Here is a 288,358-nt window from a genome sequence, read left to right on the forward strand (position 1 = left end):
AAGCCAACTGGCACATAAAGGGTTCAAATCCATGACTTTGGTCTATTTAGTCCTGCATTCAAATACACTGAGCTAATCATTTACACATCACTGAATATCACAAATGTGTATGGTCACCAAAAGTCACAAATAATAATTCTGTCATTTATTCTGTGGCATCTTATAGATGGCCGAATTACATACAAATTTTAGTTCCTATTGTTTAACTATGTTATGTTGAATTAGATTCCTTATAACATATCAAGTCGCTTATTTTTCCTATTACTAAAGACATTCACCAATTATAGTGATTATTACAGCCTGTTAGTGGATATAGACTTTTAGTATATAAAAGGAATCTGGCAATGTTTACAACACCTTTGTTGTTTTTATATTTAAGACAACAAGGAATATGATGCCTATCTCTCTTACACAAAAGTGGATCAAGATACTTCAGACTGTGACAATCCTGAAGAAGAGCAGTTTGCTCTTGAAATACTGCCAGACGTCCTGGAAAAACACTATGGATATAAACTCTTCATTCCAGAAAGGGACCTGATTCCAAGTGGAAGTAAGTACTTTCAAGTATTGTATCTAAAATGTTTAGTTTCTTTAAGGAAGTTTTAAGGAAGCTTCAAACATTAGAAACAACTATTTTGACAGATGTTTCTCACAGGAGATTTTATTAAATGCAAAATTTCCCACAATGCCTGCAATGTTCTGATTTTCTAGCGTCTGAATTTTTTGAAAAAGCATTTTATCTTATGTTTTAAGTGTAGTTTTACATTTCGCATTAATGATGTTCTTTTTATATTGCCTTAGTGTTCTGAGAACTTTATGATCCTTTAAAAAAGGCTTGTAAAAATCAGTTAAAGCCTTTCCAATGTGTTTCAGCTCCAGATATGGTCTTCCATCACTGTGCTTCTACATATACCTATGATGGTTGTCACTACTATCTCAATTTATGTCTTTCAACCTTGTTACTCAGTATGCTGTGTTACTCACCCCCAAACTTAGGGAAAATATCCACTTAAAAAGTTACATGAGACCAGTGGATATAGCACTCATACTGTGTGTTTAAATTATTTTCAAGAACTGCTGAGTACTGTCAGCTTAAGTGCTACTTTTAAGTTAAGCTACACTTGAGTATTCAGAATAAATTAAGTTTGAAGTCAAAATATGTGTTTTTTTTTCTCTGAATTGTCAGGGTGGGAACAAGGTAAAGTGTAAAGAACATACAGAGAAGCCTGAGATATGGTGCCTGCCCTCAAAGAGCTTAAAATGTCATCAAGAGCAAGTAAATGTGCTAGAACTCATTTGAACATGTTTCTTTGTTAGTAGTCTTAAGAGATAAAGATTGAACGGATGAATAAAAATCCAAGCATGGTGATGTAAATGCATATGATAGAAACAAACTAAAAAGCTTATATTTTCAGTACTTGGCAGCACTAAAACTAATTTCACATGTATTATTTCATTGATTATACACAACAATCTTGTGTTGAGAGGAGAGCATACAAATATCCTTATCTTACAGATGAGGAAACAGAAGCTCAAAGAAGTCTAATATCAGACAGCTGGTGAATGGTACAGCTGGCAGGAGTGCCTAGAGCTGCTGATCTCTGGTTCTTACTGTACTAGGTCATGTCTAAATAGCATTTTTTCAGATTATCAGCAGTGGATCGGAGTCACTAAGCTGACAGGAGACAAATAGTTGTTCATCTCTTTTCTTAAGACATGTGTATGTCTATATATGCTTGTGTGTATGTGTTAGTATGCATACAGGTGTATGGAAAGGAGCAAAGAAAATAGTCCATTACTTTTCCTGCTCCACAAATGTCAGAATTCTCTAAGCTTCCCAGGGTCCTCAACTATTTTCTTTCTAAATCACCCCACCCATTTCCATGACTTGAAAAATCATTCATTCTACATTGATCGATTCCCTAAGGAACATCCTAATATCACAGTCTTTTTTTTTTTTAATTCTTCTGTGTCTTTTCCCAAATCCAGTGTCCTTTGCATCTTTTCTGTTCTTGCATCTACTATCTTAGTATGGGACTTCACTAGCTCACTCCTGCAATGTTGATGATCTCTCTTCCTATCCGTTAGCCCTACTAATAGCCTGTAACCCTCCTTGATCATGCCACACAACTGTTCAACAACTCTAATTGCTCGCTATTTCCTACAAGATAAAACCTTTAGCTAAACACTTCTACAATCTGCTGCCCAGCCCATAATTATCTCCTAAACTACACTCCTACCATATCCTTTATTCATACCTTTCACTCTAGAAAAGTCTGCATTTGACATACATCATGTAACCCTGCAACACTTTTATTCATGGCAGTCTTCTGTGCCTTTGCAACTCCCATTTATCCTGCTTCATATTTTTGCCCCTGCAAAAGTCCATAAAACGTCTTCAGAGCTAGAATCCATGGTGTATTATTGGTTTTATTGTAAATTTTGTGTTCTTGTGATATTTTATATTATTTTATAATTTGATGTAGCTTTCCATCTATTTATGTCATGTCAAGTCAGCAAGAATGTAAGCTCCATGAGGCTAAGAATTGTAATTCATTTATCTTCATGTTCCTATTGTCATCTAGCAGTGGACTTGAGCTCCTTAAATATTTCACAGATGTTTTTTGATTTTGTTTCAATAGTATTGCTTTAAGACAAGGAAAAATAATGAGAATATAAATAAAGGTTTAAATTTTTACATGACAGTATCTGAAAGGCACTTTCCCTTAACAGGGAAAATGTGAATGCTAAAAAGTAACTCTCTACTCAACTATATAAAATATATATGTAATTCATAAGAATAATCTTGGCCTCTAGTAAGCTAATAAGTATATTGCTTTCATTTTCTTAGATATTAGAATACCTGCAAAAGATAAATCAAAAATTAAAAATACTTTTCTAATTTTTGGACTAATTCATTAGATTGCTGTGTATTTTTTATGTTTTGCCAAGAATGCTTTGTTAAATTTAGAAATTCTGAAAAATCTATTTTAGAGTTTTTGTGTTTAAGATTTCAAAAATAACTATCTTCTGAGCTAGAAAACAATACTTTAACATTATTTTATTTTATTTTATTTTGACAGGTAGAGTTATAGACAGTGAGAGAGAGAGACAGAAAGGTCTTCCTTCCATTGGTTCATCCCCCAAATGGCTGCTATGGCTAGTGTGCTACGCCGATCTGAAGCCAGGAGCCAGGTGCTTCTCCTGGTCTCCCATGCGGGTGCAGGGCCCAAGGACTTGGGCCATCCTCCACTGCACTCCCGGGCCACAGCAGAGAGCTGGACTGGAAGAGGACTGGGACAGAATCAGGCACCCCAACTGGGACTAGAACCCAGGGTGCCGGTGCCGCAGGCGGAGGATTAACCTAGTGAGCCACGGCACTGGCCAGTACTTAAACATTAGAAAGAGAAATGGGACAACATAGAACACAGGTGATATAGTTTACCCAAAATTCAGTAAATGACACTTGCTTATTATGTGACAGTGAGACCCAGAAAATGTGAGAAAGATGTGTTCCAAAGTTGTGCCCTCTTTCAATTTAGCTTTTATTTCTTTTTAATCATTTATTTCAAACATAGAAAGACACAAAGAAAGATATGTTCCATCTACTGGTTCGTTCCCCAGATGTCTGTTGGAACTTCAGCTAGGTCTCTCATGTGGGTGGCAGGGAACCAAGTACTTGAATCATCATCCACTGCCTCCCAAGGTACACATTGACAGGAAGCTGGAATCAGAAGCAGAGCCAGGACTCAAACCAGGAGACAATGATTTGGGATGTGGGAGTCCCAATTGATTTCCTAATTGCTGAGCCAAACATCCGCCCCCCGGTTCCATTTTGATTACTTGACAGACCAACTCACTGCATCAATTTAGCCAAACATGTGGGGGAACCTTTTATATATCATTGAGCCAACTGGTTCTTGGGCTAAATTGATTGAAATTTATTCTTTGCTTTGGTGTATCATAGTCTGAAAGTCATCTTTGATGGTGGGGTATTAAGCTTGCACAATCCATAAAATTTCCTAACTTAAAACTGCAAGAATTTTGTTAAGGACTAGAACATACTTCATAAGATTATAGAAAGGAGTCACCCAGTTTACACTGGCATTTAAAATAATTCAACGAAAAAACACCCAAGATGATGTCATCAGGGTGCATAGAACTTTTCTAGTTGATAAAAGATTGTTTTAATGTTTTTGAGATTGTACAACCATCGGACTGAGCAGGGACTTGGCTCTTGGGTACTCAACGGTGCACAGGAAGACTTCTTTTACAAGTAAGCCATTTGGGACAACTATGCAGTTTTTAGATGCAACCACTGGAGGGTGTTTGATTTTAATCCTTCCTTCCTGAACGAGGAAATTCATGTTCATTGAATTCCGATTTGTGAGTGTAACCTGCAGAGGTTCTTAAAAAGGCCCTTTGACAATTTTTCTTTTCCATCAACATTTCAGAGCTAGCTGAGCAGTCACCATGTCACGATTAACGAGTTTTTCCTTGGCATTTTTAGCACGCATTCAGGAAGTCCATGAAGTATATGAATAATATACTTGATTTACACATGAATGACAGAGTAGAACAGTTTGGACTTGGTGTATGTGTGTTATTAAAGAAGCTTCTGTGGTCTGTATTTTCAGCCATTCGTACAGATTTAACAGGTTATGCTATATAAATATAGACACATTCCTGTGGGGGAAAAATCTAGTTACCATATTATAAGCTGTGTTTGTCCCTCACATCTTTTTCAAAACACATTGACCTAAAACTACTCCTTCCTCCAAAACTAGCAATGTGGACTTTGAGGATTATAAAAGCATACTTCATAAGATAATCTTTGATGTACAACAATAATTATGAATCAAATTAATGAAGTCTATGACAGAAACTCATTCATGTTTAATGATTTAACTTTCGATGTATCTTCAGTTTCTTTTATGCCACTCTCATGGTTTTCCACCTCACCCCAATCAACACACACACACACACACACACAACTTTCCAATGCACACAGTTTCATAAGTACATGAAAATTTCAATCTCTCTCTCTCTCTTTCTCCCTTCCCTCTCTCTCTCACTCCCTCCTTACCTTCTTTTTTTGCTTTCACTCTCATTCTCTCCTTCTATCCCTCTCACATGACAAAGAATTCTCAGAAAGCCTGGATACAAAGATGTCAGTTTCCAAAGTGAACTAGAGGTGTCTGTACCTTTCTATTCATGCTCTGTCAAGGAAATGTTGTCCTGTACCTTTCGTAAAGCAGCAAAAATGGGGCGAATCAATGCAAATGTTTTTCCTAAATGCTGAAATTAAGTCTTTAGATCTGGACATTATTTTCCTGGCAGTAACGACTTTTCCATTCTTGAGCCTGTGGCCAGAATCTTCCTTATGTTTTCTCAGGTTGGGTGCCTAAATGTGGCAAGAATTCCTACTTTCCAGTAAAAGTTTGGTCTGTCTCTTCCCAGACTAGAAACATCTGTCCCTGAGAACAGTAAAAGCAATTTTGTTGCCAACAGGCATCTGAATGTCAGAAGTGACAGGCAACCAAAAGAAAGCCAGATAGAAAACACCCTACTCAAACTGCCTAGAGACACAAACTTGAGAAGTAGAGATTTTCTCACCCCTGCAGCTGCTGGGTTTTGCGGTGTAAAGTACTCTACACAGAGCACATTGTGTTCATGGGGCCTAGTGGATCCTTGAGGAATGAACAGATGTGCTCTAAAGCTGACATGTGACCAACAGAACCCAGCTGTGCAATTGAGATCCTGAGATTGGGGACATTTTTGGATGAGTACCATTTAGGCTCTTGGGCTCATCTTATCTCATTGTTTCTGCAGAGATTTAAAAAATATAAAAATATGTAAGATTACTGAGTCAGGCTAAAGGCCACTGGTCAGATGGAGACAGTTGTATTCTAAGAATAAAAGTAGAAACAATCTAATCCTATAGGCCTTAAAAGAAAGTAAGTAAGGCGCTTAAAAGTTCATATGCATTATCTATTAACAGTTATAAATTGAGCCAGTCCTGGTTGAAGCTTTGTACAAAGCTGTAGGTGTCAAAGTGGACGTGAGGACTGAAAAAAAAGTCCTTCAAGGGCTTTTACCACAATTTCTCCTCCTATTCATGGGAAGATTATGGTGATATCAATGTGAGTTACTCACACATGAATGTACCCAGAGAAATATACTAATGAGCTAAAAGTAGTATCATCTATTGAAATTATATTTCTGGATTTAGTCTCAGGTATAAAGTTTTCTTTCCATTTGTTTTCATATTCCATTTTCCATGAGTTTCTCTAGCTCAAGAATCCTAGTGCTTCTTCAGTAATTTAAGGGAAAAATATAATGTCTGATTAGATTCTTGCATTTGCCAGACTTTCCTCACTAGTCTAATCGCCAGTTCTTTAATGCTTAGTGCTAGCCATGTGATTGTGCTGACAATGAAATGACAAATGACTGGAGAATACATCTGGTGTCAGATGATCCCTAGTCACTTCTGAAGTGAGGCATGCAAAAAACATTTTTGTACATGGATCTGTAAGTATTCATTGCCAATAGTTCCTCTAATAGCCAAACAGATTGGATACCATTCAAGTAAGTTGTCCTTGGGGAGTAATAAAATCCTTTTCCAGGCAATCTGACGTCTGTGACCTAAAAAGTGTGAGGCAGGGGTGACATGCACAAGCATGAAAATTTAACACTTTGTGTGAAATGTACTCACATGAAATAAAATTAGAGGTATTCACTGTCCCATTCATTTTAGAGTGAAAAAGGAGGGAATTGTACTCTAATATGCCCAGAAATGGTCTGAGGTTTCTTCTTAAAGCTTGAGGTAGAAGTTAAGATCCATTGTGTAAAATTTTCCTCAGAGCATCTACTGTTTTGTGATGTAAAACATAGGTACCCTGTGAAAACCTAGTAGAAGACCTGGATAAGATTGCCTTACTTGCTGAAGGAGATACAGAAAAGACTATATAAGTAGCAAGTGGCTTTGCTCCTTATTCAGAAAGGTTGCACTAGGGAGAATTCATTACAAGTTTCTAGGATGGAGGTAAAGGGATAAAAGAGGAGAGGAGGCTATTTTATGGACTCTCTTTCCTTGCTACTCTCCTCTTTACTTTCCTTTAATACTCTTATTGTGTCTTCTTTAATTTTTTTTAAAAATTATTAATATAAAGAGAACAGATTTCATGTATTCCATGTATTCCATAGTTATATTTCTAAGAAGATAACCATACTTTCCTCCCTCCCTCGGTCACCCACCTTTTTTCTTGTCTTTTTTTTCCTTCAATTTTTGCAAAAGCATGATTTCAATACACTCCATAATCACAGGCTTGATGCACCACTAACCATAATATTCAACAAGACCATAATATTCAACAAGTAAAAAGTAGAAAAACCACAGTTCCACAGAAGTATAAACAAGGGCCAAAAACAACAATCAAATCACAAGATATGTATTTCAGTCCTATACATTTTTTTTATTCCATATCAATTACCACATGTCAGAGAAAACATGATATTTGTCTTTTTGGTACTGGCTTATTTCACTAAGCCTAATGGTTTCCAGTTGTATCTGTCTTGTTGCAAAGGACAGGGTTTCTTTTTTTTTTTTATTCTGGCTGAGTAGTATTCCATAGTGTATATATTCCACATTTTCTTTATGCAGTCATCAGTTGATGAACATCTGGGTTGATTTCTTATCTTAGCTATTGTAAATTGAGCTGCAATAAACCTGGGGGTACAAATAATTCATATGCTGATTTCATTCTGTTTGGGTAAATTCCCAGGAGTGGGATGGCTGGGTCATATGGTAGATCTATTTTCAGATTTCTGAGGAATCTCCATACTGGCTTCCATAATGGTTGTTCTAGTTTACATTCTCACCAACAGTGGATTAGGGTACCTTTTCTTACCTACCTCCACTCTTGATGAAGAGGTTAAGAGACAAGAAAAAAAAGCTATATCTGTGGACAGCATTCCAGAGTGGATACTTCCTAATATCATGCTTCCCTACCCATCCATAAATGAAATACAAAAGGAAAAGTAAAGGACTCGATACCAGAAATACAGCCCAAGTGAGAACTGCAAGTAAAGCTCCCTGCACTCACCGGGTCTCAGTAAATCTGTGTTAACCATTGATTGCCCCACTTATCAGAATTAATTAGGGCCCTCATGCTACTCAACAGAAAACAAACTCTTACCTAAAAATGTAGCCAAGCTAACTATGTGTGAATTATCAAACCAAGGACTTTGAAGGAGAGGAAGGCAGAAAAGGTTTTTGTAGGGCAAATAATATCACACACAGAAAGCTCCACCCCCACACCCATCTCATTTTTAAAAATTGTGTAGCCTCGATCTCCTTGGCAGCCAACAGAAAGAGAATCTTACATCTCCCAGATGCAGAATCCAGACCCAAAAGTGGTAGCTATATTAGCCAAGATAGTTAACCAATCTAACTCTTCTGATAGGTTAGTATTTGGTATCAGCATTTAAAACTCCAATAGCATTAATAATATTCTCATTGTGACTACATTATTAAGTATGTCACTGCATACCTCTAATTATACCAAAAATCTAATGATTTTTCCCAATATCCCCAAGCGGTAACTAATGTCTTTTCTTTGACATATGGGAAACCTATATAGGCTTGACTTTAAGTCTTAATATATTAACCTATTGGATTTAGAAACCTTACTGTGATGTCATTAGAGGAGTGTTATCTGTTCTGATGCATCCAATCTCACCTTAGTGAGGCATCTTTTTAACTAATAGTTGCCGTATGTAGCTGTGAGTTTAAGCATTCCAAACCACTGTTATTTGAATCGGGCTAAGTAATAGATTATACCTTTGTCTTTTGGCTTGGTTTTTGTCTTTTGCCTCTTTAAAAAATATGTTATATGCCCCTGAAAACAGCCTTGCTGTAAGTGGAAGTGTCGGCACCAAAATTATTTCCAAGGAACTAATTGATTAGTTTGAGAAATCAAAATGTTACTAGGCAATAGCAAGACCACATAGGAATTGGTGGTTATGGAGTTTTTTTCTCCCTTGTCCTTCTGCCTATATCTATAGCATACTCAGAATGTGAGGATTAGCAGAGTAATGAGTTCTTTGGGGAAAGTATATGACACCATTAGAAGAAATTTCTTGTAGCTGCCATTCTTCCTGCTTCTGTTTTGTCTCTTCCTCCTTCATTTTTACTTTCTTGCTTTGTTAACAAGTGATATAATTTGTTTTCAAGTCACTTTTCTATATCCAATCCTATTTCTCCTCTGAATGTACTAGAATTTTGTTTTATACAGCTGTCTCTGAAAGGGATTTTAAAATTGAATTTGCTTTGTTTTAAATAAGGTTTAAGTGTTCAGTTGCCTTGTTTCCTAGGAATGCTGATGCTGCTGACATGATCTTTCTTCATTTCTATAAGAGGTATATATCACAAGGAGAGGCTGGTGACAATGCAGTTTCTTCTGGAAGATTTTCCTGAATTGGTAGCATTGAAAATAAAGGAAGTGTTTCTTTGCATTTACACTTATAGTAGGAAAAAATGAATCTATCCAAAATTAAGCATTCCTATCAAAATTATGTGCCCAAGAATTTTCCTTTTCTTTTCCTAATTGCAAAGATCACAAATAGGTTAGATGTAATTGGCTTTGTGAAGGGTCTAATAATCTTCTGCAGTTTCACGGACCTGATTAGGGAAACAGGAAACTATCAGACAGCTTTTTTTGATCTTTTCTGTTATCTAAAGTTGCTTAAAACCAGAATTTGCAAAGAAATGACTTAGCAACCTTTTTTTAGGGCCATTTCATATTTTTTGGTAGAATAAGAGTATTTTAAGGGATTCCTGCTACTCAGTTTCCAAATTTGCCTGAACAAGTCAGGGCAAGATTTAGTGAGGATTTGTATGTGCTGTGGATTTAGGGATTTTTTTTTTTTTGGAAAAACATTTCTTTATTATCTCTTCGTGGTAACAAGCTTTTTAAAACGTTTTCTGAAGGTTTCTAAAATGTCTCCCACAAAACCACAGCCCTACCAGGGCAAACCCCAGTGCCTGTCAGAGACTACACTATGGACTAGCAGTGTCTTAACTTGATACCTGTTTCTGCTTAGTTTATTTGGAACAGTTTCAAACCTAACCACCCTGCTTGGTCTCTTTAAAGGTTCGGAAAGTAAAAAGTTGGGCTTTGTGGGTCACATATGGTCTCTGTTGCACATATTTTTCTTCTTTTTTTTAATTACTCTTTAAACATGTAAAAAAAATTGTTCTTAGCTCATGAGCCATACAAAAGCAGGACATGGGCTTAATTCATCAGGCTCCAAATCTCAGTCACTGGATGCACACATGTAATCCCTGAGTGAGGGAGAAATTATTTGGGGCCTTTGCTTCATAGAAGTCAGTAACATTAGAAAGTTTTTTTTAAAAAAATGAACTATGTCTGTTTCCTCTCCCCCTCATTTACTTATATTTTCCATGATGGCTAGGTCTTGTATCCCCCCCCCCCAAAGCAAAAGAGGAAGAAGGAAAGATTTAAGTAGGGAGGGAAGAAGGAAGAGAGGGAGATTAAAAAAAAAGAGAGAAGACAGGAAGGATGAAGAGGAAAGGCAAAAAGAAAGAGTGAGAAACAAAGAGGAAGAGAGAGAGAGAGAAGAAAAAAGAGAGACAGAAAGGGGGGAGAGGTAGAGAGGGGGAAAGGGGCAGCAAATGAGAGAAAAACATAGAGAAAAACAGAGGGCGAGCCAGAATATGGGAGCTAGGGCACAGTGTCTCCTTCTTTTCCTTGGAGCCAGGCAGCTCTCAGAGGCACCTCCCCAGCTGCTTTCAAGCATTGACGTTGTTGCCCAGCCACTGATCAGCATCCCAAGAAGTGAAATGTGGGCTTCACATCTGAAAACTTCCACTTGGTTCTTCACCAAGTGAAATGGAACACGAGATCCAGGGCCCAAGCAAATGGCTTGTGTTTTCTTTGGGACACTTGGGCTGTGTCTACCCAGGGAAAATTTTGATGTACTGACAGACCCCAGTGCATATGATTAATGTATATATAGGGCAAACCAGGATAATTCAGAACTTTTTTCTTTCTTCCACAGCAGGTTTTCAGCCGGAATTGTCTGGATGGTTGCCTCAACTCTCCAGTAGACTTTGCCAGGATAAGCACAGCCAGTGTAGTACGCAGGAGACAGGGACCACTCCCTCTCTCCAAGGTTCCCTTCAACACCCACGCCCTGTGCAGCTGAGCATAGTGGGATCTGTCCCGACAGGCAGCCCTTCTGGGGGCAAATGTAAATTTGGCCTGATGAGTCTCTAAGAAGCCCCAGGAACCCTAAATGATACATTCTGCTTAGCTGTCAAAAGGCAAAATATAGTAGACTGGTAAAGGGGGAAAATCATACTAATCAGGCAAAAAAAAAAAAAATGTCACTCCATTTCCTTCCCCATCCCAGGAAGGAGTAGTAAACTGAAGTCCATAATATCCCAATCAATTTCTTGAGTACATATGTATATGGCTTCTTGAACTACCAAAGATTTCTAGCTTGTAATTCTTGTTATTTACATAGATAGAGATGTATAGATGTAGCTTTTGTTTTTAAGAGTATGCTTAAAAATATACTTAGACCACATCCCCAATATAGAGATACTGTTGTTCCTAGAGGTATACTTTATGTGACTGTGTGTTGCTGACAAGGTTTGTACAGGACGATTAAAAATTTTAAATAACCATTTGCAATTAATACGAGAGGAATACTAGTCAAAGTTACCCCTTGGTACATTATTTTGCAAAGAGTCCCTGTATAAAAATGAACAGCTAACATAATTCACCTGGTAAAACTGTATTTTCATGGATTCCTGCACAATACCATGGTTCTGGGTTCGGGTTTGATTTTGTTTTGTTTTGGAGGAAAGGTGAAAAGAACAATGGGAAAGATGCATGATAGTTTATTTTACTGTATCTTACAGATCCAACTTCTAATGATGAAGCTTCCCACATAACTTTCTTTTTGGGAGCAGAAAGAAAGGAAGAAAATGAAGAGTCAGAGCTGTTGATACATTGGGATAATATTTTTCCACTCTATTGAAACTTTCTACCTTTCCTTCCATTCTGTTTCACCAGTTCTCTGATAATACCAGAGTGATCACGTCCCCCATTGCTACTTGTGTTGTGTGTTTCATTTTGTTTTTTTCAGATCTCAATGCGGATTGTGCCCTTTGAATATATAATCTCAAAGTAAAACCCTCAAAATTCTTAAGAGGTTGTCTTCTGACTTAGAAACTGCCTGATCTCCTCACATACAGTCACTGTAACTACTGCATGAGAAAGTGCTGCAATGTATTAATTCAAAATCAAAAACAGCAGTAACAAAAAATTGTTAAATAGCACGCTATGTATATCTCTTTTTCAAGTTTGTGTTATCTCTAGGGTGTATAGAAAGTTTGCTGATTTTCACTTGTGAAACTTTTCTTCTGCCAACTAGTAGAAATAAAACCCTGGAAAAGAGAGATCATCTGTGAAATATGCATCTGTAAAATCCGTTTCTCTTTGCAAATGCCGTGTACTGGGCTGCTTGGTGGCCCCACACTATGTGATGGATGTGACGTCTTGAAAGCAGTCTGTAACCCTGGGCCAGATTTGCAGCAACAAATGTTGCCATGCTTCTGTAGGTACTGCTTTTGCTAGAGGGCACTGTACTTTAGACAAGGCCTTGTGCTCGGCTTAGGAAAGAGAGCTCTCTGGTGCAGCACCTGTGTCCAAGTCCCCATTTGTCAACACTTGTGTGTGTTTCCCTTTTTGGCAGATACGACTTTGGGAAGCATGATGGCAGAGGGATTATTCTCTGGGATAAACACATTTAGAACTAGTTCAGTGTTGTTGTACCACATACAAACACACAAAACCATATATGTTCACCTACATTCCAGCATTGCTGCTCAAAATAGACTCCTCCTCCTTCCTCATTCATTCCTTACCATTCCCCACCTCCAACTCTACCCCTTCACTATTCTTTGGAACTAAAAGCAGCTGGTTCAAATGAAAGTCATGGGCACACACACTTGCCTATCTCTGGGTTTCAAGGTCCAAAGACAGAACCTAAGTTTGCATATGACAAAAGGGATCCTGAGAAACAAGCTGACTATGGTTTTCTAAAAGAGATTTTCCACCGTGTCTGTATCACAATTGTCTCTCAAGTAGTAAGCATACATAGCTGTCCCCACCTCCCCAAGACACACACATACATACCTGTTTAATAATTGAACATTAGGAGCCATATTTACAGTTATTCTTTGTCAAATAAAATAAATACTATTAATAAAAAAGGAAGAAATCTAGGGAGGGAAAGCAAAGCAAATCCCCAAATACAGAATCCTGTATTTATTAAAAGGCTCTGTTTTTCTTTTCATCGACCTGTTGATGGCTTGTTCACTCAGAGTACCAGCCTGGAAGCTTGCCTTGAATTAAATGATTAAATAAATAAAAAAATTACTGAAATACACCTAAGCTCTGAAGCAGTCAAGGTTTATGCTAGCCAACAGAACACTGTAAGTAATGATGAGGGCAAAGAAAATAAAGTTTATAAGCAGTTGTTTTTCTAAATTTTTTTTTTATTTTTTAAGGAGACGGGCTTTCTGAATGTACAATACAAGAAAAGAAAATGTGACGGACTTTAGTGAAAGACTGCATCTTTGCTATACTAGAGTGCAAAGCTGATGCTTAAGGACTGGCAATGTCTTTGTTTTACCCTTTCTCTCTTTGTGATTTGTAGCATACATTGAAGATCTCACAAGATGCATTGAGCAAAGCAGAAGACTTATTATCGTGCTAACTCCTGACTATATACTCAGACGGGGATGGAGTATTTTCGAACTGGAAAGCAGACTCCATAACATGCTAGTCAGTGGAGAAATCAAAGTGATATTGATTGAGTGTACAGAATTAAAAGGGAAGGTGAATTCCCAGGAAGTAGAATCACTAAAGCGCAGCATCAAACTTCTGTCTCTGATCAAATGGAAGGGACCAAAAAGCAGCAAATTAAATTCTAAGTTTTGGAAGCACTTAGTATATGAAATGCCCATCAAGAGGAAAGAAATGCTATCTCGGTGCCACGTTCTGGAGTCTGCAGAACAAGGACTCTTTGGAGAACTCCAGCCCATATCCTCTATTGCCATGACCAATACCTCGGCCACTCTGGTGTCATCTCAAGCTGATCTCCCTAACTTCCACCATTCAGATTCAATGCAAATGAGACACTGTTGCAGAGGTTATAAACACGAGATGCCAACTACCACCTTGCCAGTACCTTCCTTGAGCAACCACCACACTTACTGTAATCTGCCTCTGACGCTACTCAACGGACAGCTGCCCCTTAATAATGCCTCGAAAGATACACAGGATTTTCCCAGGAACAGTTCCCTGCTACCTTTATCCTCCAAAGAGCTTAGCTTCACCAGCGACATTTGGTAGGGGAAAATTTGAGTTCCTCCCAACAGCATAAATGAGCAGAATGTCTGCTATACCAAGCATAAAGTATACCTAATAACACTGAGGTGCTGACAACGTATTTGAAGAAAAAGGCACACAAGTCACTTTTGTACTTAAATATTTTTGTTTACATTTTTAGATTAGTGGGGGGAAGGAAAGAAGGACTTCTTTTGTAGTTTGGCACCTTGTTCCAATGTACAGTTTTGATTTCTTCCTGAAAAGAATAGTTTTTAAATTCTGTTGTTTTACAGTGGGTTTTATGATACCACACAGACTGCAAGCTCAGTAGGTGAGCTATCTTTCCCATATATATGAATATTTCAGTATTTACGTGGTATTTGAAATAAGGAAAAGTTAAAGACTTCATTTGAATTTGAAAGTTCTGAACTAAGTTTAAGGGTAAAAGTGAACTTCTATAGAGTAACTGAAAAATCAGAAACTATCAAGAAAGAAATGTTGAGGCACTCCAGTTGGAAGACTGTTTGTAGAGGAAGATCAGCTGAGACAAAAATGATTGAAACGTTTAGAACTTCTTCAACATAATGGACCACTTATGTAGACTAAATCAACAGTTCACAATAACAGCTTTTAGAGTTATGAGGCAAGCATATCTTCTGTAGGCAAACTAGTAGGTAGGTAAACAATGTGCATTTCTTAAGCAAATGAATAGACAGGTTGTGAGTTCTTTTAGGATGATTTTGAACCCTGTGGCTTTCTCACTTGTTTCAAATGTTTCACAACCTTGAATATACATTTTAAAGTGTACATTATATTGTTTTCTAACAAATTCACATTTGGATTTTTTTTTATCCAAACGATCTCCTGGCCTGCTATAAGCTTTATACAAACATGTGGGCATCTTCTTTACCTTTTCCCAGCATCATTGGAGTTTGAATACATCTTGACTGTGAGTGTCAGCAATTGAAAAGAGTACAACAATAATCACAGATAAAGTGCTAAATGATTCAAGTTTACTAGTGGTAGAGAAGCTATTGCAGAGTTTCTCATTTGCAATGTAGTTATGAAACAGACTACTCTGTATCTACACAGTATCTACTTGACCATGTGTGCAAGGCTCCTGCAGAAGTATCTCTAGTCCCAGTGCTTCAAAGAATACATTTGATAGACCCAGCTTCTCCACTCCCCAGTAGTGAATGTGACTGTGCCATACCAGAAAATCCCTGTGACTAATCTAAGATATCGTGTATTTGCTGTAAGGAATGTGCCCCTAGTCTAGTATTTATTGTGAATTCCTGCTATATGTTTTTTCCGATTAATCAGATTCAATGTGCTCTCCACCTAGATGCCTGTTGGAGTCAATTGTTAATCAAGGTTGATTCTGGCATTTTGCAAATGATTCTTAAATCATGTTCTTGAACAAATGCTAACAAGGACAAGTGTACAAAGAGTGTAAAAATTAAGAATTTGCCCATCCCTTGTAACTGTGAAATCCAAGTGTATAAGAGAACATTAGGTAATATGCTTTGATAATTCCTTTTGACCTCTTTCCATTATTGATTCCCTGTGATCCATGAGTTTTATTCAAAGAACTTCTTTCTCTGTTGCATTTCTGCTGTTCAAAAAATGCATTATGCACAAACAGTATGTGAAAACTTAGCGATGTGTGCTCATTTCATGGTAGGACAATTAATTACTCCTTTGAAAAGTCCTGTTCAACACATGTAGGTGTTTCATGGATGTATTTTTTTCCACTGAGAAAGGTGATTTTACTTCTGTAAAACCTATAGGTATTTCAAAATGAAAATTTCTCAATTTTGAGCTGTTTTCCAAGTGTTAGAAAGTTGTATTTACTCTGATTGTTATTTAATGCTATGTATAATTACTAAATTAATAATATGCATGAAGTGAGTAGTATATGTTTAAATGACCAATTGTATTTTTTATTATTTTATTTTTCGCAGAAATCTAGATTAATCCAAATAGAATGTTCAGTGGTATTTTTAAACTAATAGTTCTGTACTGAGCATGCCAGTTCTGAAAATATAACATGGGTCTCTCTGCTTCCTTTATTTACAATGATTAAACGTGGGTAGCAATTTGAGTTGGCTGGCCACAATGTGTCCTTTCACTACTAGTAGGTACTCAAAAACAGAGCATTCACACTTGTGCTAGGGAACTTGACAAGAAACCTTTTCTACCATTTTCAGGAACCAATGTGTACACTATCTATAAAAATTTATTTCTAGATGGTGATTCAAAATTTAATTTTCATCTAAGATTTCTGAAAGATATAGCCCATAAGGGTATAATAAGTATTTAGTCTAGAACATGATATATTCTCCCAGTTGCTTTCATAGTGGGAAAAACTTTTTTTTCTCATCAATTTTTTGCTGACATTGAATTTGGAAATGTAGAGAAACACTAGTATAAACTATTTCTCATATGTTTGCAACACATTTGTTATGTTATTATATATAAAATACACACTTCAAAATTGAAGTTATTTTTAAGGTGAAACATGCTGAAAACATCAGAAATGATGGCAGAAATGAGAAATGCACAGAGGCGATAGATGCATGGGTAATAAAAATATATTAAAAACAAACAGGGCTCAGGGAGATGGATGATGTATACATGGGCTTAATTTGGTAAAATATGAAATTTAGAGGATATGATAATCTATGGGATCCAACCTAACTATGATGATTCTTAAAGGTAGCTGAGTGGTTTATGAAAAGATGTCTTTCCTTGCCACATCAAAACCTTAACTGAATTAGAATGAAATCTGTTCTGCTTTCAAACACTCGTTAAAAAATATGGACAGAGAGACACTTACAGGCTTCTGGTAAGGACTGAACCAAAGATAGCATCATGTGAAAGGTTGATATTTTGTTTGAGGGTTAATGGTTACCCTTGTGGAACTTAGCATCAGGAAATAGGGTGCAATCAGAGAGGGATTCAAGAGTTTGATTATGAAAGAGAAGTTTAAAGCATAGTTCAAGAGGACATGGAAATGAGTACTATCCCAGAGCTTACTAATACAACAGGTTGGAAAATGGAAAGTGTGATAAAGAAGAAAATTCTGGCAATTAAGGGAACAAGACTCTTTAATCCACTTGATATTTGCAGCTTTTACAAGAGTATGGAACCACTGATTTAAAGCATTTCCTGCTTTTTGGCATTTTATTTTTAAGTAAATTGTTTTTGGAACCAAATGTTTTCTAGAAAATTAATGGCCAAGAAAATATCTTGAATATTGCACATGGGAATCTTTATACTCCTTCTGGTCATCCCCAAAGGTGAGGCAGTGAACTGATAAAACCAGTTTCAAGTTAAGATAGAAAATACTCCCATAGTGATCAGTTCAGGCTGAACACTTGCAATTGTTGTTGCTGTTTTATGGGAGAGAATTTAATGTTGAAAATTTTCTGGCTCCAATTTCTCCATTACTCATGCATTTTTGTTCTAAGATGTCTGATAGAAGGTCACAGTGCTGAGCATTAAGTCTCACTGATAAATGTATAGGACATTTTGATAAACAATAATCATTCACTTCAAACTCATATCAAACTTGCATTTTTTTGGAGCTAAAATCAGCCACAGTCAACTTCACATGATTATTTGGAGCTCCATTTCATTACTGTGAGAACAGAACTTGTAAAATCACTCACATCCATCTCTAGTTATCTTCTCCAACGCTCACTGCTGTTAGCTCAACTACATTTTCTCCAGATGACATTAAAGTCAATCATGAGTGTTTATTGAGTGCCTAATCTGTACTGGTCACCACATAAAGTATAATGCAAGGGTACACCAGGAAGTTCATGGAAAAATGGAATTAAAAGATAAGTTAATTTTGGTGAAAAATTTCAAAAAATAATTATTCTTAATTCTTCAGTTTGAGGAAAATGCATATCATGAAAAAAAATATGCATGGACAATTTTTAAAAACTGCACCAAAGTAAATTTATCTTTTAATTCCATTGTGCACAAACTTTTTGAAGTTCACATATAGAAATCTTTTTCAGAATTGAAGAACTCGTTCTCAAATAGTTTACTCATCATATGCACAAAGAAAGGAGTGTTTGTGAAAACATATTCCAGTGCAGGGAGAGTAATGCGTACATGCAGTGTAGTTAACTGAGATGGGACAATTCAGTGCTAACTTGGGCAAGAGACACATTTGAAATAGATGGAACAATGGTGAAGAATGGGAATTTGCCAAGTGCAGAGAACAGTGTATGTAATTAACCTGAGCAAAGAATAAGCATTTCCTGTTTAGCTGACAGCAAGCACATTTAGCTGACAAGAGTAGAAATCCATGTGAGGACACAACATGAAGTAAGGCTGGAAGAGGTGCTGGAGTATTTGTGTGCTAACAGATACAAGAAGAAGTAGAGAAAGACAGCAGACACATGAGGACCACCCAGGAGGATTTTGCCATAGTCCAGGTATGAAGTGAAAGGAGATGGAGCTAGGGTCGTGTGACCCATATTCTCTTAAGAAAGGGAAGGCCCAAAGAAGAAGAGAAATAAGTAGAATGTGGCGATGCAAAAAATGAAGGGAAAACAGCAGAGTTAATAAAGAGTCCCAGGATCAAAAACTCAGTTGTATCAAAGGAATTATTTTTCCGTGTTTAACCTGTCTTCTTAACTGAGCACCCTGACACTGTCAGGACAAAACTAGAGACAACACAAAAAAGGTGGATTTGCTACTGGAGCGACCCATGAAGTGTTAGGAGGAAAGAAAGAGCCAGGAAAGACAACGGACTTCTGAAAATCTGATATAGAAATACGAATTTCTATTCACCCTACTGATTTCAATCCCAAATTCACAAAAAAATCAAAACTTCCTTTTCTGGAACTTTCTCATATTTGACACCGTTAGACTTTGATAAAGATGGTGCATTGATGCAGGTTGATCCTTTAGGTACTATTTTCTGTTTAAGTTTCTCACCTCATTTTGAAATAAAGACCAGTGATCATAAAGCAAAGGCTTTTGTAATTGTAATCGTATTTGTTGAATCAGAGGGAAACAAACTGCAGGAGGCAGAAATTAGAGCTATTTGTCCCCAGTTCTAAAATAGAATAACTGGACAAGAGTTAGAAAAAACAACAAAGGATATGTGGAAATGTGTTGGCATTATCAGAACTGGTGCAGAGAATGGTCTTGTAAAGAACAAGGAAAGGAATTGGTAACTGGATGAGGCTGGAACCCAATTTTCACCAAAATTGAAGATGGGGTTATTAGCTGATTGCCATCTTTAATATTATGAAGGAAATTTTATAAGGGAGATCGTATTCATTAGGGCAAATAACCGTTGTTAACAACAATCTCCCAAATCTCTGTATCCTAACAGGAGTGTATTGTTTCCTCACATCTCAGTCTAATGAGCGTTGGACAGGTTTAAAGGGACAAGCTCTGCTCCACCGTCACTGACAGGCAGACACTTTCCATTTTGCTGCTGTACTCTTCTCTAGGTCCAGGGAGTCCTCTCTGTTTAGCCAGTGGATGGGTAAAGAAAGACAGCATGCAGATTGGCACTGGATACCTGTAAAAACCACTCACATTCCAAGGAGGGGTCAGCTGGGGGACTGGCTTTTGCAGTCTAGCTATTTGTCCAGAAGGAAAAGGAAATGGAGCTTAAGAAGCAAGGTCTCTATTACTAAGATGCTAAACGATTGATTTTCCTAACACCAGAAGATGAAACAAATTTAGGCAGGAAACATACAAGATGAGAGCCCTTACCTTCTGAAGCAGAACATGTCAAACTAAATGAAGAGTTTCTGAGGAACAATGGCCTCAATTCACCTCTAAGTGAGCTGGTCACACAGTAGGTGCTCACATCACATTTTTTGATTAAATGAACAAGAGGATTTTGAAAGTTTCAGCTTCTATGGAGTCATGCAAAACTATAAGAGGAATATTACTATCATTTGCATCTTTCGGCAAACAACTTTGTGTTTGAAATTTTATTGAAACAAAAGAAAGCAATATACTGAGTATATCTCGTATAAGGCTAGGGTTTTAGAATTCTAAGTCAATTTGTAGTTGGAAATCAAAGGTTTTTAAGCTTTCTGCCAGTCACACAAATCACTTATCCTCAGGATTTTCAGACAATTTAGTTCTATGAGGCCACCCAACATAGCTCATTGCTCCTAACCACATAACCCCTTTTCCTAAATACATACTTTATGTGCTGACTCATTACCAACAGAAACATTACCTTCATTTTTTTTGCAAAGGATACTTTTATGCCTGTAATTATCATATTGGGTGGAAGAATAGGTATTCGATTAAACTACTTTACTGGGCACAGAGTATGCCCAGTGGCAGTTCCACCACTGAATTCAGCATGCAGCAAGATTTGGGTTTCTGTCTTTCTTTAATATATTTTCTAGGTAGCTAATACATTGAGAGTACCTGACATTCTCAACAGAGGAGATGTGGGAAAATGCCTAGGAAAAAATAAGAATGCCATTCCATTTTTACTGGAGGTAACCTACTTGACCTTTCTTGCCTTCATTTCCGTATTTGTAAAACGAGGCTAATAGTAATAATGATACACATAGGGTAGTGGTGAACATTGTGACAATGTAAGTGAGTGCTTGGAAACAGTGTTTGGCATGGAGAGAGTTATTATTTTAAACAAAACTGGGACAGCAGAGCCACCATTCATGAGAAATACATTTTTATTTTACTTTCCAAGTGGTAGATTGGCTATTCAGTTTCTTGCGTGACTGCCTGTAGGACCAAGTATGCTCATTTTCCAGACAGCTGGCTGAGGCTAGAGGTGCATTCTGTGGTCATGGAACAGATCAGAGCTAACTGGCCCATACAAGGAACAAACCTACAGTAACTTTGACCTCATTAGTAATGTGTTCTGCACTAGACAAAAAACAGGACTCTCGGAACATGGATTATTCAGATTTGCTGTCCATGTTAATCAAAGTCCCCAGATGATTGCTTGATATTCTGCTTCACTTTAGCTTGGTTTACATAAGACCAAAACATCTGGATGAGAAGCGAAAAAATGCAGATGTTTAAGCCTCATGATGGGAAACATCCAGATGTCTCAAATTTGGATTTGTCATGTTGTTCTTTGTTTTAAAAAGAAGAGAGGCCAAAACAAAACAAAAATCCACCATAGTTTGTGTTTTTCCTTAACCTGAATAAAAATCAAACTGGTCTCTTATTATAGAAGTTTAAAAGCCCGAAAGCTGACCAGAAGCTCTTCTGATAATATTAGATGAGATATGCTTTACAAGGAGACTTTTTTTACTTACAGAAGCCATCTGACCTATGGGTAGCAGTTGTGAGAGGTGATTGCTTTTCGAGTGAGAAAATATCTTGAAAGAGTTCATCATAATGAACTGTTTGGAAAAGTATGGCTAGGACAATACCAACGGTAAAGGAAAATTTGCTAGACACTCCTCAAAAACATTTATTTCCTAAGAGTATCTGGCCTCCACTAAATAGTTAAATCCAGAAGAATACATACAAGGCCCTTCTTCTGTTTATGAAGTGACTATGTTTATAAAATATTTGCTACCTGGAAACTGACTGAGAAAATTGACTCAAGGCATTAGCAAAATAGGTAGCCATTTCTGGAGTGTGATTTGAAGGAAATAAAAATTCATAAGGAAGTCCCCAAAATGCCTATCATCAGTGTCCTAAAATAATTTTCACTAGGTTAAATCATGATGTACCCAGAATATCACCACAATCTAGCCTTTTGGATTCTGTCAATCTTTTCTATGAGGAAGGGAAACACATTTATTAAGTAACACAGTGACACGTGTATTGGCTCATACAGTTTTAGAACTGAATGGGAACTTGAAGGCCATCTATTTCAATCCCCTCATTTTTCTTCTGGAAAACTGAGGGCAGAGACCAAGCTACTCGATCAAGTAACAAATGTTACAATTATGGGGCAGTGGACAGGTAAGTTCTGACAAAGGCAGAAGAAGATCAAAATAGAAACTTAGGAGGGATATGAGAATTCATGAAGGCACTGGGCACATGGGGAATTCTGGGACTATGCTGACAATAACAGTGGGAGTTAGGAGAACACAAAGTAGACATGCCACAGGAATCCCAAGATAAGTAAACTTCACCTGTGAATCATTTTAATATATAAAACAACACTTAACACAAATAGAAGCCTTTTGTAATTGCCTCACTTCCACAGTGGTTAAAAAAAATCATTGAAAATAATGTTATTTGGGAACTGGATCAGCTAATTTGACGAATGAAGATATAAAGGTTTAAGTCCCCAGCCTTCCCACTCCAACCCCATCCCTCCCGCCCCCACCAGTGCCTCCACCAAAGATTCAAATAAGGCGTCGAAGTCCAAGCTCAGGTTTGGGGAATTGTTTTTGATTATCAGCTAGTGCTCGATTGCACAAGCACATGGCAAGCAAAACTACCTTCAGATCAAAGTGAGTCTTTCCAGGGCTCTAGCACTGTCTTTGGCAATGTGTGCATGGAGAAAATACGAATCAACTGTTCTCAAGTGCTTCAAAAGGCATGGATGAAAATAAATTAAGAAAATATTCTGCACACCTGGGATCCCACAAGTAGACCAAATATAGGAATTTTCTCAGAGTTCCCTGGTTTTGTCATAAGCACTCCCATATATTGCAGAGGAGCTTAAATTAGGATATAGTTTTTGAGTCCTAGTACTAAAATCTATGTAATTGCACAGTGATTGTGATTACATGAGGTCTTTTCTTCTAGCACATTGGAACTGTACCTGGAAATAAAATTGTGTGCATTAAGGAAAAATATAGAATATCACTATAGAATTCAGAGCCCTACCACTCCACCATGCCCAATCATTTATCATTTCAATTTGAAAACAGTAATGCTGCCAGTGGAAACAGAAAACAAGTTGTCAGCATTTTTCTTCGAGCACGATGGAACCACAAAGCCATAGACCAGGCAGTAAAATTTATTTAAAAAGCTCAGTGTTTCAAGACAAGCCAGATTATTATGGGAGATATGCTGTAAGCTACTCATCGAATTTATTTTGCACTGATGCCAATTCACATGAAATTAGCTTTATTGTTTTGAAAGATTTCTATTTTTCTTTCCTTTCTCCATTCCTTCTTTCCTTTTATCTTTTCCTTTCCTTTCTTTTCATTTCCTTTCCATTCCTCTTATTTCTGTTTTTTTCCTTTCTTTTTCTTATGTGAGCAAACCCATTCGGAGCCACATATTGGAAGATGAGGGTCATTGAATTCCCTCTTGCTTTCCAATTCCAGCCACAATCTTAGCATGATTAAAAATGGTGAAGCCAAGCTTTCATTTTATTCTTCATTTATGTAAGTTCTCTTCTAAAAAAGGATTTATTTATTTGAAAGGCAGAGTTACCAAGAGGTAGAGGCAGAGAGAGAGAGAGAGAGAGAGAGAGAGAGAATCTTCCATCTGCTGGTTCACTTCCCAAGTGGCCGCAACTGCTGGAGCTGAGCCGATCTGAAGCCAGGAGCCAGGACCTTTTCTGGGTCTCCCACGCAGGTGCAGGGGCCCAAGGACTCGGGCCATCTTCTACTGCTTTTCCAGGCTATAGCAAAGAGCTGGATCAGAAGCGGAGCAGCCAGGACTCGAACCAGTACCCATATGGGATGCCGGCACTGCAGGTGGCTGCTTTACCCACTACACCACAGCACCAGCCCCTATGGAAGTTCTTTAAACTTTTTATCTACTTTTCCTCCTTCGATTTCTTTTAACCTCCTGAAACATGGAATATTAGCATTGAAAGGGTTCTGAGAAATCATCTACTCCTTTTATTTTAAAGATGGGGAAGCTAAGACTTGTAAATGTTATGTAAATCACCTTAAGTAACAGAATTAGTGACAGAGCAAAAACTAGAATTCAGGGTTCCTGATTGACCATATTTTTTCCACTATCTTAATCATGCTCTCAACCAGTCCTAGACAGGATTCTTAAAGTACTCATCTATCCAGCTGCTTTTTCAGATGGAGGGCAACAATTGTCTTGCAAATTTATGAAACTTCAAATCCCTTCAAACATCCTTATGTCACATAGAATCATCTGTGATATCCTTAATGTTTAACCAAATACACTGCAAACACAAAGGGAGCAGAATCAATTGTGCAACTTCCTCTCCTATAACTATCTCTACTACTTGCAGGACAGAAGATATATTAGATGGTGTTGTGGGAGCTTAACTTGCCCTCAAACTTGATCTTCCAGTCAAAGAAAGTTGGGCACATGTTCTTGATATTGCCAAGACATAATCTGAATTCTACTATTCTGATTGGGATGAATGCTTGGATATGAGAAGCACTATTAACACCAACTCTTGAGCCAGACTGCCTGGATTCAAATTACAGATTGGAATTGACTGGATATTTCACTTTAGTCAAATTACTTAAACTCTCAGTGCATCAACTCTCTTGGTAGTAAAATAAGGATAAAGAAGATGACAATAACAATAGTGTTTGCTTTATAGGGTTGTTGGGAAGATTAAATGAGTGTATGTAAGGTGCTCAGAAGAAAGGCAGGGTAAGTGCAACAAAAGTGTTAGCTGTTACTTGTATTTTCTTTTCCACTGTATGGGGGGGGGGGGTTGCTAACTCAATCAATGCACAGTACTGGGCAATTCAGTGACTGCTTTAAAGGATTTCAGCCATGAAATATATGAAAAGAAGGGTGCTACTAATTACCAGCCATGTGTATTCATTAAAGCTGGCTAAACATGTCCTTTCCCTGAAAGCATCATCATAATTTTTATTGCAATTACTATTTTGTCAAATAGCATTCTTTTTCAAGTTACAGTGTGATTCACACTTTTCAGTAATTCAATAAATAGATCCTCCAACAAGTCCAAATTAGTGAGTTGTGACTGTACCTCTGCACTCACTGCTCCACTAATAGCAACAGCCTAATAATAACAATCCTAGACATTTTTAAGCAAAAAGTAGTTTTTCAACCTGCCAAACTCGCTGAGTTTTCCACTCACAAAGATCTCAACAGGTTTGAAAGGCCAAAATAATGAAGAGGAAGTTCACCAGGTCAATAAGTCATTGCATAGTTGTGGCTTTTAGGCAATCACAAGTTGAAATGAGTCAATAGTGTGATGTAGCTGCTTAGAAAGCAAATGCAATGTAAGAATAAGGCAATACAAGTGCAATGCCCAGTTCAAGGGAAGAACTCGGCACTAGTCAGACCACATCTGGTCAGCTTTGTTCATTTCTGGGTACCCACATTGTAATAAGAACTTTACCAGTCTAGAGAGATTTCAGAAGAAGATGATCCACAATGTGAAGTTTCTGGTGACTGAAAAAAAATGGAAGTAATTTTTCCTGAAAAAGAAAAGATTTTACTCAGAAAGTGATGCAGAAGCAAGATGAAACATATTCAATGTAGCCCTAAAGGAGAACCATGATAATAAGTAGAACTCAGGAGGAAGCAAATTTAGGCACAGGATCAGAAATCTCTGAGAACATAAACTACCCTTACACAGTAAATTTTGTTACTGCATACCGTTAGAGACTGGAAGAACACAAACAGGATTTCTAGTGCAATTGTGAAGTTGAAATACTCGATATCCAAGAATATTTCCAACTTGGATAGACGATTGTAGCCCTAATAATTTATGCTCGGATTGCTGAAATACCCATTTATCCAGTTTGTCTTCTAATCTGTCCTGACCACTACTGTCAGACTCATCTTTGTCCCAACTATTCTTTGTTGCTCCCTCTTCCCACTGCTCCTTTTTTCCTCCCGCTTTCTTCTCCTCTCTACTCCTCTCCTCCCCTCGCCTCTTCTGTCTTCTCCTGTCTTTCCGCTGGTCTCTTCCACCCAATAACCCTCCCTCCCCCACACACATATTTAATATTTGAGACATCAAATTCCTAGTGTGCCAAGCACTGTTCTAAGCACTATATGTATACACACACAAAAACACATCCACTTTATAAATGACTGCATTGGGTCCAAATCTCTTTTCAAACTTTTTACACTTCTTACCATCTGAACTGCTCCCTCTTAGCGATCTTATTTCTCTGAAACATATTTTTTTTTACTGTTCAAGTCATCCTAGGCATGTCAAACTCATACTTTATCCCATACCCATGCATGTACCGTACTTCTTAAAATTCTCTCAAACTTTTATCTCTGCACAGTAAAACAGTATTCACTTTTAAAGGTCAAGTTCTGATTCATCTACTATAGGACAGTTTCTTTGACTCTTGCAGCCCATTATATCTCTTGTGCCTCTGCATTTTTAAACAGCAAACTATGTTTGATCTTACAATTATGCTAATGCACATTTTTCCAAATGAAGTAATGACAATGCCCCCAGGTAGAGTGACTTGTCCAAGCAACCCAGCTAAGTAACAGCAGGTGCAGAAAGAGAACATATCTTTTTCTCTTCTTGATCTGGGTACTTCCGCATGTTTTCTATCATTCATTTCAGCTTTTCGGGTAGATTCTAAATTTATGGATAAAAGCAATTACTCTATTTTCAAAATTTTTCTTTCTATCTTCAGAGAACTTACTACTTTGTTAAGCAGGTGTATAATTACTGACCAGTAAACCCTTAATTGATTGAGTCTATTTGCAAGGTTTTATTGAGCACCCTCTCTGCCAGGTGCTGTTCTTGTTACTGGGATACTGAGGTGAACAAAACAAAGACAAAACCTGTCCACACAGAGTTTGCATTAACTGCATAGTTGACAAACTCCTAGAAAAGAAGGGATTGTTATAAGAAAAGTTCATCTGACTTTCCCTTCTTTAAAACTTTCTTGCACACTGCTAAACTAACTGTCTCACCTTGTGTAACAGTTTTGAGAACTGGATTATTTTTCCTATGTTTTAATGTACTCATTAGAAAGGTCATCTGCCATTCTTCCAGTCTTGTCCAGTCTAACTAGTTCCAAGTTTCAGTTAACCACCACTAAGAACAGAATGATCAAGTTAGACTCTTTAAAGCCACATCTACCCAATGAGCTCTATTCTTCGGCTTTATACCTTTGAGTAGAAATCCAACCACCCCATCTCTAGGAGTTAGAGCTATTATTTTAAGTCACTAAATGCCAGAAATCACTAGTACCATGAAAATAGCAATGATCTGTAGATCTTGAGTATCTACTATATACCAAGCATCATGTTACACATACAGGGTCTGCAAAGTCTAAGTCATGGCCTCTGCTTTCAGTAATGCTAAAGAATGAAATGCAGGGAAGCAGGAAGTCTGTCAAGTCTAGATGAATGGCAAACGTAGATTCAAGAATACCAGTGTGAAATATAAACACTTCATATATAACCTCTCCCTGTTAAACCAAAGAAAGCATGTATAAGGCAGAGTGTTGGGGAAGGGACTGATTTAAGGGCAGGAATTAGGGCTCCAAATCGATAAAATCTGAAAATGCCCCAGTTCTGATGCTGTACCTCAATGGATGAAACCCTGTTTCTGAGAAAGTAGCCTGAAAGGTTGAAGGAGCTCTTTTTCTCTCCACTCTTCACTTCCCCCACAGACCAATGCAGACTATGGAATGTAAGTCCACAAACCGCCACATCTCCACTCTTTACCTTGTGAGGAGGCCAAAAATGTTTAGCTATGTCAGTGAGTCCAATGGCCAAACCTCATATTTTTATGCATAAATAATTGGGAGTATGTGTAACACTCTGTCCTCAGGGTTTTCAGGGACTGGGCGGGTGTAAATCATCTTAGAGCACTGAATAAATGCAGATTGATAAAGAAATGTACACAGGTTTACACATATAAATTCACAGATATTAATATGCTGGAACATTTTCTCCTGCAACATACAAATAACAACGGGACCTCAAATATTTGAAAAAAGATTTATAAGTCCAACAACAGTTCCTTTGCTGTTTCTCCTTAGGGGCTACAACTGGTGAGTTTTATGTGACTTCCAATGGCTCAGCTAGTGGTCTGTAAGCTCCAGGAGCTTGAATAAGGAGACTCAATCTCAAAGTGTGACGATTTAATCTCCACAACCAGCTTTTACAATCTAGAAAGCTTTAGTCTTATTTCATGAGAACTCCCTAAAGAAAAACAAAGTTCCTCTTGAGAGGAAGCTCCTTTTTGGGTTAGAGACCCTTATTTTATTTTCTGAAGAGTTTCCTTAAAGAACGTATGTTCAGATTTGTATATGATAATGGTTTTGAATATGCTTTTAAAGCACTTCGAGAATCTGGTGAAATTTGTGGATCCTAATCTTCAAGGAAAAAATGCCCTCATACTGGAATGTACATAATTGCACTCAGCTCACAGGCTGAGAAGTTCTGTGTATCTCCAGAAGCTCATCTATGGACGCCATTAAGGGTCAGATGTCCCCAAATTAAGAGTGTCAGTTTTAGAAAATGAAAACTGAACACAGTTAGAGGGATGCACAGGAAAAAGACAGGAAGAAGATATAACTCAACAGTTTCAAATCAAACAAAAAGAAAAAAAAATAAAAGTGAGCAATCTAGAATTATAGCTGTGATATCTGCCATCCCAGGAACAAAACAAAACAAAAACAGATAATGTGAGGAGTTGTTACAGAGTTATAAGTTTTTCTCTACAAAACTAAAGCACAGCATGCTTAAAAAGATATTCTTGCAGAATGTAGAAACTGTGACCCTTGGCTGCTATCATTTTTTTTCTATTTTTCTTGCCAAATAAATGTTATGAAAGAATATCTCCAGGCATCCACTCTACCCTGAGGGTTAAAAACATGTACAGGATGGAAACTGGCAGAGTGCTGAAGTTGGCGGACTCATCAGCCTCGCTAAAGCTTCTAGAGACTTTCAAGGGCTCTGGGGATGAGGGAGTTGTCCTTTTTGGAGAAAATCAGGTCACAAAAAACGTGTCCAAGTCTTCAGAACAATTGAGCCATGGCAGCAGATACAAGCAGGAAAAAAAATTCTTCAATGTAGATCCCATGATCTCAGAATGCTGTATTTTACATTAAGAGCATCTACAGGAAATACTTTTGCCAGCACAAATAATCAGGAGCCTTTCTCAAATGGAGAAGCTGGGAACAAAACAGCAGAGACATTATATTTTGGGAGGATATAAGCGATTGAGGCTTTGAGGCAGGATTCCTTGTGGCAAAAGTTCTCAAAAAGAATTTGATGGCAGCCCAAATCACCCCCAGATATCCCCAGGTTTCCAAGGGTCTTTTCGTTATTCTCCTGCCTCCAAGAAAACCAATATTATACTGTAATTTGTATAATTAAGTGTCTCCACAAACTTTTCTGAGTTCCTCGTATTGGCGCTGAACTTTTCTAGGCACTAGGAATATAGCTGAGAACAAAATGAATATTCTTAGGGAACGCATAGTCTCATGTGGAAAATAGAAGTACAAGCACGCAATTATAATTAAGGGTTGTAAGTGCACTAAAAAAGGAATTACAAGATATCACGTAGAACAAAGAAGAATCTAAGTCAGCTTGAGGAGATGACATGTTGACTTAGGTCACGAAGGAGGGGCAGAAGTTTCTTAGGCGGGTAAAAGTAAGAAATGCACTTCAAGCAAAAAGGATAGAAAATGCAAAGACATCAAGAAATGAAATAACATGCATATCTGAGAAACTGCAAACTGGATCTTGTTAGTGGAGCATAACATGTGACAAGTTAAATAGAAAGAAGTTAGTATAGACCCATTAATTTGCAATGACCATGATCCATGATACCCAAGAAAGAAATACTGAGGGATTAAGTTGAACTAAATGACCTTTAAGGAACATTTTAACTTGATATTTAGGATGTCAAATAGGTAAGACTGCCTTTTAAAATATACTTTTATCTCAAGGAGGTCTTTTCCCATATCTTCTGCTTTATAAACTGCATTCATCTCAGAGATACAAAAATGCATACTTCACTGCTTAAACACACAATTCCTTGAAAGCAGCATAAATGGTGACAGTCTACTACTGTGTTTGTGAAAAAAATATTGATTTATTTATTTGAAAGGCAGAGTGACAAAGAAAGAGGGAGAGAGAGAGAAAGAGATGTTCCTTTCACTGGTTCAATCTCCAAATGCCCTCAACAACCAGGGATCATGGACTCCATCCTGGTCCCCCATCTTCTGATGCTTTCCCAAGGGCCTTATCACAGAGCTGCCTTGGAGTATCCGGGACTCTAACCAGCACTCCAATACGGGATGCCAGTGTTGCAAGCAGTGGCTTAACTCACTGTGCCACAATGCCAGCCCCAGCCTACTGCCTTTTAAAGCAATCAGCAGGCTTCCCTGCTAGGTCATTAGGACAGAATTTTTAGTTTTTCATTTTTTGAAGATGAAATTCACATAACATAAAAGTAACCATTTAAAAAGTGTACAACTTGGTGGCATTTGCAACTTTTACTATATTATGTGAGCATAACATGGCATAATGTTTAGTTCCAAAACATTTTCATCACACTGAAAGAAAATCCCATACACTTTAAGCATTCACTTCTTCCCCTAGCCCTGGGAAGCTCCTAAGGTATTTCTAAGGTATTTTCTGGATTTACTTATTCTGGATAGTTCATATAAGTTGAATTATACAACATGTAACTTTTCGTGTCTGGCTTATTTCAGTTAACATCACATTTTCGAGGTTCATCAATACTGTAGCATGTATCAGCACTTCACTTTATTTTCATGACTGAGTAGTATTCTATTGTAGATATAGACCTCATTTTATTTATTCACTCTTTAGTTGATGGGCATTGGATTGTTTCCCCATTTTTGCCTACTGTGAATAGTGTATTTATGCTCTTGTTTGAACACATGTTTTCACTTATTTAGGGTTTATTCCTAAGAGTCAAAGTGCTAGGCCATATGGTTATTCTATGATTAACATTTTTGAAGAACTGCCAAACTGTTTTCCAAGCAACTGTACCATCATATATTCCTATCAGCAATGCATGAGGATTTTACCTCTTCGCCAACACTTGTTATTTCCAATTTTTAAAATTATAGCCACCTTTCAGTATATGGATAAAATAGAATTATCTGTATTACAACAGAAGAACAAGAAAAAATAAACTTCAAGACCAGTTTCTTGGGCTATCATTTCAATTGAGAAACCTTGGTTGTTCTCTATGGACAATTGGCATCATTGCTTGAAACCATGATTGTCAATAAATCACTAACATGCTTAAAATCTATTAACTTTATTCTATATATCCAGAATTAAATTAATAGATTTTAAAGGATTTATTTATGTATTTGAAAGTCAGAGTTACAGAGAGAGAGGGAGAGACACAGAGAGAGAGAGACATCTTCCATCCACTGCTTCACTCCCCCGATGGCCACAATGGCCACGGTTGGACCAGGTTGAAACCAGGAGCCAGGAGCTTCTTCCAGGTATCCCACATAGGTGACAAGGGTCCAAGGACTTGGGCCATCCTTCACTGCTTTCCCAGGCCACTGGCAAGGAGCTAGATTGGAAGTGGAGCAGCTGGGATACAAACTAGTGCTCATATGGGATGCCAGTGTCACAGGTGGCAGCTGTACTGGATAAGCCACAACAGCACCCCCAAATTAATAGATTTTTACAGTATGATGTTAGCGTTTTATTCATGATATATGTAAATATATAATTGTATAGATACAGATGGATGAGATGATAGATAGATAGATAGATAGATATAGACATAAAATTTTCCTTAACCCAGATGTTCAAACAGGAGATTAAATGGTGAAATCATGCTGTCAGTTCCAAACACAAAAGAAAAAGAAATAAGACCACACTAAAATCTCACAAAGACAAGTTAGAACATCTTTCCCTCTATAAGAATTTGTGTTGTCATTAGCATTAAAGCCTATAGATGCTATTTGCTTTGTCAAAATCTCATTTTTACAGACTATCTGAGACTGCTAAACCCTGGGCCAGTTCATGATTTCTTTATCATCAATTAGAGCTACAATAATTTTCCAGTGATTTCAATTCTGATCACACCCCTGAGGGAACTAAGCTTCTTGGGTGGAGTGGAGAGCAAAGAGATTTGCATGAAAATTCTAGTATTGAGCAGTTTCTGGCAAGACAAAGCAGCTGGATGAGCAGCACAGAGAAATTCATATGAACCTGGGACCAGATTATATGACTGGCCATGACTTCCAGAAAACAAAGCCAGCAAACATTTCCCAAAATTAATTATCCCACTGACGACACCCACAGGAAAAAGAAGCATAAAATCTCCAGGAGAGACGAATTTGAATACCATTTTGTCTTTAAATATATATATATCATATAGCTGCAAATGATTCCAGTGGTCAGATAGTGAAGAAACATCTAGGTATCTAAGACTTTCCACAAGCCTAGATATACAAATCTATACCCAATTTGCTTAAGCTTTTTATCATGAAAGCATGTTGTATTTTATCAAATGCTTTCTCTGATTCTATTGAAATAATCATATGGTTTTTGTTCTTCACTTTGTTAATGTGATGTATCACATTTATTAATTTGCAAATGTTGAACCATCCCTGCATAGCAGGGATAAATCCCACTTGGTCCCAGTGAATGACCTTTCTGATGTGTTGTTAGATTTAATTAGCTAATATTTTGTTGAGTATTTTTGCACCTATGTTCAAGAAGAATATTGGTCCATAGTTCTCTTTTTTTGCTGTATTATTTTTTGTCTTAGGAATTAAGGTGATGCTGGCCTCATAGAAGGAATTTGGGAGGATTCCCTCCCTTTCAATTTTTTTGAATAGCTTGAAAAGAATTGGAGTTAGTTCTTCTTTAAAAGTCAGGTAGAATTCAGCAGTGAAGCCATCCAGTCCTGGGATTTTCTTTGTTGGGAGAATCTATATTACTGATTCAATTTCCATCTTGGTTATTGGTCTGTTACCAAAGGGGAGACTGAGGTTGCAATGTCTTTGAGGGACTTGAGCAAGTTTATACAACTTGCTAGCAACATAACCAGAATTCATTGTAAAGGTAAAAATTCTTAAAGAAGAAAAATGTATAAAAATCCAATTTTCTGAATAATTGATGGAGTTAGCAGTGAATAATATCACAGGATTAATATTCTCATTACAAAAGGATTCAGCATTCTTTATAGAGGCTGGCCAATATAAATGCTGAGAGTAAAAGTCTTCTGGGGATGCAGTTTAGTTGGAAGAATTTAGCTGAATCAATTAAAACATTTTGAAATTAGATTGCACACTCTTGAGAGACAAGAATTATGCCACAAATTATTTGTATTAATTCTTCCCTGATGTTAGGATAGAAATAAAACTAATATTTCCTAAATATAAGATGTTAAGGATAGCATCAAACACCACTATTAGGACTAAATTTGCATTCAAGTGACAAAAAATTGTACTTACACAAAAATGTTGATATTGATTTCTGTGTTGTACAGGTAGGTGTGATAGATACTCCAGAGTAATAGTCCTATAATCTCAGGAATATAGGTTCCTTTTCACTTGTTGCTTTATTCTGTGGTTCATAGTGACTTCTAGAGTTCCAGTCATCATATCCTTAATCCAGCTATCAAGAAAAAGAAGAAGAGGGAATAGCTAGGAACATTTTTTGGAAGTCACATGTTCAAATCCATTTTTTCTGCCTGTACTAACTACCCATTGCTGCCTAATAAATTACCCTGAAATTCTGCAGCTGTATACAACACAGAGTTCTATGAGTTAGGAATTCAGGCATGGCTCAGCTGCTTTCTCTGCCTCATATTCTCTCAAGGCTGTAGACAAGGGTCAGCCAAGGCTGTGGTCTCATGTGAAAGCAAGAGGGGTGATGAACCTGCTTGCAGGCTTACTCACAGGGTGGATAACAGATACAGTTCTTGCTGATAATTGGCTGCATGTTGTACATAATTTCTTGCCTCTTCAACCTGATCCAGTTGATCAGAACTTACCCACATGGTTACAATAAGATACAAAGAGCATAGGAAATGAATGCTTTATTCCAAGTAGTAATATGTCAAGATAAAATTAACCGGGGCCACTGTAGTGGCATAGTAGGTTAAGCCTCCGCCTGTGGCTCCAACATTCCCTATGGGCACTGGATCGAGTCCCAGCTGCTACGCTTCCTCTCCAGTTCCCTGCTGATGGCCTGGAAAAGCAGTAAAGGATGGTGCAAGTGCTTGGGCCCCTGCACCCACGTGGGAGACCCATAAGAAGCTCCCAACTACTGGCTTCGGATTAGCCAAGCTTCGACCATTGTGGCCATTTGGGGAGTGGAGTGAACCAGTGAATGTAAGACTGACCTCTCTGTCTTTCCCTATCTCTGTCTGTAACTCTGACCCTCAAATAAATAAATAAATCTTAAACCAAAAAAAGATAAAATTGTTTTACTCTTAAGGAATAAAGGTAGCACAGAACATTGGGGAAAATTCGTGATTTCTACCACACACATTTTATACATTTTGTCTCATCATTTCTTATAATTTCTTTGTAAGGTAAATAATGTTACCCTGCCACAGAGATAAGGATCAATCTCTGTTAAGTAACTTTTCCAAGGTTATGAAACCAATTACTTTGGAAGAGCCAGCGTTGTGGCACAGGCAGTTAAGCCACCCCCCTGCAAAGCCTGCATCCCATTAAGAGCACCAGATGGGGTCCTGGCTGCTTCATTTCCATTGCAACTCCCTGCTAATGCTCCTGGGAAGGCAGCAGCTGATGTATGAGGTGCGTGTGTCCCTGTCACCCATGTGAAAGGCCAACATGGTATTCCAGGCTCCTGGCTTCAGCATGGCCCAGCCCTAGCAAAGGTGACCATTCAGAGAGTGAATAAGCAGATGGAAGATCTGTGTGTGTATGTGTGTGTGCATGCCTGTGTGCGTTTGTGTGTCTCCCTCTCTGGTAACTCTGCCTTTCAAATAAATACATCTTTAAAAAAAGAAAGGAGATAATTGCTAGAACAACTCTACTGGAAAACTGTCCATCACTCTAAACTTCTGATCTAATGTGGGAGAGTAACATAAACTTCCATGCAGTTGAATGTGGGATCTTGCTCAAATGCCAGCCAATTTTAATTATTGTGATTTTGGCATTTTATTATGACATAATCTAGCAAAAAATAACTGAGAAATCAAGGAGATTCTACAAGTTGCTAAATGACTGACAGAAGACAAGATGCATTGGAAATTGCTTGAGAGTAGTGTTCAAGGTTCATTTTATTAATTCCCATAAGTATGGTGATAGTATTCATCCTGATTCTTTTTTCAGAAATGATTAGGTTTATTCTCTTTACATTCATCAAGATATTTTAATCGGGGTCGGCGCTGTGGCCTAGTGGGTAATGCCACCACCTGCAGTGCCAGCATCCCATATAGGCGCCGGTTCGAGTCCCAGTTGCTCCACTTCCATTCCAGCTCTCTGCTATGGCCTGGGAAGGCAGTAGAAGATGGCCCAAGTCCTTGGGCCCCTGCACCCATGTGGGAGACCCGGAAAAAGTTTCTGGCTCCTGGCTTCAGATCGGTGCAGCTCTGGCCAGTGTGGCCAGTTGGGGAATGAACCAGAGAATGGAAGACCTCTCTCTCTCTCTCTCTCTCTCTCTCTCTCTCTGCCCCTCCTTCTATTTCTATGCAACTCTGACTTTCAAATAAGTAAATAAATCTTTTTAAAAAAGATATTTTAATCAACATATTGGTAACTTGAATAGACAAATTCAACAAAGAAGGAAATAAATGTCTAATAATGAAAAAACTATGACTTGCGTCATCTAAATGGCTGCTCCAAAGACTCAGTCGACACCTGGGAGAAGTAAAGCAAATAATTTCAATAGATAAATCCTGTTCTAATGTTGGAGACAGTTTCATCATCAAAGACCAAAACTAGGACTTAAAATTGGTTTGCATAAATAAAGTGGAATTCTAGTTTTCTAAGTGCTACCGAACTCTCAGAATCATTTCCTAAATGAAGGAATCCCTTTTTACATAGACGTTCAGGTCGCTGTAGTCTCTTAGGGTACCTAAGAGACCCAAATCTCACTCTGGCACATTGCAGAGTTCTATCTTGATGGTTTTTCTATTCTCTGCCTCCTGTTTTTATCCATAGTTCCCTTGCCTTATCTTCCTCCAAGTCTTTTATTCCTCTGCGTGACCCACCTATTAACACAGGAAGCAGATCATGTCTGGAAACAGAAGTAAGGGGAAATGGGGGAGGGAAGTCACTAATGTTACTTTTACCCACAGATCAAGTCCAGTTCAATCTGATATAGGTCCATTGTTGTATCCAATGAGCATGGTCTGGGGCCTAAATGATTGCTCAATTCCATTTAAATTTGACAAGATTCTTTTTAGAAAGTAAAGATTTCTGTGAATTTTGGGGGATATTTAAATGGGGGAATGTTCAAAAGTCTATTAAAACTGAATCTGCCTATATAGTTTATTCCATCCTGCTTGTGAAGGTTACCAAGTCCACTTAGTTGTTTTGTGGAAGTCTTCAAATTTATGTTGAAAATCTGGGTGGACATGTGAGTTTCTAATGTTTACAAGCATGACAGAAGAATGTTTATAACTAGACTATAATGTAAGAGGGTTTAGTCTTGGCTATAAGTTCTATGATACGTTCTTTACCCTTTGCCACACATCAGTAATAAAACTGTTTGTAGTAGAATGTCGACAGCCCCTTAATTCTTGCAGAACTTCCACGAGTGTCCTAAAAGACAAAAGAAATCTAGAGCATATGGGATACTTGGAAGATGATGCTTAGTTAGAGACTCAAAGATATCACTGAGGCATGAAAACCTCACTCCTGAATTATAAGGACAGATGTGGTTGATATCAGTAAATGCATGTCTCTGTCAAGCATTCTAAAAGTTACCTTGGAAGTTATTTTTTATATTAAAGCTCACATATGGAAACCACCAGGCCTTATTGTAGCTAAGTCTTGCTTTGCTGGGAAATAGCCTATCAACTCTGCCTAAGCGTATTAAAATATCAAGGGCTATTCAAAGCCAACAGAAATGTCAACATACTCAGCAAAGGTTATCAGAAGTGCCAATGCATTTATTTGGAGGCTTTTCACAGGGGTACGCAGCTGTTCCCATAACCTTAACCAAAGAACATGGGCCTCTCTCTGTGAAGGTCAGCTTCGTTCAACAACTATGCAGTTCCACAAGTGACCCACAAGGAGAACCGAACAAGGCTGCAGGGTTTGATCATTCCAGACCCAGTGTAATCATCACTATCATAACCAAAATAAAAAATACAGAAGAAAGTCATTAAGAGATTATGCTCTTTTGAAAAGATGTGATTCAATTAAGAAAAGCTAGAGATTCTACTCAAAGTTTTCTTTGTAATTTTAATGGTTATCTGTAATGGGACCACTGTATAATGTATTAGATACCTAGTAGGTATCTACTGTGTCCCACGCATTGAGTATGAGCATTTTATATAACATATTATTTAATGCTCTCAGTAAATCTGTTAGGTATGTATTATTATTCTTTTTGTTTTGTTTTTTAAAATATTTATTTATTTGAAAGGCAGAGTTACAATGAGGCAGAGGCAGAGAGAGAGATCCTCTGTATGCTGGTTCACTCCCCAAATGGCCACAAATTGGCCGGAGGTGGGCAGATCTGAAGCCAGGAGCCAGGAATCTCCTCCTGGTCCCCAACATGCGTGCAGGGGCCCACGGACCTGGCCTATCCACCACTGCCGCTTTCCCAGGCTCACCAGCAGGGAGGCAGGATTGGAATTGGAGCAGCTGGCATTTGAACTGGCACTGCTATGGGATGCCAGCACAGCAGGCAGCGGCTCCACTGGCTATGCCACAGCCCCAGACCCTATTCTTTTTTTGTAGAAGAAATCAAGGCCCATAGGAATTACATGACTGCTCCAATGATAATATAAAACTAGAAATTAACAGAATTCAGAATCAAATCCAAGACAGCCTGATGCCATAACTAACGCTCACTCACAGCCAAGGAAGAAAGAACCACAAAGATTTTCTGGCTTCGTTTGAGAGGGAGACACACACACACACACACACACACAGAGAGAGAGAGAGAGAGAGAGAGAGAGAGAGAGAGAGAGAGGAAACTGGCAGATTGACTTTCAGGATAACATTCTGCTTCTTTATGGCAAAATGCTTTTCACATACATTCTCTCTTTTAATTCCCACAACAATGCACTAGGCAGGTGTTATCATTCCCAACAATAACCTCAATCTAAATATAAAATCCTTTAGAAGATATTTCAGGAATGTCCAAATCCAAGCTTCTTTCTCTTACATTGCCTTCCATTCCTTGAAAAGTTCTCCCAGTTAGCACTTTGCATTTCAACATGTTCCTTTCTTTCTCTTTTTGAACATTTACCCTCATTTCTTAACCATCAATAAAAATGCCACCCAAGAAGCTTGGGAAAGGAGACTACCATGACCTGAAAGGTGAGAAATTAGAAACTCCAATTAAGTCTGATTATTCTACGTTCTATTGATGGGGGGGGGAGGGATGTTAACCTTTAAGCAGAAATAGTTAAAGTCTCCCCTGGCTTTTCACTTCAGTGAGTTAAAAGGATAGCAGACACATAGAATTTCCCCCATTTAAGAGGGAAAGAGAAAATTAAGAAAATTCATGGTTAGTCTGTGAATGCTTTTAAATATTGTCAAAAGGTAACTTTTTAAGACAGAGTGAAAAAATTTTCTCATTTTTTATCTGAATGCCTCAACCTACCAGTAAGGAAGTTCCAAACTCATCTCCCTAGCAAAGTTAGAATTCATTTTAGGGGAGAAGCAATTGAATAGATTTAAACAGCCTTCTAGAGAGGATCCAAATGAGGCTTTTAAAATGAGAGAGAAAAAAACAAAACAAACAAACAAAAACAGAAAAAAAAAGACTTTTGCATGGTTTGCAAAGTGAGAATATGGACAGGAAAAACAATTCCAAATAAGAAGAGCAACAAAAATGTGGAAAGCACCAAGATGATACGCTGCCACAGGAGCAGGGTTACGCAGCTTGGGTGTACTTTAAATTGGGATCAATTGACAAAATTGCTCAGTTTATCCAATATGGGGTCTCAGTTTATTCTCCAGCCCCCAGAAATACTCAAGATATTTTATTTCGTGATTTATTCCTCTTAGAACTTCCTTACCTGGTGCTTCATTCCTTTAGTAGTCAGCTTTCTACTAGACACAATCTGATAAACTCACTTAAACTAGGGAATTAAAGGCCCAGGCTGATTTATTATCTCGCAGGTATACACACATTTTAGCAAAAGAGTTCAACAAAGACGTAAGCCATGGGGATGAAAGAATAATGTGGTAAATTTCTGGCACTGGACCAGGCTTGCTCAAGAACTATTGGAGAGAGGGATTTCAGCACCTTTCCATTCACACAATGAGAGCCCGCATACAGTGGTGTTCCTGCTATGGAATGTACAAATTGCTGAGAAATGGGGGCATTTAAAAATTGATAAAATATGCAGCAAAACAAACCCGATAGTATAACTGGGTTTCAAGAACTAGACTAGTCCAGAACTTACAGGTTCAATACTAATCAGAGTTACAGAGAGAAGAAAAATGAGATAGAGAAAAGAGGGAGCAGAGAGGGAGACAGAGTGAATCTCCCAATAATAGATGTTCTACCTTCTGTCCCTAACAACACATTTATTTTGGTACATGCAGAGAAAGATGAGCAAAAGGAGTGTCTAGGAGTAGGGAACTCTGAGTGAGCAGCTTCAAGGTCAAAGACCCGCCTTTATGGCACAAAACCCAGCAGTGATGTTCTTCCTGCTTCTCAACCTGCACTCACCCAAACCCTTTAAAGTAGTGATCTCCCTATCATCAGACCTAGATAGTTAAAAAATTATGGTATATATTTCTAGTTTAAAAAATACAGAAACAATCATGATATCATTCTTCATAATAAGGTTGAGATACTGAATCAAGGATGAGGAGAGGACTAGGGTGTTAAGCAGAGTAGAGCAAGCACTTATCTACTTACACAAATATCCATTTACACAAAGCTTCTCATCTTTACTTGGGTAACTCTTGTGATGGAGTTAGGCCTCTCATTTCACCTCCCAAAGCCAATTAACCAGCCATTTATAGATATGCAAACACAATGGAAGTTAGCAAGACCCTTCATTTCTTCAGTAAATTCCTGCCATCATGCAGCTAATGGTCATTAACCAAATAGTTCATATAGAATGTAACACCAGCAGAAAATACTATCAAATAAAAATGCAATAAAAGTTATGTGCTCTCAATTCAAATTGAAAATAAAAACAAAATTGACTTTTTTCCTATCAGAACATCTGCAGATATTTAGACAATATGTTGATATATTCCAAATATATATATATATATACAGTTATATTTCAAAGTGAATCTACATTTAATGGGCCTGAAAGTACTTTTGTCCTTCAGAAATCAACAAAACACACTATTTGTATTAATGAGGTTGGGAGGTTTCTTCTCATGGCAAAGTTCTTGGATTTGAAAACACTTAAAAATATTGAGATCCCATTACTCAAATATTAAATTTTAACTCATACATTTAAAATATTTAAATAATATTGGAAGACTATTAGCTCGAAATGGAAAAGCTCTTATTATTAACTTTGGTCTTCATTTACATAGTTGAAATTGAATTCCAAGTGAAAGTCATATACCCAAGGAAACAAAACCTCATCCTTATAAGTAAAAAATAAAAATAAAGTGAGGGACAGATATTTGGTAGCCAGACAGGCCTGTACAAATATTGTTGAGAAGTTCTCCAAAGGAAAATTTACCATGTGAGTGTGTTTCTGCAAAGGGAACAGAAAGCCTCCAATGAATGACCCCTGTTACTTGGGAAATAATGCTATGTAGTAGGACTGGTTTTGAGCATGGAAGCTAATCTGATAAGGAAAAGGTATGCATCTCCATCGTGAGAAACCTAGAAACATTACTAGAAAGGCTACTTTTTACAAATTAAAGAGTAATATTTTAATAAAAGATCAAGGAATCCCATTCTGAATGGCTAATGAATGGTATGAGTGAGGCTTGGAGCTCAATCATGGCTAAGGGGATTAAGGAGACAATGGTACAATATGATTAATGTACTAAGGTTCTCCTCTTCTAAATTGCCTTACCCAGTGAAGAATACTGGGGAATTGGAGAAAGTAAAAACTCATGTTAATTTTCTTAAAGGAACCCACTGAAATAAACTCAGGAGTTTGAGAGAAAATAGTCATTAAATTTGCCATCTCCTAAAGTAAGAATATTAAATGCCAATTATATTAGCAACATTCTTTGTTGGTAAATCCATGGAGAAAAATATCACTGTTCTTCACCCTTATTGATACCAGACCAATACAATTTAAAGTCCCAAAATTCATGCCTGTACTGTACAACTTAGAATTTAATATCTTGGGAATTAAGAGTCTTTCATTCTTCTAGAAAGTGATTATGGCACAATGTTCAAAGTTGAGTGTAATTCACAAACCAGTAAAAAATGGACTTAAGTACACTTTTGGATTCCATTGCACCAATAAATAATGTTTAATCACTTTCAAAGGATGTTAACAAATGAAGGTTAGTATCAAGTGGTGCACACATTTAAACTTCTTGGGACATCAATTGGTACTTCCTTGAGTGGGGAACTATTTTTCCACTTTCTTTGAAAAGTTACTATATAGCAATGGAACTAGCCAGGATTATTTATGAATATTATTTTTTTAATTTATTTGACAGGTAGAGTTATAGACAGTGAAAGAGAGAGACAGAGAAAGGTCTTCCTTCCGTTGGTTTACCCCCCAAATGGCCGCTACGGCCAGTGCTGTGCCGATCCGAAGCCAGGAGCTAGGTGCTTCCTCCTGGTCTCCCATGTAGGTGCAGGGCCCAAGGACCTGGGGCATCCTCCACTGCACTCCAGGGCCACAGCAGAGAGCTGGACTGGAAGAGGAGCAACCGGGACTAGAATCTGGTGCCCATATGGGATGCCGGCAATGCAGGTGGAGGATTAACCAAGTGAGCCACGGCACCAGCCCCATGAATATTATTTTTAAAAGGATCATATTTCCACTCATTTGGCAATAATATAAACCGAGACATTAGACTTGGAAGAGCTGTTCTTTATGATTAGTTACTGGAATAGGCAGCATGATGTGATTATAGAGATATCATGAAGATACCACTTGTCTCCTTCCCACATGTCCATCACCCACAAATAAACCCCTCATTCAGCTTGCTTATACCTAAATCTAACAGTTGTTGCTTTATCCTTTTATCTTAAGGTATTGTAGTAACTGACAAAGAACATAGACTCAGGAGTCAATCAGACTTCTGATCCAGTCATATCTGTATCATTATTAACTTGGTGGCCTTAAGGAAATTACTATCTATCTCTGAGTCAAATTTCCAAATTTAAAAACTGAGGATGATACTATTACTACTAATATCACTTTAGTGGATTATCACATAGATTAAATGAGATGACATATTTTATTCCGCACAGTGCCACAAATAGAGTAAGTACATAATATATATTAACTATTACTATGTATTAAAATCCAGCCTACCCTACGGGGAGAAAATATCTCATCTTTTTCACTTTATCAGTCATTTTCTCATGAGTCTGGCAGCTCCATTCATCAGAACAGACCTGAGGAAGTGCAAATGCAGACAAGACCTCAGGTTATTGAGGAAACTGTGTGTGATAGGGGAGCACCTCCCCCCAGGTGAAGAGAGAGGAAGATAGAGTGTGATGAAGAACACAAGACACGACTTCAACTTCCAAGTTGCCCAGGGTCCAGGCCCTCTACTCGAGTTTCATGTTCCCCCTGCTTAGATGAATCAGATTTATGAGAATCAGGTGGATGCAACTGCATCACTTCTGTCCTCATGATGAAAGTATTTATATGCACATCTAGAGGGAGAAGGAATATTTTAAAATCAATATTTAAATGGAAAGAAGGGGGCCGGCACTGTGGCATAGAGAGTAAAGATATTTCCTGTGACACCAGCATCCCATATGAGCCCTGGTTCGAGTTTTGGTTACTCCACTGATGATCCAGCTCCCTGCTAATGTGCCTGTGAAAGCAGCAGAAGATGACCCAAGTCCTCAGGCCCCTGTACCCATGTGAGAGACCTAGATGAAACTTCCAGCTCCTGGCTTCAGCCTGGCCCAGCCCTGGTTGTTGCAACCATTTGGGGAGTGAACCAGTTGATGGAAGATCTCTCCTCCCCTCCCCACTGTAATTATGCCTTTTAAATAAATAAATATTTTTAAAAATAAATGGTAAGGAAGCTCAGAGATGAGAATTTTACACCTCACAGTAGGTCTAATTCATTCTTGCTGAGAATCGTATGTGAATTCTGAATTCTTGGGGACAATGTCATTTTCTTTGACAAAAGGGAAATGCAAGTAGTATCCATTATCTTATTAATGTTTAGTTTTGCATTTGAGGGTTTACCTTGCTTCACTCCCTCACTTTGATTCCGCAGAAGCTGGACCTGGACGGAAGAAATGTGATGACTCAGTTGAATAACTTCCTTCAACCTGCCTTCAGGGTGAAACCACAGTGTGAGCTCACAGATCCAGTCGTAAGAAGAAAGCTAACAAAACAGATCTTCCTGAAAACCATCATGTGGTAATTGTAGGTATTCATAACTAACAAGTCAAGTGACTTGACTAACTTGTTTAAGCTCCCCTAGGACTTAATTTCTTCACATATAGAGTGGGCTAGCTGTTCCTCTAGTAACCAAATAAAGATTATGTGAAATGACATCCCTAAAACCATCAATATTTTACCTCCTTATTAATGGCAGTGACTAGTATTCTCAATGATTTAACTTACATTGCTGACTAGCCTCATGGTTCAATGACAAGAATATGGATTTCAGAAGTAAAACTTTAATTATGAAGTCCAGGCCGGTGCCATGGCTCAATAGGCTAATCCTCCACCTGTGGCACCAGCACACTGGGTTCTAGTCCCAGTCAGGGCGCTGGATTCTGTCCTGGTTGCTCCTCTTCCAGTTAAGCTCTCTGCTGTGGCCCAGGAGTGCAGTGGAGAATGGCCCAAATCCTTGGGCCCTGCACCCGCATGGGAGACCAGGGGAAGCACCTGGCTCCTGGCTTTGGATCAGCGCAGTGCGCCAGTCGCAGTGGCCATTGAGGGGAGAACAAACAGAAAAGGAAGACCTTTCTCTCTGTCTCTCTCTCTCACTATCTACTCTGCCTGTCCAAAAAAAAAAAAAAAAATGAAGTCCAGCCTCCTATGTTACTTCAAGCCAATTATTTAATTATTTGAAATCTCTGTGTATTCATCCACAAAATGGATCTAATAACATAGAACAGGGGCTATTATATGAATGAAATGAAATGAAATGTGCAAAAGTTCTAATTCAGAACAAATGCTCAATAAATGTGCGGTCCCTTCCTCCCTGCACCTAACTGTCCTTTAATGTCTGGAGAAGATTATTCCTTTACTGAGACAAGAATTCACATTTTAAAAAGCTTCTCCACACCTTAATAAAATGGTTTTTGCCTTAAAAAAGGCAAAATGAATTATCAACTATAATTTTTAAAGATTAATTGTTTATTTCTGTTTTAAATTGTTTTAAGAATTTTATTTAAGTTATACAAGTTAGGCAGCGTTACAGAGAGAGAAAGAGAGAAAGAGAGACAGAGAGTGAAAGAGCAAGAGAGCAAAAGAGAAAAAAATCTTCCATCCACTATTCACTCCTCATATGGCCACACAGCCAGGGCTGGGTGAAACCAAAGCCAGGAGCCTGAAATTCCTTCTGAGTTTCCCACATGAGTGGCAGAGATCTATGTACTAGGGCCATCTTCTTCTACCTTCCCAGACTCATTAGGAAGGAGCTGGACTGGAAGTGGTGCAGCTGAGGATGTTCATATAGGATCCTGGCATCCCAGGAAGTGACTTAACCCACTGTGTTACAACATCAGCACCAAAACATGAAGTATAATTAACAGGTTGAATTCTCAAATGAATGTCACCTTTTCACTGAGACTTCATCTGACAACCTTATATAAGGGCAGTCTCTGTATTATTCTTTCTCATCTAATTTTTAATATTTTCTTAGTGTTTGTCAAAACACAATGATTGTTTATTTGCCATATAATAGTCAAACCATAAATTCTCCTTAAATTAATGAATTCTACTTCTTTCCAAGAGAGTTAAATATCTCCTATGCCCTTTTCCTACTTGTCTTGGTCCATAAATGCCTAGAGATATTGCAGATAGCTTCCTTATTTTGCACACTGACAAATTATTTTACTCCCCACTTAATTTAATATCCCTTTGGAAGTCTTTTCCAAGGTAAAGGATATATCAGACCCCCTACCACTAGTAAGCCTTAGGCTTTGAACTCATTTTAAGGCAGTGGTGAGAGGTCGATATTGAACTATTCATACACACACACCTCTGTCCATCTTGAAAGGCACATGTACACCACAGAGTTGGCTACGGTTAGTACAAAGTTGGCAATTCTGGAACACACCAAAAACCAAAAGGCTCACATGGAAACTACATCCTTTTTATTTTATTACTCACCCTCCTCCCACATTTATTCAGATAATATAGCATACAAAGCATGAAGCTGAGCTCCAAGATACTGAGAAATATCTCTGCTCTTTCCCTTATGTAGGATAACTCTGGCACAACTCCTAATCCTCAAGGTATATACCTACCTGAGGGATGCTCCACCCCATCAGCCATCAGGTGGAAGATGAGGTAGGGTCATTCTCAGTAGTTTTCTGGCTTACAAGAGATTCATTTAATAAAGGAAAAGCCTCTACCTCATCTTTTTTTTTCCACCGTAAGTTTCGGAAAATCAATCATGTTATAGCATTTGGGGGATCTGTAAATCCTTTCAAAGGGACCATGTTGTGACTCAGCAAAATCATCAGAGTCCACAATTTCTTTTTTCAAAGATTTATTGATTAATTGAATGAATGATTTGAAAGAGGAGAGAGAGACATTGATCCAGAGGACCAAAACAACCAGGGCTGGCCCAGGCTGAAACCAGGAGCCAGGAACTTCATCCATATCTCCCAAATGGGTAGCAGGAACCCAAGCATTTTGGTCATGTTCTGCTGCCTTCCCATGTGCATTAGAAGGGAGCTGGATAGGAAGCAAAGAAGTTGGACTTAAACCCGTGCTTTGACATGGGATGACAGTGTCGCAGGTGGCTTAACCCACTGCATGACAGCCCCAGGGTCCATGATTTCTGATGGCTGTGTGCATTTATTGGTTAACCTGGAGGCTGGATTCAATATTTTAACAAGTTAGTCCCTATTATGTGTGAGACACTGTGCTAGGCACTGGTGAACAACACTTTTGCTGTCATGGATTGTATTGTGTCTATATTGAAAATATAGGATAAAAGTATACTGTTTAAAGGGATCAGAGAGAAGAAAAGAACATCTCTTAGAATATAGAGCAACGTCTAATAGCATCTTAGTAAGGCTGTCTATTGTTGAAATCATTGACAACAGTATAATCCTTCAAACACTCTGATATTTAAAAAGTTACATATTTGTTATTTTACTGAGTCATCAGTTGTGCAGAAGATGCCCTTAAGGTGTTGGAGGATGAATATATTATAGAAAAAAATGTTGGCAAAGTGGACAAATCTTTGGCATGGCATGTGCAATAAAGAAGAGCCAGGTTAAAAAAAATAAAAGAATCCAGTAAATGCAGGCTTGTTCTGTGAAAGCTAGAGTAGCTGAATGGATACTTAGAAAAGGATTACTTTGTGCCAGATAAAATCAGTACATATATGGTACTGAATAGACAAATGGCTCCATAAAAGGCTTAACTGTGTACCTGAGTGACTGTCCTATACTGAGTTATTAAGGGAAAGTAGGGTGGTTGATGAAGTTCTTCAATTATATAATTGATAAGCTCTGTGACCTTTGTGATGCCAGAGATTAGGAGTTGGCAAACCATGGACCCAAAAGCAAATCTGACCCACCATCTGTTTTTGTATTACCCACAGGCTAAGAATGGTTTTTTACATTTTTTAATGATTGAAAAACATCAAATGAAGAACAATATTTAATGACACAGGAAAATTATGTGGCATTCAAATTTCAGTGTCTGCAAATAAAATTTCACAGGACACAGCTACACTCAGTTGTTTATACACAGTCTCTGGTTTCCTTTGTGCTACAATGGCAGAGTGAAAAAGTTGCAAAAGAGAATGTATAGCCTTCAAAGCCAAAAATATTTGCTATCTGATCATTTATAGAAAAAAAGTTTGCTGATCCCCTGTCATTAATCATGAAAGCCTTCAAATTTCCTAGAATCAGGTCCAAGTTCTAACTCTGCTTTGAAAAAAAATTTCTTAATCTCTGTACCTCTCAGTTTTTTTATGAGAAAAGTGGAGATGTTTTGAGTAACCTCACAGAATTCATATGAAATATTGAGTGTAGAACATTAGCACAGTGACTGTCATGTTATGAACATGCAATAAAGCAAAGCCATTACAAATCATCGCCTCTGGGACTGAGGCATAATGCTGGGCTGGGCTGTATGCACAATGACAGAGTCTCAGCTAAAAATTCTGATGATTTCACTAAGATATATCTGACCAAGAGGCTGTAGGCTGAAATCTGGAAAAAAAATCATTTTTTGACATACTTTCTCTCAGCCCAAATTTAGCATCAGGATCATCTTTATAGTAGGTTGCAAATCTCCACAATGATTTCAGTGAAAGCGTATGACTATAATGACAACTTAATTCATCCTCAAATGATGGTTAACATGCTAGTTTGGCTGAGTGATGTGCAAGAATGGTGATCTTTCATTTTAGTTGACACATTTGCTATGGTAATTGAAAATATTCTCATCAGTGTACCAGAAGGCTAAAGTCAAGTAATGTATCAAAGAACAAGCTAAAACCCAGAATTCTGCAGAGTTTGAAAAAAAAAATGAAATGCATATAGACCTTGGTGTAATAGTACTTTGCTATATTTAAATATTCCTCTCTATCATTATCATCTATCCCCACAAACCCATGACATGAAAGAAAAAGATCAGAACATTCAAGATCATGCAAAATGATTTAAGCACATACCTCTTATTGTTGCAAGGAAGACCAGTAGCAATTATTGGAGCAAACGTTTGGAGATAGTGAGAATTCTTGTAAACTGTTGGTGGTTATGAGTTTGTCACAAAACATTTTGAAAAGCAATCTGACAAATGCTATTAAAACTTGGAAATGGGGCTGGCGCCACGGCTCACTTAGCTAACCCTCCACCTGTGGCGCCGGCAGCTCAGGTTCTAGTCCTGGTCGGGGCGCCAGATTCTGTCCTATTTGCTCCTCTTCCAGTCCAGCTCTCTGCTGTGGCCCAGAAAGGCAGTGGAGGATGGCCCAAGTGCTTGGGCCCTGCACCCGCATGGGAGACCAGGAGGAAGCACCTGGCTCCTGGCTTTGGATCGGTGCAGTGCGCCAGCCGTAGCAGCCATTTGGGGGGTGAACCAACGGAAGGAAGACCTTTCTCTCTGTCTCTTTCTCTCACTGTCTAACTCTGCCTGTCAAAAAACCAAACAAACAAACTTGGAAAGGCACATGTTATTTGATCCAGAAATTTCACTTTTGGAAGTCTGTTCTAGATAACAAAAGCATCAAGATATGGAATATAACTATGAGGGTATTTCAAAAGAAATGCTTATAAAGAAATAAAATTTTAAAGCTACTTGAAAGCCTACCAATAGATTAAATACCTTGTGATAGATCCACACTGTGGAATATTATATAGTTATTTTAAACAATGGTCTGGATCTTTGCACATTGGCCAAGAAGCATTTCCATGAAAATTGGTAAATAAACAAAGCAGAGTGCTACATGGCGATCTCCACTTAAAAAAAAAAAAAAACAAACTTTTTTTGAGTTTGTATATGTCTGCACAGGGGTAATTTAAAAAGTTCACAGGAAAATGAATTGAAAGATAAATTTATTTTCGTAATTTTTTTTTGAAAACCATATGTAGTTTTTTTTTTTATAAATCACATTTTCCATGAACTTTTTAAAGATTCCTCAATGAGTATAGATAATTTCAACATAAACAATAAATACAGCAAGAATGCAAGTACAAAAGTAAGACTGTTATGTTTTTCTTTATATACATTTAATAGTGTGACTGTTTCTCTGTTTTTTAAATGATATTTTATTCTTTTTGTCATTTTTAAGGAAATTAACTTTTACTTTTTGTTTGCATTTTCCTGGCTACTAGTGAGGTTGAACAAGTTTTTACAAATAAAAATACTTTTAAAAATTCACAGAAAATGCATATCATGAAAAAACTATGCATGGATTTTTTTTTTTTTTTTTTTTTTGGACAGGCAGAGTGGACAGTGAGAGACAGAGAGAAAGGTCTTCCTTTTTTCCGTTGGTTCACCCCCCAATGGCCACTGCGGCCGGCGCACCACACTGATCCGAAGCCAGGAGCCAGGTGCCCCTTCCTGGTCTCCCATGGGTTGCAGAGCCCAAGCACTTGGGCCATCCTCCACTGCACTCCCGTGCCACAGCAGAGAGCTGGACTGGAAGAGGAGCAAATAGGACAGAATCCGGCGCCCCGACCTGGACTAGAACTCTGGGTGCCGGCGCCACAGGTGGGGGATTAGCCTATTGAGCCACGGCGCTGGCCTATGTATGGATTTTTAAAAATTTAATTCTGTATTCCTACAAACTTTACAAAATACCCTGGTGACTTCTGTCCATTTTTTATTAGTTTATTTTTTCTTATCAATTTGTAAGTATCATTGTCTGTTAGAGATGTTAACCATCTATTACTCATAAATGTGGCAAAAAATCTTTTCATGTCGATTGGAGTTTTTAATGCAATCAGATCCCCTGACCTTTAATTACACTTCTTAAGACAATATGATGGAGGGCGGTGCTGTGGTGCAGCGGGTTAACGCCCTGGCTTGAAGAACCAGTATCCCATATGGGCACCAGTTCGAGACCTGGCTGCTCCACTTCCATTCCAGCTTTCTGCTATGGCCTGGGAGAACAATAGAAGATGGCCCAAGTCCTTGGGCCCCTGCACGCGTGTGGGAGACCTGGAAGAAGCTCCTGACTCCCGGCTTCGGATCGGCGCCACTCCGGCCGTTCTGGCCAACTGAGGAATGCATAATCAGATGAAAGATCTCTCTCTCTCTCTCTCTCTCTATCTCTCTCTCTCTCTCTGCCTCTCATCTCTCTGTGTAACTCTGACTTTCAAATAAATAAATAAAAACCTTTAAAAAAAGACCATATGGTAGATATATATGCTTTGGTGTCTATCACATATTAAGCAAATTAAGGCAAGTTCCTGAGTAATATGTTTAGTGTGATTCTATCTTCCTATATTGAAAAATAGAGGGGGCTGGTGCTGTGGCGCAGCAGGTTAACGCCCTGGCCTGTAGTGCCGGCATCCCATATGGGCGCCAGTTCTAGTCCCAGCTGCTCCTCTTCCAGTCCAGCTCTCTGCTGTGGCCTGGGATAGCAGTTGAGGATGGCCCTGGTCTTTGGGCTCCTGCGCCCACGTGGGAGATCCGGAGGAAGCTCCTGGCTCCTGGCTTCGGATCAGTGCATCTCCAGCCATTGTGGCCATCTGGGGAGTGGACCAGCAGATGGAAGACCTCTCTCTCTATCTCTACCTCTTTGTGTAACTCTCTTTCAAATAAAATAAAATAAAATCTAAAAAAAGAGGAAAGTACATCATTTTTGTGTATATTTGCATGTATTTATATGAACAAAGATAAAGATATGGGAAGATCAAAACCCAAATTATTAACATTGCTTTTCTCAGTGAAGTGGGATGGGGCAGAGGCAAATGATTAATTTTTTTCTCTATATATCCTTATATTATTTGACTTAGTAAAATATGTACATATAAATACTGTAATTTTTTTTGAAATTTAAAAATCCAGTAAGGGAAACTATGTTAAGAAAACATCATTCTACTTTCAGCATCCTTCTTGGAGGAGAATTACATCATGCAGTATAAATACCACGCTCTCTCACAGATTTCCTTAGGAAATACTATAGAGAAATAATTGATTCGCTATGTCCCAAAACATATGGTTGAGTAAGTAGCATAATCACTTAGGCACATTCCCATCACACATACTATCTGACCTTGAAGAGCCTCCTTAATGTTTCAACACTACAAAAAGAAAACCAGAGGAGATAGAACTTGTTATTTGCAGATTCTGATGAGAGTGCACTTTTCACGGTAATGCCTAGGGGTGGGATGGAGTTAAGGGGTGAGGAAAGGAGTGGTGGCAATGTTTGCATTGCTTGGCACTGGCTCCACATATAAAAATAGCTAGTTATGCCTTTGCATTCTAACCAAGTGTAGCATTTGTTCTGTGACCTTATATAAAATGTAGTTTTATGGGTGTGACTTGAGGTCAGTGTACATGCCCCTATGTTAGAAACAGAATAACAATGTCTTTGGTTAAATAGCCAGAGACCAAAATACACAGAGGAAAATAATAGTAGATGCACAGTTTCTCAGAATTGGAAAAGACTTAGAGTTGTTTTAGTTCAGTCTATTTTCTAATCCACGAGTTTTAAAATACAAATCTGGGGCAGATGATCATCTGCTTGCAGTATTTCCAGTCAGAGAGAACTCTCTCTTTCAGAAAGCAGCTAATTCTTTACAGTGACAATTGTTAGAATGTTCTTCCTTTAATTGCTCTGAATTTCGCCTTTTTGTAACCTCTATCCATTGATCATTCTTCCATATGACTTCCCATGGAAAATATCTGGCTGCAACTGCTCAGACTCCCTAAGCCTTCTCTTCAAAATCCTATATGCCACCAATCCCTTAACCTTTCTAAATATGTCATGAATTTCTATAGTATTCTCCATCCTACTTTCCCTAGTTTGCCTAATAATTTGCTTGAAATATAATACTCTGAAATAGTTACACCTTCTCAGTTATCTTTGCCTTGTATAGGGTGCAATTAAGACAATTGCCCTTGATTGGTCTGTTTTATTGTTCCATTATCACTGCACCAGAGTATTAACATTATCTCTAAGTTAGGTTCCTCACATCCTATACTTAAGGAACTGGTGATTTGATTGCTTTTAGGCTTAGCTACCAAGTTTCACATTTAACTCTGTGCAATATTTTCTGGTTGGTTTAGACCAATAATTCTAGGATCTTGCACAGTCTGATTCTCACCAGAATGGACCTGCTGCTCTAATGCTCCAGCCCATGCCCAGAGGGAATGCAAAAAAAAAAAAAAAAATAAGCAAAAACAACAGGAGGAACAAGGCAGCCAAAAGCCAACATGAACTGGCCTTCATCTGTGCTTATTCCTTGCTCCATTTCAGTTTGCCCCCTGCCTCCCTTTCCTAACCCCCTGCTCATTCATCATTCTAGCTTCCTGTCAGCTCCAGACTCATCTCTAGTTTTATCTTCTCAGCTTGTCTGCTTCACTGCCTCCCAAACCTATGCCCAATTTATTGCTTGTCTCCTCCACCCTGTTCTGGCCTTGGGACCCTTTCCTTTGAACTAACCCTAAAGATTACCTTGTGTCTCAGCCCAATTACTTCCCTAGCTCTACTCCCTTCTTGCTCTGACCTTAGAGTATCAGACGCAGGAAAAACACTGTCAACCTATAAATTAATAATTATTCCCAGTTTGGGTTCATCAACAAAAATTATATTCATGCCTTTCATATTTTCATCTAAAACATTAAAAAATAAGTTGGACACTGGGCCAAGGACAGAAAATATGTACCATATTCCATTAGGAGTGTCTGTTCTCAAGATTCTATTTTTTTTTTTTCTAAAATTTAACAGATTTGATTTTTAAAATTTTAGACAGCTGCACTGGCCAATACAATAGTCTTTAGTCATTTATGTTGATATAAATTTAAATTTACCTTTATTTAAATTAAGAATTCAGCTCCTAAGTTGTCTCATTTCAAGTACTCAGCCACACCTTTGTAGGGGCTGTCATGGATATACAATAGAGATATGGGATATTATCACCACTACAGAAAGTTCTTTTGGAAAGAACTACTCTACAGTGAGCATTCGATTATGTACCACATACTCTTACATCAATATTGCAAGTTCTCTTTATTTGCCATCAATTCATTAGTCAATTGTTTTATTCAGCTAAGTCATGAATATGCCTATTTTTGTTATATTCAGCCAATATTTTTTCTATCTTTTCTAAAAGGATACCATACAATCTTTTGCTGAAATAAAAATACATTGACTACAATAGTACCTTGGTCTACCTGGAGAGCAACTGGTTTGATTAGCTATTCATTTTGCCTTGTAACCTATCATCTCAAAATTTAGCAGTTTAAAACAACAATATTTTTTCATCTCTCATGATTTTTGTTGGGCAGAAGTTTGGGATGGCTTGACTTAAGATCTGTCAAATCACAATCAGATGTTGGCTGGGACTACTATCGTCTTAAGGCTTCAATGGAAGTGAGAAATCTGCATCCCAAGTGGCTCACTCATGTGTCTGGCAAATTGCTTACTCTTGGATATCGGCTACATTTCTTCTTCATAAAGGCCTGATTATAGGGCTACTTCAGTGTCCTGAAAGCTTGAAAAAATGGCTTCTCCTATACCAACCATCTGAGAGACCTAGCTGAAAGCTTCAGTGCCTTTTATGACCTAGCTTTGTAAATCAAGCATGATCAATTCTGCCATGTTCTATTGGCCACACCAGACGAATACTGATTCAGTGTTGGAGAAGACCCCACAGTGTTAATACCAGGATTCTTGGTTCATTGGAGGTTTCTCTGAAGGTTTGCTTTCACCTCATTCAAAATAGGAAACGAGCTATTTTGTCATGGCTCGTTGTTAATGAACCTGTGCTTGCTCTTGTAAAGTATCTCCTAAGAGCCATCTGTATAATATTCTGTGACAATTTCTCATAGAATAAACATGAAATTTATTATCCTATACTTTCTGGAATCTATGTTTTTGCTTGTTTGAAAATTACACTTTGTTGTACAGGTCACCACAATCACATCTGCAAATATTTTGGTTTTTCTTTATTATTGTTGTTTTAATTTTAAATGTCATTTTTATGAGTCCAGAGATTTGTCCCTAAACACACAGCTTGGTATTTTATATCACTTTTTTCTCCTCTATAATCTGTGTCAGGACAACTTTTTGTTGAATGAATATTCTTTCAGATCTTGAGCCTCATGTCCTCATCATGATGCTTGATTAACACTTTCAGATTATTATTCTCAAGATGTAAATTATATAGGGATTAAAGGTACATTGTCTAATTTATGAGATCAATTATCACTATACCATATGTACCTCAAGGAGTGTGACTGTCTACCTCAAGGAGTGTAACTCTTGTTCATAATTCTATTTTGTACAGAGCTCCTATTGCACACACACAAAATCAAAAAATTCAGGTTAATTTTTGAGCATTTTAGTATTTTTAGGGAAGTTGATATTTTTTTGTGTCACTAGCCAAAGGAATACTATTTCTATACATTAAATATGTGTATATGTGTTTATTTCTGCACACATATTGTAGATTCAGATTTTCATTGATTGGCATTTCCATTCCACTTGGCCATATTCCTTTAAAGGGTAGCCATTGAAGATGGGATGGATGGAATACTGCCACATGCATATATATAAATATATTCTGAATTTTTTGAAAAAAGCACCTTATTTCTTGAAATTTATTGTATATGATTTACTAAACTCAACATTCACGTATTTCTTTATTAAAATATTATTATATCCTGTGCATTCCAATCACCAACTTTTCCTTTTTAGCTCAGAATTAAATCCAGAATGGCAGCTTTTATCACTATTTCCTTTATATTGTAATAAATGAACTTGTCAACATGGAAATTTTAAGAACTTATCAGATTCTATTTCTTTAGAAAAATCTAAGCGAATAATCTTAGGATGAGTTATATCTATATATCTCACCTGGAAAGATAACACTGATAAATATTACGTTCCAAGGTAGTAAGTATGGTAGAGAGAACAAAAGAATAAGGAGAAAGAATTCTGAGTGCATGTTTTTACAGAAAGCTTGCAAGTGTGGAGAATGGTATAGAAGCGTATATACCAAATTATTAGTACCAATTATCATGAAATGGAGGGAATAGTGCTGATGATGTATGATTGGATGGAGACAGTAAGTACTACTATCTTTTTCTGCATTCACTTTTGACTTTTTTGACTTGTTAAAATAGACATACATTAATTTTTTAAAAGATTATTTATTAATTTATTTGAAAGCTAGAGTGACAGAGATTCTCCATCTGCTGGTTCATTCTTCAAATGGCCACAACAGTCCAGTTTCAGCCAGGCCAAAATCAGGAGCCATGAAAAACATCCTGGTCTCCCACGTGGGTTGTAGGGGCCCAAGCACCCTGGCTATCTTCTGCTGCCTTCCCAGGCACATTAGCTGGGAGCTGGATTGGAAGGAGAGTAGCTGGGACTGCAACTGGCACTCTGATGTGGAATACCAGCATAGCAAGCAACAACATCACCTGTTGAGCCACAATGCTGACTCCACTCACATATTAATTTTATAAATTTTTCTAATCTAACAATATAAAACATTAAAATATGTTATCATTATTATTTTCTACCACACTGTGTTATGATCTGGGTTTAGCAAAATATTGCCCATTTAATTCCTGTCATCACTCTGTAGCATATGCCCATGACAATATTATTCCTATTTCCTCTCTGTTTTATCCTCAGCCCTGTTTATATGATGTATTCCTTTCTATATAGATGGATAATTGTTTAAAATTCAGTGCTCTTCCCCTTTTCCTTTTCTAGTCTTTTTCTTTTTTAGAAACACATACTTCTAGTTGTGATTTTCTCATTGCAACTCTTATTTTGTCAAGCTTTAGTGATATTCTGGAGATTATACACACACAAAGACACTCATATTTCAAGTTCACTGTGTTCTCTCAGTGTTGTGCATTTGAGACTAAACTCTAAGTTTCATTGCATCTGAAGCTTTTATAATTTAATGTGTCCACGTCAAAAAAAAGTAATATTAAATGATCAACAGAATTATTGAGGCCACTCCAAGGGCCTTAGAATTGTGAGAGGACTCCGAGCTCAGGCTTCCTTGTCACAATTTAATGTGTTTCTGTGTGCATTTATGCTGGGGGAGGGAGGACAGATAGCCTGAAGTTGCTGGCCTGGGACTTGAGAATAAGGATGGCATGGCCACCAAAGAGGGAAAAGTTGAGGGAAGAAGGTGACTTCATGATCAACTTCAGAAATCTATCTGACTTTTGGGTTTTAACTTCCCTGTTTATATCTCTTTATAAAACAATTGTCTTTATCTTTCAGAGTAGCATTCCAGTTTCCAATAGCAATGAGACCCGTCTTCAGCTAGGATCAGGTTTCCAGGGCCTCATTTTAGAAACAAGCATAGCTCAAATCATGCCGAGCTTAAGAGCATTCCATGACAAGCAACAGAAGCTTTGCAAACTATGGTTAGAAGGCACATTTCATGACCTTTAGCCTGAGAAATATTAAGTGGCTTGTTGCTTTGTCCCCACAGGAGTGGCATATAGGGAAAATCAAAAGGAGTGGTGGCAACAGTGTTGGGAATTTTGCTAGATGTCCATACTACTGTTGCAAGAAAGAAAAACTCCAGAAGGTCCTTTAGCTCGGTAGTTCCCAAAGAATATTCTTTCCTCTAATAGGACGTGTTAAGGTTTTTTCAGGGGGCTGGCGCTGTGGTGTAGTGGGCTGAGCCTCTGCCTGCGGTGCTGACATCCTGTGTGGCTGCTGGTTCATGTCCTGTCTGCTCCTCTTCCAGTCCAGCTCTCTGCTGGTGCCCTGGGAGGACAGTGGAGGATGGCCCACGTGCTGGGGCTCCTGCACTGCTGTGGGAGACCAGGAGGAAGCTCCTGGCTCCTGGCCTTGGATCAACGCAGCTCCGACCGCTGTGATCAATTGGGGAGTGGACCAGCAGATGCAGGACCTTTTTCTCTGTCTCTCCCTCTCTGTCTGTGACTCTGCCTCTTAAATAAATAAATAAAATTTTAAAAAATAGATTTTTTTCAGACAGGTGCCCCATCCACTCACAAGTATATTAGAAGATATTGGACATGAAGTGTTTGGAATCACAGAGGTGGGAGTCTTTCTTTGAAATATAACGTTACCTAGAACCCAGTAGTGGAGATAGCAAACTTGTGTGAACAGAAATTTGCAAGAAATTGACTCATTTTCATCTGTGAAGCATCAAAGTAGAGGAAAAAGTGATAGACATTTTTGGTGTACCATAGTGCCCCATCTGCCTTATCTGTTCTGCTTTTTGTAGTTTCCTTTACCAAGATCAACTATGGTCTGAAAATATTAAATGGAAAATCCCAGAAACAATTCATAAGTTTTAAATAACTTTCATTGTAGGATATTATTATAATTGTTTATTTTCATTAGTCATGTTGTTAGTCTCTTGCTATGTCTAATTTATAAATTAAACTTAATCATGTTGTGTATATATAGGAAAAAGCAGAGTATATGTAGAGTTTGGGACTACATATCAGGTATCCACTTCCAGTAGGGATCTTGGAATTTATCCCCCACAGATAAGAAGGTATTATTTTACTTGAAACTTTTTTTGTTCTTTTTTAAAGGTTTATTTATTTATTTGAAAGTCAGAGTTACACACAGAAAGAAGGAGAGGCAGAGAGAGAGAGAGAGGTCTTCTATTGCTGATTCACTCCCCAAATGGCCACAACAGCCGGAGCTGCACCAATCTGAAGCCAGGAGCCAGGAGCTTCTTCCAGGTCTCCCACACGCGTGCAGGGGCCCAAGGACTTAGGCCATCTACTACTGCTTTCCCAGGCTATAGCAGAGAGATGGATAGGAAGTGGAGCAGCCAGAACTCGAACTGGCGCCCATATGGGATGCCAGCACTGCAAGCCAGGGTGTTAACTTGCTGCACCACAGCACCGGCCCCATTTGAAAATTTTAATAATGCATTTTATTAGGTTCAGTTTTTTTAAAGCAATATCTGTTAAGTCATATATTGCCAATATTAAATGTGTGAAGAATAAAAAGAAAAAAAGTCAAGAATCCTTTGAATCTATGTTTTTAATACACACACGCACATATCCTTGCCGTGTAATTTCTACAGGTTATAATGATTAGTAATTTGCATAAAAATGAATCTGTAGTTGTTTGTATACAAAGATGGAAGTACTTACTTTGAAGTTGTTTTTCCAGTTAACACGCGCAGGCAATAGTGGAGGATCTATAAAGAGCCACAGAGTAGAGAGATACACACTGACTGTCTGGGGAATCAAACCCGTGCCCTTGGCACCACGTCTTCACTACTGCTACAGACTGAGCTAATTGGCTGTAACCTTGCCATTTAGCAGCTCAGGTCTGTTAAGCACGATTGCTCACAAAAAAAACAGTCTCCTTCAGGTCCTCAATGAATAAAGTTTGTTCCCAGATCCCCCCCCAAAAAAAATCTCTGGCAGGAGTGAAAGTGCATTTTAGTTTTTAAAGCATTGAATACAGTTGCTTTTTTTTTTTCTTTTTCTGGCAGTTTCTTAAGCTTGACATCCATAATTTTTCCTTATCAGGTGAGCCAGTTGGTGATCAGTGGCTACTTTTAAGGCTATGACTGAGTTCTACTTCTTTTTATAAAGCCCACGTTATTTCTGTTAGGAGGGCTTGAGGGCTGAAAGGGGGAATGGGGAACTGGATAGCTCTGGGGCCTAGCTAATGTCATCTGATCTCTCTTACCCTGAGGCTTTTTTGAATTTGGCTCCTCTTCACACAGTCTCAAAATACTCATCGGCCCTTCAATGGTCATTGACGGGTGGGCTCTGGAGTCAGACTGCCTGAGTTGGAAGCCAGGCTCCTCCAATTACTGGCTGTGAGGCTTTAGACAAGTTTCTTTATCTCTCTGTGCCTCAACTTCCTTATCAATGCAATGGGGATGATAATTAAAAACCTGGAAAGTGATTTGACAAAATTAAATGAGATAATATATGAAAAGCCCTTAGTCCAGAAGATACATAACAGTAAGCACTCAATAACATTTACCTATTAAGAAATGCCAAAAAAATTACAAAGGGCTTAAGATAACAGAGTCTATTGAAGGAGAAGGTGATGGAATAAATATGGGACCTGTTATGTTGGCAGAGAGACCATTTCTGGGTAAAACACAGCTTGACAAGTTCCCAGATCCTGCAAGGGCTAGGGTTATTTTTACAGAATTTGAGGCCCAGAAACAAAGAGAGAAGGGGGGAAAAACCCACCTCATTGATATGGAAAGAGGGGTAAGAGGAGAAGATGTTCTGAAGTTGGAAAAATGTGCGCTATTTCAAGGTTGTGCTGGGGGCTGATCCTCCTGCTTGGGGGCCACCTATTTGCCTTTTGGTCGATTAGCCGGCCTGAACTTCCCCAAGCCAGCCACAAAAATCCCCATAATGTCAGCTTACAAGGCAAAGTTTCCATGCTCTTCCATGCCTCCTTTTTCCTTGAAAATAATAATAGCTGTAAAAAATGTATAGATTTTCTGTCAAGTTCTGGTCAAACACCTAGCTTGCCCTCCCCCCACCTCAGGGGCTCCCACCCAGCATGTGACTAATCCCTATGGAGTCATGAAGCCGCTAGCCTCCCACAGAGCCTTGCAACTAGAGAGTCCAATGATCTAGCCTGGATTCTTTTGCCCAGTCTGGACTTGCCCCCTTAGACAGGCTAAAACAGTCTGCCATCGGGGGCCATGGGACACTTCCCCACACCCTCCATTCTGCAAACCGCATTATTAAAAAAAAGTATTACCTTATGAACACTTACTCCCATTAGTCAAGAGTCTCTTCAGAGCCCCCTGTATATGCTGTATTTCTTAACTCTGTGACTTGATTGCTAAAAACAAAAATCTAGATGTCTACATTAAAGTGTAACTTTCAATTAACTAAGTCATATGTTCTTCTCTAGTTATGAAATGTCGATTTTCAGGCTGAATTTAGGAAGATCCAAAAGAATTTTACTGATCATCTAGGAATTTTTAAACTGTGTTCTTTCTCAAGGGGCCAGATTATGTGTGGTGGAATTGTCAAGATTTGAATCCTTGGAAAATGTAATTTCTGTGATGGAGTATATAACATCTGAATCAACAAGAGAATTCGATGCAGAACACCCAGGTTTGTGTCGTGGATGAGATGGTAGCTGGTTTGCTTCGCACCCGTTAACGGAGAATTCTGTTTAGCGAGACCCGGCTCCTCAGACAGACTGTGGCCATTACAGAGCTCACAGAGTCTCCTCAGAGGTTAAGGAATGTAAAGAGGTCAAACACGAACGTTGAAACAGACACGAAATAAACAAAACCCATCAGTATCGAGAGAGAGAGTAATTGCAAAAGTTTCAAAAGCGGGTCAGAAATGGTGAGCTCACGGTCAGTGGGAAGAATTATTCGGATAAATCCTAGATGAGGTATAAAAGTCTTAATTAACAAAGAAAGGAACAGGAAACAAACCTTCCACATTGAGTTCGGACCCCAGGGTTCCGGTGTGCAGAATGCAGGCTGAGCTCCAGGGAAAGTGAACCGCTTTGGGGCATTTTCTGAAGTGCTGTTTGCAATGCAAGAGATTAGAGTGCGGTTAAGTTTTACGCACCGACTCCCTTTCCCCATAAACGCTACAAGGGGCGCCTTAATTTTCAAGGCTAAGCATTTCTCAGATTCTCTTGAAATGCACGTCGGAACCCCTGTGCTCTGGGTGGGGGGTTGGGGAACATTTTGTACTGAATGAGCGAATGAATGAAAGCCAGTCGATACGCTGCAGGCTGGGACGGAGGAAGAAACTTTGCGCTTTGCGAATGCGGCGTCTGTAAACTTAGGATGGAGCAGCAGAAACTGCAGACATTCCGCGTCTTTCAGCGCTAAGCACCTGTGAACAGGTGCGGCTGCCAGTTAGCGGCTGGGTCTGGCATCAGTTAACCTGGAGTCAAGAGAGATGTGGCCCGCCTCGAAGGCACTTCGCAGCGGCTCTGTCCATTATGCCCTCCCCTTGGCTACTAGTAGCTTCGAAGGCTGAGCTGTGTGGCTGCCCTGAGACACACTGGGAGCCCTCCTTTCCTTACACAGAGACTCGCCTAACTCTGATCCCTAAAGTGGCGGCAAATGGCTCGGTTTCTTTTTACTTGATGCGTCTTTACAATCGATGCAACAAGAAAATCGGGGTGTGTGTGTGTATGGGGAGGGGTAGCACAAAGAGAAAACAGACACATAGAAAAGTCTCAAGTGTTTCTCGGGAAGATGAGGCAGTGGGCTGTTTGGACTGTGGCAAAGTTGTGGGGCCCAGACTGGGAGCGGCGCGGAGCGGGACCGGTTTTCCGGGGCTGGCAGCTGCCTGGAAAAAGTTTCCTGTGGAACACTGGCCGGCGGGGGCGGGGGCGGCGGGCGCAGCCGCGGACCTAGGAGGGGGCGGGAGGGCGGCGGAGGCCACGAGGAGGCAGCTCGTAGACCGTTATAGTCCTTCAAGCACCTCCTTGGCCCGCGGGCCCCTCGCCTGCGTCCTCGGCGTGCGGCTGCCCACCTGGCGACGTGACGCTGCACCAATCCCCTTCCAGCGGCCGCCGGCCCCTCGCCTCGCACCGCCCCCCTCCCCACCCTGAAAGAGGCGCACCCTGCCCGGGCAGACGCTGCGCTCTCGCCGCCGAGCACCCCTCCGGCTTCTCCGTCTCTGGGACAGACGCTCCTGCTCTCCTCTCGCCTTAGCCAAACTTGCTTTCCCGCCTCTCAGACTCAGGCTTCCCTGCACCCCTCGCTCCTTTCCCTCCACTTTCCCCTCCTCGATCCTGCGCCGCAAACCCCTCTCCCCCACTCCTCTGGCCCGCCCTCTCCCTTTCCCTTTCCCTTCCACAACTCCTCGTCCACCTCCACCTCAGACTCCCCGAGCGCGCCCAGTTCAGTCGCCCGCTCCCGTTCCTCTCGAAGTCATGGCGGGACCTGGGGGCTGGAGGGACAAGGAGGTCACGGATCTGGGCCACTTGCCGGTAAGTAGAGAACACCCGTGACCCCGTAAGTGCTCTCTTTTCTGCGGGTTCTGAGCACCGGGGGAGGGAGCAAATGCCCTCAAGGCAGGGTAGGCCAGGACTTCGACGGGCCCCTGGGCGCGGGAGCGCAGCTAGGCTGAGGGCATGCTGGAAAGGCGCCCCCTGGCCATGGGTGCTGGGCCAAACTCCACCGAAAAGCAAGGGCGCAGGGTGGTGGCGGGAGAGAAGAGGTGACAGTGGGCAGCTGCGGGACGATTTCTACATGTGGTCCACTTTGGCTAGTGGCGCTCGGGGTTGCTGTCCCAGCGGGGTTCCAGGAGAGGCCCCCAAAGCGCGAAGGCGCGTGGCCTCCCAAGAGCAGGATTCCTTGCCCCATTGCTCGCTTCTTTTGCCAGCGTGGTGTGTCTACTCGCGGGGTGACTTTTACGTGACGACAGACTAGAAAATTAACTTGTTGGAGTGACACTTCTCTCACTTTCTAAAGCACTTTCTAAAAACCTTCTTATTCTCGCCAGAACAGTGTTCCTGATTTAGAGTGCGGGAGCGGGAGCATAGGAACTCGACGTCTGCTTGGGAAAGAAGTGAATTCTGCACACCCCAATTAAAAAAAAAAAAGGCAATGTGCTGCCCAGCTATCCAGATTAACTTTTCCCTGTGATTTTCATTTGTGAGTTCTCTTTTTCCCGAATGCCCAGCTTTCCTACAGAATTGTAATTGATTGGTGAGCTATTATCGCCATCGTTATTAGTAGATGTATTATTTTAGCAGCACCGTTTATTTCATTGGCATCTGGTTTCTGGCTGATATTGGATCCCACCCAAATCCGTTTCTCAAGTTCCCTTTTTAGATTGGCATTTCATTCGCACCCCCTCTTGAATGCAAAGGGCCCCTGGACTCTCTGAAAGGGAAATAAGCAGGCACTGTGCTGGAATGATCGCCAGGCAACTATAGTTCAGGACAGTGGCCTCCTTACTTTGGGAAAAGCTAAATATTAACCTTGAGGTTATTGAAAGTCGCATTGCCTTAGCTTTATGTGTATATACATACACACACACACACACGGCATTTAAACATTGTGTTCTTACTGGTGACACAGGCCTGTCCCCCTCAAAACCAGGGCATTCCTAAAACTTCACCTATATAAATTTCCCCTAGAATAGTGTGTGTAGGGAGGAGTTGCTGATCCACATAGGTAACATTTAGCAGATAATTCTTGACCATTAACACACACACACACACACACTTGTGCATGCACAAACTTCAATACAAACAGGTTGCATTACATATATTAGCATTGCCATTATTGATGCAACTTTAGAAAATAAAGTCACAGAAATTTAAAAAAAAAAATCCTTTTCCGGACTGCATGCACCCAGAATTCTTTCCTTTCAGTGTGGATACATGAGATTTCTGGAATACAAGGCCTCAATTGGTGGTTTCCTTTCTGAACAGAACTTTCATATTCAGACTAGGTTTGCTCCCAAATATAAGAGTAAAATCAACAGATGAACTGTTACCCTCTTCCAGCATTCTCTGTGTATGGTGGGGAAAGAGGAAAAAACTAGGGTAGATATATGAAACCACACATGGGCAAACTGAAATAAACTCCTTTCTAAAAATGACTAAAGAGAGAAATGGAAAAGACCTCATAGAAATGATAGGGCAGGGAATTCCAAGCCCAGGGAGAAAAAGAAGGAAAGTTTTTATTGCCACAAAAAGTCGGGGGAAATGGCCCAGACTAACTGACCTGGTCATGGCCCCTGGGCATAAGAATTTGGTGAGAGCCAAAGAGATCAATGGAAAGGCTGCAGCCTTCACATTGCGGTTCAGTGGAATAGTAGTTTTCTTAAGGTGGGTCAAGGTGGGAAAAAAAAATGATACTGATTTTGAATGTGAGAGATGTAGGGAGAACACACCAGATCAGGATGACTGACCCTGTTTAACAGATTTCATGAGAGTCTTGTCAAGTTCTCAGCGTCTAATAATTTCTAGATTTTTACACAGAAGCTACTTTGCCTCATTGTGAAGATGTTTGCTATCTGAGCAAATACTGCATAATTTTCCTCTCTCTGAACACCTAGGTGTCCAAATGCTAAGAGATCTGACAGAAGAGCTGCGGATTCTTTAGAATTTCCTTTACATCAAATTTTTAGAGGTGTGAAAGTCATTGTGGCTTTGGTCTCTGAGATGTATTTTAGTGATTAGTGATTTCTTTACATTTGACTTATTGTCTGAGTCTTTAAAGAAGTAAAAGTAAATGGAGAGGTGACGTGATATCTGAGTCCACTGTCTCAAGTTTGTATTTTGATGCAAATAGAGGTGATAAAGCTAGCAAACTTTTATGTGGTGGTATTCCTTGCAGTAATTATCCTCCATAGGACTTACATGAAGGTCAGAACACTGGCATCTGTCAACACCAAGCAAACCAATTTGGCAACAGTTAGGCATTGAAGGGAGATTAAAACTTTGGAGTTTCAAATTGAACAAAAAGTTTGCAGACTATAGAAAAGTAATTAAATATGAATCTAGTTTAAGATGGATGCATCATGCGTTTTGCAGAGCTGGCCATAAGACAAAAATCCTGGAGAGAGGACAAGCTTGCTGTGCAAATTGGAATTTAAAAGAAAGAGCAGACAGTTTTTGATATTTTTGTTATTAAATAGATATTATTTTTAAGCCTAAAATAATCAGTGGGAGTGAGAGTTAGGAAAGAAGAAATGATAAGAAAATTATATAACTTTTACAGTTAAAATTTTTAACATTTATAGAATTATACAACTGCATAATGCACTTAAGTTAGAGATAAAATAAAGACAGCCAAGATATTACCAGCAAAAAATAGGTTAATTCCATTATGTTTGTTAATGGGTTGTATTTTTTCCCAATTTTTTGTTGAATAAATATTTTGTGCTAGTAATAAAACAAAGGGAAATCACAGAGATTTGTGGTTTGTCCATCCTTTTGCAAAGCCTTATGTCTTCATAAATAAAATTGCAATATATATGATTATGTATATTATATATATATTTGCCCATTAGCAACACCTGGGAGTGTATATTTTCTACATGAGTATAAATAAATGTGTGTATATTTATATATATAGTTATGTATACATTGTGTATATGCATATATATTTTCTGAGTGTGTCTATTGAATATATGTATATGTACACACACACATATGTATCTATATTTTTTCCTAGTATGTCTGTGTCACTCAATCCTTGGGATGGAAACTATTTCTTCATATCTGAATCTGGCATGTCTTTCACTATGATTGTCCCCTTTGCCTCTGTGCCCAGTATGGTAATGACATTCCTAAGGGCTGTGGCCTTGGTATTTGACACTGCCATGTGTAGTCCTAATCTATATTGGGGTCAGGATTAGACAGCCCATGAGGACAGTAGTGGCAGAGGTGATCTGAAATAGCACATGATCCAGAAACTATATTTGAGTTACATTAGGTTTATATTTAAATATAACAGCCCGCTCTCCTAGCCTTCCACCACCCAGATGGAGCCTCCTCTCCACATTTGGTCATAAGAAACTTCCCACTTGATCAAGTACCTTAGCCCCCTGTTTGGAAGCAGTTTTACCTCCCAATCCACAAGGATTGAAATATACAGCATATCCTCCACCGGATATGGATATATCCGTATCCATGTAAAGGATCACCTTAGCACAACATTGTACTTCAATCCATTTTCTCAATAATTTTTTCCAATTTCTAGGGCTGTGGTTTTCATGTTAGTGCCCAAGAATCAAGAATTCTCTGGGGGATCTTGGGACCCATCCCAAGAAATTCAGATTTTATAATTCTGTAGCAGGCACAAGGAATCTATATTGTTAACATGATTTCCCAGAAGAGTCTCATGTAGGGAAGAGTCTATGCAGTCCACAGTTGGAAAAGCACTGGTCTGAAGGAAGAGATTTTTCTTTTCTAAACTCTCCACTTGAATTGGGAAACTCATTTTTCTAACTATTTCTGAAATTCACTCTGGTACATACCTTGTCACATCCACCATTTTCAGGTTCATTATTAAACTCTTTTCATATATCACTGTTTGTAATATTAAAAATAAAAGAAGAAAAGGCTCTGCTTTTTCCTTCTAGGTACTATGTAATCTTTTCTTTTTGCTGTTTGATTACTGGAATACAGTCTTTCCTTCTCCTTTACTGTACTAAATTTAAAATTTCTTGCTACTCATTTTCACCATCTTTCTCCTAAATCTCGGCCATATTTGGTTCTATCAGATCAGCCTCTGCTTTGAAAGTCTCTCCCTTGACCAGTAAACAGTGCCTTCTAGTGGTTCTTTTACTTCCTATTACCTCTCCACCCTGTCCCTTATTAAAATCAGCCATTAAGGGGTTCATTCTTTCCCCACCTTCTAGAATTCAGAAGATAGAAACAATTCAAAAGTTGGGGTTTTAGACTTTTGCACTACAGTAGATAATTTTGATATGTGGAAGGATAATAAAAATATAAAGTGTCTTGACAGTTTATGGCTCAAAAATATTTTAAGACTTAGATTCTTATTCTTTTGAGAAAATGTTTACCAATGAGAGTTTCTCCTTTGGTGACCATTTTATTCATCCAAATGGGACATCAAATCATACAAGACCCCCAAATAATCTACAGGTTGATCTGTCAGTCATGCATACGGACGTTTTTCCTCTTGTGCATTTCGCATCTCAGGGTGGCAGGGCAGAGAAGAGGATCAAGTAATTATGGGAACCCTGGTGATGTGGACCTTTCATTTCATAGGAACCAAAGGGAGGTTATTCCTTTTCAATGCTTCCTTCCTTAAGATCACACAATAAACTGGCTGTCATTACATGTGGAAAATATGAGAAATGGGGTACGGCTAGCCTGGTAATAAGTATTTTTACTTCCCTTTTTTTCCCACTTTGACAGCCGTTTAGTCTTAAGAGATACCAGCAGGGACGTGTGAAACAAAAAATACTACATAAAACTGATGAAATCAATGCAATATTATAATACATGAATACCAAGTTGAACTGCCTGTTCGAACAAAGAAAATTAAAAAGTATTTTATTATATGTGTGCATGAGAATAATTAAGATAGTTTATCCATTTATGAACTGGAAAAAGTTCCCTGACAACATGAATCTACTAACTCCCATCAAGGCATTTTATTATCTCAGTACCTTTCCTTTGTGTCTCTTTTGATTAATTAGATACTTGAAATCAAATCTGAGTAAGATATTTGTGTTAATGAGGACTAGGAAAAGAATTAAAGACATTTACGACTATTGTGCTTTAAGATTAAAAATAAATCATATATATAATAAAGTAATCCTCTATCATATGGGTTTTTTTTTCAGCTAAAATGCAGGCCTTAGCTATAACAAAAAATAACTTACTATTAGAAATTAACTAACATGTTTGGTTTTTTTGATAGATGGCCAGAGCCTGTTTCTCCAGAATTAATATCTAAAATAAATCCTTCAGCGATATCCTTCAAAGAAATATGCTAACCTGATAAAGTCGTCAAGTTGGTCCTTAGTAACTCCTTGATGGGCCAACTTTTCTGCATATATCTTTTAATCATAACAATCATAATATCAAGAGTACTTCTATAACCAAGTTTTAGTTTGTAAATCCTAAAAATTATTTTAAATAGCTTTTACATTTTCATTGGGGATATATTCCCTAAATTGTTTGCTTTTATTGATAATCTGGTCTATTTTGACATGAACTTGAATGATCATTTGGAAAAGTAGACTGCTTGGCTGCTTCATTGTTTAACAAAGGTTATATTAATCCAGGGGAAAAAAAATCTGTGTTTCAGAATGATACAATTAAATTTTTCCCATAGAATTAGAGAGCTGGGAAATCACCTAAGACAACACCTTCATTTTATATATGTGAAACTGAATCCCAGAGAGAGTAAATAAGTTCCCCAGAGTTATATGGTTAATTAATGGCAGAGTTATGGCTAAAGCTAAAATTGTTTTACTGTTGTTCAATTGATTACTTGGTGGCCAACACAATCCTGGAGCTATGTCCTTTTCCCGTGGTAGTTTTGCTGGATTACACAAATATCACACCAATTTTAAGGAATCTATACTTTAATTCATCTATGTGGCATACACTTAATAGTTTTATTTTCTGATTAGCTTGCATTTATCAAAATGATAAAAGTATTATCAAACAGGGTTAAACAACATTTATGTATATAAATATGCTTTCTCTAAGGCATATAAATTTCCAAGAATTTGCCAATGCTTTTACCATTTTGTGTATGAATTGGCATCTATTCATACCTCATAAAAGTTTTCCTTTTCTAAAATAGAAAAATATACTGTCAGATTAAAGGTTCAAGCAGTGATAAAATTCAAGAAACCATGCTTGTGGTGAACAAGAAAAGGTTGCCCGTATTTAAGGGAATAATAGCTGCTTGAGAATGAATATAGACTATCTTTAAACATGTATTTTGTTTCCTGTGATGCCATGTTTAGGCTTACGTGACAGAACACATCAGTTTGTACCATGAAAAGGTACTCATTTGATGTAAAGACTAACTTTTTAAAAATGAAGCTTTTTTGATGCTGTGATCTTGCTTTGTTATTCATATTTAGAGATTGCGTTTTTTTCTTCAGAGTTGCTATAGTAAATACAAGTAAGTCATCTAGACTTTGTATCCAGTCGTCATTGCTGTATGTTGAACTTCTGCCTTTCTGGTTAGCATTCAAAAAGTGAATATTAAAAGAATACTTTGATTATTTATTTGATGAATAAATTATGTTATCTGTATTCTAATTATTTTTTAATTTCATCCTGATCATGCCTTGTTTTCCTTCACTGAATGCATTTTCCAGTTTTATGGTAATTAATTACACAACTGCTTAATGGCCATGCCATTGTTTATTTTTAATAAGTGGCTACACTGAGACCAGGGAGATCCTGACATGTCAGGTCTTTTGGTAAATGACATTTAGGTTCTTCCTCTATAAGACAACAAGGTAGATTAGAATTTCCCCAGGAAGATGGACGGTCTTTTTCTACTTTTTTGCAGGATCCAACTGGAATATTCTCACTAGATAAAACCATTGGCCTTGGTACTTATGGCAGGATCTATTTGGTAAGTGGAGTTATATTATTTATTCATTCCTCATTTTTTTAAAACAACAATAATAATTTTAAGTCACACATTCACATTGCAACTAAAATAATGCCAGAGCACAGTGTTTCACTTTGAGAAAGTGATCAAATTAAGGTATTTAAACAACATGTAAAATTATTGTTTATTATTGCATAAATAATGGATTAATGAATCTATAGTGAACCAATCAACACATATCTAAAGATTATTAGCAGAAAACTAATAAATTGCCAATAGAAAAGGGCACTAATTCAAAAAAGACACAGCCAAATAAAAAGATCACTTGTTTTATATTATATATCCATGTCATTCTTACTACTTGCATTCACCTTTAAACTGAATGCTATAAAAAGGAAAGTTTTCATAACATTCTGTCTTACACTGTGTACATGAGTATGTACAAGCATGTGATAAAGTTTGCTGATGATTCCAACAAGAAAAGTCTGTAGCTATTGAATGATTGATTACATATTAGGTACCAAGTATCTTATGTACTAGACACTGAGATCTTTGAGAATAAAATGATGAACAAAACAGACCAGGTTCTTGTTCTTCTGGGGCTTATAGCCTAGAAATGTGTAAGTGTGTTTGTGGGAGGGGAGCTGTGGGAACCCCCTATATTACCTAAGTAAGCACACAAATAACTTATAGTCACAATTGTAATGTACAATCTGAAAGAAAACATTAAGTGATATAAAACATAGAACTGGGGGCTTAATTTAGATTGAATAATCAGAGTGAATCTCCCACTCCCTGGAAAGTGACAGTTGAATTGATACTAAGAAGTTAAATATGCAGTAAATAAGCAAAATTGTAGTGTAGAGGATGACATTAGTGAATTCTAGGTAGAAACAGGGGCAGTGTGAAGGGCTGGCTTGGAGTTGGGGTGCTTGATTAGCCCTATCACCTTGATCAGGTACCCTTTCTGCACTCTCTAATATAGGGAGTTGACATTTTTATTCAGTCTTATACACTATATAAGGTTCTGTAAATACGCAGCATTCCTCTTTCCCAGGCCTGTCCCTAAAATCCCAGCTACTTTCCTTAGGCTGATTCCTATTGCAGACTCATCACAGATCCTCTACACATAGGTCCTGTAAAAGTGTCCTGGTGTAAGCTTTTCGGAAGGGACTTCTTTTAAATTCAAATAAGGGCTCCATCTGCTTGCTAAGCCTTCTGTCTCTGGGGCTTCTTTTCTAATTCACAAGTGGAGTGGGGGATGCTTTTTAAACTTGATACAAAAGCATCTATAGCATAGAACTTGAGTAGTAGAAATACCATGTGAACATATCCTAAAATCAGTGAGAACATTAGTGAGTATAGGGAACAACAACAAGAGTTTATTTTTTTCTCAAACTATTTTGACCTTATCTATTAACAGAATCAGTAAGCTATAGATCACTCACAAGCAAGTATATTGTTTGTACTGTCTCAATTGTATCATGTACCAAATGATTAGTTAACATTTATGCGATCTAGGTCAGTTTTACCATGTTGTATGCAGATACATATACCTTACACATAGAAGATATTCCTCTTCTTTATGGCACATTTACAATCTTCATGGCTCTGTACACATTTGAATTCCCGAGGTGTGTGTGTGTGTGTGTGTGTGTGTTTGTATACTTCTTCTGATTCAAAGGTATAGTGCCTTCTCTACCACATGTTATAAATAAAAACCTCAGAGTCACGTAAGGTAAGATTAGAGAGAAGGTTTCTTGCCATCGTTCATCGGAAGGGGGATGCCATAAGAAGAAAAAAGAATTTACATAGGAAACAGGTAAGTGTGCATGAGATTTACTTTTCTTAAAACACATATATATGTATTTTATATATACTATATTCAGTAAAATTAAGTGAAGTTAAGTCCTAAATGTATACTTTTCTGAGTTTGGACAAATGCATATAGTCATGTAACTACCACCACAATAAAGATAGTCAATACATCTTTTTTTAAATTTATTTTATTTATTTGAAAGAGAGTTACAGAGAGAGGTAGAGACAGAGAGAGGTCTTTCATCCAATGGTTCACTCCCCACATGGCCACAATGGCTGGAGCTGTGGCGATCCGAAGCCAGGAGCCATAGCAGAGAGCTGGATTGGAAGAGGAGCAGCAGGGACTAGATAGAACCAGTGCCCATATGGGATGCCGGTGCTTCAGGCCAAGGCTTTAACCTGCTGTGCCACAGCACCGGCCCCTCAATACATCTTAAGTTAATCACAATTTACCTTCAAAGACTATTCTTTCACTTCACAGTATGGTGTCCCAACTGGAGTACTATAGTTATGGTTGTCATACATATTGCTTTTATATGTGATATAAACATATAAGACTACTACATTGCATGCAATCTACTCACTGTCTCCTCTATACTATTACCATTTCTTAAATCCATGGTCAGTTATATTTTAGAACAATTAAAAATAAGAAAAAGTCCTTCATATTTACCTTTCTTGTTAGCCATTGCCAGGAACTCTTTCTCTGTGTAGATTCAAGTTTCTATCTGGTATGATGAACTTAAACCTAAAGAACTTTCTCTAACCTTTCTGCTTCTGAAGCCTCTGCCTTTGTGTGAAAAATTTTATTTCTCTTTCATTATTGAAAGATAAGTATACTGTCTCTAAAATTCTGAGCTGAAAGTTTATTTTTCCTTTCAACAATTTAAAGTGTCCTGTCTTTTGACTTCCATAGTTTCTGAAAGTATCCCGTAATTCTTGCTTTTGCATTTTTTATATTCCTTGTGATTGTCTTTAATTATTTCTCTTTGCATATTTTTCCACAGTTTAAATATGAAATGTCTAGTGTTTTTTGTGTATTTTAAAGTTTATTTATTTGAAAGACAGAGACATACACATACACAGAGAGAGGGAGGGAGGGAGGGAGGGAGGGAGGGAGGGAGGGAGAGAAAGAGATCATCCATCCTCTAGTTCACACTCCCCAAATGCCTTCAATGGTTGGAGCTAGTCCACCGAAGTCAGAAGGCTGGAACACCACCTGGATCAGACACGTGGGTGGCATGAGCCCAAGTACTTGGGCCATCTTCTCTTGTTTTTCCAGGCATATTAGTGGTGAACTGGATTGAAAGCCTGAGTGGCTGGGACTCAAACCAGCACTCTGATATGGCATGTCAACTTTGCAAACTAATGGCTTAACTGCCTGCACCACAACGCCAGCCCCATGGACTCAATTACTTGAGCCATCACCTTCTATCTCCCAAGATGTACATTAGCAGGAAGCTGGATTGGAAGCAGAAGTGGGACTTGACTCTAGGCACCTCAATATGGGATATTGGCATCCTAAGTAGGGGCTTATTTTTATGCTACAACACCCTCCCTGTGTGTGTGTGTGTGTGTGCGTGCGCACACCTTTTTGCATTTCAGTATGGAAAACTTTTTCCACATCTTTACTTTCAATGATTCATTTCTCAGCTGTTTCAAGTCTACTGATAAGATTGTCAAAGGCATTCTTCAACTCAGTTCCTGTTTTTCATTGCTTGTATTTCCATTTGACATTTTTATGGTTCATATCTTTGCTGAAACCTCTCATTTGTTCATGCATATTTTTCATATTTTCACTAAAGCCTTTCACATATTCATCACACTTATGTTGAATTGTCTGATAGTCTCAACATCTAAGTCATCTCCAGGGCTAGTTATGTTGATTGCTTTGTCTCTTGAGAGTGGGCTTTTCCTTCTTGCTTTTGAAATGTGTCTCAAAATATTTTTGGAATGCCAGCATATACAGAAGAGTAGAGTGAAGTAAATCATTTATGCCTTGAAATGGGCACACTTAATCAGCAATGTTATAAATGTGGAAGATTGAGTCAGTCTAATAAGGAAACAAGCTATGTGTGGGTTATTGCTATGGTTATTCTCAGTTCGCTACCAACTTCAGATTCCTTTCTTACCCTGTGCTTACATGGGGACTGGTTTTCTGGAGGTTTTATTTTCTCCATATTCCCTCTCTACCCTTAGCTTTAACCCTATGTATCTGTGCCTCCGAGATGTTCTCTCTCCATGTTTTTGCCCTCCCCTGAAGGCTTACTGCTATTGCTTCCTACTGAGTGCTTATTAGCTTGGTGTGTGGGGCAAGGAAGAGTTCTCTCTATCTGATTCAGCCTTTGTCTTATATCCCGTGTCTCCTGGTTATGAGAGTGGCACTTTCTTAAGGCCCACAGCTAGTTCTTTCCCTTCCCCTGGAAGTAGAAGACTTTTTTTCCATCTGTATTTTAACCTTTCTCCAGCTGCAGTAGGTCTTCATCTGTATACTGGAGATAAACTTTGTTGTTTTTTTTTACTTTTGTAGATTATTCAGCTTTTCTTCTTGTTAGGTTGGAAGTGGCTTTCATATCTTTATCAGAAGTGAGAAGCCCATGTCAATTCCTTTGAACTGATTCTTCATGAAGTATCTACTATATGCCAGGTCCCCTATTCACATTCATAATTCCTAATAATTTTATGTGCCATTATTTAGATCCAGAGATAGAAAAACTCTTTACCATCAGATCTTTACAGTACAAATATCTGTGTTAAAGAAGGTATATGCTTTATACCCCAAAGATTTCCTTCTGTTACTCATTGGCTTGACTTTTTTTTTTACCTCAAATTTATTTCTTTCTCTAAAAAGGTATGGGATGGTGATAGTGTGCACTGATAACATCTTCATGGAAAATGATCAGGAATATATAAATATTCTATTCAAATGTTCATTATATCAATAATTCCACTTCTGGAAATCAAAGATAAATGCCCCAGGTATTGAACAAGCATACAGATATCCATTGCAAGAACAGTATTATATTGTGGTGAAAAGAGGGCCGGCTTTGAATCAGGCAGACCTGATACAGTGCATATTTGGCCATTAGTTATGACCTTGAGCAACTCACTTAACCTCTGAGTATCAATTTCTTATTTCTAAGATGGAGTTAGTAAGACCTCACTTGTGAGATTTAATAAAATTTAAACTATGTATACATATACATATACATATACAAAATGCTTGGCATATTATAGATACCTGTTAAAAGGCAGTTATTGCTATCATTGTGCCATTTTTAAAAATAAAAACTCAGCCACACTATAAATAGTAAAAAAGTATGATGAAAATTAACCTTATATCCGCTCAATATATCATTGTTCTGTAAATCAGTACTTATGAAGTTATCTAGCTGCAGAGAACCATGCCTACCTAAAATGTTAAGTATCACTTATTATACATGCATCCTGATTACAACTATGATAAAACATAGCTTGAAAATAATTACTTGGCTACAATAATGAGATGTTAGTGTTTTTTTCCTAGTCTATTTTCTTCTATATTTTCTAATGCCTATAATGTTATATTATTTCAGTAAAGAAAATATGTATGTGGTTATATTTTACATATATATGTTATATATGAGTGTGTATAATGTTTTTATATTGGGCACACAAAAATGCTGTGTTAAGTAACCTATACAACAAAATGGAGGCATGATACCATTCAAAATTAATGTTAGAGTGACTCAGAGAGTCCTTTGCTTTTTCAGTGCTGCCAACCACATCCCCTGCTGGTGTTTGTTTTGGTTAAAGTCTCTCCAATGTCTTCCAGCTTGTTTCCAAGGCCTCTTTCCCTGGCAAGTTTCCAACTGTCTACTGAGGTCTGTGCACATTGAAATGAAGGCTGAATCACACGCTCCACATTGTAACCCTTTTCCCTTCCTTCTTTTTCTTCTAATTAGATTCCTATAGTTCCACACTCTCCCACCTCCTGCCAGTGCAAACCTGATTTCAAACTGTGGGTTTTATTTCTCTCACTCTCTTTTATAAGAAGCACACCATTCTTTCTCTTTTTTACTGAGTTGGGTTAAAAAACATAGTTTCCTCTTTTCCTTTTCACCTTTAGTTGCCAGTCTTATAGCTTGTGGGTCACCATTTGGATTGGAGGAATATTGAGTATTTGGCCATGTGAGGACATTTAGCAAAAAGAAAATAGATTGGAACTCATTTTTTGAGGATACTATTAAAAAATTTCCCCAAGAGACAACAATTTTTTCATGAAATATTAAGAAAGAGACCATGTCCCTTTAGGATGGCACCATGGGCATTGGTACCTTAGCTCTCCCATTAACTGGCACTAAACATGTTGCCTGATTTTTCTGGGCCCATTTCTTCAAGTGAAAAATAAATGTATTAGACTAAATAATCCCCAGGCTTTCTTCTGGCTCTGCCGTGATGCACCTAGCACAGTGTCTGGATGTCAGTAAAATGGAAGCTATTCGTACTCTTACATTCTTAGGGTCATCAGCAGCATCATAATAATCCCAGAGTCCTTTCACCACCTTACACAGTAGTACTTGCTTATTGGCTATAAGTTGGAGTAGTTCCAGTTTTCACAAATAAAATCACTTTCAGTATGTTTTTTCCCACTGCTTTACCATTGGACAGCAAGACTTGGTATTAGCTCAGTAACTACCAAGATACCCAGTGGCCAAGGTAAAACTGAGTAGTAAGCATATTGAGAAGGCATGGATGCTTCATTATTTGTTATTTTTATTTAATACCATTTCATTAAGCATGATACTACTGAGTTAAATAAAGAACTGGATTTTCAGAATGAACAAGTTTTCTTTGACCTTCAGGAGGTTATAACATCTAGCACCTGCTGTCACATTGCCACTTGCAGATAACAAGCACAGAAGAAAGAAATGGGAAACGTCGAGGCAACCATTTCACACAAAGGAACAAATCACCTGCAATAGCGTAGAGCGCTACAGTTGGGTCTAGAAACTAATTACCACATATGCCTGATACCTAGTTGGAATGCAATTAAATTCTGGTGGAAGGCAGGGGCAACCCCTAATTTCTTATTTTCTGAAGCTTAAAAACACACCTCAGGCGTAAGTAAACATGTGTCCTTGAAAGAGACTTGAGGAGTCATCTGCCCCCTCCGTAGTCAGCAGATTAATTCAGGTATAGGAAGGTGTGGTATTACAGTCACGAGCAAATTCCTGAATTGTTAGCACTTTTGAAGTGCACCGTTTAATATGGAAATTTCTTTTCAAAACACTGCTCAATGCATCACTCTTAAATTTGATTTTAAAAATCACTTCTTGACACATTGATTTTACTTGCAAACCTCACTAGACAGGTGAGATTCAGGTTTATTAGTTACATTTTCGGAATTTGAGGTTGAGGCTGGGAATGGGAATGGAAAGGAAGGAAAGAAATGTTGTCCTCAAAGCTGATGACATACAATTTATGATATTTGAAATTAAGTTTCAGAAACATGCTGCTGACATTTGGGTTGCCTAGTCACTAGTCCTATTGGAGGGGGGTTTGAGTATTTTTCCTTTTAGGCTGAAATTATACTGTTTATTTGCCTACCAAATGTCTAGCACTGTGAATGCTTTCTTTTTAGGTAGGAAAGTTTCCTCACATCCTTGCCATTTTGCAAATATAGCTCAATTAAGTCAGCCAACAAATATTGCTTGAGTGCCCATAAAGCACATAACACTGTGTATTTCATTTTACGTTGCAAGTCTCTGAAGTAGGAGCTGAAGCTGAATTGAGACAATAACTGTACTAGGCCGTTTTCTGCCTTTGTTGTGCACAAATCCAGAACCTTCTCCAGGTTCCATCTCCTTTTGTGACACTGCCCCATTGTGATCATGTGCCTCAGTGGTAGTGATTGGTCTTTCTTAAATAATTCTAAAGCTGCTTTAGCTTAGGAAACATTACATTTATCCATTAAATAAAAACATTGCTTTGAATGTTTAAAGTTTCCTGTAGTAAAACATTATAAAAAAATCTTTAATGTCCCAAGCACCATTATGTCCCAAACACTGTGTTAAGTACTAAGCTGTAGTTAGAATGATCAGAAAATATTGGGGTGGTTAGTCATGTTTATGGATTGCGTTTAATAGAGATAAAGAAGGAGGTATTTTCTCTATGATTGTGACATCTTCATTTAAGGAGGGAGTGTAAGATAAAAGGAAGGATCAGTATAGCTGAGTGAGATTAGGTGAAAGAAAGGAGGAAACGTGGGTGTAGGTTTTTTTTTTTTTTCCTGGATGTAGAAAGTCTAATGAAGCTTCTAATGAGGAAGACTCCAGGAACAAGTTTTCCTCAGTAAGAGAACACAGGTCGAATATTTGGAATGAGAGTGAAAAGAACCAGCATAGGGTAAATAAATTGAGACTCAGGGGATCAAATTAGTGGAAAGTGCTGAGGCTTACAGGCCTTGGAGAAAGTGGAATATTTCTATCTTGGCCATGACATCTCTCCAACTGTGGAATGTAACCCATGTCTCCAAATTGTCAGCTTGTCTTTTTCTTTCTGTGTTATACGAAAATTTACTTCTGTCTCCCAATAAATCTTGGTGGAGGATGATGCAGTTGGTAGTATGAAAGGAGAGAAGGGAGAAGGTAAAAGTCATGTGTAGGATTTCTACTCCCAAAAAGACATAATTAATTTTTTCACAACTATGTTCTGCTTAATAAATTCACAGATATATATGGGGAAACAGTTGAAATTCTATGGTAGGTTTTGGATAACACAAAAATTATTATTTCTATAGATACTTTTAAAAAGAGATTTACTTATTTATGAAAGGCAGAGCGGGGAGAGAGGGAGAAGGATAAAGAGAGATTTTCATCTACTGGTTCACTCCCCAAATGCATGCAGCAGCCAGGGCTGGACCAGGCAGAAGCCAGAAGCCTAGAGCTCCATCTGGGTCCCCAATGTGGGTTGCAGGGACTCAAGTACTTGGGTCATCATCTACTGCCTTCCCAGGTGTGTTAGCAGGGAGCTGGATCAGAACCATGGCAGCCAAGACCTGAACTCCAGTGTTGGATAGAGGTTTCCCAAAGCCATGGCTTAATCTGCTGTGCCACCGTGCTCACCTTCTTTGTAGATACTTAAGTCAGCTGACTGTTTTAAAATTGTTCCAGGGACTGAAAAGTCAAATTTAAATATTTGAATACAAAAACCAAAGCCAAGACTAATAAACTCTTCATAGCATGGTGGCTTTGGTCAATCAGATAAAAGCATCCCAGTTATAAAAACAGCAAAATGTATGTGTAAATCTCTCTATGTAGAGAGCAGTACAGTTACTTAAAATAGACATACAAAATTGCCTAATTGATACTTAGCTTCTGTACTTAAAGCTGTTTCCTAATATATCAGTTCTAGGAAAAATTATATGGACAACCTTTTATAGATCATTTTAAAAGAGTGGTGAAGGTGCGTGAGGCAGCATTAAAAATATTAAGGTACTCAGTGTCTAATCTCCTGAAAAGTAAGTTTTGATTTGCTCCTATATGTGTGTACACATACACATACTCGAACGAGCATTTCAAAAATTTTAAAGAAGATATGCATTATCCTTTAATGCATTCCCCACACATTTTTAGAAGTCCTCATCTGTAATTATGGCCAGATTCTCTGAGTAAATTCAGTGAAAGTGGTTGAAGTATCAAGAGTTACTGCTTTCCTTTATCCTCTAGTAGTTGACCACTAAAAACTAGTTAGCTAGGTCCCCACTACTTTTCATTAAATAGACACTTTGGGAAATGGCATTTAAGCAGTACTTACTTTTGAAATAAGAATGAGTCATAACTTGGTTTTAGGGATTTCCAACATTATATCATATTTATGTATCTTTGTTTAAGGTAGTTTTGTGGGTAATGCCACAACTGCACTCAGAAATGAATGGCCACTGTAGCTGGCTGGTGATGTCAAAGGAAATTTATGTTGCTCTTAGAATTTTATGTTGCTGAGACCACTCTGAAGGCAGGCTCTTACAAATAAGCCTGTCCACAAAATTAAATTAAAATCTCAAAGAATATCAAAATATGTAAATAGTTCCTTATGTTGTAGTCTCATTGTTTGCTGTTTAGCTATACTTCAGGTTATAATAAATCCCTCCCCTTACTAGTGCATGGAGAAAGATGGGGCAGGGACAAGAAATGAATCGTGTGTCATTTCACTTGAGAAATAATGCTGTGGCAGTGGTTTACGTGTAATTCATGTTGCAAAATTAAGAAAGCGTCTTTTAGGTTTGTTCTTTTAAGGCAGAGTCCCTTTATGACTAGGAAAAGAAGGTTGGACTGTTGAGAGTTCCCTGAGGGGAAAGAAGATTGATTATATTCTAAGCACTGCCAGTAACATTTTGTATAAATCATTAACTCTGAAGAGAAAGAAACAAAACACAACAAAAACAGCACCATGATCAAAAAGGACAAGTCTAAGAGTCCTTAGAGAAGGACAGCATTTGTTGACTCTGAGAAACAAATGAAATCCAATTATTTGGTGCAGAAATTGGGTGAGAGAGAAAAGAGGGAAATTCAAATATTAGCCACTTCAGGTATAGTGACTTCAGTGTCCTAAAAATGGGTATCATTGACTGATGGTTTATATTCTGCCTAGTGCTTAATTTTAATTTTATCATTTACATCTCATGAACATGTACCTTTGCTATCACAATCCTCCTAGGTCACAAATTACTAAAGTGATGGTTCAAGAGCTTGAGTTACTGAACAAATTCACAAAACTAGTAAGTTGCAAATGAAAACTTGATCCAGAGGTCTGTGCTCTTTACCCTGCTATATTGTATTTTGTTCAATATGTACAACACAGACTTAGAAATCATTCAAGTAGGTCAGCCACTTGAAAAAAATATCGGCCCAAGTGCCAAAGTTCCTAAGTTTACAGGAAACTGGTGAGCTGAGATCAGTGATGAAGATCATTAATGATATGTGCCTCCAGTGCTTTTGTTTCCTTCATGATGGACACTAAATCTAGTCTAAGAGTCTTTTTCTGTAACTTAATAGAATTTCAGAAATGAATGGGGACCAGCAATTAGGCTTTACAGGATATTAAAAGCTCAAGCTCATGAGTAACTTCTTATTCACCCCTCTGGAAACCTTGGAATGGTGGAGAAGTGCATGCTGTCACTCCATCACTCTCTCTAGTGGGCCAGGACCCATATCTAGGATCAGAGGCATTTTCCCTCAGTTACTGCTTCTACAAGGAGTCCCAAGAGGAAAGGAAGATGCTAAAGGAACTTTGATAGTTATTACCTCCATTACAGATGATTGGCTTCTGGTTGATGGGGATTTTAAATTTAATAAACCAAAAAAATTTTTAAAAATATTTATTTTATTTGAAAGGCAGAGTGACAGAAAGAGATAGATGGAGAGAGACAGAGAGAGATAGAGATATCTCTTTCATCTCTTGCTGGTTTACTACCCAAGTGGTAGCAATGGCCGGGGCTGTGCCAGGTAGAAGTCAGGAGGCATTAAATACTTCCAGGCCTCCCATGTGGGTGCAGGGGACGGGCCACTTGTGCCATCTTCCACTGCTTTCCCAGGTGCATTAGTAGGGAGCTGGATTGGAAGTAGGGCAGCCAGAACTTGAACCTGCACTCTTGTATGGGGTTCTGGCATCGTGTAGCAGTTTAACCTGTTGTGCCACACTGGTCCCTGCATATTTTTTTAGATTTATTTGTTTATTTGAAGGAGTTACAGAGAGGCAGAGAGAGAGAAAGAGGTCTTCCATCCACTGGTTCACTCCCCAGATGGCTGTAATGGCTAGAGCTGTGCCAATCCAAAGTCAAGAGCCAGGAGCTTCTTCCAGGTTTCTCACGCGGGTGCAGGGGCCCAAGGACTTGGGCCATCTTCTACTGCTTTCCCAGGCCATAACAGAGAGCTAGATCAGAAGTGGAACAGCCAGGACTCTAACCAGCGCCCATATGGGATGCCGGCACTGCAAGGTGGCGGCTTTACCCACCATGCCATAGTGCTGCCTCCCCACTCCCCCGTGTATCTTTTAATTAATGTATTTCTAGGAACATGGGCAAACATTAAAAGATACACAGTTTAAAGGGCCCTCGGGGCCAGCACTGTGGCGTAGAGGGTAAAGCCACTGTCTGCAGTGCTGGCATCCTATGTGAGCGCCAATTCGAGTCCCAGCTGCTCCACTTTCGATCCAGCTCTCTGTTATGGCCTGGGAAAGCAGTAGAAGATGGCCCAAGTCCTTGGGCCCCTGCACCCACATGGGAAAACCCAGAGGAAGCTCCTGGCTCCTGGCTTCATATAGGGCAGCTCTGGCCGTTGTGGCCATCTGGGGAGTGAACCAGTGAATGGAAGAACTCTCTCTGCCTCTCCTCTCTCTGTGTAACTCTAACTTTCAAATAAATAAATCTTTTAAAAACATGTGCCTGACAGCTCTCTGCTATGACCCGGGAAGGCAGTGGAGGATGGCCCAAGTGCTTGGGCCCTGCACCCGCATGGGAGTCCAGGAGAGGCACCTGGCTCCTGGCTTCGGATCAGCGCGATGCGCCGGCCGCAGCGGCCATTGGAGGGTGAACCAACGGCAAAAAGGAAGACCTTTCTCTCTGTCTCTCTCTCTCTCTCACTATCCACTCTGCCTGTCAAAAAAAAAACATTTATAAAAAAAAAAGATTTATAAGAAAGAAAAAAAAGGGTCCTTGTTTGTTCACTGCCTAAGAACAGAACTCCTAGAGTCTGAGCTGGAATAAATTGCTTGTAGGGGCTAAGTGGCTATAGCTTGGAAGGTTAGAGGGAGGGAGAGAAAGAGTTGAGCAGGTGGATGGAGACGATGAGGACACAAACGTTAGGTATGCTGTTGAAGTAAAATTATCCCTGTATTGTTCCTATCCGACGGTGATGCAGGTTTCAACAGAAGTTGCAGCTTGAAGCTTTCCTGATGATTAACCTCTACAAGAGATTTGCAGGCAGCTGAGTTCCTCCCACCTTGTCACAAAATGAAAGGTGACAGTAGGAAAGCATATACATGCCTTGGCTCAGATGCCCAAGAATAAGAATTCATTTGTCTTTCAAACTAGTTCACACATACCTTCAGGGGCAGGGTCCTGGAGGTTTGCATTCGACTGTATTACCTAGTCAAGAGCATTACATGTATTAGGCACAAGGGCATCAGACATAAATGACAAGCAAAAATTTCCATGTAGGCTTTTTAGTATGTTTTCTGTTACCCACACTCATGTTCTTTTATTATCAGTGTCGTCATTCTACAAATTGATTTTGTGAGAAAAATTCATGATGTCCCAAAGAAAAAAAAATCCATCGTAATCACCTCTGTAACCTCTTTGGGACTAGCATAATACCTTATACATTTGGCTGCTTGGCACAGTTTCCTGTGGAAATAAAAAAGATATGTGCAAAACTGATTCCCTCCCAAATGACATATTTTAGCAGCAGCTCTCTGCAGATGTGTCTTGATGGAAAGGATTGACTAATGACACCCTGTTAATCCAATGCTTGAGACAGGTTGGCCTTTCAAAATTATACCACCTAAGTAACTTTCTATTCTGACTATTAAAAAAGTGGCACTGTGTAGAGATAAATATTTCCAAAGGATGGAAATATTAGCCTTACTTTTTTATTACTTTCTGCTGAATGAGTCATTTAGGGAGCTTGAAAGAGTATATTTTTTCTCAGGGTTCTGTAGTTTGCTGTAGTGTTGTTGGCATGGTCAAATATAAGGATGGTTTCAGGAGAGCCTCATACCTTCAGGAAGATGTCTAGAACATGTGCAAATATTTCCTGACTTGGAAGACTGGCAACCGTTAGAAAGAAAAACACATATAAATAAGAACCTACAAATGTCCTTGCTTCTACCCATGCTTGCCAGTCACTGCAATGGGTTTTTTAACTACCTTACATTTTAGTGAATTTTTAAAAAATTAAATGACCCACAAGTTAAATTCGAAAAGCTTTAGTACTATGGATTTTTCAGATTCTGCACTCTGTGTGTGCATGTATGTGTGTTTATGTGTGTATATATATATATATATATATATACACATACATTAACCAACTCATCTTGGTTTGCAAGGTACTTTCCTAGTACCATGTCCTGGGAAAGCTTCCGTCCATCTGGGACAGTTGGTCACCATATGTACATGCTTGATTTATGCCTTTTCATAGTTGGACAACATATTTTACTTAATAAAATGTAGTGATATCCTCCCTTCAGCTCTACTCTGGGAAGAAGTAACAGAAGTGAATAGAAAGGTGCAAAATAGTTTAAGAGAAATGTGAACATGGTAGAGATATTTGTACAGAGCAGAATCTATGTTTACCCAGCCAATGCTATATGAAAATCGGTTTGATTGCCACCAGCAGCCCTCACCTCCAAAGCCCCAAATATACAGGCACAATTAATTGATTTGATGGAAATTACCAAAATGTTTGTTGGCATCTGGCACATATATCCTTACTAAAATGGAAAATGGATGTTCTACATTGCATCCAAAATGCTTTTAGGAACTTCTCAGGCTGATCTGGATGCCTGGACTCAAGGGAGGGACATTAGAGAAGCATAACTTAATGCCAACCTCTCTCCCTGAGGCCTTCTAATGGGATGCTGTGATATAAGGCCAGAACTTTCCAGATAAACCTGCCCCCATTTCCTTTACCATTTTGGATCTGGCAGTGCCATGAATGATAGGTGAGGTGGGTTGAGAGAGGGTTTATAGAAATCCATTAGAATATGGCTGGTTAATTTATTCAAGATAATTTGTTTAAATAAATAATCAGCAGAGTAACTATTCCCTTGATTCCATTGAGGCTGATTTGTACAGCTTTCCTTTCTCTCTACAAAACAGAATTGGTACTTTTCAAAATAGGCAATGGCTGTGCCTCTCTACAGCAGCTGGTTTATATAGAAACCTGCTCTTAAATCCTTGGTATGTGCTCATATATTTTGAGTCCTATTGGTGGTGTGAGGTATCTTGCCATTATATGTCATTATGCAGTTGGTGAAAAACTACTATTCTGTTCATATGAATTATAGAAACATATTTAGTGCCTGAGGATGTATCTTTAGGTTTATATGAAAGGAAAAGCCACCTGAGTTTTTAACGATTAAACTTGCCCTCTAGTTTCATTAAAACATGCAGAATGAGATGTACATCCAATTAACTTCTCACTTGATTCAAATCAAACTTCATTCTAAAAAGGCTGTGGTGGCAGGGACTACATAATATCCATTGCTTCTTTAATATCCCCTGTAGTATCATTGTGCTGAATTGAATTTTGTTGATAAATTCTACATTCTGTCATTTTCTTTATTTGATCTTCTATTCATTCCAAGGCTTCAATGATCAGATTGGGGGGGGGGGGGATACAATATGGAAAAATAAGAGGAGAGCATTAGAAGGAGAAACATTAGAACTAGGATTACCATGTTTGGCAAATAAAAATACAAGATGCCCAGTTAAATTTGAATTTTGATAAAGAATAAGTTTTTATGTAAAAGTGTGTCACAGAAGTATACACTTATAGAAAAAGCATTTGTTTACCGGAAATTCAATTTTAACTGGGTGTGTTTTGTACTGGAACTGCCAACAGTCTGAAGAAGCAACTTTACCCAGGTCACAGATTTGCCACCCCCTTAACCCTGTGTTAAGAAATAAGGGAGAGACTGTGTTCTCCCACCTGCTGTTTGGTGGCAGAGAATGCCAGACCAGCCTCTCTAAGAAGCTGCCAAAGGGTGGGGTGGGGGTGGTCTTCTGGTCCTGGAACAGCTGCTGCTCCTCCCTGCTTCTTCTGGCAAATGTTGTTTTGTGCTGCTTGCAGAGCTCCATAGCAGAGCTGCTTTGCTGGCAGCTGTAGGGGCCGCTGAGTCCAGGTGAGTAATTCTCTCCTCACTGAGGGCCTGGGTCATGGAAAGAAGGAGAATTTTCTCTTTGACATGCCAAGGGGAGCATTTGCCTGCTCAGTCCCCTAGGCTGGCGAAGAGAATCCAGGTCACTGTGGGGTTTTGTTTTCTTACCACAAAAGCAGAAGGACTCTGAACTAATGACTTGATTCTGCAGTTTAATTGTACCTTCTATGGACCCAAACACCTAGTGTAGTTGCAATCCATATCCATCAGTGATAGGGCTTGGTTCTGGTGTTTGGTGAAAGACCTTATGTTCTCCTGTTTGACAGGCCAGGCTATCACTGGCTTCATTCTACACATTGGTCACAGCAAGCCCATTTTGTCATTTATCACTGCCTCACGTGTGGTCCATTGCTGTGAGCTGTGAGTTAAATCACTCATTTTAGCTGTGATATTGGGGTGTTTCCCATAAGGAAGGATGATGTGTAGGGCCTGGCTGGTCAGTGGTGTAGTGTGGAACTGAGGCTGATTGCCAAGCTTCACCACTTAAATCCAACTGTCATATAACCTTGCTCCTAATTCTGTCAGCATGGCCCAGAGCATATACTATTTTCTCCATTTTGTAAATAATGCTCCATCAAGGATGAATGACGATCTGCGAAGGGGTAATGCTTCTGTAGACTCTATAAAAGGTTTCAAAAAGGGCAGTAATGTACTCGAGGTCTCCAGTTGATGTGCCATTGCTATTTATGCCTTCTCTGGATTTGGTTACTGTCCCAGTGGAGAGAGAAATAGAGCCAGAAACAGTGTCAACATCTCCCAGTGCTCTCAGGGGATCTTGCTGGATCTTCCACCATCATCAACTTTTTTTTTTTTTTAGTGCTTCAGGAGAAGCACTTCCTAGTTAAAAAGTGAGGAGGCTATGCACTATAATGTATGGACACAAAATAAATTAGTCATGAATTCTAGCCAATAACCATAAAAGATACTTTAAAATAAATGCTTAACCATATACCAACCACTGTTCTATATACTTCATTGGCATTCACTCATTCTATCCTCATAACAATCCCTTGAGATGGTTTTTGTATGAGAAAGTGAGGATAGCAGGGTTAAATAACTATCCCAAAATGACTGAGCCAGGTTTGAAACCAGATCTCTCTGGCCTGCAAGGCTTCATTTTAACTATGCTACATAGAACTACAGGATAATTGTTAAATTAAAAAGGAACAGCTTTCTATATCATATTGTCTGAGGATTTGGAAAGTGATTCCAACTAGCCCTTAATGAGTGTTTATGATGAGACTCGGTATATAACTTTCCCACTTCCACTAGCAAGATTGTTTTTCTCTGGTAAGTTTTAAAAAGCCTCTCTGTTGAAGACTGGGAGAATCAGAGAATTATCTTTTCAGTCAATTGACACTGCCAAATTACAGGGTATGTTTTATGGGGGACATTAGAAGCTATGTGATAAATTCGCCACTTATGAAGTATCTATTGTGAATAGTAAATATTTAAGAAGGACACAATTAAATTCTCTCACTAAGAGCTGCTTTTTTGAGAGTAAATTTTATATGAAAACTTTCAGCAAAGTGCCTGGTGCACCATATAGGTTTTTGAACCAACAAGAACAGAAATAAATTAGACATGCTTTCGATACTGTGCTATAAAATTTCAAAAGAGGAAGCTCTTATCTCAAAAAAATTAGACAGTAGGCACATACTATTCAAAAGACTAATCCCTTCGATGAGAACCCTGGCCAGTAAGGTATCAGTTTGGGCACATGGAATGTATTCTAAGTAGTCAGTTTATCGGACTTATCTTGACACAGGCTTGGAGTATGCAGTGTCTATACTTATATGATCAAGACATTCCAATTCCCTGCCATGCCACAGTGAGAGCATGACCTGTGGCATCACACAGATCTGAATTCAGCTAGCAGTTCCATGGAGTGAGTGATGATCAGTGGGTCAGTTTCTTAACATCTCTAAGCTTCAATTTCACAAACATAATGGAGACAATAAAATCTATTATGTTATTATTACATGAAAGAACATGCAAATTCCTTTTATCAGTATGGAAAGCAGTATAGAAATGTTACTACCATCAAGAGTGGGGCAATTGGTAGAGGATTGCCTTTCTTTAATGAAAAGTTTAAGTGATGCTATGACTGGTACTGAAACAGTATTTTTATACTTTGCGTTTCTGTGTGGGCACAGACTGATGAGGTCTTTTCTAATTATATACTGAAGTGATCTTCTATATATAAAGAGAATTGGAAATGAAAAAAAAAAAACAACCTGGTGTTAAAATGGAAATGGCATAGAAAATTAATTAATTTGAAAAAAAAATTATGTAGGATCTCTGTCTTTAATGTGCTGTACATTGCTATTTAATGCTATAATTAGTAATCCAATGGTAGTTTTTTCACTTGATGTTGCTATATGGGCAAAATGTTGAAATCTTTACCTAATATATACTAAACTGATCTTCTGTATACAAAGAGAATTGAAAATGAATCTTTACATGAATGGAAGGGGAAAGGGAGCGGGAAAGGGGAGGGTTGCGGGCGGGAGGGAAGCTATGGGAGGGGGGAAGCCATTGTAACCCATAAGCTATACTTTGGAAATTTATATTCATTAAATAAAAGTTTAATAAAAAAAAAGTTTATTTTAATATTCACTACCCAGAAAGTTGAGGCCATTGAGGAAAAATCAAACTCTTCTACAGGACAGAACTGTAAGGATTCCCTGAAATTCTAGGTCTATCCTTTATTTACAGATGGCAAAACTTCAGCCCTGAGAGGGGAAATGACTTGGTTAAGGTCAAATAACTAACGACAAAAAGCCTCTCTTTACTAAAGAAATACAATATCCTTATCCCTTGCTAATTTACTCCTACTAATTCAAGGCTTCCTACATATTAACAGATGCTCTAATTTATTTTTTAAAAATGTATTTATTTTTGAAAGTGTTAGAAAGAATCTTCCACCCCCTGGTTCATTCCCCAGATGGCCACATGGCCAGCACTGGGCCAGGTTGAAACCAGGAGCCAGGAGCTTCATCCAAGTCTCCCACGTGGGTAACAGGGTGGCCTTCTTCTGCTGCTTTTCCCAGGCCATTAGCAGGGAGTTGGATTGGAAGTGGAGCAGCTAGGACACAAATCGGCGCACATATGGGATGCCAGCATCGCAAGTAGTGGCTTTACGGACCACACCACAATGCCAGCCCTAACAAATACTCTAATTTCGAAGTAGTCACTTATTAAGTATCCTGTGTCTTGTTAGGGAGTTAAAAGTGAAATATCTCATTATTTACCTTCTTATCGTGAAATATCTCATTTCCCCTCTTATACTAGAATATGAATGATTAAATTGGTGATAATCTAAGTTGATAGTAATAGCTATAAGTGAAATGCTAATATTTTTGAAATCAGAGATTATGATTCAAGTGTGCCTCCAGAATCTTATGACTGACAGTTGTGAGTAAAAAATATTTCTCAGTTTACATTAAAGAGGCTTATTGATGTTCATCAAAATACAAGGAGAAAACTACGTCATAAATCAGCATGAAGTTACTGCAGTTTCTGAAAAATGAATCATCTGTCTTCACCTCACACCAGCATCACCTCACATGTCTTTCCCCGATTTTTTAAAAATTTTTATTTTATCTATCCCTTCCTTGTTCTTTTCTTTAGATAGCAACAGTTCTCAATGTGGTTAACAACCTGCTGTGATTCTCTTCAAATTTTTTAGTGCAGAATCTGGCGATTTATTAAAAAATTTGTTAGTTGACTTTCCAGAAACACTTTGCTCTGTGTTCATCACCATATGCTTTGTATTATTCTGTAAGTTAAGTAATTTGTCACAGGCATATTGGATGATGAGGAACATGGCAGGCTTAAAATGTCCTTTTGCATTGATATCATATGTCCCTGCAGCAGGTCACATGACTGCTGATAATATATATATATATATATATATATATATGCAGGAGAGAAGGAAGCAGTGAGGAAGGGAGAATGAATGAAATAATACATAGTAGATTATGGATCTCAATTTGCATTCTTTCCAGGCTAACCCACTATTGACATGAATTGAGAAACTGTTTTAGCAACATTGAGTAGAGGCTGTAGCAGGTCTGGGCATGCTGCCTTCTAATGGAGCCAAAAGCCATTATTTCTGTATTTCAGAGGTTCTTAAACAGAGATGCACATCAAAAAAAAAAATCCTCTGGAGGAGTCATTTCAACATGCAGATGCCCAAGACCTACTCTAAGATGTTCTGACTGGCAACAACTGCTTATTGGAACTTGTGATTCTAGTTGTAAACTAGAAGTCTCAGGGGAGGTTTATTACTTTTTTCAAAAGTTGGAAAAATTAAGCATATGTGTTGAGAAGGCAGAGATTTGTCTCAATATGGTGTAATTTGCAGGAAGGATATCCCAGACCAAAAATATTTTCTGCACTCTTTATTTAGTGGAGGATTAAGCCTGTAATTTTAAAGTAAATTAACTATATCTTACAGCAAAAGTTTAAAAAAGAAAGAAGGATGGAGGGAGGAAAGGAAGTATCATATTCTTAAGAATTGTATCTATGAGCTACATGAAATTTGTTCTCCATATATATATTTTTTTTTCTCACATAGCAGCCTACCACATTCTTCAAAATTCCCATAATTAGAAAATCATTCTTTTGGTCTTCTTACCAGAAATCACCTGTTCACATGTGTATTATAAATTAAGTAAGGCATTAGACCACTTATTAACACCTTAGCACAGATGAGATTAGTTCTCACCTTAATCCTCAGGGAAATGAGGCACAAAACAGATAAATTATTTTTGAAGGCTGTTAGACAGTTAAGAAGGAGAGTTTTGTAACAAGGGGTGTTGTTCCCCAGGAAAGCAAAGCCAGATGTAGCACCACTCTAGGAGGAGAGAGCGTTAAGGGAAGCGTTAACGTGGAAGGGGTGAGGAATAAAGGCAAAGTACACTTTTGCCAGAGGTTATCCAGTTGCCCTTGATGGAGGGAACCTGCTTCTCTTTCTCTTACAGGCTCAAGTCTCTCTTGTTTAGAATGACCCTCTACTGACCCCGACTAATTTAAATGCAAAGCAACAGAAGGAGAAAGGCTGGAGGGACTTAATTCTATCAGTCAGGTTATACAGTATTAAACAGCTGATTGATCTGGCCCATTTGGTGAAAGAGAAAATACACGTGTGGTATATTTCAAGCTACTGTTTGAGTTTGTCAATTCAGAGGAAAAAAAAAAACAGTTAAACCACTTTAGGTCAATAGAGAAACCACTTTTCAATATTCTTGCAAATGCTATTTTCTGTTTGGTCACCTAAACCTCAGCCAGAGTTGTGGGACCTTCTAAACCTCCTTGTGGATAGGGGAACTTAGCTTTGTGTCAGATATTGCAAGAACCCTTCAATATACTGAAAATGCTGAAGTGGGACCTAGGCTATAGGCAAGATAGAGGAGATGGGGAAATGGTCACATAGATTTGACTGTTTGAAGTGAATTGACAAATAGTGAAATGGTGAAATTCTGCTTATGGCTGTAAAAGGTTTGGGACTTGAGAATCAGTAACCACAAATTCAATTACGCCTTTTATTTCTCTTTCCAGATACCAATAAAGGACATCTGTTCAAATGTCCTCAGAGCCGCTTATAGAAGGAACTATGTTCCCTTAAAAATGTGGTTTTGATTTATCTGCTCTTGGATCATCCATTTGTTCTTTGGTTGGATAACTTGAGCCTTGGACTTTAATTTTTTTATGTTTGGCCATGTATAAGAAGGATTAAAGAACATATCAAATCTAAACAGAAGGATTTAAACCGAGCCAAATGCATAAACTCTCTCTCTTACTCTCTCCCTCTAAAGTTAGCATCTAGTCCCTAAAGCAGCACCAATGCTTTCAATTAAAGAAGCCAGTTAAAGTGGCAGGAGTGTGGACCACTTTCTTAAAGGAAGCCCAGAAGCCAGGGCTAAAGTTTTGGCAGATAACACAGTGGAAATAAAGTCTGGTCACTATGGATTTGCTGGAAATCTGTTTAAACGTCCCCAAACCCCCAAGATCTTAACAGTCTTGTGACAAAGGATGGAAGGATGCAGTGACTTTTAAAATATTTTCACATGCCCTGTTACACCCTTGTGAACTTCCCATCTATCAGCCAAGTAATGAAATTACTGTAGTTAGTTTTTTCCTTCCCTGGTTTACAAGTTTCCTCCAGTAAAGTTCAGGGCCATGTCCCAGTCGCCCTTGGAATGACTCTTTACTTTCTTTTATGGTCTTTTGGAGTGGTTGATTCACAGATTCTACTTTCACAAGTTAATTCCCTTGGTAGAAGTGGTTCTCAATGTTTGGCCCATGGACCAGCAGCATCAGGATAAGCAAGAAACTTGCTAGAAATGAAAATTCCTAAGGGCTACCCCCAGAAATACTGAATCAGAAACTACGTCTCTGGAGTAGGAGAGCCAGCTGGGGGAGCAGGCAATCTCCATCTTAACAGATTGGGTAATTCTGGTGAATGTACTAAGTTGGAGAGCTACTGCTTTCATACATTCCTCATTTTTATCCTATCCATAAAGGTGCTCATTTGTCCTTCCATTCTACATACTGTTGTCATTAAAGCATCAGGTACTAACAGAAGCAAATCACACTTTTATCGAAATTTCAAGATGGTTTGGCAACAATGATTTCTCTCCTTCCACCCCAACCCCCACCCTCCAAGCTGCCATCCCCCAACATATATGGCTAGGAGATTTAAAAAAAAATTTCTTGAATATTTCAGAAAGGGGAAATGAACGGAACATCTCTCTCCCAATGGGTAAATCTCAGGAAAAGGGTGAAGTAGGCAAAAATTTATGTCAGGTGTATAAATTTATATAAATTACCCTCCAGATTAAGTTCTTAAAATACGTAGATTTGAGAAACATATTTAAGACTCCTCTTCACTATAAAAATAAACTATAAACTCTGAAAGTATGTCTTTGGGCATTGATAAAAGCAAATTTTCTGATTCCCCCTGCTCCCACACCACAAATCCCTAGAAGTTTAGAAATATGTGTAGCCCTGGTTTTGATTATAGAGTTAGTTGCCTTTCCTTGCTTTGCATGTGTATCCTGTTAGTGAACTGAGACTTAAGCAATTTGTTCCTTACATCTTAACACACAATCGGGTATCATTGGTGCCTGTCCTCACAAAGGTCTTTCTTGGAAAGTTAGTGATGGCTGATTAGTGCAGTGGTTTGGAGAGCTGTAACAATATTCTGCAGTAAGTTTCTCAGTGATGGTGGCTTACAATTCACTAAATGATTCTACAGAACTTTCGGATTTGGAAACCAACGGGGGCAAGATTTCTCAGGGCAGAAGTTGACGATGGGGTAGAGAGCAGAGAGCAGGAAGATCTCTCCTGGTAGACTGGCTGAGTTGAGATCCTTTACAGATAATTTGAGATCTTTTGTTATTTTGCTGCAAAATAGATTGGTATGTTCCAGCCAAGTTGGCAATCAATGTAATGATAAACAGAGAAACTCTTTCAAACCAATTGTTTGGCTAAATTCTTGATTAACTTATTATTGACTGGTTATTTCATTTGAGACACATTGCCTGGAGACACAGCCTAAAAGTTGACATATTTCTAGTAAGAAACTGAGGGAATATTAACATGTGCAAGCCACATGTATATAATTTAACATTTGGTTAATGGACTGCAGATAAAGCATAATCATTTGAGTCACACAAAGCACCAAGACTCATATAGTCTTAGTGCATGTCTCCTGTGATTCTTTTTTTTTTTATTTTTTGACAGGCAGAGTGGATAGTGAGAGAGAGAGAGAGAGACAGAGAGAAAGGTCTTCCTTTTTTTTGCCGTTGGTTCACCCTCCAATGGCTGCTGTGGCCGGCGCATCGCGCTGATCCGAAGCCAGGAGCCAGGTGCTTCTCCTGGTCTCCCATGGGGTGCAGGGCCCAAGCACTTGGGCCATCCTCCACTGCCTTCCCGGGCCATAGCAGAGAGCTGGCCTGGACAGAATCCGGCGCCCCAACCGGGACTAGAACCCGGTGTGCCGGCACTGCAAGGTGGAGGATTAGCCTGTTAAGCCACGGCGCCGGCCCTGTGATTCTTTTAACCCAGATTCACTGAACCTAGCTTCACTATGGTCTGGTATATAATATTTTGAGTTAACATGTCAAGTGATAAATGTTCCTCTATTCTATCTAAGCTTAGGTTTTAGCACTTAAAAAGGAATTCTCATTTATACTAGCTTTTCTAAAGAAATATTTATTTATTTATTTGAAAGAGAGAGAGAGAGATCTGCTGGTTCACTCCCCAAATGCCCACAACAGTCAGAGCTGGGCAGGCTGAAGCCTGAGTCTGGAACTCCATCTGGGTCTCCCAGGTGAGTGACAGAGGCCCACGTGCTTGGGCCATCCTCTGCTGCTTTCAGAGGCACATTAGCAGGGAGCTGGATCAGAAAAGGAGCAGGCTCTCCTCTGGCACTCCAGTATGTCATGCAGGCTTCCAAAGGAAGCACCACAATGCCCAGCCCTATGTTAGCTCTTTTTATTTTTTATTTTAAATAAATGAAACCTGGGTTACTTCAGAGAATGCACAGTATATTATAGAAAGTATTGGAGTCACTCAGACCTGGGTTTTAACCTTTGCTACTTCCTGTGTGATCTTATGCAAATTACTCTACCTTTGTGAGCCTACGGTTTATTCAGCTGCAAAATTAAGAATGCTAATACTTTCCTCTAGGATACAATGCCTGTGCTTAAGAAGTGCTTAGTAAATGCTAGTTACCATCTTTAAAGACAAAGAACCCAAGCTGAATTTGAGAATCTAATCTTAATCAAGAGGCATAAACCCTGAGTTGTGACAGTGACCTGGAAAAAGTATCCTGTTTGTCTTCCTATTGTGAGTGTGGGTAATAAATATGGCACTAAACTGAGGGGTGATTTAATAAGGATAAAAAAGACTTTTAAAAAATGTGAGAGGCAAAGTTAGAGAGAGGGGAGAGGGGGAGACAGAGAGAGAGACGTCCTCCATCTGCTGGCTCATTCCCCAAATGGCTGCAAAGGCCAGAGGTGGGCCGATCCGAAGCTAGGAGCCAGGAGCTTCTTTGGGGTCTGCCATGTGGTCACAGGTACCCAAGCACTTGGGACACCTTCTGCTGCTTTCCCAGGCACATTAGCAGGGAGCTGGATAGGAAGTAGAGTAATTGAGACACGGACCAGTATCCATATGGGATGCTGGTGCCGCAGGCTGCAGCTTTAACTCCCTGCTCCACAGCATCGGCCCCAAAAGAGACTTTGATTTACTGGAGGAAACAATACCATATAGTACCAGGGAAATTTAGAATTGTGAAGGAAGAAATAAAAACTAGAAGTGTGAAGAAGAGAAAATTCATAATTGATGTAGGGGAGCATGAAGAAATAATTGCAATACAATGCATATTGTACTAAGTACTATAAGAGCTATAAATAACAGTGGGGACTTGTGCAAATGAAGGAAGGAGAGACATATGAACTCTGATTGGGAAGATTAGGCATGAGGGAGTCTCTGGAAGCTTTTTCCTCAGGCCCTTTCACCTCCTCTTACTGGGAGACAAGTCTATTTGTGGCATACAAAATGTATCATCTCCTCAGGTGACTACCTCCTGGATGGTGATCTTGATCTAACTCATGAAACAAAAGAAGGAAAGACAATTATTGGCAGTAGGGAACTATACACACACACATACACACACACATATATATATGCTTTGCTGTTTTTGGAAAAAATAGTAATTGTAAATATTGCTCCGACTCTGCCAGAAAGATAACACGAGATCCATTAAACCACTGTAGATGTCATATTCTTTATGGAGTATAAAATATTAAGGTATCAATTTGTTCCTCACTATTTAACAGCATTCTAACATATCTAACACTAAGGGAACAACAAATCTAATAATCTCATCATTATGATTGATTATTAGACAATCAACAATAGTTATTGTCTTCTTATGAGCCATTTCATCCATAAAAATAATAATTTTGGATTAATATCCAGAATATACCAGCAACTTGAAAACTCACCAAGAGAAAAACAACCAATCCAGTTAAGAAATGGACAAAAGACCTGAATAGACAGTTCTCAAAAGAAGAAATACTGATGCCCAACAATTATATGCAAAAAATACTCAGTATCACTAGCCGTTATGGAAATGTAAATCAAAACCACAATTAGAGGTCACCTTACCCCTGTCAAGAATGGCTATTATAAAAAAAAAAAAAGAATAACAAATGCTGGTGAAGATGTAGAGAAAGCAAACTTTTGTTTCTTTAAGATAGGTCCATTTATTCTGAAAGAGTTAGAGTCAGAGAGAGAGAGAGATTTGGGGGAGGGGGTATTTTCCATTCACTGGTTCACACCCCAGAAGGCCACAACAGCCAGGACTGGTCCAGGCTGAAAGTAGGAGCTCTGTCTGAGTGCCCCACATGGGAAGCAGGGACCGAGGTACTTGGGCCATCTTCTGCTGCCCTTTCCAGGTCACCAGCAGAGAGCTGGATGGTAAGTGGAACAGCTGGGACATGAACCAGTATCCATATGGGATGCTGGCATCACGGGCAGTGGTTTTATTCACTATGTCACAGTGTTGACCCCATGAAGGGGAGCTATTATACAATGTTAGTGGGAATGTAAATTAGTGCAGCTGCTGAGGAAGACAGTATGGATATTTCTTAAAAAACTAGACATGGAACTGCTATTTGATCCAGCAATCCCACTACTGAGTATATACCCAAAAGACATGAATACATTGTATCAAAGACATACCTGCTCCACCATTTTTATAGCAGTACTGTCCACAGTAGCCAAAATATGGAATTAACCAAAGTGTGTACATTAAATGATAGAATATATATATATACACACACATACATATACACACAAACACATATGTGCAGTGGAATATTACTCTGCTATAAAAACAATGAAATTCTATCATATACAATGAAATGGATGCAACTGGAGGATATCAAGTTGAATGAAATAAGCTGGACACAGAAAGACAAATACCACATATTCTCTCATATGTGGGAGCTAAAATTAAAATAAAAACTCAATATGAACACAAAATGTTGATTACTAGAGGCTGGGAAGGAGGGATATAAGCAGTTTGAATCAATCAATGGGGGAGCTGTTTGTGGTTCATTTATCGTGACAAATATACTAATGTTAGATGGTAATTGGGGAAATAGGGTGGGGGTATAGGGTATATGGGACCTCATTGTAGAACTATCACAATTTTAAGTAAATTTAAAATTAATAAGAAAGGAAAAGATAAAAAGTTAAAGCAGGGAAAATAAGAATAATAATTTTTACCTACACCTTTTATTTTTAAGGTTTACATTTATCAATTACAGTGGAAAGGAAAAATTTGGAGAACTAACATTGTAACTGATTTTACTGCTCTATCTCCTGTAATAATTTCTTCTTTGATTAAAAAAATATTTGGGGAAGGGGCTGCTGTTTAGCTTTGTGGTTAAGATGCCTGCATCCCATATCGAAGTTCCTGGGTTTGACACTCGGCTCTAACTGCTTCCAGCTTCCTGGTAATGTGTACTCTGGGAGGCAGCAATGATGGCTCAAGTAATTGGGTTTCTGCCACAGGGTGACAGACCTGGATTGAGTTCCAGGCTCCTGGCTTCAGGCTAATCCAGCTCTGTCTGTTCCAGGCAGTTGTGAGATGAACCAGCAGATGGGAGATCTGTCTCTGTCTGTCTCCCCATCTCAAGTACTTTAATAAACTTCAAATAAATAACTAAACAAACAAATTAAATTAAAATCTCTTGGAGCATTTGCAAGTATATCTAAATATGTTAATAAGATATATCAATATTTGCTTACAACAAATTTGAAAGCCAAGGAATTTATGAGAAAGCTTTGCTGACTAGGTACCTAGGTACATGACAAAGGACTCTCACTAGAATCCTTGTCCTTAAAGGAATCCCAAAATCTGTATCTTTGTTTATTCACTTTTGTCACTTGATCTTCAATGGTGTGTAAACATTCAGTAATAAAGTAACAGTGCTCCTAAAATACCACGAAAAATCTCATGTTAGTTCATTATGTCATAAGGTTAGTGCTCATGTACATATGGTACTAAACATCTGGCTATTTGACAATCTTTGGTATAACTTCACAATGATATTGCCAGTGTACATGCTAGTTATTTAAGAATCTTCATGAATGAAGCCGCAGCAGAAAACTGTCAATATTTATTATTTGTATAGGCCATTCCAAATTTGGTAAAAGAGAACATAATATACCAGCTTAGGGGTACAAGTACCATCACCACAGGACAGCTGACTATTTAGAGACAGAATTAGGGACCACATTATGGAACATTTATGAAGAGAATCTCTTAATTATAGCAGTATCAAAACTTAATTATCCATATTAGGGTGCTTCACAAAGTTCATGGAAACATGGAATTAAAAGATAAGTTTATTTTTGTGCAAAAAAAAACTTTTGAAAATCATGCATAGCTTTTTAGTAAAATATATTTTACATGCACATTTTGAGAACTTCTATTATGCATGGATTTCAAATTTTTAACACCAAGTCAAGCATTTTTAAATTCCATTTTCCATGAACCTTTTTAAATACCCTCATACATGAGGCAGTTTTTTATTGTAAAAATATATCCTGTTATTATAAAGTAAACTAAAAGTGTGTCATTGTAAAAATTGAAAGAAAAATAAGGAGTGAAGGATGATGGGATTGAGGGAGGAAGGGATGGTAGGGTGGGAAGTATCATTATGCTCTTAAAACTATATATACAGGGGCTGGCGCAGTGGCATAATGGGCTAAGCCATCCCCTAATGGCACCAGCATCCTATATGGGTGGCAGTTATAGTCCTGGCTGCTCCTCTTTTGATCCAGTTCACTGCTATGGCCTGGGAAAGCAGTAGAAGATGCCTCAAGTGGTTGGGCCCCTGCACCCATGTAGGAGACCCTGAAGAAGCTCCTGGCCCTTGGCTTTGGATTGGCCCAGCTCTGGCCATTTAAGCCACTTAGGGAGTGAAACAGCAGATGGAAGACCTTTCTATCTGTCTCTCCCTCTCTCTCTAACTCGACCTCTCAATACTTAAGTAATAAAATAAATCTTAAAAGAACTGTATATATGAAATCCATGAAATTTCTCCCTTTATATACCTAAAATGTGGCATAATATTTATTTAATTTATTTAAAGGCAGAATAACAGGGAGGGGGAGAGAAAGAAAGAGCAAGTGAGAGAGAGATCTTTATTGGTACACTCCCTAAATCTCTGCCTTCACCAGGTACCTGGAACTCCATCTCCATGTGTGTGGTAGGGACTCAAGTACCTGAGCCATCATCAGCTGCCTTCCCAGGTGCATTAGCTGGGAGTGCATTGGAAACCGGAGTGGCCAGGACTTGAATCCAGGCATTCTGAATAAGGATGCGGGTGTCCTAAGAGACAGAAAACCTGCTGAGCCACAGCACCTACTCCAAAGCTGTTTAAAGTAGATGCTAAATCAAATAGATTTGTTCACTGATGAGATTGTTAGGAGTCAGTTAAGATTGTTATAATACTACTTCATTGTAGGGTAGTTGTGAGGATTAAATGAGTTTATATGTGTAACACTGTTTAGAACAGAAACTGTTACATAATAAGCCATAAGAAAATTTTATTTTTATCATTGTTACAAGTTGTTTGAGTCAAAAGCCAAAAGGCTCTTTGTCCTGGAGGAATTGTGAAATAGCAACCAGCATATTGAGTAAATTTTGATTAATTTCATTCTTTTAAGCCACCATTTTTATTCCTCTATTCTATTTTTAAGAGAATAGTACTTCTGTATATATATATATATGTATATATATATATATTTAATTAGAGTGGCATCTCTGTTGAAGTATGTGCAATGATGTAAGAAACCAAAGGATGGTAAGGATCCATATTCTATATATTACTCTTTTTAGCCAGTTACTAAGCAACCGGATGAAAATAATTTATTAATTAAATCCCACCTCTTGTCAGAGGATTTGAGACAATTTATAATGTTAATGAGCATTGCTAAGATCAGGGTGAGAGGTCAGGAACCAATTAGGAGAAGAATAAAGATAATTATCTCAAGAATCTAAGATAAAATCAGTTTAGTTGAAGAAAAAGGTAAGGATGTCCCAACATTTGACCAAGATTAAATAAATACAGTCCTGCCTCACTTAGCAAAGGGGATACATTCTGAAAAATTTGTCATTAAGAGGATTTGTTTTTGTGTGAACATCACAGTGTGTACTTATACCAACCTAGTTGATATAGCCTTCTACATACCTAGGCTGTTTTAATACTATGGAACCACCATTGTTTATGCACTTTGTCACTGACCAAAAAGCTGGTATACAGTGCATGATTATATTTAGAAACTACGGTGGCATTTATATCAAGTGTAGAAAATCTATAATTCTGAGAAGAATAATAAAGTCTTTTTTTTTCCTTTTTGTAGTCAGATCTTGATTGGTTAAACCCAATCTAAAGAACTCTTAATTGACTGGGGATTTTGTTACATAAATAGTTATAAAACAACTAGGAAAAGAAAACAAAACAAGTATAAAAATACATTTCCAGATGTTTGTGGGCAGGTGGTCACACATGCAGAAGGATTTCACAGATCTTCTGTGTGTATAATCAATAGTCAAAAGTGACTCTAAAATGTATGAATAACCAAAAATTCCTTTGCTATCTCCCCTCCGATTTTTGTTTGTTCTCTCCCTCCCTCCCTCTCCCTCCTACTCCCTTTCTCTCTTCTTCCACCTTCACCTCACACCTCCCTCCCACCATACCTCTCTCTGTGTGTAGTTATTTTGTTTGCTACTGTTCCTCTTTGGTTTGCCAGGCCTGTGAGCTGAGGAACCCTAGCTGACCAAGTAAGTTGGCGATATTTCTCCTCTACTAAATGAAGCAGCAAACAGCACCTGGCATTTTAGAAAGCTTTTCAGCAAAAATAGGGCAAAAAGTGTTTTTTGCTTGCCTCCTGGTTAAGCTAAACAATTAATCAGACAGAAATTTCCTTCCATTAACTGTAAGCCCATTGCCAACACTGTCAATATATTAAGAATAATGTATCACTCAAGGGATTTTCTGGGATAATGAGACTATGTCTTCATTTTGATGGTGGTGATATGACTTCATGTGTTTATCAAAACTCAAAGAATTGTACACGAAAATGGGTTTTACTGATATGAATTATATCTCAAAATTTCAACCAAAAGAGTATGTCCTCTGCAAATTTCTTTTGACATTAAAAAGGGAGGTACTTCAAAGACATGTAGGTGGATGAATGGATAGATAGCTGAAATTCTATAAAGTTGAAAGTGTGTGGTTGCAGGGGCCGCCATTGTTGCATAGCAAGTAATACCAACATTCCATATGGGCACTGATTTCTGTCCCAGCTACTCTACTTGCGATCCAGCGCCGTGCTAATTGCCTGGGAAAAACAGCAGAAGATGGTCCAAGTACTTGGGCCCCTGCTCCTTAAGTGGGAGACCTAGATGGAATTCCAGGCTTTTGGGTTTGGCCTGGCTTAGCCCTGGCCATTACAGCCATTTGGGGAGTGAACCAGTGGATGAAAAATTTCTCTCTCTCTCGTCTCTATGTCTTTCCCTTTCTCTCTTTCAAAATAAATAAATAAATCTTTAAAGATGTGCAGTTATAGAAAAGCACTGAGACTGAGACCTCAAAGGCATAATTTCAGGCTCAGATCCACCTCTGGCTACACCCCCTCCTTCAAGTGACACCAGTAAGGTTATTTCCTGTTTCTGGGATTTATTTCTGCCACTGTAAAATAAGCAGTTGTATTAGAATCTCATTAAGATCAGGCAGTTCTCTGTTGAGGAGGCCTGTTTTGGGTGGAGAGCATGAGGGGTGGGTAGTGATATTTGTTTAAATGTCAGAAAGTAAATCATCTGTCACAGAAACAGGTGGAATGGATAATGTCATGTGAAATTTGAGAAACATCTGTTTGCCTATAGCAGTGTCTGGGTCAAGATGGAGCCACCTGGGTTGCAGTGATATATCAGGTTGCCGAAATCAGAATCTAGTTGACCCAAGACATTTTGGCCACTGTAAAAAAGAAAAAAAAAAAAGGCTATTACCAGTTTTAAGGATTTCTTTTATGTTTTTAATTTCTGTGGAAATGGCCTGTTTTGGAGCTAGTGGGGAAAAAGGAAAGTTGAATTAATGAAAATTAAGAGGAAGAGGATTATACTCATCTTAAAAAGTAATGATTACCTCTAAGATGAGTAGATATTATTTTCTGAATATTTTCCTGTGTTTATTTCCTGTAATTAGCTTGTTCAAATAGATGTCTTTTAGTTAGAGAAAGGAGAAAAACCTATATCATTCATTGCATCAATATGGAGTGTGAAAGAGTGATATGTGATATATACTATAGCCTTATTAGATTTGGGAGAAGTTTATTTCCATCTCTCAGCACAAACAAGCCTACATTAAATAGTAGACTTGATAAAATGATGATTTTGTAAGAAAAGAAATAATAAGAGCCAAGGTAAACGATGTTCTCTGGTTGACCCACAAAGAACACCTATAAATGTAACCTGTCAGATAAGGTTCTCCGGTCATAAATTAGAACACTCTTATGTCAGTGAATTGCCAAGTCATTGAGTATAACCAGTATCAGCATTGTTTCAATGACTCATGATTGAGCAAGTGTGGTTAAAATACTATGAGGCTTGGACCTAAAGAACAACAGAAGATGGTAAATTGCATATATCTCAGAAACCCACTGGAGTATGTTCCTCAGCAGATTGCATAGAAGTCTGGGCTTCTATTGTACAATGCTTTTGAAAAATATATCGCAGCTAATCTCTGATTATGGTGGTCACACATGGGTAGAACTCTCTGCACTGCCTTATGTGTTTACCCAATTATTTGTGTGCTGATGAGATGTGGGAGGAGTGCAAAAATCATTTGAAGGGTAAAAAATGCATAAATGGGTGTCCCTTGCCATTCAGAAAAGGTTGAAGGAATGAGAAAACTGATTGATGCTAATTTTGTAATAACCTAATTGACCCTGAACTGTGAGATAGTGAAGCCCTTGACTTAATTTGTTTTGGAAACTCATGCTCAGCACCATGCACCATGCGCAGTGAAGTAGTTGTTTGCTCTTGCAGTCATTAGAACTGGCTATGTATTAGACACATGCTGCTGCCTTCATGGAAGTTATTTGGCTTAATCTCCAAAACAGTCCTGTGAGGAAGATATCTTCATTTCGTTTTACAGATGATGAAACTGAGACTTAGCCAGGTCAAGTATCTTGACCAACAGTTGCATAGTTGGATAATAAGGGTAAACAGCTGGGATCGAAATACTAAAATGTTTATTTTTTTAAAATGTTCTATTTGCTTTTAAATATTTATTTTATTTATTTGAAAGGCAGATTGATGGGGGGAGGAGGAGAGAGAGAGGAGAGAGAGGGAGTGAGAGAGTGAGAGAGAGAGAGGGAAATATGAATCTTTCATCTTCTGGTTCATTCCCACAATGGCCGAGGCTGAGCCAGGCCTGGAACTCCATTTGGGTGTCCCACATGGGTGTCAGGGACCAAAGAACTTGGATCATCATCCATTGCCTTCCCAGGTACATTAGCATGGAGCTGGATTGGAAGCAGAGCAGCTGGAATGCAGATCAGCACTGTGATATGGGATACTGGCATCGCAAATGGTGGCTTAACCCACCACGCCACAATGCCGGCCCCTATTTTATTTATTATAGAGGCAGAGCAAGTAAGAGCAAGAGAAAGGTTGGACCAGCCTGAACCCAGGAGACAGGAACTCAATCTGGTTCTCCCACTTTGGTGGCAGGGACCCAACTACCGTAGCCATCATCTGCTGCCTCCCAGGATGCACATTAGCAGGAAACTGAAATCAGAAGTGCAGCTGGGACATGTAGACGTTCCAACCAGCATCATAACTGCAATATGAAATGCTCACACCAAATTGTTTTTTAAATATTTATTTATGTTTATTTGAAAGAATTAGAGAGAGAGGTCTTCCATTTGCTGCTTCACTCCCCAAATGGCCACAGTGGCCAGAGCTGAGCTGATCTGAAGTCAGGAGCCAGAAGCTTCTTCTGGGTCTCCTGTGCAGATGCAGGTGCCCAAGGACTTGGGCCATCCTCCACTGCTTTCCCAGGCCATAGCAGAGAGCTAGATTGGAAGAGCAGCAGTCAGGGCAGCAGCCAGGACTAGAACTGGCGCCCATATGGGATGTCAGCGCCGCAGACTGGGGCTTTAACCTGCTGCAGCACAGTGCTGGCCATGCAAAATTGCTTTTGTTATCACACCAGAGCTTGCTTCAGGGTCCAAGGAGGTTGACCATATAGTGTGTCCCTTTTATATATTAATTATCATTATTATTAAAATGTATCTTTTGCTAAATATTCTGTTAACACTAGAGGAAATAATACTTGCACATTTATTATTTAAGTTATTTTCATTTTTAAAGAACACTTTCATTGAAATTTTTTTTAATTTTTATTAATATAAAGAGAACAGATTTCATGTATTTCATGAGTACAATTCTAAGAAGATAACCATTGAAATTTAATTCATATAATAGTAACTTTCAAAATGTATAATTCATTAGTTTTTATTACATTCACAAACTACAACCCTAACCACTTTTTGATTTCAGAACATTTCATTACCCACGAAAGACATCCTGTCCCCACTAGCAGTTATTTTCTAGCCTTCCACTCACAGACACTGGCATGACTATTATACTATCAGTCTATAAATTTGCATATTTGTACAATTCACATAATTGTATATAAAGATACAGAATATGAGTTTTTGTGAATGACTACTTAGTGTACTGATTTTTAAGGTTCATCCACATTAGAGTATTATGTCAGGATGTTATTCATTTTCATGGCTGAATAATATTCCATTGTTATTAACATACCACATTTGTTTTATTCATTCATCAATTTTGATGAACACTTTTGTTGTTCAACATTTTGGGCTATTTTCAATAATTCTGGTAAGACCATTCATGTTTAAGTTTTTGTAGGAACATATGGTTTTAGTTCTATTGAGTACATGCCCCTAAATGGAATGGTGGATCATATAGTAACTTTATGTGTGACTTTTTGAGGAACTGCAGATCAGTTTTTCACCCCAAATGTAGCATTTTACATTTTCAGCAACAGTACATGGAAGTTCCAATTTCTCTTCAACTTCACTAACACTCTTCCAGTTTTTAGAGTTATTATAGTCATCTGAGTGGGTATGGAGTACTAGCTCATCGCGATTTCATTTAAACTTCCCTAATAACTAGTGATGTTGAGCATTTACTCATGTGCTTATTGACCATTTGTGTATCTTCCTTAGATAAATATTCATTGAACTCTATTGTCAATACAAGTTCATGATCAGAAATATGAGTTAAAAATATCTCCCATTCTATGGGTTGTCTTTTCACTTAAATTTTGCTGGAGTTCAGTCTATCTATGCTTTCTTCTTTAAGTGCAAGAGTTTATTTAACTTATTTTTATTTGATTATCAAAACTTATTACTAATTATGCTTACCAAGAATTTGCTTTAGAAATTTGATTTTCAGGGGTTGGCGCTATGGTACAGAGGGTTAAGCCTCTGCCTGAAGTGCTGGCATCCCATATGGGCACCAGGTTCAAGTCCTGGCTGCTCCATTTCTGATTCAGTTCCCTACTAATGTTCCTGGGAAAGCCATGGATGATGGCCCAAGACCATGATCCCCTGTAGCCACGTGGAGACCTAGAGGAAGCTCCTGGCTTCGGCCTGGCCCAGCCCTGGCTGTTGTGGCCATTTGGGGAGTGAATCATCGGATGGATGATTCCCTCTCTCCCTCCCTCCCTCTCTCTCTCTCTCTCTCCCCCCACACTTCGCTGTTTTTAAAAAAAGAAATTTGAGCTTCACACAAAACGAGACAGTGACAAGATACAAGTTGTGTTTACAGACTATAAAACAGTTGTTGAAATAATTTTGTCATCAAGGAAGCAAGAATGAATGATCTCTAACATTGAAAAGAAATACACTTGGGTCTTTGTTATGATAAAACATTATTCTCCACAATAGTTTGACATTAACCGTGAAATGGATCACTCAAGAACTACTTTGGAATAATGTAATGTATAAATGTCATCATTGGCTGCCTTTTATAAAATCCAAGAATAATTTTTTTTTACTGGTTAGCCACTAATATTTCAAACAAGAAAAGAAAAGTCAGCCAGGTAATTATCCCACAATAATTAAACCTAATCAAAAGACATTTTAAGAAACAAGAAAAATAGAAAAGTTGTCACCCATCTCCAAAATGAAGAAGAAATACATTTTCAACTCTCTGAAGTACTTTCCTCATGATTGTCTATTAGGTGAGACTAACCAGATATTGTTTCAAAGGATAGCAACGGGTGACAGAATATTTTGGTATTAGGATATGGGTCATTGGATGTACAAACAAACAATACGAATAATAAATTGGCATTGAAAGGGGCGTGTTTGTGGCTTTAACTTTCCTAAGTCAATGATGGGTACAATTAGTGGCCGATGTTCAAACTGAGGTGGAGAGGCTTGTGCTTATTGCACTCTTGATGCTTCTCAGCAAGTTGATTCCATTCATTACCTTTGGGCAATGCATGCGTGACAGGGAGGTCCTGCACTGTACTGAGTAAATCCATACTTTAAGTGGCCTTACATCTTCTGTATGGTGAGTGGCTGTTTTGAGAATTAAGATTTTTCATCATTAAAAAGTTAGAAAGCAGCAAGAGAAGTTATATTCCATTTATCCTCTAGGACAGGAGTGGGAAAAACAAAAACCAATATTGAACAAGTGGTGGACAAGAAATAATAGTTAAGCTGTGGGACAGGATGGTATATGATTTTTATGAAACTTCAGCCCAATCTTTTGTACCACATTGATTGCATTTCCTGAAAAGTGAGAAAGAAAATCAGTATGAAGACACTAGGGATGATTTTAAGGATGCTGAAGTTGCAAAAGTTAAGACGGCAGTGGTATTATTGAATGCTGTTACTATCAGGGAATAGAGTTTTGTTCTAACACCTGCTCTTTAGACTGGCCAAACTTCAGACTTTTAAGTTAAATACTTACACACACACACACACACACTTCACAATTTTAGTCTCTGAAAAGAAGTCTCCTATTCCCATGTGTTATCCTAATTTACAATAAATTCTTGCTGATGTTTAGTTTAAATCTTTCCTGCTTTAGTTAAAGCCAATTTCCTTTGTAAAAAAATAGTTTCCTGTGGTCAAAACATCAACCATTATCTTCTATATATTCCAAGACAGCTTTTGAAGATAGCATTGAACTTCCCTCAGTATAACAACCCTTAATGCCACCAAACTTCCCTACCAAGATTCAGTTTCTGTCACTTCAATCATTTCTGTTATTTTCTGTAAAAGAGTTTTCTTTTTCAAAAGTAATAATGCCTGAATTGGCCTAAGTAGAGTCCCTTCAGAAGCGTCTGCACTGTTTATACTTTTTCAGATTGAGAGAGCCTGACAGTCTCGTACTTCTATCTTTGAGACTTCCGTGCCTTACCCTGGCATTCATCAGACTGTCATTTTTCACTACATTATATGCTGATTTATAAAAACTATATAAGCAAGGCTTATGCCAAAGCATTTCCTTAAAGCTTTTGCTGGAGCTGTTGTTGCTGCATGGGTAAAGCCACTGCCTGCAATGCCAGTATGGGCCCAGCATGCTCCCTGATAATGGCCTGGGGAAAGCAGTGGAAGATGGCCCAAGTGCTTGTACCCCTGCACCCACATGAGAGACCCAGATAAATCTCCTGGCTCCTGCTTTGATCTAGCCTGGCCTTGGCCATTGTGGCTATTTGGGGAGTGAACTAGCAGATGAAAGGTTCATTCTCCCTCTCCCTCTCTCCCTCTCTCCCTCTCTCCCTCTCTCCCTCTCTCTCTCTCTCTCTTTCTTTCTCTCTCTCTCTCTCTTTCTCTTTCACTAACTTTCAAATAATAAATAAGCATATATTTTTAAAAAGCTTTTTTGTTGACATTAATTTTATCATTAACCCACGAGAGTGCCTTATTTGAGTTACTTTTTGCAAGAAGACAATCTACCAAGCTTTCCATTATACAAGGTCACGCAATGGCATGAATGCCAATATAAGCTTATAATTTAGATGGAAACTTAAATATTGGTTTTAAAGGGTTTTTTCTTCCTATTGCTATGATTTTATGTGGGATTCCTGCTGCAAGGCTATGCTAAGCTTAATTCATACACCTGAAGGGCAGAGCATATAATTATGAATCTGTATAGGAAGGATTCCACAGTTCTCAGGGCTGCTTGATATTTTAAAAAATGACACACAACAAAACAAATACTTAACCAAGAATGCTTTATAGCACAATTAGTTACTTCATAAACATACAGGAGTTTTTTGAGACATCTGTAGGCTTCTGCCCAGTCATAATTTGCCAATCCTGCAAATTGTCTTACTCCATTAGCAAAGTATCCTCCTATTATCTGAGCTGGAAGTAGCTCAATCATTTCAAGTGAAAAGAAATAAATAGGGAGAAAAATCTAAAATCATCAAATGCAACAAAGTAAAGGAAGAAATCAGGTCTTTAGTGAAAATTGCCATTTGTTTTAACTGGTGTCAAAGATGAATCAAGTTGTCCAAGTTAAATATATGCTTGTGTATATTAAGTGAAACACACACACATGATTCTCAATACCTGCAAGACATGAATAATCTGATTGACATAATTTAGTAGTTAAACTTGTCAGAGTAGAAAAACTAGTTTCCATTTGACTTTCTGTAATGCAAGACTTGGTCAGGCCAGAGTTAATTTGAGAGAATAGAACTAGGTCATTTAGGGTGTCTGAATTTTGATAGATGCTAGGTAAACTTCAAAAAGGTTAGGCATAAAAGACTTGTCAGATGAGTTTTCTGGTTTTATACTTTGTCCATTCCTCTGATATTAACAAAACTCTGTTTTAATTAAATGTCGTAAATTAATTAAGCCCACATCCCCACACTATTTTACCACACAAAAGGGATGACTCTTCTCTCTCTGCTCCTCTCTTCTTTCCTCTTTTATTCTCCCCTTTCCTTCCCACGCCTGCATCTCCCTCCCCAGTTTGGGCAGAAGGCAGCTTATCAGCCCATCAGAACTCCTAACATCACCCAATGTGTATGGGTCTGCTTTGCCCTTCAATACAGCTCTCTATCTTCCCCTTCAGGCTTCTTTTGGGATATATTTTTCACCTTCAAGACTGCCTTTGATGTTTATTCTAAACTGTGAGTCTCTTGTGCACTTGAACTCTTGTTGCACTCCTTGCCAGCTGCTGAAGCGTATTGCAGGGGCTCCACTTCAGGAAGACAAATCTGAAGCAATATCACTGTCTAAGCCCACACCTGGGAGCGGGAGGAGGCACTGGGGCTAGTGGGAGAAGAGGTTAGTGGAGAATAGCAGTAAATGCCCCAGAGGAAAGGCTTAATTTTGCCAGGGACAGAATCCTCCTTAAAGAGGTCCCTGAGGTCACACTCTTTCAGGTACTGTCCCACAATGAGCATGGGCATTTTATGACTTCTCATAGCTCACAATGGAATGAAGGTAGAGTGCATGATAAATAAGAGTGACATTTAAGTTACCACACTGACAGTGACTCAGAACATAATACCAGCAAAGACCCTGGAATCAGAGTACCTTGGTTGTAGGAAATCCCAGGTGTGGACTTAGAGACCGAGCAAAATCTTTCTTTGTAGTTGTCTTGCTGAAGGGGAAACCCTGCAATATGTTTCAGCAGCTGTTAGGGGTACAATAAACATTTTAACCCACACAAGTAGCGAAGGCTGCTGAGCTGCTATTTATGTAAATATTGTAATTTGGGTCTGAAAGGAATTGAGTTTTGTGGATTAATAAATAAAGTTAGAGCAGGAAAGAAAATAAACCATCTGTCTTTGACGTTTCTTTATAGACCTCTAGCTCTAGTTCTTTATTTGCCAGAGACTTATTTAAGGAAAAGATATTGGTCTTACAGCCTTGTAGGCACTGATATGGCAAGATGATCTTTTTCCTCATTTAGATCTGCCAGCACAGCCATTTGTCAGTCAATTCGGAGGGAAACCAGTTCAGTCAGTTGTTTTGTTTTCAAAGTTTGGCCCAAGGAACATTGCTTAGCCTCTGGAGTGCTCTAGGTGGCAGAGCTCTCAAAAAATATGTCAGATGCATAAAATAAAACAATGCAAAAAGTAAACAATAAGAGGCAGCAGATTTTCTCACTGTAGGTTTAAATCTCTGTTATGAAGCCTTAAATGAGTATTTTTCCTTGAATTAAATTTACCTTTATTAGTGATAAAAGATTTATTGCATAGTTGAAATTAAAAATCCATTGATAAAACATTAAAATATGGGCATTGGTTCGAGTACTGGCTGTTCCACTTTTGATCCAGCTCTGTGCTAATGGCCTGGGAAAAGCAGCATAGGATGGCCCCAGTGCTTGGGCCCCTGAATCCATGTGGGAGACCCAGAAGAAGCTCCTGGCTCCTGGTTTTGGCCTGGCCCAGCCCTGGCTATTGCAGCCACCTGGGAATTGAACCAGCAGATGGAAGATCCTCACTTTGTCTCTTCCTCTCTCTCTCTGACTTTCAAATAAATAATTCTTTAAAACAAGAAAGCCTCTTGCAATATATATATATATATGTATGCATATATATTTATCAGAAGTGTTATACATATGTACCTAAGATATACCCTAAAATAAGTGAAACTAAATTTATAGATTTGCAAGGAGATATTCATACACCCATAATCACAGTAGAAGACTTTGTCACCTAAGAATTCTGTAATTCAAATTTCAAAAATTAATAAAAACAATAAGAAAAATTAATAAGAAAGCTTAGTCTCATTGAAATATGTAGAATTCTATTTTTGGCAACTCAAGAATAAATATTCTTTCCAAGCACATAACGGATTATTTTTGAAAAATTGATTATATGCTTGGCTGTAAAGAAAAACTTAAATACCACTGAGTCCATGTCCTAACACAAATATCCTCTGATGAAAATTCAATACAAGTTAGAAAGCAACAACAAAATGGATATAAAAAACCTTATGTGTTTGGAAATTAAACACATGTATATTTCAATAATTTAGAGGCAAATTAGTATTTTAAAATAAATTTAAAAATGTATTTATTCTCTCAGATATTTATATGATCTCAAAATACTTTCAATTAAAGAAGCAGATAGTATTTTAGACTTCCCATGCATATTAAATAGTAACCATCAACTTGTAACATAATAATTTCATAAACTTTGAAAAACAAGTATTAAGTAAATTGATGTAACAGGAAAAATTGTAAATTATTTATTTATATAAAATTTTTTCAAGTCCTTGGCAGTACAATGCTTTACAAACAGGCATTCAATTATTTTTGTATGATTGATTCCAGTAGATCATAATGAATAAACTGTAATTTGGTAGAGTCTTAATGAGTTAATTGAAAATCTTTCTTATTCAATCATCAAAGTAGATTTTCTAAGGTTCTATAGATGGCAAACTGGATCAATATACTTAGGTTACTCCAATTTAGATAGTGAGTTAGCTTTCCTGACAATACTGCTAAATGGATGAAGCAGAATATAATTGTTTAATATTTTCAAAAAGACAAAGTCTCCGAGATCAGATGAGATCGGGCACATTCAGGGTGGTATGGCCGTGGTGAAGCAGAATATAATTGTTTAATATGTACTCTATAGAATACTACACAGCAGTAAAAAAACAATGAAATCCAGTCATTTGCAACAAAATGGAGGAATCTGGAAAACATCATGCTGAGTGAATTAAGCCAGTCCCAAAGGGATAAATATCATATGTTCTCCCTGACTGGTGACAACTAACCGAGCACCAAAAAGGAAACCTATTGAAGTGAAATGGACACTATGAGAAACAGTGACTTGATCAGCCCTTGTCCTGACTGTCGATGAACAACTTAATACTTTATACCTTGTCTAAGATCGGAGTTGACGGACTCTAAGGCTTCCATAGCCTTGGCAACTCATGACAAGAGCCTAGGGTGATTACTGACGCCATAAACAAGATTGTCAATTGTTAAGTCAACAACAGGAGTCACTGTGCACTTACTCCCCATGTAGGATCTCTGTCCTTAATGTGTTGTACTATGTGAATTAACGGTATAACTAGTACTTAAACAGTACTTTACACTTTGTGTTTCTGTGCGGGTGCAAACTGCTGAAATCTCTACTTAGTATATACTAAATTGATCTTCTGTATATAAAGATAATTGAAAATGAATCTTGATGTGGATGGGATGGAAGAGGAATTGGGAGATGGGATGGTTGCAGGTGGGAGGGAAGTTATAGGGGGGAAAAGCCACTGTAATCCAAAAGCTGTACCTTGGAAATTTATATTTATTAAATAAAAGTTAAAAAAATAAAAAAGAGAAGAAAAAAAACCCAAAAAACAAAAAGACAAAGTCTCAAAACTACATTCCACAGATAGCCTCTTGCCTAAATCAGATATGGGCTAAGTGTCTTCTTTGGACTCCATAACTCTGTTCCCTAAGCCAGATGGGACTATGTGGTTTTTAAAAGAATCTGTCAACTTGCTAAAGTTATACCTAAAGCACTTCAATTTATGCCTAATTCTAGACTATGATTTAGGCCCTAATTCCTGATTTATGTAAGCCCAACCTGAAAATAAATCTCACCAAACATGTTTTGATTGTTTAGTAATTCCCAGCCTGGTCAGAGAAACATGCAAATGGTTAAGGTAATATGCATTTGAGCTTGCATTGAATACACATATTTTTTTTATAGACAAAGTACTTTCTTCCATTTTGGACAAAAATTAAAACACTTTGCAAATTCAATCAGATTGTTATACTAGTTGCATTCCATATATCCTCCAAATATAAACAGCTTTCTCCATAGGATTTAATAACAGATCCATCCTGAAGTTTGTGATTATAGCAGCAATATATGGCTTTGGAATCAATGTTAAAGTATACAGACTCTATGATCAAACAAAATGTAGCTGTTATATATGAATTAAAATATTCACTAAGGATTTGAAAATAGAATCTCACTAACTTCGGAGAACACTAACATGCATTTGTGACATGTTTTCAGTAAGAAAATCCTAAATGTAATGTTCATACTTTTAAGGATTGTGTAACTTTTCACTTATACCCTCATTATGAAATTTTTACATTGCCAAGCATTATAGTAGTTCTTGTTTCCCTGTTACCATATTAAAATTTCTTAAAAGTAGGAACTATAATTATATTTCTCTTAGATGGTGTTTTGTACATACTTCTTTTTTAAAAAGGTTTATTTTGTTTATTAGAAAAAGGCAAAGTTCCAGAGAGGGAGAGAGAGAGAGTGAGATTGTCCATCTGCTGGTTCACTCCCCAGATGGCTCCAATTGCAGGGCTGGGGCAGGCCAAAGCCAGGAGCCAGGAGCTTCATCCAGGTCTCCCGCATGGGTGCAGGGGCCCAGGGACTTGGCCCATCTTCTGCTGCTTTCCCAGGCACATTAGCAGGGAGTGGGATTGGGAGTGAAGCATCTGCGATTCCAAGTGTCGCCCATATGGGATGCCAGCATTGCAGGTGGTGGCTTAACCCATTGCACCACAACACAGACCCCTAAATACTTCTTAAATATGGAGGTGGAATGAAAGAGTGAAGAGTGAAAAGAATACCAGGATGGGAAGAGAAACTTGGCTCTGCTACTAACTATGCCCTTAAGCATCAGGGATCAACAAAAATTAGGGGATTTGTGGTGGAGGATACAGCAAGAAAAATGCCAAAACTATTTGGAGGAGGACAGACAAAAATCAAAACTGCAAAGAAGGCAAAGTTGGAATTTACATGCTACCATAATCCTTTATACCTCGTTCCTCCCTTTACTTCCAAATCAGGGAATTGTCATTGCTGCATACTCATATTCTTCCCCCCGCCCTATGCACATGTGCCCCACATGTGCACATACAACACACACACACAAACATGTTTTACTGAAACAGATATTTTAAATAAACAGAGTTTTTATCCAGAGGATTCTTAGTCTTCCATACTGCCTTGCTATAGTTGGCATTTTTTGCTTCAGTGACTCTTCTGTCTTGGGTAGCCTTAACTAAGATCTTTCCGTACGTGGATTTTGTTTTCTTGTGGCACCAGCATCATGCTTCTTTTATCACATTGCGGTTTTTAGTTTGCCTTTCTCTGTGTGGCTATATTCTGCCATTCCTTCCCTTCACCCACCTTCATCTGCCACACAACTGTGAGGGATATACTGAGGGGTTTAACTTTGAGCCTTTCAGTTGATTTCACACTCTTCATATTTCATTCCTGTAGGCTGAAGGTAAACAGCTTGTCACAGGCAAATCCAGCACTATTATAACCAAAATGTGCTGAAATTCTTACCATCTTGGCAATTTTTCTGAGTTAAGAAGATTCAAAACAACAGAAAGAGCCCGATAAAATGCACAAATAGTACCTTGGTGAGAAGAGAGTTCCCTAGACAAGACTTTTGCTCTCCATCAGTAAGAGAAGATCAGCTAGTACTTTGACTTTGAAACAATCAGAGCATGATGAGCAGCAACGTGGAGTGTTAAGAGAGGGAACATCTGGGGCTTGGAGCATAAAAGGTCAATTTAAAGCTATATGGAGTAGTAGCTTTGGAAGCTAGAATGAGGACTCTCAAACGTTTGAGGCTGGCAGGCCCCAAGTGTTAGTGGTTAATTGCCATCTTGATGTTGATAGAAAAATTCTTTACCTCCTTTACATCTACTCTTAAGGGAATTGAGTAGTCCCTGAGGGCCACTGTTGGTGTTTCCTGGCCCAACTGCAATAGGAAGCCAACATTTTCTCCTCATCATCTCCTTTCTCAATCTTTTTCTGTTTCTTGCTTCTCTCATTTTTCCTGCTACTCCCTCCTTCTCCATTTTCCCTTGGTATCTCCTTTAATATTAGCACCTGTCCCCATCAATAATAGTTGCATCTAAAGTGCCTTCGAGAACAACTAATCACTGCTGTGGGTTTTAGTGACAAATTCACTTTAGAAAGACTTTTTTTGTTTAAAGCATCAATATCCTTTCCATCTTAGTTTCCTACTAAAGGCTGTTTATACCTCTGTGCACAGACCTGGGAGAGTTCAGAATCCCATTTTTATTGGATAGATTTTAAGACAAACCTACTGTTTTGGTTAAACCCCTCTCTTCACCCATCACTCATCTGTCTCAGTGATTTTCTTTCAACTAGTTGTGCTGTTTGATAGAATTGGAAACACTGCAGCTTACATCTGTCTGAGCAGATGGAATGCATTTTGCATGAGTGTTAACTGATTCATGCAATGCATAAAGAAAGCAATCTGTGTTTAAAACATTGTGACATTGCTGTGAAGCATTATCTGTTGTGTGCTGAAACCTGTTTGCTTATAAAGGGTTTGTTTCTTTGCCCTTGCCCATGCCCTCACCCATTGCCTGGTTAAGCTCAGGCATATCTTTAAGAAAAAAAAAGTATGCAATCAGTGACAGCAGGAGAAAATAAGAACTGAGAGAGAAAAAAATTCTGGATACAGAAGTGGCTTCTGGAAGCCGAATTCCCTGTTATTTTTGTAATGTATTGTCCTTCAAACAAAAAAATGTCATTGTAGGGCAGCTTCAAACATGGAGAACTAAATAATCATCTCTCATTTCATCATGATTTCACTGTGCTTTGATAAATAAAGCTGCTTAGAAGTGTTGTCAAAGGGTTTGAGAGATTGTGGGCCCTAGTCTCGTGGAGTTTCTGTACTGTTACCTCAGCATGTGGAGTTACAGCCTGGGAGTTTCAATTTGAATTAATGACCAGCATTGAAGGTTTTATGATGTTACCTGTTTGCAATGGTGAACCTCAATGGTTTTGTGCTTTTGTTCCTTGTAGACCTGACTTGCCACATAGCAGTATATTGAGGTATTTCTTTAGTTGACTACCAGTAGGTAGTCATTTATTTCCAGCAAATGTTGTAGGTATCCTGCAGCCAAGAACATTGAACTTTATTGTCCATTTTGTGCAATTTGCTGTTTGAGTGCTATAGCGCAATAGAGAGCAGCTCCATTTGCAAATGATGTTACTACATATTTTGACCTACATTTCCTAGCAGGAGTAATAACAAGGGTAATAAAACTCAGTTGAAGCTGCTGTATAAGCACACATAACTGCTTTAAATTACAGGGCTGTTTCTAAGCTACAAAGCCACTGAAACCGCGAAGGCCCTCTTCCGACTCCTTTCACAGTTGTAATAAGCATGACCATGACTGTCCCAGATTTCTGGAAGAGGAAAAACATTATTCTGCTGAATTTTGCCAGTGGTTCTATAGCTTTTTAGCTACAAAATTTGTTTCAGTAGGAATTCTTTGACTACATCCAGCCAAGGTTTGGGTAGCTGAGAGTTTGCTAAGGAAAAAGAAAAAGAGCTACAGAACGTGGAGCCCTCACTGTCTCAGGTACCCATATTTCATAACCATAAAGGGTCTGACCTGCAGGTATTTAATGAAGAAGGTCTCAGAGTAGTGACCATGGGTTAGGGGAAGCATGTAGGAAAATTTGGTAGTATCAACTGACCAAGAAAACATGTGCCAGTTTGGTAAGAACCATGGCACTTGTATTACTTTTGTGCCTCTTGCCCTCTGACCCTGACTAGCTTATATCATCTCTCCTGAGGTTCTCTGCCTGAAGAGAGCTGTGAAGAGCTTTGAGTGGCCTCACAGTGGAACCACAAAGATGATTACAGAGTGAAGGAAACAAAATCCACTTATGGACCAATAGTGATCTTTGAGGTCCCAGGATACTCTGGGGCAGTGCAGCACTTCACAGACTGTGTCATGGGTCACGTTGGGCTTGGGGCTGCCTTTAACTCTTCTCTCACATTGTTTTGCCCAACAATTGTCTTTATAGTCCACTCCCCTTCCCATGTATGTGCATACTTCTTCATGCATTTGTTCCCCTATTTATAGCTGACTTTATTCAGTTCAACACACACAAATTTGTTGTGTGCCTGTCATGTGCACAGTGCTGCGCTAGGCACTACAGATATACAGAGAAGAAATTAGCCCTTAGAGAAGTACCAGTGTTGTCAAGGGAGATAAATAATCAAATTAATTAATTAGGTAAAGGGAATTTATGAGGCCTCAGAAATATAAATATCAACTAATAATGTTTAATTCGTGTTGCTGAAGCAACTCAAATGCAAATTCACCCCATGATACTTGTGAATACATGATACTTGTGAATACATGATACTTCTTCATAGTGGCTTTCAAATGACAACTGTGTCATAAGTTATATTTTTAAGTCTGATGATAACCTCTTAGTTATTATTCCTGAAGGAAGAGGAGTTGCTGTTCCCCTTACCCTTCAGGACAATGTTGGCCCTGAAAATTGTAGCAGCTTGATTATAGAAGCCTTCAGTCTTAAACTGTCAGAGTTAAAATAACATTTATTCAATCCCAGGTTCCATCTGATAAAGGCAGAAATGGGCTCTTGCCTATTCTGAGTTTTCTCCTTAAGGAGAAAAATCACATTCAAGAAGAATTCCAACTTTGATATACTGACTGACTGCACCAAAACATATTTGATGAGGGGGTGCTCATGAAAATGTTGAATCAGAGACTCTTTAGTGTCCTTTGGAAGGTAAATGACTGCCCCCCCCCCGTCTAATATTGTGATAAGAGTCTGTGATCTAGCAATATACTAGGCTTTCTAGAAGTTAAAAATGGCGTGGATCTTAATAATCTTGCCAGTTACCAAATGACATCTCTTAGACATTTGTACAGCTATGAGTTCCTTAAAGCATCTTAAAATAAATTTAATGTTGAACTCTGTGAGATCGTTTGAGGATCTCTCAAAGCATGTTACATGGCCTCCTTTGGCAGTTATTAGAAATAAATACATCTTCCTGATGGATTTGGTTTGAGATGGAGGGTAATCAACATGTTGCCTTAGATGTCCCCAATTCTGTCTCCCAAACACTGCTACAGATCTGTGCTCTATATCCTTTCCAATCTCAGCCAAACCACCAAGCACTGACTCCCCTGAATTCTTATGTCCCGTTGAGCTTGTTGAGCTTGTCAGTGGTGATGAAGACTAAAAAAGGGAAGCAAGAAGAAAAGACTCCCAAATATAAACTCAGTCACCATTACTTCCTATGTTAACTATTGGTTCTGGAAAGGCCCCGTGTAGAGGCAAGACTATGGACATGCTAACCTTTGAAAAAAACCCATAGCTTTGGTTTTCTGCATAGACACAATGCTGACGACGACTATCCTGTTAGCCCTGTTATCTCGTGCTTTTGCAGCTGAGCACCAAGTACTCCCAGATGCTGTTTATGGCTGCTCTCATGGTGGCCTTAAAGGATCACTTGGTTTGCTTGCTGGGAAGAAGCTGGCACCCAAACAAATGACTAGAAGGACAAAACTGTGTGAATGAAAAACAAGGTTACAGAATGAACATGAGTGTAAGTGAGTGCCTCGTGGCCTTCCGCCACCACAAAACCAATTGAAAAGAAAGAAAGAATGCCCTGGGGATTATGTGGTTTAGATTTGCCAACAGAAGGCAAAGCAAATAACTGGAAGGACGATGTAGGAACTGCTGAAGGGTCGGCAGTCTTTTCACAACAATTTCTTCAACTGCGTGGTTTAAAAAAATTTAGCCTAATGAAAATTACAAGGCCATCAAGGACTGTCCTGTATTCTTTCCGGGAAAAAAATGTGGTAATTAACTGCCACAGAATGATGGATTTTCCCAACACAGCTGTCACAACTGCTATTTTAAATCATTTGTTATGGTTTAAAATGTGTAATCCCCAAGAAATTGATCATTACTGCAATTCAGTGCTGGTTTTTCAGTGCTTTAACAACCCTGAGCTTTGCATCAGACTATTAACTAACAAAAGCAAGTCATACAGCACTGAACTACAAGTGGTTCATTTCTCAATGATGACTTCTGTCTTCTTTTCAACAAGATTACATTTTGAAAAAAAATGAAAGTGGAATTTCTGGCATGACCAAAACAGGTGCACTATGCATCCTCTCCTTTTTCTCTCTCTTCTCTCTATGGTAGCTCCCCCATTTCCTCAGGCTTTTTCTTTTTTCAGTGGCTAAACCTTCCTACTCAGAATTGCCTCATAATCTTTGTTCATGATTTTCCATCCATGGGACTCACTCTTTAGTTCTGAATGTGTTCAAATGTTATGCCATCTTCGTGGCCCAGCTGATATTCTACCTCGGCCATGAAGCCTTCCAGTTACTTCATTCATCATTCACTCAACTAGTATTCATTGAAAGCATCTTTTTTTAAAAAAAGGGATTTATTTATTTGAGAGCAAGAGTTGGAGAGAGAGAGACTGAGAGAGAGAGAGAGAGAGAGAGAGAGAGAGAGATTCCATTCACTGGTTCACTCCAGCGACTGGAGCTGGGCTGATGGAAAGCCAGGATCCAGGAGCTTCTTCCATATCCCCCACACGTGGGTCATCTTCCACTGCTTTCCCAGGCCATAGCAGAGAGCTGGATCGGAAGTGGAGCAGCTGGGACATGAACCGGCGCCCATATGGGATGCTGGTGCAGCAGGTGGAGGCTTAACCTAGTACACCATAGCACCAGCCCCCATTAAAAGCATGTTATGTTCCAGCTAATATACTAGGCACTGGAGATACCAAGAGGGAAGAAATATATTCTTGGTTTTCAGGAGCATTTATATTTCACCTGATTTTATTGGTGGGGAGACTAAATCGTTAGTATAATTATATGCTTCATAACTAAGCTTTGCTATCATCATTTGCTAAGTTTAATAGACTTGCCTGTGTACCTTGTTCAACATTGTAGATGTGGTTCTGATTTCAGAAGGGTAAAGCCATCATTTTTCCTTGCTCTACCATTAACCTTCTCCCTAGAGAAATCATTCATTTCACCCATCCAGATCTATCTCCTAAACTTGCTAACAGAATCCATCTAGAAGAAACATTTGTCTCTGAAACAAAGCTCAAAGGCAGAGGGCAGGCGTACAAAACAAATATGGAAATCTTGAGGTGTTGTGTGCCAGAAGGAAGTATGGGCTTAGGACAATGGTGGAGTGCTGGTTAATTAGAAGTCAGCAAGGCTAAGGGTTCAGGTGACCAGGGCATGACAATCCATAATGTTTCTCTGGAATCATCGGGTAATCTATATTTGATTCTCACTCCCCAGTGTGGAAGGTAACCTTGCTTTATTACTTTTGAGGTATTTTCTAAGATTGGTAGTAATCTGAAATGTGACTTTCCAAAAACAAATTCAGGGAATTTGGTGTTGAAGGAATACTAGTGCAAGTCCTTTTGTAAATGAGAAGCTATTTTATGAAAGTCCTTTAGTTTTTTGTCATGTATATCACATTTTTCTGCATTATTTTTTGTTTAAAGCAGAAAGATACTTTTTAACAATGTTTTACATGTGATCAGTACTGCAATTCATGAACATGCAAAATTTTCTGTTCAAAGGACACATTCAAAATGAGAGTATTCTTCTTGTAGCCAGTGAAGAACAACACAGTAATAAACTCTGTTTTTCCTAGGGGAAACAGACAAAATAATACTGCATATTTGATTATCTTAATTAATTAATTAAAAACACAATGGTTGCAAATTGAAATCAGTATATTGAACGATTTGTGCTCTCGCCTAAGTAATGTCAAATGGTCCTGCAGAAAGAATACACATTCATCCTCATTGCTATATTTTGGACGGCAACCCTAGAAATTAGAGTTAATTGTGAGAACACTGTTTGTGTCAGAGAAGTTTCTTAGGACCTTATTTAATTATTTCACATGGTAACATATATCCATTTTCTTGAACCCTCAGAACAGATGGTATTTGGGATTCAAGAATTTATGTTCCTAACTACTCTCTACATTTTGTTCCATGCTCTGATTGTTTCAGCCGTATACATGTTAAAACTCATTGATGAGCCTTAAACTGCGACTTGCAATAGTTTCCCTTTCCCCACCCATCATCCTCCGTCTCCCTTTCTAACGCTACTGTGTGAGGACCCATGCTTGCTAACTGGTTTCCTCCTCCCCATTGCAGTTCCATACTCCCTTCTTTATGGATGAGAAGCAGTCTCTCCTGCAACTCCTCAGATTCCAGCGCTTTCCTTATTGCACCTCCTCCTTCCATCAGTGCTTCCCCTTCCCTGCCATTGCTGCAATTCCACATGTGATCATCCAAGTCTTGTGAAAACATTAATAATGACTACTAATTAATGTGTCTTTTAGCTAATATTTGAATAATCAAGGAATTTCATTACCTTAATAGGATGAAGGACCTGACTTAATGAATGGTTTTTTTATACCTTGTGGTAGATTGTGAGATATGTGAGAAACTTTAAAATTATTTCACCTGCTGGTCCTCAAATCACAACATATAAAATTCATCTCTTAATAATTAAACTTGCATATGTTGCTTGTGGTGAAGATAGTGGATTCTTTTTAAAAATTTCTTTTATGTATTTGAAAGGCAGAGTGATGGGGTGTGGAAAAAGAGGGAAGGAGGGAGCGGGGGGAGAGAGAGAGAGGAAGAGAGAGAGAGGTCTTTCATCTCCCTGGTTCACTCCCCAAACAATGGCTGAGGCTGGACCAGACGAAAGCCAGAAACTCCACCCACATGGGTGCAAGAGCTCATGTACTCAAGGCCATATTCTGCTACTTTCCCAGGTGCATTAGCAGGAAGCTGGATCAGAAGTGGAGCAGCCAGGACTTTAACTGGCACTAGGTATAAGCTACTGGCATCACAGGTGGCAGCTTAACCTGCTGTGTAACAAGGCCAGCCCCAAAGATGATATATTCTTTTTTTCTCTTCTTAAGGATATATTTTACTTATTTGAAAGACAGAATGACAGAGAGAGAGGGAAAGAGACAGAGGGAAAGAGATCTTCCATCCACTGGTCCACTCCCCAAATGGTTGCAACATCTAGCACTGGGCTAGGCTGAAGCCAGGAGCCAGGAACTTCACACTTAATGATTCAAAAGCCCAAGTACTTGGGCCATCTTCTACTGCTTTCCCAGTAATTTCCCAGGCTATGTTCTTCAGCCCACAGTTGGATCAGATATGGTGCAGCTGAGACTCCAACTGGTGTTCTGATATGGGAAAAAGGTTTTATAGGCTGCAACTTAACCCACAGTACCACAACACCAGCCCCATAAATATGGTGGAATCTTGATTCCAAATGTCAATAAGCTTGATCTAAGAGCTAGAAGTGACTACAAAGCATTGTTATTATATCACAACTCAGTTCCTCAACTATGAGAGAATCCCAAAACTTAAACAAGCAATTTAAGCAGCAATTACTTTTCCATTGAAGAAGAGTGAGAACTAGAAGAATTTTCTTCTTACTCTTGATGCTTGTGAATTATTTTAGAAGAAGGATATTGTGTCATTTGTGACAATCTGAATGAACATGGAGGGCATTAGGTTAAGTGAAATAAGCCATACACAGACCTACAAATACTGCTTGATCTCATTTATGTGTAGAATCTAAAAATTATGGACTCATAGAAGCAGAATGTGTAGGTGGTTACCAGAGGCTCATGACATGGTAGAGGTTGGAGTTCAGAAGATTGGAAATCTACTGGGCAAAGGACACACAAAATGTCAGTGAGACATGAGGAATAAGTTCAAGAAACCTATTATACATCATGGTGAGTGATGACAGTTAATAACAATATATTATATAGTTAAAAAACCGCTAGGTGTCTATTTTAAGTGTTCTCACCACACACAAAAAAAGATAAGCATTTGAAGTCATGCATGTTAGTTAATTTAGCCATTCTAAAATGTATGTGTATGGGGCTGGCGCTGTGGCATAGCAGGTAAAGCCACCGCCTGAAGTGCCGGTGTCTCATATGGGTGCCAGTTTGAGTCTTGGATGCTCCTCTTCCAATCCAGCTCTCTGCTGTGGCCTGGGAAAGCAGTAGAAGATGGCCCAAGTCCTTGGGCCCCTGCACCCCCGTGAAACACCCAGAGGAGGCTCCTGGCTCCTGGCTTTGGATCAGCGCAGCTCTGGCTGTTGTGGCTAACTGGGGAGTGAACCATTGGATGAAAGGCCTCTCTCTCTCTCTGCCTCTCATCTCTCTGTGTAACTCTGACTTTCAAATAAATAAATAAATCTTTCAAAAAAATAAAATGTATATATATATCAAACCATCTTGTTATGCATCATAAATATATACCATTTTGTCAGTTAAAAAGGGGCATTCTAAACATTCAAACTCCTTTTTTTTAAGATTTTTGTATTTGAAAGACAGACTTACAGAGAGAGAGAGAGAGAGAGAGAGAGAGAGAGAGAGAGAGAGAGAGAAAGCTTCTGTCATCTGGTTCACTCCCCAGATGGCCGCAAAGGTCAGAGCTGGGCCAGGTCGTCTGGAGTTCCATCTTGGTCTCTTACGTGAATGGCAGGGGCTTAAGCACTTGTGCCCTCTTACACTGCTTTTTCCAGGCCATTAGCAGGGATTGGAAGTGGGGCAGCTAGGATGCGAACCTGTGCCCATATGGGCTGCTGTCATCACAGGCAGTGGCTTAACCCACTACGCCATGACGCCAGCCTCTCAAACTCTATTTAAGGGAGCATTGCTGCATCAGTGCATCTAGTGGCTCCTGTATGATATTATAGATATCGCCAGTAGGAAAAACAGAAAATGTCCACATTTATAATTTAAAGTGTCCCTTGTCATTTTCCCGTGTAATACTCACTAAGGCCCATGGCAATTAATGAGGTTATTTGATGCTATCCAGAATCTAAAACCATATTACTTTCTTTAGCATTCTCTATGTGTGGTTACAACCAGTGTTTTAACGTAATTTGTCATAAAACACACAATGTGACTATAAAAGACATGTCCTAAACACTGGCCTTAAGCCTGTATTTCAGTTTAGGGAGACAATCTGTTTATGATAACATGGCTTTCAGCTAAGATCACAATTTCCGGGGCTGGCACTGTGGCTTAGTGGGTAAAGCGGCCACCTGCAGTGCAGGCATACCATATGGATGGCGGTTCAAGTCCAGGCTGCTCCACTTCAGATCCAGCTCTCTGCTATAGCCTAGGAAAGCAGTGGAGGATGGCCCAAATCCTTGGGCCCCTGTATTCGCATTGGAAGACCCGGAGGAAGCTCCTGGCTCCTGGCTTTGGATTGGTGCAGCTCCAGCCATTGCAGCTAATTGGGGAGTGAGCCAGCGGATGGAAGACCTCTCTTTCTCGCTGCCTCTCCTTCTCTCTCTGTGTAACTGTGACTTTCAAATAAATAATTCTTAAAATCACAATTTCCATATAATCAATTAACCACAAGATGGCACCACTGAACAATTAGCTTACCTCAAGATGATGTCTAGCTTCTCTAGATAGATGTTCAAGAATAGTGTTATCAGTCTTCCAAATCTATGTCAATCACCTGTAATGAATAGCTTTGGAAAGAGAAAAATAGTCACTTTCTAAGTGGAGAAAACTGACGGACATCACCTTAACCAGTTGGTCAAGGTTAAGATCATTGATCATTCAGGGTGATATCATGTACCTTTTACGTAATGTGATGAAAATGGCACTTCACCTCTGATGTATTATGTCCTGAATCCCATAACCTCAGGAATGATCATGATAAAAGATCAGCCTAAACCAAATTTAAGGATATTCCACAAAATAAGTTGGCTAGTATTGTTGAAAGTGTCACAGTCATGAAAAATAAGAGATGATCCATCACAGATTAGAGGAATCTAAGGAGACAAGACAGCTTAAGTGGAACATGGAGTCTAGGTTTGGGTTCTAGAAAAGTGGACATGAGTGAAAAAAACTAGGAAAATCAGAATGAAGTATATAATTTACTTGAGTATTATACTGATACTTTTTTTTCCAGTTTTGACCAGTGAACTGTAGCCATGTTGATTTGGTGTTAACATTAAAAGCTGAGCTGCATTAAAGATATATTCATATATTAAGTAAAGTTATGGGGAGGAGGAAAGCCACTGTAATCCAAAAGCTGTACTTTGGAAATTTATATTTATTAAATAAAAGTTTTTTAAAAAGATATATTCATATAGGAACTATCTGTACTGCCTTAGAAACTACTTTCTAAGAATAAAATTATTTGAAAACAAAAGTTTAAAAAAGTGAAGGTGCAGGGAGAGAACTCTGAAATTGTATCTTAGCAGAAATTTTCCACTATTTTTTATCTATATACCAGATTTCTGTGAAAGCTTATATAATGGTATGGCATGTTAATCACTCCATGGTTCCAAGACCCAGGTTTTGCCACCTGTATGCACAGTGAACATGTTTTCAAACACCACCTTAGGCCGGCGCCACGGCTCAACAGGCTAATCCTCCACCTAGCGGCGCCAGCATACCGGGTTCTAGTCCCGGTTGGGGCACCGGATTCTGTCCCAGTTGCCCCTCTTCCAGGCCAGCTCTCTGCTGTGGCCCGGGAGTGCAGTGGAGGATGACCCAAGTGCTTGGGCCCTGCACCCCATGGGAGACCAGGATAAACACCTGGCTCCTGCCTTCGGATCAGCGCGGTGCGCCGGTCGCAGCGCGCCGGCCGGCGGCGGCCATTGGAGGGTGAACCAACGGCAAAGGAAGACCTTTCTCTCTGTCTCTCTCTCTCTCTCACTGTCCACTCTGTCTGTCAAAAAAAAAAAAAAAGCCCACCTTAGAATATATTATCTGACAAAATAGTTTGTACAATTTTCAAGTGAGAACCAATCACAGATATTGAGGGTGAGCTAAGATTTTTTTGTGTTCTATGGCCAAGGAAGGCACTTTTTAGTGACATTCAGATATCTCATTAATGTGTGATGTAAGTATGATGGAAGTAGGTTTCAGATGTTAAGATTTTTTTATTTCATTTTTAATCAAATCAAATAATGTACAGCTGACATCTTTGCTAACATACCAAATACTTTGTATTGTACAGATTAGTAATTTGTCCTATCAATAACTTCTTGGAATCAAGGAAGGAAACATTGTAACTATTTAAGTGGTATATGACAGCCATTTTCCAAAATTCTGTATTTGTGCATACAGATGTGGAAAAAAATTTAACTAGAAAATTTTTGCATGAATAATTGGGAAAATACCTTCTAAGACATAGGATTGAATAAAAACATGAATATATAATCTCCCACAGAATGACAAATAAATTTGGAGGGTCTACAACATTTTTATAGACTCAGTTTAAAACTATTTTTAACTCTCCAGAAAAATGTTATCTCACTCTGTCAACAAAGGTTGCCCAAATTAAGTGACAGAACATAACAGAATCTCATGCTCCTGTGAAAAATTTAAGATCAAAAATGAAGCTAAAGATGTTGCAAAGGAGGGGACGTTGTTGTAGAGCAACCAATGACACCAGCATCCACAGTGGTAGTTCAAATTCCAGCTGCTCTGCTTCCAGTCCAGCTCCCTGCTAATGCACTTGGGAAAGCAATGGAAGATGGCTCAAGTCCTTGGGCCCCTATACCCATGTGGGAGACCTGGATGGCCCTCCTGGCTTCTAGCTTCAGCGTGTTGTGACCCTAGCCAATTCCGACTATTTTTGGGGAGCTGACCAGTGGATGGGTGATCTCTGTGTTTCTCCCTCTCTCTCTCTCTGCTGCTCTGCCTTTCAAGTACGTAAATCTTAAAAGGAATTGGTTGTTTTCTGAGAGAAGAGAAGAGAAGAGAAGAGAAGAGAAGAGAAGAGAAGAGAAGAGAAGAGAAGAGAAGAGAAGAGAAGAGAAGAGAATCCTGATGCTGTTGCTTTGTGGATTGATAACAAACTCTGCTTCATGTCCATCTCTTTTGTAACTCTGATTTTGCCTTTGGCATTTCCCCTCAAGATTTTAGGTTAAACAGATAGGTCTTGATGGCGGATTTCTATTTTTTTTTCCAATCAATAACCTGTAACTTCTTCCTTTCCTTTAAAAATTCTAGTATTTGGTAGTTGGAATGTTCCACCTTAAACTGCTCTTCAGATTCTAGACATCTCATTGTAACTTGATCACTAATTTTAGAACACTATCTCTAATCAGGCCCAGTTCATTGCTTAGTTTCCAGTCTGCTATCCTTGTATACTAGTTTCTTAGGACTATAATAACAAAGTGCTACAAACCAGATAGCTTAAAATAAAATAAATTTGTTCCGAGGGCCGGTGCTGTGGTGCACTAGGTTAATCCTGTGCCTGCAGCGCCGGCATCCCATATGGGCGCCGGTTCTAGTCCGGGTCGCTCCTCTTCCAGTCCAGCTCTCTGCTGTGGCCCAGGAAGGCAGTGGAGGATGGCCCAAGTCCTTGGGCCCTGCACCCGCATGGGAGACCAGGAGGAAGCACCTGGCTCCTGGCTTCAGATCAGCGCAGTGCCCCAGCCGTAGTGGCCATTTAGGGGGTGAACTAACGGAAGGAAGACCTTTCTCTTTGTCTCTCTCTCACTGTCTGTAACTCTACCTGTCAAATAAATAAATAAATAATCTTAAAAAAAAGAAATTTGTTCTCATAATTTTGGAGTCTAGAATTCTGTAATTGAGGTGTGTGCCAGGCCATTTTTCCTTTGAAGGTTCCAGGGCAGGACTTGGGGGTGGGGCAGGGAGATCCTTCCTTGTGTCTTCCTAGCATCTGGTGTAGCCAGCAGTCCTTGGTATTCCTTGGCTTATAGCTGCACCGCTCTTAATTTCTTCTTGTCTTCTACATGGCTGTCTTCCCTGTGTGTGTATGTCCAGTCCCTCTCCCCCATTTCTTATAAAGACATCAGTCATGGACCACCCTAACTTGCTATGACCTTACCTTAATACGATTATATCTGCAAAGATCCTGTTTCCAAATAAGGTCACATTCTGAGGTTCCAGTTGAATCTGAGTTGGGTAAAGGCATTGTTCAATTCAGTACAGCACTATAATTAAAATCTTCTGCTAGAGATAAGGCATTTTTAAATTTAGTTACTCATAGTAATATCAAAAGGAATTTTTGCTATGAACATGGCTTTAAATATATTTAAAAAGTAACAACCACAAAGTAAGAGTACTGATTACAAACCTATATGTTCATACTTTAAAATTATAAATATGTAACTTATATTTGCATCATGCTTTCAATGGGAAAGAATCTTTGAGAATGTATTCCTTTTATAAAGTCTTTGTTTCATAGGATTCAGGGAAGTATTAAACAGTTTAGGGGCTGTTGAATTAATCATGATTCACTCTTCCCTGTGGTCATTATGGCAAAACTTATTGGTGTGTAGAAAACTCTAAAGGAAAGACATGTCTGCATGATGTTAAATTTAGAAAAAATGTGTAGTAGGACACCACTTTTGCTATCTTTATTTGTAAAATGTCACTGTTTGCCTGGATACTTTGCTGCCATACAAACCTAAAAACACTAAGTAAGCAATAACTTTAAATGGCCAATTAGGTCCACTAATTCATACAAACATAAAATTCAGAATTACTCCATCAACTTTCTTCATTTTTTGAGTGAAATAGTTAAAGTTTCTTTTTTAAAATATTAACTTCATATTTCTGCTTTCTATATGCAACCTTTTTGTTTCATCTGTGTATCATTTGTGTTTCCTAATATGCTATGTGTTTGACTTAATTTAGTAGTTTTTACCCTGCTTCTCGCTAGTGGGATTATCTAGCATGAGTTTGACGTTTATCACCATCCTATGTTTCAGGGACTTCATGAAAAGACTGGTGTGTTTACAGCTGTTAAAGTGATGAACGCTCGTAAGGTAGTAGTATATCCTGGCTGTATTCTTTTCCCTTAATGGTCTGCATTATTGAATTTAAACAGCTCAAGATATTGTATTTGTTGCTTAAATCATTATTTTAAATAATTATATTAATTTCCATTTTTCATAGACTATTATTTATCCATTAGTTTATTATACTTAGTGTTTTGTTATATTTCCACATAAAATACTTCACTCACACCAAAAATTCCACATATTTTAGTGTTTTAGAACTATGGAGGACATATCTGTACTCCTGTCTATTTCTAGTTGATTAAATGTCGTTTGGGATAGCAAAGGCGGGATTTTCCTCTAATATTGTGTTAATCCTGCTGTGTTTCTTCATACTCGTCTCTCTCTCTAAGGATTCCTTCTGAAAATTGAGGCCGTTAGATTCTCAATGACAGGTAGAAGAAAAGAACTTGTCAGAGATGTACACTTTTCATGAATTTTCTGACAGATGTGCAAGAGAGACAGTTTAATTGGCACTATTCCTGCTAACATTCATAAAGTTGTGTCAAGATTCATTACATATTGTCACAGAATTTGCTAAGCACTGATTTCTGTCCTCTTTCTTTAGCATGAATACCTCACTTTCTCAAGATAATATTAGCATGAACATAGCAAAGGTCAATGTTTTTTCACTTCATTATACCCTAAAGGAAAGTTTATATTTGAAAAACTGCTATACAGATTCACTGAACTGTTGTCAATGCAATACACTGTTCTTTTCCACTTTGCACAGGAAATGAATTGCTGAAACTATTTAAAGAGTTGTGTGTTTTTGTTTTACTAGTAAATGTCAAATATTGCAAACTAATGTGAGTTTCAAAGGATTTTGAGGTTTTGTGGATTTATTTTGCCTTATAAACCATGGCTTTCAAATAATGAACTGTGTACTTTTGAGTGAAGACCTCTAAGATACTTATTTGCTTGTTTTAACTTGAGAGGTCTTGAATCACATGCAATCTGCATTTCAGATACTCTGACTTTTGAAATATTTAAAAATCATGTTCAATGCATAGATGGCTAGTGATGCTACCTGGTTTTGAAAGGGGTAAATAGCACTTTACTAACATCAAATTGTCAACTTCCCATTAATATGTCAGGTAATTCTGTTACCATGGATTTGATGCTGTTTCCATATATAATAAGAAATTGATTTTTTCAATTAAAATTTTTAGTGAACATTGAGAGAAGAAATAATGTTATCTTGCTCTTCCATTTAGTGCCAAAGGAGCACAAAATACTTAAGCATAAATCATTTTCAGAGTCTAATAACATTTTCTCCTTGGTTTTGCAGACCCCTCTACCTGAAATAGGAAAACGAGTGAGAGTGAATAAATATCAAAAGTCTGTTGGGTGGAGATACAGCGTGAGTACAAAAAGTTCTCATTAGCTCTCCCGTAGTCTTCCCTATAATTTTCAGCTTTCAATTTATCCATTTGCATGGTATCATTAACTGTAGAAGGCTGCCACTAAAATGTTCTTGCTTGAAAGTGATAACATGTTCACGTAGATTCAGACACTGTAGTTGAATATAAGCATATGTCACAGCATGACTCAGAAGAAATGGTCCCATAAACAGGAAGGTGCTGCTTGCAGGCCAGAGATTGATTCTGTCTCCAGGCTACAGAATGCTGTAGCTGGGTAGCACAAAAGAGGAGCGGGAGGGCTCAAGAGCAAATTTTGCCTTAAGTTGGCCTGGGTGAATTCTTTCTTACTTCTTTATACATGGTGTTCTGGATGGAATGACTTTTTGCTCATTATGATTCTTTTTTAAAAAGATTTATTTTATTTATTTGAAAGTGAGAGTTACACAGAGAGGAGAGGCGGAGAGAGAGAGAGAGAGAGAGAGAGAGAGAGAGAGAGAGAAAGAGAGAGAGAGGTCTTGCATCCCCAATTGGCTGCAACGGCCAGAGCTGCGCCGATCCAAAGCCAGGAGCCAGGAGCTTCCTCCGGGTGTTTCACGGGGGTGCAGGGGCCCAAGAACTTGGGCCATCTTCCACTGCTTTCCCAGGCCATAGCAGAGAGCTGGATCAGAAGTGGAGAAGCCAGGTCTCAAACCGGCACCCATATGGAATACCGGTGCTTCAGGCCAGGATGTTAACCTGCTGCGCCACAGCACTGGCCCTGCTCATTATGATTCTAACAAACATTGTATGTAAGCCAAGACTGCCCCTTTCTGAAAATTGTATGAGCAATAGCAGGCAGAAAACAAACTACTCAGCCTAAAAGTCTTCAGACACCTGGAAACTATACCTGAACACCTGAAGGAGTATGAAGGTGCTTTCTATTTGTGGTGCCTTGAGTCCTATAAAAGTAGTCTTTCTGATCCCAATTATTTACTGATCCCAATTATTTACTGACTCTAGAATATGCTCGGGTAAAGATTATTCTCCTTCTCAGAACATGTTGGTGATGTGGTCTGTTAGAGCATTGTGTGGTCCTAAAAACAGAATTCCTGCTCTTATGAATATAATTCATTGATATGTTTTCCTACATTTCCCCCCTACAGTTAACTATATGAGATTCCCTTTTCCCTCTCATTAAGAATAATTTTCCCTTAACACAATCACATTCAAAATAGTTTTAGCCATACTAGAAAAAATAGTGTCCAAGAGCTTCATGATTCATCTATTGAGTACAAGGCAGGAGCCTTGTTTTGTTTATAAAGTATCTTATCAGACAAAGTATATCCAAAAGAAACAGCTATAACAGGCAACATCATGCTTTGATGGATCAAGAAGACACAAAAGGGGCCAGCATTGTGGCACAGCTTCTTAAGCCACTGTCTTTTGATGCTGGCATCTCATATCAGAGCATCAGTTCAAGTCTGCTTCCAATCCAGCTCCCTGCTAATGTGCCTGGGAAGGCAGTGGAACATGACCCAAGTGCTAGACTAGCACTCCTGTTACCCACATTGGATACCTAGATTGAGTTCCAGGCTCCCAGTTTGGGCTTGGCTCAGTTCTACCCATTGTGGTCATTTGGGGAATGTACCAGCAGATGGAAGATTCATATTCTCTCTCATTCTCTCTCTCTCTCTCTCTCTCTCTCTCTCTCTCTCTCTCTCTCTCTCTCTCTCCCCCACCCCTCCCCCGTCAAACATAATTAAATCTGTTTTTTTTTTTAAAGAAGCCACAAAAGGTAAGGTATGAAAAAGAGAATTACTTGCTCACTTCTGGTTTCACCAAATATTTGTGTTAATAAAATTCGTTGAAAGATTTTCTGTAAGCCCTCTTTGGAGCTATTCCACAGTGAAAAGAATTTTGGTTCTAGAATTGGGTGAAATTACAAAGGAAGTTTTGGCATCCTTGAGCTGCCTCTTCTTGACAAAAAGCAGAATATTCGGTCTGGGATCAGCTGGCTCTGAGCCAGGAAATGCTATAGCATCATATTACTGGGAGACGTGTAGAAGTTTTAAATTACTCTCTTGGCCTAATGGATATAATGTTCTTGTGTGTTTTTCACAGGCTCAACTTCCTGTTAATTCAGAGTGGCAAACGCACTTGTGCTTTTCATACGTATTTGATTATCTGTTTATTTTAGGGGAGTTTCATTTATATAGGAAACCAACTCCTAGAAGATTTTTATAGCTGGGGACTTTGAATTCTGTGATTATATATTTCAATAAGAAAAATAACTGCTAGCTAGCCAGCTAGTTAGCATCTCCAAATCATCTTGAATGTTTTGTATAAAAAGTATATGACTTGCTACACAACTCTTAAATGTCAGGGATTTACAGAAGTAGCAATGATTTAGAAGTCCACAAACATAAGTTCAAATCCCAAGTCTACCATTAAATAGCCAAAATGTTCTTGGGAAAGTGATCCTCTTAGCTCTCTAGGCATCAGGTTCTTCATAGGCAAAGTAATACTACAAATACAAGCACATAGCTAACTAGAGCCTGGACATTCTCTTATTCTTTCTTGGAGACATGGATTTTGTAACCAAGAAAGAAAAGGAAGCTCCTCAGCATAAAACTACCCAGCAGGTTAAAGGATGCAACTTTGCCCCTTCTTCTCTTTAACTTGTAATTTGTATTCTTGATATTATGCCATCAGCTCATTCCTAGTTATGATTCTGTTTATGAATTCATATTCCTCTCAGCAGAACGTTGGTCCTTCACAGAAACTGTGAGCATCCAGCTAGTCCCTGTCATATATTTCTGTAAGGTGCCAGATATTGTTATCATTTTGAAGGAAGGCTACCTCACAAGAGAAGTAGCAAGTTGAAGGGTCTTCCGTGACATGATTAAAATCCACAAGATCAACTTTTACCTTTCTAGAAAAAGGTAACTTTTTCTAGGAACTTGAAGGGAATTTATTGACTGAGTTTCCTTGGGAAGCTGAGATAAGTCTGGAACCTGAACTGTCATGTGATTCTCATGCTACAAGTTAATTGTTTTGTTTGTTCATGCCTTTATTAAACAATAAATAGAAACTGCCATCGAAGTTTCCAGCTGGACAAATCAAGCTCCAAACCTTTCCCCCATAAGAAATCGGTATTTAGGTTTACTTTCTAGTACTTGAATGTTTATGGGTAAATCCCCTGGAAAATCCTAAGAAAATGCCAAAGAATGTTTTGCAGCTGCCAACCATCGCTCTGAACTTTCAAACTTTTTTTTTCTACAATACATGTTATAAATCTGGATATTTGGGGGGTAGAAAAGTTAATTTACAAGCAAAAATAAAATCAACTTGGAGACACTACAGAGCCTCATGTATCACTTTGTATTTATTTCATAAGTATTTTGAAAGCCCAGCCACAAAATAGCTAAATATAAAAAGTAACTGCCCATTTTTCCTGCCAAGTCTTAGAGAATAAGCTAAGAAGCAAGGTGATAACTGAGTAGATACTCATTTCAGCAAAGAGACTTACTTCCTCAGATCATTAAAGCAGGGTCGTTGAGGAAAAATGCTGAGAACTGAAAATAATTGGATTTAACCCCTTAATTGCTTTTCATGTGAATGGGCCCTTTTCTTTCTTTTTTTTTTTTAAGATTTATTTATTTATCTGAAAGAGTTACACACACACACACACACAGAGAGAGAGAGAGAGAGAGAAAGTCTTTCATCTGCTGGTTCACTCCCCAGATAGCTGCAACAGCCAGAGCTACGCCAATGCATAGCCAGGAGCTTCTTCTGGGTCTCCCACGTGGGTACAGGGGCCCAAGGACTTGGGCCATCTTCCACTGCTTCCCCAGGCCATAGCAGAGGGCTGGATCGGAAGTGGAGCAGTCCATATGGGATGCTGGCACTTCAGGCGGTGGCTTTACCCAATATGTCACAGTGTCAGCCCTGTCACTTTCCTAATTCAAAGCCCAAAAGTTGTCAAAGGTATCCTTTTTCACTGGATTTATGAACAGGGAATGTTTGTATTTTCAATTTAAATTCTACAAGTATATTGCACTTTGAATAATAAAAGTATTCCTAAAATGCATATATAAATTGGACTTTAATAGATGAAATAAGAGAGCTTCTTTTTATTTACAATCAAATAAAATTTAGAGTTAATAGTAATTCAAAGCACAGTGGTAAATCCATTTTTTGAGCACAGAATCTCTTCCTGAGTCATCTCACATCACCTTTGACTCCATTAGGTACCGTCTTATATTCATCATTGCTGATGTCATTCATATATGTCAATTTTATTTCCTGTACGAGAGTTTTTTTTTAATTACTTATTTATTTGAAAAGCAGAGTGATATTGCCAGAGGGAGAGAGAGCCTCCATCAATCCACTGGTTCACTCCACAAATAGCCAGAATAGTCAGGGTTGGGCCAGGCTGAAACCAGGAGCCAGGAACTCCATCCAGGTCTCTGACTTGGGTGGCCAGGATGCAGGTACTTGAGTCATCATCTACTTCCCAGGCACTTTAGCAGGGAGCTGGATCAGAAACAGAGTAGCTAGGACTTGAGCTGGCACTCCAGTATGAGATACAGTTGTCCCATGTTGCATCCAGCTTAACCCCTCTGTGTTCCATGTATGTTATTTTAAGGTAGGACTGCCACACTGAAATGCATAAATCAATGATACATTCATTGAAAAGTTCCAACAAATTAAGTTACTGTTTTGTAAGCTTATGTTTTATGATATTTTCTCTAATTCATTGCACCTTTGTATCAAAAAAGTGATTATTTTCAAATAGTTAAGAAGAAAAGAGCTTTTCTTTAAATTGGCTGAGGAATAAGAGTTACTGAAAGATTATCAAAATCACTTGGTTAGGGCAGGTGTTTGGTCTAATTGTTAAGATGGTAGTTAGGATGCCGCATTCCATATTGGAGTATCTGAGTTCAATACCCAGCTCTGGCTCCCAATTCCAGCTTCCTGCCAATAACAGATCCTAGGAGGCAGCAGTGATAGGTCAAGTAGTTGGGTTCCCATCACCCACTTGTGATACTAGGATTAAATTCTCATTCCTCAGCTTTGGCCCCAGTCCAGCCCTGACCATTAACAGGCATTTGGGGAATGAACCAGATGAGGGGAGATGTCTTTCTGTTTGCCTCTTTCTGCCTCTCAAATAAATAAATAACTTTTATTTTAAAAGCTATTTTATTGTCATGGTACAGATAGAGCTGAAGCCTAGAGATAATTGTCTCTCATTTCATTCCACTATAACAAATGTACTGGGGATGAAGGGGGCAGATATTTGTAGATTAGAGTAAAAACTAGAGAGAGGTTTTTAATTCTGACAGCAGCCTAACTCGAACAAGAAGTAAAGTCATAAAGATACTCTGTCATAAAACTTTCAGTTTGTAGCCTTTTTCTTCCAGGTATAAGAACACACTCTCTCTATATTATCCCATTTAGTCCCACTAATGTTCCACAGACAGGTAATGGCTGCCATCCTTCTCCATCATTTTTTAACATAAGTTGAAATTTGGGGAAATTAGTGAATTCCCTAATCTGAGCTATCAATGCTTAAAATCTAGGTTCTCTAATGCCTAGGATAGGGGCTCTTTTCTGACTAATGTCACACTCTCTTCTACTAGAGCTATCTCTTGAAGTTATATATTCTACCTCAGTGACCTCATCCAATCAGATAGCTTCAATATCACTATATAGATAATTCTCAAAAATAACACATTTAGGCCTGACCTGTTCTTGGAGTGCCAGACCCATATCTCTGTTCTATAAAATCTTATGCAGCCATAAAAATATATGCAGTTATTTAGTCATATAGAAATATGTATTTTACATACTGATCAAATCTTGCAAATTGCAAAATGATGAGCAGAATGTGAGATTGCTAAAAAATTAAATGTCATATATATATGTTGATCATACCTTCAATCATTTATCTGTCATCTCTCTAGCTGATGAATTAGCATAGACAAATGTGGACTAAACTGTTAACATTGTTGGGGGAAAATGTTTAGAGAGGCTAGACCATTTATTTTTTTCACTGAACATACACACACATTAAACACATGTATCACTGTGCTGATAGGAAATAAATTATCTTAAACATTGTCAACATTGTCTTTAAAAATTCCAGTGCAGAACAATCCAATACCTCTAAAATGTAATGAATCACAAACTATTCAAGACTGTGTGGTACTGGTTATCCACATGCAAAAGAATAAATTTAGATCCTTTCTTTATACAAAAATTAATACAAAAAATCAAAGTCCTAAATATAATAGCTAAGAAGGATAAAATGCTTAGAAGAAAACATAAGGGTCAGGATGTATATTTGGCACAGCAGTTAAGATGCTGCTTGAGATGCCTGCATCCCATATCAAAGTGCCTAAGTTTGAGTCCTGTATTTGCTTCCAATTCCAGCTCCCTGCTGATGTACCTGGGAAGCAATAGGTGATAGCCTGGGAGACACCTGGATTGAGTTCTTCACTCTTGGCTTTTACCTGGTCCAGGCCTAGCTGTAGCAGGCATTTGAGGAGGAAAGGAGTAGATGGGGGCACACTGTCTCTCTGCCTTTCAAATAAAAACAATTAGTTAAAAAGACGTAAGAGTAGATCTTCATGATCTTTAATTTGGCAATGAATCCTTAGATATGAAACCAAAAATATAAGCAAAAAATAGAAGAAATTTACAAATTGAACTTCATCAAAATTAAACATTTTTGTGCCTCAAAGGACATTACCAAGAAAGTGAAAGACAACTCACAATCTGGGACAAAATATTTGCAAATTGTCTAGAATATATGAAGAACTGTTATAGCTTGATAATAAAAGACAACTGTTTTAAATGGGACAAGAGATTTTTTATTATACATTTTTCAAAGAACATATAATGGGCAATAACACGTGAAAAGATGCTCAACATTAGTTAACAGATTCACTAATCAAAACCACAGTAATATACTATTTCATACCCACTAGAACAGTTAAAATAATAAAACAGGCCAGCGCAGCGGCTCAATAGGCTAATCCTCTGCCTGCATCGCCAGCACCCCGGGTACTAGTCCCAGTCGGGGTGCTGGATTCTGTCCCCGTTGCCCCTCTTCCAGTCCAGCTCTCTGCTCTGGCCCGGGAGTGCAGTGGAGGATGGCCCGAGTCCTTGGGCCCTGCACCCGCATGGGAGACCAGGAGAAGCACCTGGCTCCTGGCTTCAGATTGGCGTGGTGCACCGGCCGCAGCACGCCGGCCGTGGTGGCCATTGAGGGTAAACCAACGGTAAAAGGAAGACCTTTCTCTCTGTCTCTCTCTCTCACTATCCACTCTGCCTGTCAATAAATAAATAAATAAAAATAATAAAACACAAAATAAGTATTGCTGAGGGAATGGAGAAATTGGAATTCTTATACATTGCTGCTGGAATGGAAGATCATGTAGTCACTGTAGAAAACATTTTACCATTTTGTCAAAATGTTGAACATGGAGTTACGATTTCACCTAACAATTGCACTCCTGCTTATATTCTCAAGATAAATAAAAACATGTGTCAACAGGAAAACTTGACATGAATGCTCATAGAAATATTATTCATAATAGCCAAATACTGCTACCTGTTAGAATGCAGGTGAATCATATACTGTGTGATTTAATTTATATAAAATATTCAAAATAGATAAGTTGATATATTAGTGGTTGCCTAGAACTAGGGTGTATTTATGATAGAATTGTGTATATGAGTATGGGATTTCATTTTGGAATAATAAATGTCCCAAAATTAATTGCAATAATAATGGCACAACTCTGTAAATGTATTAAAAAACAACCACATTGAATTTCACACTTTAAATGCATTAATTATATGACATGTGAATTATATTTCAACAAAACTATCATGGACAGACAAAAGTATAACAACTTCATTCAGTAAAAAGTGTATATGTTGGCCAGTGCTGCTGGTCAAGGGACCACAATTCTAGAACCACTGAATTAAAAGATCCTCAGTGTACCATTTTCCCCCTCCCAAATTCCCAGTTAACCTTGGATCTGAATTCATTGACACTTCTAGTTGAGTTTTTTTTTTTTTTTTTTTACTGTGAATTGCTATACAATACAATGGGTTGCTATAGAATTCTCCTTTGTTGATATACTATAGTTTATCCATAGTCATTAAATTGCATCGCTTAAGAGCTTTGCTCTCTGTTCTTATTTCCTAGGACGAGGAAGAGGATCTTCGTACTGAACTCAACCTTCTGAGGAAGTACTCTTTTCACAAAAACATTGTGTCCTTCTATGGTGCGTTTTTCAAGCTGAGTCCCCCTGGCCAGAGACACCAACTTTGGGTATGTTTTCAATTACTCTGATCTTATTCCGTAAGGGTAAGTCTTAGCCAAGGATGTACCTTTGTGTGAGCTGAGATGTCACTTTGGTTTACTTATAGGAAGACTGAAGTATTCAACCACCCAAGGTAGTATGGCAAAGTACACTCTGATTCCTGGAGATAAGAGTGATAAAATATGGAAAGTAATTTGCGTGCCTGATGGTATGAGGGAGGATTCATATGAACATGGATTATATGTAACTAAATCTTTTCAAATGCAGCTTTACTGCTTTTAAGTTTGTGTAATCACTATTTTCATTGGTGTGGAGACTACCTGATGGAGTATCAAATAATAATTGGATAAAGATCAGTTCTATTCATACTTGACATGAGCATATGGATGCATTTTAAGTGGTTGGGAAGTATATGTACTGAAGTATAAACATAACTCCTACAAGATGCTTTCTAAATGGGTATTTGACATTTTAGTCATGATTTGTTATGCCTGGAGGATCAAAAATCTATGATCAGTGAAATATAAATTGTAGAGGCTAGCTGGACACTATGCTACATAAACCAGAGTTACCAGAATTTTTGCTTCTCTCAACTGTAAGATAAATAGCTAAATTGCAAGAAAATGAGCTTTGGTTAAGAACTTTATTAAAAACAGACTATATGAACATATACTGGGTCAGTGTATGCGTAACCTCTGTACTTTCTACATTTTCATTTCCAATCCAAGTCAGTGATAGTATTTTAAAATAATACTGAAAACTTCAAGGATCTTTAATTGTTGCTGAAAGGTTCTGTTACATTTTATATAATGGACTTTAGCAAGTAGAACTGTGGATATTACAGAAAGGTATTCAACAAGAGGTTGAATTGAAACAGTGGTTCTCAAACTTCAGCATGCATCAGAATCTGGAGAGCCTGATAAAACATACATTGCTGAGACCACTCACAGAAGTCTCAGATATAGTAGGTGAGTCCAAGAATTTCCATGTTTTTTTTTTTTGACAGGCAGAGTTAGACAGTGAGAGAGAGAGAGACAGAGAGAAAGGTCTTCCTTCCATTGATTCGCCCCTCAAATGGCCGCCAGGAGCCAGGTGCTTCCTCCTGGTCTCCCAAGCAGGTGCAGGGCCCAAGCACTTGGGCCATCCTCCACTGCCTTCTGGGGCCACAGCAGAGAGCTGGACTGGAAGAGGAGCAACCGGGACAGAACCGGTGCCCCAACCAGAACTAGAACCCGGGGTGCCGGTGCCGCAGGTGGAGGATTAGCCTAGTGAGCCACAGCACGGGCCAAGAATTTCCATTATCTAGTAAGTTCACAGATAATACTGATGTTGCTGATCTGAGCACCACATATTGAGAATCACCAAATTTAGAGGTCTTCAACTTAACCCCATATTCCCTTAAATGTCCAGCAAACATGAATCCTCTATTCTCTGACAATTCCAGTTGAGGTTCTATTAAGTATTGCTGCATAACTTTAATGGTTGGTCTTTTCATATATTTTTACCTAACAAGTGTTTTCCTCTTGAAAATATCGCAAACTATGAGAAGTATTGCAGCCTCCTTATTGGATATATATAACTAACATTCAGTACATTGTTATTCAAAATATATTCATAGGAAAACCATCTATTTGCTAGGTACTCTACTAGATAGATTCTAGGGCTGCAAAGGTAAGCTAACTAGCCCTGCCCTTAGCCCATTGGAGTTTACTTTCTATTTGAAAACACCAACATCAAGCAAATAATCAGAAATGAATGTGTGATTTGTCAGAGACAAATAACATGTTTGTACATGGGTGAATAACAAAGGAACTGACATTAAGTTGGAAAATGAGAAGCTCTTCCTTGAGGAAGTAAAAGCTGAAAGCATTGAAGCATTTAACACAGACATCATTTATGGAAATCAGTGTTTTTTTTCACAGGATGATCCACATATTCTTATGTAAATCAGAGAATCAAATAGGAAATGATTAAATAGCTCAATAACTACTGTTTATAAAGTGTATGTTCTAGGACCTGTGCTTATACAACTAGGAAAATGATTATGAATGCCTCACATTCCTTTTATACGTGGGCTCTTTAGAGTCACGTAATATTGTCAGGATCTTCCAAGGTCCATTCAAGTTGAGTGGTTTTAATTCAGATTTTTCATTGTTCAAAATGAGCTCCCTTTCTTCCATCACAACAGTGTACATGTTGTGCTCATTTACTGTAGTAAACTCTTAGTTCTACACAGGAAAATCCAACTGCTGCGATTTATTTCTGTATTATTGGTTTTGTTTGCTGTCTCATACCTTCTTTTTCATGAGAATGTCCTTGAATGTAAGATATGTAATGACCTCAGTGGTGAACCACAATAAAGTAGAGGAGTAATGTTCTGAAAAGTAGAACTTAGTATTCTAAAAAGAAATTAAGGTAGACTTTTTTGAATATCATTATTTTGGATTTATCCTTTTGTTTCCACTGATTCATGGGAACAACTAACTTGCCTACAGTTTTATAAAGCTATGTTTTGCCCTTTTGATAAAGCAGTTTTGACATTGACAGTAATGCATAAACCTGCGCTTAAAGAAAAGCTTGCTCTGTTGATTATAATGGTTATATTCTCTTTCACATTGTGCTGTCCTCTAGTTAGCTAATATTATCTGGAGAGAAATTTACTAGTTTGGCACTCAATTCATTGGTGGAAAAAGTAAATTTTCTGAGAAATCATGTTTGTAATACAATAAAATCTGAATGAAATGCTGTCAAAGATGTTGGGTTTCAAAAGAGCATTTCTTAGCAGTAATCACATTTGGAAGAAATTATTCTACAGAAATGCAATTTACAAATTCCTCCTTGGAATTGTTGTTTGACAGTATCTTGGGAAAAATAATCTAGGATGTGAAAATAGAAAGAGAGCGACAAAAATCAACCCTTAGTCTTAAGATTGAAATGCAAATGATTCTGAGACTCTCTGTATCCTGTTTCTATACCTCCAGACTGCTCCCTCAACCGTCCTTTCCTTTCCATGCCAGTCATCATTCAGCTTTGTCCCCTGGCCAGACTTCTTTATAAGGGCATGTATTCACTGGGTTTTTCCTAAACCGAATGTTCTTCCTTCCAAGTATGTCCAAATACTACCTATCTTAGGGCTTAGCTCAAATCCTACCTCCTGGCTTAATATCCCTGGTATGGTAGCTAGCTTCCCTTCCTGTACAAATCTTTGAGTTTTATCCAACTTTTTCTAATTCCTCTAGGCTCTAGAGTCTTCTACCAGACAACTGAGCCAGTCTTTGCAATGCCTTAGTCTCCGAAGAATACTTATAAATATGAGCCACTTGGACTAAAATTCTTCATATATTTTCAGAGAATGACTCTCTAACTCTTGATACTTTGTGGAATTCCCTGCAGATGGTGATGGAGTTATGTGCAGCAGGTTCAGTCACTGACGTAGTGAGGATGACCAGAAATCAGAGTTTAAAAGAAGACTGGATTGCTTATATCTGCCGAGAAATCCTTCAGGTGAGTCTTCATAGAGTCATTCTCCCCTGGTCTTGAGAGCCAGGAAATAATATATACAATGGACTTTAGACCTGCTCATATCTGATGATTTAAGAGCCCCAAATGTACTATCTGTGTGAAGAAACCTAAAATGGCCAAAAAGCTTTGGAGGAAGTAGATGGTCAGGGGGTGTCTTTAAATTTTAAGGTAGATGGCAAGATGAGAGTCCAGGTCACCCCAAATCATGGTCTTTAATGACTGTCAGATTTGGACCACTGTGTTAAATGGAAATGACCACTTGGATTATTGGTTATGTTATTATATTTAAAGTTCTGCTTTAAAAAACTTGGTACTATCATCATGGCTTAAGGTGAATCAGGAGAAGTGAATATTCCCCAGAAAGGCCCAAACCTTATGTATCCTTGCATACCAATATGTTCTGTGAATACTGCTGTATTTTTCCTTATTTCTAACACCCAATCAGGAGAGAGCTACTGCCTTCTTGATTTACAAAACTGAAAATTTTCTTTATGCTTTAAGTGCTTAGGGTCATGCAAGAAACTGGGACAGAATGCCCTTCTTCCCATGTAGTTGTATTCACTTATAGTCATGGTATAATTGGTTAAGAGTCCATGCTTTGGACTGAATTTAAATTCTGGTTCACTGTGTTATTAGCAATGTAACTTTGAATCAGATACTTAATTTCTCCAAGTCTCATTTTCCTCATCTAATATAGGATGGTATTTATACCTTCCTCAAAGATTTGCTTTGAGGATTTAATAACTTACTTCACATAAACCATATAGCACAGTATCTGGGAAAGAACAAGAACTCACTAAATGTTAGCCTTGTAAATTGCTACTTCTATGATTAATCCCCAGTTAGTGTCTGGAGCAATCTCATTGCAGCCTAATACTGCATACCATGTCATGGTGTAGCCAGGTCACGGGTTAGTTTTAGTGGTGAATAGGCTGAAGCCAGCAAGGGAAGCCAACACAAATTGCAAAAGCTTTAAAATGAATTTCCATATTCCTCCAAATTCTCAGCCTACAAGGCTGACTAGAAAATATTTTGGACTAAACAAATGGTTGGATGAGGAATAGAGCAAAACGGTGGCTGAGCTATGATATTTAAGATGTCCAGGATTTTACTCTTATGGTTAGTTGGAAATATGGAAGCAAGAAAGGAAGGTAAAGTGGCCCAATGTATACAAACATTACTTTTTGGTGTTCCTTTTCTTTCATGGGTGTCCTGATTTATTTTCCTTTCCTTATAGCCAAAAGTAGTATTTCTGGGAAATGGTTGTAGTAATTCCAGCCTAAAGAAAGTATTTTGTCTGAAAAAGAAAATCTGGACCATTTCTTTTACCAAAGGCTTTTCCAAAAATACTAAGAAGAGTACCAGAAAAAAGAAAAACACCTATACTGATGTGGCTTTTTTGTTTTGTATATACAGGGTCTAGCTCACCTTCATGCACACCGAGTAATCCACCGGGACATCAAGGGTCAGAATGTACTCCTGACTCATACAGCTGAAGTAAAACTCGGTAAGTGTTTTCCCACGATGTTTGAGGTGAGGTACAAAACATCTACATGAGATAATTGTGCTATCACGTCCCTGCCAAAATCCTCCGCATATCTGAGCTAGGGCTTCCCGGTTTACAAAACCAGCCAAAATTTAAAAAGTTGTTTGGGCGGAGAGGTGGGACAAAAGAAAGAGAATGCACTGAATTGATTCTTTCAAAGTGTAGAGATAAAATAACTTTTAACTTTTAATGGGTGGTTTACTTTGTGAACATTGGTTTATCCCCTATTACAGATAGCTGTTAAATTTATCTCAGTAATTAAACTGAGTATTTTTCATGCAGAAGTTTCTGTGTCATGGACAGGAGTAAAGAGCAAAGAAAATTCTTTCAAGTCGTAGAGCCTTATTTCCCCCAAAATCTCAAAGAACTTTTAAATTACTTAGGTACAAATCGTTCCTATAGAATTTTCCATCAAACATTTGAAGAAATGATGTTGATCAGAAATGATGCCCCAATTGTCTAAATCAAATTCAGAATTAAAAACCAAAAGACCAAAAAGTCCCCAGCTTTCTAATCCAGGATTCACAGTGGCCTAACTTATTTCAAAATAGCCGCATGTTGTTTTACAGGCACACATGGTTGAATGTATCACATAATTTAACATTAAAATACACATCAATGGTTAGTTTTTAAATAATGCAATATAAATAATGTCAGTACTATGCAATGACAGATAACCTCATCGATATAGGACATAAATCATCTATATTATTTTTAACTATATCAGCTCTTCCTAACATGTCTTTTTAATCTGACTGAGATAGTTCCTATCTTCTAGCTAAGCACATAGAATGAGAATAGAGATTTTGTTCATTCATTGACAACATTTTTCATGAAACATTTGTAAATGAGGCATGAGGTAATAGTTGCTTTGGAAATAAGTCAAAGTTTCAAGAAAGTATATTACCCCTTAGTGTCTAAATGATACAAAGGTAGAAGCACAAAATTTTAAGAGACTGTATTAAAATACTTGAGGAACATGTAGATTCCACATTTTAAATGTGCAGGATAGATGATCTTCCACAGGACTAAACTCTGTTAACAGAGCAACATTGCCATATACTTGGGTCAAGTTGTTGACCTTCCTGGCCATTTGCAACACACCAAAGAGAAATTGTACACAAAGCCCATATTGTAAAACTAATGTACTTTACTCTGGAAGAGAGAACTTTTAGTGCTGGAATCAAATTTAATCAAGCTGTTTTACCTATAATCCTTACAAAATTAGTTTTAGATTTCTTATGCATACAAGGGTACTTCACAACTTAGTCGAAAAGAAAATTAAAAGGTTAGCTTATTTTGGTGCAAAAAATGAAATGTGTGCATATAAGAGGCCTTCATAAATACATGGAAAATACTTATTATGAAAAAACTATGCATGGATTTCCAAGTTTTTACAGCAAAACAAACCTATCTTTTAATCGGTTTTCCACAGACTTTTTGAGAGACCCTCATATCTTAAGCAACATATTAAAAGGAGACGGCTGTAGAGGCAAACTGCAAAGTGCCAAAAAAAACCAAAAAAGTGACAGAAAGAAAAGAGACAAGATAATGATTATATTGTGTTTTAAGTTGATGACCTATCTTCATATTCCATTCCCTAAAGTAATTAAAGAAAAGGTTAAATTCTACCACTTTTGAGGCTTCATCTCTATCTTTCATCCCACTTTGAGCATTCTGTTTTCTTTCATTTTTTTTTCTTTTTTGTTTATTTGCTACTCTGTCTTCTATTCTTTTCTTTCATTTTCTTCCCTGGATATATGCCATATATCAGATGAGAGCATTTATAGATATTTCTTGGCACTTAAATTTGGCCCTCAGGGATAGTGAGAATGCTGAGCTCTGATGTAAACTATTTCTAATAAAAAAAATCTATATTATGAGCCTGCAACACACTGTGGTGTTCTTTACAATATTATAGACAGTTTTGCAGTTGTTTGTGTTATATCATTTCTTGAAGATGCCTTTAACTGTTACTTTTTCTTTTTCCTTTTCTTCTCCTAAATTCTTCAAGCTGCTTTTCAGTCAATTTGGTTTGCCATCCTCTAGATTCCTGGAAACCATTCTAAATTAGAAAATCTCCTTCATTTTTCATCTTTGTCTTATGCTTCTGGAATCAATAATCCTAGTCTACTTTAGCCTCTTTTTTCCCTACTGTTTCTGAGGATACCATATTAAATATTTTGTTATAATGTATCCCACAGATGAAGACTGAACTTTTATAGTCTAAGTTAAGCTATAGATTCTGCAGTAAACATTTGCATCCCATTCAGAGGATCTGTGCAAGAAGTTAAACTAAATTCTAGCAGGAAACCCATTTTTCTTAATCAATGCAATAGGACTTTCTTATGTCATGAGTGAGGCTTCCTAATCAACTGCTGATAGGTTTTAGATTTCTTAGATGTCGCTTATAATGCTGTTCTTCTTCCTGCTTGGTGGCAGGCCCAGACACTACATATGTTATCGCTTGAGAGGTTCAGGGCGTACCAATAGAACTTTATTTTTAATATTCATGGTAAACATTCAGCCAAACCTACTGTAGATTTATAATAGCACTGCAGAGTCTCATTCCAACATAAATAGCAGCAAAAGCTTATTTCCCAGTATTCCTGGAGTAGACTTCAGGGTAAAGTTTGCTGGGCTGGAATGAAAATCTGTTATCCATTGTGGCTTTTGTATTGGCTTTCCAAGTTAAAGCAATAACTTATTGAGCTTTCTGTTGCTGATGAATTATTTTGACATCTGCTAAATTTTGCAGTGGATTTTGGAGTGAGCGCCCAGGTAAGCAGAACTAATGGAAGGAGAAATAGCTTCATTGGGACACCATACTGGATGGCACCCGAGGTGATTAACTGTGACGAGGACCCGAGACGCTCCTATGATTACCGAGTGAGTGTGAGAATTCAGAGAGTGGGAACAACATTTTGGAAGGGATTTTGATTATCATTTATTTTGAGTAATAAAAATAATAAAATGCATGGATCCACCTTCCACATTAAACTCAAATATGAAATACTATCCTGTATTCTTATATGTGGTTAGATTGTGTGCATAAAAATAATATATTCCAAGAATGTAGACAAAGTAGACCATTGGGAGTTACTGGGATTTGAGGTAGAATATCTAGTTCTTGTTCCTGGTAACTCTTTGGTTAAACTATTATGTTACGTGGCTTTATATTGAAATTTAACTTTCAGGGTCAGAGGACTTTGTAAATTTAAAAATGAACAAATGTAAAGCCAGTTATTAATCCCTACAGTAACTTAGCTCCAAAGAGAAAAAAATAATAATTTGATTACTTGGGGAAATGTAGAAAATCCTTGGCATGGTTCACCTCCAAACCACAGAAAACCAGTGGGATAGACAAATTAAGTAACAATTCATGCTATTTATTAAAATTTCCACTGAAACAGCAATTTGGACAATATACATCTATGTACACATTTCAAAAAGCTGATGTGGAAAGAAAACTCTCCATTTACTATAGACTGGAAAAACCTCACTCAGTCTCCACATCATAAGTCATCCAAACAATTCATTGTGGTCTCCCAGTGTGGAACTTAAGACTTAATACTTGAAGTTGATTAATTTAAGTTTCATCTCTTTTCCTTGAATGCCCTCTGCTTGATCTGCAAAATAATCATTCACTGGGCGCCTGTTATATGTTCAGTGCTATATCAGATATATCAGAATCCATGGAGACTATGCAAGTGTGAGTTCTTCAAGTGACTTACTGTAAAAACAGTACTTTACAACCATATAAAGCATAGAGCACTCTCCCACGGGCTTTCACTTGTATTCCACTTTTTACAATTTTTTGTCCTGTGAGGCTGAAAGAAAATTTCACAACTGAAGCTAACAGATCTATAACCCTACTTTCTAAAAATGCAATCAATTTGTTTAGAAGTCATTCAGTCATACAGTGTGTCTCTAGTCCTGTGCCCCTTCCACAGAGTATACTTAATTGATGTTATGTATTTTTTTAAAGATTTATTTATTTATTTGAAAGTCAGAGTTACACAGAGAAGGAGAGGCGGGGCAGGGGGAGTCTTCCATCTGCTGGTTCACTCCCCAATTGGCCACAACAGCTGGAGCTGTGCCAATCTGAAGCCAGGAGCCGGGAGCTTTCTTGAGTCTCCCATGTGGGTCCAGAGTCCCAAAGACTTGGGCCATCTTCTACTGCTTTCCCAGGCTATAGCAGAGAGCTGGATCGGAAGTGGAGCCAGGTCTCAAACCGGCGCCCTTATGGGATGCTGACACTGAAGGTGGCAGCTTTACCCACTACACCACAGTGCTGGCCCCTGATGTTATGTATTTACATGTAAATATGTGCATATATGATACACATATACATGTATATATAGACAGAGGAGTCCATCGAGGTGGATACTATTATTATCACCATTATATAGAGTGACATTGAAATACACCAAGTTAAATCTTTTGCCCAAGATCACATAGCTTGTGTGTCTATGTAGTTGGACTTTGTTATGGCAGTTTTGGCATTTCACTTAAGGCAACATTCTCAGTGTATTCAAGGTGAACTTTCTCTGAACTGGACTCCACTCCACCTCAACCTGCTGTAGAGTAAGGAATATTGGCTGGTTAAAAGCTCAAATGTCTCCCTATAACTTCATTTTAGGACACTCAGAAGGGGCCAGTGTTGTGGTGCAGTGGGTTGGTCTGCAGTTTTTGACACATCCCATATGGATGCTGGTTCGTGTCCCAACCGCTCCATTTCCAATCCAGTTCCCTGCTAATGTACCTGGGAAAGCAACAGAGGATGGCTCAAGTGCTTAGAACCCTGCAACCATGTGGGAGGCTCAAATGGAATTCTAGGCTCCTAGCTTCAGCCTGGTTCATTGTAGCGTTTGGGGAGTGAATCAGTGGTTGAAAGATCTCTCTCCCTCTCTCTGCCTCTGGTGCTGCAACTCTGATTCTGCAACTCTGATTTTCAAAATAAAATAAATAAAAAATCTTTTTAAAAAGAAGATCCAAAAATTGCCACTGACATTGGCACCCTCATCCCCAGCGGAAGGTTGTTTTGAGGTTCTAAATACCACCGGTTTCCAATTTTTGAGTGACTTTTTTTTTTTCTCTTTTCCTTTGCAGAGTGATGTGTGGTCTGTGGGAATCACTGCAATTGAAATGGCTGAAGGGGCTCCTCGTGAGTAAAAATACATAATATTTGCTAAAGTTTAAGGCTATAACGCTATACAAATATGTTTTTCTGGAAGAATTTGAGATCACTACTTATACCAGTCAGTTTCTTCTGGTCACACCTGCGTCCCATTATGAGTCAAGCTATGAGTGATGACCAAATGAATTTGTCAGTGTGGACAGATTGGGGTATATAAAACAGCCTATGCTTTTCTTTTTATGCTTATTTTAGGCTGACTGTTGTTTCAATTTAGTCTCAGTAGTGTTTGGTCCTGACAGTCCTGAGCAACTGAAGTCCAAAGACATTATAGTCTCAATTGACTAGTGGAATATTTATGTTCCAGAACATTTACAGTCACACATTGCTGCTGCTTCAGGCTGTGATCATTGAGAAAATACTCCAGTAATTCATTGAAGTAGAGCCGGACACAGCAATGTTGGGAGCTAAGCTAGGTTTCCTCAGGAGTCAGTCCAGTTTATCTTTGATATCTTTGCTCCTTTCAGTCACCCCAGTGCCCTTCACAATTTCCTCTGGTGTCTCCCACTCATTATGATTTAAATGGCCTGTCAGCATCCTATTCTCTCAAGACATTGATAGGGAAGTGAGAATGGAATATGAATTTGGGCATAACTGACTGATAACTGCCTAATGTCAGACTCCATAGCATGGCATATTTATTGTCCTCAACATCTAAATCCAATGTATCTATGATAATACATTCATGGTAGTATTGCATAAGTGAAAGGAATAACTTGGAATATGTGTTTTGGGGGGTGGGAGCGAGATTGCTTTGTTCCCTCCCAAACAGATTGCATATGTTCCCTTCACAATGTTCACTCACCAAGCTTTATAAACTTGAACTATCTTAGCACTGGATTTCAAAGCTAAAGGGAGGAATTTTAAGGAGTACAAATAGTGGTGACTTAATTGTTGAGAATTTCTCGTGTTCTGTGAGTATCAAAGCAAAGTTTGATGAAGCTAAGGTGGTTGTGGAGATCTGATTGGTGCTGGCTCTTTTCTAGTGCCCCTAAACTACAGGTACCCAAGTTGAGTGAATATAAATTGAATGATTAAAAAGATTCAAATGTAAAACTTTACATACGCCACATATATAAAGTGGAAATGACACAGAATATGTGAATTAGTCCTCATCATCTCCTGACTGTATGTGTTTGGGAAACATATTTAGATTATGTTAGACTATGCAGAAGCTTCTCCCCACCTCCTCCTCTTCCTTCTTCTTCTCTCTGAATTTTACTCTTTCTTCCTCCCTCTCTCTCTCTCTCTCTGTCTCTCCCCCCCCTTCTCTTTCTTCCCACACTCCTTTTCTCCTTGAATTCACAATATGGTAACTCATATTAGTATTGATGTACAAATTTAGTTAGGATGCATTACTGAATCAAGTACTATCTTTTTTCCCATTGTTTTTGAGTGTGCCTCACCAAAAAAAATCACCTTTCTGTGTTTTTAGGTTTGTGCTTCTTGGTTCACCTTTTTTTGTTGCTTTACTGTGTGTATTACAAGAAAAAATAGGATGATGAACAAACTCACAAAATAGTGCAGGGGAGTCTTGCACAGGGTTTGTAAAAGGCAAGCTGCTTGGAAAAGACAAGTGAGCACCAGGATGTCCTGAACTCACAAGGAGAGAAAATAGGGCCCCTCTGTCTGGAGAACTAATTGGAATGGCACAAGTTTGGGCTTGAGAAATGTAGATAGCCACCCTACTAAAACATTTCTCTTTCAGCAGCTTCCATTATTTCCTGGAGTATGAACTTTACATGGAAATGAGTGGCATGAAATAAACTGCAGAAATTCTCCAGGTTATGATAATTCTCATCTCAGAGGGGATGGTTTCCCAAAGTGGCAGTTATCTGATAGTGACCTCTGAGATCCAGAGAGTAAAATTCTCTTCCTTTGATCTTTCTTTGGTAAATCTCTCACAGAATTTTTTATTTTTTAAGATTTATTTATTTATTTGAAAAGCAGAGTTATAGAGAGGCAGAGACAGAGAGAGAGAGAGAGATCTTCCATTTGCTGTTTTACTCCCCAGATGGCCTCAATGGCTGGAGCTGCACTGATCCAAAGCCAGGAGCCAGGATCTTCTTCTGGGTCTCCCACGTGGGTGTAGGGGCCTAAGGACTTGGGGCCATCTTCCACTGCTTTCCCAGGCCACAGCAGAGAGCTGGATCGGAAGAGGAGCAGCCAGGACTAGAACTGGTGCCCATGTGGGATGCCAGCACTGCAGGCAGTGGCTTCACTTGCTATACCACAGCACCGGCCCCTTTCTTTCACAATTTCAGTGTGGAATTCAAACCACAAGATCTTTAAACCAAGACCAGAATACTAGTAGTCAATAAAACAACAGAATCTCATAGGCTGGTTACTGTTTAATAAATGAGGTTCTTCACATCTCTATTCTTTTTTTTAAAGATTTATTTATTTGAGAGGTAGAGTTACAGATAGTGAGAGGGAGAGACAGAGAAAGGTCTTCCATCTGCTGGTTCACTCCCCAAATGGCCGCAATGGCTGGAGCTAAGCTTATCCAAAGCCAGGAGCCAGGAGCTTCTTCCGGGTCTCCCACACGAGTGCAGGGGCCCAAGGAGTTGGGCCATCTTCTACTGCTTTCCCAGGCCATAGCAGAGAGCTGGAACAGAAGAGGAGCAGCCGGGATTAGAACCAGCGCCTGTATGGGATTCTGGCACCACAGGCAAAGACTTAGCTTACTATGCCATAGTGCTGTCCCCAACTTCTCTATTCTTAATAGCTAAGTGAAACTTTGCTTGGAAGAGAAGCAGGATAAGGTCAACAATTTTCTCTGACTTCCCCTTCCTTGCAGTCTGCACAAGCCAACTTAGTCTTTACTCTGTCTTTCCCCATTTTGACATACTCCCTGATACTGCATAAATTATTTTTAATATTGTCAATGATGCTCACTTAACAGTTCTACTTCTATTCCTTGCAGTATCCCTCCCTCACACACCATGCCAATCTTTACCTTGGTGCTTTATGATTCAAATTCACCTTTGTCCCATCAAGAGGCCTATTTCTTCAGTATTCAGAAGATTCTTTCAGATCTCAACATGTATTAGGAATAAAGCACATTAGTTCATCAGGTTCTGCCCTAGCCCAGCTTCATATGTGCCCAGCCTCTTAAGGGATGTGTATTTTAAAGGAGGTTTTCTATTTTGATATATTGGACCTGTAATAGTTAACATTTAGACAGTGTTATGAGATATGGGCTGGAGAGTTCACTTACCAACATTCCTAAAATTGGACTAGTTATGAAACCATCCACAGCTGCTGTTGACATAGATCTTGTATCCACCCTGTGCTCCATTCCTTTATGGAATGTTTATTCCTTAATGAAACTTACCTAATTGACCTCTAAAGTTGTCAATAAAGTAAATGACAAGTGTTAATAAATCACTGTTTCATAGTGTACAATCTCACAATATGTTTAAAGGACACAAATTGGTAAATTACTAGGCACAGTAAAGGAATAAAAAAAGTCCAATGTGATCCTTATTGTTTGAGCTTATAGCTAATTCTGCCCTCAGTTATAAGCCCTCACCTTGTGTTAATTCATATCTGTGTAATTGAGAACAAAGCTTGACCTATGAACAGTTGCCTTTTCATCACCCCAATAAAAACATCCTGGAGATTCTTTTTTCTTTTTGTTTGTAGGGCAGTTTGGAACTGTAGGTTTCCTGATGATGTATTGTGGGGAAAAGATGACTCTATGAAGAGTCATTAATATCAAACTGTGTTCCCATAAATGTCACACTTGTAGTGTTTAACAAAGTTTATGCTGTGGATCTCGATTGGAGATTTTTGGCACTGCCAATTTTCTTTCATCAAAACATAACAGGAAATAAGTGACATGAGACACATAATTGTTTATTATTTTAATATACTTTTATTGACACATAGTAATTGTACATGTTTGTGGGGTACAGTATGACATTTCAATATATGTAATCAATACGTAAGAATCATTCAGAACAGGGTAATTAGCATATTTATCACCTCAGATGTGTATAATTTCTTTGTATTTGGAGCATTCAAATTCTTGCTTGTTCTTTTGAAATATTCAATTAATTGCTATCAACCATGGTTATCCTACTGTGCTATAGAAGAGCCAACTGCACTCCTGTGTCCATTAGCCACCCTCTCTCCCTCATACCCTTCCGAGGTTCTGGTAATCACTGTTCTGTTCCCTACTTCTTTAAGATCAACTTTAGATTATACTTTCCAGAGTATTACAAAAGTTCATGGAAAAATGGAATTAAAAATGAGTTTATTTCGGTGCAAAAAATCTTCGAAATATATACATCATTTTTTCATAATATGCATTTTCATGAACTTATTGAAGACCCCATGTATTCATGGGTTTCAAAGGGTTTTGCACCAAAATAAACCTATCTTGTTATTCCATTTGTCCACAAACATATTGATGTACCCTAGAATAAGTGAGATATGTGGCATTTGTCTTTCTGTGATGTAGCCCTCCAGTATGATGCATGTAACTATCTTCTTCTTTTTTGAGATTTATCTATTTGAAAGGCTGAATGACAGAGAAAGGGAGAGACCATAGAGAGAAGAGAGAGTGATCTTCCATATGCAATTCATTCCCCAAATGGCCACAATGGCCAGGGTTGTACCACTATGAAGTCAGGAGCCTGAAACTCCATCCAGGTCTCCCACATGGGTACAGTGGCCCAAGTACTTGGACCATTTTCTTTCTTTCTTTTTTTATAAAGATTCATTTACTTTATTTGAAAGTCAGAGTTACAGAGAGAGGCAAAGGGAGAGAGAGAGAAGTCTTTCATCTGCTAGTTCACTCCCCAAATGGCCACAATGTCCAGGGCTGAGCCAGGCTAAAGCCAGGAGCCAGAATTTCTTCTGGGTCTCCCATATGGGTTCAGGGGCCAAAGCAGTTGGGCCATCTTCTGCTTACCAGGCACATTTGCAGGGAGCTGTATTGGAATTGGAGCAGCCAAGATTTGAACTGGCACCCATATGGAATGCCAGTGCTGCAGGCTGTGGCTTTACCCACTAGCTCAGGACCATTTTCCACTGCTTTCCCAGGTACATCGAAAGCAGAGCAGGCAGTACTCAACCTGATGTTCTGATATGGGATGCTGGCATTGCAGGTAGTGGCATAACATGCTGTGCCATAGCACCAGCCTCAGGATCTCATTCTTTTTTATGGGTGAATACTGTCTCACCATGTATATAAACCACTTTTTCTTTATCAAGTCATCCATCAATGGACACCTACATTGATTCTGTGCCTTGGCTTTTATGCATTAAACATATAGGTATGGATGTTAAGATACATATTTTAGTAACTAATATGCAGAGTGCAAAAAAAAACTAATGCATATGAGCAAAATTGACATTTTGAGATTTGATCGTTGTTTATAGCCCTGTCTATACTCCTGAGGAACAGTGGTTTTTCTACTTACTACTTGTTGAATTCTTTATTTAGTGAAGGCTTAAGCTTATGATTATAAAGTAAATTGAAAGTATGTCATTGTAACAATTAAAAGAAAAATAAGAAAGGAGTTGGAGGGAAGGTGAGAGTGAGGGAGGGAGGGAAGATAGGATGGGAAGTATCAGTATGCTATTAAAACTTGTATATATGAAATATATGAAATTTGTTCCTTTTATATTAATTGTAAAAATTAAGAAAAAAAAACTTAGAGAAAAACCTAGAATTCTCAAACCAGTGTGACAGTTCAAATAGCAATATTAGAATACGTTCTTTGAATGCTTGTGTTTATGAAAAACATAATGAATGCCCAGTAATTTGTCACAGATTTGAACAGTAAATATTTATTAAGCACCCACTACATGTCAGACACTTTGACTTGTAGTTTACTAATTCTCACAGCAAGTTTTGGAAGGTGTTCTTGCTGTATTTCCTGTTTTTCAGAAGTAGAAACTGGGACACATAAAGGTTAACTAAGTTGCTGAAGATCACAAAGGCAAAGCTAGTATTTGTATCATCCAAATGATATTATTCTAGAAGGCATGTTCTTAACAGTTTGTTATACTCAAGTTGCCTCTTTTTCTAGGACTCTCAGCTCCCAAAACATATTCTTCTCAGCTTTCTAGACTACTCAAGCAAGCTTATTTATGTATTATTGTGTTTAGCTACTAATTTGGTTGACTGAATTCTATAATTACATATTCTTGTCTATACTCATTGTACAGAAACACCAATCAGTGTCTCCAGTTTTTGTTAACTTTTCCAGATAAAAATCATCAACCACAATTTCAAAAACAATGTAGTCTAATTTATTATTGATTTGTTACACACAGTGTTGATGAAACTTTAGAATCATATAAGACAATGTTTGTGTATAAAATGAGCCTTTCCTTTAAGTACATTATTTTGTACCTATCCTCCCCTAATGTGTGTAAAACAGGATATGTAGAAGAACACTGAGAATCCCCTCTGAATCACAGAGAGTGCTCTGCAGATACCCTTCTCATTCTTTCTAAAATTCTCTATTTCCCTTCACAGCTCTGTGTAACCTTCAGCCCTTGGAAGCTCTTTTTGTCATTTTGCGGGAATCTGCTCCTACAGTCAAATCCAGTGGATGGTAAAGATGAATGTCTTGATCTCCTAAATACACTGACTTGACATTTGTGTAGCAAAGAGGTTTTAATTCATTTTATCAGTTTTGCTTCACCATCTTTATTGGACAGTGTTTCCTGAAACCCAGCATTTTAACAGGGAAATCTAACTGACCAGTTTTCATTAAGAACTAGTTAGCTAGCTACAAGTAAGTAAGATCATTCATAGTGAATTAGGACAATATTACTGTCCTGCCACTAAGAGGCAGATTCAGTTTTTTCCCCAGTAACATTGTGAATTGCCCATCATTTGTGCAGTGTCTTACTGTGCCTAGATAGTCAGTTAGTGGTTGTAATATATAGTTCTGTTGGGTGGTCCATTCATGCACAGCTCTAGGGCAGAGAACTTGTTTTCCCAGGGCCAACTAAATGTGGGGATCCTTCTCTCTGAAGATTTCTGATCTAGTACTTTAAACTGGTAACCATGATTTGATTACTGACATTTTCCCTTGTGATTCAGTTTAACCCGTTGCACACATTTCAGCCTTTTTGCTCACATCTGTTTTCGTGGGATGATTTTAAAAGATTACTTAGTCCTGGTACATCCAGGCGTCTGTGTATAACTAAGGGAAACATTCAGGCTTGACAGTTATGAGTATTATGGACTGACAAATCTTGCCTCATTGGCTGTGTGTGTGTGTGTGTGTGTATTATATCTCACATCAAGCATTTCATTGCCATATATATCATCACTTGCATTTTTACCATGTACATAGAGCTGTACAGCTGAACTCATTGAAGTTCCTACTATTATTTGGGTAGAAAATTATATTGACTGTGGTTTCTTTTTCTGAGTTTTAAATGGCTTCGCTCTGTAATGTGTATTGTCAAGCCGTAGGATATTTGCTCATTGAAATGACAATTATAAATAGAGGCAACTCTTTCCAGAAATAAGACCTTCATAGTGCCATGTGGTTGGGGTTGGGAAGAGATCGCAGGCCAGAGAATGTCTTCATTCCTTCAACTCCTTTCTTTTAGGTCCCGCAAGTTCCACAATTTCATGGAAAAATGCATGATAAAAAACTTCCTATTTCGTCCTACTTCTGCAAACATGCTTCATCATCCATTTGTTCACAATATAAAAAATGAACGACATGTTGTTGAGTCATTGACGAAGCATCTGACAGGAATCATCAAAAAAAGACAGAAAAAAGGTAGAATCTGTGAAGTCGTATTTTACTAGAATGACTATTCAGATGATTTACTCACTGTATTCAGAAAAAGAGTATTTGTTTATGAATTATGTGGAAAGTAAAAATACTTAGGCCTTCTATATTTAGTTTTTCTGATAATATGCCATGTGTTTTTGCTCATTTAATTACTTCTTGCCTGAGCATGTGTAGATACAAGGTTATTCACTGTTGCCAGTTTTGTATGGCAAGTGCTTATATCTACAAAGTCCTGGAAAGCTTCAAATAGAATTTTGTGATTTGGTGATTTTAAGCTAGCTACTAATTAAACAATATAAATAAAAGGAAAAAAAACCTATATTTTATGGTTGTTTTTCAGCTTATTTTTTAACTGACTCTACTAAGATAAGTGGGTTTGTAATTAACCACTTATGGACTGCTAATGTTAAAGTAATCTTTCTGCATTTTATGCACTATACTAACTTCAACTATAAGATTTAATTAAAGGGACTAATATAAACAAATGAATGTAAGTTTCTATTTATATCCAATATAATGGGATTGATTTTCATCAAATCCAGGGAAGTGCTAACTATGTAGGCTCTGTGACATATTCAGTTTGGGGGATTACAGCAAGGTTAAGGGTAAAAATGGAGTGAAGGAGAGGGAACTGAAGAAGATCACAAACATCCTTCCATCAGCTGCCATCTGGGTAACTGGATGTGTCCTGTTTAGAGGTGAGGAACAGTAGGATGATTTGATTACATCTGGGAATGAAGTTACCAGATGCACATCACAGAACCCAGCCAGTTCTCAAATGGGTGAAGGAAAACCACACATCTACTAATTTGCTAACTCCCAGAGGCACGAGTTTTCCAGAATGGTATCTGCAGGAAAACTCTCATCTACATGGCGCTTACACTGAGGATGTCAATATAGTTGCCCTAGACATTCTACTATAAGAAATTCAAAAGAAAACTTTTGTTTTTAAAGCTTTTATATGTCAATAATAATGGCAAAGGTGAAAGGAAAGCAGCTGGGTGTTTTAAATGTGTTAAGTGTGAAACCCAGAACTGAGATTTTTACCTTCTCATTAAAAAGACTAAAGATCAGTCCGAAGCCATGCAGTCCTCACATTGAGATCCCTTAGCTGTAAGTCAGGCACATTAGCTGTTTAGAGTTTCTCTTGTCTTATTATCTATTCTTCTCTTTAGAATTGCAGCAGTTTGGTAAAGTTTCTTTCTTTGCCCAGAAAATTTAATCCACAGGCAATGCAAAAGTGGGCCTAGCAGCTAGACTTTTGTCCACACCAATAATCAACTATGTGTTTGGAGAGGTACTTTTTTCCCTATGGAATGAAATCTACATCTTGAACATTAGTAAGGGCCAAAGTCACTAAGATTGATTGCATGCATCTCTGCTGACTTTATGTGTAATATAGCTTTTGGTTTATTTTCTTTTTCATATGAAGGGATACCTCTGATCTTTGAAAGAGAAGAAGCTATTAAGGAACATTACACTATAAAAAGATTCAGGTATGTTAGATAAATGGTGTATATAACTGGATAATAGCAATTCACTTAGGGCAGTTGATTCCATACTGTTGCCTTTGACTCAGAAATACTTAATACTTTTGGATATACCAAATAACAGATCTTTTTTCAAGAAATATTGAATGGAAAAGTTGAGGACAAATTTTTATTACTACTCCTTAATGCCTGGCAACAGAATGATCCAGGTAGATTATCAGACTCCATTAATAAGAGAATACATTAATAATAAAAAGTTTTTTATTAAAAATAAAAAGGGATATTTCAAACACTACAGGGATGAATACAAAATTATTGAAAATATCTTTGTTACAGAAACTATCCATTTAAAAAAAAGAGAATTTCCCAGAATGGCTCCATTGCACTGGACATTCTAATTGTATGATCATCACTTGTTTGTTTCAGGGGACCCTCCTGCACTCATGAGCTTCTGAGATTGCCAACCAGCAGCCGATGCAGGCCACTTAGAGTCCTGCATGGAGAACCCTCTCAGCCGAGATGGTTACCTGATCAAGAAGACTCACAGGTCCAGGCACTTCAGCAACTCCAGGGGGCAGCCAAGATGCACATGCCACTACAGGCTCAGGAGAACGCACCTAGGCCTCTACAGAGGCAAGCGCAGGCACCTAAACGACTACAAGGGGCAGCTCAGGTGTTCATGCCACTACAGGCTCAGGGTAAGGTGAAGGCACCTAGGCCTCTACAGATGCATATCAGGGCGCCTCCCCGACTACGGCGGGCAGCTCGGGTGCTCATGCCACTACAGGCTCAGGGTAAGGTACCCAGGCCTCTATTAATACAGGCCAGAGTACCCAAAAAAGAGCAGCAGATTCAAGGCCAGGCCCAAATATCAGAACAGCCACAAGATCTGGACCAGGTGCCAGAGGAATTTCAGGGGCAAGAACAGGTGCCTGAACCACAACAAAGGCAGGGCCAGGCCCCTGAACAACAGCAGATACAGAACCAGGTACCTGATGAGCAGCTGGAGCAGAACGAGGCACCAGAAGAGGCAGAGGTACAAGAACAGGCTGTGGAGCCCACACAGGCAGAGCCTGACGCAGAGGAACCTGAGACAATACGCGTGCATGCCCAGGTGTTTCTGCCCCTGCTTTCACAAAACCACCACGTGCTGCTGCCCCTGCATCTGGACACTCAGGTGCTCATTCCAGTGCAGAAGCAAACGGAGGGGGTACCTCAGGCACAGGCCTGGGCACTAGAGCCCCCGCAGGCTGTTGGCTCCATCCAGGCACTGATAGAGGGGTTATCGAGAGACTTGCTTCGAGCGCCAAACTCGTACAACTCCAAGCCACTTGGTCCACTGCAAACCCTGATGGAAAACCTGTCGGCAAACATATTTTACTCTCAACCAGAACAGGCACGGAAGAAAAAATCTAAAGTTTCCAGTCTAAGGCAGGCCCTAGCCAAACGACTGTCGCCGAAGAGGTTCAGGGCGAAGTCATCAAGGAAAGCTGAGGAGCTTGAACTCTCAGATGGGGAAACCCGCAGGCGAAGGCGTCAGCGCAGATGGGAAGAGATCTTCAGTCAGCATGAGGAAGAACTGAGACAAGTTGAAAATGTAAGAATAATCGATATTGAGTCCAAAGTGCAGAGGAAATGTGCTAGTTCATGTCCATGCTTTGCCTCTGTGTATGAGTGAAATTGACATCTTGAGATGTGATTATCGTTCACAGCCCTTGCCTATACTCCTGCAGAACAGTGGTCTTTCTGCTTTCTACTTGTTGAGTTCCTTATTTAGTGGAGGATGGGAAGTATTCTTATGTTCTTAGAATTGTATATATGAAATACATGAAATCTGTTCTGTTTATATAAATACATAAAACAAAAAAGAAAGAAAAAAAACCCAAATGAAACAAATATTTCTTGTGGCCAGAGATTTAGTAAAAAAAAAAAAAATCCAGAAACTTGTGACTAAGAAAAAAATTTTTTACATGATGCAAGTAATCACTTAATATTATCTCTATAGTTAGTATAGTAGCTTTATTATTATTTTTCTACCTATTATTTCTTTTTTAAGATATATTTATTTATTTAAAAGAGTTACACAGAGAGAGAAGAGCAGCAGAGAGAGAGAGAGAGAGAGGTCTTCCATCTACTGGTTCACTCCCCAATTGGCCTCAACGGCTGGAGCTGCACTGATCCAAAGCCAGGAGCTAGGACCTTTTTCTGGGTCTCCTACATGGGTGCAGGGGCCCAAGCACTTCGGCCATGTTCTACTGCTTTCCCAGACCATAGCAGAGAGCTGGATCAGAAGTGGAGCAGCCGGATCTCGAACCGGCACCCATATGAGATGCCAGAGCCTCAGGCCAGGGCCTTAACCCGCTGTGCCACAACACCAGCCCCTATTATTTCTAATAAAAGGACATCATGCAGACATGGGATTATTTTGAATCTTTAAAAGTTACTTTTATAATTTAAATTTTCAAAAACTCATTAAAAAGAAACACAAAAACTTCCTCTAACCTCTAAACTAGTTTATTTGCTCCTTCTTTTCATAGACTACTAAATTATACTATTTGAGTGAATTGAACTCATTTTTGAAAATCAAGAGATTTAAGTCAAGGTTAAAAAGAGAAGGAAAAAATGTTTACAAAATATTTTGTATATAATTACCATGTTCTGGACTTGTCTTATCAAATTGACCTAATTTTACATAGGCAATGACACACTTGCACAGAACATGAAACTAGGTATAATATGGTCTCTGCATACTTTTGAAAGGTGAAGTAAAATATGTTAACCTCTATCTTATTTAGGAACAGTCAATAACACTTTACTCTGTCAAAATCCTCCTGTATAAGTGGATATAATTGACTGGAGTTGTCAAATTTAATCTGGCAACACTAATCTGATAATGAAGAGTTTGTGGGTTTGATCAGCAAATTAATAAGGTTGGACAAGATTAGGGGAGCTGTTATTTTCTAATGCTGTCCAGCATCCATTTATGCAAAAAGAATCCTTAGGATGATCCTAAATTAAACACTATTATTCACGTCCACTCACTTAGCAATTATTGATGAAGTAGTTGCAAACGAACCTTGTCTAAATATCGAGATAAAGAATTCTTTGGTTTTGTGCACAGTGAGCCAACTGAACAAATACTAATTCCCTGACATGTTTTAATATAAGAAGAGGTAAAAAGAGAAGGGGAGAAAAGCCCAAAAGGGGATGGATGTCTAGTTTCCTCCCAAAAGAGGGTGATACAAAGAGAAAGAAAACATATGGAGAGAGGAGGTATAAGTTTGGAATGGTGATAGTTGGCAGAATTTAGGACATTTATAATGCTAATAACTATTCTCAATGAGCCCTGGTAACCAATTAGATCTAATAGGTTTTTTGTTTGTGAAAAAGGCTTTTATTTTTCCCAAAATACTCATAATGCTAACAGCATCAAACTTACTCATTGCCATTCATTGTTTTAAATATATATGTGAGTAGTCATTCTAAAATAGATATATCAATAAATAATAGTTAACGGAGCACATGTGTTTGGTGCAACATCCTGTATCAGAGTGCCTGATTTCTAATCCTGGCTACAATTGCTTTGCATCACAGCTTACTGATAATGTACACCCTAGGGAGAAACAGGTGATGGCTCAAGTTGTTGGGTCTCTGCCACCTATGTGGGAGACCCAGATTTAGTTCCTAACTCCTCACTTCAGCCTGGTGTACTCCTGACTGGGGAGTGAGCAAGCTGATGGGAACTATCTCTCTGTTTCTCTCTGTGTGTCCCTCTATCTTTCAAATAAACAAAATACATAATTTAAAATAAATTTAAAAATAGTAATTGCAAATGATCCTAGGCTTTTGTAAAGGTATTTAGGATCTTTAAGTGTGATCCTTAAAGAAAACATAAAGGAAAGAAAATTAGTGATTCTGTAATCAAGGTCATAGGTCTTTTGAAATATCTGAAATTTAATTAGAGTATAGAGACATATATGAGTGCTTCAACTCACCAGCAGAAAAAAAAGCACACACATTTGTATTATACTCTTTGAGTTGAAGAATATTGATTGGCTTAAAGGGGACAACAGTTTCCTGAACTCCTGGAGCTTAGTTAGGAAGAAATATCTGTACCACTCTATTATTGATCTTCCACTGCTCAAAGAGGACCTAAGTTTGGAGATATAATAACTTACTAAATGTGGGAGTTAGTTTGTGAGTTAATCAAGTTTTAGACTAGAGATTCTTTTTTTAAAATTTTATTTATTTGAGAGATAGAAAAGATAGGAGTGGAGAGAGAGCAAACGAATTGTTGAACTGTTGATTCACTCCCCAGAGCCCCACAACAGCCAGGAGGTGGCTGGGCAGAAGTTGAGAGTTGGAAACTCAGTCTAGATCTCCCATGTGGGTAGCAAGAACTCAATTACTTGAGTAATCGCTTGCTGCTTCCCAGGGTGCATGTTAGCAAGAAGCTAGAATCAGGAGCCAGAGCCAGAAATTGAACCCAGGCATTTGGATGTGGGACATGAACATCATAATCTATGTCATTTTATTAAAGATTGATTTATTTATTTGAAATGCAGAGTTACAGAAGGAGAGAGAAAGAGAGATCATCCATCCACTGGTTCATTCCCCAAATGGCCACAACGGCCAGGGCTGGACCAGGCTGAAGCCAGGAGCCAGGAGATTCTTCTAGGTCTCCCATGTGGGTGACAGGGGCTCAAATACTTGGGGCATCTCCTGCTGCTTTACCAGGCACATCCCTTGGGATTGGAAGTGGAACAACCAGGACTAGAAACAGTGCCCATATGTGATGCTGGCATCATAGGCCGTGACTTAACCTGTGACACAGCGCCAACCTCATAATTTGTGTTTTAACTAGTAGGCCAAGTGCCCAATCTATAGATCAGAGATTCTTAATTTGGATTCTGTAAATGAGCATTAGCATGTCAGCTGTATCCCTTAAGGGATATACAAATATGTGTGTCTATATGAAGTTTTCAGTGAACAGTTTGTAGAATTCCTCAGATTCTGACAGTGTTCCAGAACTAACTATTAGAAACTGATGGTTTAAACCATTTTTAATATTTGGAAATTACTCTCTTTTAAGTTATAGTTTAGGGTGTTGGAGTTCTTCCTATAATTTGATTTTTAGCAATTAAAATGTCTATTTTCTTTTTTATTTGATTCAAAGGACAAAGAAGATGAATCATCAGACAATGATGAAGTATTTCATTCAATTCAGGCTGAAGTTCAAATAGAACCATTACAGCCAGATGATGCAGATCCTAAAGGAAATGAGGTAAATTTCTCAATATGGCTTTCTTTGACATTATTAAGTGTCTAGAACCCTGTTTCTTAAGTTTTTGGGTCTCAGGATTTTCTTATATTCTTCAACATTGAGGACTCCAGAAAGCTTTTATTTATTATATGGCTTGTGTCATCCAATATTTAGCTTATTAGAATCAAGATAAAAATTTAAAAATTTGATGAATTTAAAAAGTAGTAAAACTGTATGTTTTTAATGAAGACCAACTATATTTTCCAAAAAGTTTAGAATGACAGTGTTTTACATTTTTTGCAGATCAGTTTAATCTATCTTGCTAAATGGAAATAGCCAGATTCTTGTCCTACTTCTACATTTGATCTGTTGTCATATGTTATATTATTGGAGGTATATGAGTCAAAGCTGGTTTCTTACATATAAGTGGTAATAAAGGAGAATTTGTATAGGTTTTTCAGATAATTGTGGATATTCTTTGATAATAAACAAAACTGGAGACAATCTAAAATCACATTAATGAAATGTGGTTAGCTGGTAATATTAAAATCCATTACAATGTCCTATGATTTTTAAGTTCATGCATTGGTAAACTGGAATATATGATTCTCTGTGCACATAGGTATTCTCAAGTGATTACACGTTTCATTATTCAGTATCAAAAACAGCATTACTAATATCACCATCAATTTCTTCATAAATGTTTAGTGTTTATAAGTTGTCAAGTGCTTGGTAACAGATAGGGGATTTAAAATTCTACTTTTCTCTAAAAAACTTAAATTTTATTATTGCTAACAAATAGCACCAGTTTCTTTCCTTGAGTTGACAGGCTTACTTTACTCATTAAAAATAAAATGTCTAACAAACATCCATAGTATGAATAACCAGAGTTTGTCAATAATTCCTTAAGTACTGTCCAGGAGAAATGCAAGTAGTTTAGTTTGTGACATAATTTCACATATCTTTTTTCCTTGTATGTCTCTGTTATGGGATGCAGTCTGTGATATAGGTGTGGGTCATTTCATTTGTAGTTGATTTTCTTACTTACAGGAATAGATAAGTCCGTTGTAGTGTCCAAGTTGACTTATTTATCACATACATTGGTGAGGTCAGAAAGATAGGTTAAGTTTTTGTTCAGACAAGGTAGCAACACCACAGTCACATTCCTAATAGCCAACTGGCTAAAAATTCTCTTGGTCACCAAGGGAGATTAGATAAGTATGTGAAGAAGTCAAATTCTTGCCTTATTGATGGTGGGTCAAGAACCACTTGCTCAACACTGGATTCTTCACAGGGGCCTACTATTAAGACTTTTATAGACAATTTTCCCTTTAAAATGTAGTCCCCTTGATGCTAACAGTCTTCCGAAGGGCATAATAAAGTGTATTGCTTTATCCATACTAACCATTAGCAGAAGGGACATAAACTGGGTTATATTATTTAATGAAAAGAATTATGTCTTTCTCTCTGCCTTAGTAATTGACTTTGCTAATTCTCTCAGGTAATAATTATTACCCTAAGCAGGGAATGGTTTACTAGTATGAAAAACTTTCCTGAGATCAGCTTCATAAACCAAGAGACCTAGATTGGGTCAGTATGAGGCCAGTTATCTGAACTAAAAGCAGAAAAAGTCATATAGATGCTTATCCTGAATACTGGCAAACACCTGGTTATGTTTGGAAACACTCATTTGTAAAATATAAAATACTAACATTTTAAATTTCTCACCTACCTATCTGAAAGGACATAAAGACAGTGTGGATCAGTTATCTCATTGAAAAAAATAGTGTGCTGAGGCTAGGTAGTTTTTTAGAAACTTCAAAGTGACCTTATCAGCATGAAAATACAGATATTTTTAAAAAGTGTAACACATTGAAATTTCCCAGTTAAAGAATCTAATGTGACTGCTTTGTTGCATGTCAGAATGATTCTTTTTTTAAGCAGTTAAAATCAGTTATAAGTACAAACTTTGTGATATCAATTTGGTGAGCCAATACTTTATGGCCCTGTCTACCAGTGTTGGCAGAAAATAACTTTGCCCCATGATGGAAGCCGGTTCATTATAGTTCCTTTTTCTTGAGAGTTTTGGTGTATTATATGAGTGTATAATAGTAACATCCAAATTAATTCACGTAGAGGCATTTAGAATATTGATTAAGACAGTATAGATGAACTGTAACATAAAAAAAAAAAAACCATACTTAAAGATGGACAGCTCTGGCCGGCGCCGTGGCTTAACAGGCTAATCCTCCACCTTGCGGCGCCGGCACACCGGGTTCTAGTCCTGGTCGGGGCGCCGGATTCTATACCGGTTGCCCCTCTTCCAGGCCAGCTCTCTGCTATGGCCCGGGAAGGCAGTGGAGGATGGCCCAAGTCCTTGGGCCCTGCACCCGCATGGGAGACCAGGAGAAGCACCTGGCTCCTGGCTTCGGATCAGCAAGACGCGGAGACGCGCCGGTCGCAGCGGCAATTGGAGGGTGAACCAACGGCAAAGGAAGACCTTTCTCTCTGTCTCTCTCTCTCTCACTATCCACTCTGTCTGTCAAAAAAAAAAAAAAAAAGATGGACAGCTTTGACTCCTGAGAGATTCAATGATGTCTATAATATGGAAAATCTAGGGTTAGTTTAAAATAGGGAGAACTTCAAACTTAAATTTTTAAATTGCAAGTGAGACATTAGGACTTGATATAAAAAGCAATGTCATAACACAGAGAGAACATTAAATTAGGAGTTTCAAGACCTGCATTCTGATTTTAAATGCTCCTTGGACGTGGTATAAAATTCTTAGAAAAGTCATTGTCCCACTCTAGGTGACAGATTCCTCAACAATAAAATGAGTGGCTTTGATTATATTCTCTCCAGAATCCACTCCTATACAAAAATTTGAAAAATACACCAGAAATTATGGTTAGGCAGATCTAGCATTATACAGAAAATAATTATGAACATAGGATGTACAGTGAGTCTTTTAAAAAGTTCACAGAAAGTGTGTATTATGAAAAAACTGCATGGATTTAAAAAACCTTTTGTACTAGAATAAGCTTATCACATTTCCAGGAATTTTTGAGGTACACACATATTTATGAAAGTCATATTTTATAGGAAAATATATATGAGGAAAAGTATTTTCCCATAAGTTAATAACTCAGAAGTATTCATGATTGCAAATTCTACTAAAATATTGCATTGTGTCTTTAAGGTCCAAGAGGCTTCTGTGTCTGTGCCTTGCAACCAGGATCGTGCACACCGTGTCAAGTTCTCTTCAAGGTGTGTATCTCTGATTTCTATATTCAAATTACTCATGATTAATTATCACATGGAAAGCTCTACTTTGTTTCCTTGATATTAGTTCTCTATAATATCAGAACTAGAATATCAGCATTTGCATCATTGACCCACATTTAAAACCTTAACTGCAAAGATCCGTTAACCAAATGTTTCACATTGGACATAATCCACTCACTATGTCATGTAGTTTGAGAACTAGCTGGTGAGAGTCACAATTAAAAAAAGAAAAGAAAGAAAGAAATGAGGGCCAGCATTGTAGTGCAGCACGTTAAGCCACTGCCTGCAACACTGGCATCCGGTATGAGCACAGGCTCAAGTCCTGGCTGCTCTGCTTCCAAGCCAGCTCCCTGCTAATGCACCTGGGAAGGTAGTGGATGATGGCTCAAGTGCTTGGGCCCCTGCCACCCACATGGGAGACCCAGATGGAGTTACAGGCACCTGGCTTGGGACTGGCCATTGTGGCCATTTGGGGAATGAACCAGCAGATGGAAAATCTCTGTGTTCTGCCTATCAAGTAAATAAATAAGTCTGTCTTTTTAAGAGAAATAATGACAATGACTTCTTTGACAGAGTTACATCATTAATTATAGTAGATAAAAAGACATGCACTTTCAAGTGGCTTTTTTGTATGCACTGCATAATAAAGCACAAATACATATTATCCCTGATCTCAGAAGTTAATGTAGCAGATGAGCAAGCCTGATAGAATTAAAAAGGAGAGAACGATCCAAAATGATAAGTGGGATACACAGCAGACTTATAGAATGGCAGATGTCCTAAAGAGCACTCTGGCCTCAGAATCAGCCCTTAAGGCATTCACATCTGGCTAAAACATCCATGAGAGTATTTTAGGCATGGAAAGCCAAGACACTGTGGCAAAAAAAAAAAAAAAAAAAAACAACAAAACCCTAAATGAAAGATCTCTGTGAGTGAGATCCCAGTGGGAAGAACGGGTCATCAAAGAAGGAGGTACCTTTCTCTGAAGGGAGGTGAGAACTTCCACTTTGACTATGGCCTTGTCGAAATAAGATCAGAGTCGGCGAACTCAAAAGGCTTCCATAGCCTTGGCAACTCATGACAAGAGCCTCGGGTGATTACTGACGCCATAAACAAGAGTGTCAATTGTTAAGTCAACAACAGGAGTCACTGTGCACTTACTCCCCATGTAGGATCTCTGTCCTTATTGTGTTGTACTATGTGAATTAATGCTATAACTAGTACTCAAACAGTACTTTACACTTTGTGCTTCTGTGTGGGTGCAAACTGTTGAAATGTTTACTTAGTATATACTAAATTGATCTTCTGTATATAAAGATAATTGAAAATGAATCTTGATGAAGAATGAGATGGGAAAGGGAGTGGGAGATCGGATGGTTGTGGATGGGAGGGAGGTTATGGGGAGAAAAAGCCACTGTAATCCAAAAGTTGTACCTTGGAAATTTATATTTATTAAATAGAAGTTAAAAAATAAAAGATGCTGAAGGATAAAGCCACAACGTGTGACCATATATTTGGCATGCCATATCATGTGAGAAAATATACCAATGGTTTTTGGTAAATCTACCCATTGATGAACAAGCCTGAAAATTACTTATGGTCAAAATCAACTTTCAGGCTCAATATTGTATCAATAAAATATAACATGTAATATCAATACCAGCCACTACAGTTTTTGATCATTACTGTATTGGTCATCTTCAGTTATCTTCAAAAGTCATATTCCATATTTTAGATGAAGTGTGCAATGTGCTTTCCGAAGTCCAACTTTTAAAATAGATATCCTTCAAAAATCATAGCCTCTCCAACTCCAGCTCACAGTATAGAGGACTCAGATTAATCCATTCAGCCAGCCATCAATAAATATTTTTTGAGTACTCACTATATTCAAGATATTAGACCGTGAGGTCCAGTGGCATCCAGTTGATATTATGCAGTATATATATTCCTACCTCAGTAATTTTTTACAACTCCATCTATTTATGTCTTCAGATTTTACTGGTTTACAGAAGCCTTGAAAAAAGTGGAAAACAAGACTGTGAACTTTCTTTTTCTCAGCACTCAATGAATGAGTTGTCATGGTCCTTCTGACCTCAAAGGGAAAAAAATAGTTTTAAGTAGTTGTCTTTGATATCTTGGAAGATAACTTTAATAAAATCTACTATATATAAATTAATCCTAGTGTTAAACTAGGAATGATTAATTACTTTATAGAAGGGATTCAGAGTTTCACGAATAGCAAATAGGTTGGTTTTAAATATGAATAAACTTAAAAAAATTAATTTAAATGAAGCTTGAGTCTTTCTTGAAAGGTTGGGCCAGGGAAAATACTTTTGTCTGCTCCAGGTCTAAGTCAATAGCCAAATTCCTTCCCATATAAAAATTCCACAGCAACTATAAAATAAAGTAGCATGATCCAGACCAATTTTCTAGATAGTCTTTAAATTTGAATAGTAAAACTATTGTACCCTGCATGTCCATTCATCTATCTATGTACCTCTGGAAGAGGACATAAAATATTAACCCCATGCATCTAAAATCAGGTTAATCAGAGTAGAATATGTGGCTTAACAATGGCACATTTGATCATGTTAAAATATTCGCATGCACAGTAAGATTCTGGTTATTGCTGTACTATACAGGTAATAATATTATCTGAGTATTAGCTTAGAGAAATTTTATAGGATTTTTTTAGAAATAAATACAGTATGTGAAGAAAACATATATTACATGGAAACGGGTTTCTTATTCCTATATATTGGCTGTTGTTTCTATGTTCTAGATAAAATAGTAAGTTCGGGAAAATGGAAATTGGAAAATATCATTTAAGCTTTACTTCCTTTCAGACTAATATCTAGCTATATTTTAAGCAAAACTGTTTGTTGGTCTTTATGTTGCGTTGTACACTCCCCTTGTGAATGTGAGGACATCGCACATGCTTTTCTGTCTTTTCATTAGTGTTCTTCAGCTGTCTCTTCTGGAAGAAGCTGAGAAGCCCATTGAGAACAGAGAAAGAAGTTCACAAAATCCTGAAAATTGCCTGGCAGCATCAGGTGATTCAGAGCATAAAGTTTCCACAGTCAAAATACAAAGCTAATGTTTATCAGCTTATATTTCAGAAGTCAAGAAAGAAGAATTTCCAGAAGGAAAAAAATCAACAGTGTTAGGGAAGCCACACAGGATTAGAAGCAGAAGGTCCCTGGATTTGGCAATTGTGTGCTTGAGGTTGACCTTTGATAAACGAAAAACGATTTTTCTGAATTCTGCTTTTGTTTGGGTGGTAGTTAGGAATGTGTCTAGAGAGGCAAGGCAGTCAACTTTGATTTCTGAACTAGGTGAGAAAAAATGGGAAAACAACTTGAACAAGGCCTCTCCAATAGTCATATTTATAAGCAACCTTTAGAATATTGGATGGAGTAATTGTGTTTTATATATTATTTTGTGATCTCAAAATATGATATATCCAGTAGTTGCAAACTGATGACTTCACTCAGAATACATAAAAAAAAAATCAATCAAATCACATAGACTAACTTTACAAATTGTGATACGAATTGCAAACAAGTAGTTTTTTAAAAATGTGTTTTTGAGAGATTTAAATGAGTTACATATTTGTAAAACATTAAAATAAACAAAACCAAAACTGCCTTAGATCACAAAACCTGGAGTTAAGCTGTTTTAAACAAATTTGGTAAGTTATATAAAGGAATAATGCCTGATTGAGTTCCTGAGCTGTCTATAACAATGTGGAATACAGATTTTACTACAATGCCAGTTATATAAAAAGAATATATATGAACTTTTCAAAAAATTGAATATTCAAAGATCTTAAAAGTCTTATTCTTCCTAACAGGTTCAAATTTTAAGTAGTAGTGTCTCCTGAGCAGAAATACTATATTGTGACAAATAAGAGTGAGTGAAGAGTAACCTGAAGAATGTTTTTCCAGAAACTTGTCTTTCTAGTTCAGTGAGGGCTAATTTTTCTAACAATGGGCTAACCTACTAGAACTTGAAGGAAATTTCATATAAGATCCCAAGGCAGTCATGAATGTTAACTGGAGGGAGAAGGAAATAGTATCTGTGCAGATAATAGTGAACTTTTCAGCTCTAAAAGTCAATGATTTGATTATGGGTGCTATGTAGACCATTTGAGGTTCTCATGACATTACATGCTTCATTATGGAGCAAATCAGAGCACCTTGCTACATATTTGCCTCAAAATCTCAGAGTACTAACCCAGACTTCTTATTTGATGTGCTAACACACAAAAAGGCTTGAAAGTAAATGGTTTTCTGCAGAAAAATAATAAATGACAAAAGTATAACAGCACCAGGAGATTGGGACTCAAAGTGTAAGATATGTTCAGTGTAATGTTCTAGGATGACAGTAGTGTTTTACAAATACCTCATTTTTGGAGTTGTTGTGTCTGTTCTCTGGTTATATAAACCAAGGCTGAAAAGAAATGAGGAATAGTAGTATTTATCATTACAGTCCAAGCACATAGAAACAATCAAAAGGGAACTGAGTGTTCCTTTAATAACTTTTTCCAAGCACACTAATCTCTACTTACTGATTTTTGAATCTGTTAAATATTCTTGCTGTATTCTCACCACAGGTGCAATTTACCATACCACAACTCAGTATCAAAAGCTAGAATTGCAGATCAGATGAATGTGCATTGGAAATGAAAGTACCTGGACTGTGGAGCTGAGCTGTCCAGTGTGATCACCAGTAGCAACGTGTGGCTATTAAAATGAAAACAAGGGAAGAAAATAAAATGCAGTTAAAAATCAATTTCTCAGGCACATTGACTCTATTCCAAGTGTTTAATAGTCATGGGTGATTAGTGATGACTGTAGGGACAGTACAGATATAGAATGTGTTCATCACTGCGGAAAGTTCTATTGTATAACAGTGGTATAGAAAGATCCCCAGGTTTATTTTAATAAAAAAGGGCAATTATGTTTTGTCTATTTTTAGTAATTCACTGTTCAACTATATTGAAATTACTTGAGGATATATCATTGGGCAGAAATTGGAGGTGCGGATTGCAGAGTCAACTCCCCTGTTAAGAGTTTTGTTAACTATCATCTTCTAATATTGTCTATTGGGCTTTCTCTTCTAATTAGTACGTGGAGCCAGTGATACTCCCAGATATTCCTATCCTTTGTACATTCATTTTTTTTTAAAATGGATCTACCTGGCAGCCAACATTAATGTTTATCTTCTTGCACAAATAGAAGTATTTAGCAAGTGTACACTTAATTGTGCAAGCAGAAAAGCTATCTATGTCTCCAGAGGGAACAAAACAGAAATTGGAATCCTGGCTCCATGGAAACTTACCAGGTGATATTTCCTAAAGGAAATTACAGAGACTGCAAGAAAAACAATGAATTAAACTGTTGTACCCACTATAGAAGTAAAGGCAATGTCTGCAATCGGCACTGTTATGAATGTGTTTCTGATATTCCACAGAATCTTCTTCTGAGGAAGAGAGTCCTGTGACTGGGAGGAGATCCCAGTCCTCGCCGCCTTATTCTACTATTGATCAAAAGTTGCTGATTGATGTCCATGTAGGTTTGCGTCTTAACATCTTTGTTTTTTTTTTTTTTTCTAATTTTCAATTTGTTTTCATTTACACATGTTCAGTTGAGTAAGGAAAGGTTAAAGAGATTCACTTTCTCTTTTGTTAGTCTCTTGTAGATTCCCATTGTTGTGCTAGCTTGCAGTGTATGAAATCTAGAAATTAAATTTGAAATAAGAAAGCCCTTAATTGATAATTTTATTTTCCACCATTCTGTGCTAGTTAGAACATACTTGAGAGGGGCCGGCACCATGGCTCATTTGTTTAATCCTCTGCCTGCGGCGCCGGCATCCCATATGGGTGCCGGTTCTAGTCCCTGTTGCTCCTCTTCCACTCCAGCTCTCTGCTGTGGCCCGGGAAGGCAGTGGAGGATGGCCCAAGTGCTTGAGCCCTGCATCCACGTGGGAGACCAGGAGGAAGCACCTGGCTCCTGGCTTAGGATCGGCGCAGCGCCGGCCGTGGTGGCAATTTGGGGAGTGAACCAATGGAAGGAAGACCTTTCTTTCTTTCTCTCTCTCTCTCTCTCTCTCTCTGTCTTTAACTCTATCCATCAAATAAAAAAAAAAGAACATACTTGAGAGAGAAATGCTAAAGAGCTATTTGTTGAAGGTAATCTTAAGTTAACAGTAGCATTTAGATACTTTTGTTTAATAGCATTTCTTAGGTGAAAAGGCAATACATAAAAATAAAACATTACTGAAAACTAAAATGTCCTCAGATTGTATAACCTTAAAGTGTCTTCCAACTTTTTTGTCAGTATCTGACCATTCCAATTTTATTTTTGTAATTTTCTCTACCTTACCCTGCATACATGTATTCCAGGTTGCCCAAAACTTGCCATATCACACATACCGCACTTAAAAAGTAGGTTTATATTAATTTGTTGTTTAAAAGTGTTTTAAGGTACTTTAAGACAATCTATGACATGTAAAACCAGAGCTGAGAAATTAACATATCAATTTCAAGAACAATGTGTTGATCCCAAATGTAAGGGATAATACAAAAGCAAAAGTGACTATATCCATAGAGCATCAGATCACCTGTTCTATTCTCTAGCATCAAAAGCAAGTGTTTACTCCTCCTACTACAAGTATGGGTATAAAGAAATAAAGTGAGTAAATTTTTCCCTGTGTGATCTAGAAAAGCCACTAACAATCACAGTATGATGTTTGGGTTTTGACACTCATCATCACTAAAATATTGACTCTATCTAGTGAGTGAACCTTTTTTTTCTATTGAAAATATATTTTAAAGTGTTGTGAGCTTGGGATTTTTCCAATGTAGAAGAAAAACGAAAGGCTTACTAGAGATTACATTAATGTTTCTTGTGCACACAGGTTCCAGATGGATTTAAAGTAGGAAAAATATCACCCCCCGTATACTTGACAAATGAATGGGTGGGCTATAATGCACTCTCTGAAATCTTCCGGAATGATTGGTTAATTCCTGCACCTGTCGTTCAGCCACCTGAAGAGGATGGTGATTATGTTGAACTCTATGATGCTGGTGCTGGTACAGAAGGTGATGATGGTGATTCTAATGATGCTTATGAAGATACTTATGACCGTGCCAATGGCCGTGATGGATTGGATAACCAGTTTGATCAGGCTAATGTTGTCCGCGAGGGCCATGGTGGTCAGGACAACACTGACGAGTTTGGTGATGTAGCGAATAATCACAATGATGCTCCTATTTGGCCAAGGTTGGTTTTCCTGTTTTTAGTTAGAATCTATGTTTTATTACTTCAGAATTATTTGAATATTTAACTCATTTTTAAAATTTATTATGAAGAAAGTGAATGAATTACACTTGTTTATGTGTACATTATTCGATTTTCAATAATTTTAAATTTTTCTAATGCAGAACACTTAAATTTTCAGTTTATGTGCTATTTCATTAGTATTTAACAGTTTCATTATAACTGTAATTGGGCATTTAATTGAATGCCACTGAATCATTAAACTCTGCAAATTCACAACTAGAGTGAGAAATAATATGACAAAGTGTACTACTTAATAATCTTAAGATAAAGTCCTGCTAAATGTGAGCAGAGGAAGCATTTCTCAAACAGTTATCAACATAAGTAACATATATAAAATGAATTTTATCTGGTTGATTGATGGAGAAATTTCCAGAGCTCTTTTGATTTTTTTCTATCTAAAAAAACTTGACAAAGAAGTCCATTGTCAAAGAAATTTGCTTTTAGAATCACCACAGATATGGTTGTCTAATGTTTCTCTTATGCAAATAGATAATTGAGACATTTCATTAAGCTTGGTGTTTTTAGCAAATAATGAAATGACTATTTAGCTCTATAATATATGAAGTCTTTATTACTGAACTTCCTAGTGGGAGTAGTAGACCAATGGGATCTGTAGCAAAGCATTTGATACACATGTTAGAAAACTTCAGCAGATGTTAAAATTAATATAAAGCATATATATATAGTAAGAAGAATAATTTAAATGTTGTGCTTGAGCCAAAAATATGGGATTGATCATTCATGTGGCTGTGAAGTTGCTAATGCACTAAGAGTCTGTTGTTTAAGAGAAAACGCATGTTCTTAGTACTAATTTAACACATTTACCTCCCAAAGAATCCAATATTTCTTCCCTGTGCCATCCCAATGCAGTCAGGGAATTGATGGTGACAATACTGGGAATTTCACATTTAACACTGACAGGACATTGGGGCATTTTTCTTGTCTATATTGTACCAATAGTGTTTCTGTAGAGTAAAACCAAACTGGGCATGGTAGACATGTGTAAGATACATACTAATTGTTTCATTCGTTAACTTTCATATGCATTTTATTGGGTGGCTTTCTTTAATTAATCGGAGCTTATTATCAGGGCAAGCTATGGCAGAAATGGAAGCAGTGAGCAAGATGGTTATGATGGAAAAGAAGGTGCTGGCGGTGGCCGTGGAATCTATAGATCCAGTAGAAGACGTGGAGCAAGCGCATTCTGTGAGGTCAGTGCAGGCATTGGAGACCAGAAAGGACTGGAGGGAAGGGAGGCAGTTGAATTAATGAAGAGTGGAGCCCTTGAGCTCAATGGAGAACAAAATTGCTCAGAGACATATGATCTAAGACTGATGAGATTCACATTCCAGGAATCTGAACATCATCAAGAGATTATGCACCATTTGAAAAAGAGAAGTCCTGGCCGGCGCTGCGGCTCACTAGGCTAATCCTCCGCCTTGCGGCGCTGGCACACCGGGTTCTAGTCCCGGTCGGGGCACCGATCCTGTCCCGGTTGCCCCTCTTCCAGGCCAGCTCTCTGCTGTGGCCAGGGAGTGCAGTGGAGGATGGCCCAAGTCCTTGGGCCCTGCACCCCATGGGAGACCAGGAGAAGCACCTGGCTCCTGCCATCGGATCAGCACGGTGCGCCGGCCGCAGCGCGCTACCGCGGCGGCCATTGGAGGGTGAACCAACGGCAAAGGAAGACCTTTCTCTCTGTCTCTCTCTCACTGTCCACTCTGCCTGTCCAAAAAAATAAATAAATAAATAAAAATAAAAATATAGAAAAAGAGAAGTCCTTTCATTGTGGATGTGTTTCTCCATGGGATGCATAGGATTTCCAGATATTCCAAATGGATTTTAATATCCTATGCCCAACCCTTAAGCATTTTTAACTATAGATGTATGGGTAGATTTGTAATAGTTCTTATTTGGATGGTTCCTCTTGACGTCCATGGACAAAAACTTCTTATTTGTTTGCCTTTGTCACTTAAATCTTATGACGGGGTAATGTCTCAGAATATAACCAGTTTTTTAAATTAATTAATATATGAAAATTGTGCATATTTTTGTGGTACAATGTAATAATTCAGTACATCTATACAATGTGTAAAATCAAACCAGGGTAATCAGTATTTCTGTCTGTTTAAAAGCTTATAATGTCTTTGTGTTGGGGCCCTAAAAATTCTCTTCTGATAATTTATAAATTATATGATAAGTAGTTGCAAGCTATAGTCATCTTATTGTGTTGCTGATCACTAGAGCTTCTTATTCCTGTCTAACTCTGTTCTACCCATTGTCTCCCCAACCTCCTTCTGTTTCTCCTCCTCCTTCATAGCCTCTAGTGACCACTATTCTACTCTTTATTCTAGGAAATCAGCTTTTTTAGCTTCCACATGGTGAAAACGTGGTATTGCTCTCTCTGTGCTTTGTTTATCTCACTTACAGTAATGTCTTCAAGGCTCATCCCTGTTGCAAATGACAGGACTTCATTCTTTTCTATGGCTCACTAGTATTCCAGTGTTGTTTATACCACGTTTGCTTTTCCCATTGTTCCATTGATGGACACCTCATTTGACTCCATACCTTGGCTGTTGTTACTAGTGCTACAATAAACATTAGAGTTCAGGCTTCTCTTTGATATCCTGATTTCATTTACTTTGGATATATACCTAGTACAGGGATTGTTAGATCCCATGCTAGACTTAGTTTTATTTGTTAATTTGGTTTTGAAACTCCATGTAGCTTTCCATAGTGGCTGTGCTAATTTACATTCTAACCAGCAGTGTATAAGAGTTTCCCTTTCTCATCCTTGACAGCATTTATTATTTTTTGTCTTTTTGATTATAGCCATTTTAATTCAGGTGAGATAATCTGTCATTTTTAAGTGTACTAATCGGTGGCATTTTAGTTCAGTTGCGGTTGTACAACCATCACTGCTATCGATTTCCAGAACTTGTGTCATCCCTTACAGTTAAATAAATGAACAGTTAAGTTCGAGTTTTTCCAGCTCTTGGTTACCTCTGCTCTATATCTGTTTGTGATACCTCTAGCTAACAAAGGAGGAGAAGGAACTCGTTTAAATGCTTTCTAGTGGCAAAGCAACAGCAGTGGGAAAGTATCTATATATCTATATCTTTCTGTCTCTCTGTCTCTCATTTTCTGTGTGTGTGTATGTGTGTATAACCTATCTATCTGTAAGGACACTTCGAATAGTTCATGGAAAATACAATTAAAATAAATTGATTTGAGAACTGGCATTGTTGCACAGTGGCTTAAGCTGCCGCTTGCGATACCACATCCCTTATGAGTGCCTGTTCAAGTCCTAGCTGATCCACTTCCAGTCCAGCTCCATGCCAAAGCACCTGGGAAAGTAGTGGAAGGTGGCCCAATTATTTTGGATGCTGCCACCCACAAGAGAGACCTGGATGGAGTTCCAAGTTCCTGGCTTTGGCCTGGCCCAGCCTTGCTTTTGGGGGCTATTTGAGGAGTAAATCAGCAGTTGGACAATCTCTCTCTCTCTCTCTCTCTCTCTCTGTAACCTTTCAAATAAATAAATATATCTTGAAAAAACAAAAATAAATTTATTTTTGTGCAAAATATTTTGAAATCCATACTTAAGTTTTTCAAAAATTCTACATTTTGGTTGTGATAACCCAGGGGATCTCTTACATTATGGAGATGGAATCATGCAATTTTTGTTCTTCTGTGTCAAGCTAATTTCAGTTAGCATCATATTTTCAAGGTTCATCATTGTGGTAGTTTGTATCAGAATTTCATTCCTTTTTAATGCTGAACAGTATTTCATTGAATTCTTATACCATATTTTGTTTATCCACTCATTTTTCAATGGACATTTGGGTGGTTTCCACTTTTGTCTAGTGTACATATTGCTGCTTTGAGCATTGATGTACAAGTATCCAGTTGAGCCCTTTCTTTTCAGTCCTTTTGGATATATCATCCCCAGGAGAGGAATTTCTGTATCATATAGTAAGTCTGTGTTTAACTTTCTGAGGAATTATTAACACAGACGGTTTTAATTGAAGTAATATGCTATGTTAGACAAAGTTTTTGTCATTCACAAAATGTTAACAGCCTTTATAAATAGGTTTAAAATATTCGAGTAGCTCCAGAGATGCTTCAGTAGGAAGTGCCACAGAGAATATTTGCTGGAGCATAAACCAGAAGATATTTGAACTAATTCTTGACAAATGGGGAGTATCTGAATATCTGAAAATACAGGTGGGGTTTGAGAGAGAAGAAAGATCATGCCAATACATTCTCAGTCTACTGTCCTGTCACACAAACTGGCTTTGATAGTTCTATGGTCCCTCATGAAGTAATGTTCCTTGTGCAAGCTGTTTCCTCTATCTGGAAGGGAACCTCCTCACCTCTTCTCCGCTTGGTGATCCAACTCAATATGATCAACTCAAATATGATGCAACTTGAATATCATCATTGGCTTCCCAAGGTATAATACTATACCATTTTGTCTGTGCTTATAAGCATTTTGCCCACAGTTCCATTTTAGTACTTAAGACATTGTAATTTAGTTACTTGTTTACTTGCTTTTCTGTTATTCTTGATTTTGAACATTTTAAAAGGAAAAACTATGTCTAAAAAAGCTTTGATTATTTTTCTACCAAGTGTGATTATTTTTCTAACAGCTTACCCAAAGTCAGAGTACAGCCTAGGGACTGACCACTGATAGACACACATTAATTACGAAGAAAAGTAAAGAAATAGGAGCGGCAAGATGGCGGAATAGGAAGGGAGCACATTGATAGTTCGTCAAGACACACGTTAATATAAGTGGAGATACTGCAGGGTCAAGGAAGAGTAGGGGAATAAACAGCAGAGGAAACTCTTCCGGAACTAGTGATTCACAGTGGACCTGCGTGGAGAGCGTGGGAGCCCAAGTTCGGGACACCAGCGGCAGACTCAACGTTGGCACCAGCGCTGGAACGCGAGGTGAGCCGAACCTCCATAGCCCGAGACACCAGCGGGCAAGCGGAAAGAGGAGGCTAGAGGGAACGAGGCTTGAAACTCCGTGGGGAAAAGTTCACCAGGCTAACTAGAAGAGAGAGAGGAAAAAAAAAAAGTGACCGATACGGACACGAGTTTCTCTCTCTCCGCTCACCTCTCAAAGGCGAGCAAGACAAAGAGCAGGCGCCATTTTGGAGATACGTCATAAGCAGGGCGACCTCAGGTCTGCACCGACCCTGAGCCTAGCAGAAAAACCTGACTCTGGGGGGAGGGGTGAAATAACAGGAGATTAGCATCTAACTTGGCAATCCAGTGGGAGACTGCAGGAGAATTGGAGCCCACACTGAGGGCAGCACAGATTCCCTGTGTGGTCCTTGGGAAAGAGCTTCTAATCTCTGGCTCCTGTGGGTATATCATTTGCCTGCTAACTACCTCCAAGTACGTTCAGCTGTGTGGAATTACTTCCCTTTTGAATCAAAAAAAAAAAAAGAAGAAAAAGAAAGAGATTTACCACGCCTAACCTGGGAGTGTCATCTTTGACACACCCTCAGCCCTGAGGAACCAAACACAGCTCTCAGTCCACACTCATCTCAAGCCTCTAAGGCTCCACCGAAAGCAGACAGTCCACTTAATATAGAGCCATAGTGTAACAAGAAAAAACACCACAGTGAAGAAACCAAATATCTCCAACATGCCAAACAACAAATGCAAAAATCGAGGTAACAAGAACAAGGAAGACACTATGACGCCCCCAAATGAAAAAGACACCCCAATGCAAGATTATGAAGATGATGAGATAGAAGAAATGCAAGAAGCGGATCTCAAAAAATTGATAAGAACATTAAGAAGTTCTCAAAAACAAATTCTTGAACTACAGAAATCCTTCATGGACAAGATAGAAAATCTCTCTCGTGAAAGTGAAATATTAAGGAGGAATCAAAATGAAATGAAACAATTAGTGGAACAAGAAACTCTGATAGTGACGAGAAATCATAATGAAATGAAGAATTCAATAGATCAAATGACAAACACATTAGAGAGCCTTAAAAACAGAATGGGCAAAGCAGAAGAGAGAATATCGGACTTAGAAGACAGAGAACAGGAAAGGAAACAGGCAAACCAAAGAAAAGAAGAAGAAATCAGAAATCTAAAAAATATTGTCGGGAATCTACAGGATACTATTAAAAAACCCAACATTCGGGTTCTAGGAGTTCCTGAAGGCATGGAGAGGGAGAAAGGATTAGAAGGCATTTTCAGTGACATACTAGCAGAAAATTTCCCAGGTTTGGAGAAGGACAGAGGCATCTTAGTACAGGAAGCTTATAGAACCCCTAATAAACATGACCAAAAGAGATCCTCACCATGACATGTTGTAATCAAACTCACCACAGTGAAACACAAAGAAAAGATCCTAAAATGTGCAAGAGAGAAACGTCAGATTACTCTTAGAGGATCTCCAATTAGACTCACAGCAGACTTCTCATCAGAAACCCTACAAGCTAGAAGGGAATGGCGAGACATAGCCCAGGTACTAAGACAGAAAAACTGCCAGCCCAGAATACTATATCCTGCAAAGCTCTCATTTGTGAATGAAGGTGAAATTAAGACTTTTCATAGCAAACAGAAACTGAAAGAATTTGTTGCCACTCATCCTGCCCTGCAAAAGATGCTTAAAGATGTGTTACACACAGAAACACAGAAACATGGTCACCAATATGAAAGAAGGTAAAGGAAGGAAACCTCACAGCAAAAGATCACAGGAAGCTCAATTTCTCTTTGACATAGAATTAAACTCTGATGCTCTGTTAAAGCAATGCGTTAAAGTAATCTATTATGTTCTCTTGATGTCTGTTAAATTCTAATTGTTCAAAAACAGCTGAATTTTTATTAAGAGCTATGGGTTATCTAAATATGTGCTTTTTTTTCAAAGATTTGAATAATCACCTCGTAACAAGATCAAATTTGGTCTATGAGTTTATAATTTTAAACATGGCGACTTAAAGTCTTTTGTCATCCACAGTTATATATGATGTGCTGCTCATAAAACTAAAGCGTTGTTGGTTCTGTGTTTAGCTGTCCTCCTATAGGTTCCTATGGACTTTTTCCAGCCACTTTTATTGTATTCAGTACTTTGGGATGGCTCTGTAAACAGATGAAGCCAATAATGTATTCACAGTACCAACTGAGAGAAAGTATGGTTAACTGAGGTTACTAAAAACAAAAAGCAATTCAAATCAATTGGCAATCTACAAAAAGAGTTAAAGATTTTAAAAGCTATTATTAAAAATGCTATATTGGTCTATTATGCTATGTTATATGTGTGTACATATTGTATGTCCACATGGGGAAATTTTATTAAGAGTTTTATTTTAAATGGCTTATAGATAAGATTGTCCATAAATTGAAGCTGCTAAAATCAATCAAAGATACATTTTAATTTGTGTGACCTGAATCTGTGTATCATATGTTTTAAACTTGTTGGTAGAAAGAAACTAAAAACATTTTATATGGTTGTGCTTAAGTTTACTGATTAAACAAACTACACCATGTTAGATATTTAAGAGGTGTTTTCAAATACATGATTCTTAAAATTTATAGAAGGCATTGGACCTTCTGGTAAATGTTTTCTTAAGTTGTTATCTAATGGTTGAAACGGTTTGCTAAGTATTCATGTGATATTGCTATTGTCAGCAAGCGATCTAGGACTTGCTCCCTCATTTCTCTATTCTAAGCCCAACTTCTTCTTTCGTTTCTCTATTCTCTTCAAGGTAGGAAACTAATTCTATTATGAAGGAATCTGTAGGACGCACAATTTAATCTTTAGACCTTATAAAAGAGATGGCTAACATTTTTCTGTAATAGCATAGCCAAAATAAGAACTTAAATAATAATCTCATAGCTAGATTCACTTCGCCATCAGCAAAGTATACAGTAAGTAGAAAAAACCTCCCTTTCAGACCAAAGGGAAAGAAAGTTTTAAAGTGAGAATATAATTTTCCTCATGGGCATTGTCTACCTTAGAAAAACTACTACAGAACATGCCTGTGACTATAGACTTGTAGTTCAGGCCACCGAAGATTAGAGATGGGACACGGGCACTCCCTTGACTTGCATCCTCTGGTCTGCTTTAACACAAACCAGGAGGAAAAGAAAGCTAGGCATCAGAAGCAATGGGTGGCAGGCCTATTAATGGCTGATCTGTACAGTGATCTGCCCTCAAGGAGACCCAACAGGCCAGTCCACTGCAGTGGCTGTCAATGTGGTAAGCCTGGGCTTCAGCAGAAGTCAGCTTGTGAAGAGCCCTGGCAGCTCTGCCAAGAGTTGGATCACTGGAAATGGACCTGCCCTGGAGTCGAAGGATGCCCAGGTCAGAGCCACAGATCTTATTGGCTCTAAGCTGAAAAGCCCTTCACTCAGCCCAACTTCCAAAGTGACCACTGCAGCTGAGGGGATGGTCAAGTAGGGTCAGCAACATTGCAGGCAGAACTGTAAATTTCTTGTTAGAGATGCCCCCTGCCTTTACCTGGCCAGCTCTCCTCCCAGGCCAGCCAAGTCATGAAAGTCAACAGAGTGCCTTCCCCTAGGAGGTTCACACCTCCCTTAGGATATACCCCATGTGAAGAGATAGATAGGTCTGGGCCTCTTAACTTACAAGGCCTAAAGCCCACCAGATTATTACCAAGCCCCTTCTATCAGGTTCTATTTGCCTCTCAATCAGAAAACTTAATTGTAGCTTAGACAGCACCTTTCTTAGCTCCTCTAATAATGACTCTGTCCTTTGTTCTAGACCCTGTCTAGCGTACTTGGGCCTCATTCCTTCGTAATCATAACCTCTACTCTACCACCAATGGCTCTACTCCCAACCTGTGTGTACTGATGGCCCTCTTTCCCACTTAATGCTGTATAATTGTTCAAACCTGGTTAATGCCACTGTTAGGATCATTGGTTACTATCCTCACTCTGTCTTTTATGACCTTGTCTAAATATGATCAGAGTCGGCAAACTTGGAAGGCTTCCATAGCCTTGGCAACTCATGACGACAGCCTAGGGTGGTTACTGGCGCCATAAACTAGAGTGTCAATTTGTTGGGTCAACAACACGAGCCACTGTGCACTTGATCCTCATGTGGGATCTCTGTCCTTAATGTGCTGTACATTTTGATTTGATGCTATAACTAGTATTCAAACAGTATGTTTCACTTTGTGTGTCTATGTGAGTGCAAACTGTTGAAACCTTTATACTAAATTGATCTTCTGTGTATAAAGAGAATTGAAAATGAATCTTGATGCAAATGGAAGGGGAGAGGGAGCGGGAGAGGGGAGGGTTGCGGGTGGGAGGGAAGTTATGGGAGGGGGAAGCCACTGTAATCCATAAGCTGTACACTGGAAATTTATATTCATTAAATAAAAGTTAAAAAAAAAAGAAAAGTAAAGAAATAAAAATTTTCAGATGAGAACAAACACTCTTAAATGGTTTCCAGTGGGAAAGAAGCATCAATGGGGGAGTATTTATCTTTCTGCACCTGTATCTATTCATCTATCTATCTATCTATCTATGAATCTATCTATAAGGGTACTTCAAATAGTTCATGAGAAAAAAATTAAGTTCATGAAATTAAAGTTATTTCCACACAAAAATGCTGAAATGCATATGTGGCTTTTTCACAAAATGTATTTTCCATGAGATGTTTGAAGATACCTCATCTATATCTGTCATTTATGTTCTATCTTAATGAAAGGAACAATGGAATTGCAGTAGAATGTCCCAGAATAGGTTTCATAGAACCCCCGGATATCTCAAGTTATAGTAAAGAAAGTTTAGAAAATTTGCAGAGTGAATGGATTTTCCTTTTATTTGAAATTTCAAGAGGACATGATGCCATATCATGCTTTTGTGGTTAGAAAAGTCACACAAAAAGTATCTGAGAGGGTGGCAGAATTCTCTCAGTGCTAAAAATTGCTGTTTCAAAACATAGATGATCCTATCAATAGGTAGCTTTACCAAAAACCATTGGTATATTTTCTCACATGATATGGCATGCCAAATATATGGTCACACGTTGTGGCTTTATCCTTCAGCATCTTTTTATTTTTTTAACTTCTATTTAATAAATATAAATTTCCAAGGTACAACTTTTGGATTACAGTGGCTTTTTCCCCCCATAACCTCCCTCCCATCCACAACCATCCCATCTCCCACTCCCTCTCCCATCCCATTCTTCATCAAGATTCATTTTCAATTATCTTTATATACAGAAGATCAATTTAGTATATACTAAGTAAACATTCCAACAGTTTGCACCCACACAGAAGCACAAAGTGTAAAGTACTGTTTGAGTACTAGTTATAGCATTAATTCACATTGGACAACACAATAAGGACAGAGATCCTACATGGGGAGTAAGTGCACAGTGACTCCTGTTGTTGACTTAACAATTGACACTCTTGTTTATGGCGTCAGTAATCACCCGAGGCTCTTGTCATGAGTTGCCAAGGCTATGGAAGCCTTTTGAGTTCGCCGACTCTGATCTTATTTCGACAAGGCCATAGTCAAAGTGGAAGTTCTCACCTCCCTTCAGAGAAAGGTACCTCCTTCTTTGATGACCCGTTCTTCCCACTGGGATCTCACTCACAGAGATCTTTCATTTAGGTGTTTGTTTTTTTGTTTTTTTTTTTTTTTGGGTTTTTTTGCCACAGTGTCTTGGCTTTCCATGCCTAAAATACTCTCATGGATGTTTTAGCCAGATGTGAATGCCTTAAGGGCTGATTCTGAGGCCAGAGTGCTGTTTAGGACATCTGCCATTCTATGAGTCTGCTGTGTATCCCGCTTCCCATTTTGGATCGTTCTCTCCTTTTTAATTCTATCAGTTAGTATTAGCAGACACTAGTCTTATTTATGTGATCCCTTTGACTCTTAATCTTATCATTATAATCAATTGTGAACTGAAACTGATCACTTTGACTAGTGATATGGCATTGGTACATGCCACCTTGATGGGATTGAATTGGAATCCCCTGGCACGTTTCTAACTCCACCATTAGGGGTAAGTCTGATTGAGCATGTGCCAAACTGTACATCTCTTCTCTCTCTTATTCCCACTCTTACATTTAACAGGGATCACTTTTCAGTTAAATTTCAACACCTAAAAATAATTGTGTGTCAATTAAGCAGTTCAACCAATAGTATTAAGTAGAACAAAAAAAAAAATACTGAAAGGGATAAAGTATTAAGTTGTTCCTCGACAGTCAGGATAGGGGCTGATCAAGTCATTGTTTCTCACAGTGTCCATTTCACTTCAACAGGTTTCCTTTTAGGTTCTCAGTTAGTTGTCATCGATCAGGGAGAACATATGATATTTGTCGCATTGGGACTGGCTTATTTCACTCAGCATGATGTTTTCCAGATTCCTCCATTTTGTTGCAAATGACCGGATTTCATTGTTTTTTATCCTTCAGCATCTTCTGTATAAGTTAATGGAAGCAGGCTAGATTCTTAGTGAAGCCTGTTCAGAGTGTTGAATTTGTGTTGGTTGATTTGCCATCATAAGCTTTGTTATTTGAAAATTATCCCTGCAGGTTTTTTATGCTCCAAGTTCCATAAATGTACCTTAAAGCAGTGGGACGGATACTCTCACACTGGGTTTTTTACTTTTCCATGTGGCCATTTGGCATAATGCAGCTGCATATCCGCTTCAGAAATAAATTCTGCATCCAAACGGTAGTTCTCTTATCTACTAGCTCCGTGACCTTGAATATATTAGTTAACTTCTCTATACTTTGATTTCATATAAGGAAATTGGAGATAATTATACTTACTTTTTGGGTTGTGGCAAGGATTCGGGAAGATATGTAAACAAGATCCGTAGTATCGTATCTGGTACATGGTAAATATTTCACAAATGTTAGGTCCCAAATTGTACACTTGAGGAATTAAAGCTCCTTGCATTTTTCCTAACATCAGTTGGCTTAATAGTAGGTTAGTTCTTTTCTCCTCTGATACATAGGATTTTTTTTATTAAATACCAACTTTATAAGAATAGGGACATTATAATAATGTGTTCTCTTTTCAAATCCTGTGGTTCTTTATCCCTCTGTTAACCTCCTAATAAAATAGGTTTGGGATTTCCTTTTAGGAATTAGGTGGTGGAGATGAGGCCTCCTATGCCATGGCCTCAGGTGCTGCACCCTCAGAGCTTGATGATGGGGATGACAATAAAGACATATCAGAATCATCAACACTATCAGGATTTTCTGCCAGCCACTCATCTGCTTCCAGAGGTTCTGAGGGCTCTGTTGATACTGACTTTGCCAGTGCCATTTGTAAGTGTGTTAATATTTGCTAAATGCTATCTGTTGACATATAAATACTAATTAGCCACTGGTTCATGCTATAGAAGGAATAAATTCATTCTCGTATTCAGTTCACACAAATTCAGCTTGATAATATGCTTTTGAAAAATCTCCTTCTGGAGTGGATGTTTAGCCTGATGATTAAGTCACTGGTTGGGACACTTGCATCACATATTGGAGTGCCTGAGTTCAAGTCCCAGCTATGTTCCTGATTCTAGCTTTCTGTTAATGGGAGGCACCAGATGGTGACTCAAGTAGTTGTGTCCATTTCACCCACATGGGAGACCTATTGAGTTTCTGGCTCTCAGCTCTGGCTGTTTGCATTTGGGGAGTGAACCAGTGGATATTCTCTGATATCTCTGATAGTTTCTCTCTTTCTCTCCCTCTCTCTCTCAAATAAATAAAATAGTAATTTTTTTAAAATGTGTGAACCTTTGTTGTACCTAAATTGAAGCTACATGTGAAAAATTGAATCCCTCACCATTTTTTTTCAATTCTAATCATAGTATCAAAAAATGTTCACATTTGGCAATGTATTTTTTCTTTTTTTAATTTTTGAGATAACCTTTTAATTTACATTATAGTCAAAGGCTTAATGCTTACTAAATAAAAACTTCAACAAGTCAAAAGTGAAAAGAATATACTCAGCAGGAATATAGGCAAGGGAATAAACAATATTTATTTTTTTGTCGTTAATTTAAGAGAGACTGAGGCACACACCCACACACACCCACACACAGAGCCGGGGGAGAGGGGAGAGAGAGAGAGAAAGAGAGAGAGAGAGAGCCATCTGCTACTTGAATATCCAAATGCTTGCAACACTCAGGTATGAGCCAGGCTGAAGTGAAGCCAGGAGCCTGGAATTCATTCCAGTTCCTCCATATGGGTGGCAGGGACCCAAATACTTGAGCCATCATCTGCTGCCTCTCAGGGTGCACATTACCAGAGGTTGGAATCAGGAGCAGAGCCAGGTCTCAAATGTAGGCATGCTGATATGGGATGCAGGCATCCCAGGCAGCATATTAACTGCTGCCCCAAATGTATTCTATGCATTTGTGTTAAATGTGTTGTGTTGACTATATGCTTTGTGTTATCTGATGGCTTAAATTACTGGACTGATACCTCTAGTAAAGCATAGAACACAACAAAGGAAAGGGAGCTCTTCTAGGCTGTTTCTCATGTTTAGAAGCAGTAAAGCGCCTATATAGTATTTAGTAATTTCTCTCAATATCTCCCTCTCACTTCTTCACAGTATATGCTGGTTTTGTGGAAGTACCTGAAGAATTACCTAAGCGACCCTCTGATGTCAATGTTAACCCACTCTATGTCTCATCTGCAAGTAAAAAACCACTAATCCACGTGTATGAAAAGGAATTCACTTCTGAGATCTGCTGTGGTTCTTTGTGGGGTGAGTTTGGTGTCTTAAAACTGAGGGTTATTTTTTTTTCAAGAATGTATTGTAACCTAAGTACCAAACATGGGACACATTATAGACATAAAAATGTGTTTGCTATTACCAAACCATTAGCAATCAAATAAAAATTGTATTTATAGTAGTTAATTTGCTTAGAATTGGTTTTGCTAACTTTTTCACTCTGTGCAGCTTCAAGTTTGAATTGTTGGGTCCCATGTTTTTTATTCTATTCTTTTGCTTTAACATGAATTAATTTGACTCAAATATAAAATTGGACTAGGTTGTAATTATTTGAAAATTTGAACTTGTTATTTCTTTTTTGGGTTGAGTTCAAAATATGATACCTGATAAGGTATTAAAAGAAAGATTTCTGCAAGACCTTGATTTTTAAACAGTGTCAAGGATTTGTAGAAAAAGTTCTTTCTATAATGTCTCAACATTAATAGACTTTCTCAATCCTTTGTTTCAGAAGAAGTATAACCACGTCGGTAGTGCTGAGACAATATTTTACCTCAAGCCAGTCTGAATCATAAATGCAATAGAATAAATGAATATAAGAAGGGGAGAAATCCAAAGTAAATGCCAACCTCCAACTTTTGCACTTCCATAGATTTTGCTTCATGTATGAATGAACAGGAGAGAGAGTTTTAAATTGGAAATAGAACAGGCTAGCAAACATTATTGTAATATGGATCGAACAACTTAGGGAAAGAGTGCCATCTTCAAAGTTGTGCTAATTTAACATCTCAGACAAAAGATGGCATTAACATTTGTCTGGCAACTACCTAGAAATGTCAGTAACAACTACTATTGCACTTTTATAAATTGCAATGTTGTATTTTAAAAACCAAAAGATTATAGTAAAAATCAGCTGTGATTCCCCCTTTGTCCCTGTTTCTCCTGTGAGAGGAAGGTGAAGTTTCTAGATCGGCATGGGCTGGAAATTAGAGAATTGCTAAAGGACAGGGTGGGAAAATGATGGCACACACATTTATCTCTTCTCCTCATACCCACAGAGCACAAAGATTCTATCTGGCTGATTGTCACCTGTGTCTCATTTACAGGGACAAACTCCCACAATAATCTGAAGTATATTGTAACTTTAGTTCTATCTTCGAGTTTAATCCTGTTGTTGGATCTTTAAACAGTGCTTATATTTGAATAAATAGAGCCAACCAACAGATAAAAGGGAGTGTAGGAATTTAGATTTGTGAAGATAGGAAATAATTTCAGAGGCATGTAGCAATGTAAATTTTTCATATATGTATGAACATAGAATCCCTCAATTTATAATTATTTTAAAAGCATGAAAACCTTTATGGTTAGGAATGAGAACTGACCCTTTTTATATACTAGACTAAGGCTATTTAATGGTAATTTTGAAAAGGGTTGTTTGCATAGTGTTTTTTTTCTTCTTACTGTTTGTTGAATTATTAGTGTTAAGGTTAACCTTATGAGTATAAATTAAACTGAAAGTAGATCATTGTAAAAATTAAAAGAGTAAGATAGGAGGAGGAAGGGTGGGAGTGTGGGCAAGAGGGAGGGTAGGGTAGGAAGCATCACTGTGCTTCTAAATCTGAATGTATGAAATACATGAAATTTATTCACCTTAAAAATTTTTTAAAGAAAATGGTTGACTGATTTTGATCAAGTTTGAGGTACTACTAATGAGTGTTAAGATAGATTTAAAATTCTGTTTATGAGATAGTCTACCAAACACCAGTCAGTGGAATACTGCCAGAAAGTGGGTTATCATCTATATTTTCATGTTTTTCAATGAAATTTGTTCTGTTGATAGACAGTGTGTAGTTACACAGTGTGAGGTTAACATTAGCTTAAAATGATAAAAGTCACCTTTACATAGCTCAGCATACTGGCATAGCAAAGTAGTAATATAAATGCAATTACAAACATAATCTGAGCTAATATAGCATTTTTCTCTTTTATATGTGAACAGGAGTCAATTTGCTGCTGGGAACCAGATCTAATTTGTATCTGATGGACAGAAGTGGAAAGGCAGACATTACAAAACTTATAAAGCGAAGACCTTTCCGCCAGATTCAAGTCGTGGAGCCACTCAATTTGCTGATTACCATCTCTGGTTTGTTTAAGAACTAAAATTAGCTGAGTAATTATGCAGATTAATTAGGCTGCAAACTGGGTTAAAGACTTTCTCAGGTGAAAGTGTTCATAAGAGAACACTTTAAATTTAGCACTTAATTGGGACAACAGATATTCCTACTCTGATTTTCTTTTACTATGTAAGCTAACTTCCTTTTTTGTGGTGCTCTTGATCTAGATTAGTGGTAAGACGAAGCATACTGTTTGCATATTCGTTGGTTCTCTTCCGAGTAGCGTCCTACCATTTACAGCGCTGATTCTCCTCCTGTGTACACACACAACCACACCAATATCATAAGAGCATACACATAGGTTTAGTCACAGGAATGGATGCACTAAAGAGCTCTGCACTTTCCCCATAGGAAGCTGGAATTCTTAGTTTTGCTTATCTGGAGCCAGAACCACTGAATAGGAGAGAGCACATAAATGGCTGTAAACAATGACTGTGATTATTCAGCAGGATTTGCTCTCTGGAAGGCACTAGCTTTAAACTGACAACATGCAAAAAAGGGAGAGAGAAAGTAAAAATGGTTTGGCTATGGAATACAATGATGTTAATCACAGTAATTTACATCAGGTTATATATTTATATATGATAGTATAATCAGTGTGCAAATTGCCATATTGTATATTAATGATTATATATATGCCAAATATGACTTACTTTACTGTAAACTTTGGTTAGAGGGGAAAACCCTACATAGGTATGCTCAGACTTACTTTTTCAAAAATAGTGTTTCATGGTGATTCATTTATAGTTGTTTGAGGTACACAGGCGTGATATTTAGTTTGTGAAAACATCTGTGTGGGTTACAGCATACACATTAGGATAACACATTTCTTTTTATGCAGCTTTCTCTAACCCAAATGTGCCCTTCTTCAATACTTGAACTTCTCTCAGATGTGAATAAATGGGGGGCCAGTGCTGTGGCCTAGTGGTGCTTGCGATGCTGGCATCCCATATGAGCAGTGGTTCGAGTCCTGGCTGCTTCACTTCCCATCTAGCTCCTTGTTAATGCACCTGGGAAAGCAGTGAAACATGGCATATGTGATTGGGCCCCTGCCATCCACGTGGGAGACCCAGATGAAGTTCTGGGCTCCTGTCTTTGGCCTGGCCCAAGCCTGACTGTCTCTGCTTCTCTCCTGTCTCTCTAACTCTGCCTTTCAAATAGATAAAAAAATCATTTTTTGAAAAAAGTGGATAATTTTTTCACCAAATAGTTTTAAGGACAGCAGCACAGTAAAATACTCAATAGTTTAAAGTGCAAATTTGTTTTACCACTTAAGAATAAAAAGGATGTAAACATAGTCACATGAAGCCCAATATTGCTTGAAAAATATTATGTAAAACTATATTAAAGATTATTTGCATAAATAAAGAAAAACACTATTATTGGGCTTAGAAATCTTATAATATAAAAATCTTATAATAATAAATTCTATAAATGGCTAACAGGGAATGGCTAACGTAGGAAGATAAATTTGTGATTTTAATGGCTGTTGTTTTCCTAATGAATTGTAAGGTTTTGCTAGGATTTACAATTAGAAAATTAGCATTAACGATAAATTAGACCGAGGAAATATAATGAAGCTATTTAGTCATTTTGTAGGCTTGCTGGAATGACAGAATACAAAGAGACCTATCTCAGTGGCCCTAAATACCCAAACAGTGAATGCTCAGACGTATTACCAGCGACAGCCTCTACAGCTGTGCTCCCCAGAGGGCTTAGGACTTAGGAAAAAGCCAAGGGACAAATGAATAGATGATACTTCTGATTCCTGTGCATTCTCAACCTATTCCAAAGAACTGTCTTAGATACATTTCAGATAGGCACATAGGGAGCTGGTAGACAACCTTAACTATGTCTTTGAAGTGAGATCCTAAGAAAGAATTGTCTGGGGCCAGTGCTGTGGCGCAGCGGGTTAAAGCCCTGGCCTGAAGCGCCAGCATCCCATATGGGCACCGGTTCATGACCCAGTTACTCCACTTCCAATCCAGCTCTCTGCTATGGCCTGGGAAAGCAGTAGAAGATGGCCCAAGTCCTTGGGCCCTGCACCCACATTGGGAGATCTGGAGGAAGCTCCTGGCTTCTGGCTTCGGATCGGCGCAGCTCTGGCCATTGCAGCCACTTGGGGAGTGAACCTGCAGATAGAAGACCTCTCTCTTTCTGTTTCTACCTCTCTATGTAATCCTGTCTTTCAAATAAATACATAAATCTTTAAAAAAAGAAAGAAAGAATTGTCTATCACTTTTCCAAACTCTGAAGAGGAGAATTTGATGTGATATACTTTTTTAAAAATGGTTTTTGGTTTAATGAAAACATTTCCTTAGAAAGACAAAATACCTTTATTTTGAAAAAAAAATTATTTATTTGAAAGGCAAAGCGTTAGAGAGGGAGACACAGGGGAAGAGAGAGAGAAGAGAGAAGAGAGAATGAGAAAGAGAATGATACATCTTCCATTATCTGGTTCATTCCCCAAATGGCTGTAGTAGCCAGGTCTGGTCCAGGCCAAAGCCTGGATCCAGGTACTCCATCCTGATCTCCCACGTGGGTGGCAGGGGCCCAACCACTTTGAAAATCCCCTACTGCCTTTCCATGCATGTTAGCAGTAAGGGGGATCAGAAACAGAGCATCTGGGCCACAAACCTGCACTTTGATATGGTATACCAGCATCACAAGTGATGACTTTACCCACTATGCCACAATGCCAGCTTCTCACTTTACCTTTTTGTTCTTCTAATAAATGAAAAAAAATATTGAATTGAAATATTGTATCTATTTATCAGGTCGTAAGAACAGACTTCGGGTGTATCATTTGACCTGGTTGAGAAACAAGATTTTGAATAATGATCCAGAAAGTAAAAGAAGACAGGAGGAAATGCTGAAGACGGAGGAAGCCTGCAAAGCCATTGATAAGTTGACAGGCTGTGAACACTTCAGTGTCCGTAAGTCCCATTTCGTGTTTACCATAGTTATATACATTTTGCTTCCTGTCATTTGGTGAAGTACATGATAGTGAAAGACAAAATGGACAGAGGAAAGGATTTGCAACTTCAAATATAGAAATCAAAGAATTTCATTGAGACATCTTCCAGGTCTTCCATGCTATACTCTTGACAGTTCCTGAGGAAATATTGACTGGCTGATAAAGCTAATGAAGTTAAGTCTAAGTAATTCCTCACCTTTCTTCCCTTCCCAGTCACCCTAAGCATTCCAAAAAACCAATATTTATTTCCCACATCTTTATAGCTTCAAATATAAATATTCTTGATGTATCTTCAACAACCTGCAGAGACTCACATGGTATTCTCTTTCTTTGGTATAGCAAAAAAAAAAAAATAGAATACTTCTCAATACTGACAAAGAAGCTTTATGATGAACCAAAAAGAAAATTCTTCTACGATCTTCTAACTTTGGTGTCCACTATAGGTATTCATGAGTATAATTTCTAACTACTCTCTGTCTGGTTAGAGTGCTTTCATATCGTCTGTCTCTTCACAACCATTAGTGTGGAATGAAGTCACTACTCCAGGATCTCATAGTCCTGCTCTCAGCTCTCAATGACTATGTAGTGATGTCTTCCCATTGTGTTCGATTTCCAAAGCAAATTGCCTCCGCTCTTGGCCTGCTTATAGTCTTTCCCTTTTCACTAAGTGCCACTTCAGGCATGGAGTGGGGAGGGGAGATAACTGGAATCACATTCTATTAAGTGCAGCAGGACGTTTCTGTACTGACTGACCAGGATGGAATTTCACATGTATGTATATGTACATAAATACCACGAAAGGAGGACAAGCATACTCAGATAACATAGCACTAAATAAATGCCCTACTTTCTTTTAGTTTTATATATCGCTACTTCCTTCCAATCAGATTATGTACATTTGGTAACTCCACAGATGAAAGCTATCCCTAGATGTTAATCTATGAGTTTATATAGCAGAACTGCCTCCTACTAACTTGGGAATTTTTCATCCAAGAAGACATAGTTACAAAGGTTGTCATCTTGCACATCTGTCCTCTTGGTAAGGGAAAGGACTGATTAAGTCCGGCTTTCCTGGCTAATTTCATTCCAGTCTGCCCTACCTCTCAGAATAGCCAAAAAGCATTTGTCCCATTGACAGATGAAACAGCACTACCTTCACAGAAGGATAGCAATGGATCATACTTGCTTGCTATTTTTGTAGCCTTCAAAGTCCAGTAAAACAATAGATTGGCACTAATTTCTGCCCTATATTAAATCTATATGAAGTATTTGCTTAAAAGAGAATCCCTTTGCTTGTTGGAGCTTATTAATCATTCTCCTTTGACCTACTTTGGAATAATACAAAAGAAAACGAATGAATAAGAGCAAGTTACACTCAGATTGAGAGACATCAAGAGGGAGGAAGGGAACGTGAGGGAGACAAGGCAGGAGGTAGAGGGAGAGGGGGAGAAAGAGAGAGAGAGACTAATACCACCTGGAAAGGAAAAAGAGCAGTATCCCAACCTAGGAAGAGTTGTTTTAGTGAAGTATATAATTTATCAAATAAAACAATGTATTCTTTGTTTTAAAGATTTATTTATTTATTTGAGAGTCAAAGTTACACACAGAAAGAAGGAGAGGCAGAGAGAGAGAGAGAGAGGTCTTCCATCTGCTGGTTCACTCCCCAATTGGCCACAACGGCTGGAGCTGCACTGATCCAAAGCCAGGAACCAGAAGCTTCTTCCAGGTCTCCCATGCGGGTGCAGGGGCCCAAGGACTTGGGCCATCTTCCACTGCTTTCCCAGGCCATAGCAGAGAGCTAGATCAGAAGTGGAGCAGGTAGGACTCAAACTGGCACCCATATGGGATGCTAGCACTGGAGGCGGTGGCTTTACCCCACTATGCCAGAGCGCCGGCCCCAAAAAACAACATATTCTTTAAGAGCCAAAAAGACTAGCTAAGAATAAGCATGTACTTTTTTTACTCTTTTATCATTAAAAACGGTCTTATTAAAATAATTTATATACCATTAAATGTGCCCATTTAAAGTGCATGATTTCATGTTTTTAGAAAGTTTGTATAGCTATGTGACCATCAGCATGACCTAATTTTCATCATCACCCCCCAAAAGGAACTCATGTCCATTAGTACTCACTCCCCATTCCATTCCTCTCCTGTTTGCTTCCTCTCACAAGTATTTACTTCTTTCTGTATAGAATTACTTCTCCTGAATAGTTAATACACATGAAAACCTAGATTACATAGCCTTTTGTGTCAGACTTCTTTGACTTGGCATAATGTTTTAGGGTTCATCCATGTTGTATCATTCATATCATTTTCTTCCTTTTTCTACTGAATATCATCATGTTGTTTGACCATACTACCTTTCCTCCATTCATACATTGGTTGATGGGCATTTGTACTCTCTCCACTTTTCGGCTCTGCTCTGGACATTTTTGTACATCTGTCTATGTGAGAGTATATATGATTTGTTTTTCCTCTAGTGGTGCAGCTGGACTGTTTTTACAAAGTGGCTGTACCATTTCACATTGCCATTAGTAATGTGTGCAGGTTCCATTTTCTCAACAATCTCGTGAAAACTTGTAGATGTCTTCTTTCTAGCCATCCTGGTGGATGTAAAGTGGTATCTCATTTTAGTTTTAATTTGCATTTTCCTTATGATTAATATTGTTGAGTGCCTTTTTATGTGTTTATTGGCCACTTGTACATTGTCCTTAGAGAAATAACTCTTGAAAACCTTTGCCTATTTTTAATTGGCTGGTCTATCCTTTTGTTGTTGAGTTGTAAGCATTGTTTAAATATTCTACTTACTAAACCCTTATCAAATATATGATTTCGAAATATTTTCTCCCATTGCATAGGTTGTATTTTTAACTTTCCTGATAGTATCCTTTGTTATATAAAAGTTTAATATTGATGAAGTATAATTTATCTAATTTTTTTGTTCCTTTTACCTTTGGTATCAAATATAGAAATGTGTTGCCATATTCAAGATCATCAAAACATTTATCCCTATGTTTACTTCTAAGAGTTTTACAGTTTTAAATCTTACATTTAGGTATTTTTAAATCCATTTTGAATTAGTTTTCATAATGTGCTATGAGGTAGGAGTCCAAGTTTATACTGTTGTCTGTGGATACCCAATTGCCCCAACACATTTCTTGAAGATATTGTTCTTTCCCTATTGGATGATCTTGGCACAATAGATCATAGATGTGTGAATTTATTTCTTGACTCACAATTCTGCTCCATTGATCTGTATGTCTATCCTTATATCAAGTACCATGATGTTTTGATTAATATAACTTATAGTCACATTTGAAATCCGGAAGCATTAATCCTCAAATGTTGATTTTCCTTTTCAAAGATTCATTTATTTAGAGCTTCTCACAATTCCATGTGAAATTTAGGTTTAGCTCATCCATTTCCAGAATAAGAAGCCTTTGAGATTTTATTAGGTATTACATTGAATCTGTAGAGATAGCTTTAGATAATATTGCTTTATATCAATATTAAGTCTGCCTATCCATGAACATGGGACATTTTTACAAATGTTTATGTCTTCTCTCATTTCTATAATCAGTTTTTTTTTCAATTTTCAGTGTATGATTTGAAGTGCTCTTGAAGGCACATGCATACAGTCCATAAAAGTAATTCTATCACTTTTTTGGGACATCAAATTGTAACCAAGTAAAATATGTATGTTCTATATTCTTACATCGTGGTTACAGCATTTTCAATGACAAATACAAATACTTGAGTGTTTTGTGGCATTGTTACTTCTTTGTATTTTATCATTGTAGTCCAACATGAAGAAACAACCTATATTGCAATTGCTTTGAAATCATCAATTCACCTTTATGCGTGGGCACCAAAGTCCTTTGATGAAAGCACTGCTATTAAAGTGAGTGATTGCTTTCCCCTTTGGATCATACAGCTTTTCTTTTGAGAAGAAATTGTAAACGTAACAGTATTATGGATCACAGGTGCAGAATTACGTATCATTCTTTGATAGTTAATGCAATTTGAATATGCCGTGTCAATAATTATCATGTAACCCTTTTTTAGACAATTTGCAGGCACCACAGCAAGGGAGAATATCAGGGAAATCCCTGACTCCTTCCTCTGTTTACAGGAATTTCCCACCAGCTTCTCACTCCCAATTCCTGTAGTCAACATGAAGATCTTCTCTTCTAGAGCCCCAAATACAGGTTCTGGGTGTCACCCCAATGACTTTAAGCTGAGAACATCCCTGTTCTCTTCTAGTGGGTGGATGGAAAGAAAACGAATGTAAGGAGAGGTGTGGCGATGATAGAGGGTGAACCTCATTGGAAAAGGAAAGAGGGAAGAGGAAATCTTTACCCCAGTTGCCATGGCTACCATACCTGGGGGTGGTGGGGAGGAAAGGGATGGGTCTACATTCCCTCCAAGTTGGAACTTTAAACAAGTTTTTCTCTTGAATTATTATTGTGAAGTATGGTGACTAAGCTTACCATACTTTTCCCACATGTATTATGCTTTAACTGAACATCTATGGATCAATCATGGAAGGTAACTATTGAGTGTCCCAAACAGTTAAGCTATTGTTGATTGTTTTTACTCACATCCCATAAATAGGGAAATTTTTGCATCTAGAGTAACTTATAATGCCCCATAATTACACATAAATAGAATGGTTTTGTGTTTATTCCATAGTAATGAGGGATGATTAATAAACTGGCAGCATTTTATTGAGTTCAATAGCTCCTAACCTGGGATGTAGAACAGAATCAGCTGGAGTATTTGTTAAATGTTAGATCTCAGACCTCACCCCAGGTTGAATTAGTGGATCTGGAGTGGGGCCTGGGAATCTGTACTTTTAGCACATGTTCCAGGTGATACTGGACTAGTAGGTCCATGAATAGGTTTTTGCAAAGCACTGACAGATACACATCCTACATATTGTTCATGAAATACTTTTGTGTCTTAGGTCACGATGTGTTTACATAGTATATTTTTTAGGTCAAAACATCATGTTTATACAATAAAGAAGGGCTAATTCTTGGGACTATCTCTCAACATCCATTTGCAAAATAATGAACTTCTTTTATAAGTAGCACAGACTAATATATAGACTGTATGGGTCTACATGTCACAGATTACATCCCTGATCTGATCTCCTTAAACTGGGCCTTGGGTCAGCTGTCATTATTTGGATATGGGTTTGTTCTTGGGTGTCTGCTGATTGGTCAGAGCTACCTGGTATGGAGCTGGAAAGCAAAGAGCTAAGTACCAACAGTCTGTCTAGCCTGATACACACAGTTTCTGGCCTAGGTCCTCACTCTACTTCTTGAATTCCACCTCCTGACTACAATATTGTGAACCCTGTGATGCTCAGTCCTGTACCCTAACCTGATCTTGGCAGTTAAGCCTGTTTGACCTTTGTTTCCTTGGACTAGAAACCATAGGAGCCTAGAGTATACCCAGTCTATGGTAGGTTAACATGTCTGGCCTTTTTCATTCCCTACCAAGTATGCATTGATCAATCAGCAGACTCCGAAGGAGACTACATGTCCTATGAAGCCTATATACGAATACTGGCAAAAATACAGGCAGCTGATCCAGCGAACCGGTTTAAGAGACCAGATGAGCTCCTTCATTTGCTGAAGCTCAAGGCAAGAAATTTAAAAACCACAGAGTGCAGGACCAGACAAGGCTCTTAGGATGATTAGGAACTGGACCTTTGAAAAGAACACTCAATATTTAGAACATAAATGTAGTTATGTATTTTTTGTAGTAACAGATGCAAGAAAAGTTGTAATACATAGATCTCTAAATACAATATTGCCATTTAAAAGATTCAGCTGGGTATTACAAAACTGCAACCCTGGCAAAAAAAAAGTAGGGGAAATTTTGCCTTAGTCAGAATGTCATTTTTGGCCTTTTGGCCACATTTGGTTTTATATTTGCAGGTATTTCCAACACTTGGTCATAAGCCAGTGACAGTTGACTTGGCTGTTGGCGCTGAAAAAAGACTAAAGGTTTTCTTCAGCTCAGCAAATGGCTATCACATCATCGATGCGGAATCTGAGGTTATGTCTGATGTGACCCTGCCAAATAATGTAAGATAATATCTTCAGATCCTTTGAAATTATGGTATACCACTATTTGAGTTTTTCCAACTGTCCAAACCCTGAAGGGTTTGGAAATATGATTAACAATATCTGTGCTGGAACTGAGACCTAAAGGTAAGTATAGACTGCCAGAAAGTGGTTTCTTGGTCCAGACAGCTGAGTCTATCCTGCAGATGGATTTTGTTTTCCTGGCCCAATGTCTTTTATTTTTCATTTACATTTACAACCTAGACTTCTATTCATAAACCAGAAGATGTGATATCAAGCACACGTTATTGTCTGGACATCATCAACTGAAATGATTCATTCCTGCTCCCTATTAGATGGAATACATGTTCTGCATTCTCTATTCATCTTTATGTATTTACAATGACTGGCCCTAGGAGGCATTTCAGTTTGCAAGTCCTTAATTTAGTTAGACCTTCTCCACCTCTAACACATTAACAGATTTTTTTAAAAAATACACCAATTTTGCAGCATTATCTATATAATACATATTATATATAACCTCCCTTCTTTGTGGTGTAATTTTGTGTTATAAAATAGTCATAAATGCTCTCCTATCAATTACAGTTGGAATTTCAGCTCAAAGGTTTCAGAATGTTGAAAGCACATGTACCTCAACTTTTAATCTTAAATTATTGTAAATAGGGATAATATGGCACAACATTTAAAATATGGATAATTGTAAAATAGTATACATATAATTAGCTCAAACATGACAGTACTCCTTACACACACAAACATGCAGACACACACACCAGCCAAACATAATTACGTTCTGTCTCAGATTTGATGGTTGCAATGATGTCTATCCGAATGGAAATTAATTTGAAAGCCCTGACCACACAATTCTCTGCTTCATCCATTGTTTTATTCATAGTGTATAGAAGATTAAAATTTTAGGAGTTCAGCACTACACAGAAAATCCAGAAGAAAACCTTAAGTGCATTTTATTCACTATAGTCAGGTGATATTTTGAGTAGCATTCAAAATAACCTCATATACCTCTAACAAAGCATTTTGGTCATATTAACAATCACCTAGTTATTATCTATATATATATGTGCCTATAGAGGCACATATATATAGGCAATATATATATATACATACACACATACATACATACATATATATGTGTGTATGTCTATCTCATCCTGTGTATAATATACATATTTACCACCCTGTGTATAATGTAAAAAATATTTAAATCCCAGCCAAAACCACTTGGATATGAGGTTAATTTTGATGTAAATATTGTAGCACTCCTCAATCAGAGTATCTTTCATAGCTTCCTGCTTGTTATTTTTCTTTTGTTACTTCATATATCCTGCCCTTATTTAGAACCTAGTGCAGTGTTGAACATGGCAGCATGGGTCCAAGTTTACACTTATTTGAAAGGCCATTCGAGAAGCTTGAACCCTGTGTTTCACCTGACTAATAAGCAAAAATGTACTTCCTTTTGAAGCAATCCGATAGTCACTGTGAAAACTAGAATGAGAGATGAGTTTTGAGAAATCATTTTCTGACCTAATAAGAATACTGTACATATCTTCAAAAATATTTTTAGCTAAATGCCCTAGTGTCTTGACCCATTAAAAGAAAAAGGACTCTAATGTAGGGGAGGCGAGGGTGTCTTCTGAAACAGAATGTTCTAAAAATAATACCTTTTCCAAGAGTGCTAGATTACAAAAGCTGTCATGATGCAAGGGAGCCATGTGTGCGAAAGAATATCTAGTTACTTCAGGAATTGCCTGAGAAGAAAGAGAATTACCTCTGAGGCTCTCTGGATTTCCAGCAGTCCAGTTTTATTGTAAACAGATTTTATTGAGACAGCTTTCTTTCTCGCAAGTTCTTTTCCTCTCTTCCTTCATCTCCTTTCTGATTCAGCTGCTCATGCAAGTGCCCAGGGAACGCATTAAAATTGCTTTTCGCCTCTGGATCCCCATTTTAGTTTTAAGGATTGTTGTTGCTGAGACATGGCCTCAAGCACTTGGCCTGAGTGCGCTGGGTTCGGCAAGTATAGTTTCTGACCTGTTTTTCCTGTAACTTGTTAATTTGGGAAATGCTAGACAAACACAATTGTTTGCTTTACAAGGAAATACTGTTAATGTGACAATATCTGTAGTTTGAGAAAATCTGGTCACATTGTTTTGTGAACCACAAAATTCAGAGATGCCTAGGTGTTTCTTAGTATTTCCTGTGATGTCAACTAGCAGGTCTCTGAATATGTGTTTAGATGTATTTTAAAATTATAAAAATTGAATACGAAATCATTTTTTAAAAGGCGCATGACTTATATTTCGGTCTGTGAAGGATATTGGAAAGCTGCCTTTTGTAAGCATTTTAAGCTAAACTTGTTTTTAGATTAATTTTCTATTTCTATGATTTCTATTAATTTTCTATCTGAATGAATTGGCCGGTGACCAAAGATTGTGTATTTTCTCCTTTGGTCACACATCCAATACTAAAGTATTTCCTAATGTGCCTACATGAATCTGAAACTGAAGTCAGTAACAAGGAATGTTTCTTCAATAATTATACATAATATTAGGAGACATTCCAAGAGATTTATCTGTCTTGGAAATATATGTCTACTTTTCACAAACAAGGCTTTCTCCTCAATATACAGGGGGATATTAAGAAGTGAATTTATGGCATAAGGCGAGCAGCTCTTTCCAAGTGTTGGATAGCACTCTGTTTAATTTGGAACTAGAGGTTTCTTGTCTTCCCTGCACTTTGAAACTCTTGCTCTTTATTGCGGAGCCAAGCTGCTTCTATTAAAATAGTAGTGATAAAATGTTGGACCTATAAATCTTTCTGAAACGTAATTCCAGCCCCTGGAAATCATTATACCACAGAATATCATCATTTTACCTGACTGCTTGGGGATTGGCGTGATGCTCACTTTCAACGCTGAAGCCCTGTCCGTGGAAGCCAACGAGCAGCTCTTCAAGAAGATCCTGGAAGTGTGGAAAGACATCCCATCCTCTGTAGGTATGTGTAAAAAGTCTTGCTCTTTCACATTCCCACAGGCACTTTTCAAGGGCAAAAGATGTGTCTGAAGGAAAGATTTCCGGAATCAATGACGTTTTCTCAAGGCACATAGGGATAATTTGGGCTCCTGCATATTTATTCTCTTAGTATGCTGATATAGTGTTTGCCATATAATTAATAAAATCACAGGACTACCTCCAAAGACTGACTTTGATTATCTGAGTTGCCCATTTGAAATGAAAATACAGTTTACATGGGGCACATTGCAACAATAACCGATCATTTTGTTTTGACTCCCTTTGCTAGTAGACTTTACACAGATATGCAAAGTGCTTCTTTCCATTACATTGCTTTTGACAGTCTACCTTTATCCTAGGAGACTGCCAAATAAAAGACGAGTAAACTGTTTTTTCTTTGAATAGTCAGTAGTGTTGCACTCAGTGAGTGAGACTCTTGTGAAGAACCACATCATTTGGCAAAGAGAGATTTGCCTGACTGCCTTTTCATCTTCATCAGATCAGGACCTTTTTTTCCTTCCTCACCAATTCAAGACTGCTGAGCTGGGAAATCTGAATAATTTGCGATGCGTGTGTATGGTTTTGAGGCTTAGTGACAAGGGTGATTCTAGACAGGAATCTATAAACATGAAAAGTAAAGCTATCAGAAAGAGTAGAATGACTAAGTAGAGGGTGACTATTCCTAAAAGGAGGAGCAATCGAATGTAAGAAATAAAGGAGAAAGGCAGCGGTATGTGTGAGGGTGTGAGCAAGAAAAAGAGGGAGGGGAGTAGTCTGTCATGAGAGAATCCAGAAGTCTCTGAAATCTGTGTAAAATGGCTAAATGAGAACCTCTCAAGGGGCTTGAAAGACGAGTTTGAAAGAACTGCATTTTAAGGGACATTTTTTTCCATGACATTTTACATCTGCAGCATCCTTTCATTGTTTCCATACCTAGTCAGTGTTAAGAACTGTCCTGAATACCTTCCAAATTCTTCCACAGGTAAGAGCTTCTGAGAATCTTAAGCCCATTTCAAATGACAGAAGAGGAGGAGTATCATTGGCATATCTGGGGCAAAAGAAAGTAAAAAGAATGCATTAGGTCCTAACCTTTACAGTGGTACTTTTGTGATTGATGGGTTAATCAGAAATACAAGTAAGGAAAATCAGTTCAAATGCAAAACTGATCAAACCCCTATATTTATGCCACCAAGCAATTATAAGAGTCAGAGATCTTGAAAAGTCATCCAGCTACAACTCTTATCCTTAGGGAGGACAACTCGTGACCTAAAACAAAAGCTACTGCAAGTTGCTGTAGAATAAATTATAGCACTAGAAGAACATGATATTTTAACTTATGCATTAAAATATTTTCAAAATATATTAAAGAATGCAGTATAACACTGTTATCAAGGAAATAGATTACTCTATTTTTCTATCTAAAACCAACTGCTGGTATGGGCATTTAACTTAGTTAAAACACCCATGAGGATGCTCACATTCCATGTTGGACTTCCTGGGTTACAGTCTCAGATCCACTCCTGATTCAGACTTGCTGCTAATGCATATCAGGTGATAGTTCAAGTACTTGGGTCCCTGCTTGGGAGTCCTGGATCGAGTTGCTGGCTCCTGGCTTCTGTTTATCCCAGCCCTGGCCATTACAGGCATTTGTGATGTGACCAGCAGGTGGAAGTGCACTCTCTCTCTCTCTCTCTCACTCTCTCTCTCTTACTCTAAGTAACAAATAAAACCAACTGCACTGTTATTTAAAAGCCAACCCGTATCCAGACATCCATAATCTAAATTTTATATTTCTCTGAGCAATAAGAAATGTTTTCAATAAAAAGTTCATTGCTCTGCATTTCCCAGTCAAATATGTAGAGGCTTAATAATTGCAGCAAATATTACCAAGTGTTCCCACTTCCAAATCATTGAGTCCCATTTAAGACAGAAAGCTAGCTCAATAGCTATATGAATTGCAGATTTATGCATTTTATGACTAAGAAATTACACGATGTCATATGAACTGGTTACTTGGACTCACCATATAACCTTTGCATTAAGTTTAGAAAGTTTTCCTCTGTGTGGGTGATAGAAATACCATTTTTAATAAAGTAGTCACACAAGTGAAATAAATTCATATCCAGATGAACTCAATCTATTACTTGTTCCCATCACTCAGGCCACAGATTATGCTTATTTCCGCTATAACTGGGGTGATTATAATTCTAGTTTGAAATTGGACTTACAACATTTTTCCAGGACTGCCATTTTTTGTGAGTCAAAGTATGATTGTAATTTAATTACAATTTTGATGTAAATTTCATACACATTAGTATTTTGAATTATAGAGGAAGCAGGAGATAAAAAATGCCTAGTAAGTTTTGGTTGAGAGATTTAAGATATCTAACGCTAGGCCTAGGAAAAGTTACTTTTTTGAAGTTTACTATTTCAGCCTTGTCTTTAGATATATTTAATGTATATGCATAGAGGTCAGGTAAATTTTGGTTTAAACACAGGCATCTTAGAACTTTTGAGAAAGATAAAGAAAGCTTTTAAGATTTTCCATTGTAATTATATCAATGCAGAGTCTATTCCCTGCCTAATAGAAGAAAATGAGGAGTCAAATTAGCCAATGATTTCTGATTTTAATCATATAAATATTGGAGTTAAGGTGCCTTATTGAGCCGTCTTCTAAATTATTTTAGCATGAGTCAAAATCTTGATATTATTTTAAATGTCATGACTTTATTTGTTTATGGACATTTTCTTCCCCAGAAAATAAATAAAAAATAGCAACTTGTAAGTTAAATGTTTAACGATAATTTTGCTCCATGTGCCAGAAAATACCTTACAGCACAAGTTGACTATATGGCTATTTACATAATTAGGTTTTCTGCTTTAAGGCAATTTTTGCTATAATCCATATTGTCACAGAGTGTTATAAAACAGGTTCAAAAAAAAGTTAAAATGTTAATGAAATTTTCCTGAGTAGGACAAACTCTTAATGGTATCAAATTAGCTTTAGCTCTGCTTACAACATGGTAATTTATTGAATTGCATTAGAGCTGCTAAAGTCATTATTTGACCAAGTCATTTTTTGACACTTAATTTTTAGCAAGCAGATTTCCATGTATGTCACTTGAGCACAAATGCACACCCTTCAAAGGAACCTTTATTAGGAGCACTGAGCCTCAGCTAGGCTGTAAAATAAAGAATGGTTGTGGATAGATGAGAATTTCTGTCAACTAGGAATAATTAACTCTTGGCATTTTTAGTGTTGGTCACAATGATGCCTTTGAATTAGTTGAACATCCATCCTGGGTAACAAACAACCCCCCACCCCACTGCCAAAAAAAAAAAATGATGACTGACTATAAAAGGCTGGGGGGGGTATTAACCCAAACTGTAATTAATGAGCTTCCTAGTAATCAACCTTTGGCTGTAGTTATAATTTTTTATCATTGCTGACTAGATTTTGTGTTTCTCTCTTCATTTGTGTTGTAGCTTTCGAGTGTACTCAGCGAACCACAGGATGGGGTCAAAAGGCCATTGAAGCACGCTCTTTGCAAGCAAAGGTTCTGGAAAGTGAGCTGAAGCGTAGGTCGATTAAGAAGCTGAGATTTCTGTGTACCCGGGGTGACAAGGTATGGCTTATAGCCTCCAGTTAGAGCGAAAAATAGACCATTGAAAATTAACAAAGGAAGTTTAGGGCACTACTGGCTGGCCATAAATATACTTGCACTGAATTTTTCAAATGGGCATACCTTGACAAAAACAACTTTATGTTTTGCAGTAGAAACATTGATTTGGTAACTGAGGATATTTGATTTTCTTAAAAAGTTTCAAAACTAAAGTAACAACTCTAGTTGTGTCTTAAGCAATGCTCAGCTGATTTTTTATTTGATACAAAATCCTTTATCATCATCATCTTTGATCCATGTTCCTTTTCGTGTGAAAAGAATCACCTGAAACGAAATGCTTGAGCAAGTCTGTCTTTTATAGATTTCAGCATAATCCAATAACAGAAGAAAAGGGTATTTATGTTTACTGAGCACCTTGTTACATAATAGGCCTTGTGCTAGGTACTTTATATTTTGTCATCACAATTGGGGATTATGACCATTTTGCAGGAAAGAAAATTAAAATTGAGGCTTGGCAATTTCATCAGTTTTGTCAGCTAACTCAAATGATTAAGATAGAAGAGCAATTGCATATGTATACAAAATGTCACTCTATGTCATTGTTTTTTTTTTATTTATTTAACAGGTAGAATTATAGACAGTGAGAGAGACAGAGAGAAAGGTCTTCCTTCTGTTGGTTCACTCCCCAAATGGCCACTACGGCTGGCGCTGCGCTGATCCGAAGCCAGGAGCCAGGTGTTTCCTCCTGGTCGGTCTCCCATGCGGGTGCAGGGGCCCAAGCACTTGGGCCATCCTCCACTGCCCTCCCAGGCCACAGCAGAAAGCTGGACTGGAAGAGGGGCAACCGGGACTAGAACCCAGTGCCCATATGGGATGCTGGTGCCGCAGGCGGATGATTAACCAAGTGGGCCACGGCGCCGGCCCCTATGTCATTGTTTTTAATTCATTATATCAATCTGTGGATGTCAGTCCACTTCAATGAAAAAAAAAAAAAACACCAAGTAAAAAATTTCAGTGTCTGTGCAAACCTCCACAGTAGTGGTAAACAACATCTAAATAATTTGTTTCTTTATATTTAAAGAAAAGCCGGCTTTAGGTTTTTTCAGATTGATTCCCAAGTAGAGCTTTTTTTAAATTTTATTTTCATTTAAAAATTATAACAGATATACAAAAATTGTACATACTTATTGACATACATTTGTCTCTTCAAACATTTAATATTTCTTTATGGTGAAGGCATCCTGCTAACCAGAATTTTAGCAGTGAAAGCCACCTAGAAAAAAAAAAAACTAATCTTATTTGAACCGTATAAATTGCAATTATATGGAGTATGGGCAAAGCTTACTTTTAAAGATATAATTTAGACTCCAAACTGATTTAATATCTTACTCTTTAATTTGAGGAAAACCTGTTCCAAAAAATGCTCTAATATTTTAATTAGCAGATACAAATAAATTCGATATATAGTACTTTCCAGTTTGAGTAAGCAAATATCTGGTAAGAATATATTGAAAATTTACTCATGGTGTATTTCTTTCTTTCTTTCTTTTTAAAGCTGTTCTTTACCTCTACCCTGCGGAATCGCCACAGCCGGGTTTACTTTATGACCCTTGGAAAACTTGAAGAACTTCAAAGCAATTATGATGTTTAAAAGGTTCCAGTGATTTATTACACCATTCACAAACAGCATATATATGCTACTTGCATCTTCAGATTTATGAGATTAAATAAGCATTCAGTTTTATTGTTAGAGAAAAATTAATCAAAAACTTACTTTTAATGTAGCACAGAATAGTTTTAACAAAAAATGCAGCTTTATATATAAAATTAACTATAGCAAGCTCTATGTACTCCAATGGTGTACAATATCTTTTGCACAAACTTTGTAACTTTTGTTACTGTGAATTCAATCATTACTTTTAGGACACTTTGGACAGTATCCATATACAGATTTTACAACATGGAATAAGGAAACCTGTTATGAATTAGATTACAAGAAGCTTTCAAAATTTGGCCCTGGGTAATATTTTCCAGAGAAAAAATTTTAAATGCACAAATTATTTGTGATTTTTTTTCCAAAATCATATAAAGAAACAAAGGCTAAATGATAATAGTAAAATCATAAGGACTATTATGGTATAACTGAGACTAAGGTTAAACAACCTGCATTCCCAGAAAAAGCAACAGGGATAAAGGGGAAAAGGGCTACCCATTGTCTTACAGTGAGGCCCACAACTGTGTTTTTTTCACCCCATGGTAAGGTGGTTTTCTCCTGAGAAGAAAGAAAGGAAGCTCAGAGGCTTGATTTTCCTCAGAACCCCCAAAGATGTGCAATAGCTGTTTTTACAAACCACCAAATAATACACTTGCAAGCCTGAATACAGGACTGAACTCCTATATGCATGTACTGTAGAATGAGTTTTTTTTTTTAAATACTTTTAAAATATAGGCGTCAAATTCTATCCCCAACTTGGCTTGATTTGTCAAAATTATTATCTGGTCAACAGTGTGACCAGCAGATAGATAGAATCAAATATTCACTCAATCACAAATTAAACTATATAGACACTTCCCTGCAGTTAGTAAACAAAAGTAAAGCCATGAAACATAACAAGAAAACATTGACTGCTAATACTTGTGTTTTCATATGTCTATCTCAGTAAATCAGAATTTCAAACGATTTCAGTGATTAGTCCCTACATAGAGACATGATGTTATAGATAAAGATTTTGAAAAAAATCGCATCATGTGTCTCAGTCTGCAAAATTAGAGTAGTTGCAATCATGCTAGTTCATCACCCAAATATGAAGAAGACGCCATAGATAGGTGAAATTTGATCACCTATGATAACTGCTACCTGGTAAAAAGCATAACTTCTGCATATCCATCCTCAATACCATGGTTAGTTCTGGGGCAGTAGACAAGCAAACAGAACTACCACCAAGTATACCTCATTAACAATTCCTCTAGTTCTGCTTCTAAAATCTGAAGACAGTGCTATTGGGATAATAATTTTCAAACTACCTGGTTAACCAAAATACAAAAGCAGCTGAGTGTGTGATTTCTTAATCACGCATTGTTTCTTGGCACCTTAGTGCCAGAAATGAAGATTTGGATTTTCCTAACAACTTCTATCAAGAGTTTAGTAGCTCAATATTGAGAATTTAGGAGAACCTGAATCCATGAATTGAAGAAATAAATGTGATTCACATTTCTGTTACTGTGACACAATAATGTGATCCTAAAACTGGCTTATCCTTGCATGTTTACAACTCAAGTAACTTTTTAAATACAGTAGTTTTAAAAAGAAAACAAACTTTATGTCAATTATTTCCTTAGAAGTAGTCTTCGTTATTATAAATTTGTACACCAAAAGGCCATGGGGAACTTTGTGCAAGTAACCCATCGCTGAGCAAATGGAGCTTGCTATGTTTGACTTTCAGAACATTTTCTCATTTTAAGTAGTGTGTAGAATCAAGTCTTTTAAGAATTCATTTTTTTCTTCATAATATTTACTCAAAGTTAAGCTTCAAAATAAGTTTTATCTTCAAGTCATATTTTTAAGGCAGTAAGACAAACTATTTTAGGCAATCAACTCCCATTGTGCCCTGTGGCAGTTATTCCAGCCGTTGTAGGCAACAGTGAACTCAGTCTACGGAGATGTCCAAAAGTAACCACACAAGAGAGATGGGAAATGTGCAACTGAGCTCTAAGGGATGAGATATTAAATGAAGAGAGGAAACTGAGGACATGTCAGGACAGAAGATTATAGTGTTGGGGAGCCAAATAGAAAGGGCTGCACTTGCTTAAAGTGGTTCCTAGGAAATGGGTATTTCCAGCTTGGATGTAAATCCATCTCAAACCTTTACAGTCTTTGCCAACTAAAACAAGGAACCAAAGAGACAATAAAATGTCATAGCAGTGCGCTTTGTAATAGAAGAAATTATATCTAATCTTCACCTTGTCGCAGGGACACTTGGAAGCCCTAGCCCCTCTCAGAAGTGTGGAGGAGGATTCCTGACAAGCCAGTTATCCGAGCCCTGGGATTTGAAGCACGAAAAGTTATGGCAGGTCGTGAGCAGTACTGGGACTAGAGTAGGGTTTTATGTTAGTGTAATTCAGGTATTTTTTTCCCCACCAAAACCCGTGTCCAAAATAGGCATTCTTAGATATGTTTGAAAACTATAAAATGATGCATTAAAGAGCTAATGATAAAATTTCTGAGTGATCAAGTCAGTTGAGAAGGTAAGCTCCTCAGAGTGAACAGAAAGAAAGGGAAACCATTAAGAGAGTAAGATAGACAACTGAGAATCACACATGCACCCCCCCACACACACATACATGCAAGCATGTGCACAAACATTTAAATGTAGACATTTTAATATGTTCACTGTTGCAAGCTTCTAGATGAATGAATCTCTGAGTGTTTTCTGCCAAGTTTCATTTAGAAAAGACAGTATTCATAAAACTAGGAATAATGCCACAGATATTCAATGGGATCTTTTTAGTACTTCTCAATTTGTTTCAAGAAATGTGCCTGTTTAAATCAGTTTGTATTCAATCTGTACTCTTAAAAAAATGAAACAATCTTTGAGACTGCTAATTGTTTCATCAGAAACTCTGCAATGAATTATTCAATCTATAACAATAAAAATTTTTAAAATTGTTTGTTGATGTCATTATTGAAATATACTTGTCTAATGTCTTAGAATTAGGACTAATTCAAGTATCCATTTCTTTAAATTATATAGTAATGCACTGAATAGAAAATGCTAGAACTTTTTCTTGCTGTTGTTACATTAGGAATTCCAGCCAAGGTGGGATATATTCATCTGATAAAGATCTTTCTGGGTAATGGTGAAATTGGAAATTGATTAAATTTCCTCCAAATGTATGAGTTTACACCAAAGTACAGAATCACTTGATACGTGTAAAACCAAACAAGTTTTTTTTTGTTTTGTTTTGTTTTGTTTTTTTGTTTTTTTTTTAACTTTTATTTAATGAATATAAATTTCCAGTATACAGCTTATGGATTACACTGGCTTCCCCTTCCCATAATTTCCCTCCCACCCGCAACCCTCCCCTCTCCCGCTCCCTCTCCCCTTCCATTCACATTAAGATTCATTTTCAATTCTCTTTATATACAGAAGATCAATTTAGTATAAAGATTTCAACAGTTTGCACCCACATAGAAACACAAAGTGAAACATACTGTTTGAGTACTAGTTATAGCATTAAATCAAAATGGACAGTACATTAAGGACAGAGATCCCACATCAGGAGCAAGCGCACAGTGGCTCCTGTTGTTGACCCAACAAATTGACACTCTAGTTTATGGCACCAGTAACCACCCTAGGCTGTTGTCATGAGTTGCCAAGGCTATGGAAGCCTTCCAAGTTTGCCGACTCTGATCATATTTAGACAAGGTCATAAAAGACAGGGTGAGGATAGTAACCAATGATCCTAAGAGTGGCATTTACCAGGTCTGAACAATTATACAGCATTAAGTGGGGAAGAGGACCATCAGTACACACAGGTTGGGAGTAGAGCCATTGGTGGTAGAGTAGAGGTTATGATTACAAAGGAATGAGGCCCAAGTGCACTAGACAGGGTCTAGAACAAAGGACAGAGTCATTATTAGAGGAGCTAAGAAAGGTGCTGTCTAAGCTACAATTAAGTTTTCTGACTGAGAGGCAAATAGAACCTGATAGAAGGGGCTTGATAATAATCTGGTGGGCTTTAGGCCTTGTAAGTTAAGAGGCCCAGACCTATCTATCTCTTCACATGGGGTATATCCTAAGGGAGGTGTGAACCTCCTAGGGGAAGGCACTCTGTTGACTTTCATTACTTGGCTGGCCTGGGAGGAGAGCTGGCCAGGTAAAGGCAGGTGGCATCTCTAACAAGAAATTTACAGTTCTGCCTGCAATGTTGCTGACCCTACTTGACCATACCCTCAGCTGCAGTAGTCACTTTGGAAGTTGGGCTGAGTGAAGGGCTTTTCAGCTTAGAGCCAATAAGATCTGTGGCTCTGACCTGGGCATCCTTCGACTCCAGGGCAGGTCCATTTCCAGTGATCCAACTCTTGGCAGAGCTGCCAGGGCTCTTCACAAGCTGACTTCTGCTGAAGCCCAGACTTACCACATTGAAAGCCACTGCAGTGGACTGGCCTGTTGGGTCTCCTTGAGGGCAGATCACCGTACAGATCAGCCATTAATAGGCCTGCCACCCATTGCTTCTGATGCCGAGCTTTCTTTTCCTCCTGGTTTGTGTTAAAGCAGACCAGAGGATGCAAGTCAAGGGAGTGCCCATATCCCATCTCTAATCTTCGGTGGCCTGAACTACAAGTCTATAGTCACAGGCATGTTCTGTAGTAGTTTTTCTAAGGTAGACAATGCCCATGAGGAAAATTATATTCTCACTTTAAAACTTTCTTTCCCTTTGGTCTGAAAGGGAGGTTTTTTTTTTTTTTTTTTTTTTTTTTTTTTTTTTTTTTTTTTTTTTTTTTTTCTTACTGTATACTTCGCTGATGGCGATGTGAATCTAGCTATGAGATTATTATTTAAGTTCTTATTTTGGCTATGCTATTACAGAAAAATGTTATCCATCTCTTATAAGGTCTAAAGATTAAATTGTGCGTCCTACAGATTCCTTCATAATAGAATTAGTTCCCTACCTTGAAGAGAATAGAGAAATGAAAGAACAAGTTGGGCTTAGAATAGAGAAATGAGGGAGCAAGTCCTAGATCACTTGCTGACAATAGCAATATTACATGAATACTTAGCAAACCGTTTCAACCCTTAGATAAGAACTTAAGAAAACATTTACCAGAAGGTCCAATGCCTTCTATAAATTTTAAGAATCATGTATTTGAAAACACCTCTTAAATATCTAAGATGGTGTAGTTTGTTTAACCAGTAAACTTAAGCACAACCATATAAAATGTTTTTAGTTTCTTTCTACCAACAAGTTTAAAACATATGATACACAGATTCAGGTCACACAAATTAAAATGTATCTTTGATTGATTTTAGCAGCTTAAATTTATGGACAATCTTATCTAAAAGCCATTTAAAATAAAACTCTTAATAAAATTTCCCCATGTGGACATACAATATGTACACACATATAACATAGCATAATAGACCAATATCAAAATCCAAAATATCTGGTTGAACTAAGATTCCTTAAAATCATGACATAACATAGACCAAATTTGATCATTGTTACAAGGTGATTATTCAAGTCTTTGAAAATAAGCACATAGTTAAATAACCCATAGCTCTTAATAAAAATTCAGCTGTTTTTGAACAATTAGAATTTAACAGACATCAAGAGAACATAATAGATTACTTTAACACATTGCTCTAACAGTGCATCAGAGTTTAATTCTATGTCAAAGAGAAATTGAGCTTCCTGTGATCTTTTGCTGTGAGGTTTCCTTCCTTTACCTTCTTTCATATTGGTGACCATGTTTCTGTGTTTCTGTGTGTAACACATCTTTAAGCATCTTTTGCAGGGCAGGACGAGTGGCAACAAATTCTTTCAGTTTCTGTTTGCTATGAAAAGTCTTAATTTCACCTTCATTCACAAATGAGAGCTTTGCAGGATATAATATTCTGGGCTGGCAGTTTTTCTCTCTTAGTACCTGGGCTATGTCTCGCCATTCCCTTCTAGCTTGTAGGGTTTCTGATGAGAAGTCTGCTGTGAGTCTAATTGGAGATCCTCTGAGAGTAATCTGACGATTCTCTCTTGCACCTTTTAGAATCTTTTCTTTATGTTTCACTGTGGTGAGTTTGATTACAATGTGTCATGGTGAGGATCTCTTTTGGTCATGTTTATTAGGGGTTCTATAAGCTTCCTGTACTAAGATGCCTCTGTCCTCCAAACCTGGGAAATTTTCTGCTAGTATCTCACTGAAAATGCCTTCTAATCCTTTCTCCCTCTCCATGCCTTCAGGAACTCCTAGAACCCGAATGTTAGATTTTTTAATAGTATCCTGTAGATTCCCGACAATATTTTTTAGATTTCTAATTTCTTCTTCTTTTCTTTGGTTTGCCTGTTTCCTTTCCTGTTCTCTGTCTTCTAAGTCTGATATTCTCTCTTCTGCTTCGCCCATTCTGTTTTTAAGGCTCTCTAATGTGTTTGTCATTTGATCTATTGAATTCTTCATTTCATTATGATTTCTCGTCACAATCACCATTTCTTGTTCCACTAGTTGTTTCATTTCATTTTGATTCCTCCTTAATATTTCACTTTCACGAGAGAGATTTTCTATCTTGTCCTTTAAGGATTTCTGTAGTTCAAGAATTTGTTTCTGAGAACTTCTTAATGTTCTTATCAATTGTTTGAGATCCGCTTCTTGCATTTCTTCTATCTCATCATCTTCATAATCTTGAATTGGGGTGTCTTTTTCATTTGGGGGCGTCATAGTGTCTTCCTTGTTCTTGTTAGCTTGGTTTTTGCGTTTGTTGTTTGGCATGTTGGAGATATTTGGTTTCTTCACTGTGGTGTTTTTTTTTTTTTCTTGTTACACTATGACTCTAGATTAAGTGGACTGTCTGCTTTTGGTGGAGCCTTAGAGGCTTGAGATGGGTGTGGACTGAGAGCTGTGTTTGGTTCCTCAGGGTTGAGGGTGTGTCAAGATGACACTCCCAGGTTAGGTGTGGTAAATGTCTCTTTCTTTTGTTGATTCAAAAGGGAAGTAATTCTGCACAGCTGAATGTAATTGGAGGTAGTTAGCAGGCAAATGATATACCCACAGGAGCCAGAGATTGGAAGCTCTTTCCCAAGGACCACACAGGGAATCTCCGCTGCCCTCGGTGTGGGCTCCAATTCTCCTGCAGTCTCCCACTGGGTTGCCAAGTTAGATGCTAATCTCCAGTTATTTCACCCCTCCCCCCAGAGTCAGGTTTTTCTGCTAGGCTCAGGGCCGGTGCAGACCTGAGGTCGCCCTGCTTATGACGTATGTCCAAAATGGCGCCTGCTCTTTGTCTTGCTCGCCCTTGAGGGGTGAGCGGAGAGAGAGAAACTCGTGTCCGTTTCGGTCACTTTTTTTTTTCCCTCTCTCTCTTCTAGTTAGCCTGTTGAACTTTTCCTCACGGAGTTTCAAGCCTCGTTCCCTCTAGCCTCCTCTTTCCGCTTGCCCGCTGGTGTCTCGGGCTATGGAGGTTCGGCTCACCTCGCGTTCCAGCGCTGGTGCGTTGAGTCTGCCGCTGGTGTCCCGAACTTGGGCTCCCACGCTCTCCACGCAGGTCCACTGTGAATCACTAGTTCCAGAAGAGTTTCCTCTGCTGTTTCTTCCCCTACTCTTCCTTGACCCTGCAGTATCTCCACTTTTATTAACCTGTGTCTTGCTGAAGAATATCAATGTGCTCCCTTCCTATTCCGCCATCTTGGATCCCCCACCAAACAAGTTTTGATGATACCTTTCCTTCTATCCCACCCATGTATCTTCAAGCCTAGTGAAAAGGAAAGAGGAGGAATCCTATCTGCTGAGAGGAGTAAATACTTAAACTTCTTAACCTTCAAGAAAGGATTTGGTGTAGGGTAATGGTATTAAACAGAAGTTGGGGTAATCATGATCGCTTGTTGAGGAAACTAAGTCCTTTTGGATCAAGAGAGCAGCACTTCCCTCAGCAGATGTTGGCAGTTAAGCATTAGAATCGCGATCCCATGCACACCCTTGTCATCTTGCTACATTCCAGAGCGGTATTCACTAGGCTGTCCCATTAAGTCCTGCTGATCGTGGTTTCAATTTGTCAGACATAACCAGGCATTTGGGAGCTGAGCTACCTGCACATATTAAACTTGGCCAGACCTTTAGAGGCTCGATTAAAAATACCTCATTACAATCAAATTGATTTGTTCATCTTTGTATTACAGGGCCCACTGAATTCAATCACTTTAAAGGATAATATTATAAGCAAAAGAATAAAAGAAGCTCACAAATCAGAATTGGTGTGGACAGGGTGAGGTCCCAAGTCTGAGAGAGAAGGGACCCTTTACCAAAATGTGGGGACAGGGTAGGTCACAAAGAAAGTCATTAGTCGTTAGCTACTACTGACTTTATCACTGACAAAGGGAGAAGGTTGTTTACAGATTCCAATGCTGCAAATGTATTGATAAAATTTTTCCCAATGCTTATTTCTAATCTGGTAGCTCCTTTTTAAAAATGTGTAGTGTCAGGGCCAGCGCCGTGGCGTACTAGGTTAATCCTCCACCTGTGGCGCTGGCATCCCATATGGGCACCAGGTTCTAGTCCCAGTTGCTCCTCTTCCAGTCCAGCTCTCTCCTGAGGCCTGGGATAGCAGTGGAGGATGGCCCAAGTCCTTGGGCCCCTGAACCCATGTGGGAGATCAGGAAGAAACTTCTGGCTCCTGGCTTTGGATTGGCATAGCTCCGGGCATTGCGGCCATTTGGAGAGTGAACCAACGGAAGGAAGACCTTTCTCTCTGTCTCTCTCTCTCTCTCACTGTAAACTCTACCTGTCAAATAAATTTTAAAAAATGTGTAGTGCCATTGCTCATTTAAGGATACTCAGGTTCCTAAGGATAATAAAACCATTGAGTGTGGGAACTAATTTCAGACATTGAATGGTGGCAGCTAATGAGTTACAGTCATCCTTCAGAAAACATTATCACATGTCATGGGTGTTTTAAATTGTGTGTGTGTGTGTGTTATTCTTTGAAAGGGAGAGAGATGGAGAGAAATAAAGCCCCAGCCACTTCTCAGTTCACGTCTCAGTTGCCTACAGTATTTGGAGCCAGGCTGAGGTCAGAGCCAGGACCTGAGAACTAAATTTTGGTCCCCTAGGTGGGTGGCAGGAACCCAACAATTGAGTCATCACCACTGTCTTCTACAGCTGACACTAGAGGAAAACAAATCAAGCCTGAGCAGATCCAAATTCAGTCTCTCTGATGTGTGATGCAGGTGTCTTAACTACTAGGCCAAATGTACAGTCCCACATATCATGTTTTATGCTCACAATCGTATCAACTGATTGAAAATTAGTAGTTCCAGAGGAAGTAAAATGTATTCTATATTTTCAGAAGCTAATTCACAAATTATTTTGTGAATGAATATAAAATCAGATTTGACATGGTCTCTTTTTTTGTATTTACACCATCCTGTATGTCAGAGTGCCTCATTTTGTGCCTAACCTATGGAAAATATTCAATAAAAACAAACTGAAGGGGCGAAGTGGGCCTATATTTTTGGTCTGCATTTCCCTTATTGCTATTTTTTTGACAGGCAGAGTGGACAGTGAGAGAGAGAGAGGCAGAGAGAAAGGTCTTCCTTTTGCCGTTGGTTCACCCTCCAATGGCCGCCGCGGTAGGCACGCTGCGGCTGGCGCACCGCGCTGATCCAATGGCAGGAGCCAGGTGCTTATCCTGGTCTCCCATGGGGTGCAGGGCCCAAGCACTTGGGCCATCCTCCATCTGCACTCCCTGGCCACAGCAGAGAGCTGGCCTGGAAGAGGGGCAACCGGGACAGAATCCGGTGCCCCAACCGGGACTAGAACCCGGTGTGCCAGCGCCGCAAGGCGGAGGATTAGCCTGTTGAGCCACGGCGCCGGCCAAGCTATTTTATTATTAACTACTTAAAATTCACCAGTCCATTTGTTGTTTCATGAAATCATCTGTGTTCTGGTGACAAAAGAGTAGTGATGTATTTTGTATAATTTCAAAAGGTTTTATCCCACAAGCCTTAAATGAAGCAAAGGATAGATCAATATAAAACTCACATCTTTAAAATTTTTATTTGCCTTTAAAATCAACACATAATGAGCCACTATGAGCATTTAGTAATTAGAAAAAGATTGTGAATAGTATTAGTGTTTAGTAAAATGAAAACAGCACAAAAGCCATTCAGCTGGTTATTTTTTACAAACATTGGATTTGAATGTGATTCTTTTTCACAAGACTAACTCCTTGTATTGTAGCATCCTGAGGCATGTTTAAGGATTTCAGCTTGTCAATATAATTTTTTCTCAAAAATTTTAACTATGTTCCTATAAACTGATCCCCAGCACTCTCTAAAGGAAATTTTTTAGCATATGAAAGAGTCCCTCTGACTTTCAGATAGAGGAGTAGCCACTGACCTGTATGTCAATAGGACCATCTATCCAAAAGTCTAAAAACCATGCATGCAAGACCCCAAGGTTGAGTCTTACAAGTTGAAACAATCAGAAATTAATATAATGAACTACTCGCAAATGAACTACTTGCAAATGAAAAGCTACTCTCCACAAGTAATATTAATAATGATATCATAAGCTGGGAAAATACAGGCTTCATTTGACATTTCAAAATGTATTTAAGAGTTTTACTCTACAAACTTGATTGTGCACCCAAATAGAAATGGCTGTTTGGACTCCAACTCCCATCTCCCCAGTCCAAGGGGGAAATTTAATAGTAATCATCACTTGGGTTTTCTACGGTCATCCATTAAGGTTTTATGAATATTCCAGGCATCTCTTTCAGCTCAGAAAATTCAGGGGTGCCCCAGTGGTCTAGATTACTCACTTATCCACATTGCTCACTTAGGTCTTGTAGTGGCTCCAAATCTTCCAGGGTATGTGTGGCCATGGCACTCTTTATCAAGTCAGGGAGCCCAGTGAGCTAGAGTCATATTCACCAGGTTTTTATTTCCACAAGGTGGGCATGGGTTCCTGCTGCTTTAGAAACCATAATTCCATTGGGGCCAGCGCTGTGGTGCAGCGGGTTAATGCCCTGGCCTGAAGCGCCAGCGTCCCATATGGGCGCCGGTTCGAGACCCGGCTGCTCTACTTCCCATCCAGTTCTCTGCTATGGCCTGGGAAAGCAGTAGAGGACGGCCCAAGTCCTTAGGCCCCTGCACCCATGTGGGAAACCCAGAAGAAGCTCCTGGCTCCTGGCTTCAGATCTGCACAGCTCCGGCCGTTGCGGCCAATTGGGAGTGAACCATCAGATGGAAGACTGACCTCTCTCTCTCTGCCTCTCCTCTCTCTGTGTAACTCTGACTTTCAAATAAATAAATCTAAAAAAAAAGCCATAATTCCAGGCCAGCGCCACAGTAGCTTGGAGGGTTAAGCCACTGCCTGCTGTGCTGGCATCTCATAGAGGTGCAGGTTTGTGTCCCGGCTGCTCTACTTCTGATCCAGCTCTCTGCTATGGCCTGGGAAAGCAGTAGAAGATGCCCCAAGAGTTTGGGCCCCTGCACCTATGTGAGAGATCCAGACGAAGCTCCTGGCTCCTGGCTTCGGATCAGCACAACTTTGGCTGTTGCAGTCATTTGGGGAGTGAACCAGATGCAAGATCTCTGTCTTGCCCTCTCTCTCTGTAACCTGCTTTTGAAATAAATAAATCTTTAAAAAGAAAAGGAAAATAAACCATACTTCCTTCTGTAGTTTTCCAGTCCTGGTGGGTCTCCCTCTCTACTCCAAGATTTTGAACTTCTGTCTCCACCCCACCCAATATTAAAGGGCATTTCCTCTTACATTTTGGAGGTGTCCTGATATGATTATGTCAAGGGATTCAATCTTGGCCAGAGCCATGGCTCACTAGGCTAATCCTCCTCCTGTGGTGCCAGCACCCCGGGTTCTAGTCCCGGTTGGGGTGCTGGATTCTGTCCCGGTTGCTTCTCTTCCAGCCCAGCTCTCTGCTGTGGCCTGGGAGTGCAGTGGAGGATGGCCCAAGTGCTTGGGCCCTGTACCCACATGGGAGATCAGGAGAAGCACCTGGCTCCTGGCTTCAGATCGGCGCAGTAGCGGTCATTTGGAGGGTGAACCAATGGAAGAAAGACCTTTCTCTCTGTCTCTCTCTCATTGTCTAACTTTGCCTGTCAAAAAAAAAAGGATTCAATCTTTATTTATTTGAAAATCATAGTTAAAAGAGAGAGAAAGAGAGAGACACAGAGAGACAGAGACAGATAGATCTTTCATCTGCTGTGGGGAAATTAGGCACAGGAGGCAATTCAAAGATGGTGCCTGCAGGGAAATTAGGCGCACGTGGCAATTCAAAGATGGCACCCAAAGGAAGTAAGGTGGGCAGTACCCAAAGTCATTTACCACCAAAGCTGATTGGCCGCACAGCATCAGGGGAGGTGATGACAATTGATGACGAGTGTACAGACATATGGCTTGTCCTGTAAAAAGTCACCCCGTAAAATGACCTTTTAAGTAATTGGTTGGTCCTTATGCCCTGCCCCAGTAATCCTACGGTCTTGTGCTTTAAAAGGCTTTGCTATGCATGCAATAAACCGAGTTCTTGCTTGCTTGACTTGACTCCCCGCTGCGCCTGACTGTCTCCAGAGCCGGAGGCTGGGGAACGGGCGAGCAGTGCACTTACCTTTCTTCGGACCCAGTCCATCCTCGTTCGGGTGGACTAAGACCCTGCAATCTGCTGGTTGCCTTTCTAAGTGTCTGCAGCAGCCAAGGTTCCACTAGGCCAAAGCTTGGGGCCTGGAACTCCACCTGGAGTCGACTGCTGAAGACCATGGTGATGATTCCATAGTTGGGTTCCTGACACCCACCTAGGAGACCAGAATTTAGTTCTCAGGTCCTGGATCTGACCTCAGCCTGGCTCCAAATATTGTAGGCAACTGAGAAGTGAACCAGTGGCTGGGGCTCTTTCTCTCCATCTGTCTCTCCCTGGGTCTCCCATTTGAGTGGCAGGGGCAGGGGCCCAAACACTTGGATCATCTTCTGCTTCTTTCCTAGGCACATTAGCAGGGAGCTGAATTGGAAGTGGAGCAGCTGGGACTTGAATCTGTGCCCATATGGGATGCTGGCATTGCAGGTGACAGCAAAACCCGCTGGTATTTGAAAAAATACCCAGAAAAGTTTTCAGAGATTCTTCCTTTAAGTCCGACTGCATGAGTATATCCTCTCAACTCACATTAGAAAAGACAGAGAGAGAAAAAGAAAGAACCCATCACGAACTGGGAGAGGAAAAATTCAGTGGGAATAAATTAAGATCAAAAGTATCCTACCACCTACGTATGAAAAAAAAATTGCAACTGCATGTAAGGAAAGAAGTTAATTCTTTTACATGGGAGAGCAGTATTGCTATAAACCAAGGCCAGAAACTCCTAATTGCATCTCATCACCCGCCCTACAATCTCTTCTCTTGTACTCCTATCCCTTCCTCTGCATCCTATTGCAGTTTCTAAACAACTGTTGCTTCTAGATCATTGTCCACCCTTTCTCCCCAATAGCCCCCATCTTTGAATCTATTGCTATCTGACTATTTATCTATCCCCCGCCTTGTAGCATTCCTGTATAGATCCCTGTACCACTCTGCCTTGTCTTAGTCCACTTGTGCTAGTACAACAAAATACCTGAGACTGGGTAATTTGTTTTCGTTTTTTTTTAAACTTTTATTTAGTAAATACAATTTTCCAAAGTACAGTTGATGGACTACAATGGCTTCCCCCCCCCAATAACTACCCTCCCACCCACAACCATCCCATCTCCCACTCCCTCTCCCATTCCATTCACATCAAGATTCATTTTCAATTATCTTTATATACAGAAGATTGACTTAGTATATATTAAGCAAAGATTTCATCAATTTGCACCCACACAGCAAGTGTAAAATATTGTTTGAGTACTAGTTATAGCATTAATTCACATTGGACAACCCATTAAGAACAGAGGTCCCACATGAGGAGTAAGTGCACAGTGACTCCTGTTGTTGACTTAACAATTTGACACTCTTGTTTATGGCGTCAGAAATCTCCCTAGGCTCTAGTCATGAGTTTCCAAGGCTATGGGAGCCTCTTGAGTTCGCTGACTTCGATCTTATTTAGACAAGGTCACAGTCAAAGTGGAAGTTCTCTCCTCCCTTCAGAGAAAGGTACCTCCTTCATTGATGGCCAGTTCTTTCTATTAGGATCTCACTCGCAGAGATCTTTCATTTAGGTCCTCTTTTTTTTTTTTGCCAGAGTGCCTGAAATACTCTGATGTACAATTTAATACTTTATCCCTTTTAGTATTTTTTTTGTTCTAGTTAATACTATTGGTTGAACTCTGTAATTAACACACATTTATTCTTAGGTGTTGAAATTTAACTGAAAAGTGATCCCTATTAAATATAAGAGTGGGAATAAGAGAGGGAGGAGATGTACAATTTGGGATATGCTCAATAGGACTTGCCCCAAATGGTGGAGTTAGAAATGTGCCAGGGGATTCAAATGCAATCCCATCAAGATTGCATGTACCAATGCCATCTCACTAGTCCAAGTGATCAATTTCAGTTCACAATTGATCACACTGATAGTTCTAAGAGTCAAAGGGTTCGCACAAACAAGACTAGTGTCTGTGAATACTAACTGAAAGAATTAAAAAGAGAGAGAACAATCCAACATGGGAAGCGGGATACACAGCAGACTCATAGAATGGCAGATGTCCTAAACAGCACTCTGGCCTCAGAATCAGCCCTTAAGGCACTCAGATCTGGCTCACCATGAGAGTATTTTAGGCATGGAAAGCCGAGACTGGATAATTTGTAAGAAACAGAAATTTATTTCTCACACTTCTAGAGGCTGGAAAGTGCAAAATCCAGGTGCCAGCAGATTCATTGTCTTATGAGGGCTATTCTCTTCTTCTGTTTCTTTTAAGATTTCTTTTTATTTGTTTGAAAGCCAGAGTTAGAGAGAGAGGGGGGGAGAGACAGAGAGAGATGGATTTCCATCCACTGGTTCACTCCCCAAGTGGTGGCAACAACCAGTGTGAGGCCAGGCCAAAGCTGGGAATCAAGAATCCCATCTGTGTCTCCCACGTGGGTGGCTTTCCCAGGTACATTAGCAGGGAGCTGGATTGGAAGCGGGGTAGCCAGGACTCAAAGCAGCACTCTGATATGGGATGCCAGTGTCGCAGGCAGCAGCTTAACCTGCTGTACCATGTCTCCCCCTACTCTCTTCTTCTAAGATGGCACCCAGTTGCTGTGTCATCCAGAAGGGACAAACTTTGTGTCCTCACATGGCAGAAAGGATGGAGGTGGTGAACTCTCTCCTCAAGACCTTTTATTAAGCACTAATTCCATCCATAAGGGTGGAGGCCTCATGTCCTAGTCAACTTGTAAGGGCCTCACCTCTTAATATTGTTGCATTGAGGATTAATATTCAACATGGATTTTGGAGGGGACACAGAACTTCTCATTCCTTAATTTTAGCACTGGCTATCTGCCATTCCCTCCAACAATATTCCTGATATAATTGTTAATAATGTTAATATCTACTCAGATCAGGGCCGGTGCTGTGGCATAGCGGGTAAAAGCCGATGCCTGCAGTGCCGGCATACCATATGGGCACCAGGTTCTAGTCCTGGTTGCTCCTCTTCTGATCCAGCTCTCTGCTATGGCCTGGGAAAGCAGTAGAAGATGGCCCAAGTCCTTGGGCCCCTGCTCCTGTGGGAGACCCAGAAGAAGCTCCTGGCTCCTGGCTTTGGATTGGCAAAGCTCTGGCTATTGCACCCAATTGGGGAGTGAACCAGCTCGCTCACTGGCGCTCTCTCTCTCTCTCTCTCTCTCTCTCTCTCTCTCTGCCTCTCCTTCTCTCTGTGTGTAACTCTGACTTTCAGATAAATAAATCTTTTTTAAAAATTAAAAATAAAAACAAATAAAAATTCTTACCTCAAATGCATCCACCATCTATCGCCCTAACACTTTTCCCCAGTGCTTCCCCTTAACCTACAGAAGTCTTCTCTCGCTAACCTGCTCAGGTAAGATTATATTACCTATCAACATATTGAATTCTTTGCATATGACCTTCACTCTGTTGCCTTTCTTTACCTGGTAAACCACAAATCTCCTTGTGTCACACTCTTTATCTCTTCCACACCCACACCACCACAGCCGGTTGTGGTTATAGAATATACACAACGGTGCTAATTGATCTCATTTTAAATTCACGACTAACAGCCATAAATGGACTGTCAGTGCCAATCCATGAACTTACAGAGCATTTCCCTAGTTCACTCACTGTCCCCAAGCGTTCCCTATGTCCTTAATCTTCCAGAATCTTCCCCCCATACTCCTTCTCACCTAATAACCTCCTAATTCTAATCAAATTATCATCTGCACCATGGCATGGAAAAGGTTAAAGAGCTCTTGTCAAGTTCATCAGCGACCTCCATGTTGTTAAACACAAGGCCACGGCTTCCTACCCTGCTTTTATTTATCAGCAAAGTGTGGCAAAAACAATTGCTCCAATCCTGAAATAATTCCTTCTCTTGGCCCCTGGAGTACCAGCTTCCCCTGATTTATATCTTGCACCACTATTGCAGTTGATTGTGTCTATAGAAAAAATACAGAGCTCTGCTAGCCAGTCTCATCCTTTTCTGTCTCCTCTCTTGGTTTCCCTTCATCTCTCTGGTATCTAAATTTTTGTGTGCCTCAGGGGTCAGTTCTACTATTATTTACCCCTTTTCCACTTACAATTTCTCCTTTAGGTGGTAGCATCAATTTTCATGTATTTTAATGCCATGTATATGCAGATAGCAATCAAATAATTGTCTCTTGCTTGTACCACTCTTCTGAGCATATATAGCCTACAGCTCATAAGATTTATTAAATTATTTTAAATAGTTTTATTAATGTATAATATGCATATCATAAAGTTCATACCTTTTAAAATATATAATTTGATGCCTTTTCTTCTACTTCAAATTATGCAATCATCATAATAAACAATTTTTTTAAAGATTTATTTTATTTCTTGGAAAGACAGAGTTACACAGAGAGGTAGAGTCAGAGAGAGAGAGGTCTTCCATCCGCTGGTTCACTCCCCAAATAACTGCAACGACCAGAGCTGAGCTGATCCGAAGCTAGGATCCAAGGGCCTCTTCTGGGTCTTCCACGTGGGTGCAGGGGCCTAAAGACTTGATCCATCTTCTACTGCTTTCCCAGGCCATAGCAGAGAGCTGGATCAGAAGTGGAGCAGCAGCGACTCAAACCGCTGCAAGCCAGAGCTTTAACCCACTGCGCCACAGCACCAGCCCACCATAAACAAATTTTAAAACATTTTTTTATCACCCACAGAGAAACCTCGTACCCATTAGTGGTCACTCAGCATCATCTTCCCACCCATCTAGAATCTTAGGCTACTATTACGCTATCTGTTACTATAAATTTGCTTATTCTAGACAGTGCATTTAAGTGGAGTTACGCAATATATGATCTTTTGTTATTGGCTGTTTTCACTTAGTTAATTACTTTTTTGAAGTTTATCCAAGTTTAGTATTCCATTTCTTTTTTATTGCTGATTAACATTCTATGGTGTGCATGGATCACATTTTAAATTCAGTGTTGAGAGAGAGAGAGAGAGAGAGAGAGAATCTTCCATCTTCAGGTTCACTCCCCAAATGGTTGCAATGGCTGGAGCTGAGCTAGGCCAAAGCCAGGAGCCAGTAGCTTCATTTACGTCTCCCATGTGTGTGGCAGGGGCCCCAAGGATTCAGGCCACCTTCCTCTGCTTTTCCAGGCACATTAGCAGGGAGCTGGATTGGAAGTGGAGGAGCCAGGACTTGAACTGTCACCCATGCATTTCAGGTGCTTGCTTTACACACCGCACTACAATGCCAAACTCACATTTTGTCTATTTATACAACAAATTAACATTTGGGTGGCTTCTACTTTTGGCTATTATGAATAGTACTGTTATGTACATCTGTATACAGATCTTTGTATGTATATATGGGCACTTCAAAAGCTCTTGGGAAATTGAGTAAAAGATGAGTTTACATTAATGCAATAAAAATTTGGAATCCATATATACAGGAATCTTTAAGACTATGGAAAATACAAATTATGAAAAAAATATACATGGCATGGATTTTTTTGTTAGTTTGCACCAAAATTAACTTACCTTTTAGTTTTGTTTTCCCAAGAACTATTTAAGGTACTCTCATATATATATTAATTGCCTTTGGGTATATATCTAGAAATGTAATTGCTGGCATTTATGATAACTATGTGCTGAACATTTTAGCATTTACCAAATTGTTTTCCAAAGCAATCGCAACGTTTGACATTCCCACAAATAATGTATGAGTTTCAATTTCTCCACATTGTAGAAAAGTCTTGTTATTGTCCATTTTCATTATGTCTTCCTAGTGGATGTGAAATAATAACTCATTGTACTTTTGATTTGTATTTTCATAATGATTAATGATTAGTTTTGTGTGCATATATATATATATATATATATATAAGACCTTATCTCATATATATATTCTTTGGGGACATATAAATTCATAACCTTTGCCATTTTAAAATGGATTATTTATTATTGTCTTGTTGATAAAGTTGTAACCGGTCTTTATATATATTTTAGACCCAAGCCATGTAACAGCTATGTGATTTGCAAATGTCTTCTGCCATTTTTTCATTTTATTAATAGTATTCTTCGTACCACAAAAGTTTTAATTTTGATAAACTCCAATTACCTATTTTATTTTGTCTTTAATTGCTGTGCTTTTGCTGTCATATCCAAGAAACCATTGCCTAATCCAGTGTCATAAAACTTTATCTTATGTTTTTCTAAGGATTTTATTGTTTTATCTCTATTGTTAGGTCTTTGATCCATTTTATTTTTTTAAAGATTTATTTATTTATTTGAAAGTCAGAGTTACACAGAGAGAGGAGAGGCAGAGAGAGAGAGAGAGAGGGCCTCCATCTGATGGTTCATTCCCTGATTGGCCGCAACGGCTGGAGCTGCGGCCGATCTGAAGCGGGGAACCAGGAGCTTCCTCCAGGTCTCCCACGTGAGTGCAGGGGCCCAAGGACTTGGGCCATCTTCTACTGCTTTCCCAGGCCATAGCAGAGAGCTGGATAGGAAGTGGAGCAGCCGGATCTCAAACCGGCACCCAAATGGGATGCCGGCGCTTCAGGTCAGGGCGTTAACCTGCTGTGCCACAGCATCGGCCCCAGTCTTTAGTCCATTTTAATTTTTGTGTATGGTATAAGACTGAAATTTCATTTTTTTCCAACATGGATATCCAATTGTACCAGAAACATTTATTGAAAATTCTTTTTTTCTGTTTCCTCAAATTTTCTTTTTACCCATGTTGTAAACAAATTCACCACAAATGTATGGGTTCTTTTCTGTACTCTCAATTCCATGCCATTGGACTCTTGGTTTATTTTGGTTTATCATACTGTGTTGTAAATATTTATTAAGTCTTTTTCTTTAAGTTTTTGCACTGTATTGTAAATTGGCATATTATAATTATATATGTTTATGAAGTACAAAGTGATTTTATGTATATTTTATATGTACAAGGCAGAATTGTTAACTTGAATAAATAAGCATATCAGTCACTTCAAATAACTATTATTTTTTGTTGTGAGAACATTATAAATTTAGATTCTAAGCAACTTTAAAATGCATAATACATTATCATTAATTAGAACCATCAAACTGTACAATAGGTCTCCAAAAAGGTATTCCTCCTGCTTAACTGATACTTTGAACTTTGACCAACATCTCTTCTTTCCTCCCACCCCTCAGCCTCTGATGACTACCATTGTATTTTCTGCTTTATGCATTCAATTGTTTTACATTCTAAATACAAGTGAATTCATGCTATTTATGCTTCCATTTCTGGCTTATTTCACTTACCATAATGACTTCCGGATTGAATCATGTTGTTACCAGTGACAATTTCGTTTTCTTTAAAAGTCGAAGAGGATTCTATAACACACACACACACACACATTTTCTTTAACCATTGGTGGACAGTTAGGTTGATTCCATAACTTAGCTATTGTCAATAATCCTGCAATGAAGATAAGAGTGCAAGTATCTCCTTGCCATACTAATTATAAAACACTTGTATACATACCCAGAAGTATGTACATCCTTTCTATATCTAATCTACTGAGAATTTTTTATCATTATTTGTACTCATTATTTGACAGTTCAGATTTTTATTTCATGATTGATAGGTTGTATGTGTAAATAAATTTATCCATTTTTTCTTGATTATCCAACTTGTTGCCATATAATTGTTCCTAGTAGTCTCTGTGATCTTTTGTATTTCTTAGTCTCATTTATCATGTCTCCTCTTTCATTTCTGACTGAATTTATTTAATTTTTCTCTCTTTTTTATCTTAGTCTAGCTAAGGATTTGTCAAACATTTTCATAAAAAAACATTAGTTTCATTTATATTTTTTACTGTTTTTCTAGTCTCTTTTTAATTTTTTTCTATTATACTTATTATTTCCTACCACCTATCAACTTTGTGATTAGCTTGTTCTTCTTTTCCTATTTCCTTGAGAAGCAATGGGTTGTTTATTTTAGATTTTTTTCTTTTTTTTTTTAAAGATTTATTTATTTATTTGAAAGGCAGAGTTACAGAGAGGCAGAGAGAGAGGGGCCTTCCATCCGCTGGTTCACTCCCCAAATGGCCTCAAGGCCAGAGATGTGCTGATCCGAAGCCAGGAGCTTCTTCCGGGTCTCCCATGCCGGGGCAGGGGCCCAAGGGCTTGGGCTATCTTCCACTGCTTTCCCAGGCCATAGCAGAGAACTGGATCAGAAGTGGAACAGCCAGGACTCGAACCAGTGCCCATATGGGATGCCAGCACTACAGGCAGCTAGGCCACAGCACTGGCCCCTCTTCTTTTTTTCATATATGATTTTATTGGTATAAAATTCCTTCTTTGAACTGCCTTAGCTGAATCCTATATGTTTTAGTATGTTTTGCTTCCATTTTCATTTGACTTAAGGTTTTGATTTCCTTATAGTTTTCTTCTTTGGCCCATTGATTGTTGAGACACATGCTGTTTAATTTCCACATATTTGTGAATTTTCCAGGATTTCTGCTGTGTCCTAATGTGAGGAGCGAAGACTCCAGACAGCCCTGGACAGCAACGTCTGAGGTCCTACAGTCTCCTCCCTTAAGACGGTTTGGCTCTCAAAGCACTGCCGCTCTGGGCCTCTGATGATCATGGCAGTGCTCAACATCTCTGAAATGTCTTTGTAGTCATTCTCCTACTGTACTGATGAATAGCAGTTGGCTTCTTTCTACCCATATCGATCTCCTTATCAACACCCTTGGTTTTTTTCTCCTAAATGTGTTTTTTATTACATGGCCAGGCTGAGAAATTTCCAAATCTTTAGGTTCTGTTTTCCTTTTAGCTCTAAATTCCATCTTTAATTCCCCTCCCTCTCCATCTCCTTTTTCTAGAAATCACACAAATGTTATCTCTTTGTTGCTTTTCCATAGGTAATTAGATTCGGTTCATTGTTTTTCTCATCTATTTTATTACTATTGTTCAAAAGTGTAAATTCTACTTATGTTTTCAAGTTCACCCCATTTTTTTTTAAAAAAATAGCTCTTTATTCATATATAGCTATCTATTCATACATCAGGAGATACTTGGGACTGTATACTAGCTGATGTGACCTTGATCAGTGGGTTGTAAATAGGACTCTCTTATGCCTCATGGGTGAGCACAAGTGTCCCTGGGTCTTATAAAATAGAGAATCAGAGACACGGAATGCAGTAGGGTCCTTACCCAGGCCCCCTGGTGTGAACTCAGGTGACTGGAATATAGCTCTCTAACAGTCCCAGTCCCAAAGCTGCAGGATCCAGTGGACTTCTAACCTTGGTCTCACAAGCCGAGTGCTGCTTATGCTGGGGATTCTGCACTAGCAGCCACCAGCCCGAAGCACAGGAATACAGCTACAGTCCTCCAGGTCCCACCGGCGAGTATGGGTTACTCCAGGAATCATAGCACCAACAGCCACACTCCCAGAGCTGTAGGATGCAGAAGGAAATGCCCCCAGTTCCCATAGGAATGCAAGAGTGTCACTAGGGTTTGTGTCCTAGTCACCTAGCACTCTTTGCTAAGAGATACAGATGGGGATTTCCTCAAGTCTGTTCCTCTGGGCTATGCGTTGGCTGCTGCTGGCATTGACCCCCAAGAAGCAGAGAGGAACTAGATCACTCAGAGTGGGCAAGTATGGCGCCAAGGGCTGTGTCCTGCTATTCCACAGCTGCAGGGTGCAGAGCACACTTTTCTCTGCCCTGTGAAGCTCCCTGGCTCTGACTCTGCAGGCTTCCAGTGGCAAAGGGGCTGCCTGCTGCCCTTTGATAAATAATGATGCTGATCAGCGGCTGTACCGCAACAGCTAGGATCTGGGACTTTGGGTAGGAGGCAACCGGGGTTCATTTTTTGAAGCAAAGCAGCTGCTCGGACCCTTGTCAACTTTCTAGTGTGGATTTTTTTTTTTTTTACAGGCAGAGTTAGACAGTGAGAGAGAGAGACAGAGAAAAAGGTCTTCCTTCCATTGGTTCACTCCCCAAATGGATGTTATGACCGGCGCTATGCCGATCCGAAGCCAGGAGCCAGGTGCTTCCTCCCAGTCTCCCATGCGGGTGCAGGCACCCAAGCACTTGGGCCATCCTCCACTGCCCTCCCGGGTCACAGCAGAGAGCTGGACTGGAAGAGGAGCAACCAGGACTAGAACCGGCGCCCATATAGGATGCTGGCACCGCAGGCAGAGGATTAACCAAGTGAGCCGCGGCGCCAGCTCCGACACCCCTTCACTTAGTGCATCTTTTACCTACTCCTACCACTTCTATTCTCTAATGAACTATTTACCAGAAAGTACAACTCACATTTCAGTAAGAAGTTCATCCTAAATATTTTCTTTGTGAGCCTAGTCTCTGAAAATTAAGTTAAAGAAATCCTAATCATTATTTCTGATTCTTGGCACATATTCTCTAGTGTGGATTTAAAACCAGTGAGGATGATAGAATTCTCTTAGAGTCAGGGCTGCCGGTCTGTGGGGACAGTGGAGGTCGTGGAGCTTTCTGCTCAGGTTTCCTTGGTAAGACGGAGTGCCCAGGCTGGGGAGCCAGGGTAGGAGCTGTGGAGCTGTGCTGCGGTTTATTCTTCGCCCTTCGCCCTGCAATGGCCTTCTGAGTCCCTGTGCTGTTTAGAGTTCCCTTACAACGACTGAGTTTTCCCTCGGTCGGTCTTTAGGAAATGCAGTCCTCCCAGCCGGTGTGGTTCTTCTTTGTGGCAGAGACGAGAGTAGGGCTTCTCTATCCAGCCATGTTGGGTCCAGTCCTTGAGAATCATCCCTCTTCTGTGCTGCGGCCGGGATTGCTGCACCGTTTTTCATACTGCACACTTTCGTTGTTTCCTAGAGATTCTGTTGTATGTGCTAGGAGACTATTCTACACAGTTTGTGGGAACAGGCAGTCACTCTGTTTAGGGTTAGCACCCAAGTCCTGTGATTACGGTGACAGTTCAATTTCCAGAGGCTTTGCAGTGCTATTTTGGCCCATTTCATTTATCTGCTGCAGTCCCTACTTGTACCTGCTGGTAGAGCAGAAAATGATTTGCAGGCCTGGTGTCTCTGGCTGAGGGAGGGCAGGCTTAGGCCCTGAGGATAAGGGGCTTCCCTAGTGCGAAGATTGTTGCAATGTTCTCTTCCCTGACTGTGGAAAATGGAGACAAATTCTTAGACTGGGTACCTGTTGTGGATCCTCCTCTCCTAGTATCTCTGCGTGGGGAAGAGGAGTCCCAGGACCACAGGGGCACAGAGATTTTCAGGCTGAATGGTTGTTATGGTCGAGCCCTTCTTCCTGCTACCGCCTAGATACCCCCATATGTCTGGGAAAGGAAGGAGAGTGTGGTGCCTGTGACCTGTGGAGACGGAGGCTTCCTAGGCTGAGATAATGATGATGGTAGGGCCCTCTGGCTGGTTTCCCTAGGCTGCCCCGCTATCTTCCAACGCAGGATTGAAGTTTCTGACCTGGCAGAGAAGACACATTTGACAGCACAAGTGCAGACTCACTTATCATTCTGCCTCCCGCCCCAAGGCCTCTTCCCAAACCACAGGGTATGTGCACAGCCTGAATTTATGGAGGACTTAACACTCCCTGTAATGCTCAACCAGCGGGGAACAGAAACTAATAATGAAATGCCTTTACCCTTGGATACTTCCAGTGCACACTGCTTGGAGGCATTATGTACATTTCTTGGAAAGTCCTGGTAGAATTCAGTCCCCATTGCCTGGAGCAGTAACCTATATAAAGTATCATTTTATTGCACTGTCTTCCTCTCTCTCTCACTCCACCAACTCTTGTTTTCTCAGATTATCTCCCAAATAAACTATCTGAACCCATTTCCTTGTATCTGGCTTTGCACCAATAGAACCCAATCTAAGACAAACCAAATAACAAATGAGCTAAGGATATGAACAAGCTGATCATCAAAAGAAATGCAAATAACTTACAGGGGACCAGTGTCATGGCACACTAGGTTAATCCTCCGCCTGCGGCGCCGGCATCCTATATGGACACCGGGTTCTAGTTCTGGTTGCTCCTCTTCCAGTTCAGCTCTCTGCTGTGGCCCGGGAAGGCAGTGGAGAATGGCCCAAGTGCTTGGGCCCCTACACCCGCATGGGAGACCGAGGTGAAGCACGTGGCTCCTGGCTTCGGATCAGCGTAGCTCCGGCCATTGGCGGCCATTTGGGGAGTGAACCAATGAAGGGAAGACCTTTCTCTGTCTCTCTCTCTCTCTCACTGTCTGTAACTCTACCCGTCAAATAAATAAATAAAAATCTTTAAAAAAAAAAACAAGTAACTTAACAAATGTATGAAAATATCTTAGGGCTGGTGCTGTGCCATAGGGGGTAAAGTCACTGCCTGCAGTACCAGCATCCCATATGGTCACCGATTCTAGTCCCTGCTGCTCCTCTTCCAATCTGGCTCTCTGCTATATCCTGGGAAAGCAGTAGAAGGTGGTCCAAGTCCTTGGGCCCCTGCATCCACGTGGGAGACCCCGAAGAATTTCTTGTCTCCTGGCTTCAGATCAGCACAGCTCCAGCTATTGCAGTCATATGGGGAGTGAACCAGTGAATGGAAAACCTCTCTCTCTCTCTCTCTCTCTCTCTGCCTCTCTGTAACTCTGCCTTTCAAATAAATAAATCTTTTTTTAAGAGCAAAATATCTTCAGTCCTCTCATAATGAAAGAAATAGCAATAAGAAAAATGCTATAATTCTTGGCAAACTATATCAAATCAAATCAAAAGACATCAGATTGGCAAAGGTTGAAGAGCTTGCTATAACACTAATAATGCACTGGCAGGTGCGATTGTAATTTTATTGGAAGGTATTTTGATAACAGCTTCTAGCACACACACTCCTTTTGATCCAACAATTTTACTGCAAGAAATGTATGCTATTGGTACACTTGTCCATGTGGATAAGTATATGCACAAGGATATTTATTATTAAAAAAAACCATGAAACTGGATAGTAGATAATTGGCTTAAAATATGATGAATTAATATAGAAAATATAATACCATTAACAAAATTAGGCCACATCTATAGGTTTTGATATGAAAAAATTCTTCTGATACATTAAAAGAGTAATGCAAGGTACAAAAATCACGTATTACTTATAGTATCTATAATAATATAATCTACTATATTATATAATAAGTTTACATTAACGGATAATGCCTCTGAAGAGAGAAAAATGGTGTCTAAATATGTAAAACATCTATTTTTCATTTTCTATCCCTTTGAGCTCTTAGAATAGGAATGTACATACATTATTTCTTCAATTAAAAAAATCCAACAAATAACGGATGCTGTGTTTCTCATCCGGAACTGAAATTTATCTTTAATTTTTTTGAGATTTATTTTTATTGAGATGTAACACACAAATTGTCAGGATAAAGTGTAAAAATCAGTTATATACATATAGACACACATATATGTATATCTGTAATCATTAACTGGAAACTGTTATGCTCAGTGAAATAAACCAGTCCTCAAAAGACAAATGTCATATGTTTTCTCTGATATATGGCAGTTAATATAGACTACAGAAGAATGTATAGGAATGAAACAGACATCTTGTGATATGATTGCTGTTTTTCGCCCTTGTTTATACTCTTATTGAACTGTGGTCTTTCTACTTTTTACTTGTTGAACATTATGGTTAGTGGTGAATTAAGCCTGTGATTGTAGAGTGGATTAAAATTATGGCTTTGCAAAAATTTTTTAAAAAGAAAAGAAGGAAGGATGAGGATTGAAGAAAGGAGACAGGGAAGGAAGGATGTTTGGTTATCTTCTTAAAACTGTACCTATGAAATACATAGGTACAGTTCATATTAATAATTAACAATATAATTAATAATAATAATAATCATATTAATGATTTTTTAAAAATAAAAAATTCTCAAATAAAATAAAGATATATAACATTTCCAAAGCTTCTGGTATTTTCTCTTTTGCTTCTTCCCAGTTAATATCTCCCCCCACTTGGAGTTAATCAGTACTTTGACTTTTATACCATTCGTTAATCTTCTAGCTAATTTTATTCATTGGTCTCAGAGAGAAAAATGGTTCACTGTATAGAGCTTTTGCATAGAAAAAGAAATATATCAGAATGTTTAAAGCAATTATTTACATAGAGGTAGGACAATGAAAATATTTTTGATAATTTTATGAATTATTGTAATGTACACATATTACTTTAACAATAAAATACCAATAAAGGTGTATTTTCTAAAACAGAATTTTTTGTGAACTCTGCACGGCATGTCTGGATGTCATCAACATCCTCCTTAGCCCAGGGCTTCATTAACCTATTATCAGCTGTTTCTTCGACTCCTCCACGTTGGTATAATTACTGCTGTTGCAGTAGAATAGGGCAGGATGAAAGAGAAAAGGAGTTCTCTAACCTCGATATTTGAGCTTATGTAGGCCTTCCATGCATGGGAACATGATTTTTCTCTGTTATGAATTAAACAGGACTTGGATCCTTAACCTCATGCAGGCATTTAAACCTCAAAGTCTTAGGTTAACAGTTAACGGATTAGTGCTAACAGTTGATGGAGATCTGATCTAATTACCACTGCTAGGAGTCGGTGCTGGTGGGAGGTCTTTAGGTTATTAGGGGCTTGTTCTTGGAAGGTAGTTCTCATGAGAGGGCTGGTTATTTAAGCAGAGTTCACCCTAGCTTCTCCCTCTGCTTTCTGGCTCACCATGTGACCATCCCTCCCTGCTGCACTCTGCCATTGCCAGTCTCCTTTTAGTGTCAGATTCGTGGAGCCGCCGCATTTTGAACTGCAAACCTCCAAACTGTAAGTCAGAATAAACCTTCTCCTTCGCAAGAAGCTGCTCTCAGGTGTTTTTTAGTTGAAGTAATGAAAAGTTGACTAATACACCTGTGCTTTGATGAAAGCATAACTGTTTGATGTTTGGATTATGATTTTGCCACATTCAGTTATTTTAAGTAAATGTTGTCCCCAAATCGGAAGATAGAAATAGCACGTTTGTTCCTCTCAGGCTTAGGACTGATCAGATCCCTGAAAACTGCTCTTAAACTTGGTTTTCCTATGAACCATATTAGCCACTAAGTGGAGCTATAGGTTCAGGTATGAGAAATGTGTAGCACAAGTTCCGTTGTTTAATGAAAATAAATTCAATGAGGCAGGCTTGTTTTACTCCCAACATTGTATTCTCTATTCAAATGAGTACTCAGAGTCTGGGATATCAATGGGCTGAGTGCGATTATTTAGAAGATCTAGAAGTGGGATATGTGGGTGAAATACGGTTGCATTATCCCACTTCATTCAACAACTGCAGGACTACAAATTTTACAAAAATTGCAGTACTGTGGAATGTTGTGTTTTTGTTTAAAATTCCATCTTCCATCATTTCATTTCCTATTCCCTAATGCTTCTGTAAATTTTGTGTACTTACAAAATTTTATATACTGGGGGACTGAAAAGGAAAAATGGCTGAAGTTTACATCATACTTAATACATTTTTTGGTAAATAGTTCACATTTATAATTGACAATTCTACTATTTAAATTTTCAATATCTTATTGCCTATAGTATTGATTGTAATAGTGGTCAACTCTGCTCCCATCCCCCTATCCCGGGCTCATTTGGCAATGTCTGGAGACAATTTTTGTTGTCACAACTGGATTTATGGTGGTTCTAAAACGCGTCTAGTTGGTAGGGTCCTGGAATGTTTAGGAGTGGAGTACTTGAATCTTGATACCACAAGATAAAGAGGTGAAGTATAAAAAAGTGGAAGGCGGGAGAGAGAGAGAGAGAAGAAAGGAAAAAGAAAAGACAAAAAGAAAGAGAAAGGAGAAAAGAAAAAAAATGAATAAATTATTTAGGACCACTTGAGTTAAAACTAGGCCGGCCAAACTTTAGGGCCCTTACAAAAATTTTTGGAAGAATCATACACAATGCTGTGAGAATTTTGAATCTCCTCTTCGAGCATCTTCTAAATGGATATATCGGTGAGATTTATGTCAATAATCATGTATATATCGAAATAATAAAATAATAGATTATTCTATTTATTGAACTTATTGTATGTCAAATATTGTACTTAAAGAGTTTACACATGTTACTGAAAATAAAATTACAGTAACCAAACTATTTGGTGTTACTGTTTCTGCTTGACAGATGGGAAACTGAAACTTGGTGTGATGAAATAACTTAGGATAACTTACTCAAGGTCTCAGAGCTGTAACAGGAAGACTTCGAGTTTAAATATGAGGTCTGCTGACTCAAATCCAATTTTTCCTATTTTTAAAGGCAACCTTGTTTTTCAGAAAGGTTTTATGTTCATAGCTAAATTGAGATGAATAGTCTAAGCTTTTAACCGCTATAATTTTTATATTGTCTTTTCTATACATGCTATGAACGCACACACACACAGTGTGTGTGTGTGTGTGAGAGAGAGAGAGACAGAGAGAGAGAGAGACAGAGAGAGAGAGAGAGAAACAGATGCTATATAATGCACACATGTGTGTAAACCTAGGAAGTAGCTTGAATAAGAAGGGTTGTGACAGAGACTGCTCCATTCTTCTTAAGTCTGATGATGTCTGTCTTAATCTGGACTGCTATAACAAAATAGTACAGACTGGATAATTAATAAATAGGACAAGTTTATTTCTCACGGTTCTGGAGGCTGGAATGTCCAAAATCAAGGCACCAGTAATTCATTGTCTGGTGAGTGTTGCTCTCTGCTTCCAAGATGGCACCTTGTTGCTGTGTCCTGCAGAGGGGACAAACACTGTATCCTCACATGGCAGAAGAGATGGAAGGACAAAAGGGCCTGGCTAATTCTCTCTAGCACTTTTTTTTATTTGACAGAGTTATAGACAGCGAGAGAGACAGAGAGAAAGGTCTTCCTTCTGTTGGTTCACTCCCCAAATGGCCGCCACAGCTGGTGCTGCGCCTATTCGAAGCCAGGAGCCAGGTGCCTCCTCCTGGTCTCCCATACGGGTGCAGGCACCCAAGCACTTGGGCCATCCTCCACTGCCCTCCTGGGGCACAGCAGAGAGCTGGACTGGAACCTGGTTCCCAAATGGGATGCTGGTGCCGCAGGCGGAGGATTAACCAAGTGAGCCACGGTGCCGGCCCCATCTCTCTAGCACTTTTACAAGATACTAATCCAAGCCATTAGAGCAGAACCCTTATGGCCTTATTAACTCCTAAGTCCTCACCTCTTAACACTTTTGCATTAGGGAGTACATTTCAAGATGAATTTTTGGAGGGGACACAAATATTCATACCATAGCATGTGCCCTTAGATTCTACCAGCCAACTAACAGTATTTTAGCTAGAAACATTGTTGTCTGGAATATGTAATAGATTTTTGAATATCCCTATTTGTGGTCTATGATCAAGTTCTGGTCAACGAGTTTAAAACTAAAGGGTCATATGACACTTTCTAGGACCATTCCTTAAAAAATGTTGGAGTTAGTATTGAGTTTTTTCCTTCACTCTTTCCTCTGGTCTGCTGCTGGGAGAGCAATTGATGCTTCAGATCTGAGGATGGGGGTCATATTTAATCAGCATGGTGGAGAAGGACCAGGAGAGCCTAAATTCTCAAAGATTTCATTGAACAGAGATACATTTCATCCTGAAATTGCAAAGCCCCAGATTTTTATGTGATTGGCAAATGCATTTCTAAATTATTTAACAAATTCAATTGTGAATTTTTAGTCACTCACAGAAGATCCCAATCCTAACTATCAAAAGAACAAAATATTTTCACATGGAAAACTAGTGTCTAAGAATTCTGTTAGGCCTCAAATCCTATTGATTATACCAGAACACTGCTTTCCCAGAAAGTGTCACCCAATATACAAGTCTGTGGTGACCTTTTCCCAACAATATCTCCTTAGATATAGCTAAACTGATGCTCAGGGATTCACCTTTCTTTGGTGCTGCCAGAATACAATCTTCCTAAAATAAAAGCATCCTGACTCTATGAAATAAAATTTGCTTTTGCTTTGTCACGCAAGCATCTCTCTGGACGTATCTGACAGATAGGTGAAGGAAACTTAACCTATGTTAAATAGAACTCATCAGGACTTTTATAGACAGAAGGCCTTTATTAGATGCAATTAATCTGTTAGAAAAGAAGCTGTCTGTACACAAAAGATGTACATGCTATGCATAGATGTGCATCTGCCAAGTTGTATGAGGAAGACATGACAAAAGTGATTGTAGGACCCTGCAAATGAATCTAACGTGGCAGCATATATTATCTAGCAATGTTAATAAAACCAGGCAACAGAGGAAGATTAGAAAATGCTATGTATTGGCCAGCGCCGTGGCTCAACAGGCTAATCTTCCGCCTTGCGGCGCCGGCACACCAGGTTCTAGCCCTGGTTGGGGCACCGGATTCTATCCCGGTTGCCCCTCTTCCAGGCCAGCTCTCTGCTATGGCCCGGGAAGGCAGTGGAGGATGGCCCAAGCCCTTGGGTTTTTATATAAGTGAGATGGATATCATAGAGGGTCTTATGCTGGAAGAAAAAAATGTAGCCATTAAAAAGCTACTCTGGTTTTTTGAGAATAGATTTTAGGAGAGAAGAGTTAACCCAGTTAAAGCTATAACAATGAACTAGTTGAGAGATGATGGAGGCTTGGGCCATTGAAAGGTGTGAGAGATTGAGGTATATAGGAAAGCAATTGCAGATATGTAGAAAAGTAATCAATATTCGTATATTAACTTTGAAATTTGTGACTTTGCTAAACTTACTTTTGCTCCAGGAATTTTTGTCAATTCTGTGGAATTTTCTAGATAAACAACAATATCATTTTTGAACAAGGAGTATTTGATTTTCTTCTTCCCAATCTGTATATCTCTACTGTCTTTCCTTTCCTTAATATCACTCACTAGGGCTGCAGTGTGATATAGGAGTGGTAGCACAAAACACACTTGCCTTGTTCCTGTTATTAGGGGAAAATGGTCCAATTTCTTACCATTAATATGTGATGCTAGCTGTAAGTTTTAGTAGATCTTCTCTATGAAGTTTAAGGAAGATATTCTGTTCCTATTTTGTTGAGCTTTCTTAACTTTTATTAAGTAAATATAAATTTCCAAAGTACAACTTTTGGATTATAGTGGCTTTTTCCCCCCATAACCACCCTCCCACCCGCAACCATCCCATCTCCCACTCCCTCTCCCATCCCATTCTTCATCGAGATTCATTTTCAATTATCTTTATATACAGAAGATCAATTTAGTATGTACTAAGTAAAGATTTCAACAGTTTGCACCCACACAGAAACATGAAGTATAAAGTACTGTTTGAGTACTAGTTATTCCGTTAATGCACATAATACAACACATTAAGGACAGAGATCCTGCGTGAGGAGTAAGTGCACAGTGACTCCTGTTGTTGATTTAACAATTGACACTCTTATTCATGACATCAGTAATCACCCGAGGCCCTTGCCATGAGCTGCCAAGGCCATGGAAGACTCTTGAGCTTGCCGACTCTGATCTTATTTAGACAAGGCCATAGTCAAAGTGGAAGTTCTCTCCTCCTTTCAGAGAAAGGTACCTCCTTCTTTGATGGCCTGTTCTTTCCGCTGGGATCTCACTCACAGAGATCTTTCATTTAGGTCACTGTTTTTTTTTGTTTGTTTGTTTTGTTTTGTTTTTTTGTTTTTGTTTTTGTTTTTTTTTTTTTGCCACAGTGTCTTGGCTTTCCATGCCTGAAATACTCTCATGGGCTTTTTAGCTAGATCCGAGTGTCTTAAGGGTTGATTCTGAGGCCAGAATGCTGTTTAGGACATCTGCCATTTTATGAGTCTGCTGTGTATCCCGCTTCCCATGTTGGATCGTTCTCTCCTTTTTAATTCTATCAGTTAGTATTAGCAGACACTAGTCTTATTTATGTGATCCCTTTGACTCTTAGACCTATCATTATGATCAATTGTGAACTGAAACTGATCACTTTAACAAATAAGATGGCATTGGTACATGCCACCTTGATGGGATTGAATTGGAATCCCCTGGCACATTTCTAACTCTACCATTAGAGTTAAGTCTTATTGAGCATGTGCCAAACTGTACATCTCCTCCCTCTCTTATTCCCACTCTTATATTTAACAGGGATCACTTTTCAGTTAAATTTCAACACCTAAGAATAATTGTGTGTCAATTAAGCAGTTCAACCAATAGTATTAAGTAGAACAAAAAACACTAAAAGGAATAAAATAGTAAGTTGTTCCTCAACAGTCAGGACAATGGCTGATCAAGTCATTGTTTCTCATAGTGTCCATTTCACTTCAACAAGTTTCCTTTTAGGTTCTCAGTTAGTTGTCACCGATCAGGGAGAACATATGATATTTGTCACATTGGGATTGGCTTATTTCATTCAGCATGATGTTCTCCAGATTTCTCCATTTTGTTGCAAATGACCAGATTTCATTTTTTTTACTGCTGTATAGTATTCTATAGAGTACATATCCCATTTTTTCTTAATCTTGAATAGATGCTGGATTTTATCAAAATCTTATTCTGCCTAAATTGATATGATCATATAATTTGCTTTTCAATCTATTTGATATAGTGGAGTACAATTACTAATGTTTAATTGTTGAATTAGGCTTGCATACTTGCATTAAATCCAACTTGGCAGTTGTGTGTAATTTTCTTTATATACCTTTGGATTGATTTTGATATTTTGATAGGGTTCCTCACATCTGTGTTTTTGGTAGATAGTGCTCTGTACTTTTCTTTTCTTGTAATATCTTCATCGTACTTTATATTAGGGCAACATTGGCCGAATATAATGAGTTAGGAAGAATCCCCTCTGCTCTTATTTTCTGAAGGAAATTGTGAAGAATTGGTATTATATCTCCTTAAATGTTGGGTAGAACCCTAGAGATGATTTTTTTCAAGACTATACATTTTTTAATTTAATTTCTTCAATAGAACATCTTATTTACATGATTTATTTTTCCTTGTATGAGCTACTTTAGTTTGAGATTTTCAAAGAATTGGTCAATTTCATCTAAGTTATCAAATTTGTAGGCATATAGTTATTTATAGTTTTCCTTTTAATATTTATTTATTCGAAAAACAGGAACCTAGAACTCCATCTGGGTCTCCCATTTGGGTGGCAGTGACCCAGCGACTTGGAACATCTTCCTCCGCTTTCCCAGGTACATTAGCAGAGAGCTGGATTGGAAGTGGAGCAGCTGGGATTTGAACTGGTGTTCATGTGGGTTGCTAGCATTGCAGGCCACAGCCTAACCTGCTGCACCATAACACCAGCTCCATAGTATTCCTTTAGTATCCATAAATATCCATGGGATCAGTAGTGATATCCTCTACTGCATTTCAGGTATTGGTAAACTGTGCCTTTTCTCCTTTTTGTTCACACAATAAGCCTAGTATGAAGCTTATCAATTTCATCTTTTCAAAGAACCAGCTTATGCTTTCTTTTTCTTTATTGTTTTTCTCTTTCTCACTCTTTTTATTTTTTTTTAACTTTTATTTAGCAAATATAAATTTCCAAAGTACAGCTGATGGATTACAATGGCTTTCCCCCCCATAACTTCCCTCCTGCCTGCAACCCTCCCAAATCCCGCTCCCTCTCCCATTCTATTCACATCAAGATTCAGTTTCAATTATCTTTATATACAGAAGATCAATTTAGTATATATTAAGTAAAGATTTCAACAGTTTGCACCCACACAGAACATAAAGTGTAAAATACTGTTTCAGTACTCGTTATAGCATTAATTCACATTGAACAACACATTAAGGACAGAGATCCTACATGAGGAGTAAGTGCACAGTGATTCCTGTTGTTGACTTAACAAATTGACACTCTTGTTTATGGCATCAGTAATCTCCCTAGGCTCTTGTCATGAGTTACCAAGGCTATGGAAGCCTTTTGAGTTCGCTGACTTTGATCTTATTTAGACAAGACCATAGTCAAAGTGGAAGTTCTCTCCTCCTTTCAGAGAAAGGTACCTCCTTCTTTGGCCTGTTCTTTCCGCTGGGATCTCACTCACAGAGATCTTCCATTTAGGTCATTTTTTTGTTTTGTTTTGACAGAGTGTCATGGCTTTCCATGCCTAAAATACTCTCATGGGCTTTTCAGCCAGATGTGAATGCCTTAAGGGCTGATTCCGAGGCCAGAGTGCTGTTTAGGACATCTGCCATTCTATGAGTCTGCTGTGTATCCCGCTTCCCAAGTTGGATCGTTCTCTCCCATCATCTCTCTATCAGAACTTATGGGATACAGCAAAAGCAATGTTAAGAGGAAAGTTTATAGCAATAGGTGCCTACATCAAGAAATTGGAAAGGCACCAAATAAATGAGCTTTCAATGCATCTCAAGAATCTAGAAAAACTACAGCAAAGCAGACCCAAATCTAGTAGAAGAGAAATAATTAAAATCAGAGAAGAAATCAACAGGATTGAATCCAAAAAATTACAAAAAATCAGCCAAAGGAGGAGCTGGCTTTTTGAAAAAATTAAACAAAATTGATACCCCATTGGCCAAACTAACTAAAAAAAGAAAAGACCCAAATCAATAAAATCAGAGATGAAAAAGGAAACGTAACAACAGACACCACAGAAATAAAAAGAATCATCAGAAATCTTTTTATTTATTCTAAAACTTTATTTCCTTCTGATTCTTTTATGCTTAAGTTGCTCTTCTTTTTCAGGTTTTGAAGTTGGAAGCTTAGATTAATGACGTTAGATCATTCTTCTTTAATAATATCCACATTTAATGTGCAATATTATATTTTCCTTTTAATTTAGATCAAAATAGTTTTAAACTTCTCTTGAGGTTTCTTCGACCCATGTTTTTACTCAGAAGTGTGTTATTTAATCTCAAAGCAATTTGGGATTTCTCCATCTATCTTTTTGTTATTGACTACTGATTTAATTCCATTGTTTTCTGCATATATTCTTTGTATAAGTTCTATTCTTAGTCTAGAGCATGATCGATGTTGGTGAATATCCCACGTGAACGTGAGAAGAATGTGTATTTTGAGGCTGTTGGATGCTTTCCATTAATGTCATTTCCGTGAACTTGATTGATTGTGCTGTTCAGATCTACTGTATCCTAACTGTTTTTCTGCATGCTTGATGTATAACAGAGTTTTATGAGGTTTCCAAATATAACAGTGGGTTGATCTATGTCTGTTTTTAGTTCTATCAATTTAGCAGCACGTTTTTGATGCCTTGTTGTTAGCTGAATATACATTATGGATTGTTATATCTCCTTGGATAATTGATCCCTTTATCATATGCAGTAACCTTCTTTATCCCTAATAATTTCCTTGTTGTCTGTAATTATAGCTAGTCTATTTTCTTTTTGTTATGCTACGTCTTTCTTAATCTCTTAACTTTTACCCTAGCTGAGTCTGTATACTCATATTAAAATGACTTCCTTAAACAAAACATGCAGTCAGTTCTGTTTTTTTTTAATCCAGTCTGACCATCTATGTATTTTGTTTTATTTTAATCTCTGTATTTTAATTGGTGTGTTTAGACTATTTACAATTACAGTGACCATTGATGTGACTATTGATATAGGTAGATTAATATCTACCATGTCTGTTACCATTTTCTATTCATTGTACTGGGCTCTTTATTTAGCTTTTCCTACACTTTTCAGCCTTCTCTGGTTTTAATTGAATTTCTAGTATGTACCCATTTTGTCTCTTCTGGTAGCTTATCAATTTTACTTATTTAAAAGATTATGTAGCATTTGCCCTAATGTTTGCATTATGAATTTTTAAACTAATCTGAATTTGCCTTCAAATATTGTTATGCCATTTTACCTGCAGCGCAAGTGCTAATATCTTCTAACGGAGCATTCTTAAGTCTTTAGTCTCATCTACTATGCCATTTCTGTCATTTGTTTCATGTCTCCATATTCTATAGTTTGTATAGTTTCTCAAAACATGTTTAATATTCTTACTTTAAAGGATTTAACTATTGCCTTTTATATCAATTAAGAAAAAGAGAGGATTCTATTTCATTTTATTTTTAATTTATTTATTTGCATGCATTTCATAAGTACAACTTTAGGAACATAGTAATTATTCCCACCATGCCCGCCCACCCACCCACACTCCTACCCCTCTACCTCTTTGCTCTCCTGTTCCCAGTCTTGTTTTTTTTTTTTTTTACTAAGATCTATTTTCATTTAACTTTATACACAGAAGATTAACTCTATTCTAGGTAAAGAGTTCCACACTTTGTATGAGGAAGAAAAAAAGAGAGAAAGAAAAATAAACAAAAAAAAAACATAAAACAAAAACTGCTTGAGAGCATTTTATTTTATCATTATAGAAACTGGAACCAACATCATTAATATTTTAAAAATATAGACCCAAGTTTCTGACCTATTGTATTTCATCTTGCCTGAAGAAAATATTTAACATTATTGGCAAAGTAAATCTGCTAGCAATGATTTCCCTCAGTTTTTGTTTGTCTGAACAAAGCTTTATTTTTGTTTCACATCTGATGGGTAATTTCACTTGGTATAGAATTTAAGTTGGTGGAGTTTCTTAGGGTTTTTTTTTTCTTTCAGCACTTTAAATATTTAACTCTACTCTCTTCTTTTTTGTGTTGGTTTATGAGAAGCCTACTGTAATTCTTTCATTTGATCCCTTACACGTAACATCTTTTTTATCTCTAGCTTCTTTCATGAATTTCCTTTTGTCTTTGTTTTTCTACAGTTTGAGCACAATATAGCTAATTGTAGATTTATGCTGTTTGTCTGACTTGTTGTTCTCTGAAATTCCTGAATCTATAGTTTGGTGTCCTTAATTTTTGAAAATCCTTCCCCATTATTAGTTCAAATATTTCTCCCATTTGTTATATTTTCTCCTTTTGATGTTTATGCATATATTGCACTTTTTGAAATTATTCCACAGTTCTTGTAGGTTCTTTTTTCCCCCATTCTTTCTCGTGGAGAAAGAATGTATTTCAAATTGGGAAATTTATATTAACATTATCTTCATGCTCGTGATTTTTCTCTCAGTTGATTTCTTTGTTGGATTTTTCTTTCTGCCTTCCTTTGTGATTCTTCATTAAATTTTCCATTTTTTAATATTATCCTTTTGCACTTTAGTGTTATCTCCCATTTCCATTAATGCCTTTAACATACTAATCATAGTTAAATTCTCTGATAATTCAAAAAAATGTGTATATCATATTTGGTTTGATCTTGGTGCTTACTCTGTCCCTTCATATGTAAGTTCTTCAAAAGATTTCACATTATGTGGCAGTTGTCTGACACAGTGGTTCAGACAATGCTTGGGATGCCCACATGCCATATCAGAGTGCCTAGATTTGAATCCTGGCTCCACTTCCAGTAACAGCTTCCTGCCAATGTAAACCATGAAGTAGCAGTTTACAGCTCAAGTACTTGGGTCTCTGACATCTGTTTAAGAGATCTAGATTGAGTTCCCAGCTCCTGGCTTTGACCTGCCCTGGCCCTGGCTATTGCAGATATTTGAAGATTAAAGCAGATGATGGGACATCTCTTCTTCTCTCTCTTTCCCTCTATCTCTCTCCATTACAAACAAGAATAGATGAATACTTTTTTAAAAGATGGACATTATAAAAAAAACCTATGCAGAGACTACATACATGTGCTCAACAGGTTAAGCCAACATCTGTGATTCTGGCTTCCCATATCTGAATGCTGGCTCCAGTCCTAGTTGTTCCACTTCTGATCTAGTTCCTGCTCATGCATCTGGGAAAGCAGCAGAAATTGGCCCAAGTGCCTGAGCTCCTGCCACCTCAGTGGGAGACCTGAATGGAGTTCCAGGCTCCTGGCTTTGGCTAGCCTAGACCCAGCTGTTGGGGCCATTTGGGGAGTGAACCAGTGGATGGAAGATCTATTCTCTTTTGTCTCTCCATTTCTCACTGTCACTCTGCCTTACAAATAACTAAATTAATATATTTAGTTTTAAAAATAAAAATCTATGCAGGAATTTCAAAAATTTTGTACCAAAATAAGCATATCTTTTAATTCTATTTTCCAAGAACATTTGAAACCTCCTCATATGTCATCTATAGACTTGTATTAAAAGAAATGCTAAATGAAATGCTAAACATATATTAAATCAAAATCGCTCGACAACCATTACAAAAATAAAGCAAGTAAGTAGAAGGATACAAGGCAAAATGCTAAAAACCAGATAAGATAAAAATACATACCAAGAAAAATCTCAGTTAGTTCAAAAGAAGACAGGAGAAAAGAAACACAGTGACAAAACTGAGGAAAAAACAAAAACAAAACAAGACAAAATGAAAAAAATGGTAAGACCAAGAGAACTCCATTGATAATCACATTAATATTAATGGAGCAAATACTCCAAATAAAAGGCAAATATTATCAAAGTGAATAATAAAACAAGATACAACTGCATATTGTCTACAAGAAACATACTTAAAGTATGTTAAAATATAGAAATGTGGAAGGATATGCCACACAAATAATAATTACAGGAAGGCTGGAGTGACTGCACAAATATCAGACAAAAAAAAAAGACTTCAAGGAGTGGGCACCTGGCATTGCAATTCAGTTACTGGGTAGGACATCCTCATCCCATATCAAAGTGCCTGATTTGACTCTTGACTCCCAGCTACTCACTCTGCTTCCAATCTAGCTTCCTGCTAATGTGCACCCTGGGAGGCAGTAGATGATGGCTCAAGTGCTTGGATGCCTGCTGCTCATGTTGGGGAACTGGATTGAGTTCTGCACTCCTGGCTTCAGGGTGTCTGAGCTCTTGCTGTTGTAAGCATGTGGGGAGTGAACCAACAAATGAAAAAAATCTCTCTCCATCTATCTCTCCATCTCGAACCAGCAATCTGTTATGAGATGCTGGTGTTGCAAGTGGTGGCTTCACTGACTGCCTCACAATGCCAGCCCCAAATTTTCTTCTATCATAAGATTAAAAATTCCTTGCTTTCTCCTTCCTATGAATTCACATTACATTCCTTTACCTACACAGCAAAACTTCTAATTTTTTTTTTACAGAAGATCAATTTAGTATATATTAGGTAAAGATTTCAACATTTTGCCCATATAGCAACATAAAGTGAAAAAACTACCATTGGATTACTAATTATAGCATTAAATAGCAATGTACAGCACATTAAAGACAGAGATCCTACATAATTTTTTTTTCAAAATAATTAATTTTCTATGCCATTTCCATTTTAACACCAGGTTGTTTTTTTTTTCCATTTCCAATTCTCTTTATATACAGAAGATCACTTCAGTATATAATTAGCAAAGACCTCATCAGTCTGCGCCCACACAGAAACGCAAAGTATAAAAATACTGTTTCAGTACCAGTGCAAGATATAGGCACAGGCAAAGACTTCCTGGAAAATACTCCAACAGCACAGGCAGTCAAAACCAAAATTAACATTTGGGATTGCATCAAATTGAGAAGTTTCTGTACTTCAAAAGAAACAGTCAGGAAAGTGAAGAGGCAACCAACAGAATGGGAAAAAATATTCGCAAACTATACTACAGATAAAGGATTGATAACCAGAATCTACAAAGAAATCAAGAAAATCCACAACAACAAAACAAACAACCCACTTAAGAGATGGGCCAAGGACCTCAATAGACATTTTTCGAAAGAGGAAATCCAAATGGCCAACAGACACATGAAAAAATGTTCAAGATCACTAGCAATCAGAGAAATGCAAATCAAAACCACAATGAGGTTCCATCTCACCCCGGTGAGAATAGCTCACATTCAGAAATCTACCAACAACAGATGCTGGAGAGGATGTGGGGAAAAAGGGACACTAACCCACTGTTGGTGGGAATGCAAACTGGTTAAGCCACTATGGAAGTCTGTCTGGAGATTCCTCAGAAACCTGAACATAACTCTACCATACAACCCAGCCATCCCACTCCTTGGAATTTACCCAAAGGAATTTAATTTGACAAATAAAAAAGCCATCTGCACATTAGTGTTTATTGCAGCTCAATTCACAATAGCTAAGACCTGGAACCAACCCAAATGCCCATCAACAGTAGACTGGATAAAGAAATTATGGGACATGTACTCCATAGAATACTATACAGCAGTAAGAAACAACGAAACCCAGTCATTTGCAACAAGATGGAGCAATCTGGAAAACATCATGCTGAGTGAATTAAGCCAGTCCCAAAGAGAAAAATATCATTTGTTTTCCCTGATCGAAAACTTCTAATTTTTTTTAAAACTTTTATTTAATGAATATAAATTTCCAGTGTACAGCTTATGGATTACAATGGCTTCCCCCCCCATAACTTCCCTCCCACCCGCAACCCTCCCCTCTCCCGCTCCCTCTCCCCTTCCATTTGCATCAAGATTCATTTTAAATTCTCTTTATATACAGAAGATCAATTTAGTATAAAGATTTCAACAGTTTGCACCCACATAGAAACACAAAGTGAAACATACTGTTTGAGTACTAGTTATAGCATTAAATCACAATGTACAGCACATTAAGGCCAGAGATCCCACATGAGGAGCAAGTGCACAGTGGCTCCTGTTGTTGACCCAACAAATTGACACTCTAGTTTATGGCGCCAGTAACCATCCTAGGCTGTCGTCATGAGTTGCCAAGGCTATGGAAGCCTTCCAAGTTTGCCGACTCTGATCATATTTAGACAAGGTCATAAAAGACAGAGTGAGGATAGTAACCAATGATCCTAAGAGTGGCATTTACCAGGTTTGAACAATTATACAGCATTAAGTGGGGAAGAGGACCATCAGTACACACAGGTTGGGAGTAGAGCCATTGGTGGTAGAGTAGAGGTTATGATTACAAAGGAATGAGGCCCAAGTGCACTAGACAGGGTCTAGAAAAAAAAAAAAACTTCTAATTTTTTAAAAAGTGTCAAATCCAAAGATATTAGGAGACATAGAGAAACACATAAAGACTTCATAGGGATCAAGTTCAACAGAAAATTAAAACTTTTCTCTTTTCTACAACTAGAATATTGTACTCATTGTCCAACTTCTCCGTATCCCCTTCCCATAGCCTTCCCAACCTCCAGTGTCCACTATTGTTTTCATAAGTTATATGAGAACAACTCTTTAACTTCCATATATAAGTGAAATAATGTGCTGTTTTTCTTTAATATTTTTTTCTTCTGGATTAACTCATGTTGCCACAAATGACAGATTCTAATCCTTTTTATGGTTTAATATTATCCCATTGCATGTATGTACCACATTTTCTTTGTTCATTTATCTACTTAGATCAATTCCATCTCTTCATTATTGTAAGTAGTACTGCAGTAAACATGAGAGTGCACATGTCTCTTCCACATACTATTTTCATTTTCTTTGGATAAATACCCAATTGTGAGATTCCTGAATCTCCATGCAAATGCTTGTTATCTTGATTAGAGGATGGACTTTGAAGCTGTACACATTTTTAAAAACTCATTGAACTTTATAATTTTAGTATAATTATGTAATATGTTATATAAATTATATAACATGTACATATGTGCACCTGATAGGAAGAACAGAGAGGGAGAAAAAAAGAGAAGGGGAGAGGGAGAGAGATGGTAGTGTTGGGGGGTAGAGTATGTAATGAGTAATGAGGGAAAGTGATGAACTCAAGTGTTGGTAAATTTTTAAGTTTTCTGGGCAAATAAAACATCTAATGTGAATTCACAGAAAACTAAAAGCAAGGAATTTTTTATTTTACAATAGAAGAAAATTTGGGGCCAGGTTTTTGGCACAGTGGATTAAACCACCACTTGTGACACCAGCATCTCACATCAGATTACTGGTTAAAGTCTAGCTGCTCCACTTTCCATCCAGCTCCCTGTTGTTAATGCACCTGGGAAAAACAACAGAAGATGGGCCCTGCCAACCATGTGGGAGACCCAGATGGAGTTCCAGGATCTTGGCTTTGGCCTGACCCAGCTCTGGCCGTTGCAGCCATTTGGGGAGTGAACCAGTAGATGGAAGAGCGCTCTCTCTCTCTCTCTCTCTCTCTCTCTCTCTCTCTCTCTCTCTCTCTGTCTTTCACTCTCTCCTCTCACTCTCTCTTCTCACTCTCTCCCTCTCTGTCACTATGCCATTCAAATAAATCTTTTGAAAGGCAATATTTTTTTATAATCGCACGTGTGTGTGTGTGTGTGTGTGATCCACTAGAGTGAAAAGGTAAATAATTTCACAGGTAAGTGAGAGAAGAATTGCCGGAGTTCCAGGCAAAAGTGAGCTGAAGGATTTGTGGTTGTATCCTGGAGTTAGTCTTAGAGAAAATTGAAGAATTTTAATCTTTGTAAACAAGCAAGAAGCTAGAGTATGTGTGTGTGTGTGTGTGTACATACTGCTAAGTGCATAGCAGTAGTGATAAGAACCTGTGGAAATTCTTTAGTCTCTTCCATTTTCTCTGCAAAGTTGAAAGTAAAGTATCATCTGAGAGAGAAGATTGTAGAGACAATATTGGAGGTTTGATAACAAGCAAAATGGTGTAAAACGGGAGATGTAATTGGGTTAGGAGCAACTAAAGTATTCTGGCAGCATTAAAGGCTAATTTAATTGTGTGGGCTTTGATTTGTTTTCTGTCCAGTCATGATTGACCTGTCAGGTACAGGCATGGAAGGAAGATTTAGCCAAGGGTTATAGCTTCCCCAATTAACTCTAACAGAATGAAAGAAGGGTACAAATATTAAGGAAATATGCAGAAACTGGTTTGGATGATTGACTATGGAAGTTGACCTCAAAAATTCCCAGAAAATAGACAATTTTAATGAAAGGTCAATGAAAATGCCTTTGGAAGGAGGGATCTATAGCTTTTGGAATGTATAATTGTGAAAGTATCACATGCTCCTGGTTAAAGAAACATGAAATATGCAGACTAAAGTTTAAATACAAGTTGTGTCCAAAACCCATTCCTCTCCATCCACCTCTACCATTTGCCACCTAGAACCTACTACTGTTAACAGTTTTGTATGCATGTGTGTATATTCAAAACATAGTTTATTTTAAAACCTCTGAGCAAATATAGTACTTTTGAATAAAAGATGCATGGCTAAATAAATTCAGGCTCCCATAGGTTTATCAGATTCTTGGAATATATATTAGAGTAAGCAATTGGAAAAGACACCCCCTCTAGTAGTTAAAGTCCTGATTCTTTTTTTTTTAAGATTCATTTTATTTATTTGAAAGACAGAGTTACACAGAGAGATAGAGACAGAGAGAGAGATCTTCCATCTGCTCATTCACTCCCCAGATGGCTGCAATGGCCGGAGATGCGCCGATCCGAAGCCAGGAGCCAGAAGCTTCTTCCAGGTCTCCCACGTGGGTGCAGGGGCCCAAAGAACTGGGACATCTTCTACTGCTTTCCCAGACCACAGCAGAGAGCTGGATCGGAAGAGAGGCAGCCGGGATTAGAACCAGCGCCCATATGGATGGCAGCACTTCAGGCCAGAGCTTTAATCCGCTGTACCTTAGGGCCGGCCCCTAAAGTCCCTATCCCAGTTGTTCCTCTTCCACTCCAGCTCTCTTCTGTGGTCTGGGAAGGCAGTGGAGGATGGCCCAAGTGCTTGGACCCTGCACCCGCATGGGAGACCAGGAGGAAGCACCTGGCTCCTGGCTTCGGATCGGTGTAGCTCTGGCCATAGCAGCCATTTGGGGGGTGAACCAACAGAAGGAAGACCTTTCTCTCTCTCTCTCTCTCTCTCTCTCTCTCTCTCTCTCTCTCTCTCACTGTCTAACTCTGTCTGTCAAATAAATAAATAAATAAATAAAATTTAAAAAAATTTTTCTCAGGTAGTGCTGCTCTAGCACCAGTGAAGAATGCATTTGGACCTTGTTTAGAGTAAAACTTGGAGCTGCTAGATGCAAAAGGCAAAGCAGTTGACAGGGAAAGTTTAAAGGACCTTGATGTTTTCAAAGTAAACACTAGCTAAACGATGCTGACAAAATCTTTAGATCTCCCAGGCAGGCCAATGAAAATTTTACAAATCATAGGAATTATTCAGATCAAAAAAAATTAAAATATAACTACATATGTATTGATGATAAAGTCTTAATTTCAGAAAACAATAGCTAGGTACAGGCAGGAAGAGGAAGTACTGTTCAGCATCACCTGGAAAAGAAACTGTCCAACGAGAGGGCAAGACAGAGAAGGCTTCAGCCGAAGCACCCAGTACCAGATGAGGGGAAGAGCTTTTCTCCACCTCACAGCCATATCTAAGTATTTTCATTAATATAAAGTACGGTCTGTTGTGTTGAGTCAGCTACACTATAATATCATTTTCCCAAGACTCCAAAATAGCCAAAAATCATTGAAAAGCAATTTTGGTGTTCTCCTTTTTCCTAGTGGTAGCTCCTTGCTCTTTCCTAGGTAAGCTGAGCTTATCTTTTTAGTGTCTTGCCCTTGTGCTGCTGTAGCCACTCTTCTGATCAGGGTATTGCAATCCAATGTTTGGGTGCCTCCCATGCAACAGAGGTTGCTCCTTGCAACATGGTAGTGAAGAAGGAAAGGATAGGAATACTTACTTTAAAAACATGCGGTTACTGTTACATAACACTAAAAACCAACATTTACTGGCACTTAACGCACAGTAACTGTGATGTAGGTGTCATTTTATCACTTCCTTTCCCAAATGGGGATCTGGGAATAGAGTGAGGATAAGTGGTATAGGTAGAATTCATGCATATATTATGAAGCCAGTACCCACATACATCACTACTATGTCATATTTCTACTGAATATATTTACGAGCTAGGAAAAGTAGAAAACAATTCAGACAAATGTATGCAAGAATGAACTTATTATAATCATATTGAAATCTCAGAAAACCAACAAGAGTCTGGAAATCTGGGCTAAGAATATGTTAAAACATGAGGGTGGCATTGTATGGTAGTGGGTAAAGCTGCCACCTACAATGCTGGCATCCCATATGGATGCCAGTTTGTGTCTCATCTTCTCCATTTCCCATCCAGTTCCCTGCCTGGGAAAACGCAACAGAAGATGGGCCAAGTACTTGGTCCTCTGCTACCTACATGGCAGACCCTGATGAAGTCCCTCACTCCTGGCTTTGGTCTGGCCCAGTCCTGGCCTTTGTGGCCATCTGGGAAGTGAACCAGCAGATGGAGGAGCTCCATCTGTCTCTCCCTATCTCTCTCTCGCTCTCTCTCTCTCTGTGTGTTTAACTCTGACTTTCAAATAAATGAATAAATCTTTTAAAAAAGGAATTCACAAAAGCAGAGTCATAGAGTGAGTGCTCTGATTAGGACACTAATCAGTGTCCAGGCATGTTAATTGCCTGGACTTCAGACGCTTTCACAATTTCTACCCCTATTATTAAAATTAAAATCTAGCCACATAGCATTATACTATCCTAATTTGGGATTGTGTCTACTTCTTAAAGAAAAGTGGTGTCATTAATTAAAGTAGACAATATAAAGGGCAAAGGTAGTTATTTTAAGGAAAATCTGAACAACTGTATGGAAAGATAAAGTTGATGATAGGCTTCCAAAAAGTAATGCATGTCTTCTAGAATCTATGCTTTTCACTGCCCAGTACCACATATCCTCTTCCCATTTCTTCCAAAACAGCCCTGCCTGAATAAATACAACTACCGCATGTTCAACCCAAAACAAATTCTTTCACTTCCTAACATTTTATCAATCACTTCATTGAGCTTCAATTCTAGAATCCCTCAGTAACAGTCTCCAGATCAATTGTGATTATGTTTTAATAGTCTTCAATCTATGTAGTAAATTTAACAACCATGATCACAGTTTATGCATGGATTAGGAAGATATAGAATATATAGTAATTAAAACATGTAGTATACATCCATGATCCTGAAGAAGGGACATATTTGCAAAGACCAATTTCCTAAGTTCAGTAACTGGCCTTAAGTTATTTAGTATTTATTACTTCCTTCCTCCACTCTCCACTTTCATATCCTCATTTCTTTTCACCAGCACTCCAGAAGTTGAAGTTTATTGCTCAATGGTGCACCCAAACTTTAATTCTTGACTGACTGAACCCCTGAATGTTCTGCCCAAGAAAAGATTCATTGATATACATTCTGGGGCCAACTATAATATAATGATTATAATGTAATATAATGTAATGACTATAATATATCTCTAGCATTGTACCCATTTCATGCTACTTGAACAATAAATAATTTGCCAAAGTTCCCATAGCCAGCAAGTAGTAGGACCGAGGTTTGAACTGCATACTTCCAACTCCAAAACACACTTGGCGATGTTCATCTCGATCCATGAAAAAAAAAAAAAAAGGATGGGACTGAGATGGAGGCAATAAATAAAGGGAACAAAATCAGAGGAAGTTATTTGTGTAACAAGGCCACAATCGACAAAGAACAGGCTGGTTGTTTAGATAGTAGCAAATGGAAAGCAGATAAGACAGTTGCCAAAACTGGGTAGCAGAGGAGGATGCAGGCCGAAACAAACCCTTGCAAAATCTCACCTTGCAAAGTTAATAATTTATAGGAACATAAGACAAATAAGTGACAGGGGTAGCAAAAATCAACTTAGACCTTGTGGGAGCGTTTCATCTCAGGTTCTGGGAAGTGTGTATGTTAAACAGAGAGTAACCCTTGTTTCTCCAGCCTGCAGAAAGTGATCATTCTGTTTGAACCCTTTGTGCTTTCTTTCTCACCTGCTTTTTTTGTTTTCTGCAGTAGTTATCATTATATAACATATGCTATATCCACTGTCTGTCTCCTCACACACAGAGTGGAAGCTCCATTAGGATTTTTGTTTTGTTTTGTTGGAACAGACTCTATCACATGGTAGACCCTCCACTGATGTTGGTTGAATGAATTAGTGATGAACATGGCATCAAGAGGATTTGAGATGTGTAGCTCTTCTGATGGAGATGGTGCCTTTCACATATTTAGTTCCAACTGGATTCTTGGAATCTAGGGGCCCCTTCGTAAAAACTAGTGAAGTTTTCTGATTGTTTTTCAAAACATTTATTTATTCATTTATTTGAAGGGGAGAGTCTGTCTCTCACGTACATAGATACACACACACACACACACACAGAGAGAGAGAGAGAAAGAGAGAGAGAGAGAGAGAGAGTGTCTTCCAGCCACTGGTCCATTCCCAAAATGGCCTTAAAGATCAGGGCTGAGCCACTCCAAAGCCAGGAAACCCTATCAGGGTGTCCCACGTGGGTGCAGGGGTCCAAGTAGTTGTGCCATCTTCTGTTGCTTTCCCAGGCTTATTATAAGGCAAGTGGAACAACTGGAACTTGAACCAGCATTCTGATATGGGATGCTGATGTCACAGGAGGTGGCTTAATCTGCTGCTCCATCATGCTGGCTCCTTTCTGACTGCTTCTGTTTATTGCCTTCTATTTGCCTTGGGGGTGACTTTCTATTGCAACATGAAGTGACTTCAGAAAGGCCAATGCTGCTGTCACTGTCTCTGTTATTACCATTTCCTGGGAGACAGATAAGGTCCTTGTCTACGCCAGATTTCCAGAGTGAGGTATCCTGAGTGTGAACTGTGATTTCACCACTAAATAGCCTTGGGGGAGTTTTTCTATCTCCTGAGTCTATATCCTCAACTGGACAAGAGGGCCAATATTGGTACACTCCAGATAAGGATCATGCTGTTTTATAAAATAAGTTCATTGTTTTCATGGCTTTACTAAGCCAAAGATTTATTTCCCAATATCTGAGAAATTAAAGCAATTGTTTATGATAGGTGGGTAGGTTCTTCTACAAGGTAATTCAGAGGTTCAAGTTCCTCCATGACTTATGACTCTTCCATATCTTTGGGCTCTGTGATACCCTGCTTCCAGATGGGAAAAAATGAGGAAAGAAATGACAGAAAGGGCATATCTACCTCTTAAGTTCCTTGACTCGGTAAAAGCAGATCACCTCCACTCATATTGCATTGATAAGAACAAGTCACAAATACCTGTCCAGCTCTAAGGCAGTCAGGGAAAAATAGTCCCTGGATTGACAACTGTTTATTAAGAACTGCTTTGTCCAAAGGTGGGCAGGGTATCAATTTTTGGAGTACTGTTAGTTATCTCTGTTTGCTGTTCTGGCCTTCAAATATCTGCAAGCACATTGCTTCTCACACCTGGAATATACTCACTACCTCTCCAATGAACATAAGCCCAATATTCTTTCTATCTAGTTACTGCATTCATCCCAAAATGCATCAGGCTGCTGTTGAACAAGTTCATCCTCCACATCTCCATGTGTCAGGCCCAGGTGGTGTTTCAGGCTCCTGGCTTCAGCATGGCCCCATACCTGGCTGTTGCAGCCATCTGGGGAAGTGAACCAGCAGATAGACGATCTCTCTCTCTCTCTCTCTCTCTCTCTCTCTCTGTAACTCTGCATTTCAAATAAATAGATGAAATCTATACTGTGTTATTTTTAAGATTTCATTTATTTAGGTCTTATTTAATTTCTTCCACAATATTTTGTTTTTAGTGTAGAAGTCTTGCATTTTCTTGGTTAAATTTATTCCTAAGAATTTTAATATTTATGATGTTATTATAAATTGAAGGTTTTCTTAATTTTCTTTCAGGTTGCTCATTGCTAATTGATTGACATAATATATCTATATCTATCTATTTATTTATCTATGTTGGTGTACTTAATTATGCACTATAAGACTCTTAGGCTTTCTTCATTATTCAATATTTTATCTTTTTCTCAATTTACCAATGTTAAACTTTGATAATTTTCTTTCCTGTGTGATCAAATCTCAAATTGAATTCCTCTAGTGAATTTTTCATTTTAGTTACTGTGTTTTTCAATTACAGAATTTCTTTTGAGGTGATTATTTTTTATAATTTCCATCTATCCATTGATATTCAGTAATTGATGACATATTTCTTTCATGATTTCTTTCCTTATGTTTTCTTAGCTATTTAAGAATATTGGAAATAGCCATTTTAGAGACATTTGTGTATATTGATTATAATTTCTGGTCTCTAAAGAAATCACCACACTATTTTCCCTAGTGGCTGTACTAATTTACTTTTCCAGCCATAGTGTATATGAGTTCCCCTTTCTTCACATCCTCACCACTTGTTACTTTGTCTTTCTGTCAATAGTCATTCTAGTAGGGATGATGGGATATCTCATTGTGTTTTTGATTTGCATTTTTCTGAAGAATAATGATATTGAGGATCTTTTTATATATTCGTAGGCCACTCAAGTTTCTTCTTTTGGGAAATATCTATTCAGTTCCTATGCCAAAATTTTAACAGGATTGGTTGTTTTGTTGAGGGTTTTTTTTTAAGTTTCTGATATGTTCTGGATATTAATCCTTTGTCCAATAAGTAGCATGCAGATATTTTCTCCATTCTGTCAGAAATCTCTTGAATCCATTTATTGTTTCCTTTGTTATATAGAAACTTCTGAGTTTGAGATAATAGTATTTATCTACTTTGTTTTTGTTGCTTACACTTTGGATTCTAAACCTAGAAAGAACTGCTTACATCAATGTTTTGAAATGTTTTCCATATGTTTTCTTCTAGCAAATTGATAGTTTCAAACATTTCATATATTTAGGTCTTTGATCCATTTTGAGTTTATTTTTATATATGATTAGAAGTATGGGTATAATTTAATTTTTCTACATATGTAAATTACCAGGACCATTTATTGAAAAGAGTATTCTTCCTCCAACGTATGTTCTTGTCACCTTTGTCAAAAATCAGTTGCCTGCAAATATGTGGATTAATTACTGTACTCTCTATCTCCTTGATCCATGTGACTTTTTTTGCCAGTATCATGCTGCTTAAATTAATATAGCTTTGTAATATGTTTGAAATCAAGTATTGTGATGCCTCCAGCTTCATTTATTTTCTGCTCAGTATTGCTTTAGATATTCTGGATATTTTCTGATTTCCTCCAAATCTTAGGATTTTTTTTCTAATTCTGTAATTAAAGTCATTGATATTTTGATAAGGATTTCATTGAATTTATAGATTGATTCATATGCTATGGACATTTTAAAAATATTAATTCTTCTAATACACAAGTAAGGAATATCTTCCATTTTGTGTCTTTTATAATTTCTCTCATCAGTGTTTTATAATTTTCATTGTAGAGATGGTTCACTTCTTTATTTTCAACTTTTTTTTTTTGACAGGCAGAGTGGACAGTGAGAGAGAGACAGAGAGAAAGGTCTTCCTTTTGCCGTTGGTTCACCCTCCAATGGCCGCCGCGGTAGGCGCGCTGCGGCCAGCGCACCGTGCTGATCCGATGGCAGGAGCCAGGTGCTTCTCCTGGTCTCCCATGGGGTGCAGGACCCAACCTGACTTGGGCCATCCTCCACTGCACTCCCTGGCCACAGCAGAGAGCTGGCCTGGAAGAGGGGCAACCGTGACAGGATCGGTGCCCCGACCGGGACTAGAACCCGGTTCAACTTTTATTTAATAAATATAAATTTTGAAAGTACAACTTTTTGATTATAGCAGCTTTTATCCCCCTCCCACCTGCAACCATCCCATCTCCCACTCCCTCTCCCATCCCATTCTTCATCATGATTCATTTTCACTTTTCTTTATATGCAGAAGATCAACTTAGTATATACTAAGTAAAGATTTCAACATACTGCACCCACAAAGACACACAATTATAGAGTACTGTTGAGCAGCAGTTTTATCATTAATTCTCACAGTACAACACATTAAAGACAAAGATCTTACATGGGGAGTAAGTGTACAGTGACTCCCATTGTTGATTTAACAATTGATGCTCTTATTTATGACATAAGTAATCATCCTAGGCTCTTGTCATGAGTTGCCAAGGCTATGGAAGCCTCTTGAGTTCACCAGCTCTGATCTTATTTAGACAAGACCATAGTCAAAGTGGAAGTTCTCTCCTCCCTTCAGAGAAAGGTACCTCCTTCTTTGATGGTGCATTCATTCCAGTGGGATCTCACTCACAGAGATCTTTCATTTAGGTCATTTTTTTTTTTTTTGCCAGAGTGTCATGGCTTTCCATGGCTGCGAAACTCTCATGGGCTTTTTAGCCAGATCCAAATGCCTTAAGGGCTAATTCAGAGGCCAGAGTGCTGTTTAGGGCTTTTGCCATTCTATGAGTCTGTTGTGTATCCTGCTTCCCATGTAAGATCATTCTCATGTTTTTAATTCTATCAATTATTTGCAAATACTGATATTATTTATGTAATCCCTTTGACACTTAATCCTATCATTATGATCAATTATGAACTGAAATTGATCACTTTAACAAGTAAGATGGCATTAAATTGGAATCCCCTGGCACGTTTCTAGCTCTACCATTAGGGGTAAGTCCGAGTGCGCATGTGTTGAACTGTACATCTCCTCCCTCTCTTATTCCCACTCTTATATTTAACATGGATACTTTTCAGTTAAATTTAAATGATTAAGAATAATTGTGTGTTAATTAAAGAGTTCAACAATGGTATTAACTAGAAAAAAAAACACTAAAAGGAATAAAATAGTAAGTTGTTCCTCGACAGTCAGGACAAGGACTGATCAAGTTATTGTTTCTCATGGTGTCCATTTCACTTCAACAGGTTTCCTTTTAGGTGCTCAGTTAGTTGTCACTGATCAGGGAGAACATATGATATTTGCCCCATTGGAACTGGCTTATTTCACTCAGCATGATGTTTTCCAGATTCCTCCATTTTGTTGCAAATGACTGGATTTCATTGTTTTTTACTGCTGTATTCTATAGAGTACATATCCCATAATTTCTTTATCCAATCTTCTGTTGATGGGCATTTAGGTTGATTTCATGCCTTTTTTTTATTGTTTTTGACAGGCAGAGTTAGACACTGAGAGAGAGAGAGAGTTAGAGACAGAGAGAAAGGTCTTCCTTCCGTTGGTTCACTCTCCTAATGGCTGCCATGGCCAGTGCTGTGCTGATCCGAAGCCAGGAGCTGGATAATTCCTCCGGTCTCCCACACAGGTGCAGGGGCCCAAGCACTTGGGCCATCCTCCTCTGCCCTTCTCCAGCCACAGCAGAGAGCTGGACTGAAAGAGGAGCAACTGGGACTAGTAACTGGGACTAGAACCCGGGGTGCCTGTGCCACACGTGAAGGATTAGCCAAATGAGCCATGCCACCAGCCAATTCCATGTCTTAGCTAGTGTGAACTGAACTGCAATAAACATTGAGGTGTAGACAGCTCTTTTATTTGCCCATTTAATTTCTTTTGGGTAAATTCCAAGGAGTGGGATGGCTGAGTTATATGGTAGGACTATATTCAGGTTTCTGAGCAATCTTCAAACTGACCTCCATGGTGGCTTTACAAGTTTGCAATCCCACCAACAGTGGATTAGTGTCCCCTTTTCCCCACATCCTCACCAGCATCTATTGTTAGTTGATTTCTGTATGTAAGCCATTCTAACTGGGGTGAGGTGAAACCTCATTGCGGTTTTGATTTACATTTCCCTGATGGCTAGTGATCCTGAACATTTTTCATTTGTCCGTTGGCCATTTGGATTTCCTCTTTTGAAAAATGTCTGTTGAGGTCCTTGGCCCATCTCTTAAGTGGGTTGTTTGTTTTGTTGTTGTTGAGTTTCTTGATCTCTTTGCAGATTCTGGTTATTAATCCTTTATTGGTTGCATAATTAGCAAATATTTTTCCCATTCTGTTGGTTGCCTCTTCACTTTCCTGACTGTTTCTTTTGCAGTACAGAAGCTTCTCAATTTGATGTAATCCTAATTGTTAAGTTTGGCTTTGACTGCCTGTGCCTATAGGGGTTTTCCAAGAAGTCTTTGCCTGTGCCTATATTTTGTAGGGTTTCTCCAATGTTCTCTAATAATTTGATGGTGTCAGGTCATGGATTTAGGTCTTTAATCCATGGTGAGTGGATTTTTGTGTAAGGTGTAAGGTAGGGGTCTTGTTTCATGCTTCTGCATGTGGAGATCCAGTTTTCCCAGCACCATTTGTTGAATAGACTATCCTTACTCCAGGAATTTGTTTTAGATCCTTGATCAAATATAAGTTGGCTGTAGATGTTTGGATTGATTTCTGGTGTTTCTATTCTGTTCCATTGGTCTATCCATCTGTTTTTGTACCAGTACCAGGCTGTTTTGATTATAACTGCTCTGTAGTATGTCCTGAAATTTGGTATTGTGATGCCTCCGGCTTTGTTTTTGTTGTACATGATTGCTTTAGCTGTTCGAGGTCTCCTGTGCCTCCATATGAATTTCAGCATCATTTTTTCCAGATCTGAGAAGAATGTATTTGGTATCTTGATTGGTATCACATTGAATCTATAAATTGCTTTTGGGAGAATGGACATTTTGATGATATTGATTCTTCCAATCCATGAGCATGGAGGATTTTTCCATTTTTTGGTGTCCTCTTCTATTTCTTTCTTTAAAATTTTGTAGTTCTCATTGTCCAGATCTTTGACATGTTTGGTTAAGTTTATTCCAAGGTATTTGATTGTTTTTGTAGCTGTTGTGAATGGGATTGATCTTGGCGTTCTTTCTCAGCCATGCCATTGCCTGTATATACAAAGGCTGCATTGATTTTATATCCTGCTACTTTGCCAAACCCTTATGAGTTCCATTAGTCTCTTAGTAGAGTTCTTTGGATCCCCTAAATAAAGAATCATATCATCTGCAAAGAGGGATAGTTTGACTTGTTTCTTCCCAATTTGTATCCCTTTGATTTCCTTTTTCTTGTCTAATGGCTCTGGCTAAAACTTCCAGTACTATATTGAATAGCAGTGGTGATAGTGGGCATCCCTGTCTGGTACCAGATCTCAGTGGAAATCTTCCAACTTTTCCCCATTCAATAGGATGCTGGCTGTGGGTTTTTCATAAACTGCTTAGTATTGAGGAATGTTCGTTCTATACCCAGTTGTTTTCTTAGAGTTTTTATCATGAATTGGTGTTGTATTTTATCAAATGCTTTCTATGCATCTATTGAGATAATCATATGGGTTTTTTTTCCTGCAGTTTGTTAATGTGATATATCACATTGATTTGTGAACACTGAACCATCCCTGCATACCCGGGATAAATCCCACTTGGTCTGGGTGGATGATCTTTCTGATGTGTTGTTACATTCTATTGGCCAGAATTTTATTGAGGATTTTTGCATCTATGTTCATCAGGGAAATTGGTCTGTAGTATTTTCTCTGCTGCATCTTTTTCTGGCTTATGGATTAAGGTGATGCTGACTTCATAGAAAGAATTTGGGAGGATTCCCGCTTTTTCTATTGTTCTGAATAATTTGAGAAGAATTGGAGTTAGTTCTTTAATTGTCTGGTAGAATTCAGCAGTAAATCCATCTGGTCCTGGGCTTTTCTTTGTTGGGATGGCCTTTATTACTGATTGAGTTTCAGACTCGGTTATGGGTCTGTTTAGGTTTTCTATGTCTTCCTGGTTCAATTTAGGTAGGTTGTATGTGTCCAGGAATCTATCCATTTCTGACAGATTTCCCTGTTTGCTGGTATACAAGTCCTTGTAGTAATTTCTGATGATTCTTTTTATTTCTGTGGTGTCTGTTGTGTTTCCTTTTTCATCTCTGATTTTATTGATTTGGGTCTTTTCTCTCCTTTTTTAGTTAGTTGGGCCAATGGTGTGTCAATTTTGTTTATTTTTCAAAATACCAGCTCTTCATTTTGCTGATCTTTTGTAATTTTTTTTTTATTCAATTCTGTTAATTTCTTCACTAATTGTATTTCACTTCTCCTACTAATTTTGGGTCTGGTTTGCTGCACTTTTTCTAGATCCTTGAGATGTGTTGATAGCTCATTTGTTTGGTGCCTTTCCAATTTATTGATGTAGGCATTTATTGCTATAAACTTTCCTCTTAACACTGTTTTTGCTGTATCCCATAAGTTTTGATATGTTGTGTTGTTACTCTCATTTACTTCCAGAAAGTTTTTGATTTCACTTTTGATTTATTCTATGACCCACTCTTCATTCAGGAGCATGTTGTTCAGTCTCCATGTGTTTGAATACTCGCTAGGGATTCCTGAGTTGCTAATTTCCAGCTTTATTCCACTGTGCTGTGGGAAGATGAATGCTAGGATTTCAATTCTTTTAAATTTGCTGAGACTTGCTTTATGGCCTAGTATGTCGTCAATCCTAGAGTAGGTTCCATGTATTGCTGAGAAGAATGTGTATTCTTCAAGTGTAGGATGAAAAGTTCTGTAGATATCTATTAGATTCATTTGGACTATAGTGTCAATTAAATCTGCTGTTTCCTTCTTGATCTTCTGTCTGGTTGACCTGTCTATTGCTGAAAGTGGAGTATTGAAGTCCCCCAATACTACAGTATTGGAGTCTAAGTCTCCTTTAAGTTTCTTAACATATTTTTAAATTACCCAGTGCCCTGTATTTAGGTGCATATATGTTTATGATAGTTATATCTTCCTGTTGAATTCTGAGATGCTTTAGTTAGCCTTTTTCCTTAAGGATTCTTTCAGCTCGACTTTTTCCTGTTTTGGGTCCAGCAATAGTTGGCATTTTTAAAGTACCACTTGCAAGGCCACAGTATGGATTTGTGTCCCCACAAAAGTTATATAAGTTTTAAGCTTCAGTGTGACTTTATTTGGGCTTAGAGATTTTAGAATTTTACTAAGGTAAATGAGGTCATAATTATGGGATCCTAGTCTTATAGGATTGGTGCACATAGAGGAAGAAAAAAGGGATCTATATTACTTTCTATAAATGCACACACAAAGATGAAAGGCCACGTGAGGACTTTGAAAGTAGTTAAGCCAGAAAGAGTCCTTATCAGAAATCAACCCTGTCAGACATTGTTCTGGGACTTCAATTCTCTATAACTGTGAGAAAGTAAATTTTTGCTATTTAAAAGCAAGCATTTTATTTTATTAGAGTGTCCTGAGCACACTAAGATAACCACCAGTTAGGAGACTATAACTTTGTCTTAAATCTCATACTAGACAATTCTTGCCTGTGTCTTTATACATCTTGCTAAATGTAGCAAGTAACAAACCATATCCACTACCAGCATACTATTATCCAACCTGTTCTTCTAGAGATTCATGCTTAGTAAGTCTTTGGTCTGATATCAACTTATCATGGACGGTAAATTCTCCCAACTGTGCAACTTGTGTAGCTATATCCCTAGTTCCCAACATCAGCTCACTCACTTCATGTAAATTAACCACTAAGGCAAAGCCACACAGTGTATGTTTTTATTATAGGTGATTCCCACTTCAAAATGCCAGTTTTGATGTTCTTCAGTGCAGTGTTAGTTGCTGTTGCTAATAATCCACAACATTTTTGTGGCCTAAAACTGCAGAAGTTTGCTTGTGACTCACATAGCAGTACAAAGAAGGTATTCTCACATAGGAAAGTCACTTTCCTCTCCATGGTGACTCAGATAAAACCGAATCTCTTTTTTTGTGCAAATGTGCAACTTGCTTGGATCTGTGAGACTTGTTCCAAGAAGGAGAAAGTGGGGAAACTGCTGATTCCATAGCCTCCATGATCCAGAAGTGACATATAGCACAGACTTATTCATTAGGTATAATAGTTACAGGGCATTGGACTCATGATACCCTTACTGGCCCATAAAAGCTTTGATTTCCAATTATGTAAGAACAACAGGGGCTGACACTGTGGCATACTGGACTAAGATTCTGCCTGCAGCACTGGAAGCCCATATGGGCGCTGGTTCCAGTCCCAGCTGCTCTTCTTCTGATCTAGCTCCTTGCTATGGCCTTGGAAAGCAGTAGAAAATGGCCCAAGTCCTTGGGCCCCTGCACCCGCATGGGATACCCGGAAGAAACTTCTGGTTCCTGGCTTCAGATAGGCCCAACTTCTGCTGTTGCAGCCATCTGCGGAGTGAACCAGCAGATGGAAGACCGTTCTCTCTGTTTCTCCCTCTGTCTGTAACTGTACCTCTTAAAATATACATATATATACACACAGAAGAAATATGAATGTAATAATAATGAAAACATAATAGGGAATGAAGCTTAGATTATATTCTCTTTATCCCAGCGCAGTTACAAAATGTATCTTTATGGTGGGAGATACTCAGGAAGTCAAAATATTCAGAGTTCTTGCAAATCAGTGTTGTAATATTTCCACCCACAAAAGGACTGTTTTGGTGAGAATTGTATTTGCTTCCTATAGCTGCTGTAGCAAATTATACATACTGGCTTAAAACTGAATCAACTTATTTTACTGCAGTTCTGAAGGCTAGAAATCAAAAGCAGATTTACTGTTCATTAGCAACGATGTCAGCAGGGCTATGCTGTCTCAGGAAGTGGTAGCAGAGAATCTGTCTCCTTGCCTTTTTGAGTTCCTAGTGTTGCATGCCCCACATTCCTTGGACTACAGCCCCTTCCTCCACATTCAAATGCAGCGATATAATATTTTCAAATGTCTCTCTGCTTCTGTCATCATGCAACCTTCTCCTATGGTTGAATCTCCCTCTGCCCCCCTCTCAAAGGAACATTTGTGATGACATTTAAGATCTACCTGAATAATCCAGGAAAATCTCACCACCTCCCCTAACATTTTTCATCTACATGGTTCCTTTTGCAATTTAACTTAAAACGAACACATTCCATAGATCACGTCATGAATCATTTTGAGGAGCATAATTCATTCCACCCCAAGAACCAACTACATCACACCATTAAACTGCATGGAGGTAGAAAGAGAATGTAGCCCCTTATTGGACAGCTGCTTCCCAGAAGTGACCTTTCCCTTGAATATGGGGGTAGGATGGTCAGCTGACTGACACACTCCTCCATAAGAATGCCATAAAAATGGATTGAATTGACACAATACATGTAAAATTCTTAGTGTAGAGTCCAACATACAGCTAACCCTTCTGCAATCATTCTGGTCACTCCTGTTGTCCATTTACACTACTCCGCTCTCATGATCTCTTATCCACTCTCTCCTTCAATGCTTTGTTCCTCACTCTTGGGGGCGGAGTTGATATTGGGAAATATTTCTTAGGCAAACTCTTTTCACCCAAATTGGATGATTTGCCATAGAAGAATATATAGTTTTCTCAGACTGTTTAATTATCCCTGATTGAGGAATATGGAGAGCAAGAGAGTGAGAGAGTGAGAGAGCGAGAGAGCGAGAGAGCGAGAGAGCAAGAGAGAGATTGAGAGAGACTTTAAAGAATTGGCTCATGCAACTGAGAAAGCTGGCATGTCCAAAAGCAGCAGGGCTGGCAGGGTGGAGACCATGAAAAACTTGATGTTTTAGTGTAAAATCCATAAGCAATCTGGAGGCAGAATTCCTTCTTCTTTCAAGAGACCTCAGTCTTCTCCTGAGGTCTTCAACTGATTAGATGAGCCCCACGCACATTTTAAAGGCTCATTTGCTTTACTCAAAGTCTACTGACTTAGATGTTATTCACATCTAAATAATACCTTTGCAGAAACATCGATGCCAAAAACTTGCTATTATAGCCTGCCCACTTTGATACATAAATTAGCCATTACACTCACCATAAGAGGGGAAAAAGGGGCCAGTGTTGTGGTGTAGTGGGTTAAATACTTGGTTTTGCTTGGGCCCCTGCACCCACATGGGAGACCCAGAGGAGGCTTCAGGCTCCTGGCTTCAGCCTGGCATAGCCCCAGCCATTGTGACCATTTGGGGAATGAACCAGCAGATGGAAAATATCTCTCTCTCTCTCTCTCTCTATCTATCTATCTTTCTCTCTCTCTCTCTCTCTTTCTCTCCTCTCCTCTCCCCCTCTCTCCCTCATACCCTCTCTCCCTCTCTTCTCTGTAACTAAGCCTTTCAAATATATAAAAATATATATTAAGAAAAGATAAAGAATTTCAAAGAACTGTATGAAGAGTATGTGGCCCCAGAAAATGCCCCGACTCCTCTCTCCAAGTCAGATGTTATGTGCAGAGCACTCAATGATCATGGGCCCTCTCCCTACATGGAAGCAGAGCAGCCCTCTCAAGGATGTAACCTCTTGGAATGAGGAGGAAAACTGAGTTAAATGACCTTCCAGAGAGTCGGCTGTTGTCACTACATCTGTAGCTGCTAGTCACTTAACTTTTTCTACTTAATGGTCATATGAAATGGATAAATGTGAATTATTTTTAACAGGAGTACCACAGGTGCAGTTCAAGATGACAAATAGCTTTATGTCATTCCTTATAATAGATGTCAGACACAAAACTCGACAAGGGAATCCCAGTCTCTGCTCTTCAAAAATACTTGTTCTTAGGGAGTGCAAAATGAAAACAGTGGTTCTTTTTTTTTTTTTTGACAGAGTGGACAGTGAGAGAGAGAGAGAGACAGAGAGAAAGGTCTTCCTTTTTGCCGTTGGTTCACCCTCCAATGGCTGCCGCCGTAGGCGCACTGCTGCAGGTGCACCGCGCTGATCCGATGGCAGGAGCCAGGTGCTTCTCCTGGTCTCCCATGGGGTGCAGGGCCCAAGGACTTGGGCCATCCTCCACTGCACTCCCTGGCCACAGCAGAGAGCTGGCCTGGAAGAGGGGCAACCGGGACAGGATCGGTGCCCCGACTGGGACTAGAACCTGGTGTGCCAGCGCCGCAAGGCGGAGGATTAGCCTATTGAGCCGCGGCGCTGGCCAAAAAACAGTGGTTCTTAGTACTGACTGCACCCTGGAATCACCTGGGATGCTTAAAAACTATTTCACATATGGACACTACCTCCAGTTGTTCTGGTTTAGTTTTTTTCTAATTTTTCACCATCATGTCAATTGCTTCCTTGCATATTTCTGCATTTGGAGGGCACAACATGTGAACGAACAGAGGATTAAAACAGATTGCCATTAGTGTTACAGTGGTAGATGTCAAGGAGAACTTGTGGGCATTCAGAGGACAGAGCTACTAAGTCTGCTTAAATGACTCGGGGATCATGTTATTGGAGAGGCAGTATTTTAACTGAGTTTTTTAAAGGCATTTATTTGAAAGGCAGAGATACACAGAGAGAAGGAGAGAAAGAGAGAGAAAGAAAGGGAGAGAGAGAAAGAAAGGGAGAGAGAGAGAGAGAGAGAGAAATCTTACAGCCGCTGGCTCACTCCCCAAATGGCCACAGTGGCTGGGGCTAGGTTGGTCTAAAGCCAGGATACCGGAGTTTCTTGCAGATCTCCTACGTGGGTGCAGCAGCCCAAGCACTTGGGACATCCTCTGCTGCTTTCCCAGGTGCATCACTGGGGAGTTGGATCAGAAGTAGAGGCATTATTTATAATAAGGTATAAACTAGAAATTAATTAAATGTTTATCAGTCTTAGGGGGCATAGATAAAATGTAATATTTTCATATAACATAATACCATACAACAATGAACCTGAAAAATCTGAATTTACAAGCAATCACGTAGTGCCAAATGGCAAACAGAACCAAAGATAAGGGCAGCCAACAAAGATTAGAACTTGCATGATTCCATATAGGTAAATATTTTCAAAAAATAAAAGTGATGATAGTCAAGATAGTTGTTACAAAAAGTAATTTCATTATTATGTCTGTTTTAATAGCTATTTTATTTATATAAGGAGAACAAATTTCGTGTATTTCATATATATATAGAGAGAGATTTAGGAGCATAATACTTCCCAGCCTACTCTCCCACCCTGCCTCACTTTCAACCTCCCTCCTCCTTCCTTTCTTGTTTTTCTTTTAATTTTTACAGTGGTATAATTTCATTTTTTTAAATTTTTTTTTGACAGGCAGAGTGGACAGTGAGAGAGAGAGACAGAGAGAAAGGTCTTCCTTTGCCATTGATTCACTCTCCAATGGCCGCCGCCGCCGGCACGCTGCGGCCGGCGCACCGCACTGATCAGAAGGCAGGAGCCAGGTGCTTCTCCTGGTCTCCCATGGGATGCAGGGCCCAAGGACTTGGGCCATCCTCCACTGCACTCCCGGGCCATGGCACAGAGCTGTCCTGGAAGAGGGGCGACCGGGACAGAATCCGGCACCCCAAAGGGACTAGAATCCTGTGTGCCGGCGCCACTAGGCGGAGGATTAGCCTGTTGAGCCACAGCGCCGGCCAATTTTTACAGTGGTATAATTTCAATTAACTTTATAATCCCAAGGTTAAGCCTCCATTAAATAAAAAATTCAATGAATAATACAAAAACCACTGTTCTTCATAATTATAGACAATGGCTATAAGCAATAATCAAATTTCAATTTCACTCACATACATTACATTTTTTGTACTCTGTATGTTAGTTACCACAAATCAGTGAAAATGTATAGTATTTGTCTTCTAAGACTCGCTTATTTCACTAAGCATAATGGTCTCCAACTGCATGTATTTTGTTGTGAAAGACAGAATTTCTTTCTTTTTTATGACTGAGTAGTATTCTATCATGTATATATACTACAATTTCTTTTTTTTAAAGACTTTGAAATCCATACGTATTTTTTTTGTGATATGCCTCTTATCTTTTTTTAAAGATTTAATTATTCATTTGAAAGTCAGAGTTACACAGAAAGAGAAGGAAAATCAGAAAGAGAGACAGGTCTTCCTTCCGTTGGTTCACTCCCCAGTTGGCCGCAATGGCTGGAGCTGTGCAGATCCAAAGCCAGGAGCCAGGAGCTTCTTCTAGGCCTTCCACGTGGGTGCAGGGGCCCAAGGACTTGAGCCATCTTCCACTGCTTTCCCAGGCCATAGCAGAGAGCTGGATCAGAAGCAGAGCAACCAGAACTAGCACTGGCGCCCATATGGGATGCTAGCACCAGCCCCACCACAATTTCGTTATCCAGTCACCAGTTGATGGACATCTCAGTTGATTCCCTGTCTTAGCTATTGTGAGTTGAGCTCCTGTAAACATGGGGGTACAAATAACTCTTTTGCATGCTGATTGCATTTCTCTTGGGTAAAATCCCAGGAGTGGAATGGCTAAGTTAGATGGTAGATTTATTTTCAGATTTCTGAGGAATCTCCGTACCATCTTCCATAACAGTTGTAGTAGTTTACGTTCCCACCAACAGTGTATTATGGTACCTTCCCCCCCCCCACATCCTCACCAGTAATTTTTTTTTATTTTTGGATGGTAGCTGGGGTGAGGTAAAACCTCATTGTGATTTTAATTTGCATTTCCTTGATGGCTAGTGATCCTGAACATCTTTTCATGTGTCTGTTGGCCATTTGAATTTCACCCTTTGAAAAATACCTGTTCATACCCTTAGCTCATTTCTTAACTGGACTATCTGTTTTATTAAGTTTCTTGAGACCCTTATATATTCCAGACATTAATCCTTTATCAGTTGCATAGTTTGCAAATATTTTCTCCCATTCTGTCAGTTGCCTCTACTTTGTTGAGTGCTTCTTTTGCCGTGCAGAAACTTCTTAGCTTGATGGAATACCATTTGTCCTTTTTTCCTTTATTGCCTGTACTTCCGGGGTCTTATCCAAGAAGTCTTTGCCTATGTCAGTGTCTTGCAATGTTTCCCCTATGTTTTTCTCTAGTAATTTGATATTTTCAAGTCTTAGATTTAGATCTCTCATCCGTTGTGACTTGATTTCCACATAGGGTGTAAGGTAGGGGTCTCGCTTCATACTTCCGCATACAGAGATTCAATTTTCACATCATTTGTTGAAGAATGATTTTAGCTTGTTTGTCAAAGATTAGTTGGTTGTAGATACTCGGGTTAATTTTTGTGGTCTCTAAGCTGTTCCATTGGTTGACATGTTTATTCTTGTGCCAATATCAAGCTGTTTTGATTATAACTGCACTGTAATATGTCTTGAAATCTGATACTTTTGCGCCCCCAACTTTTTATTCTTTATGATTCCTCTAGATATTCGGTGTCTCATGTTTCCCAATGAATTTTAGGATCTTTTTTTTCCTAGATATGAGAATGTCCTTGGTATTTTGATTGGAACCACTCTGAATCTGTAAACTGTTTTGGATGATATGGACATTTTGGTGGTTTTAATTCTTTCAATCCATTAACATGGAATATTTTTCCATGTTTGTATCATTTATTTTTTTCTTAATGCTTTGTAATTTTCTTTCACATCCTTGGTTAAATTTAAGCCAAGGTATTTAAACTTTTTGTAGCTATTGTGAATGGAACTGATTTTACAAGTTCTTTCCCAGTCATGATATTGTTATGTATGTAAATGCTGTTGATTTTTGTGTGCTGATTTTATATCCTGCAATGTTGCCAAACTCTCTTATGAATTCCAATAATCTCTTAATGGAGTATAGAATCATGTCATCTGCAAACAGGGATCATTTAAACTTCCTCCTTTCCCATTTGTATGCCTTTGATTTATTTTTCTAGTCTAATGACTCTGGCTAAAACTTCTAGAACTATATTGAATAGTAATTATGAGAATGTGCATCCTTGTCTGGTTCCAGATAAAGTAATTTTTGATGATTTGTAATAATTGTTCCTCTTGAGGGGTTAGTAAGCATAAGGTAGAAGGAAGGGAGCTTCTGGAAAGCGATGAATGTTACCATTGTTGATCTGGGTGCTGAATACATGAATATGTGCTCTTTGTCGAAATGTTTTGAATTGAACACTGATAACTTTTATACTTTATTTTAGTATCTCACATATACACAAAAAGATAAAAATTAAGATAAAGCAAAACAAAAATAACTTTAATGCATGTACATGGACCTTTCTTCCAATGATTTGGTTTTAATTAGTCTACCATGGGTCTCATTACCATCACTGTTCATAGGCTTATTGGGCAAACTCTTCCTCCTTCAGCACTGATTTTTTTCTAATTTCTGCCAATTTTTTCTCTTGAATTATGTGCTATTTCCTTACTGCATTTTATGTCATTAATCACATGCTTGATATTCCTAATGCAGTTTATTATTGATGATTATATTTCTACTTTAAGATGCATTTTGTCATTCATAAGGCCTTATTCTTGAGATCATATTTTCCAGTGTTTTCTTCTATGTGTTTTATTTTCTGTTATTATGTCAAGAGTTTCTCCCCATTCACCATTTTATAATTTATGCTTTCATACTTTTAATTTTCTTTTCACATTTGAATCTAGTTCACCTGGAATTTGTTACATTATATGGCAAGATGTAGGGTTCTAGTAATTTTTTCCCACACAGTAAGTGTATTGTTCCACTGCCAGTACAGATCTCATCCCCATTTCCCCACAGATTTTTATAAAGATTTATTTTATTTGTTTAAAAGACAGAATTACAGAGAGAGTTAGAGGCAGAGTCTTCCATCCGCTAGTTCACTCCCCAGATGGCAGCAACGGCCGGAGCTGTGCTGATCCGAAGCCAGGAGCCGGGAGCTTCCTCCGGGTCTCCCCTCGTGGGTGCAGGCGCCCAAGCACCTGGGCTGTCTTCTACTGCTTTCCCAGGCCACAGCAGAGAGCTGGACCAGAAGTGGAGCAGCCGGGACTAGAACCGGCACCCATATGGGATGCCAGCGCTTCAGGCCAAGGCTTTAACACACTGCACCACAGAGCCAGCCCCACCCCACAGATTTACTATTTCAACTCTATCATATTTCAAATTCCCATTTGTGTTTACGTCTGTCTTGAAATTTCCACCTATATATTTGTATATGTATTAACATGTCATTATTCTAATTTCTATTTTTTATGTTATCAAAAATTTCTCCTGCTCTAGTGCAGGAACTCAACTTCTATAAGATTAGGTCTGGATTTGTACAGGCCAAAGAACAACTTAGGAGACTTTTGTGGATTCATACCTCTTTATTCTCTCAGCAGGGGGCAAAGGTATACAAGAAATACATCCACTTTGTTCATGGTGGCAGACCAGCTGCAAAGGAGTCTACCCTCAGCTCTGCCCTCAGTTTCTTACATATGCTTACAGATAACAGGGTCAGGCAGGGAAGGAGTAACATTGAAGAATTTTAGCAACTTCTGGCCTGCCAGTTGCTATGACAGCGAGGGAGTCTGACTGACTTCACTTTCCCAACACTCTACCACTTCAGGGTTTCTCATGTCACAATCAACATGTATGTTATCTTCCAGGAGGGTCCCTTGTATGAGGAATGTGTGAAGAGTGTGGAATATGGCATCCAAATTCCACAACAACAATATAGGCTAAAGTAACAAACATATGAGTGAGCAGATAAAGCTATCCCAGATCATCCCACACAAAATACTCTAATCGTGGACAGGCTTTTTTTTTCTTTTTAAACTGCTCCTGGACTAGGCATCTTCACATGGGTCCAAGTGTTGTACCATGATGGGTCAGAAGAATTCCATCCTTCCTACCTAGTATAGTTTTGGTAGCAGCTGTGGTTACCTTTCAAGGCATCTCAGCTTCAGAGCTGATAGGTAATCAGTGTAATGCAATAAATCAATCTGTTGGTCACCACTGCAAAGGTGTGTGCCCAGTCCACCAAGGGTATTTGCAGCCACCAGGCTAAGGTCAATAAGACCAAGAAGTTAGTGGCACCAGCAATGACAAATCCCGACCATTGGTTAAGATAGAAGCAAGGGATTTATCTTGACATAACACTACAGCTAGCAAAAGGGGTTGCCTATTGGGGCATAGCTCGTCTACATTGGCAATAAAGCTAAGACAAATGTGCATTTGAGCAAGGTAGTGCCCTTTCCTTACATGGTTAATGTACATTAACCACAGGGTGCCAAGTGGCTATCACCTGTAGTGTCACCCACAAGTCATGTTCTATTCCTGCTCCTCATGGTGACAGCAAGGTGAACCACACCTTGCTGCCTTGCTGGCTTTTGCTACATGATCACTGCTGGGTGACGTGTTCCCCCCAGCTCAAGGGCCATGGAAACAGTTAACAATACATTGGGTTTTTTTTTTTGTTTTGTTTTGTTTTTTGTTTTGTTTTGTTTTTTTTTTGACAGGCAGTGTGTGGACAGTGAGAGAGAGAGACAGAGAGAAAGGTCTTCCTTTGCCATTGGTTCACCCTCCAATGGCTGCCACAGCCGACGCGCTGCGACCAGCGCACCGCGCTGATCCGAAGGCAGAAGCCAGGTGCTTCTCCTGGTCTCCCATGGGGTGCAGGGCCCAAGCACTTGGGCCATCCTCCACTGCACTCACGGGCCACAGCAGAGAGCTGTCCTGGAAGAGGGGCAACCGGGAAAGAATCTGGCGCCCCAACCGGAACTAGAACCTGGGGTGCCGGCACCGCAGGCAGAGAATTAGCCTATTGAGCCACGGCGCCGGCCAACAATACATTGTTTTGTATTCCAAAATCTAGTTTCAACAGGTCAGTGGTTTGCACCTGAAGCTGGTTGAGCACTGCTGAATAATGCAGCAAAGTCTCCACAGTGGCTACTGCTACTGCCTGAGGCCATTCATTCAATCACTGTAACACAGTCTACATTCTCTTGGTCCATCCCACCATGGAGCCTGAGTCAGCTTACTTTCTGATGCCTTGATTCAATAGGCCATTATATTACTCAATCATTCTGGCTCCTTAGGGATGGTATGGTGATGTAGTTTGCAGTCAATGCCTAGGAGCTTTGTTCAACTCTGCACTTTGGAGCCCGTGAAATGGGTCCTGCAGTCACTCTCAGTAGCTTGTGGTCTTCCACACACAGCACATAATCTTGTCAGACATGCAGGACAGAAGTAGCAAAAAGCTGACAAAAGTAGCAAAAGGTTGCCTGACAGAAGTAGCAAAACGCAGTCCATAGCAGTGTCTACACAGTTAACAAAATACTTGTATCCATCAAATTGGGGCAAAGGCCCAATAAAGTCTACTTGCCATCTTTCAAGAGGCACCCAGCCACACATCACAGTTCTAGTGGTTAGTGGTATTCAACAGGCATGTTCTTGGGTATAGACAGTACAGATTTTGCAAGTGTCTACAATCTCTTGTTAAGTTACAGGCAAGTTCCAAGCTTTTACTGTAACCCATATCACTTTTTTTCTGTGTGTAGCAGCCACCCAATGTAACCATTTAGTAACATCATTTTCTGGGGCCCTTCCCAACCAAAGTACTTTACTTAGGGTATCAACCTCATCATCCCCAGGATGGGCAAAAGGCATGGTATATGGTGATTTTCTTCTGGTGTCCCACATCCCACAGATATTGCCACATGGCCTACCTCTACAAACTTCAGTGCATAACCATTCAATTTTCTGCATTCCATGTTGCTATCCAGTTAGGCCTCAATAGATGGCCCAGCTATCAATGCAACTAACAATAGGCAAAAGCTCATTGACAGTAGCCAGCAAAACTGTTCATAGTTCAACCTCTTGACTACTTTGGTGATTGCCTCATTCTCACCAAATCATCTTGGGAAGGCTGAAAGGCTTCCATGGTTCTCTGTGAATGATGTCCTCTGCTGGAGTGGTGTGTATACCAGGCCTCCAGAGGAATTGGTGGAGTCTTATGTTGGTATGGACTAGGTGTTTCCATGGCTCATGAGGATTTGGGGAGTTAAATAGGTGACAATGCCCCCAAATCCCTTGTAATTCGGACTTTCCCATTAGGCTTGCATTTAGAGCTCCCTATTGTTGCAGGTAAGCTCCCCACTTGTAAGTGTGGGAATCTCTACTGTCCTTCCACATGGTTTCACTGCCCAGTTTCTTATCCAACCAACAACAGGGTGAAGAAGTGTGTAAAATGATGTGAGGTGCTCATTATGCTTTCAGTAGCCATCAAGGTGGCATACACTGGAGTAAGCTGCTTTTCAATTAAGGAGTACCAAATCTCTGCTCCTTTCCATAAAAGGGACCAAAACCCAATAGACTGAGTCTTTCATGCTACTTCCAAATGCCCCTCCAAACCCTTCTTCGGTGATGTGTATGTGAATAACACACTGTATGGTTGGATCAAGCACATTGAGAGACTTGGGTGGATTTACATTCTGCTTAACCACTGTGAAGTGTGCTTGTGTCTGATCACCCCATTTCCACTTGATTAACATATCTACCAAACAGTACAAGGGCCTCAGGATTTGTGACAGATATGGGATAAACACACCCTAATATCCCAAAAATCCTATAAATTCTTATAACTGCTTTATAGTCACTGGAATCAGAAAGGCCTTGATTTTTATCTATGATTGCCTTGGGGGTGACTTTTGTCTTACCCAACCAGACACCTCCCAAGAATTTCACAGAGTCCTGGTCCATGCATTTTGGACTCTGATTTCCCAGCCAAATGACTTTAAGGTGGCTCAGCAAGATGGGTATAGATATTTACAAATCTACAAGAGAGTTACAGGTTAACATCACATCATTTATATGATGGAACATGTGTACTGACAAATATACAGACAACTATGCCAAATCCATTGCTACCAAACCATGACATGAGGTGGGGGCTATGTAGATAGCCTTGTGGAAGAATATTGGAGGTCCATTGCCAGCCACCCCAAGTGGAGGTGAATTGGTCTTGACTCTCAAGACCTATATCAATTGAGAAGAAAGCATTTTCTAGATCTAAAACACACTGATTAATTCCAATCAATGGCTATGATGTTCTGTGATATCACTCACTGATGGAATCATTGCATGCAGGGGAAGAAAAACTGTATTGAGTTCTTGGTAATCTAACATCAACCTCCAGATCTCATCTGACTTTTTTACAGGCCCTACTGGTGAATTCAATGGGCTATGTGCAGGTCTAATAATGCCCATCTTCTCCAGTTCCCAGAAGGTTAAAGTCATTTCTGTTTGACCCCCTGGCAGTTTGTACTGCTTGGTATTTTTCAGCTACCTAGGCACAGGTAGCTGTAATGTTGGATAGGTGGCATGCCCCTCAATACAGCTCTAACCAGGCACACTCACTGCAAGAATTCCCCCACTGTCATTTTAGCCATAGGCTCTGTAGTACATCAATGTCCAGTATGTACTCAGGTCTGGGGGATACATACGCAGTATATTCCTGAGGTGAAGATACCCTATTTCCAAAGGTAACGCTTTTACCTGGATACAGCATCCTCCATAGTCATCTATGGATACTGGAGACCCAAAAAATCTCTCAGGATTGCTATGCAGTAATGTACATTCAGTTTCTGTGTCAACGAATGTCAACACTCTCTGAATATTAGGAGCGGACCAATGGATAGCAGACTCTATAAGAGGCCTCCAATCTCCACCTGTCCCTTCCAAGCAGCTGCCATGGCATCCTCCCTAAACAAATTTAAATGCCCAATCAGATGACCCTAAAAGTGGTTGTTTCAGGGACCCTAAAGAGTCATATAACTGTATTGCTCAAACCCCTGGTACCAGCTTGGATTCTTTACTCAAATTGGACTTCTTAAATGGATGGAACTATTATTTCTGGTTTTAATTTTTGCAATAATTCTAGAAATATTTTATTAGTCTTCTCATCTAGTTTTGCCGGTCTGCCCCTGCTGCTAAGAGATCAACTCATCTCTGGGTTTCAGCGATGTTAATTGGTCCTTTCCCTTTTCTCTTCTCCTGGGTCATGGCCCATGCTACCTTCTGAGTGTATACTCTCTCATACTTTTCCAATTCAGCAACACTGCAAGTAATCATATATTTTATTCCACATATAGGACAAGTATTGCCACCAAAGGACCAAACAGCGCAGAGGGAGCTATTAAAGCACAAGTTCCTGCATCCCTGTAGTGAAGTGAAAACTTCTTCATCTGACCCATGAATCCTAGCATTATAGATGGCGTTGCACACACCCAACTTCCCACGGCACTACTTGTAACTCAGCATGTGTCTGCCACCTGCTGACAGCCCCAGGTAAATCTCTAATGTGCCACATCATAAGAATTGCCATAATCTAATCTAAAGGAATAATTCCCTACCATGTGACATGTGGTCAGAGGCATCAATTTTTCCATTTCCAGCCCTGAGAGCAAAATCCTGTCCACTGCTTCATAAATGAAGCAGCAATGCAGCAATGGACTCAGAGGCCTTTTACCTAAATGTGCACCCAGATCCAGCAACTCTGTCTGAATGTACAGGAATAACACCAAATGCTCTACTACTTGGAGGAGGTGCTACAGCTGCCCCTGAGGAGCCTTTAGTTTCTGGGTCTTTACCTTCTGGGTGACCACTGGACAGGCTTTGAAAAGCACTGGAGGGTCAGTGTCATCTTTGTCACTGGACTCAACCATCACAAGTACTGGGTTGTCTCTTGCAGTGAGTGTAATTCAGACGATGGCAATCCCTTCTTGCAGAGCATGAATGTTATCTTCTTTAACTTCTGACCTCTTGCCTACTCTAAAGTATGCCACAGGCCCCATTCTTGGATCTCTTCCTGCAATCTAGCATTAGTTTCTGCCCACAGGGCAGTTAGAAAGACCCACCCTGTGGGTTCTACTGCTGCCTGGGTGTCCTTCTTACCTAATGTTTCTCCAAAGGCAAACAATGCCTTCTCTACACTAGTGTGCAAGGTATGCAGCTTGGCCAACTCCAGGCGAGCAACCTGGAAGGTAAGGCCATGGCCACTGATTTCCACAGACTCATGTCTGGCCACCCTTGAGTTCCACCCTCTGGTGGGGCAGAAGGCTCCTCACTGGTCTGAGCCAAATCCAGCCAACTACACCAAGTGTAATGCAGTAGCTCAGCTCCAGCAAGATTGGATCCAGATTTGGACAAGCCAAAGAACAATGTTGGGTTCTCCTGTAGATTCATACCTCTTTATTCTCGCAGTGGTGTGCAAGGGTACACAGGAAGCATGCCTGCTAAGCTCATGAGCCTCTTATATATGCTTACAGGCAACTGTGACAGCAGCAGAGGAGTTAGATAGCAGAACTGTATCTGCTTCTGGACCTGCCAGTTGTCATTGACAGTGAGGAACCCTGACTGATTTCACTTTCCTGACACCCACCTTTTTCTTTCCCCAAATTTTATTAACTATTGATGGATTTTTATTCCTTCTATATGGACTTTGAGATACATTTTATTAGGTCTACAAAAGTTACTATTAAGACTTTGAAATTGTACTGTATTTATAGATTGATTTAGAGAGCAGCTATACTTATATATATATATATATATATCAATATTATACTTAAAAACACAATATAGTAAATAAGTAACACAATTTACCTCTGCATTTAAAATATTTTTGCCTCTCCATTTTTTTATTTAATAAATATAAATTTCCAAAGTACAACTTTTGGATTACAGTCCCCCCCATAACATCCCTCCCACCCGCAACCCTCCCATCTCCCATTCCCTCTCCCATTCCATTCACATCAAAATTCATTTTCAATTAAATACAGAAGATTAATTTAGTACATACTAAGTAAAGATTTCAACAGTTTGCACCCACACAGAAACACGAAGTGTAAAGTACTGTTTGAGTACTAGTTATGCCGTTAATTCACATTGTATAACACATTAAGAACAGAGATCCTACATGGAGAGTAAGTGCACAGTGACTCCTGTTGTTGACTTAACAATTGACACTCTTGTTTATGGAGTCAATAATCACCCTAGGCTCTTGTCATGAGCTGCCAAGGCTCTGGAAGACTCTTGAGTTCGCCAGTTATGATCTTATTTAGACAAGGCCATAGTCAAAGTGGAAATTCTCTCCTCCCTTCAAAGAGGAGAGAATTTCCTCCATCCCTTCTCTGATGGCCCGTTCTTTCCACTGGGATCTCACTTACAGAGATCTTTCATTTAGGTCACTGTTTTTTTGTTTTTTTTTCCAGAGTGTCTTGGCTTTCCATGCCTAAAATACTCTCATGGGCTCTTCAGCCAGATCCGAATGCCTTAAGGGATAATTCAGAGACCAAAGTGCTCTTTGGGACATCTACCATTCTATGAGTCTGCTGTGTATCCCACTTCCCATGTTGGATCTTTCTCTCCTTTTTAATTCTATCAGTTAGTATTAGCAAATACTAGTCTTGTTTATGTGATCCCTTTGACTCTTAATCTTATCATTATAATCAATTGTGAACTGAAACTGATCACTTTGACTAGTGATATGGCATTGGTACATGCCACCTTGATGGGATTGAATTGGAATCCCCTGGCGCGTTTCTAACTCTACCATTAGGGTTAAGTCTGATTGAGCATGTGCCAAACTGTACATCTCCTCCCTCTCTTATTCCCACTCTTATATTTAACAGGGATCACTTTTCAGTTAAATTTAAATACCTAAGAATAATTGTGTGTTAAGAAAAGAGTTCAACCAATAGTATTAAGGAGAACATAAAAAAATACTAAAAGGAATAAAATAGTAAGTTGTTCCTTGACAGTCAGGACAAGGGCTGATCAAGTCACCGTTTCTCATAGTGTCCATTTCACTTCAACAGGTTTCCTTTTAGGTGCTCAGTTTTCACAGATCATGGAGAACATATGATATTTGTTTTTTTGGGACTGGCTTATTTCACTCAGCATGATGTTTTCCAGATTCCTCCATTTTGTTGCAAATGATTGGATTTCATTGTTTTTTGCTGCTGTATAGTATTCTATAGAGTATATATCCCATAATTTCTTTATCCAGTCTACTGTTGATTGGCATTTAGGTTGATTCCAGGCCTAGCTATTGTGAACTGAACTGCAATAAATATTGAGGTGTAGACAGCTCTTTTTTTTTTTTTTGCCAATTTAATTTCCTTTGGGTAAATTCCAAGGAGTGGTATAGCTGGGTTGTATGGTAGTTTTGCTTACCTATTTTTACTTTCATTGCTTGTGCTTTTAATGTCATATCAAGGAGAGCTTTTCCTATGTTTTCTTCTAGAAATTTACTGTTCAATTCATATGCTTAAGATTTAATTCATTTTTAGTTGACTTTTTGCTGTATAGTATAAGAAAATATTCTAATTTCATTCTTTTACATGTGGATATCCAGTTTCCCAACACAATTTATAGACAATGAAATCTTTTCCTCATTATGAATTCTTGGCATACTTGTCAAGGATCAGTTTACTATATGAGAATGGATGTGTTTCTGATATCTCTATTTTGTTCCACTGGTCTATATGTCTGTCTTCATGCTATTTTAATTTCTATAATTTTACATTAACTTAAAATCAGGAAGTGTGTTATTCTAGATTTGTGTCTTTAATTCAATATTGCTTTATATATTTGATATATTTTGTGATTCCATATGAAGTATAGAATTTTCTTTCTCTATTTCTATGAAAATATACCACTGAGATTTTTGATATTTAATTGACTCTTAGATTGCTTAGATATTTTAGTATTTAATATTTTTATAAAATTTTTAATATTTATTTTGTTTACTTGAAACGCAGAGTTACAGAGAGAGAGGGAGAGACAGAGAGACAGATCTTCCATCTGGTGCTTTACTCCCCCAATGGCCACAATGGCCTGGGGCTGGCCATGAAACCAGGAGCCAGGAGCTTCTTCTGGATCTCCCACGTGGGTGCAGGGGCCCATGCACTTGGGCCATCCTCTGCTCTTTTCTCAGGTGCATTAACATGGGAGCTGGATTGGAAATGGAGCAGCCGCAAATTGAACTGGCGCCCATATGGGATGCCAGTGTTGCAGATGGGGACTTAGCCTGCTACACCACAATGCAGGCCACTAATGTTTAATATTTTAATATTAGCAAGCCTTCCAATCCATGAACATGGGGTTCCTTCATATTTATTTGTATCTTTAAGTTCTTTCAGCAATATTTTATAATTTTCAGAGTACAAGTCTCTCATCTCCTTAGTTTAGTTTATTCCTACATTTTACGCTATTATAATTGAGATTGTTTTCTTTACTTCTTTTTTATATTGTTCATTGTTAGTGAATACACAGAACACTGACTTTTCAATGTTGGTCTTGTTTCCTGCAACTTTACTAAATTTGTTTTTTTTTTTTGGCAGAGTCTTTAGTATTTTCTGCATGTAAATCATGTCATCTGCAAACAGATGATTGTATTTCTTTTTCCCTGAGTTGGATGCTTTTTGCTTCTTTTTCTTGTCTAATTTCTCCAGCAAAATCTGCAAGTAGTATGTTGAGTGTAAGTGATGAGAATGATACTCCTTGACTTGTTTTCTATCAGAAAGGACAGGTTTTCACCTTTTAATATCAAGCATGATGCTATATTGCCTTAGGCCATTTGTATATGGTGTTTTTTATTATGTTGATGTAATTAATTTTTCCCTAATTTGCTGATAATTTTTATCATGTTTTTATCATGAAAAACTGTTGAATTTTGTCAAGTACATCTATTGAGATGATCATATGATTTTGTTATTTATTCTATTAATGTGGTATATCATATTATTGGAATGTGACTGCTTCTTGCATCCCTGAAATAAATGCCACTTTTTTGTAGTATGTGATCTTCTAGTGTGCTGTTGAATGCACATGGAAAGTACTTTTAGAGGCGTTGGAACCTACGTTCACTATGAATATTGGTCTATAGTTTTTAACTTTGCATTGTCATTTTCTTGCTTTGGTATCAGGGTAATGTTGCCTTCAAAATAATTTGATTGTATTCACTCCTATTCAATATTTAGGAAGAGTTTGAAAATAACAGTTCAATTATTCTTTAAATATCAAAAAGAATTCACAAGTGAGGCAATCTGGTTCTGGGCTTTTCTTTGTTGATAGGTTTTTGATACTGATTCAATCGCCTCATTAATTATAGGTTCGTTTAGGTTTTATACTTATTCATAACTCAGCCTTGGTAACTAGGCTTCTAGGAATTTATTAATTTCTACCAGATTATCAAATATGTTGGCATATATTTATTCATAATACCTCTTATAATCCTTTTAATTTTTATCTCATCATTTGTAATGTATCCTATTTCACTATAGATTTATTTTCATATTTTCTCTTTTTCTTTTTAATCTACCTAAAGTTTACATTTAAAAATGTTTACATTTAAAAAATCAATATTAGTTTCATTGATTCATTGTTACTGTTTTTCTATTCTCTATTTTGTTTGGTTCTCCTCTAACCTTTATTATTTCTTCCCTGCTGTTAACTTTGTACAGAATATGTTCTTGTTTTCTAGCTCCTTAAGATGCAAAGTAAGGGTAATTTTTAGATCTTTCTTCTATTTAATTTAGGCATCTATCACCATGAACTTCTCTCTTACCACTGCTTATTTTGCATCTCATTAGTTTTGCTATGTTGTATTTCCATTTTCATTTGCCTCAAGATATTCTAAGTTCTTTCTTTTTTTTTTTTTTTTACTTACTGTCTGGTCAATTTGTTCAGGATGTTTTGTTTAGTTTCATTGTAGTTGTGATTTTTCCAGTTTTCATTCTGATACTTCGAGTTTCACTTCATTATGATCAAAAGAGATACTTAGGCTGGCGCTGCAACTCACTAGGCTAATCCTCCACCTGTGGCGCTGGCACCCTGGGTTCTAGTCCCGGATGGGGTGCCGGATTCTGTCCTGGTTGCTCCTCTTCCAGTCCAGCTCTCTTCTGTGGCCTGGGAAGGCAGTGGAGGACAGCCCAAGTACTTGGGCCCAGCACCTGCATGGGAGACCAGGAGGAAGCACCTGGCTCCTGGCTTAGGATCGGTGGTCGTAGCAGCCATTTGGGGGGTAAACCAATGGAAGGAAGACCTTTCTCTCTGTCTCTCTCTCTCTCTCTCTCACTGTCTAACTCTGCCTGTCAAAAAAAAAAAAGAGAGAGAGAGAGATACTTAGTATTCTCAGTCATCTTAAATTTGTTAAGACTTGTTTTGAAGTGTAAAATGTAACTTATCCTGCAGAAAGTTCTATGGTGCACTTGAGAAGAGAGCATATTTTGCTGGCATTATGTGGAATATCCTGTGTATGAGGGTACTTCAAAAAGATTGTGGAATTAAAAGATAAGTACATTGCAGTTGTTGTTGTTGTTCTAGTACTAGTGGTTGAACTCTGTAATTAACACACAATTATTCTTAGGTGTTTAAATTTTAACTGAAAAGTGATCCCTGTTAAATTTAAGAGTGGAAAAAGAGAGGGAGGAGATGTACAATTTGGGACATGCTCAATCAGACTTGCCCCAAATGATGGAGTTAGAAATGTGCCAGGGGATTCCAATACAATCCCATGAAGGTTGCATGTACCAATGCCATCTCACTAGTCCAAGTGCTCAATTCCAGGTCACAATTGATGACTCTGATAGGTCTAAGAGTCAAAGGGATCACACAAACAAGACAAGTGTCTGCTAATACTAACTGATAGAATCAAAAAGGGAGAGAAAGATCCAACATGGGAAGCGGAATACACAGCAGACTCATAGAATGGCAGACGTCCTAAACAACACTCTTGCCTCAGAATCAGCCCTTAAGGCATTCGGATCTGGCTGAAGAGCCCACGAGAGTATTGTAGGCATGGAAAGCCAAGATACCATGGAAAAGAAAAAAAAAGAAGAAGACTTAAATGAAAGATCTCTGTGAGTGAGATCCCAGTGGAAAGAACGGGGCCATCAAAGAAGGAGGTACCTTTCTCTGAAGGGAGGAGAGAACTTCCACTTTGACTATGACCCTATTGGAATAAGATCAAAGTCAGCGAACTCTAAAGGCTTCCATAGCCCTGGCAACTCATGACTAGAGCTTAGGGAGATTACTGATGCCATGAACAGGAGTGTCAAATTGTTAAGTCAGCAACAGAAGTCACTGTGTACTTACATCCCATGTGGGATCTGTCCTTAATGTGTTTTCTAATGTGCAGTGATGCTATAACTAGTGCTGAAACAGTATTTTTACACTTTGTGTTTCTGCGTGGGTACAAACTGATGAGATCTTTACTAATTATATACTGAATCGATCTTCTGTATATAAAGAGAATTGGAAATGAAAAAAACAACCTGGTGTTAAATTGGAAATGGCATAGAAAATTAATTAATTTTTAAAAAAATATTATGTAGGATCTCTGTCTTTAATGTGCTGTACACTCTTATTTAATGCTATAACTAGTACTCCAACAGTATTTTTTTCACTTTGTGTTGCTATGTGGGGGCAAACTGTTGAGATCATTACCTAATATATACTAAACTGATCTTCTGTATATAAAGAGAATTGAAAATGAATCATGATGTGATTGGAAGGGGAGAGGGAGCGGAAAAGGGGAGGGTTGTGGGTGGGAGGGAAGTTTTGGGAGGGGGAAGCCATTGTAACCCATAAGCTGTACTTTGGAAATTTATATTCATTAAATAAAAGTTTAATAAAAAAAGAAGAAAGAAATTAAAAAAAATTAAAAATCCACAGATAGATTTTTTAAGCCTTTTATTTAGTAAATATAAATTTCCAAAGTACAGTTTATGGATTACAATGGCTTTTCCCCCCCATAATTTCCCTTCCACCTGCGCCCCTCCCATCTCCTGCTCCCTCTCCCATTCCTTTCACATCAAGATTTATTTTCAATTATCTTTATATACAGAAGATTGGTTTAGTATATATTCAGTAAAGATTTCATCAGTTTGCACCCACACAGAACACAAAGTGCCAAATACCGTTTCAGTACTCATTATAGCATTAATTCACATTGAACAACACATTAAGGACATAGATCCTACATGAGGAGTAAATGCACAGTGACTCCTGTTGTTGACTTAACAATTTAACACTCTTGTTTATGGCGTCAGTAATCTCCTTAGGCTCCAGTCATGAGTTGCCAAAGCTATTGAAGCCTTTTGAGTTCACCAACTTTGGTCTTATTTAGACAAGACCATAGTCAAAGTGGAAGTTCTCTCCTCCCTTCAGAGAAAGGTACCTCCTTCTTTGATGGCCTGTTCTTTCTACTGGGATCTCACTCACAGAGATCTTTCATTTAGGTTGGTTTTTTTTGTTTTGTTTTTTTGTTTGTTTGTTTGTTTTGTCAGAGTGTCTTGGCTTTCCATGCCTAAAATACTCTCATAGGCTCTTCAGCAAGATCCAAATGCCTTAAGGGCTGATTCTGAGGCAAGAGTACTGTTTAGGACATCTGCCATTCTATGAGTCTGCTGTGTATCCTGCTTCACATGATGGATCGTTCTCTCCCTTTTCTATTCTATCAGTTAGTATTAGCAGATACTATTCTTGTTTATGTGATCCCTTTGACTCTTAGACCTATCATTATGGTCTATTGTGACCTGGAATTGAGCACTTGGACTAGTGAGATGGCATTGGTACATGCAACCTTCATGGGATTGTATTGGAATCCCCTGGCACATTTCTAACTCCACCATTTGAGGTAAGCCCGATTGAGCATGTCCCAAATTGTACATCTCCTCCCTCTCTTATTCCCACTCTTATATTTAACAGGGATCACTTTTCAGTTAAATTTAAACAAATGGACACTATGAGAAACTTGATCAGCCCTTGTCCTGACTGTTGATGTACAATTTAATACTTTATCCCTTTTAGTATTTTTTTGTTCTAGTTAATACTATTGGTTGAACTGTGTAATTTACACAGATAGATTTTTTAATAATATACCATGAACATTTTTAGGACCATTGTAGGAACGGACTTAAAATTTTTTTAATCAAAATAAACTGCCGGCGCCGCGGCTCACTAGGCTAATCCTCCGCCTTGCGGCGCCGGCACACCGGGTTCCAGTCCCGGTCAGGGCACCAGATTCTGTCCCGGTTGCCCCTCTTCCAGGCCAGCTCTCTGCTGTGGCCAGGGAGTACAGTGGAGGATGGCTCAAGTGCTTGGGTCCTGCACCCCATGGGAGACCAGGATAAGCCCCTGGCTCCTGCCATCGGATCAGCGCGGTGCGCCGGCCGCAGTGCGCCAACCGTGGTGGCCATTGGAGGGTGAACCAATGGCAAAAAGGAAGACCTTTCTCTCTGTCTCTCTCTCTCACTGTCCACTCTGCCTGTCAAAAAATAAATAAATAAATAAATAAATAAATAAACTTATCTTAAACTACAGTTTTTCATGCATTTTTAAGTCCCTTATTTTATGTCTGTTATGAATATTTGATCTAAAGTCTAAATATTTGAGCCAAAGTTCACTATTTCCTTGTCAGTTTTCTCTGTACATGTGCTGTTAAAAGGAAGTATTTTATGAATTTCTCCTTTAGTTTTCTCAGTGTTTGTTTTTATATATTAAGGTGCTCTGTTTGCCTGCTTGTCCCCCTGGTGAATTGATTCACACATTATATAATATCTTTCTTTGCTTGTTTTGAAATTTTTTGGACTTAAAGTCCATTTTGTCTGACATAAGTGTAGCAACCCCTGATACCTTTGTCCAACATGTGCATTTGTTTTTCCATCTCCTCACATTCAGCCCATGTATGTAATAATTATATCTAAAGTGAGTCTTTTTAAATGTATATAGTTATATCTTGTTTTTAGTCCATATAGTCACTTTTTAAAAAGATTTATTTATTTATTTTGGAGGAAGAGTTACAAAGAGAGAGAGGGAAAGACAGAAAGAGAGAGAGAGAGAGAGAGACAGAGAGGTCATCCATTTTCTGGTTCACTCCCCAGATGGCTGCAACAGCAGAGCTAGGCTGATCCAAAGCCAGGAACCAGGAGCTTCTTTTGGGTCTCGCACATGAGTTCAGGGGCCCAAGCACTTGGGCCATCCTCTGCTGCTTTCCCAGGTCATAGCAGAGAGCTGGATCAGAAGTGGAACAGCTGGGACTTGAACCAGCACTCTATGGGATGCTGACACTGCAGGCAGTGACTTTATCCACTACGCCATAGCACCAGCCCCATATAGTCACTTTTTTATCTTTTAATTAGAGAATTTTACCTATTTACATTTATTGTTATTCATTTTTTAAAATAAAGATTTATTTTTGTTTATTTGAAAGGCAAAGTCTGAGAGAGAGAGGTAGGGGGCTGCGTGGAGAGACAGAGAGATAGCATTTCCATCCACTGGTTCACTCCCCAAATGACTGCAACAGCAGTAGCTGTGTTGAAACAAAGCCAGAAGCCAGAATCTTCTTCTGAGTCTTCCTTGCAGGTGGCAGGGGCCCAAACACTGGGGCCATCTTTCTCTGCTTTTCCCAGAGTGTTAGCAGGGAGCTGGGTTGGAAGTGGAGTTGCCAGGACATGAACTGGCACCCATATGGGATGTTGGCGTTGCAGGCAGCAGTTTTACCTTTTATGCCACAATGCTGACCCCCATTTACATTTAAACTGATTATTGATAGAGAATGAATTGCTATTGCCATTTTGTTAACTGTTTCCTGTCTCATTTATTTTTCCTTTGTTCCCCTTTCTTCCCTCTTGTTGTCTTCCTTTATGTTTCATTGTTTTTTTTATATTGATGCACTTTAATTCCTTTCACTTTTCCTTTGTGTATTTTACATAGCTTGCGTGTGTGTGTGCGTGTGTGTGTACTTACCATGGGGCTTAGAAAAAATGTCCTATAGTTATTATAGTCTATTTCAAGTTGGTACTAATTTCCCAAATTCATACATGAATGTTATAGTGTTATTTGTCCTCCCCACACTTTATTCATGTAACAACTCGCATTTTTATATTGTGTATATATTAACATAATTTATTTGTATAGTTACTTTAGCAGTTTTGTCTGTTAAAATTTATACTAGAGGGGCTAGAGTTATGGCATAGTGGGTAAAGCTGCTACCTGCTACACTGGCATCCCATATGCCATCCAATTCACACCCCAGCTGCTTCCCTTCTGATCCAGCTCCCTGCTAATGTTCCTGGACAGGCAGCAGAAGATGGCCCAAAGGCTTGTGCCCCTGCAACCCACATTGGAGATCTGAAAGAAGCTCCTGGATCCTGGTTTCAGTTTGGCCCAGCCCTGGCCATTGCAACCATCTGGGAAATGAACCAGTAGATGGAAGATATTCTCTCTCTCTCTCTCTCTCTCTCTCTCTCTTTCCCATTATTTTGGTATTACAGTGTTCTGTATTCATTTGTACATTTATCTTTACAAGTGATTTTATATTTAATGTAATTTTGTACTGTTCTTTAGTAAACTTTCATTTAAACTTCAAAACTCCTTTTAGCATTTATTATTTAAAAAATTACCATTACCAGTGGTAATGTTGTCCCTCAGTTTTTGTTTTTTTCTGGTACAATCTTTATGTCTCTTTCAACTTAAAAGAATTTATTTTCATGTTATTTTCTCACCTACTGGTCTACTTCCCGAATGGCCACAACAGTTAGAGCTGGGCCAGGCCAAAAGTAAGAACCTGGAACTCGATTTGGGTTTCCCTTGTGACTATGAGGGACTCAAATACTTGAGTTATCAACTGTTATCTCGGGGCTGGGGGGCAGTGGCATTAGCAGGAAACTGGAATATGATTTGGAGCCAGAATACCAATCAGACATTCTGATATGGGATGTGGGTGTCTCAAGCAATGTCTTAGCCTGTGCTACCAAATGCTGGTGCCAATCTCTTTTAATTCTTTAAAAGATTTATTTTATTTATTTTAAAGACAGGGTTGCAGAGGTAGAGATAGAGAAAGAGGTCTTCCATCTGCTGGCTCACTCCCCAGATGGCCGCAACGGCCGGAGCTGCACCGATTTGAAGCCAGGAGCCAGGAGCCTTTTCCGGGTCTCTCACGTGGGTGCAGGGGCCCAAGGACTTGGGCCATCTTCTACTGCTTTCCCAGGCCACAACAGAGAGCTGGATCAGAAGAGGAGCAGCCGGGACTAGAATTGGCACCCATATGGGATACCGGCGCTTTTCAGGCCAGGGCTTTAACCCACTGCACCACAGTGCTGGCCCCAATCTCTTTCATTTTTGAAGGGCACTTTTTACCAGGTATAACATTTTTG

General features: G+C 38.5%; 2 protein-coding genes across 5 annotated transcripts in view; both read left to right on the forward strand.

Annotated features, from left to right (window-relative positions):
• The window catches only part of IL1RAPL2 (interleukin 1 receptor accessory protein like 2), a 653,603-nt gene extending 639,153 nt beyond the window's left edge, over window positions 1–14,450 (forward strand). Inside the window, exons 11-12 of the mRNA XM_062183034.1 lie at window positions 380–550; window positions 13,753–14,450. Coding sequence (XP_062039018.1) covers window positions 380–550; window positions 13,753–14,450 — 869 coding nt within the window. The remainder of the gene's footprint in view (window positions 1–379; window positions 551–13,752) is intronic.
• Window positions 14,451–61,933: 47,483 nt separating this feature from the next.
• Window positions 61,934–209,225, forward strand: NRK (Nik related kinase). Of its 4 annotated transcripts, XM_062183922.1 has the most exons (29): window positions 61,934–62,311; window positions 69,351–69,416; window positions 127,843–127,899; window positions 129,203–129,274; window positions 137,476–137,601; window positions 140,987–141,097; window positions 142,532–142,622; window positions 145,420–145,550; window positions 147,774–147,828; window positions 154,355–154,433; window positions 155,446–155,621; window positions 157,069–157,132; window positions 157,553–158,723; window positions 162,303–162,410; window positions 165,589–165,656; window positions 168,633–168,727; window positions 171,150–171,247; window positions 172,596–172,960; window positions 174,111–174,231; window positions 185,118–185,304; window positions 186,587–186,742; window positions 188,706–188,849; window positions 191,658–191,816; window positions 195,661–195,765; window positions 197,369–197,511; window positions 197,809–197,958; window positions 200,808–200,967; window positions 204,471–204,610; window positions 206,163–209,225. In XM_062183922.1, the coding sequence occupies exons 1-29, from the start codon at window positions 62,255–62,257 to the stop codon at window positions 206,256–206,258; spliced, it is 4,551 nt and encodes a 1,516-aa protein (XP_062039906.1). In that variant the 5' UTR covers window positions 61,934–62,254; the 3' UTR covers window positions 206,259–209,225. The 4 variants fall into 4 exon arrangements, with proteins under 4 accessions (XP_062039906.1, XP_062039903.1, XP_062039904.1 ...); XM_062183919.1 differs by lacking the exon at window positions 197,369–197,511 and having other exon boundaries at window positions 195,661–195,761; XM_062183920.1 differs by lacking the exon at window positions 197,369–197,511 and having other exon boundaries at window positions 195,661–195,761; window positions 200,832–200,967.
• The last annotated feature ends 79,133 nt before the right edge of the window (window positions 209,226–288,358 follow it).

Source organism: Lepus europaeus, chromosome X, assembly GCF_033115175.1.
Source record: "Lepus europaeus isolate LE1 chromosome X, mLepTim1.pri, whole genome shotgun sequence".
Classification (NCBI taxonomy): Eukaryota; Metazoa; Chordata; class Mammalia; order Lagomorpha; family Leporidae; genus Lepus; species Lepus europaeus.

What these genes read in the sequence shown, in the direction of transcription:
- NRK (XM_062183922.1), top strand. Translation starts at nt 62,255, where the DNA reads ATGGCGGGACCTGGGGGCTGGAGGGACAAGGAGGTCACGGATCTGGGC. An exon ending in AACTGAGACAAGTTGAAAAT is followed by an intron (nt 158,724 to 162,302) that starts GTAAGAATAATC and finishes TTTGATTCAAAG; the next exon opens with GACAAAGAAGATGAATCATC. An exon ending in TGTGTACCCGGGGTGACAAG is followed by an intron (nt 204,611 to 206,162) that starts GTATGGCTTATA and finishes TTCTTTTTAAAG; the next exon opens with CTGTTCTTTACCTCTACCCT.